This window comes from Podarcis melisellensis (assembly GCF_964234715.1).
Source record: "Podarcis melisellensis genome assembly, chromosome: 13".
In the NCBI taxonomy this organism is placed as follows: Eukaryota; Metazoa; Chordata; class Lepidosauria; order Squamata; family Lacertidae; genus Podarcis; species Podarcis melisellensis.
In genome coordinates this window covers 47,747,437-48,035,794 of record NC_138545.1, presented here as the reverse complement: position 1 = coordinate 48,035,794, position 288,358 = coordinate 47,747,437, and the positions used below count along the sequence as shown (strand labels likewise).

The window sequence follows — 288,358 nt, the reverse complement described above, 5'->3', positions numbered from 1 at the left end:
GGAAACACAGGTTTTAAGATCCTGTGAATCAATATTTTACTAATTGGTAAATTAATTACCATCTCTCATATCCCAAAGAACTTGCATCTGTTGAAATGTTGCTCACGTTTGTTAGCTGTTTAGTCTTACAGGCGCATTCCGGTTCACCAGAACTGTTTTCATTTTATCATTGCAGATGGAGCAGCTCTTAAATGCTTTTGTTTTGTTTTTTAACATTGAGGACTGGGGGCTTTCAAGCAGCTAGAATCAAACTCACCTGAAAAGAAATTGCACCCTTGGGAGGCGCAAGGGAGACAGAGAAGTTTGAGTGGAGAAATTAGAAATGTGCATTGTGAACAATGTAAAGCAAAAGCTTTGTGAGAACAGACGTGTTTCGGGGTTTACCAGTTCTTTCGGTTGCCTCTTTACAAGTGATGACAATGATGTTCGTGCTACAAAAGCAATGACAAAGAGAATCAATTGCCCCAATCCAGAGAGGGAGGAGAGAGAGAGAGAGAGAGAGAGAGAGAGAGAGAGAGAGAGAGAGAGAGAGAGAGAGAGAGAGAAGGCATAAGTACTGTACAGTGGTACCTCTGGTTACATACACTTCAGGTTACATACACTTCAGGTTACAGAATACGCTAACCCAGAAATAGTGCTTCAGGTTGAGAACAGAAATCGGGCTCCAGCGGCACAGCGGCAGCAGGAAGCCCCACTAGCTAAAGTGGTGCTTCAGGTTAAGAACAGTTTCAGGTTAAGAACAGACCTCTGGAACGAATTAAGTACTTAACCCGAGGCACCACTGTAATTTCTGTGTGCACTGGCTGCATTTGGAGTGCACAGGGTGGAATGTGGCGTGTCCATCTACACTGACATAATGATTCCATGATTTATTTATTTTTAACATATACTTTCTTCCTCAGGTGGAACTATGCAATTAAATTATGAAAACAATTCTCATCTCATTCAATCCCTTCCAGCTTATCCCACAGCTGACAAATTTACTGTTCTTTTTCATTGTTGTTAAAGATAATGGAAAATTTCGATTAAGTAATACCACAGCATTCCATTTAGGTTCTCTGGATTACGATAAAGATTGTCACTGGCCTAACATTGAAACCTGACACACACACACACACAAATGAAATAGTACAGTCCAAAAGTGTTTACGCCACCAGAATAAACTGGGGGGTAAACTGGATTTTTGTAGGCTACCCTGAGGGTAAAAAAAGGATGGACGGCCGTGTTTTGCTCCAGTCAGCGGTGGCTTGTGATGATGGCCTTGCGTAACTACAAACCTTTCAATTTTTTCCAATGCGACACCCTTAGGGAATAAGTTATTCGTGATGGTCAAGTGAAAGAAATTCCTCTCCCAAGGTCAAAACTAAATTTGAAAATAATTACACCAGAACCCAAGGGACTGAGAAGGCTTTATGAGTTTTGTGCATTCAAAGTCAGAGGAGGCTGCTTAACAGAAGAGGCTGCGAAGTGAAGAATTCTAGGAGAGCAAACATGAGCTTCCTGTGCAATATATAGATTGGAATGAATACTGCTTAGTTGGGAGACCTGGATACTTATTTCTATATTCCTAGGGTGGGGATCCATTAAAGAGATCTTCTCCCTTATTCAGGGACTGTCCCTTTCAAGATATCAGGCAAAAAGTACCGTCTTTTTCGCTCCATAAGACACACTTTTTCCCTCCTAAAAAGTAAGGTGAAATGTGAGTGTGTCATATGGAGCAAATGCAGGCGGGAGGCTCTACTCAGCGCTCCCTTTAAAGAGCCACGTGGAGCTTTCCCCCTAGGCTTTTCCCCATGAGGGTGCCCTTCTCCCTCCTATGGGAAAATCCTGCACACACGCTCCATGCGGCTCGTGAAATGGAGTGCTGAGCAGAGCCTGGGATGCATACAGGCTCTGCTCAGCGCTCCCGTTAAAGAATTATTATTTTTCTTGCATTCCCCCTCTGAAAACTAGGTGCATCTTATGGTCAGGTGCATCTTATGGAGAGAGAAATATGGTACTTTGCTCCAGAATTTGGTGAGTTTCGTTCAAGTCCTAGGTTTGTCCGTTTGATCTGATGTGTGGAGATCTTTCCTATTCTGATTAATACAGGAAGATTCTAGAAACTACTAGAAGCTTCTCTGTGTGAGAGAGGCAAGCAGAAGCTTCGTGATTGTTTTGGTTATGCCTTCTGGGAAGCTGGTTTGAACTGGTTCTCTTATATCTCTTTTAATTAAGGTAATGCTGACCAGTGGCGTAGCGTGGGTTGTCAGCACCCGGGACAAGGCAAGTAATTTGTGCCCCCTAACCCGTGGATTTGCGCCCCTAACCCTAACCCCCAGATGTTGCACCCGGTGCGGCCGGCCCCCCCTGCACCCCCCACGCTACACCACTGATGCTGACTAGAAAGGAGCCTGGGTTTCACCTTCTCTTTCTATCTCTCTTGCTTCTGGTGTGGTATTCTGTACATAGTATGCTTAGTGCTAAGGTTTAGTCTTATTATGAGTTAAGTTTATTTGTGAGCGCTGCAACTGGACTTCTTATGGACTGTGCAGTGGCGTAGCATGGGGGTGCAGGGGGGCCGGCCGCACCGGGCGCAACATCTGGGGGGCGCGCTCGCACTTGCAGCTCTCTGCCCTACCTGGCTCAGGTAGGGTTAGGGGGCGCATATTACTTGCCTTGCCCCGGGTGCTGACAACCCACGCTACGCCACTGGGACTGTGCCAGTCCTGAATGTATTTGGATTTGTGACCAATACAGTGGTGCCCCGCAAGACGAATGCCTCGCAAAACGAAAAACGCGCAAGACGAAAGGGTTTTTCGGTTTTTGCGTCGCTTCGCTAGACGAATTTCCCTATGGGCTTGCTTCGCAAGACGAAACGTCTTGCGAGTTCTTGCGAGTTTTTTTCCTTTTTCTTAAAGCCGCTAAGCTGTTAATAGCCGCTAAGCCGCTAATAGCCGTGATTCGCAAGACGAAAAAACCGCAAGACGAAGAGACTCACGGAACAGATTAATTTCGTCTTGCGAGGCACCACTGTATGCTCGTTTTTGCCTAAAGCACAAGTAAAGCTCTGCTGAATGAAGTACAATTGCATCTGGTCTATTTCTGGAATCTCTGCAACATGCTTCAAGGTTTTCCTCCAGACGTACGAGAAGGTTCTTGTTCACAAGTTAATTTTGTGCAGGGTTAGAAAGGAGCATTGTGTCACAGACCCATGGAAAATGGTTGCATCTGAGCTCTGACCCCATGGCTTGGGATGGAGAACATCAGGTGTAAGGGCTGAATGTGGCGACTCAGGCCTCTCTATCTCTTGGGATTCATCCCAGGCGAACACCCATCTCCAGCCAAGACGTCTCTCCACAGGCCACCCCCTTATCAGCGACGCTTCACACGCTCCCTGTTTCTACCTGGCTGGAATGCAACCATGAATCATAGAATCATAGAGTTGGAAGAGACCACAAGGGCCATTGAGTCCAACCCCCTGCCAAGCAGGAAACACCATCAGAGCACTCCTGACATATGGTTGTCAAGCCTCTGCTTAAAGACCTCCAAAGAAGGAGACTCCACCACACTCCTTGGCAGCAAATTCCACTGTCGAACAGCTCTTACTGTCAGGAAGTTCTTCCTAATGTTTAGGTGGAATCTTCTTTCTTGTACTGTAGTTTGGATCCATTGCTCCGTGTCCGCTTCTCTGGAGCAGCAGAAAACAACCTTTCTCCCTCCTCTATGTGACATCCTTTTATATATTTGAACATGGCTATCATATCACCCCTTAACCTCCTCTTCTCCAGGCTAAACATGCCCAGCTCCCTTAGCCGTTCCTCATAAGGCATCGTTTCCAGGCCTTTCACCATTTTGGTTGCCCTCCTCTGGACACGAACCAGTTTGTCAGTGTCCTTCTTGAACTGTGGTGCCCAGAACTGGACACAGTACTCCAGGTGAGGTCTAAGCAGAGCAGAATACAGTGGCACTATTACTTCCCTTGATCTAGATGCTATACTCCTATTGATGAAGTCTTTTCATGATTCTTCTTTGCTTTGATGAAGGACAGAGTGGAGTACATGCACTGTCCTGCATCCGACCTCTGACTCCACCTCACTTTAGCCATTTTTCCAGTGTACCTTGACCAGGGCAGTAGCTGCACCAATAGAGCTTTCCATGAGCATATCTGAGAGGTCACGCCAACATATGATTTCACGGTGGTGGCATATCTGCTGTTGCATCATCCTAGTGAGGCTTCTTGAATGGACAGGCAGTGACCCCCCTCCAACCCAGGCAACTCCCTAGTCGAATAATGTCTCATGACAACGTGTTATGGGATTAAAATTAGCCACAACTTTATTAAAGATTCAGATGTAGGGAGACTTTGGCTTAGGCACTGGGCATTTATCCCTCCCAGTCCCCCGCCGGGGATCTGGGGAACATCAGGGTTATCCAAAATGTGTGGGGATTGAGCCTACTCTGGAAAACGTATGTTTAAGCAGAGAGCCTGCCCCCCATTTCGCCGCAACACAGGGGAGACCACTGACAACCTCATGGAGTATGGCCAATGACTCCCCTCAAAACAACCCCTTTAACAGGGAACCTTGGGATCACCACCGCGGGGGGGGGTCACCATTTCACACACACACACACACACATTTAGGGAGGGATAGATTAAAGGCCTGGAACCACCAAAGTTGTGCCGTTTTGCTACTGGAAAGGCAAAACCTGTCAATGCAGTGAAATTCCTTCCCGGTCCTTCAACACCAATCATCAGTGACCGTAGCAGCGCCCACATACCTGTAAAGAAGAGGTTAACCTGCAAAAGGAAGGCATAAACTGAGGGAGGGCAGGGCGGGAGAAGCTCTGGAGCCGACTGAAGACTCCCAGGTAAGTTCCACCCTCTATTGTGTTGTGCAGGGCGGTCCTAACCCTACCTGGTTGACTCCCCTGGCAACACCTCCCCAGCTGGGATTGGTTGACTGTCTGAGGTTAGGTGGAAACCTCCAGGTATCCAGCGGTTGAGAGGGCAAAGCCAGGTTGTATTTTAGGGAGCCATGTAGCGTGCAACCACGCAAAAAACACCCCCCATTTGATGTGTAGAGTGGCCATTGCCATATCCTATAGCTCTTCAGTCTAAGACTGCAACCCTAATGTCATGGTTTCGCTTTGCCATTAATGATTTACATGCATTACAGGATTATTGATTCATGTTTATGTTAATTTTGGAACTGTCTAAGGATATTTGGGATGTAAAAAATTATGTAATTAACTAACAAAATCCACAGGGCTTGCTTTGCATTATTTTTCACAGGGTTCTATTACTATTATTATTCTGCACATACCCTGGAATGCAACTCACAAATATACCGTCATTTTCACTGTTCCTTGTTCTTTCTTTCTTTCCTTCACTCATTCTTCCCAAGCAAAATTGCTTGGCTTAAAATGAGAAGTCTGCCTGGGCAATGTTACCAGCTGGGCCATTCACCGCAAGTATTATTAGATCCTTGGCTTTAAAAGGCTATTGCTTAATGTGGCGAAGTTTCACTTCTCCCTTCTTTTCAGCCCAGCACCTCTGTCTGTATATCAGAAAATAGGAAATTCAAGGGAGATTTCAGTTTTGTGGAAGGAAATTCAAAGTTCCAACTAATGGCTGATCACCATAGCAACAAGAGGAGGAGAGGGAGAGAGAGAGAGACCTTGCTTTCAATCAAGGCTCCTTGAACAATTTGAGGGAAACTTTATCAGCTGAGGCCGGAACGAAAGATCATCAAAACTGCTTATTTTTGGAGGAGTATATGTGGATGTTTTCAAGCAAGTTCTTGCTTCCATTACTAAGTTCAATTCAAACCATGGCAGCTCGTGCGATTAAAATGTTCTGCAGTATTTCCTAATGTGGGGCATAGAAAAACCCTTCCACTTTTGCCAATCTGTCGGTGGTAATCTGTCGGCCGCGCGCCAACTGTGGGCAAGGATGGAGCCAGCAGAGCCTGGGGCCAGCGGCAAAAGAGGCAAGACCATACTGTGGGATGTAAAACTGCAGTCAAGTACAACATTCCTACAGTGGACATGTTAGGGGATGTTTCGTACCACTCAGGAGAAGACTTCCTGTTTCCTCCTGAGCTGGGACAGACTTCCACTACATGTGACACAATGAAGATGTGGTCTGTTGTACTAACATAGAGGAGCACACGGCCTCCATGTTCTGATCAGCGTGTGCTCTCCATTTTGTATGCTGTGTGTTTGGAGAAGTGACTGCTTAGTCGCAGTCATTATTCACTAGTTGAGAGTGGATGTTTCTAACCTTTTTCCTGTTGGAGGAAGCACCACTAGAGCTACTGTGATGGCCTGGGATTCCGATTCAGAGGCTGAACCAGAGGAATCCCAGCCTGCACAGGAGTCCCGGCCTCCAGGGCCGGCTGAACTGGGGCAAGGCCTAGATTCTGAGGAGCCTGCACCTGTGTCAGATCCTCAGGAGCAGGCACCAGGTGAATCCACTCTGGCTCCAGAGGTGGTTGAGGACTCAGTGTCTACAGGTGAGTCTCCCCCTGGGTCCAGTAACCCTTCGGCCTCTCCTGAACTGCAGAGGCTCAGGGCAGAGAGGCGAAGGGAACTGGTTTCTCCCAGGAGGAGTGCTCGCCTTAAGGCCAGGAGAGGCGGGTCTCCTGGGGGCCGGGACCGCCCCTGGCCTTAGAGAAGATAAAGGTCAGTCAGCCCGGTCCCAGGTTGCGGGAGCAACGTCGTTGTGGAGTACCTGCTCTTACCCGGACCTAGACCTGAACTTCCAGTGTTCCTGTTCCTCGCTCGGCTTCCTGCTTCTGACCTTCCAGCGTTCCTGTTCCCCACCCGGCTTTCTGCTTCTGATCTTCGAGTGTTCCTGACCCCGCCCGGCTCCCTGTTTCGGACCTCGCCTCTCATCTTGTGAACTTCTACCAGGCTAGTGCCTCAGGACTGAACTTTGGCTACGGTAACAGTACCTCCCCCCCCCCCCGGGACCAGCACAGCTACTAATTATTCCAACCTCTTCCTCCACTCCCTCATCCCTTCAAAGATGTTCTCATTGCATCGTTTATCATTCAACTTTCCTTCATCCACACCTGCAGATCGTAAGCACCACCTGACTTATCCATCGTTTGCCTCCCATCCATGGCTGCTCATGTGATGGCCTGGGAATCTGATTCAGAGGCTGAACCGGAGGAATCCCAGCCTGCACAGAAGTCCTCGCCTCCAGGGCTGAGCCGGGGCAGGGCCTTGAATCTGAAGGGCCCGCACCTGTGCCGGATCCTCAGGAGCAGACACCAGATGAATCCACTCTGGCTCCGGGGGTGATTGAGGACCCATTGCCTGCAGGTGCTCCTCTCCCAGCCCTGTCAGGGGAAGGTGAGGCTGCCTCTGGGTCCAGTAACCCTCCAGCCTCTCCTGAGCTGCAGAGGCTCAGGGCAGAGAGGCGGAGGGAACTAAGTTCTATCAGGAGGAGTACTAGCCTTAAGGCCAGGAGAAGTGACTCACCTGTGGGCCGGGATCGCCCTAGGCCCCATAGGAGATAAAGGCCAGTCAGCCCAGTCCCAGGTTGCGGGAGCAATGTCGTTGGAAACCTGTTTCTGCCAGGACCCAGTCCTGTTTTTCTGGAGTTCCAGACCACGCTCGGCTTCTTGCTTTGGACCCCGCTTCGCCCTTGGTGGACAGTCTCCAGACCCTCGACCCAGGACTGGGCTCCGACCATGCCTCACGGTAACACACACACACCCGGGACCAGCACAGCTCACCTCCTTCTTCCCATCTTCAGGTTGATCTGCATCTATGCAGCACATTGGGCAAAATATTCCTACATTTCACCAGGTGGTCCTTGTGGTCCAGCTCTACAATTCTATGACTGCAATGTCACCTGAATGTTGTGCATCACAGCTGCATCAGGTAGACTCCTCCTTGGTGTGGGAGAACAAGCAGTTAGAACCCACCTCCCTTGTAGCCCACCACCCAACAGCCAAGGTTCATAAACCCTCCTGAAGTTGTCCAGATCTAACTCACTCTGCACCATTTGAGCACTCCTGGCCCAGCTGTTCCATGGCAAACGGCTGCTATGCACTTCTGCACTCTCTTCTGTCTCATTTATCCTGCCCCCTTCCCCCAGCTCCCCCTGCTGGCCTCCAAAGCAAAGTTAGATTAAAAAGGAGCATACAAACGGGTGCTATTGTGCAGCGGTGGAGCAAGCTGATTGGGTGCCTGGAGCGGCGCACATGCCCTGTGCCCAGGGGTGAGGCTAGCCGGGGCAGGAGACTCTGCGGGGCCTCTGAGGAGCCTACCTGCCACCTCCCACTCAGCTGTGGCAGGTGACAGGAGGACCATTTGGGGCAGCGTGGAGCCTGCGGGCACCCAAGCCACCGGGTCACTCCCAGGAGAGACGCGTGGCTCAGGCACGCTGCAGGTCCCGCGGTGAGGAGGAGGAGTTAGCAAGCAGAAAGGCAAGCAGCTTTGAAGTCAGTGTTCACCTCAACAGCAGAATCACTTTCCTCTTGTTGTTCCCTTTGAGCTCATCCTTCGCAGCCATCTGCAAAAATTCAGGGCCTTTCCATTGTTGGCTCATATGTTCCAACTCTTAGCCCAGTGAAGAAGAAGAAGAAGAAGAAGAAGAAGAAGAAGAAGAAGAAGAAGAAGAAGAAGAAGAAGAAGAGGAGGAGGAGGAGGAGGAGGAGGAGGAGGAGGAGGAGGAGGAGGAGGAGGAGGAGGAGGAGGAGGAGGAGGAGGAGGAGGAGAAGAAGAAGAAGAAGAAGAAGAAGAAGAAGAAGAAGAAGAAGAAGAAGAAGAAGAGGAGGAGGAGGAGGAGGAGGAGGAGGAGGAGGAGGAGGAGGACTTGATATCCCACTTTATCACTACCCTAAGGAGTCTCAAAGCAGCTAACAATCTCCTTTCCTTTCCTCCCCACAACAAACACTCTGTGAGGTGAGTGGGGCTGAGAGACTTCAGAGAAGTGTGACTAGTCCAAGGTCACCCAGCGGCTGCATGTGGGGGAGCGGAGACACGAACCCGGTTCACCAGATTACGAGTCTACCACTCTTAACCACTACACCACACTGGCTGGCTCAGTGAGTGCCGCTCAGCATTTTGTCACCCCCCTCAGTGGTGGCACCCGGGGCAAACTGCACCCACCACACACCCCTTCCTATGCCCCTGCTATTGTGCTTGTACTTCTTCCTCCTGGTTGCAGAGAGAGTACCAAAGTGGAATTTACTTTGAAATAATGTGTTCAGAATATGAGTATAAGCTGCAGGTTTACAAAACATCTGCCAGAATGTTGTTCCAGAGTGAGTGGCACCAGGCGTCTTGGCATTATTAAAAGGCAGTCCTTTTACCCAGAGAAATGTTTGCTGTCGCTGGGTGGGTAAAAATTGCTGTCGCTACGAGCATCTGGAACTTGTTCAATTGAATTTTTATCCCGACTGGGGCTGTTTGCAAGCTGCAGGCTCATCTTTTTATCTATTTCTGATTAAATATTGTCCACATAAATGCCATGCACATTTTTCATATTTAATTGTTATGGCTGAGAAAGTTTAATCTATACAGAAATTCAGCATCATGCCAGCATTGGCCATCAAGGAGAAATCTGAGATGATTGTTGTTCTGCAATTACATAGAATGGAGGAAGTGGTATTCCTGTCTTCTGAGTTGTTTGAAGATGAGGATATTAATAATAATAATAATAATAATAATAATAATAATAATAATATACCGTCCTTCATCTGAAGATCACTTACCTAAACTTACAATAAAAACACAAAGCCTATATCATAACAACAACAAACATCAACAACCCCTCTTCCCACCAACACATTTTAAAAGTTGTACATAGTTAAATCAGCCCAAGGCTTGGCTAGAGAGGGAGGTTTTTGACTGGTGCCTAAATGTATGTAGTCAGTGCCGGATTTACATATAACCTAAACAAGCTATAGCTTGCGCAAAATATGGTCTGAAGCTCAACATCAAGAAAACGAAGATCATGGCCACTGGTCCCATCACCTCCTGGCAAATAGAAGGGGAAGAAATGGAGGTAGTGAGAGATTTTACTTTCTTGGGCTCAATGATCACTGCAGATGGTGACAGCAGCCACGAAATTAAAAGACGCCTGCTTCTTGGGAGAAGGGCAATGACAGGCCTAGACAGCATCTTGAGAAGTAGAGACATCACCTTGCCGACAAAGGTTCGCATAGTTAAAGCTATGGTTTTCCCAGTAGTGATGTATGGAAGTGAGAGCTGGACCATCAAGAAGGCTGATCGCCGAAGAATTGATGCTTTTGAATTATGGTGCTGGAGGAGACTCTTGAGAGTCCCATGGACTGCAAGAAGATCAAACCTCTCCATACTGAAGGAAATCAACCCTGAGTGCTCACTGGAAGGACAGATTGTGAAGCTGAGGCTCCAGTACTTTGGCCACCTCATGAGAAGAGAAGACTCCCTGGAGAAGACCCTGATGTTGGGAAAGATGGAGGGCACAAGGAGAAGGGGGCGACAGAGGATGAGATGGTTGGATAGTGTTTTCGAGGTTACCAGCATGAGTTTGTCCAAACTGCGGGAGGCAGTGGAGGACAGAGGTGCCTGGCGTTCTCTGGTCCATGGGGTCACGAAGAGTCGGACACGACTAAACGACTAAACAACAACAACATAGCTTAGGGCCCCACTCTCTTGGGGGCCCAAAAAAAAATTAAAGGAAAAAAACTGGATGTACATTTCCAAAATATAAGATAAAAAACAAATAAAATAAAACCTACATACAGCAACAGTGTTTTGTGTTGTGTAGGCTCCTGTGATGTAAGTAATGGGCCCTGCCTGCTAGCCTGCTGCGTAAAATATCACTGGTTTGCTCATTTCTACTTCTTAATTGTATTTCAGTTCAACAATTACTTTGATAAAATACGTATTTTGTTGTGTGCAAATGGCTTTAGATACCTATTAGGTCCATAAATGACCATATAGCACATATTCAACACAGAAAACAGTGACAATTTGTTGTTGAAGGAGGACAGCTGGACATATAAAGGGCCCCATTACCTTCAGGAGCTTAGGGCCTCATCAAACCTAAATCCGGCCCTGTATGTAGTGAAGGTGCCAGTCAAGCCTCCCTGGGGAAAGCATTCCACAAGCGGGGGGCCACCGCAGAATAGGCCAGTTCTCATGTTGCCACCCTCCATGCCTTTTGTGGAGGGGGCACATGGAGAAGGGCCTCAGGTAATGATTGCAGAGTGTGGGTTACTTCATCCAGGGAGAGGCAATATCGCAGTCCTGAGCCATTGAAGGCTTTATAGGTCAAAACCAGGACTTTGAATTGGGCCCAGCAGCTGATTAGCAGTCAATGCACTCAGGTCAGGATCAGTGTAATATATTCCGGCCATCTTGCCCCACTGAGTAACCTGGTGGCTGAATTCTGCACTGGCTGAAGCTGTTACGATAATGAAGCAATGCAGCTGCAAAGTCCTAGCTTGAAGTGTAAACATGATGGGAATGTTGGGACTGCTGTGGGAACAGAGGGGCAGTCATTTCACAGTGCGCAGCACCGGAATTACCTCAGATTGTAATATGAGCTGTACAGGAAGTTTTAGTCACAACACTGCTGCAGTATGGAGAGAGCAGTCATGTTTTTTGTAACGCTGCAAAGACAGAAATAAAAGCATGTAAATACGTTTCTGTCTACCTCTTTCCCCTGCCTGGGGGAGGCAGGAAAGAGGGGTGTGTTCTTCTCACGTTTGAGAAGAATCGCCGATCGAGACCTTGCCTGCGTCTGCTGGGGAATGCAGCCAGGGAGGTCAACAGGAAATCAAGCCGGGTGCCTGGACAGCTGCCAGCTTCTCGTGAGAAGGGCTTGAATTTCCAATAGAAGCTTCCGAACGGTCTTCAGACTTGTAGTCTTCCTGGCTGCATCTGTTTAGCTGCTGTTGGAGACCGGGTCCAAGGTCAGTTGGTTCATTGGTTTGATCCGCCGGGGCTCAGCTGACTTTCTCTTATTGAATGGCTCGTGCCGTTGACTTGATATGCAGCCCTGAACAGCTATCATCTCTCTATGTGTGCTTCTCTCTGCAGCCTTTGTTTTCACTGTCTATAAAGGCTGGGAGAATCTCTTGTTGGTATTCTTTTAGATCAGGCATCCCCAAATGTGACCCTCCAGATGTTTTGGAACTACAATTCTGATCATTCCTGACCACCTGTCCTGTTAGCTAGGGATGATGGGAGTTGTAGTCCCAAAACATCTGAAGGGCTGAGTTTGGGGACGCCTGTTTTAGATCCTAGGAGAATCTCCTGTTTGTATTCTAACTTTTAGATCCTAGGAATATGAGTCCCACAAGCATTGTCAAAGCACTACCAGGAATGTTTGGCTCTAAAGCTGAGCTCTTCAGAAATCATTAGTGGCTGATCTTCTCACAGTACAGTGGGTATTAATTAAAGGTTGTTGGTTATTCCAGAGGAAAGGACAATATCTCATCCATCGCAGAACAAGGCACCTTAAACATCCATTCTTCAGGCTTTCCTCTTGAATATTTTTTCACAGTGTGATGGGTTTGTCCAGCCATGAAGGAAAAACAGTGCATGGCTACACGATAATGGTGAAGAACAATAAGTTCTGTCTGTGATTCCCTAATCATTATATGGTATGGCTCCTTTATGTCAAAACCATATCTATACATCTGCCCAGCAGACGCCCTTCTTTTTAAACCATGGAATCTATTTTATGGCGTTTTTCTTTTTAAATGGGTTCTGAAACAGTCACATTAATCCTCAGAAATCTTAAGTCTGACATCCTGTTGCATTTATCAAAACACTGGCAATATTCAGTTGTATCCTTCCTGCACAGCAAGCTTGCCGGAGCCTTCTAAAAAGTTGCTAGGACTTGCATGCTGCTTAGAAAGGAATGCCATTGTCCGCACAACAAATACGAGAGGAAAAATAGAATGCCTTTCCCTTTCATTCACAGAAGAAGAAGAAGAAGAAATACCAAGGAAATAATTGCTTCAATTTTTCTTTTTCAAATATAAAGGCAAAAGCAGCTGAATAAAGAGCTGGACTAAATGCTCTATTCCCGGTAGTGGCCAGATTTTCAAAACATGGAGATCAGGGAACATTTCTGCACCATAAGAGAGACTGATGTGTGTGCTGAAAAATCTGCACTGGGTGTATCAGCTATTCTCTGCCCCACACAGTGAGGAGGTTCCTGAGTAGCAGCATCTCTACATGAACAGTGGTATCATTGTGGTGGTGAGAGCAAGGGTATAGTGAGATGCCTGATGCAGTTCGTGCTAGAAGTAATCCGAACACATGAGTTCTTGAAAGTGCAGAAATATTAACTCAGCTATGCCAGTTACTGTTAAATCTTGGAAGGTAAGGCCCAGTTTGGGGCATGTTTAGAGAGAGAAGCACAAAACATAAAGCAAAGAAAATTGTGGAAATGTAGGCTACAAATCCTTTAAAATGTGCCTTTCCAGTGAGTCCCAAAATGTCCCCTATTAGAAGCATAGAGATAGACCACATGGTTTACTTACAAAACTCTCCAAAGGTCAGATTCATGTGATTTTCCATACAGCAGTCTGAAAAGGTGCTCAGGCAATTAAATTGTTGCTTGGTTACAAAAAGTAAAAGTCTCTACACTACTGGGAAAGAAAGAAAGAAAGAAAGAAAGAAAGAAAGAAAGAAAGAAAGAAAGAAAGAAAGAAAGAAAGAAAGAAAGAAAGAAAGAAAGAAAGAAAGAAAGTTTCAGACTCCATTCTGGTCTGAAACAAAAGAAGCTAGTTCAGGCCCTCCAGATGTTTTGAGACTACAGTTCCTATCATCCCTTACCACTGGTCCTGCTAGCTGGGGATCATGGGAGTTGTAGGCCAAAAACATCTGGAGGACCAAGTTTGAGGAAGCCTCAGCTAGTTAAAGTCATGCACTGGAATGTCCAGCTCAGAGCTCCTCACACACTGAAGTCCACATGGACACTGAGAAATAACAAAGGCTTGGAGACCCACTTCCTCTCAAGATGAGAAGTGATGTCATAAGCTATGCCTGGCAGGGCAGCCTACTCTATGGTTTAACCCCTTCGTGCTCTAATTAGAGTCAAACATGCTAAGGTTTTATGAGGCTGGAACTCTTAAGTTGCAAGGCACAGAGGAGGGAGTTTCAGTTTTTCTCAGCCCCTGCAGAACAATATTTTTTCCCCTCTCAAAATCTTTGTTATGTTTATTTTTTTAAAAAGAAATACACTACCTAAATTGTTTTATTTATTTCTTATTCATTTATGCATTTAAATCCCATCTTTCCTCCAAGGAGAGCAAATGGGTGGGGATGCCTTTTCCCTTTTTTATCTTCCTAAAACACCACTGAGAGACAGTGACTGGCTTGTCACAGAGTGAGTCTCATGGCTGAACTCTCATCTCTCAGGACCTAGTATTTCATTTCCCCCTAGCTCAGTAACCACTGAATAATTCCCACATCGTTTTCAAATGTGTATTAAGGCCGTCTGAAATGTTCCTTACCATGTTTCACAAAATGCCTAAGAATGCCTAAGAACTACACAACATTCCACCAGGCGCTGTGGATAATTGAGAGAAGGAAAAATATTGAATAAAAATAAAAGTAGATTTTTAAAAACATTTGTTCAGCATCCACATGAAGAACCTAATTCTGAAGTGAACAACAAAAGCAGCCACAGTAGCAATGTCAAGTTATTCTTGTACAGTAATACAGTGTTTTAGTAACAACTTCCAAAGGAAGATGACAACATCAGCTACATTTTATAATTGGGAAAATGACAAATTGGAAAAGATGAGAAACCAAAATTGACAGCCTTGCCCATCCCTAAGTGGAACACCACTTGTTGAAAAGATACGCATTTTGTTATGGATGTTTGTATTCAAAATAAATAAATGATAGCGTTAGAAATAATGGATGATTATGGAAGCAATCTCACTAATTCACTCTGCATTTTATGTCAAATTGGGTGAAGCCTGATAAGATTAGTACAAAGATGTAATCTTCACACAAAGAATGAGGACTGAACCACTTTATGGAGAGTGAACTCTGAATGGCATTAGGCATGAGAAAGGCTCGCCAGAAATCTATTTATATGGGAAACGCTTAGAGGTTTTTACACATACGGTACAAAACATGGATGCTTTAGTTGAGATTCCTGCATTGAAAAAAGCAAAGGCACTAGGAAAACAAGGTTGGGCCAGGGAAGGGAAGCAAAAAAAGGAGAGGTGAACCTGGCCAGGAGCTCCTTAGATGGAGAAAGCTTTCACATATCTAATAATAATAATAATTTTTTATTTATACCCCGCCCTTCCCGGTTCAGAAAACCGGGCTCAGGGCAGCTAACAAATTTAAAACACTTAATTGATGCAACAAAAAACAGCATAAAATACAGTATAAAACGTGAATAACAATAAATTCAGTATTCAAAAATCAGTGTAGGGGGGAAATTCATCCAATAAACATTAGATGATCACCAGGGCTAGCTAACTAAATAAGTCCTATTTGGGCCAGCGAGGAGACCAGGGGAGAATTAGCTGTGGAATCCCAGAGCGGGTAATCTTCATAAAAAGGGCAGGGGGAGGGAAGGAAGGGGAATAAAAGATCAGGTTAAGTTCAAGTTGAAAGCCAGGCAGAATAGCTCTGTCTTACAGGCCCTGCAGAAGGAAGTTAAATCCTGCAGGGCCCTGGTCTCATGGGCTGAAGTCACCAGCTAAATATAACAACAACAACAACAACAACAACAACACCTTTATTGTCAATGTACAGCCTGTGTACAATGAAATTAACTGAGCCTCCCTCCCCCCCACACACAAACACTCAATCTCATTGCACTCTGTGTGCTTGTCACACAACACACCAACCCCAAAAGTCAGTTGCACTATATTATTTTCTGTTCAGCAACCTAACAGCCCACAAATAGAAACTGTTTTTAGCCTATTGGTATGACTGATTATACTTCTATATCTCCTACCTGAGAGTAGAAGATTAAAGAGGTGCTGGCCGGGGTGTGAATCATCCCTGAGAATTTTTCTCGCTCTCCTAAGGCAATGATCCCTTGCGATGTCATCTAGTGGGCTCAGGGAACAGCCCATGATATCATGTGTTGTGTTCACCACCCTCTGTAAAGACTTTCTGTCCGTGGCTGTCAAGCCAACGTACCACACTGTGATACAATATGAGCGGACGCTTTCTATTGTGGACTGGTAGAAGGAGGTCATCAATTGTTGTTTAACATTGTTCTTTTGCAAGACCCTGAGGAAATGGAGTCTCTGTTGGGCCTTCCTAACCACCTGAGTTATATTGGTTTTCCAAGTGAGGTCTTCACTAAGGTAAACTCCCAGGAATTTAAAGGAAGAAACTCTCTCCACACAACGCCCCCCCCCCCCGATATACAATGGAGCTAGTTCCCCTCTCTTCCTCTGAAAGTCCAACACCATCTCCTTTCTCTTATTAATATTTAGGTGCAAGTTATTCTCTAAGCACCATGTAGATACTTTTTGAACCTCCCCCCTGTACGCTAATTCATCTCCACCAGTAATTAGACCCAATATGGTAGTATCCTCTGCAAACTTAATAATTACACTGGATGGATCAGATATTTGGCTGCAGGGCTCTAGCACACTATGGATACCCTTAATTCCTTCAGCCAGAGTTTTTTCCTCAACAGTAGATCCTGCTGGTTTTAAGTGACGAAAATCAATACCTATAGACTAGCACATGGTTTTCAACCACAAGCAAGGAGAGGCAAACAGGAAGTTGTTCTATAGTCTCATGGGTATGAACCATCTTATGGATAAATAAAAATGGTTCACACGACCAAGTAACAATCCTAACACTGGCTGTTAAAAAACAAACACATCATAAATGATCCCTCCCAAATTTATCTCTAGTAAGGTTGCTGCTAACTGCTCTGCAGCGCTGTGGCATTTTTGCACAGTTAACAAATGATCCATAAGAATGCAATCTACATCTGGGCTACTACCCAGGAAATGGATCACAGTTAAGGGTTTTTCCCCCAAGCACAAAAATAGAAAACAATACATTTTTCTAAATTCTTCCTGTTGGAATGCTCATTACTTTATGCTCTGTAAAAATTACATCTTCCTCAGTTGCGGGAGATAAAGACAAAAAAAAACACTAAATATTACCAAGTAGCCATGCAAAAAGTAGTTGTCATAGTCTGAAGGCTACACTAGTAAAACATACAAAATGCCATTCTTATTCATTGAGATTAATAAATGATGTGTTTTTAAAGGTCAGGCTTTTGCTGTAATCACTGCTGTGGGGAAGCAAAGTGTGAGGTGAATATAAATAGTCTATGTGCAATAAGGGAAGCCCCTTACACTTATTGGTTGAGCTGCTCTGATGTCACAGAAGAGTGAAGAAGGTAAAAAGATCTCTGGCTGTCATTAATCATATAGGGAGGCAGTATAGACGCGAGTAGCACTGTGGTCTAAACCACTGCGCCAAGGGCTTTCTGATCAGAAGGTCGGCGGTTCGAATCCCCGCGACGGGGTGAGCTCCCGTTGCTCCGTCCCTGCTCCTGCCCACTTAGCAGTTTGAAAGCATGTCAAAGTGTAAGTAGACAAATAGGTTCCACTCCGGTGGGAAGGTAAACAGCGTTTTTGTGCGCTGCTCTGGTTTGCCAGAAGCGGCTTAGTCATGCTGGCCACCTGACCCAGAAGCTGTATGCCGACTTCCTCGGCCAATAAAGTGAGATGAGCGCCACAACCCCAGAGTCGGCCATGACTGGACCTGACAGTCAGGGGTCCCTTTACCTTTACCTATAGACAGATAAGAGGGTGGGAAAGAGGGGAAATGGGAAAATACCTATGTATTAATAAAGGTTTAAAATGGGGAAAAAATGGCTAACAGGCCCTCCAAGTGTCCCTATTTTCCAGGGACTGTTCCAGATTTACTGAAACCGTCCCGGTTTCTGATTTGATCCCAGAATGTCCTGCTTTTCCTTAAGACATCCCTATTTTCATCAGAAAAATGTTGGAGGGTGTGGAGTTTTATGTGCCCCACAAGCCAAGGATATAAGTAACTTTAGAAGACATCTGAAGGAAACGCGGTATAGGGAAGTTTTTTTTTAAATGTCTAATGTTTTATTATGTTTTTATATATGTTGGAAGCAGCCTAGAGTGGCCAGGGCAGCCCAGTCAGATGGGCAGTGTGTAAATATTATTGGGTCTATTACTCACAGTGGGTCTACTCTGAGTAGAACTTAGCTGGACACAACCGGAAATTTCTATTTCAAAGCTAATAGTCAACACAAACCCACATTACACAAGTATGTGTGTGTGTGTCTGTGTGTGTCTCTGTGTGTGTGTTTTCCAAAGCATCCCTGGGAAAACAGTCATTATTTCACTTAACAGTTCCAAATTAGCCCAATAGATCTTTCCACCAACCCAGGAAGTAGGTCGTGATCCCTTGCTGAAACGAAGCAACTGTATAAAAGGACATTTAAATATTACAGAGTAGCAGACCATGAGCAAAATCCAAATTCAAACGAGGAGGTTTGTTTTATGCATAAGGTGTCTCAACTGGGCCAGGTGGCCCCACCCTGACAGATGCTTGAAGTTGTAAGGGCATAAACACAATTCCCTGGCAAATTGCTGCTTTTGCAACCGCAAAATTATTTTCATTCGGCAGACTCTGTAGGCTGCTCTCCACAGCCCGAGATAAAAAGTTTTGCTTTAGAAGCAGGAATGTTTAAAACGACTGATGCCATGGGGAGCGGGTGAAATCAGGGAACTCCACTTCTCCCATAACAGGTTGCAAGGGACTTTCAAAGCTGAGTGGCAGCTCAGTCTAAGAAAATCAAAGCAGACCAAAAGGGAACAGAGGCGTACAAGTCCATGGATATGCTTGATAGTTTCCATGGCTGGAGCATCGCTCTGAGTGACAGATAATTCATCTTTTACCAGCTGCCATTGCCTAGAGACCAGCCTCGCAGTTGTTTTCGGCTAAATGTACATAAACTGAAGCGTTTTCAGGCAGGAAACCAGATTTGACAGGGACAACCCCAGACTGTGACAGGGACACCTGGGTTAATGATGACTGATGCCATAAACGCTTTTCATAAAGTCCACACCGGCCATGCTGGGTATTTTTGCTGTCATTTATGGAGTGTTGCCAAAGACTTCAGCTATAGGGGGCCTTAAGGTCAAGGAGAAAGGAATGGAGGTGTTAAATAGAAAATTAGACTGGGGTGGGAGGGGAGAGACAGAGAGAATATTACTGAAAGTTAGGTTACGTACATAGCACAAGGGACATCCTTTCCATTTGTGGTCTGTTTATGGGCAGTCCTGAAATGTGGGTGCTGTCATCATTGACCGCCATTGGTCCCTAAGCACGCAGTGAGGTGTGTGGTGCAAGGGCAAAGTTTATTCCTGGAGCATATAAGAATAAAAGAAAATTATTATAAATTAGTTTGGAGCTGGTATTTAACACCAGTCAGACTAAATCAAATAAACAAGGAATATTCAGTGTTATGTTGGTGGGGATGCCAGGAAACAGGGAATTGTGTTCACATGTGGTGGTGGGGGTGTAAATATGTACAATTTGTTTTGGCAAAGAAGATAACAGAAATCACTGGGTCACAGCTAACCGAAAGTCCAGAGGCAGCATTATTATCAATTTATGATGCGGTGGAAGGTTCACTCACAAAGTTTATTGACAGCTGCACGAATTATGATAGCTAGGAAGTGGAAGGGGCAAGCAGAATATAAAATGGAAGAATGGTATAAAGAGGTGTGAGGTTTTAATGATAAATTAACATGTGCCATTAAGGTAAGACGGGGAATTTACAAGGAAAAATGATTTTTGAGGAGTAACGGAGGGTGTTTGTAGAATTTGTACTGTTAAAACAGAAAGGGGTCAAACCGTCGCAAGAGGTGTTGAAATTCTGGGAGGTTGGATAGTTACAATGGAATGGTCTCGGTGGTGGCGTGCACATTTTTACAGTCCTACCTCAGGTTACAGACACTTCGGTTTGCGCAATTTCGGCTTGTGCACCGTGCCAAACCTAGAAGTACCGGAACGGGTTAATTCTGGGTTTTGGCGCTTGCACATGCTCAGAAGCACTGAATTGCGACCCGCGCAGGTGCAGACGTGGCGCTGCAGGTTACGGATGCTGCGGGTTGTGAACATGCTTCCCGCACGGATCATGTTCACAACCCGAGCATCCACTGTATTTTATTTATGATTATTACTTTGTCAAAAAAAACCCCAACTTTAGAAATCTGCGTTCTCCAGAGCACTGTGTGAGCTTTGTATTCAAATCAATCCTTGTTGTCCAGCCTTAACGTCACCTTGACTTGTATCCCACCTGAAGCAAGTTCTACCTGGCCTTGTGTACATTTTAAAATCTCTCTCTCTCTCTCTCTCTCTCCCTTGGCTGTGCTTTGCCCTGTCTCGCCGCATGACAGCTGCATGTGCATGTTGTCCTATTATGTTAATGCTGCACATGGAGGGCCTGGGACTGGTTGAAGTACAGTGGTACCTCTGGATACGAACGCTTCTGGTCGTGCACAGGTTACGAGCTGCGCTAACCCAGAAGTAGTTGCTCCCAGATGCGAACTTTGCCCTGGGGATGTGAGCGGAAATCGTGTGCTGGAGGCACACGCACAGCGGGAAGCGCACTTTCGCTAATGGCGCCCCATGTTAAGAACAGTTTCAGGGTAAGAACAGACCTCTAGAACGAATTAAGTTCATAACCAGAGGTACCACTGTAAAAGGATGAGGGAGAAATTTGATTCCGTTTCCATTTAAAGGGGAACTTACACAGTTTGCACCTTTCAAAACAATACGTAAACCAGCCTTCAGAATTTGTCCAATGTTCACGAAATGAATGCCTGCACTAAGGTTTGCATTTGATATGGGGAAATTGCAAAATGTTAGGAGGAATTGCATAGTAGCAGAAATCCACAGGAAAACGCTGGTTAATTTTGATGAGAACGTCACTGATGTGAAAACGAAATGGACTTAAGACTGGGAAATGAAAAACGGAGAGAAACAGAAATTGACATATCTTCGCATCCCTGTTGATGGGGTGTCAGCCCTGACCAGGTAAGTTCCTTTTACAAATTCAGTGTCTCACGGTGTAAATATACCAGGGCCGGAGCCAGGTCCACTCTGCCCCCTTTTTGATGCATTTCACATGTCTTGCCAATCATCAGACAGTGCCCACTGATGATGACAGGCCACGCAATATGTTCCCAGATGCTTTTCCAACCCTGCAGGGATAACCCACTAAAACAATTCCCTTACGTTATTTTAAAGGTTGCGATTGCAGAGGAACATTGGGAAGACATGATCTGAAAGGGGAAAGAAATTAGCAAACAACCTTCAAATTAGCTGCAGAGAAGTGCACAAAATGAATTACCCTCCGTTTGCAGCCCTTCATGAATAATTCAAATCCCCCCATGTCAGTCGATCTAATTAGTAATCATCCAAACTATTCTTAAATTATCTGGTTTTAAGTTACTTGCATAGCAACTATCTTCTGTTCTGATATAATTATTAATCCATTTGCGAGGCAGCACCTTCAATTTGCTCGCTGGAAAAAGCACACCATCCATTTAGATTATGAACGGTCCTTTTAACAAGTGACCTTTCAAGTGCTCAGGGCCACAGTGTATCTCCCAGATGAATAGGTATTCCTTAAGCCCTAGCAGTACATATCGGGCATCCTGCTGGTTTAACTGGCAAGAAATGCAGAAATCCCTACACCAAGAGAAACAAAACCTAATTACACAGGATGTAACAAGTTACAACTGCACACCTTCCAACGTTTCACAGGTGAAACTAGGAACACCAAAATAAAATAAAATAATAGGAATGCAACTGTAACATGCATTTTCTCAAACCAGGATCACTGCCTAAGGCCTTCCCAACACACACACACACACACACACACACACAAACAAACAAACAAACACTCTTACACATTGCAGAAGGATCTGTTCTAAATCCTTTGTGGTGTATTCATTTATTCTCTACTAACCTGCCTGCTGATTTAAAAGCAAAAACACCGTGACCCAGTTTAGACAGAACATGAAACCCTGTTTCCTTGCTATATGAACAAATTGCATGGAGCCTTAGGCTTGCATACTCACTTCCCCCCTCGCCTCCTTTTTCTCAGGTGCAAGGAGATTAGAAGCACCCACTTCCACTTTTAAACAAACCACAGTTTCCTGTTATATCCGAACTTAGTAAATTACAATGAGCTAGGAGCAAAGTGTTGTTTGTTAATGCATCTATATCTGGTCTACTTGCTTTAAGAGATTTCTTATAAAACTATAGCTGCTTGACATTCTGCCCCAGTTCAAAATTTACCTCTGCCTCCACAATGTGTGAAACTTCGGGCTGTGTACACTATGGAGCCTAAGTCTTAAATCTTAGAAGAAATTAAAGATGTTCAAGGGAGAGAAGTCCCTGGATCCACCAGACTGGCACAAAACTCTGGGTTGCTGTTTTCTATATGTGTGTTTCATGCCTGCCCACCCCCCCCCAGCAGCCATATAAAAAACAAAACAAAAACGACCCACCCACGCAAATGCGCTTTAGCAAGTCCACAGCTGGGTAACATGCAACTTTATGAGGGATTTTATTTTTCCATGGATATGGAGACTCCAAATCAAGGGGGGGGGAGTGTGGGCTGCCACTTGGATGAAGACAGTGTTGTGTGGATAATGAGAAAAGCATGCACTCCAGAGATGCATCAAATCCATTTTCAGCTGCCTTAATGTTTCCACAGCTTGTGTAGAAAAATGCTGTTGGGGGTTCCATACATCACTGCTTGGAACCCACAGAAATCTTTAACGAAGGGTGCTGTGGAGCTGAAATCGGAATTGAATGAAATGTTCCATTGTGAGCTATTGTCAGGGACCGTGCTGAGGAGCGCTGCACTGAGGAAGAATGGTGGGAGCTACCCCCTCTCGACGATCGTGATCCTGAATCTTCCCAGGATCAGGAGGACAGCATAGATTTGGAGCAGTGGTTTGCAGAGGGGCACAGTTCAGAAGGCAGAAGCTGGGAAATACTGGATGGGGAACAGCTAGCAGAAGAAACACTAGGAGAGAGTTAACAGATTCACAGTCTCTGGACAGCATTCACCCCCCCCCCATCCCCAAAGTCATGGAGAGCTCAGAGAGTGTTAGAACAGAAAGCACAGAGGGTAGAAGCTCAGATTACAAGATGTAGGAGTTACATAGATTAAAAGGGACAGAGGTGGGGAGTGAGCCTTAATTGGGAGCACCACCATTTCTAGGCAGACGTGTTCTTTGTTCTCTCACTATGATTATTAAAGAATCTAACTGGTAAGACATTCCTTTCATTTAATCTTCTTATTTACTGCCACGGGGGAGGAAGCCGATTCCCCAAAGCCTGACAGATATAAAATGGTTTTTGAAAAAATCATTTTCAACGCATATTTTTATAACTGTGTAGATGCAGCCCAAGTAGTTCAGTAGCTACCCATATCTTAGAATGTGACTCCGATGTCAATGGCCACAAATTAACAACGTGGGAAGCAATTTCAGGCAGAGGATGAAATAAAAGGTGAAGGTAAAGCGCCCCTGTACGGTTAAGTCAAGTCAAAGGTGACTATGGGGTTGCGGCGCTCATCTCACTTTCAGGCTGAGGGAGCCAGTGTTTGTCTGCAAGCAGCTTTCCAGGTCCTGTGGCCAGCAGGACTAAACCGTGATGGAAACCAGAGCACACAGAAACACCATTTACCTTCCCACCCCAGCAGTACCTATTTATCTACTTGCACTGGTATGCTTTTGAACTGCTAGGTTGGCAGGAGCTGGGACAGAGCGACGGGAGCTCATCCCGTCGCACAGATTCGAACTGCTGACCTTCTGTTCGGCAAGCCAAAGAGTCTCAGTGGTTTCAACCACAGTGCCACCCACGTCCAAGAGGATGAAATATGAGGGATGCAAAATGATTTCTAAAAATGTGTAATTCAAATAACTTTAATGTTTCTTTCCTGGACAGGATGGCTAACTTCTCTATCCAGAAGTAAGGGGCCACTGAAGCTTCCGCCTGCTGACATATAGTTCACAAGGGGGGGGGGGACAAGAAACAGGGGGAAATATTAATATTTGAGATGGATGAGTAATTTGATTTTGTTTGCATTTTAATGGGGAACTAACTAATTTGCAGCTCTCAAATGAAAATCCAGACTGAAACACAGCTACCCTTCAAAATTCTCACTTCTCCAAATTTTGTCATGCAGTTTTCTAACCAAACAGTACAGACAAAAATACAAATATTAGGGGAAATGTGTATTAAAACACAGTTATTAGTGAAAATAACATACAGAAATGCATTATATTAGAGTAAATTACTTGCAACAACAACAAAAAACCAGTGTACAAAATCTAGGAGAAATCTGCATTAAAATGCTGGAAAATTTCCATGAGGGTTTTTAAAGCACACACAGAAACTACTGCCGAAATGTGGACTTTAACAGAATTTAAGATTGGAAAATTAATGAGCTAAAAGAACTGAAAGTGACAGAAATTTGTTCATTTCTAATGCCTCCCCTGCCTTCAAATCAAAAGGAGAAGAAGAGGAACAGCAGGCTAGTGTCTCTTTCATCAGAAAGTCTATTAGGAAGGATATGTCAATTTTGGTTCTCTCTGTTTTCCACCTTTAAGTGCTGTAATGGTTCTAGGGGTTGCTCGTGCGTAAGTTGCCGCCACTCCTGGCTAGGTTGCCTGGTTGAACCCTTTCTCTCTGGACAGCCCTTCACTCATGGCTGTCTCAGTCGCTGGCAGAATCTGTCAGTGGGCGTTTCTTGAACTTCTTCCAGCAAAGAAGTTCTTTGACGCCAAGTCTCCTCCTACTCTCCCTGCGCGGAAGTCTTCTGCGCAGGGAGGGGGTGGGCAGCAGAGGACCCGTGCTCTCCCCGCTGGTCTCCGGTGAAGAGTCCTGGAGCCTCTTCTCCGATTCCCCCATCTGCCCCCCTTCTCCACTGGTGTTACACTGATTTCCTTCCCCAGCAGATGGGCTGCCTCTTTCCCTGCTGGGACCCTCTCTGGCATCGCTCTGGAGCCTTCCCTCTGCCTCTGGCTCCGATGGCAGTTCCCTGACAAGTGCATATTGACTCAATTTTTTTTCTTCATTCCTAAGCATTGCCCCTCCCCAAACCAGCAAGCAACTGGGAAAGTGGGGAATGGATTGCACCTAAATCCAGTTCTCTGAATTGGAAGCTATCTCCCTCTTGTCAACTGCAGAGAGGAGCACTCAGATATAGTGCTGCAGACCAATACCCAGTTGCCATCGAGAATGAAGGGTGGGGGAAATGCTATAACCAAGCTGTCCTGGATGCAGTTTTACATGTTTACCAGGATTAGGCCACTGCAAGGCGGTAAGTTAACCAAGTGCATTGTAGAGCAAATGCTGCATTTTAGAGTTAACCATGGCAGGAGAAGGACACAGAACAGTGATTAATTAAAAATGTGTGAGTGTTTCCTCATTAGCTCAATATGTTTTGCCAGAGTTGGCCAGTTGGAAAAGTTCTGCATGATAAACTACCGGATACACAACTCACGCGCAAATAAAATGGATGCAGCCAAACAGAAGCAGCGGCTATTGTAAACAGATTTATGGGGTCTTAGCCAAATGGGTAGCATGGCGCAGCCAAGAATATTAAAGGAAAAATCTGTTGAGCAGACAGCTCACAACCAGCGTTTGCCATAAGGTGGTCGTGTTAATCGATTAATGGGTCAGATTAATCAATACAGATGGCTGGGCTCGATTAAATGGCAGGACCTGATTAATGGAGCGTCGTTCCATGGTCGGTTCCTTCTAGCGGAGTATGGGAGGCATGCCAAAGTTCTTGTGGTGAACAAAGAACACGCCAGACTCTACAGATCTGGAGTTATGCATACAGGCTTCCGGGGTGAAGACCACGACTTCGAGGCAGGCCAGCACCTCAGCTTACAAATTAAGCAGATGAATGAGCAGAAGGCAGCTGGGTTGGAGGGAGGATTCAAAAAGTCGCAGGGGGAGAAGGAGATCCATTTCCTGGCTCAAGCCATCCAACACTCCATGGTTGTGTCAAAGAATTAGACTGCCCCGACATCCCTGAGCAAAAACGTGCCTCATGAGTGATTTCAGAGAAGACACCTTCAGAGAGATTTCTTTTTAGAGCTTCCGTTAATTGCGAATTCCCCCAGGGGCCCTCCCCCGCACCCCCAACTGGATCAATTAAGTGACAACTGCGCTGACGAAATCCCACTCCTCGTTTCTAGTGATTTCTCAACCAGTTTGGGATTTGCCTTACAGTTCTTATGAGCTGGAGATGTTTTAATGAGATTTTTTTCTTCTTCCAGACAATCGTACTCGAAGACGATCTGTTAAACCAGCAGCTTTAATGGCTTTTGGGTTTAGGGGTGAAGGGGGAAGGTGCGGGGTTCAATAGTAGGTTGTAGATTCAATCCTTGGTGTCTCCCCCTCTGATGGGGGGCATGTTGTGCTTCTTCAAGGGTAGTTTGTCTACCTTTGGGCCCCACGCTGCACTCAGCTCTCACCTCTTGAAGCTGTCAGCATGCAACAGTGGCCACACCTTGGGAAATAGCTTTGACTGGCCAGCTAAACCAGGTGAAGGTAGGTCTCAAACCCTCGGTGAGTTAGGGACTTCCCCTGCATGCAAAGACAGCTCCGATGGATTGAGTGGATGAGACCAATAGTGGGTCCAATGATCAAAAGGGCAGATTCTGCACCTGGTGTAAAGAAGAAGAAGAAGAAGAAGAAGAAGAAGAAGAAGAAGAAGAAGAAGAAGAAGAAGAAGAAGAAGAAGAAGAAGAAGAAGAAGAAGAGTTTCGATTTGATATCCCGCTTTATCACTACCCTAAGGAGTCTCAAAGCAGCTAACATTCTCCTTTCCCTTCCTCCCCCACAACAAACACTCTGTGAGGTGAGTGGGGCTGAGAGACTTCAGAGAAGTGTGACTGGCCCAAGATCACCCAGCAGCTGCATGTGGAGGAGCGGAGACGCGAACCCAGTTCCCCAGATTACGAGTCCACCGCTCTTAACCACTACACCACACTGGCTCTGAGGGAAGTGAAGGGCAGATGGGGCTCATCAATGTGGGAAGGGAGTTCATTGAAGAGGAGGAAAACTCTGATCCTAAACCTCTGCTACCTTGAAGGAAGAAAAGGCTAAAGAGTAAACCCTAGGCAAATCTGGAGTGGAGTCCCTAAAACGGATGACAAAGGACAGTTGGACATATAGAGGTCCCCATTGCCTTCAGGAGCCGACAGCCTCATCAAACCTAAATCTGGCCCTGGTTGGATGGCGTCTTGTATGTCTCCTTCTGGCAAGTCCTGTAGCCAAGCTGGTGCCAAACATTTTCCTCTGCTTTCCTTTGGACCACATCAGCGAGGCTGAGAGGGGGGGTCTTGTCATCTGGGCAGCTCAGGACCTCCAGACGCACTGTCCAGGCTTGTTGAACTTAGCTATAGCTTGAAGGATGAATGTACAGTGTTGCACTGCATGCTGGTAAAGCCACTTCCGCCCTTCGAAGGAGGTGGAGTTGCCGGCTTCACGGCCCCACCACACACGCAGCGGCTGGAGCCCAGTCACGTGTGATTGGGGGGATTCCCAGCCGCGTCATCCCCTGGCCAGCCAATCGGCTGGCTCCGGGGGCGTGGCCTGCCCTATTTAAGGCAGGACAGCCGGGGATCTCCCTCTTTCGCACCTGCCAGATGTTCCTGCTTTTCCCGCCCTATAAGGTTTTTGTTCCTTGACCTTGCTATGGACCTTGGTTGAACACCGTTAAGGGGCCTGGTAGAAATTTTTCCACTTGGCAAATTGGCACCAGCCACTTGGTTTTCGCCTACCTCGTAGCAAATCGCCACAACTTTCTTGGTATTGGCGGTTAGGCATTGGTATTCGTATTGTTTTGTAGATGGAAGAGGGGAGGAAGCGCCATCACCTGCCCTGCATATTGAAGGGTAGTCTGATAAAGGATTCTGTGGGGGGTGGCCCTGTCCGAAGCCTGGGGAGGTGAGGGCCTAAGGCACGCCCCCGAGCGGTGACCCCCGGGGGAGTTCCTAGTTGATGTGCATCAGCAGGACTCCCCCAACTGGTGGGTAACCCTTCCTGGACTTCTAGCTGACAGGCTGAAGTCGGATATAGTCGGTTAGGAGCAATGCCTAAGCCAATACCGCTCATCACCTGTGACCAATAAAGTTGTGACCTTATTTAGCTCATTAACCTTAATAATAGTGTCATGTGTCATTATTTCCACGGGGGGGGGACAACTCACCACGCAAAATGGTGAGCAGGAGCGGCCTGCCCCATTTCGTTGCCTGGGGCTACCATGAGCAGCCCTGTACCTGTGCTGCCCCACACTTGCTGTCCCAAACCCAGTTTCAGGTCCCAGTTTCAGGTTCCAGCAAGATATCACAAGAGTCTCGGATGCTGAACCTGAGGGATCCCAGCCTGCACAGGATTCCCCGCCTCCGGAACCAGCTGAGCCAGGGCTGGGGCATGGGCCTGAAGGGTCCTCACCTGTGCTGGATCCTCAGGTGCAGGCACCAGCTGAGTCTGCTCTGGCTCCTGAGGTGATGGAAGACCCATTGCCTGCAGGTGCTCCACTCTCAACCCCGTTAGAGGAAGCTGAAGTTGTCTCTGGGTCCGGTAACCCTCCAGCCTCTCCTGAGCTGCAGAGGCTCAGGGCAGAGAGGCAGAGGGAACTAAGTTCCCACAGGAGGAGTGCTCGCCTCCAGGCCAGAAGAGGCGAGTCACCAGAGAATCGGGGCTGCCCTATGCCTCGGTGCAGATAAAAGCCAGCCAGCCCCAGTCCCAAGTTGCGGGAGCAACATTGTTGGTTGCCAGTTCCTGCCTGAACCCTGCCCTGCTTTCCTGCCTGAGCTCCTGACCCATCCTGGCTCCCTGCTTGCAAACCTGTTCCTGACTTCACCCGACTCCATGCCCTGCACCCAGCTTCATCTACTACGGACTGCCTCCACGTTGCACCTTTGACCACGGACCGGACTTGGCGCTCGCCTCTCCGGTAACCCACGGAACCAGCACACTGTGAGATCGTGCGGGGCTTCCGTGGGATCTTACCAGAACCTGGAAGCCACCACAGCCACTTCTCCTCACTTCTCCAGTGGCTGGTGGGCCACCTGATTCTGCCACCTGAGGTGGCTACCTCAGTGATGGACTGGATCTGGTATTAATTTATTAAGATACCACAAGACTTCTTTTTGTGGTACCTTATTTCTCGTGTTCCTTTTTTTGTGGGGAACTGCAACAGGGGCCCCAACCACCTTGCCCATCTCCTGAACACAACCTGCCACCACCTCATCATCAGTGTCCCTTTCCTGGACTAACAGTGTTTACTATAACGACAGTGGCACAGGAGGTGATCTGGAAATCCTGCAGGGCCTTTTCAACACTGGCTCCCGCCTGGTGGAACGCTCTGTCTCATGAGACCAGGGCCCTGCAGGATCTGATTTCTTTCCGCAGGGTCTGTAAGACAGAGTTGTTCCGCCTGGCCTTTGGCTTGGAGCCAATTTGATTCCTTCCCCCTCTTTCTTTTTTTCTTTTCCTTTCTCCTCCTGCAATGAGGCTACATTTTAATATTTTAATGTTTCAATATTTTAATGTTTTATTTTAATTTTGTTTTTAAGTTGTATTCATTCAACTTGTTTCTATTATTGCTTGTTAGCCGCCCTGAGCCCGGCCTTGGCTGGGGAGGGCGGGGTATAAATTATTATTATTATTATTATTATTATTATTATTATTATTATTATTATTATTATTACGGCTATTTCCCCCTGTGCTTCCTGGTGCTTGGAAAGTGATAGGGGCCATGGGAGATATAGTTGCCCAAGGCACCTGCATATGACACAGGTGCCATAGGAACTTGACAGAAGCTGGCAGTCAACAGCAGAGCCTGCAAAGTGCATTCAATGGCGAGCAAATTAAAAAATAATAATATCATGCTTGGGCCAGTGGCGTAGCATGGGTTGTCAGCACCCGGGGCAAGGCAAGTAATTTGCACCCCCTAACCTGTGGATTTTAGCACTCAAGTCTCTTCCCAGATGTTGCGCCCGGTGCGTCCGGCCCCCCCTGCACCCCCCACGCTACGCCACTGGCTTGGGCTGCCCCTGGTATTTAATATATTTTGACACTGATGCTGATTTCCCACCAGTTTTACTGTTAGTATCATTGCACGAATGGATAATTGGCAATTATATAATCACTTAACGTTATCAATCACACCCGCTGCATCTTTCAGCCAAAAATTCGGTCCCAAAGCAGACTGTGATTAAAAACCAAAACAAGAAAAAAAATCAAAATACAGCACTGCTCCAAGGGAGGCGATTCTCAACTGGAGCCGTAACTGGGCATGTTGTTGACGCTGCCTCTCTGTGTCTGGTGGCTTTATTTCCTGAGCACCTAGCCAGGATTCTAGCCTTACCTGTTTAAACATATGACTGATTGGGGTTTTACTCTCTATAACGAAATGAAAAAGGTATTTAAATATACCTTCCTGAAGAAACCAGAGGCCTTTCTCCTGGGCATAGTTGGCCAATTGGTGCCAAAGAAGGATAGAACTTTCTTTATGTATGCTACAGCAGCAGCAAGAATACTCATCGCAAAGTATTGGAAGACACAAGATCTACCCACCCTGGGAGAATGGCAGATGCAAGTAATGGACTATATGGAAATGGCTGAAATGACTGGCAGAATTCGAAGTCAGGGAGAAGAATCGGTGGAAGAAGATTTAAAATCTATCTACAGAAACATTGTAAAATTTTTGAATGTTGATGACATTGGAATGAAATGAAGGGGTTCTAGTAATAAGCTAAAAGATTACGTAAGAGTGGATTGATATTAGATGAAAGTTCAAAGCTAAATAGGTGATGATAAATAATTAAGGATAGACCAATAGGATGAATTTGCTGAACCAAATTTTTAAGTGGAATACAAAAAAGGGAGGCGTGAGGAAGTCAGGAAAGTAAGTTATTTAAAGAAGAGAGAAAAGAGGGAGTTTTTGTTATTTGTTTTTCTTTTTCTTCTTTTTTCTTTTTTATTATGTTAATTGTTTGTATTTTTGTATTCTCTGTATTTTTGTGTTTTTGTACTTTTGTATTTTTTCTTGTGTTTTTCCTAGTTATTGTCTTATTTTGAAAATTTTAATAAAATATCATTTTAAAAAAATTAAATAAATAAACATACAGTGGTGCCCCGCAAGACGAACGCCTTGCAAGACGGAAAACCCGCTAGACGAAAGGGTTTTCCGTTTTGGAGGCGCTTCGCAAAACGAATTTCCCTATGGGCTTGCTTCGCAAGATGAAAAAATCTTGCGTCCCCCCCGCGGGTTTTTTTCGCTTTTTTCGCCCTTTTCTTAAGCCGCTAAGCCACTTATCAGCTGTTCCGCTGATAAGCCGCTTAACAGCTGATCGCTGGAAGCCGCTTGACAGCTGTAGCGCTAATCCGCTAAGCTGTCAATGGGCTTGCTTCGCAAGACGAAAAAACCGCTAGACGAAGAGAATCGCGGAACGAATTATTTTCGTCTAGCGAGGCACCACTGTATGACTGATTGGGTCCTCCCTTAAAGAGGGCACATATTGCTATGAGACCTGCAAACCGACACCCTGTGTTGTGGGTGGGTACTATTAGTCAGCCACAGCACCCGACTGGTGGGGCCCTCGTAGCAGGGTGCAATCTGGCCAATGGGACGCAGTCCAAATGGTTCGAGGGACCTATATAAACCCATGCACGTGACTCAGATCATCTTCTTTCGGCGCTTGCATTCGGAACACCCGCCCACCTCTCCCTACTTTTAGGGCTTTGCGTTTGACCTTGCTATGCCGCCGTGTGTCGTCTGTCATTGGGACAGGGGCATGGCAGGAGTTTTCCCCACTTGGCTGATTGGCTGTTGCCATTTGGGTTTCGCCTGCCGCGTAGCAATTCATCACAACTTGTAAGGTTGCGGATGGGTTCTGGTTCAGGTTATAGGGATTGGAGAACACTCTCGCCATCCCTATGTGAAGGATATGCCATTAAAGGAATCCAGGGACTCAATGGTTTGGTCAACCCCTGAGAGAGGGTTGTGCCCGTGCCTGAGTCCAGGGGGGACATTTGGGTGGCGGAGATAGCCCATTCCTGGCTTTCCACTTATCCAGGTGTTCACCCCTGGCTCACCTATGCTGGAACCCTGGGTCAGTGCTACCTGCATGGCAGGGAGCTAGTCAAACCAGAGCCTATGCAACCAATCATTTTATGTAATCTATAAAGTTGTGGCCTAAATTCTGCCAGAAACCAAAATTTGAGTCAAGCGTGAATTTATTTAGGGGGGGGGGGGTTTCTGAGTCTGAGCACACAATGTTATCTCGTAAGCATTTCTTTGGTCTCTCTTTTCCATATTATATAATATGACAGTTGGGGTGGCAGGAGGTGCTGAATTGGCCTTGCAGTTCTAAGCAATGGCGTTGGTGGTTAATGATAGACAGAAGCAAATACGCGAAGCGTTGCCCCGATGACCTTGGCTCTGTCGACTTGCATGCAGAATATAGTTGTGAATGGCTAAGGTTTGTTGCGATTGGCTGGGCTTTATCACATAGAGAGGCTGTGGTCAGAAGCTGAGTGAGACTCATAGGAAGAACAGAGAGGACTGTGAGTTTATTCTATTGGCAAATATTTATTTTGGCAAAGCAAATATAATCAGTTGTAGCAGGCTCGGGAAACAAACAAGACTGGCTGCATTTTTGGAGCCGTGTCGTGTCATGAATTCGGAATTCAACCCTCCTCTGCTTTTTAAGAGCAGATGAGAGGATTTGTGGAAATAACTCGGTATATAAAGTATGCAAAAATATAAAGCCCCATTTTTCTCCTGGTGTAATATATGCAATGAAGAATCCCCAGCGTACTCGTATTTAGCCTCAAATAAGCCAAGGTTAATAGCTATAATGGGAAATAATCATCGACAGTGAGGCAGTAATTAGGGACCCTGGAAACAATGTGAGCAAAGGGAATCCCAGCGGGGATGCACAATTTCTTCCTTAAGGAAGAGATGTGCTGTGTTCTTGAGGCTTGAGGGAAGCGATGTTCTTTGCAGGTCCATTTTAGCCCTCTTCAGGCGTTACTCAAGTGAAAGAGACAGGGGTGGTGAAAAGAGCAGTGGGGCCCATGTGTTTAGTGTGGGATGGTCTTCATTGGTACAGTCAAATGCAACATTCCTTATTTCCCTAGAGTGGGCACAGGCAAGGGGACATCCAGTCAGTGTTCCTGTTCCACTGATCTGGAGCTTCCTCCCCCGGCATGTGACCTGGGAGATGGGCATGGCCCTGGCTGACTCCACAAAAGAGCCAAGTCACGCCGCCATTTTCTCAGTCTTGATTTCTTACTGCTCTTGCATGCTGCTCTCCTGCCGCCATTTTGTTCTGTTCATGTAATTTTGCTGTCTGCTGGCCCTCAGCCAGCAGCACATGAGCTCAGCCTCCATATGAGATGAACTCACTGTTTATTGTGTAACTGTTAAGTAAAGCCTGCCTTTCAGGGGTCAAGTCGTGAACTGAAATGTGAGTACAGTGGAACCTCTACTTATGTATGGCTCTACTTACATACGATTCCAGTTACGACCTTCAGTACGTGCTTCGACTTATGAACTTTCCTCTAGATTTGAACAGAAGTCTTGCCGGCAGCCTGGAGTTCGCCTGGCCAGCTGTGGAGCAGCGCTGGCGCCTCCGCCACCAGAGAGAGGGCCCCCACCCCACCCCCGAAGCTGTGGAAGAGGTGCCGCCTGCACAGCAGTGTGCACAGCAGGGCACACTGCAGCCCCAAACCCCACTGAGGAACTAACCTGAGGAAGCCCAGAGAAGAACCGGGCCTGGCAAGAAAAAAAGAGACCCTGGCCAAAGTGAATCAGCTCTTTACTGACCCTTGCCCCACGCCCAGCTTGTAGCCAGGTAAGCCCGTGCACCCTCAGAAAAATAAATAAATGTTAATTTTTTTCATCTACAATAATGTCTTACTTGTTTTATAGTACAGTACATTGATTATTGCCTTCATTTTATGGATCTATGGTCTCGTTAGATGGTAAAATCTGTGTTAAATTGCTGTTTTGGGGCGTGTTTTCATCATCTAGAACAGATCAATTCACTTTTCCATTACTTTCTATGGAAAAGTGTGCCTCTACTTGTGTACGTTTCTAGTTATGACCGGACCTCCGGAAAACAGATTATGGTTGTAAGTAGAGGTTCCACTGTAAGCTTTTTGTTACTTTACTCAGAAAGACTCTCCTGTCTTTATTCTTTTAAGAGGGATCAAAAGGGGACACCAGGAAATAATCTTAACTAAGAGATTCAAACGAATCCTCAAACTAGCTTCCAGCTATATTGAGGGGATTCTGCTCTGCTACATCACTTCACTAGCATGAGTGAAGGAGGGATAATACTTATTCAATATATCCTTTCCTATTATCATTTACACTCCCACATTTAGCTCCACCCCCAAAGTCACTAAGCTCTGCCCGGTTTCTTATACAGTGGTGCCCCGCAAGACGAATGCCTCGCAAGACGGAAAACCCGCTAGACGAAAGGGTTTTCCGTTTTGGAGGTGCTTCACAAAACGAATTTCCTATGGGCTTGCTTCGCAAGACGAAAATGTCTTGCGAGTTCTTGCGGGGGTTTTTCCTTTTTCCTCCCTTTTTCCCAAGCCGCTAAGCCGCTTATCAGCTGATCCGCTAAACCGCTTAACAGCTGATCCGCTAAACCGCTTATCAGCTGATCCGCTAAGCCGCTTAACAGCTGATCTGCTAAGCCGCTTAACAGCTGATCCGCTAAGCCCGCTAAGCCGCTAATAGCGCTAATCCGCTAATGGGCTTGCTTCGCAAGATGAAAAAACTGCAAGACGAAGAGACTCGCGGAATGGATTCTTTTCGTCTTGCGAGGCACCACTGTATTCCCCCACATGTGGATCAGCCCAGGTGATGAATTGGGGGAGGGGTCCTCCATGAGCAGAGCATGCTCCCCAGCTTAGAGGCTACGCCCTAGTGTGGTAAAGGCAGGGATGGGAAGGAACCTTGTGTGTTTGTGGAGGCACTAACTGTGAGCAACTGTCAGCTGTATTATCCCTGTGAGCAATGCCTGAAGGGGGCTTTTGACTTAGCCCTATGGAAGAATTCACTGGGAACATGCGTCTTCTTTGCTGTGACTTATTAGTGGCCACTTTTGCTGATGCTCGTCGTCTATGAGCAGGGAATCTTTCTTGCCTGCAAAAGCAGTCAGTCATGTGAGGCCCCACCTGTAGCTCCCAAAAAGAGTGGTGTCTTATGTGAAAGGAGATTAGATTTAAATGAGCTGAAATGTGTATAATCAAAAAAAAATTCCTTCCAGTAGCACCTTAAAGACCAACTAAGTTAGTTCTTGGTATTATTGGAATAAACGGACATAAATCGGACATCAGGAATCACAAGACAGAGAAACCAGTAGGAGAACACTTCAATCTCCCAGGACATTCTATACAAGATCTCAAAGTAGCTGTTTTACTACAAAGGAATTTCAGAAATAGACTGGAAAGAGAAGCTGCTGAATTGCAACTTATCACCAAACTTAAAACCATGGAGACACCTGGTCTGAACAAAGACCTTGGATTCTTATCTCATTTATACATGACAAAGCCATTTTTCACCTTCTCACCCCTTGCTTTTTCCTGTAAGACCTATTGCAGTCGTTAAGAGTCGTCAACAGGCTCATCACAGCTATCTGCCAATCACCCATTCCCACCACCCTTCTGAGTAATACCCCTCCCCACCTTCTCACTATATAGAAGGATCTGGAAACTTCTGTTTCAGTGTATCTGAAGAAGTGTGCATGCACACGAAAGCTCATACCAAGAACTAACTTAGTTGGTCTTTAAGGTGCTACTGGAAGGAAATTTTTTTTGTTTTGACTAGGGCAGACCAACACGGCTACCTATCTGTAACTGAAATGTGTATAGTTATAGGTAAAGGTAAAGGGACCCCTGACTGCTAGGTCCATTCGTGGCCGACACTATGGTTGTGGCGCTCATCTCGCTTTATTGGCCGAGGGAGCCGGCGTACAGCTTCCGGGTCATGTGGCCAGCATGACTAAGCTGCTTCTGGCGAACCAGATCAGCGCACGGAAGCACCGTTTACCTTCCCACCAGAGGAGTACCTATTTATCTACTAGCACTTTGACGTGCTTTCGAACTGCCAGGTTGGCAGGAGCAACAGGAGCTCACCCCGTCGCAGGAATTCGAACCGCCGACCTTCTGATCAGAAAGCCCAAGAGGCTCCTTGGTTTAGACCACAGTGCCACCCGCGTCCCTGTGTATAGTTATACCTGATGTCTTTCCCCCCAAGAGTTAACAGTACAGTGGTACCTCGGGTTAAGAACATAATTCGTTCTGGAGGTCCATTCTTAACCTGAAACTGTTCTCAACCTGAAGCACCACTTTAGCTAATGGGGCCTCCTGCTGCCACTGCACCGCCGCTGCACGATTTCTGTTCTCATCCTGAAGCAAAGTTCTTAACCCGAGGTACTATTTCTGGGTTAACAGAGTCTGTAACCTGAAGCATATGTAACCTGAAGCGTATGTAACCCGAGGTACCACTGTACATAGATCCATTAAGATATATATAACATAATTTCAAAACCCACCACTTAAAGCAGATTTATTATTCAAATACTTGTGTTCCTCTTCACTCCGTCTTAGGACACTCCCCAGCTCCTTTTTTTATTATTTTTCTCCCCCGCTCAGCAATTTATTGTTTCAGAACTATTACCAATGAGACCTTCCTGAACACACAGGCTGCTGGAGCTTGAAATTACATCTCTTCTAGCACTGAGGTGGAAGTTACAGAAATCTCTACACCAACGTAGCTTGTTGCTCTGGAGTGATAGCTCCCCTGGGGCTCCTTTAAAGGGCCAAGTTTATTTTTCTTTCCTTCTTTGCACCGCGAATCTGCAGACAATCTGTGTCAGAGCCAGCTTGTATATTCTCTGCCTCACACCTTAGCCAAGGAATGTACAATTAGTTCAGCTGCAAAGACTCTTGCATGAAACTGGACGTCTCCAGTCTCAGGCACAGAATCTGCCTTGGTCCCCAGGTGGGTGACTTTCCTCAGAAGAGGAATACAGAGGTGCAATCACACTGATGCTCCTGAATCTGAATCCGGATTGTCACTGGGAACTGGGAACACTGTTTTATGGCAGTTTGTCCTATACAGAGCTGCTTTCAGGTGTCTTCTAAAGGTTGTGTAGTTACTTATCTCCTTGGCTCGGGGGTCACAGCACTCCACACCCTTCAACATTTCTCCAGTGAAAATGTCCTAAGTGGGACATTCTGGGATCAAATCAGAAACCAGGACGGCTTCTGTAAATCTGGAATTGTCTCTGGAAAACAGGGATACCTGCAGGGTCTGCAGGACACAACTTGGTCTCCATTACAACTTAATATCTGTATGAAGCCAATGGAAGTTGCCATTAGTAGCATAGCTGTCAACTTTTCCTGTTTCTTGTGAGGAATCCTATTCGGAATAAGGGAATTTCCCTTTAAAAATTAGTAGTTCTGGGGAAAGTTTGCTTCTCTCCCCCCCCCCATGTTTTACCAGTACAGTGGTACCTCAAGTTACATAAGCTTCAGGTTACATATGCTTCGGGTTACAGACTCCGCTAACCCAGAAATATTACCTCGGGTTAAGAACTTTGCTTCAGGATGAGAACAGAAATTGGGCTCCAGTGGCGCAGCGGCAGCAGGAGGCCCCATTAGCTAAAGTGGTGCTTCAGGTTAAGAACAGTTTCAGGTTAAGAACGGACTTCCGGAACGAATTAAGTACTTAACCAGAGGTACCGCTGTATATAAAAATTGTTATAAGATCTATGCAATTACATAAACATATCCTTTTAAAAATTACAATCACAGAAGTAGGGTTTGGCCGTGTGTGTGTGTGTATGTGTGAAAGGCCAAGATAAAGAGGTGTGTCTGCTTAATGTAACCAAATATATTAAAATAAAAAACCATTATCTTCACTCAGAACATCAATATAGCAATAGTCATATTATCAATATTTGCACCAGCATGGCAAGAGTGTTGGGTGTGTTATCATTGTGTGCATGCATATGGGATGGGGGTGGAGATGCAATGAACTAAAGAAGCAGAAAGTGTCGTCGGGACAAATTTGTGAACAGGACGACGAGACGTTCCAAAAAGACTAGAAGAAATTTATAATTTACCTTGAGAAACACTGTTTACATATAAGAACACTGGCAGGTTTGAGATAAACCTTACAACGTATAATTGATTGAGCATTCTATATGAGATTATAGAAAGAGCTATGTATAGATGGGACGCAGGTGGCGCTGTGGGTAAAACCACAGTGCCTAGGACTTGCCAATCGTATGGTCGGCGGTTCGAATCCCCGCGGCAGGGTGAGCTCCCGTCTTTCGGTCCCAGCTCCTGCCCACCTAGCAGTTCGAAAGCACCCCTGGGTGCAAGTAGATAAATAGGGACCGCTTACCAGCGGGAAGGTAAACGGCGTTCTGTGTGCTGCGTTGGCTCGCCAGATGCAGCTTGTCAAGCTGGCCACGTGACCCAGAAGTGTCTGCGGACAGCGCTGGCTCCCGGCCTATAGAGTGAGATGAGTGCACAACCCTAGAGTCTGGCAAGACTGGCCCGTACGGGCAGGGGTACCTTTACCTTTACCTTTATGTATAGATATGAACAGTATGCTGATAGAAATCAATGTGTAAATATTATAGTGTGGAAACAAGAAAACCAGAAGAAGGGTAGAGTTAAGTGGTAATCCTGAGAGTTTTAGGTTACTAATATTGTAAGAATGTATAAATATATAATATGAAAATCAATAAAAACAATAGCAAAAAAAGAAAGAAACAGAAAGTGAAAGTGAAAACAAGCTGCCCCTGCTCTAATTCCAAAACTAATTTTAGAAATTTTCCTAGTTAAGGTGGAGTTTAGGAGGAATGGAAGACAAGGCGGAGCCAAAATAAAGGAATCAGCAGAAGGCAATCCACTGATCTCCATATAAATATTATAAATGATTTTTTAAAAGCCAACAAATGGCCATAAGGTTCTTTTAGGAACACAAACAAAAAAAATTATGATCATTACTCAGGGCTTCCGTAACTCGTTAGAGCACTGGACAGCTGGCCTAACAGAATCTGAAAATTATGCATTTAGTGCAATCCATCTTTCTCCCATCCATTTTGCAGCCACGATACCAGAAATTTATTGTTGCTTTTGCTTCCTCACGTTTTGTCTAATTAATCTTTATGCATGGCTGACACTTCTGGAGACAGGACATTTGCTGCATAACCCCCCCCCCCACTCTTCTTCATTTTTTAAAGACAGCCGACTTTATAAATAAAATACAGCACAATCTATTAACAGTACTAGCCATAATTCAGGCACAACACATTATCATTTTGAGACTCTTTTTTTTTACTTTCTGTTGGCAGTAAGTCAATAGAATCTGAGTCAAAGCGGCCTTGCTCAACGCTTATTGATCTGTCTGCTTGCTCACTGTTTACAATAAAATGCTCATTGTCAGGACTGGTTCTAATGCTATAATATTATCCTACAAGAAATAGGACATACATGCCAACCAGCCACCAGGACTGCTGATACCAAGAACCTATAAAACATCCATAGGTGATTATAACTTACATTTTGGGTTTACATCATCCTGACACCATGACCTGCTTGAGTGGTTTGCATATGTATCAGGGATAGATTTTTATGGCCTCTTTCAAAATAAATAATGGACATCCCTAGGCCAATGGGTGTTTTAAACGTCATTAGATTCTATTAGGGGTGTGCTTGGTCCCCAAGATTCACCTTGTATCTGTGATGTAGAAAGTCAAGCATAAGAACATGAGAAGAGCCTTTGTTGGATCAAGCCAGCATCCTGTTGCGTGTTTAAACCTCCCTCTTAAATAAATTCAGACAAGAAGGACTCAAATTATGGTTTGGTTTTTGGCAGAATTCAGGCCACAACTTTATTGATTACAGAAAAGTGAGTGGTTGCATAGGCTCTGGTTCAACTAGCTCCCTACACCCTTGCAGGTAGGTCAGCCATGGGTGAACACCTGAGGAGGGTGAAAAGCCTGGGAACAGACTCTGTTCACTCCCCAGATGCTCCCCTGGACTCAGGCACAGGCACAACCCCCTCTTGGGGGTTGACCAAACCAAGTTGAGTCCCTGGATTCCTTTAACGGAATACCCTTCACATAGGGATGGCGAGAGCGTTCTCCCATCCCTATCACCTGAACCAGAGCCTATCCACAACCTTACAAGTTGTGATGATTTGCTACACAGCAGAAGAAACCCAAATGGCACCAGCCAATCAGCCAAGTGGAGAAATTCCTGCTGTGCCGCTGTCCCAATGACAGACAACACATTACGGCATAGCAAGGTCAAGCGCACAGCCCTAAATATAGGGAGATGTGGGCGGGTGTACCAATGCATGCACCAAGAGGGAGCTCTGGGTCACGTGTATAGGTGTATATAGGTCCCTTGATCCATTTAGCCTGCGTCTCATTGGCCTGATTGAACCCTGCATCAAGGGACCTACCTATCAGGTGTTGTGGCTATCCAATCGTACCCACCCACAACCAGTGGCGTAGCGTGGAGGGTGTAGGGGGGCCGGCCGCACCGGGCGCAGCATCTGGGGGGGGGGGCGCGCTCGCACTCGAGTGCTAAAATCCACGGGTTAGGGGGCGCAAATTACTTGCCTTGCCCCGGGTGCTGACAACCCACGCTACACCACTGCCCACAACACAGGGTTAGGTTGCCAGGTCTCACCGCAACACATACCCTCTTTAAGGGAGGACCCAATTTCTCACAGCGGCCAACAAGACGCCAATAGGAAGCCCCAAAATGGAGCTCAGTGCAACAGCATTTTCCCTTTCTGTGGTTTCCAGCTGCTGGTATTCAGAAACGACAAACTCCAACAAAGAGAAAGAGGCAGACGGGCCTCTGTGAGGAGCGGTGAAACTCAACCACAGCGACCAAGAACTGTGGAAGCAACTCTTACTCATTCAACAGCAAATAACTGCATTTGTATTTGGTTCTCCTTGACACATTGCCGTGAACAGACCAGTGGCAGAGCTGCATGCTCTGGCACTGGGAGAAGAGAACAGGTGGGGACGTGACTGGTGCACATCCCAGGGAGCATGGCATGCATCCCGGAGGCGTGGCACGCCATCCTCAGGGGCGTGGGCTGCGTCCTGGGGGCATGGCGCACTGCCTGGGGGGCATGGGGCCCGGAGCAGTTGGGTGCGCGGCGTGCTTCCATGGGGTGGCTGCAATGGTACCCCCCTCCCCAATGGTGCCAGGGCCGGTGGGCTCCCCCTGCCCCGCCCCCCATTCCTCTACCAGTGGACCAGTCTCCAGAGTCATGGCCATTCTGCCCTTCTTTGCCCTGCTTCTAGAAAACAGTTCATTGCAGTAGCAGAAGGCAGTCCTTAAGATAGCAGAATCACGAGCCAGTTACAGCTTTACGTTTCAGTTGCTCTTAGAAATGTATCAGGTGTCCAGGCCATTGCTTTGAGACTGAGGAGGTATGTTCCATTCACCAGGTCCCAGTCAGTCATGAGCTCGCCGCTGTATTTTGAAGCAACTGAGGGTATTGTACACATTAGTGGATTACCATTCAATGGCTTGCCCACACTTCTACTTGCCCCATGCCTAGGAAGCACAGGTCCAAGCAGTTTCCCAATTGTCCCATGCTTTCCAGGGGGTTTGTGTTTGGCCTGCTGTTTTACCTTGGGAAAAAACCTGGAGTGGCATAGCGTGGGTTGCCAGTGACTAGGGCATAGCTGTCAACTTTTCGCTTTTTTAAGGGACATTCCATTATTCCGAATAGGATTCCTCGCAAGAAAAGAGAAAAGTTGACAGCTATGGACTAGGGCAGTGTGGAAAACTGGGGTGGGAGGGAGGAAAACAGATGGCATCAGCGTCGCCCAGGAGATTGCAGTTACAGACACAAGTAAGAAGAGTCATTCCGTTACCACTTCCTGGTTTGCATGGAGAAGCCGTTTTCAATGGAGCCCAGTAACAGCAGGTCACAGCATCTTTCTAATTGCAAAGTCTTTGATCAGATCCTCAAAACTAATCTTACGTTATACATCTGCTTCTATACTTAGTAGAGATAAGGCATCCAGCCTGCCTTGTTGCGTAGTTGTTCAGCTGGGATTTTTAATATACTTCAGCTGAGAAAATGAATGCTCAGTTGAACAATTTGTTATGCTTGGTGCTAAAAATGTGGCAATGGGCAATTTCTGTGGTGCCCCTACTCCCCCCGATGCCCTAAGCCTCTGCATATTTGGCTTAATGCTTACTCCATCCCCGGCACTGAACACTATGGAATATTACCACTTTCTTGAACACATTTGCTTGCAAGTAATTCCTCTTTATTTCCACAAAAACTGTGATTGGTGTGTATTGTGCCCCACTGGAACATAAGGTCTTGTGAATGTAATGCTCCAACAATTTATTCCAAATGTCAAAGGAAATAATTGCCTCTCTGATTCTTAACCCAAAGGTAAAGAAGGCTGATCGCCGAAGAATTGATGCTTTTGAATTATGGTGCTGAGGAGACTCCTGAGAGTCCCATGGACTGCAAGAAGATCAAACCTCTCCATTCAGAAGGAAATCAGCCCTGAGTGCTCACTGGAAGGACAGATCCTGAAGCTGAGGCTCCAATACTTTGGCCACCACATGAGAAGAGAAGACTCCCTGGAAAAGACCCTGATGTTGGGAAAGATGGAGGGCACAAGGAGAAGGGGGTGACAGAGGACGAGATGGTTGGACAGTCTTCTTGAAGCTACCAGCATGAGTTTGATCAAACTGTGGGAGGCAGTGGAAGACAGGAGTGCCTGGCATGCTCTGGTCCATGGGGTCACAAAGAGTCGGACACGACTAAATGAATAAACAACAACAACAAGCTCCCCTCATCTCAAAAATGTTTCCATGCCTTGGGAATATCAAAGAAGAGAGTTCTGGAAATTCCCAAAAATGTTAGCTGGAGTCCCGAGCAACCAAGAATAAGGATTAGTTAACTTGCAAAATCAGCAGAAAACAGGGGTCCCCTCTGTACTGTTTTGACATCTTGCTTTGTTGGCTCAGGCACTAATCACAAATGGCCAATTAAAAGCCAAGCACGCAGATGAAAAAATAACAAGCTCCTTTGCTTCTTAATGATGCTCCCTATCCCGCCATCTTATGCCTGAAAACAGGAGCAAGGTTACTGTTAAGGGTCATTTGGTTCTCTAAATTCTAACTTTCATGGCACAGCGGGAACTGTTTGGAGAAGGAAATCAATTGATAAATTATTAGCTTCTAAATGCTGGAGGAGCAAAAAAGGGGGAGGGAGAGACCAGGCTGAAAGAGCAGTACTGTATTTTTCGTCTCATTTCCTAACCTCATGCCCAAACGGTTCCTTTGGCTAATCGCATGATCGCTCATTTCAATCAGACTCAAGCAAAGATTGACAGGTTGAAGCCCATGAGAATGTTCAACAGAAGATGGGGCGGGGGGCAGGGAGGTGGCGACAAACCCTAAAAACTGAAGATGGAAGTTCGATACATATTTAATCCCTCTCTGGGTGGCCTAATCCTTCACATGATGAGGGAAAGCAGGGACAAGCGCAGTAGCTCCATGCACAACCTTCAGCCAAGCTGGAGCCAAATCAATTGCTCTGATTTTCTTTGGACCACATCAGTGAAGCCGAGAGGAGGAACTTGTCATCTGTTCCACCCAGGACCTCCAGACAAACTACCCAGACTTGCACCCCAGGAAAGTCACTTCAGTGCTGCTAACGCAGAGGTTTGACTTCACCTCCGGAGGTACACTCCATTGTCTCTTGAGGTGGACAGATACCAGCAACAAAGGACCTCAGAAAAAATGGAGGTGGAATCTCCAACCAAAATAGTTTTTTTTAAAAAAAAATGTTCTTACACGGCAATCCATATCCCAACCAGGCAGCAGTAAGGCTTAACAGAGCCTGGAGGCCACCACTGAACGCAGTCCTGCAGCTCACAACAGCCAGGGAAGAAACTGGGTGGGGGGCAGAGAAATCGCTACACTAGCATAGAGATAGTACAGGTGACTCGGAGCAGCCTCTGAGACCATATAACAGCAGTCCTGAAAGACCTACATTGGCTCCCAATACGTTTCTGAGCACAATTCAAAGTGTTGGTGCTGACCTTTAAAGCCCTGAACAGCCTCGATCCAGTATATCTGAAGGAGCGTCTCCACCCCCATTGTTCAGCCCGGACACTGAGGTCCAACTCTGAGGGCCTTCTGGCGCTTCCCTCACTGCGAGAAGTGAGGTTACAGGAAACTAGGCAGAGGGCCTTCTCGGTAGTGGCGCCCACCCTGTGGAACACCCTCCCATCAGATGTCAAGGAAATAAACAACTATCTGACCTTTAGAAGACCTCTGAAGGCATTGGGAAATTTTAAATGTTTGATGTTGGGAGCCGCCCAAAGTGGCTGGGGAAACCCAGCCAGATGGGCGGGATATAAATAATAAATTTATTATTATTATTATTATTATTATTATTATTATTATTATTAGGCCTGGATGAGGATTGATGGCATCAAGTGAAAGCATGGGGCTGGGATTCAGCACATCTCGGGCCAGTTCATCCTCTCCCCTCCCTGCAATAGCACACTTTGGGTCTTCCCATGCAATGCATTTCTGTCTGCAGATTTGTCAGGTGAGACAGGGAGCGCCATGCTGGCGGGTTGATGCTGATGTCCACGATGCAGCCATGGCTTTCAACAGCCAGGTGATCCAAATTGGGACTCTCTTTTTTTATGGTCCTGAGCTCTCGCGGGAGCTATCTGATTCGCGCCAGAGCACTGGGCCAAAAAACGGGGCATTCTGGGATCCAATCAGAAGCCAGGATGTAATTCCAGGATGTCCCGCTTAAATTGGGATGGTTGAGTGGTACTGGTGCAACTGGAGGCTGGTGCTGGCCAGCAGAATTGGGCAAAGAGCTAGCCAACCCTATCCAATACACACCCTGACCTGCAGTCTAATTTATCTCTTATATCAAAGCTCTCTTTAAAAAAATAAAAAATAAAGCAGAATAATGCACATTAACAATTTCACTCCTGCAAGAAGGTTGGGGGGGTGGGGGAACCACACCTAAAAATAGTTGCAATTAAAATTTAAAAGCAACAGTCTGCTGGGTTATTTTAAAATGCACAATGGCACAATCTAAGCCCCCTCCCAAGTCAATTTCTTTTAAACAAAGCAGCAAACTGGGATTTATATTTTTCCCTGCAATATTCCAGATACGGCAAGAATAAAGGGTTCTGACAGGCGGCGTTCCATTGCATAAAGCATATCAGAGAGCACAGAATCTCGGCATGCAGGGTGGAATTTGGTCGAGGCAGATTCCCTAAACATCCCTAATTTGGACTTTTGCGGGTTTCCATTAAATAGCGCTGCCCACTCTAAGCTAATATTAAGGTCCCCGCAGATGGCAAACTTCCCATCTTTACACTTTCAATGATTCTTATCACCGCAAGGCAGGAGAGTTTTGTTAATAACTGTAAATCGTTTTAAGAGCTGCTTGAGAAGAGTTTGTGCTGTGATTGACAAGGTAATAAATGTGTTAATGAAGGAAAAATGGCAAGGCTAGAGAATTTACTCGTAGGAAAAACAATCCCGCTCTCCCATTTTGTAGATTTCTTCCAAAGTGCTTGAGAACATTTTCTCATAGAAAGGACTTCTATCATTTAAGAAATGTTCCTTTTATGATGTTTCCAGATAGGAATTTGGTTATGTATAAATGGAAGGTGATTTGGGTGCACACTCTGAAGTTTGTTTGACAACTAATAGTGTGAGCCAGGAACTGAAAAACTGTGTTGCTGCATCTGGCCCCTGATTCATCCAGCCCAACAGTAGACAGTCAATTGCTACAGGATGCTCACAAACAGGACCTGTTTATTCAGCATTTCTCCTGATTTCCTTGCACAAAGCTTATGCAGAGGTTAGACTACACCCAGTCTTTATTGAGCATTGCTACTGATGGTGACAGCAGTCACGAAATTAAAAGACGCCTGCTTCTTGGGAGAAAAACAATGACAAACCTAGACAGCATCTTAAAAAGCAGAGACATCACCTTGCCAACAAAGGTCTGTATAGTAAAAGCTATGGTTTTCCCAGTAGTGTTGTATGGAAATGAGAACTAGACCATAAAGAAGGCTGATCGCCGAAGAATTGATGCCTTTGAATTATGGTGCTGGAAGAGACTCTTGAGAGTCCCATGGACTGCAAGAAGATCAAACCTCTCCATTCAGAAGGAAATCAGCCCTGAGTGCTCACTGGAAGGACAGATCCTGAAGCTGAGGCTCCAAGACTTTGGCCACCTCATGAGAAGAGAAGACTCCCTGGAAAAGACCCTGATGTTGGGAAAGATTGAGGACACAAGGAGAAGGGGACGACAGAGGACGAAATGGTTGGGCAGTATTCTCGAAGCTACCAGCATGAGTTTGACCAAACTGTGGGAGGCAGTGGAAGACAGGAGTGCCTGGCATGCTCTGGTCCATGGGGTCACAAAGAGTCGGACACAACTAAACGACAACAACTGATTTGTTTCCAGGGAGGTTATACGGCAATGAGCCGTCCATCCAGAATTCATTCTGATTTTCTTCTGCTGTGATTGTACATCTACCCATTAACCATTCGCTCATCCTGAATTTTTCAGTGTCTTTCCCCATCACTTTCTTAACTGCAAAAATTCTTGTTTTTGTTTTTTTAAAGGTGGTTTGTTAACGTAAGCAAGCTGCTATATCTGAGTTCCAATCACACAGCCGTTACTTCCATCGGCAAGGCAAGGGGAAAGAATACTGCGCTGCCTTAATAAGGATTGCTGCCTTAAGGATTGCTAAGATAGCGAGATAATAGCAAGAACAGAATGCTGTGTAAATGCTAAGTATGATTATTCATCATTACTATTTGTGCTGAACTCAGTTTGTGTTTCCAACTCCTGTCCCAAAGGAAGCACATGAATTTACAGCTTTAGTCCTTGAGGGCTTCCCTTCACTCGCCCGTGGCTGGAGTTAACACCACCACCAAAAATTAAAAATTGAAGAGTGCTGTAAATAAGATAATGAGCTATTCTTCCATTTGAAAAGGATATCTAGAGTCCTAGTCATCTCCTGGATGGATGGCCAGCAAAGGAATTGTGCATGGGGACATTGTATCTCACATGAGGATTAGGTCGCTCATATATGTGAAAATTGCATATAGCCTAGGTGCCAAAATCCCAAAGGAGAAGAATAGTCTATTTATGTATGCGACCACAGCTGCACAGATGTTACTGGCCCAGAAGTGGAAGGAAGACAAAGTTTCCACCAGAGAAGAATGGCAGATGAAATCAATGGACTACGCTGAAATGGGAAATCAGGAAGACCAAAATTTTAACAAGGAATGGGGAAAATTTATAACTTAAAGATCATTGTAAACACTTAAAATCGTTAGTAGGATTGGAAAACCACTTGTAGGTTAAGGTTGAATTCTGGACATAATGGAAGAGGTAAAGGTTTAGGATTATCGTAAATGATGTGGGAGGAAAGGATTAATAATAGGACCTACAAAGGGGAAGATGGAATTCCAGGAGATTCCTTGGAATCTTGTTTTTATTATTTATGTGTGATATATTTTTTTGTAAAATTATAATTTGAAAAACCAAATAAATAATTTTTTTAAAAAAAAATTGCATATATACTCAATAACCCTGGGAGGCACTTCGGGGCTAGGCAGCCCACCTTCTGTAAAGTGGCCAGTGAGGCACTGGCAGAGGAAGAGGAGTGTGGGGGAGCACACTGCCCCCGGCAGCACGATCCTGGCAGGGTGCTACTGCAGCGGCCCCCTATCTGCGCTGGGTGCCTTGCCCCACGGGCGCCACACCACGCCCCCCAGGACACACACCACACCCCAGGACACATGCCACACCCCACGCCATGCCACTGCAGTGAGGGGAAAGTCCCACTTGGTGTGCCCCGTGAGTGGGGTATCTTTGGTTCTCGTGAGATCTCACAGGAAATCCCTATGGCTCCCAGAGCCACTACGTTGCTGGCTCTAGGCTTGCCTGGGACCTTTGAGCCTTTCCCTCAGCAACCCACCTTCAGCCGCATGCAGTTGAAATCACGCAAGCCAAATGAGCGTAAGATAAAATCGCAGAATTGTTGGAAGGGACCACGAGGAGCTATTTCGGCCCGATGGCGTGCACCTATCGGACCTTGGTAACGAGCGTTGGCTGAGTGACATCAGGCATGGCCTGATTGACTGGTTGGAGGATGGCAAAGGCACTTTTCAGATGTAGGTAATCTTGGCGTCGAGACCGCAATCTTTGCAGTCTCGGGTGGCGGTATCAGGCCTTGGGTGGAATCCTTTTGTCCATCTTCCTCTTTGCGGCGGCGATACCAGGGTTCCCCGTTAAAGGGGTTTTCTGAAGGGAGGCTTTGACCATACGCCGAAAGGTTGTCATTGCTCTCCCCTGCGGCGGCGGCGGCGGCGTTACAGGGGCGGCTATCTCTGCTTGAACATATGTTCTCCAGAGCCGGCCCATCCCCCCACACACACACTGGATAACCCTGATGCTCCCTAGGTCCCCGGCTGGGGACTGGGGAGGGAGAACGCCCAATGCCTGAGCCAAAGTCTACCCACATTTGAAATTTAATAAAGTTGTGGCCAATTTAATCCCATAGCACGTTGTCTTGAGTCGTTATTCCACATGACGGGGGGACCGCGCGGGATCTGGGGACTCCGCCTGTCCACGCGAAAGAGGAGAGTACTAGAAGGAGCCATGCTTTGATCTAACATCTCAGGCTTTACAGGAAATTTCCATGTTGGCTCACAATAAAACTTTCATTTTCATTACCAAATTCAGCTTTAATTTAGAAGGGGTTCCCTCCTCCTTCAAAATCATGGTTTAAGATTGAAGGATGACATCAAGAGTTTAGAAACTGGATTTCATAGTGGGAGGGATATGGCACTTAAAAATCAAATGTCTTCCACTTTACATAGTGAGGAGATTCAAAACTTCTAAGTCCACATCAAATACTCTCCCTCATCCTTAGCTGGGAAAGAGAGGAGGAGAGAAATCTCCCATCCAGAAGGTAAAGGTAAAGGACCCTTGGACGATTACCGTAAGTCCAGTCAAAGGCGACTGTGGGGTTGCAGTGCTCATCTCGCTTTCAGGCCTTTGTCCTCAGACAGCTTTCTGGGTCATGTGGCCAGACCGCTTCTGGCACAACAGGACACAGTGATGGAAACCAGAGCGCATGAAAATGCCGTTTACCTTCCTGCTGCAGCGGTACCTATTTATCTACTTGCACTGGCGTGCTTTTGAACTGCTAAGTTGGCAGGAGCTGGGAAAGAGCAATGGGAGCTCACTCCATCACTCCACCAACCTTCTGATCGGCAAGCCCAAGAGGCTCAGTGGTTTAGACCACAGACCACCTGCTCCCTGAAGACAAGTCCAGAAGACAAGGTGCAGAAATAGCCAAGGTGAGCAACTTACAAGCCATGCCAGTCTTGGGGCATGGAGGTGGCCCGCTTAGTGAATGTCATGGGTTTTCCAAACTGCAGGAGTTTGTTCTCAAACGTGCCAGTTACAAGAAGTGCAGCAGCAACGTAGCACAAAACAAAGAAGTTTATCTTTCTGGCTTATTTCCTTCTTTCCTCAGCTTCTCTGTTGATGGGATGCAAAACCCCGGCTTTGTGTAACCCCATTATTATCATTATTAATGGAGGCAGGTGGTTTAGAGGTCAGGGCGAGCGGCTTCTCGCCGCCGTGTTTCATTATTTGTAAGCAGTCCTGGCTTGAGAAATAAGGCGAGATAAGGCCCAATTGAATTCCAGCTTATGGCAGGTCTTATCATCCGCTCGGCAACTGGAGCTTCTCTTGTATCAGCTCCTCCCAGCTCACTGCTAAGAAGCAGGGAGGAGGGGAGAGATATTTGCTTTTCATCGGGCTGAAGAGCTTCACTCTGCACCTGTCTCTCACACTGAAGGAAGGCGAGCCCAGGGCCTGACGTTCCCCACTCAAACCTTATCCCACCGTAACTTCCACAAGGCCTCACAGTTCCCGCTAATAACAGCGCAAGTGCTTGGTATCACGTTGACAGGCTGCCTGCTGGAAACTGTGGTCCATCAATGTGACAGCAAGCAGCATTTCAGTGCCTCCAACATGTGCTGAGGTCTAAAAGCAAGCCGTGCATCTGTGCTACATGGCCCTGGGGGTACCTGGGGAAGGAGAAAGCACAGCATGCTCCATGGCAGGGCAGAGAAGGACCCAGGCATCTTCAGGAGGGGCATGCAAGAAGACCCCTGTCTGAAAGTATGGAGAGCTGCTGTTAAACAGTGTAGCCAATACTGAACTAGAGGAACCAATGGTCTAGTTTGTGTTCCTATGAAGTATGCAGAAGAATACTTATTAGGCATTTTGAGTAAGGACAGTGGCGTAGCATGGGTTGTCAGCACCCGGGGCAAGGCAAGTAATTTGTGCCCCCTAACCCATGGATTTGTGCCCCCTAACCCATGGATTTGTGCCCCCTAACCCGTGGATTTGTGCCCCCTAACCCTAACTCCCAGATGTTGCGCCCGGTGCGGCCAGCCCCCCTGCACCCCCCACGCTACGCCACTGAGTAAGGATATCCCCAAGGATCAAACCTATCCATTCTTAAGGAAATCAGCCCTGAGTGCTCACTGGAAGGACAGATCCTGAAGCTGAGGCTCCAATACTTTGGCCACCTCATGAGAAGAGAAGACTCCCTGGGAAAGACCCTGATGTTGGGAAAGATGGAGGGCACAAGGAGAAGGGGAGGGCAGAGGACAAGATGATTGGGCAGTGTTCTCGAAGCTACAAACATGAGTCTGACCAAACTGTGGTAGGCAATGGAAGACAGGAGTGCCTGGTGTGGTCTGGTCCATGGGGTCACGAAGAGTCGGACACGACTAAATGACTAAACAACAACAGCAACATCCCCAAAGATAAAATTAACATATTCCTATATGCAACAACAGCAGCGAGAACGTTGGTGGCCAGTTACTGGAAAGGAAATAACATCCCAACAAAAAGGGAATGGCTAGGTAAACTATGTGAGTATCCGGAGTTAGCAAAATTGACAGATATAATAAGGCATAAATCTAAAACTATGGCACGGAAGCAATGGGACTGCTTAAATGAATATTTACACAAATAGGGATCAAACATGAAAGTTTGGTTGTGCTTTGCTTAGACTAACCTTGTGAAGAATGCAGAGAATACAAAGTTCAGATGGACTATGAAAGAACTTAAGGAAAGGAAATGACTGAAGAACAGATGTAAAGGTGAATTAGATAACCAACAGACGTGTGGTGAATGCGGTGGAAGTCTTTTATAATATTTTAACTAGGATTTAAATATTGAAATGTTTGAAGTATGAATTTGGAATGATTGGTTATGAAAAGCATTTTTTCTCTTCATTCCTTTTCTTGTTTCTTTCTTTTATCTTTTGTCTTTCTTCTTTTCTAGTCTGCATTCTGGAAAATTGTGTAGATAATATGTTTTTATCTATGGTTATGTATTGTTTCAATTTCTTTTTTTCTATTCCTTTTTTTGGTAACATTTAATAAAATAATAAAAAAAGTGATCCTAAAACTGATCACTAAACTGATCCTCAGCTTCCGCTGCCTCGCAGGGTATCTTCAGGAGAAGAAGAGGATAAGGCACAAATCCAGAGTGGAGTCCCTAAGGCAGTTGGGTGGCACCTTGTATATCTTCTTCTGGCAACTCCTGCAGTGAGTAGGTATCCAAACAAACCCCTGTGTTGCAAAAGAAAACGTCGACAATGTTTGGGCAACACGCTGACCATATGCATACGTAATAGACAATCTTTATAGAATTCTTTCAAACAATAACAAGTTCAAAACGAAATCTTAGACTCAAAGTCTCTGAAAGTCTTTAAATGAAGCAAGGTACCAAACTTCGTACGATAAAAGATAAGCGGTGAAACTTTGTGTATTCAGCAAATATAATGTCCAGCACTGAACAGAGATTCCGCATATTGACTGCTGTTTCGTAGATCTTCGTCAGTGTGGTGGGAGAATATAGAATTGTTTCATAAACCCATCTTATTTCGAATGAATATATGTGAATGAAAATGTCAAATGCTGTGGCAGTAGTGTAGCGTGGGGGGTGCAGGGGGGCCGGCCGCACCGGGCGCAACATCTGGGGGTTAGGGTTAGGGGCGCAAATCCACGGGTTAGGGGGTGCAAATTACTTGCCTTGCCCCGGGTGCTGACAACCCACGCTACGCCACTGTGCCGTGGAGCAGTTCTCATGTAATAATGTAGTCAAATATTTTTTGAGAAACATCACTGCTTATCTTTCATCGTACAAAGTTTGGTAAGCCACTTCATTTAAAGACTTTCAGAGACTTTGAGTCTAAGATTTCATTTTGAACTTGTTATTGTTTGAAGGAACTCCTGCAGCCAAGCTGGTGCCAAACCTATTGCTCTGCTTTCCTTTGGACCACACCAGCCAGACTTGCACCCCAGGTGCTGCTCATGGTTTGCCTTCACCCACAAAGGCCCACTCCACTGTCTCTCAAAACAGACGGATGAATGAATGAATGAATCTTTATTTGCATCAGTCTTCGGCCATACCAATAAAACAACAATATCATATACAATGAATAGAAATAAAAAGTCAGTTATATAGAATACATTTTAGGGGTTTGAATCAATAATCAAATCTTATTCTGATTGCCCCAGCTAAGACCCTTGCAACCTTTGCTGTCACCTGCTTATCTTGATCTGCCAAGAGAAAGGACACAGTGGCAGTGGTTGTGTAGCTGTTACCAAAAAGGAGCAATGCAGCAGCGAGCAGCTGGCTGGAAAGCCAAACATGATGTTTGTGACTGTTACCATGGGAACAAGGGGGCAGTCCATTCACTGTACTGAGCACCGGATGTTAGCTCAGTGTGTCTTATGACCTGTACTGGAAGTACATGGGAGGAGTATATTCTCTCTGCTGTTGGAGTGCAGACATGTTCCTCTGTACTGCTGCAAAAGACAGAAATAAAAGCATGTAAATATATTTCTGTCTGTCTCTTTCCCCTCCCTGGGGATAGCGGGGAGGAGGGGGAAAGGAGTGTGTGTTCTTCTCACGTTTGAGAAGGATCGCCGATAAGAGACCTCGCCTGTTTTCCTGCCGGGAGTCGCAGCGGGGAGGTCAACAAGGAAATCAGCCTAGCAAAGTGGCACATTCCTCTGACAAGGCTTGATTCCAACAGTAGCACCCTGCTTGTGGTTAACGCTTAGCTGGAATGAAATATTCAATGCAGCAATAGAGAAATTAAAATAATAATTTATTTGTCAGACAAATAAATGATAGGCACAGTGGTATATGGTTACCAAAGCTCTGCCCCCTCCAGCCCTGATGGCCAGCACTTATATTTCCTCAGCCCAGCCCCCTTGCTCCTCCTTTGGCTGCCTCTGTCCAATCAGCCTGGTTGAAATTCCTATTGACTGTTTGCTAGAACCAATCATAAAAGATACACCCATTTCCTATTACCTTTTATGGGAGACAAAGAGCTATATTTCCTTCTATCCATAAATGGCAGACAAGTAGCCATATATCTTACATTTGCCTCGACAAGGCACCTTAATTACCCTGTTGCCCCTGTTGCCCCTGCATTCCAAAACAAATGGCTAAAACAGATGGCGCGTGGTATTAAGTTCTATCTAAACAGAGATCTTACTATTTACCAACTCTTAATTAGTGTTTTTGCAGCTTGATTGTATTCTGTAATATGTAGGGTCAGTGTAACCTTTGCTCCCAGCCTGTATTTCCCTTTTTACAACTTTGAGAAACATGTCTCCTGCTTCTGCTATAAATCGGGGGGGGGGCTTGTCCAGGAGGATAAACAACTGCCAAAGTACTTATCCAGCTCCTTTTCTGCCTGGCATGAAACATTTGCAAATCTTTAAGCTCATTTTAAAATACAGGCCTTGATCAGATGCCTCAGTTGGGCGACCCAGACTGGACAAAAAAAGAGGGGTGATAATCTCATTCCTCAAGTCTTTATAAAGAGTGCAAGACGGACGCCAATAAATCCACACTTTACCTCCGCATGTTTGTATGCATCACTAGAGAACCGCACTGCAAAATTTGGAGCAGTGCGAATCTCAAAGGACCGCTGTGTTTCAGTTTGCGCACCAATTCAGGAAGGTGATAATTAAGTAGGTTTGCTTTTAAAGGCAAACAAAACTGAATCCCCATCCACAATCCCTGCCTCTAGGCTGGGGGAGGCTGTACTAGAAAGTGGCAGAATAGTTAGCGATGAACTTTGTATGTTTAGCTAAGTGCACCTTATGAATTTATAGAGTGCCAGCAAAGTACTTGGCATGATGAGGCAAGAGAGAGAGATATGCCCCCATCCCTCAAGGAGCTATACTCCACAGCAACCTTCTCCAATTGGGTGTCCTTCAGAGCTTTGGACCACAGCGCCCATCAACCCTAGCCAGTGTCTGGAGCTGATGGGACTTGTGGTCCAAAATATCTGGAAATCACCAGGCTGAATTGAAGTTTGACTGTGAAGAGTCAAGCAGAGGATGCTGAGGGATGAGATAGACAAGCAGTATCAAGGAATCAATTTCAGCACATGCCATAGTGCAGACTTCGCATGTGCAAAAGAGCCAGTCTCTCCAAAGGGTCCTGATGGGGCACGTTTGCAATGTGTTCAATTTCCATGCGCTGCATTCAGAGTAGAGTACAGTGGTACTTTGGGTTACAGACGCTTCAGGTTACAGACACTTCAGGTTACAGACTCTGCTAACCCAGAAATAGTACCTCGGGTTAAGAACTTTGCTTCAGGATGAGAACAGAAATCGTGCTCTGGCGACGCAGCAGCAGCAGGAGGCCCCATTAGCTAAAGTGGTGCTTCAGGTTAAGAACAGTTTCAGGTTAAGAATGGACCTCCAGAACGAATTAAGTACTTAACCCGAGGTACCACTGTACTGCAGGCTTTCGAGTTTCAAACGCCTTGTAACCGTTCCATTTCAAGTAGCAACAAACAACCTCTCCAAAGTGCTCAGATCCTCCTCAACATATATTCTTATTGCTGTGGAGAAACATAACGACAATGGGGCCCTTTGGCTCCGTCGCTTTCTTCTTTTCTTCCTTCCAAGATTACCACAAAGAAAGGAAAGAGCGAGAGAGAGACCGAAGCCCCCAGGCTGTCTTCAGCCCCCTTATTTTTCTTTGTCACATCATTAAAGGTTCAACGAATCTCCAATTAAATCTCCCCGCCTGCTGTCGCCACTTTGATTGATAGGTGTCCTTGAATCAACCTCAGTAGGACATGGGGTTGAAACTAACCCCCCCCCTTTCCACACACACACAAACACTTACGTCTCCCCTTCCTTCAGCAGCCATCAATTATCCGGTGCTTGTCATCATTACCCTCCCATGTCAGTTCATGGACTACAGAAGCTTCCAGTGAACAGGAACAATAGGAAACATTAATTACAAAAGGAGAGGAAATGTTCATAATCCAGGAAGCACAGGATCAAGGGCACAAAGCCTGTTAATAGTGATGGAGTGAACTCCAAAAATTGGGCTCGGATAGACGAAGAAGAGTTTGGATTTGATATCCCGCTTTATCACTACCCGAAGGAGTCTCAATTGGGACGCGGGTGGAGCTGTGGGTTAAACTACAAAGCCTTGGGCTTGCTGATCGGAAGGTCGGCGGTTCGGATCCCTGCGACGGGGTGAGCACTTGTTGCTCGGTCCCAGCTCCTGTCAACCTAGCAGTTCGGAAGCACATCAAAGTGCAAGTAGATAAATAGGTACCGCTCCAGCGGGAAGGTAAACGGCGTTTCCATGTGCTGCTCTGGTTTGCCAGAAGCGGCTTAGTCATGCTGACCACATGACCCGGAAGCTGTACACTGGCTCCCTCGGCCAATAAAGCGAGATGAGCGCCACAACCTTAGAGTTGGCCACGACTGGACCCTAGCAGTCAGGTGTCCCTTTACCTTTACCTATAACTATACACATTTCAGCTCATTTAAATCTAATCTCCAGGACATTGACTCTTATAGAACATTACAGGTTGCTAGATTCCTGATTTCAGGTCTTTCATATAAATGACTTCATGGAATGCTGCATGACTATTAAAAATCCAGTAAACTCTATGCACCATCTTGATCTTCAAGGCCATAACACGGTACATCTAGAGATTTTAAATAATGTGAAGGAGATTATGCGTTGAAATATTTTAGTTGATATTTTAGATTGTAAAATGCTATTTTATCTATTGATTTGTTTTACCTTGTGGGTTTATAGCCGAATAAAGTATTATCTGATATCTGTACGCCGGCTCCCTCGGACAATAAAGCGAGATGAGCGCCGCAACCCCAGAGTAGGCCACGACTGGACCTAATGGTCAGGGATCCCTTTACCTTTACCTTTAAGGAGTTCAAAGCAGCTAACAATCTCCTTTCCCTTCCTCCCCCACAACAAACACTCTGTGAGGTGAGTAAGGCTGAGAGACTTCAGAGAAGGCCACCCAGCAGCTGCATGTGGAGGAGCAGGGAAATCGAACCCGGTTCACCAGATTATGAGTCCACCGCTCTTAACCACTACACCACAATAATAATCTGGAATGGATCAGATTGATAAATGAACTTTGGATATCCCCCAGACATCCGACAACTTAATCCATTCAAAATGGATTAGCGTGCAACACAAGACCTGTGTTTATTTTGCCGTATAGCTAAGCATTCAAGTGGGGGGGGGGAGTATCTTAAACCCTGCTTCTTTATTCATCACCAATAACCAGGGTCAGAGGGCTGACTTTGGGAGCCAGTGTGGTGTAGTGGTTAAGAGCGGTAGACTCGTAATCTGGTGAACCGGGTTCGCTTCCCCACTCCTCCACCTGCAGCTGCTGGGTGACCTTGGGCTCGTCACACTTCTCTGAAGTCTCTCAGCCCCACTCACCTCACAGAGTGTTTGTTGTGGGGGAGGAAGGGAAAGGAGAATGTTAGCCGCTTTGAGACTCCTTCGGGTAGTGATAAAGCGGGATATCAAATCCAAACTCTTCTTTGGATCTCAATAGATTCAGAGACACAGCAGTAGAAAACTGGTCGAGCCCATTATGTTTTGGTTTTGGGATGTGGTTAATTCATCAATAAATACAAAGACTGCACATGACGATACAGACTTTTTCTTCTTCCTTAATAGGGAAAGCACTTCAGCCATTTGCTCCCCGCCTTGGAACTGTGCACATTTTATGCTGCGGCAATTTTGGTCTCGCTTTCCGTCAAACAGCAGTCGTAAATCATTTGGCTGTTTCCACTCCACGCCCCCTTAAGTTATAGCCCTGGACTTTCAAAGGCCACTGCTAAGTAGAAAGAGATAACATTATGATCCCCTTGACAAACTCGCCTATAAATCAGATGCTCAAACAATCCTCTGGCCATTCCCAAGACTTCATTTTGGTGCTACCACACAATAGGCAGGGGGTAGATCTACACACAGTAAAAAAACACTATAAATAAGTCACAAATTAAATCGTTATAGCAACAACAAAAAGCACTATGGAAAATCACATATAATTTTTTTTGCTCTCCAGCGCCATCTAGTGTTGGATGTTTATAACACATTCAAAATGCCGGCTTTTTTTTACTAATGTAGCTGAGTCCAGACAGTTCCAGTGCTCAGGTGTTGCCACATTAAACTATTCAATACTTACAAATGAAGAATGGGTATTAGTATGTGGCACTTGTATTTGGTTAAGCCAAATTGAGACAATGTGGGTTGCTGGGAGCCTCAGTTGGGGTGTCAAAGAGTGGGGCATTTTGTCTTGCAGAACAGGATCAAGACTTTGTGGCAGGAATGACAGGTCACTCTTGCCAGTGGCCTGAATTGATAAATTGCAGAGAGTTTTTCCTCCCTTCTTCCATCACAGGCATGATCCTGGTAACAGCAAAACAAAAGAACAAATCAAGCACCTTGGGACCAACCTATTTCTCCCTCTATTTCTCTATCCAAGTAATTGCTGCCGACTGATCTTTGTTACGGTAGATAAGGATGGAAAGAGGCGCTGCCCTACTTGCATGCTTTAAAACATGGCAAAAATAAAAGTGGGTCCCATGTTGCAGCTGATCTAGTTAAAATGGATTTATCCGTAAGATGTCTGCAGCTTATCCAAAATTAGTTTATAAATCTGATCCATCCAAAATGCATTTGCATCGCTCTTTACTGCATCATCTTTCACAGTGTAAAGATGGGGTCGTAACATCTTACATTTTGCATGTAGCTCTTGCTTCAAATCATGGTTGCGCAACCAATATTCTTGCAGTGCTGGGATTAACCCTTTTTGTGGATTGTTTCTGTTAAATTGTGGGTGAACATATCAGACGACCCAGCGATTCTTCAGACAGCTCTTGTTTATTCACAGGCCAGAACTGAACTGAACTAAAGGGTTCAGCCAGCCTGCTTATATAGAGCTGCACTACAACATAACAGTAACAACTTTCTGTAACTATCCAATCACTGAAGGTCACTTTCAATTCCTTATTTGCATATGTGGACCTGAGTGAAAACTATCTACAGTATCCCCCTGCTGGCCCAGGGTGAGAACTTCAGTACACAACAGTTTTTTAGACTGAACCTGCATGACAGTAACTGTTGACCTTGAAAAGCCATGCTGTGGACTTGTGTTATTTATTTGGGCAAGTTATATGTGGCGTAACTACAATGAAAGTGGTGTGCAAGGAATACAACAGAGCAAAAATAAAAATCGATTAGAAAAACCACAATTTGGTTTAAATGCTGGGGCTAATTTCTGATCTGCCTTCATGTGCCAAAATGCCTTGGGCTGGCCCTGATGACTAGAGATGTAGCAGAACAACTCCAGTTGCCATCAAAGGGTAGCCACCGATTGATAAAAAGTTCCCGATGAAATGCTCCCTTGGGTGCCCACAGGAGAAACTTGCACCTACCAAATACGCCGTCCTGTGCAACTCAGAGATGGGGAATCTGTGTTCCTTCAGGTACCACTGGCCACGATGGTCAGATGCTGGTTTTAACCTTTAAAGCCCTATACGGCCTAGGACCCTCGTACCTACGGAACCGCCTCTCCTGGTATGTCCCACAGAGGAACTTATGGTCTTCAAACAAAAACATCTTGGAGGTCTGGGGCCACAGAGAGGTTAGGCTGGCCTCAACTAGAGCCAGGGCTTTTTCGGCTGCGGCTCCGATCTGGTGGAACGCTCTGTCACAAGAGACTAGGGCCTTGTGGGACTTGACATCTTTCTGCAGGGCCTGCAAGACAGAGCTGTTCCCCCAGGCCTTTGGCCAGGGCACAGCCTGACTCCCTCCTTTGGCAATCTTCACAGAACTCTAGCCCAATGGTTGCCATCAATTTTATTTGAATTAATTTTATAATGAAATGATTTTAGAATGTTGTATTATTTTATTGTTGTTAGCCACCCTGAGCCCAGCTTCGGCTGGGGAGGGCGGGATATAGATAAAATTTATTATTATTATTATTGATGAGAGTTCGAGTCCAACAACATCTGGAGGGCTTTCAGATGCCCCACCCCTGGAGTAACTAATAAGAGCACCTCAGCCTGGCAACTCTAGCCTATATGCATGCATACACAGATCTCTTAGACTGAAAATATTTGAAGTTCCCATTAACCTTAAGGAATCTTCCCTCCCACTGGCCTCAGTGAGAACCCCATGCTGTCTCCTGCCACATGCAGGGACCTCACCCTTCCTTGCTGTGCTAGACAGGCTCCCTTCATTTTTCATGGGGCTCCATACATTTCATCACAGCCACTTACGTGATCATCCCACATCCTTCTCCTTAATTAGAGCGGTTCTGGTCTGCCTTCCCTTCCTGCTGCTTTTGACGAGCTCCTCCTGCAAATTAATCAAGAAGTATCTACAAAGATAGGAAACAATTACAATGCGATTCCTCGCCAGAGTGATTAAATCAACGTTAAATTTGCAATTCCTCGTGCAGTGTGGCTGCTATTAAACCTCAAACTTCACTTTAAATGTGAGGCATGTCGGATAAGCCTCCTTGCATAAATTAAGGCGCGCACGCCGATTTTCAGATAAAAGAAGCGTGACCCAGGAAAGCCGTGGGTGCCCAGGGGGGCATTTAATGGGGAACTTTTCATCGATCAGAGGCTACACCAGATAGGGAGGGACAGATATGCACCGGCATAAAATCCAGGAAGACTTTGGCAAGTAAGCAATTGCTTCTGATAAAAAGGAAGACGCTTTGGGACTCTGATCATCTGAATATCATCAGCATAAAGTCAAACATCAGTCTACACAAGAAAGGAGCCTTGGGGACTGTATTATTTATCTGTTGGAGGGAGGGGTTTGAACAAATGCTCATACTAGCATTACCCGTGATAGCTCAGGTACTGAGAGCATGGTGCTGATAATGTCAAGGTTGCAGGTTTGATCCTCCTGTGAGACAGCTGCATCTTCCTGCATCTTCCTTCCAACTCTTCAGTTCTATAATTCTGTGACTCCTAATGGAGGCCAGTTGGGCATCTGTACCTAGAGCAAGGTCTCTATAGTTAAAGCTATGGTTTTCCCAGTAGTGATGTATGGAAGCGAGAGCTGGACCATAAAGAAGGCTGATTGCTGAAGAACTGATGCTTTTGAAGTGTGGTGCTGGAGGAGACTCTTGAGAGTCCCATGGACTGCAAGAAGATCAAACCTATCTATTCTGAAGGAAATCAGCCCTGAGTGCTCACTGGAAGGACAAATCCTGAAGCTGAGGCTCCAGTACTTTGGCCACCTCATGAGAAGAGAAGACTCCCTGGAAAAGACCCTGATGTTGGGAAAGATGGAGGGCCCAAGGAGAAGGGGACGACAGAGGATGAAATGGTTGGATAGTGTTCTCGAAGCTACAAACATGAGCCTGACCAAACTGCAGGAGGCAGTGGAAGACAGGAGTGCCTGGCGTGCTCTGGTCCATGGGGCCATGAAGAGTCGGACATGACTAAACAACAACAACCTAGAGCAACTGTGCAGAAGGTACAGCCTTTTTCACCCTCACCTGAGGAGCTGTATCTGCAAAAAAACAACAACCCAACCTTTAGTAGGGTCCTCTCCATTCAGGCAAGTGTAGTTTGCTCCCGGAATCACAGTTTGCATGGCAGAAACACAATCTATCAAGAATTAAGTCAACTGCTGGATCTTCTTCAGCTTTCTCTCTTATCCCATACTTCAGGCAAGCTGATTTTTTTTATTTCTGTTTTTGAAAAGCCTGATGCACATTCTCCCAGTTTTATATTCAGGCTTTGCTTAATTTTTTTTTTAAAGTACACATTTTGTAAACAATTTGCAGATGGCACCAAACAGGAGACAGACTTGGAATTCAATACGACCTGAACAGATTGGAGAACTGGGCCCAGAAACGAATTTCAATAGGAACAAATAGAAAGTTCTGCACATAGGCAAGAAGAAACACCTGCACAAATATAAGAGGAGGTTTCTCAGCAGAGGCTGGATTGCCATGTATCATGGATGCTTTAGTTGAGATTCCTTCATTGCAGGGGGTTGCACTAGAAAACCCTTGGGCTCCTTTCCAAATCTAAAATTTCATGTTTCTGTGATTTATACAAAGCGTGTTCTTCTTCATGGAGAGCACAGGTTGCGGTGGGGTTAATAAGACACCTCGCTGTTGCCGGGTGGGTTAGTTTGGATGTCCACCGTTGTGATTGGGCTCCTCTTGTTGTTGGGGAGAGTTTGATGTTGCCAATTATTGATTGACAGCCTTGGGTTATATATTCTCTGCGCGCAGCGTTGAGCTTCCTCTTTTCGCTGCCGCATCGGATCACCCGTCCACCCTCCCTGATTTTAGGGCGTTTGTCGCATTTGACCTTGCTGTGCCTGTCATGGGGTCATCAGTTTTGGGGGCAGGGGCCTGGTAGGAATTTTGTCCATTTGGCTCATTGGCTGGTGCCATTTGGTTTTTGCTTACTGCGCAGCAAATCGTCACAACTTGTAAGGTTACAGTTAGGCATTGGGTTTAGAAAATTGGTTGGTGGAGCGGTATGAATTGGCCTTGCCTGCCCCTCCAATGCTGTTGCTACAAGGGTATTCTTTTAAAGGATTCCAGGGGCTCACCATGCTTTTGTCCGCACCCCTGTAAAAGGGGCTAGGGCCACGCAAGAACCCCTGGGAGCATTTGGGGAGAGGTGAGGGTCTGGCACCCAGCTCCATTTTCTCCGCAAAAATGTTTTCCCTTACTGACTTCGCAGGTTTGTGAATGTCAGTTCTGTCCCTGGGTGGGGACAGATAGTTGCAACCAATGCCTAAGCAACCACTCACATTTTGTATTTTAATTAAGTTGTGGCCAAAATTATGCCAAATTATGGCTTGGGGACCTCGACACGCAAGTTGCAAAACTGTACCAGTGACTGTATGATAGCAGCAGTGGCTGGTGCCCATAAGGACTACAGTGGTACCTCGGGTTACATACGCTTCAGGTTACATGTGCTTCAGGTTACAGACTCCGCTAACCCAGAAATAGTACCTCGGGTTAAGAACTTTGCTTCAGGATGAGAACAGAAATCGCACAGCAGCGGCTCAGCGGCAGTGGGAGGCCCCATTAGCTAAAGTGGTGCTTCAGGTTAAGAACAGTTTCAGATTAAGAACGAACCTCCAGAACGAATTAAGTACTTGACCCAAGGTACCACTGTACTGTTACAGAAGCCAGGCAGACCTGTGACCTTTGACTTCTACTACTGACACTAAGGAGGAAGATGCTGGCAGGAGCCAAAATAGCCAATGGTTGCTCTTCCATACCTAAACAGAAATCCGCCCAGCAAATATGATTGATCAGTATTGGCTCCTGTTGCTTTCTGCCCACAAATGATATGTAATTGATTACATGCATATACATGCCAATCTGCACTGCATTTTCTTTGCATTGAAAGGAATGGGGTAGAATTACATAATCGCAGCACAATTAAGATAATTTATGGGATTAATTACGTAAGTTTAGTTTTTCAAGTGGAAGTGCCATATAAGCAACTAATCCTTATAAGTTCCGATTTGTCTGTTTGATGAACATAGCTCTCTTTCTTCCCAGTATCACCTTTTATTGAGAAACATGAATGGAGGTGCCACTTTTAGTTCCTACAAATGGCTCAGCTTCCTGATCCGCTTGTTAGATCACAGTTTTCACAGTCTGAAAGTTGCCACTGCCTTAATCTCTCCGGCAGAAATGAGTCCTAATTATAGGAAATACAATCTCTCCCTCTGAGAATTCACAAGGAATTCCAAAAGTGGAATCAATACTTCTCTTGCCACAGAACTTCAGAGGCAGCAGGGAGAATTGATATGCAAGTACTTGCTCTTAAAACACTGGGTAAGGTATCCACCAGAACAGATGGCTTTGCATCGGCAATGCTTAATGTGTCACCAGATCCAGTCTCCTGCCTGAATGAGAGGTTTTACCCTTAATATGAATGCCTTTCCCAAAGAGGCACTTTGGAAATCCCGTTTTGCCCTTGAAAGTGCATGCTTTTACATAAAGACGTCTTAGGGAATGATCATTGATACATCCCTCCAAGCAGGTTTTGTCGTATTAATTTACAGCTTGCTCACCAGGATTACAACAGAACCTTTCATACCATGTTCATATGAACCGTAAAGCTCCTTGAAAGCTTATTAGAGGCAAGACCTTAATTGTGGACAATTTAAGGTAAGAGCTGTTTTCCAGTAGAATGGGCCTGCTATTGAACCCAATGGCGTTCTGTGGGTCTAAACCACAGAGCCTAGGGCTTGCCAATCGGAAGGTCAGCGGGGTGAGCTCCCATTGATTGGTCCCAGCTCCTGCCCACCTAGCAGTTTGGAAGCACATCAAAGTGCAAGTAGATAAATAGGTACTGTTCTGGCGGGAAGGTAAATGGCGTTTCCGTGCGCTGCTCTGGTTCGCCAGAAGCGACTTAGTCATGCTGGCCACATGAGCCGGAAGCTGTCTGCGGACAAACACTGGCTCCCTCGGCCTATAGAGTGAGATGAGCGCCACAACTCCAGAGTCGTCCGCGACTGGACCTAATGGACCTTTACCTTTACAATCAACCCTAAGGAAGTTGAAGGCTTCCTGAAATCCATTACTAGACTGGCCCATGCACTTAGCAAGGATTGCTAACAACTCTGTGTTACAAAGATGTCTGCAAATGTGGCATGGAGGCTGGCAGCCATGTGGGAATCCCATGCAGACGACCGCAGTGCCTGGAGTAAGGCAATCAGGTCGTGCATCCATAGCAGTGACCAAAGGAGGAATGATTGCTGGGAGGAGCGCAGAAAGAAGAACCCCAATGGTGAATCCGCAGCAGTGCAACCTTCATCTGCCCCAGCTTCAACAAAACATGTCCCTCCCATATCAGTCTCTACAGCCACAGCAGGCGCTGTAAGTCTGCAGCAGTTTGACTTCACCCCCAAAGGCGTGCTCCTCCATTGTCTCCCAAAACAGATGGATGCCAACAACTGAGGAGTATTAATAATAATAATAAGTTTTTATTTGTATAAATTTTTATTTGTATTTTTGTTTGAGGCCGGGCTCAGAGCAGCTAACATCATAAAAACAACACAATATGCATAAAAACAGACATCAATCAATTAAAATGCATCTTACAATTAATTCAGACAAGTTAAAATCTGGGCAGGTGGCAATTATCAGGTTGGAACTGAGAGTGGTTAATACTTGCCAGGATCAACTGTTTCCACAGATCATACAAGGTCCTGTGAGTGAGTTGGGGGCCTCCTTCGGGCTTGTTTTATACAAAGGAAAGTAAGTCAAACTGCATCCTGCCCAAATGCCTAGTGGAACATCTCTGTTTTGCAGGCCCTGCGGAAGATGTCAAATCCCGCAGGGCCCTGGTCTCTTGTGGGAGAGCGTTTCACCAGGCCGGGGCCACGGCCGAAAAGGCCCTGGCTCTAGTTGAGGCCAGTCTAATTTCCCTGGGCCCTGGTATCTTCAAGGTGTTTTTGTTAGCAGACCGTAAGGTCCTCCGTGGGGCATACCAAAAGAGGTGTCCCGTAGGTACAAGGGTCCTAAGCCGTATAGGGCTTTAAAGGTTAAAACCAGCATCTTTAACCTGATCCTGTACTCCACCGGGAGCCAGTGCAGTTGGTATAGCATTGGGTGAATGTGATCCTGCAGTGGGGACCCTGTAAGGAGTCTCGCCACGGCAATCTCCACCCGCTGGAGTTTCTGGGTCAGTCTCAAGGGCAGCCCCATGTAGAGTGTGTTACAATAATCAAGCCTGGAGGTGACCGTCACATGGATCACAGTGGCGAGGTATTCCAATACACATCAGGCTATTTCCTGACAGTAAGAGGTTTCTTTAGCAGAGTTTGGATAGCCATCTGTCAGGAATTCTTTCCCTTTGATTCCTGCATTGGGGATCCCTTCCAATACACAGCTCTCTGAGTCTAAGTTTACCTGGAAGATATGGGACTGGCAGAAATGACTAGCAGAATCCGAGACCAGGGAAGAGAGACGGCGGAAGAAGATTGGAAGAAATTTAAGGACTATCTTGGGAAATATTGCAAGATTAATGAATGTTAGAATGATGATGGTTTAGAAAATTAAGGGGTTTTTTCAGCTGTAATGATAAAGTAAAAAGAAAAGAAAGGTTGAAAATTAAATGAAAAATTAAGGGAGAGGATTTGCTGAATTAATAATTAGAAATTGGAATACAAAAAGGGGAGGTATGAGGAGGTCGGGGAAGTAAGTTAAAAGAAAATAAGGGAATGAAACTTTACATGTTTTTAAATAGTTTTTAGTTTTGTATTTTGTCTTTTTTATCTTTTGGTGTTTGTGTTTTGTTTTTACTACTGTTTTTGTTGTTGTCTGTTTTGTATAACCTTTGAAATTTCAATAAATATCTCTTAAAAACAAAGTTTACCTGGAAGAAAGCTAATCAGTCTTCACTGACCTATTTCGCAATTTAGAGTATGTTGGGTATGTTCTAAATCACATTCTCACTTCATGTACAGCAGGGATGTCCAACTTCCTGGAGACTGCAATCTACTCACACAATTAAAATCTGGCAGTGATCTACCCCTGGGGGGGTGTTTCAGGTCAATGTTGTTGAGCCTTTTTTTTTAGGGAAGAACCTCCTGTTTTTAGGGAGGAATTGTTCGTGAATTTGGGGGATTGGGTCTGATAAATAAATAAAGCGCTCACAAAGAGATTGCTAATGAGACAGTCAGCCTCGCTGCGATAACTCCAACTTCCACTCTAGCGATCTAGAGGGCGGGGCAAGGGGCGGGGCAGGATGGAGGAGCCAGCGATCTATTGTGATCTACCAAAACCTCCCTGGGATCGGTCAGTCGATCCTGATCGACCTGTTGGACGTCCCTGATGTAGAGCAAAGAGCAATGTAACAGCCCCTCTCATGAACTCAGAGAATGTTCGTAATCTCTGGAATGTCCAGTATACATCCCAGAATCCTCTGAAAGTTGCACAAGCACCAGGCAGACAAATCAGCACTGTCATAATCTCAGGGAAGAATTGTTACGATATTGAAGCAATGCTGCTGCAAAGTCCTAGCTTGAAAAGTAAACATGATGGGAATGTTGGGACTGTCCGTGGGAAACAGAGGGACAGTCAATTCACAGTGCGAAGCACCGGAATTAGCTCAGAGTGTAATATGAGCTGTACAGGAAGTGCAGGAAGTGTTTGTCACAACACTGCTGGAGTTTGGAGAGAGCAGTCATGTTTTTTGTAACGCTGCAAAGACAGAAATAAAGGCATGTAAATACGTTTCTGTCTATCTCTTTCCCCTGCCAGGGGGGGCAGGAAAGAGGGGTGTGTTCTTCTCACGTTTGAGAAGAATCGCCGATCGAGACCTTGCCTGCACTTGCTGGGGAATGCAGCCAGGGAGGTCAACAGGGAATCAAGCCGGGTGCCGGGGATTGTTGCCAGTTTCTGCTGATATGGGCTTGAATTTCCGACAAGAATTTCATATTTTAAAAGTCTGCATTACATCGTGTAAACATTATCTAGTGAATGCATCAGAGTCATGCTCTTGCTTCTTGTATTCACATGCCAATTTTGTGTTCAAGTGCATCTGGCGAGCCAGCACCAGTGCCGCACACGGAAACACCGTTTACCTTCCCGCTATAAAGCGGTACCTATTTATCTACTTGCACTTAGGGGTGCTTTCGAACTGCTAGGTGGGCAGGAGCTGGGACCGAACAGCGGGAGCTCACCCCGTCACGGGGATTCGAACCGCCGACCTTACGATCAGCAAGTCCTAGGCACTGAGGTTTTACCCACAGCGCCACCCGCGTCCCTTCAAGTGCATGAGGCTCCCCACTTAATACAGCAGTTCTGATGGAGTGTGAGAAGAATGGCAGGATGTGGACTCTCTGTTGCCACAAACCCACCAATGTCCTTTCTTTCCCATAAAATCTGTACCCTGCAGCTGCCCCTCCATGGCCCTTTCCACCACCTTCCTCTGTTGTCAACAAAAATCTCTGTTCTTTTCCCCTTATGGGGTACCCAAGAGCCCATATAGAGTCCTTATGTAGGTTCCCTATTGGTAGGAGAAAATAACAGAGGCCAACCAGAGAATATTGAGAAGCAAAGCAGCTAGTAAGCCTGATCTTTATTGATCTGTTGCAACAGGGTCCTCACTCACCACACACACAGGAGGAAGGAGGAACCCAGAACAACGGTGCACAAGGGCTTATATAGACATTTTAAATTCCCTGTCCTGGAGCTCAAGACCACCCCTCCATACATCATACATACATCACAGAAGGGGTGTAACCCAAGACCACCCAGATACATCATACCTACATCACAAAAAGGGCTGTTTACAGCAGAAATCTGAGTGGTTTGTTTACCTCCTGTCTGCCATTAATGGTCACTTGATTGGATTGCCTGGGGAGCCTGGCCAGTCTTTTGTAATGATAAATACTTAGTTCCTGAGCCAAGTCACAGCCTCACACCCTATTCATATATTAAATGTGCCCTTAAGACAGGATTTGTGAAGGAAAAGACAATGGGGAGGCTTTTCCATTTTCCTTTGACCTTGCAGAGAAAACATTTGCTCAGTTTGGGAATCAAAATGGTTCCAGGTCGGTCTTCCTGTGCTGATCTATGTACGTGCTTGGTTGGTACACTTATGAACATTTAGCATATATCTAAGACCTCAAAATTCCTATCACACACCCCAAAGCTGGTTATGAAGCAAGGTTATATCATTTGAGTTTCTGAGTTACAGCAACTCCCTGAAATGAAGAATACGAGGCCTGGGTGGAAGAAACTGTTGCAAATAAGTTCCATTTTCACTAATTTCCTTGACCAGTGGAAAATACAAGAGCTGCTATCAAGAGAATCTTCTTTCCCTCTTCGACAAGTACTTCTATCATTGCAATTAACAGATGGAAATGCTCCGTTTGACCAATGGCTCATTAACAAGCATTAATTTCAGGCAGCTGTTTAGAATGGCGGAAGCTACTACACAGTTAATGGAGAGTCAAATTATTCAGATGCACCAGCACAACAGGGTGGTAACTAAAAATACAATTCCCATTGTTAAAATCACTTATAGCTCAGTCTCTGCTGCATTCAAAGGGATTTACTCCCGGGTGGCGCTGTGGTCTAAACCACTGAGCCTCTTGGACTTGCCAATCAGAAGTTCGGCGGTTCAAATCCCCTTGATGGAGTGAGCTCCCATTGCCAACCTAGCAGTTCGAAAGCACGCCGGTGCAAGTAGATAAATAGGTACCACTGCGGCGGGAAGGTAAACAGCGTTTCCATGCACTCTGGTTTCCGTCAGAGTGTTCCGTTGCGCCAAAAGTGGTCTAGCCATGCTAGCCACATTACCCAGAAAGCTGTCTGTGACAAAGGCCGGCTCCCTTGGCCTGAAAGAAAGATGAGCACCACAACCCCATAGTTGCCTTTGACTGGACTTAATTGTCCAGGGGTCCTTTACCTCCCCCCCCCTTGCATGGGGCTGAGGCTCCTGTGAAGGCAGATTTGGAAGAATGCCTAATGTTAAAACCCAGAATAGACTTGCAATACCAGCTGCTCACCTACTCTTCTGTGTTTGAGTTTCTGTCTCATATAACAACAACAACAACCACAACAACCACAACAACTTTATTATTTATATGCCAGCCACCTGATTGTTTTGCCCCAGCCACTTTGGGCTACTTCCAACAAAATATTAAAACACACACACACACACACACACACACAAATCTTTAGAAACCTCCCTGTACAGGGCTGCCTTCAGATGTCCAAGAAATTTACAAATGCAAAATACAAATTAACATATAACACTTAAGGACACTTAAAACAATCCAAATAAAAAAGGTAAAAGTAAAGGTACCACTGATCATTAGGTCCAGTTGCAGACGACTCTGGGGTTGCGCACTCATCTCGCTCTATAGGCCGAGGGAACCGGTTTCCGTCCGCAAACAGCTTCCGGGTCATGTGGCCAGCATGACTAAGCCGCTTCTGGCGAACCAGAGCAGTGCACGGAAATGCTGTTTATCTTCCCACCGGAGTGGTACCTATTTATCTACTTGCACTTTGACGTGCTTTCGAATTGCTAGGTCGGCAGGAGCAGGGACCAAACAATGAGAGCTCACCCCATCGTGGGGATTTGAACTGCCGACCTTCTGATCGGCAAGCCCTAGGCTCTGTGGTTTAGACCACAGCACCACCTGCATCCCTTTTCATCCAAATAAAACAACACCCATTAAAACCCTATCCCCATCAGAACCATGTATCGCAATGAAGACATCAGACAAAATACTAACTTTGAAACATGAGCATGTATGTGGAAATCTGATAAGACTTTTAAGTACATATCTGAGAGAAAATTGTGTTCTTCAAAATGGATCACATGAGACATAGACTTCCTAGCGTGTTTGGTGGATTTGCACCGTAGCATATGTGTTTCAGTCTGATATTCAAATCACAATAAATAGAATTATTGTTTTTCCCACCAATCTTTCACCAACCAATCTCGACATTCTTATTCAGGCAAGGTTCAGAAAGTTTGTTTGAGTTTTAATTCGTTTTAGCCTACTCTGGTGTGGTTTTAGCTTTCTGTGTGTTTCAAATTATGCTTGTAAAAAAATTGTGATAGTTTTATGGTTTCATCTTTTTCTTTTTCTTTTGCAAACCTCTTTGAGGTTCTCTACAATCAAGCAGTATGCAAAATGTATTAAATAAATAAATGATTAATAGGTAATGTAAAATACTGGAGGGTAGATAACATCCCGAACACAGAATTGGTAGGAAATGCCTGCAGAATTAATTGGTTACATTTGGGATACAGAACAAAAAAAGACAAAATTTACTTTGTTTTCTTTTAAAGAAATTGGCAACCTTTTATTAAGGCTTGCAAAAATAGACATTGCCCTTTTACAAACGATATTGGTATGTTTGATGGATTATAATTATAATTTTATTTTGGTCTCGTTTGCTCTTCCATTTGCATATATATATATATATATATATATATATATATATATATATATATATTGCTCTTCCATTTGCATATATATATATTTGTAAAGAGTGTATAAATGTATCACTATATATTTTATAAAGAGAGAAATAAGAGAGAATGGAAACTCCAGGCAACCTTAAATTATTAGTTATTTTTGAAGTTTCTCCTGCTCCTGAATCTCTGTACAAATAAATTAAAGTTTGCTCTCAAAATAATTATTCTACCGTATTGGCTCGAATATAAGCCACACTGTTAAAATTCAGCCAGGGGCAGAGAGAGAGAGAGAGAATCCACAGGCACTCACACCCGTTCCATTTTACCATATGTTTCAGCAAAGATATTATAAAAGCCCATTTTTGTAAGGTCACTAATTTAAGCCGCACTTTAACTTTTCACGGTCAGAATTTTTTTGGGGGGGGGAGAATGAGGCTTATATTCAGGCCAATAAGGTATTTAAATCGCTTTTATCCTGCTCTTCAGCCAAAAAAAAAAAAGTTTCAAAAAGTGGCTTACAAACATCAGAAATAAGGCACCCCTGCTCCTGGGCTACATCTGGTGGACAGTGAGGTTTAGAAGAGAGGTTCTTTTATTATTTGCTCTCCTATAGCAGAATTAGCACAACGGTGATTACTCCAAGCACATTAAAACTTGGTTAGTTTTTACATCTGCCCTCATCCACCTTGAAGCAAACATTCCCTATGGAAATTCCTAGGCTAGAATAAATCACAGAGAGTAAAATGCTGAGAACTTGTGCCGTGTTGTTTTGCATGCTATGAGAGCAAGTAGCCCTGACCAGTACCCCACTTGCATTGTTGACAGGGATCAAGATGGGGTGTTGTACCATGCGCCCACCTATCTCTCACATACCATAAGTTCGAGAAAGAGTTTCCTACACAAACATATACATCCTCTCTCTCTCTCTCTCTCTCTCTTTCGCTTGCAGCTTCTGTCACAGAGAAGGGCAGGAGCAATCAGCTGATTATTCAGAAAACATTGCTTGTTCTGTTCTGAAGCTGATTCTAATTGGCTCAAGCCAGGACCTGTTGTATAAAACCACAAAACCGTGGACCCAGTAGGAGAGGGGGTGTGGGAGACATGGGGTGCAGGATTCCCAAAGAAGGAAGCTAAAGACATGAGAATGGCCCATTCTATTGCTTTATCGAAGGAAGGTGTAGATTTAAAGCAAAGCAACCCCACAGTTCCCCTTTGCCCACTCACAGCTCCCATGGATCGGACTCCACAGCAAGGAGATGACTTATCTGTACCCAAGCAAAATACAATTTTGAATACTCATTTAAGCATCCTTAAAATATCAATGACTTCCCTTCTTCTTCTTCCATGGTTCATTTTGCATATCATAAATCCCTGCATATTTTACATAAACTAAACCATTCAGTGTTCCATTATTACATCCACCAAAACTTATTTACACTGTTAAATTTATCTTAATGCTGCCAGCGTTTTCAAGTGTACACAATTTCCCCCATATATTCAATAAATGTTTTCCAATCTTCTCTAAAAGTATGTTCTTCTTGTTCTCTTATCCTATGTGTTAAGTCTGCAAGCTGTGCATATTCCGTCAACTTAAGTTGCCAGTCTTCTTTAGCTGGGACCTCACTCATTTTCCATTTTGGGGCTAACAAAACATGGGCCGCAGTAGTGGCATACATAAATAACCCTTTTTGATACCTGGGAATTTCCTTCTGAATTATCCCCAACAAAAAGGACTCTGTTTTTTTGGGAGGGAAGTACTTTTAAACATTTTTTTTTCAATTCATTATGAATTATTTCTCAATACAATTTTACCCTTTTAAGAGATAACGATACTCTCAAAGCTAAGCCAATTAGCGTATATCAAAGCAAGTGGATTATGGACATTGCTCATGGCTACAGCAACTACCAATTACCATATTTTTCGCTCTATAACACGCACCCGACCATAACACGCACATAGTTTTTAGAGGAGGAAAACAAGAAAAAAAATATTCTAAACGAAACAGTGGATGTATGATTTTTGTGGTTCATGCTGTGGCCACAGACATGTGATCTGACGGTGAGTTTGGGGTAGCCCAATGCAAAAATCCTGAGGATCCATGTGGATCCGTGCTTTGTAACCACATTTTTGCACCACTGCGGCCCCAGGCAACAGTGGGTGCGTGATTTTTTTGGTGCAAGCTGTAATCATGGACATGCTATGTGATCTGATGGTGAATTTGGGGTGACCCAGTGCAAAAATCCTGAGGATCCATGTGGATCCGTGCTTTGTAACCACGTTTTAAGTGGGGAGAGAAGGAAAAGCACTCAAGGGACAAGAAGTACGCGTGGGGTGTGTGGAGAAGGATGCTGTTAATAATGCAGAAGAGGGGTATAAGAGGAGAAGGCTCCTCTCCTCTTCTGCTTAGCTCCTTTAAAGCAAGCAGGCTCTGCTTCTCTCCCTCTTCCCCGGCTCGCTGAAAAACTTTGCTGCTATTTAGCAAGCTCAGTGGGGAGGAGAGAGGGACAGAGAGCCTGCTTGCTTTAAGGGAGCCAACTGGACAGGAGCCGCTTACACTCGTGTAAGCAGCTCCTCTCCTCTCCCGCTTTGCTCCTTTAAAGCAAGCAGGCTCTCTGTCCCTCTCTCCTCCCCACTCAGCGGCTCTTCTCCCGCTTTGCTGTTTCAAAGCGAGTCATGGAGGAGGGAAGGAAGGGGAACCATGGATCCTCTGCTCACGACTGCAGCAGATCCCCCCGCCATCCATAGGCATTCGCTCCATAACACGCACAGGCATTTCCCCTTACTTTCTAGGAGGAAAAAAGTGAGTGTTATGGAGAGAAAAATACGGTAGTTGTGAGGTTATCTTGAGTGCCAAGGTGGTGCTAGCAAGCCTTACGGAATGGTTCATCTTTGATTCAACACAGCGGTTCACCTATGAGACAACGTGAGGCAACCACACCAACCACTGGGTAATGTTGATTTGGTTCCCCCCTTGTTCCCAATGTAGATCTTCACTCACCTCTTCTTCCCTGGTGGAGGGGGTCCATTTTGTTGTTCGCCTCAGGCAGGGTTACCAACTTGAAGAAAATACTGGGGAGGCCTAGGTAAGCCCTGCCCAAACATAATCAATCACAAGACACACACCATTAAAATGGCAATGTCCATTAACTTTGAGGGGGTCCTGTCCCCTCAAATATTTTATGGAGGAAGCAAAGGGAACTCAGTTCCTAGGAGTTGGCCTCAGGCTTACGTCTTTAGCATATGCGCCGCTGGGGTGCAAAGATCTGCCCAGCACTCCAAATTAACTTTTATTGAGCTTTTTGGGGAACGGGGAAAGCCAAAAAGTTGTTGACCTTTTTTTAGGGGGGGGGTCACTCACCTGTAACAATGCAACGGGGAAAAACTGCTTTTGTTTCCTGACTCCTCAGGAATATTTGACGCTACGGAGTAACAGAGTGACGGGAGAGAGGACTTTCGCTCCATTGCTTTTCACTGCCGCCAATCGAGGGGGACTGATATACAATAGGTTTACATTTGGTGCCCCCAGAATTTGGTGCCCGGGTATCCCGCACCCCTTGCACCCCCGGGGTAAAGACGGCCCTGACCTCAGGTGCCAAAATGTCATGGGCCAGCCCTGGCTCTGGCAAACTTCAGAAGAGCTGGGCTTCCCACAAATTCGGGGAAATTAAGTCTGCATAAACATCCTTAAGTATGATCTTCTGTTTAGCTTCACTTCCTCCTCTGGGATTATATCCCAGGCTTGGCTCTCTGTACTTCAGGCAGGGCTGAAACTCGGCTTTATTTCATCTGGGTCACAGCCCCAGTTTGGTAAAACAAAAAACAAAACAACCCTTACGCATTTGTGTACACACAGCTTCACTTCAGGCAAAGCCACTTCCGACGTAGAAGGAGGTGGGGTTGCGGGCTTCACCCTCCCACTATGTGCGCGGGAGCTGGCTCTCAACCTTCGCACGATTGAAGGAATCCCGATCGCATCATCCCCTGGCCAGCCAATCGGCTGGCCTGGGGGGTGTGGCCTCCTCCATTTAACGCAGGGGCAGCCTGGGATCTCCCTCTTTGCCGCTTCCAGCTGTTCCCACCCTCCCGCCCTTTAAGGTTTTTCCGTCTTTGACCTTGCTATGGACCTCAGTTGGTCGCTGTTGAGGGGCCTGGTAGGAATTTTTCCACTTGGCAAATTGGCACCAGCCACTTGGTTTTTCGCCTGCCTCGTAGCAAATCGTCACAACTTCCTTGGTATTGGCAGTTAGGCATTGGTAGGGGTATTGTTATGTAGATGTGTTGGGGGAGAGCGCCATCACCTCCCCCAGTTTACTGAAGGGTAGTCCGGTAAAGGATTCTGGGGGGCATGGCCCCGTCCGAAGCCTATGGAGGTGAGGGCCCAAGGCACGCCCCCAAGCGGTGACCCTGGGGGAGTTCCTAGTTGATGGGCATCAGCAGGACCCCCCCCCTTTTTTTTTTACTGGTGGTTAACCCTTTCCAGACTTCAAGCAAACAGGCTGAAGCCGGATAGTCGGTTAGGACCAATGCCTAAGCCAATACCGCTCATCACCTGCAACCAATAAAGTTGTGGCCATATTTAGCCCATTAACCTTAGATATCTGTGTCATGTGTCTTTATTTCCACTGGGGGGAGGCGGGAACTCGCCGTGCAAAAAACCCAACCACTCTCCCCATAGCTATGGCTCTGCTTCAGGGCCTGATCATGTCAATGGGTGTTTCCTTTTTTTACCTATTACCACAGCCCAAGGCATTCATATAGATAGAACCTGCCTGCTTTCCCAAACCTTTAAATTCCTTTTTTGATTGGCATTTGAGCTGCCTCTGGATCTCACTAGCATCTCTCTGCAATTGCATTAGCTCTGTACATTTCCGTCGCTCCAGCCTAATCCATTCCCTTCGTGTTTCCTGACTGTGTGAGGGTCTCAGCAGGAAATGAATTGAAACAGACACTTCCATTCGCATTGTTAAAAACTTTCCCCTCTCAAACCTGCCGCATTTGGAGAAATGGAGACAGCAGCTATAAACGTACTCTGTCGATTATCAATATAGGGTTCTCCATTATGGCTTCTCTTAAGAAGGCAATTCCATGATACATATTTAAGTTGGTTTTCCTCGCTGCCATGGCTGCCATCCTGCATGTCAGAAAGCAAGGAACTATTACTGTGAAATTGCCTTTAGCTCTTCCGCACAGGAGGCAGCAATTGGCTAATAGTTTCTTCAGACAGCTTTGGCAGATGTGCCGGGTTCCTATGCAACTGTGCCCTGTGTGTCAGTGCAATGCCTGAGATATTCCCTTTTATTAATGTCTTGAGCTGTAATTAATCCCCAGCATCATTTGATACTGTCAGCAACACCATATGGGCTAAGCATGGTTTTCAAGGACTAGCTATTGAGCAACAGAAAAATCACAGCTAAATGGCTGAGCGCTCTGCATCAGGGCAAATCAGGCCGCGCAGCGATGGAGCTAGCTTCTTTTTAAGAGAGTGTTGAAGGGAGCTTTGAAGGCCAGAACTGTTTGCTGTCCAAGCCAAAGGGCAAGACAGGAAGCGGAATCTCACTTCAGTCCTGGCTTCAGTGGAACGTGTATCAGGAGCCAGGAGAAAGAGGTGTGTCTTCAGTATACGAGAAAAACCACATGATGACAGTGCCAGATGTGTTAGTTATATGAGTGAGATTCCCTGATCTAGACCTTGGGCAGTTGGAATCAACATGCTCTCCGCCATGGCTGGATTTAGGTTTGATGAGGCCCTAAGCTACTGAACGTAATGGAGCCCTTTATATACAAAGCTGTCCTTTTTCAACAACAAATTGCCACTGTTTTTTATGTTGAATATATGCTATATGGTAATTTATGGACCTAATAGGTATCTAAAGCCATTTGCACATAACAAAACAACCAGTCCATGTAGAATGTAGGCACCTATATATAGAAATGAGCAAACCAGTGATATTTTAGGGAGCAGGCGAGCAGGTGGGGCCCATTACTTACATCATAGCAGCCTACACAACACAAAACACTGTTGCTGTATGTAGGTTTTGTTTTATTTGTTTTTTATTATGGAAATGTACATCCAGGGGTTTTTCCCATTATTTTTTGGGGGGGCAAGAGAGTGGGGCCCTAAGCCAGGCATAGTCAAACTCGGCGCTCCAGCTGTTTTGGGACTATAATTGCCATAATCCCTGACCACTGGTCCTGTTAGCATGGGATGATGGGAGTTGTAGTCCCAAAACATCTGGAGGACCGAGTTTCCCTATGCCTGCCCTAAACTATAGCTTGTTTAGCTTATACATAAATCTGTCACTGCATTTATGTTACAGTGCAAGTCAAACTCAGGACGCAAGAGAGAAACGTGCTAAGAGGAAGGCACGCTTGGCAAACCACCATGATCAACTCCCTCCCGGAAAACAACATCCCCACTGTGGAAGAACGTGTGGATCCAGAATTGGCCTCCACAGTCATTTACGGATTCATTGTTAAAACCGTGTTTATGAAAGACAATCTTACTTCGCTATGAGTGATCACCAAAGAAGAAGAAGAAGAAATCTAAAACCAACATACATGTTACCTGTAGTTTGGTGCTCAGTGACAGAGCACATAATTTTGCCTGCAGAACATCCTAGGTTTAGTCTCTGGTCTCACTATTTCACAGGATTCTCAGGAACTGGGTGAAATCTGCTTCAGTTCTTTGGAGAGTTGCATTTAGCCAAAGCAGACATTCCTGGTTTGATGTTATAGCGCGCTCGCGCGCGCACACACACACACACACGTGATTTGTTCAAAGAGCACTGCTAGCAGTGCCACCACCCATTCAGCACATCCAAGAAATCTCGCTTAATTATTATTTTTTGAAAAAGAATGCTTGTATTAGAGAGAGCGCCTGTTAAAATAAAGGAGCAGTAATCTCTGGCAGTTGCTGCCATTAATATATATCATAAACAGAGCACAAGAGGCAGGTTGGTTGATTTATCATGAATTGCTGTTCTCGTATATCTTCTTTCCTGTATTTTATTTTATTTTTTAATCAGCGAAATCAACCCATTGTGCGCACTGAGCTCAGGACCTCTTCATTTGTACTGCTAAATTCTGCGTCTTGTAAAGATGACAGGTCTGTTATGAAAGATTTGTTCTTCCTTTGTAGAAAAGGAGTCTGTGCTGCAGTTTTCATCAGAACGCTCTGGAACTGCTTAGGTACGTTTAAGTGTCCTTAAAATGTGTGTGTGTGTGCTTAAAGTTATATAGCATCTCAATAGATTTGCTGGCAGAATATCCTAGGTTTCTGGAAGCCTTGCAGTGCTGCAGCTAGCACAGAATGCAGTTGCGTGTTGAGTCCCACAATTGCCACCCCCAAAAAATTCACACTTCACACATCAATTTTTGTTTAGGTTTTTGGCATAATTTTGGCCACAACTTTATTTAAATACAAAAATGTGAGTGGTTGCTTAGGCATTGGTTATGACTATCTGTCCATGCCCTCAGGGACAGAGCTGGCATTCCGGACACCAACGGAAGCCAGGGTGGGAAACAAGTATTGGGTGAGAAAGTGAAGTCGGGCATCAATCTCCCACTACTCACCCTCATGTTCCTGTGGGGCTTGCACGGCCCAAGTTCAACTCCATGAAAAAGGACGAAAGAATGGCAAGCCCCTGGATTCCTTTAACGGAATTCCCATCGCATCATTTGGAGGGGTAGGCACTTACCCCTCCAAGCACCAATTTAACCAATGCCTAACCGCCAACCTTACAAGTTGTGACGATTTGCTACGCAGTAGGCGAAAACCATATGGCACCAGCCAATCAGCCAGATGGCAAAATTCCTACCAGGCCCCCGCACCAAGGCGAGCGACCCCATGACAGGCATAGCAAGGTCAAGCGAACCGTAGAACCACCCCATTAAGGGGAGGGAGGGTGGGTGATCCGATGCAAAACGGCCAAGAGGACGTCTAACGTCTGTCCCCTGTATTTAAAGACTCTGACCCCTCCTCCAATTTGGCAACAGCAAATCTGCCCCAGCAACCCAATCTTAACCCCTTAAGAGGCTTGGGTCTCTCACCAATCTGCCTAGTCATGGCATGGTGGCTTGTTACCCCAACTGCAACACGTGCTCTCTGTTAGGGAGAACACGCTTTACCAGACTCCTTACAGAAATAAACAGCCAGAGGAGATGGTGGTGTTTCAGTGTCTACAACGGCTTCCCTCCCCAACTTGGGCTTGGTTCAAATGCTGGCTGTAACGTAAAAGTAAAGGTAAAGGTACCCCTGACTGTTAGGTCCAGTCATGGACAACTCTGGGGTTGCGCACTCATCTTGCTCTATAGGTCGAGGGAGCCGGCATTTGTCCATAGACAGCTTCCAGGTCATGTGGCCAGCATGACTAAGCCACTTCTGGCGAACCAGAGCAACACACGTAAATATCATTTACCTTCCCGCCAGAGTGGTACCTATTTATCTACTTGCACTTGACATGCTTTTGAACTGCTAGGTTGGCAGGAGCAGGGACTGAACAATGGGAGCTCACCCCATCACGGTTATTTGAACTGTTGACCTTCTGATTTAGAGCACAGCGCCAGCCGCATCCCTTGGCTGTAACATAAGGTAAAGGTAAAGGGACCCCTGACCATTAGGTCCAGTCATGACCGACTCTGGGGTTGCGGCGCTCATCTCGCTTTACTGGCCGAGGGAGCCGGCGTACAGCTTCCGGGTCATGTGGCCAGCATGACTAAGCCACTTCTGGCGAACCAGAGCAGCACACGGAAACGCCGTTTACCTTCCCGCCAGAGCAGTACCTATTTATCTACTTGCACTTTGACGTGCTTTCGTTCTGCTAGGTTGGCAGGAGCAGGGACCGAGCAACGGGAGCTGTAACATACAACCCTCTAAATCAGTGTTTCCCAATTGATGGTCCCAGGGGAGTCCATGGCACCATTCACATAACAAAAATTACCATGGAGATATCAAAAGTAGGGGATCCATGACTTGGCTTTGGGAAAACAGGGAGTCCACAGTACTTAATTTGGAGCCACTGCTTCAAGTGGCTCAACAAAGCACATCTTAGGGCTAAACTAGGCAGGATGCCAATGGGACACATTTTTCAGGGGACTAGCCCCACCTTGGAGGGGATACTGTCTTACACCGAGGTCACATTTGTACTCAGTTTTCTTCCTTGTGCTTCAGCTTGGCTTAAGTAAGGCATAGTACCACCACCGTGCTGGAGGTGAGAATGGCCCGTTCTTTTTCAAGAGTTTGCACTGAAACCTGGAGAAACGGAAGGGGTGTCCGTATCGAGAGACCAGCTGACCTTGATCAAAGGACAGCTTCATTTTACTACCCTATCGTGTGTGCTACACTTCTACCTGATTAGACTCGAAAACCTTTAATCGCTAAATGAATTAATAGACCATCCTTGATTTCAAAGTCATCAGCATTCTCTAATTAATTTTAAGTACTCCACGGGTGGATATTTTTAAATCAGAAAAAAACACACACACACATCCTCCAATACCTAAGGGAACTATGGAACAATATTAGTTAAACCAAATCATGGAATGGGGAGAGAGAATGATGGGAGAGGATATGTAGATGTTTGGAGGTCTGTCCCACACAATGTAAGGACGTGGGTGGTGCTATGGGTTAAACCACAGAGCCTAGAACTTGCTGATCAGAAAGTCAGCAGTTCAAATCCCCGCGACGGGGTGAGCTCCTGTTCCTCGGTCCCTGCTCCTGCCAACCTAGCAGTTCGAAAGCACGTCAAAGTGCAAGTAGATATATAGGTACCGCTGTGGCAGGAAGGTAAATGGCATTTCCGTGTGCTGCTCTGGTTCTCCAGAAGCGGCTTAGTCATGCTGGCTACGTTGGCTCCCTTGGCCAATAAAGCGAGATGAGCGTCGCAAGCCCAGAGTCGGCCACGACTGGACCTAATGGTCAGGGGTCCCTTGACCTTTACCTTATGTTACAGCCAAGGGACGCGGCTGGCGCTGTGGTCTAAATCGGAAGGTCAGCAGTTCAAATACCCATGATGGGGTGAGGTCCCATTGTTCAGTCCCTGCTCCTGCCAACCTAGCAGTTCAAAAGCATGTTTACCTTACTACACGATGTGGGATGGTGTTGTGATGTCTACCCATAGTAAAAGCTATGGTTTTCCCAGTAGTGATGTATGGAAGTGAAAGCTGGACGATAAAGAAAGCTGATCGCCGAAGAATTGATGCTTTTGAATTATGGTGCTAGAGGAGACTCTTGAGAGTCCCATGGGCTTCAAGAAGAAGACTGCTGCATTCTGGATCCTATTGTTCTACGACCAATCAGACTGCTGCATTTTGGATCCTATTCAACTCAGTACATAACAGTTGGCCATTCCAGGCATAAAGGGCAGCAAAGGAGACTGAGCGGGTTTGTTTAAGAGAGCATGAGACCTGAGTGGATTAGGGTGGTGGAGCCGAAATTAAAGACAAAGATCAATAAATGTCGAATCAATAAAAGCAAATGAAATCAATCAAGATCTGGCAGCCTCTTCAAATGTTCATTTGCGAAAATAAGGCCGCTGTATCTGAAGGAATGAACAGCTGCACGCAAGACTAGAATCAGCCTGCTCTCTTAAACATGTATAGTGTATCCTCGCTCGTTTCTGCTAACCTAAAAAAAACAACCCCTGCCTTTAATATGCATAGAATATGCAGACTTATTTGTGGCCCACAATCCATTGCAGCAGGTTGTGAAAATGAGGGAGGACACTTCATTTTACTTCAGCTGATTCTGAATGAGATATATATATATATATATTCATTCTACAAAAACTGAAAAGGGAGAATAGGCAATTTAATTCCACTTCACTGGATTGTGAGCACCACTTCTATGAGAAAGAACTCAGCCCTCCCCATGCTGAGGTGGAAATTGAACACCTGAATTAAAATATGTAGGGGGGAAAGGGAAAAAGGAAAAGGACACTACATTCGGTGAGCGAGTGGGAAACTTATTCTCTGACATTGTACTGACCTCTAGCGGTTGTCTGACGATATGTTTCCAAAAGTTGAATTGCATTTCAAATACAGCAAGGTAAATTCCAGATAATCTTTCCTGAAAGTTAGCTGTGACAGTCTATATTTCAACAAGGCCAAGAGTCTTGTGGCATCTTAAAGACTATTATTTATTAATTCATATACCGTTTAATTGCCAAGGTGGCTTTATAAGCGGTTTACAAGTGTAAAACCAATTACAAAATGTGCATATAATACAACACACACATACACAAAACCAATTTAAGTGGAAATGTTTGCCCTCCAAAACGGGAATCTGCAACAACTGCTGTGTGTGCAACCACAATTTTAACTGTGTTTCGTTTGTGAATGCTGGGTAATAGGAGATTTTACAAAACTTTGGAGGTGAGTTTAAGTCAAAAGTTTAGGTGTGCACACTTTCCAGTTGTTGTTGTTGTTGTTTAGTCGTGTCCGCCTCTTCATGACCCCATGGACCAGAGCACGCCAGGCACTCCTGTCTTCCACTGCCTCCCGCAGTTTGGTCAAACTCATGTTAGTAGCTTCGAGAACACTGCCCAATCATCTTGTCCTCTGTTGTCCCCTTCTCCTTGTGCCCTCCATCTTTCCCAACATTAGGGTCTTTTCCAGGGAGTTTTCTCATCTCATGAGGTGGCCAAAGTATTGGAGCCTCAGCTTCAGGATCTGTCCTTCCAGTGAGCACTCAGGGCTGATAATGCCAAGGTTGCAGGTTTGATCCCCATATGAGACAGCTACATTTTTCTGCATTGCAGGGGGTTAGACTAGATGACCCTGAAGGTCCCTTCCAACGCTTTATAATTCTGTGACTCCTAACGGAGGCCAGTTGGGCATTTGTACCTAGAGCAAGCTCTGTATAGTTAAAGCTATATAGTTAAAGCACTCAGGCCTGATTTCCTTCAGAATGGATAGGTTTGATCTTCTTGCAGTCCATGGGACTCTCAAGAGTCTCTTCCAGGACCATAATTCAAAAGCGTCAATTCTTTGGCGACCAGCTTTCTTTATGGTCCAGCTCTCACTTCCATACATCACTACTGGGGAAACCATAGCTTTAACTATACGGACCTTGCTATCTCTTACTTATCTGCTCTCTTCACTCAAACATGCAAGAGAAATCTCTGTGTCAAGAAACCACTTCTTAAAAATTAGCTCATCCTATGGGGGGGGGGGCGGGAAGGCATCTTGTGACCATTAAGGACTATTAACAAGCAATTTCCCTAGCAAAAGGAATGTCTGAACATGGCTTGGTAATGCATTGCTGCAAATGCTAGCCTTTGTCAGGCAAAATAATGTTAATCGCCAGTTGATGGCATCTTAATTGAGCTAGGGAAGAGAAAATAGTTCAGAATTTCTCCAGAATGTTCTTAATGGGGGAATCTGTCAGAGACCAGAGAAACAGACTCATTCCCTGCCCCCTTTCTAGCTGAGATGGATCCCTGGGGCAGAAGGGGGGGCACTGAGAGGGAGAAGCTGCAGAGAAATTCAGAATGAACAGGGAGGGAAGGGGAGTGGCCAGGGGCGAACGAAGGCATCGTGACACCCAGGGCGGGGTGTTGCTACGTACGATGCATGTGCCATATGTAGCAACACCGCACATGCACTGTACATAGCGGTTTGCCAGTGGCGCGGCTCCAGCGCCATATGGACGGTGCCAGGATCCCAGCCGTGAACGGAGGATAATCTACATGTGGCTGTAGCAGCGACAGAGGTATCCCACCTCCATCCATAGGGTGTCGACGGCAAACCGCTATGTACAGTGCACGTGCAGCGGCGTTACATACAGTGCATGCGTGCGACGCTGCACATGCGCTGTACATAATGGTTTGCCACTGGCGCCGGTATCCTCTGCTCGCAGGGGATTCTCCACATGAGGCTGCACCAGCACAATGGGGGCTCATGCCGCCGCGAACCCCTGCAGTGTGCCTTATTGTCACACACCCCCAACATGACCCCCAGGGCACACCGCCCCACCCCACCCCCCCGTTGCAATGCCACTGGGTGTGGCACAAAGTGAGCTGAGTGCACTCAGGTGTTCTCTGATGTGGGGCAAACTGGCTCCCTGTAGGAACACAAGCATTTCATTTCCACTTATACTCAACTAGTATATTTCTGATTTCCCCCCTTATGATGGCGGCCCATTGCCTGTCCTTCAAATGACTTGGACTCTGAAAGTTGCTGTGGCTTAATGACACGCCTATTGAGTTTGAGTGGCACATACCGTATTGGCCTGAATATAAGCCTCGCTTCGCCCCCCCCCCCAAAAAAATTCTGACCGTGAAAAGTTAAAGTGCGGATTAAATCCCTAATCTTACAAAAATTGGCTTTGACGATATCGCTGCTGAAACAGACATATGGTAAAATGGAACAGGTGTGAGTGCCTAGGGAATTTTAAGGGAGGGGCTAATATTCTCTCCTTCCTGTTAAAACCCATCCAACACAGTGACAAGATCCTGAAAGTTTGGGAAATCCTCCTTAAAATGATCTGCAACATGTTTAGAAGAAGAAGAAGAAGAAGAAGAAGAAGAAGAAGAAGAAGAAGAAGAAGAAGAAGAAGAAGAAGAAGAAGAATTATTATTTATTATTTGTACCCCGCCCATCTGGCTGGGTTTCCCCAGCCACTCTGGGCGGCTTCCAACAAAGATGAAAGATACACTAAAATTTCACATATTAAAAACTTCCCTGAACAGGGCTGCCTTCAGATGTCTTCTGAATGTCAGGTAGATGTTTATCGCTTTGACATCTGATGGGAGGACGTTCCACAGGGCGGGCGCCACTACCGAGAAGGCCCTCTGCCTGGTTCCCTGTAACTTGGCCTCTCGCAGTGAGGGAACTGCCAGAAGGCCCTCGGAGCTGGACCTCAGTGTCCAGGCAGAACGATGGGGGAGGAGACGCTCCTTCAGATATACTGGACCGAGGCCGTTTAGGGCTTTAAAGGTCAGCACCAACACTTTGAATTGTGCTCGGAAACGTACTGGGAATGTTTAGGAATGATGAGTTTGTAGGTTGACATTTAATGGAATTACCCCGTGACTTCAAGGTGTGATGTGTACAGAGCCTTAGAGTTGGGAGAATAGAGGCATGGAAAGGCCATATTGTGTTCCGGTGAGCGTCCGTCAAGGCTGCGAACTGTGGCAGTGCTGTGGCGTCCAGTCCGCTTCCACTGCACCAATCTGCTTCTCCCAGCTACAGCAGAGTATCTTCAGCAGAGGTGTGCCTGTGTGGAAGGAATCTCAGCCATGCAGTGAAACTCTCGTACAACAGCTTTTTCTATTCTACTAAGATTTATTGTACAGCAGCAGAACAACAAGTTAGCCAGGTGAAAGCAAAGGCGTGATGCGTCTCCTGTCGCAGCCAAAACTGAAAGTAAAAGTGTTCAAGTGACAAAGCACAATACCTGTATGCGAACACACACCCCCAGTGACAGGACGTCATTTCCCTTGAGCTGTTAACCCTGTAAGCTCTGGGTATCCTCACATATTTTTCAACCCTGTAACCAACCAGATATTCGCAACAGAAAATATAATCTGGGGACCACAGCTGAGGAACTGCCAAGCTGTCAACATCTGTGGACAAGTTAAGCCAGGGAGCCAAGTCACATGCACCAGTGATGGGTGACAATAATAATAATAATAATAATAATAATAATAATAATAATAATAATTTGACCAAACTGCGGGAGGCAGTGGAAGACAGGAGTGCCTGGTATGCTCCGGTCTGTGGGGTCACGAAGAGTCGGACACGACTAAATGACAAAACAAAAACAACAACATGCCACTCATCTCCTCTGGGCTTCAGAGTTCCTCCTACCTTCAGAGTTGCTTCTGGCATGAGGCCACTGTGGGTCAGGCCAGAGGGTGCAGATGGGGTGTGTGGTTGTGCCTCCTCTGGTTCTGCATCTTGCTCCTCCGCCCCTTCCTTTAACTGCTTGATGGAATCATAGTTTGGTTGAGTTGGGAGGGATGCCAAAGGTCATCTAGTCCAACCCCAGACAATGTCAGGATCCTGCCCACAGCCAGCCCTGGCTGGGCTCCAAACTCTGACCCTCTTCTTACCAGCCAGATGCCCTGACCCCTTGCAATTCTGCCTGGGCTGGAGAAAGGGGACAGAGAAACTTTTTGCTCACTGTCCCTCAGGACATGGATATGAGAGTCACGCCATGCAGCCCTCTCAATATCTCAAAGGCCGTCTCAGCGAGGAGGGAGGAAGCTTGTTTTCTCCTGCTCCAGAGGCCCTCAGGACCTGAAGCCATGGGTTCAAGTTACAAGAAAGGAAATTCCGGTACTTGGAGGTTTTTGAGCAGAGGTTGGAAGGCCATCTGCCATGGATGCTTTAGCCGAGATTCCTGCATTGCGGGGGGTTGGTCTAGATGACCCTTGGGGTCCCTCCTAGCTCTGTGATCCTATCATTCAAAGTGCATCCAAGGAGCATTTAAAGCACATGACGTCCCCCCCAATGATCCTGGTCATTGTAGCTTTCCTCTCACAGAACTACAATTCCCAGAAAACCCGACAAACTACAATTCCCAGAATCATTTGGGGAAAGACACCTGCTTTTTAGAACAGGGAGGAGAACCGGCAGCTCTCTTTCCCCAATTTCCTAGGAAGCAGCAGAGGGAAGATTAAGTGCTTCTAATAGGATGAACTGACAGAGCAGGACGTATAATGAAGGAGTGAGGACCAGGGGTCCACTTGGGTCCACTTTGGAGAGCCAGGCTGGAGCCATTTTATAATCCAAAAACACCATTTTAAAAGGAGCAAGCTAAAAAGGCTAAAAGCTATCTCTCTTCTGTTTGCAAAAGCATTCTTTGTAAATGCAGCAAATGGGGTCAGAGCACTTCACACCTGCTCTAGCCGTTGACCCAATTCCAGTAAACAGACCGAGAAGAGAGCAACAACAGGATGTCTAGCCCACCACAAGGTTCTAAGCCGAGCAACCTGTTAAAACCACAAACACAGGTGGGGGTCAAGGAGCAGTTACTGGAACCAGTAAAGAGATCAGAAAGATTTTAAACTCGCAGCGCCACCTAGTGTATAATGCAACTTGGAACCGAAAGGCCATCATCAATTCTTTAATTGGTTGAGATGGGAATGATTAAGGGGTGGGTCAGGGGGGTTGAACCATTGTTTTGCCTGAGGGGATAAAAACTGTTTGCCCCTGGTGTTCGTGGGCATTCTCTCATTTCGTCCTGAATGCACCCCTTTTTGCTTTTTGTCTGACAAAAACCAAATTGAATAAATCTTTTTCTCAAAGAAATATTGCTGCCTGGATTTTTCCATTCTGGTCTGTATTCTGAAGTCTCTAACAATAAAATATTGCTCCAAATGTCGGGTGTCTCCCCCCTCTCTGCCTAGTGGGCAGTGGGGGCAACAGCCCGAGGGGTTCCAGGCTCTCCCCTTTGGAGAACTGAGACATGGCGGAGACTGTCGTGGCTTTAAGAAAGAGTAGAGTCATTTCCAAAGGGACCTGTGCTTCACAGCCTTCAAAAGTTGGATTCTAGACTCCCCTCCTCCTCCTCCTCCTTCCCTCACCCCTTGCTCACAGCCTCTCTTTTCCTGCCACCTAAGCACCCACTTATTATCCCAGCCCCCTTCCAGATCCCCCATCTCTGTTCACACCACAGAACAAGGGAGAAAGACTTCTCTTGCATTTCCAGTTAGTCCCTCAGGGGCCTTGAATTGTTTCTTAATGGCCCTTGCAACTTGTATTTCTCCCTTCAAAACCCAAATAACCCCAAATCCTACCATCTATCAATTTCCAGGGTTTAGTGGGTATCCCCCCAAAATCTATGTTTAAAAATGTGTAATAGAGGTGCTATTAGAATTCCCAAGGGAGTGTCAAGCAGGGAGGGAGGGGGGAAGAGAGGGAGTGGAATTCTGGGGGAGAGAGAAGATTGGAGGAGGCTTTGAAAGGGAGTTTGAATGTTGGAGGGGAGGCAGTTGAGAGTCGGTTGAGAGCGGAGGGTTCTAGAAGGGGGCAGTTGGTGGGGGACCTGAAGCTGGGCAGGTCAGCTATTCAGTTTAGGATCAACAGTCCAGTCATCCAGGGCATGTGGCCGTTCCCTGACAAGAAAAGAAAAGCTCTGCCAGCTGCCCAGGAACAGAATTTCCCCTGTTTAGGAGGGCCACGGAGCCAGGCTTGGCTTGTATTCCTAATGCCCAGATGCCCCACACCACACCCTCTAATTACCTGGAAAGCAGCTTTACAGACCTGGGCTATACCTGATTATCGTCTTGCCAAGCAACTTAAGAATGTAATGCTGGTGGTCAGTGAAAGAGGTTTAAAGACTCGAGAGAATCTGAAAGAAATGTAGTAGAAACAATTGGGAAAAGCTGGCTTGCGAGCGCTCCAATTGGAGAACAGCCTTTACAGAAGGTGTCATGGACTTTGAAGACACTCAAACTCAGGACGAAAGAGAGAAACGAGCTAAGAGGAAGGCATGTTCGGAAAATCCTCACCATGAATGACTCCCGCCAGGAAACTGTGGAAGGACGTGTGGACCCAGAATTGGCCATCATGGACTCACTGTTAAGATTGTGTTCATGGAGGACAATCTTACTTGGCTACGTGTGATCGCGAAAAAAGAAGTTGATAGAAATTGGGGGCTTTGTCTGCTGGAGATGGAGACCATTCTCTTGAAGCGCGGCCCTGTGGAGGAAGAAAGACTTGGTATCCTCCTGGCAGGCGTGGGGAATGGATGCCCAATGCCCCTGCCCTGACATTGCTCCCCAAGAAAGCTTTGCCCACCAACTTCAAGACAAGAGCATCTCCTTTCTGCTCTCATGCAGGATGGTTCTTCTCCCATTCTCTGTTGACACTGGACTTGGAGGGTGTTCTCCCAGCCCCATGCAAATCTTTCCTACCTCTTTCCTGTTCATTTTATGGGAGGCTTTGGCAGCAGACACAGCGGTGCAGACAGAGGATCCTGGAAGAAAGAAGGTATCTTTGAAGCAGGAGAGAACTCAACGCTATGGGCTGCTTTGAGGGAAGAATCGCTGGACATGTGAATGGGCTGTCACAGGCCATGAGAGGCACCAAAAGAGCATCTCTGGCTGCCTGGCTTTAAAAGAAGATGAGGCGACTGAATGGAGGAGAGGGTGGTCAAAGGCTACCAGTCGTGATGGAAATACTTCAGGATAGCCTTTGGAGGGGCATTTCCTCCTACCTGATCTTATAAGCTCCCCCCACTTGGCCTCCATACGGGTGTCTCCTCCCTCTCAGAAATAACTCAGGAAACTGTTTTAATGGGAGGAAACTTTGGCTGCTGCTTCTGTGCCAAACCGGGCCGGGATGGAGCCATGCTTGTATGGAGGAGGGGCAGTGGGGAAGAGGTGCGAGGGACGTCAACCGGGAGCCGCCGGGATGTTGTCCGGTTCTTCATCCTGGGAGCCGGAGCCGGAGCCTCATCCCTGGAGGCCTAGCCCTGTTTTATTTGTGGGGGACCTTCAGCAGCAGCCACAGCGGTGCACAAGCGAGATCCTGCAAGAAAGAAGGAACCTTTGAGGCAGGGGAGACCTGGATGCCACGCGTTCCTTTGAGGGAAGAAACCCTGAACATGTGAATGGTCTGTCACAGACCAAACGCCAGGGACAGTGCTTCAAAAAGCTGTTGCAGGAAGTCCCAGGTGGGCAGAGGGCTCTTGGGCTCGAATCCTGTATGTGGCCAGTGACATACTGAAGAGGGGCAGGGGGGCAGGCCGCCCAGGATGCCCTCCTGAACAGGGGTAACATTTCGGCACCCCTTCCCCAACCCCCAAACCCACAAATCGCAAGTGGCAAACCATATCTCAGATAAAGCAAGAAAATCATGGTTAGCTAGTGCACCAGTCAGGAGAATCACGCTTAGGCAGGGTTCTGGGGGAAAGACAGTCCTTTAGGTTGCTTGAGGGTGAAGGACATGCCCTTTGCACAGGCTCAGAGGGCCCCTGGTGAGTTTTGGGTTTCCAAGCATAAAGACTCCCCACAAAAAGGTGGAGGAGACCTGAGCGGAGTGTCATGCCCTCTGCACCCCAACAAAAGGCAGCTTGGATGCAGGAAATGTCACATGCCACGCCCCCCTCTCTCCAGGTGCCAATGCCGCTAGCTCCGCCACTGTTTGTGACTTTCCCACTGGGTGGCCCCAGGGAGAAGAGGAGGCTGGACCAGACGGGCCCTTGGCCTGATCCTGCAGGCCCTCCTTGTGTGTGTCCTAGGGCCCCCCTCCTCCCCCCATCCAATTACCTCAGGGGCGAGAGGCCGTCGCCTGGGCTCCAGTCCCTCCCGGAGGAATGCGGCGGTTCCACGGCTGAACTTCTCCCTCGCTGCAAAACAAACAGAGACATCAGAAGGCTCCTGTCTCCCAGCCACACTAGCCCCAGTCTGGGGCAGGAGGGTGGGGGACTTGGGAAGGGGCATTTCCATTTACCTGATCTTAGAAGGGCTCCCCACTTCTCCACCGTACGGGCGTCCGACCGGCCTAGCACAGAAGCAACAGCCAAAGTCTCCTCCCTCACCTGAGAAGCTGTTTTAATGGGAGGAAACTTTGGCTGCTGCTTCTGTGCCAAACCGGGCCGGGATGAAGCCATGCCCATACGGAGGAGGGGCAGTGGGGACGCGCCGCGAGGGACGACAGCCGGGAACTGCCGGGATGTTGTTCGGTTCTTCATTCCGGGAGCCGGCGCTGGAGCCTCATCCCTGGAGGTGTGGCCCTGTGGAGGAAGAGGGACATCACATGAGAATGGAAGCCACAGGTGGGACTCCCAAAAGATGTTTCACAAGGATCCCTTCATTCCCTCTGCCCTCGTACCTGATGTTCGCCACATCTCTCCAGGGATTTGGCCAGAACAAAATACGTGTTGGGGAAAGGCTCCCACACTGCAAAGAAAACAGTGTGAGAGACAGAAAGGAAAATAAAAACAGAGGAAGTAACCAACCAGTAATTCACACCAGAAAATATCATCTGGGGATCACAGCTGAGGACCTGCCAAGCTATCAACATCTGTGGATAAGGCAACCCAGGGAGCCAAACCGGGCCAGTAAGGAGCCATGCCCATACGGAGAAGGGGCAGTGGGGACACGCCGCAAGGGACGACAGCCGGGAACCGCCAGGATGTTGTTCGGTTCTTCATTCTGGGAGCCGGAGCTGGAGCCTTATCCCTGGAGGTGTGGCCCTGTGGAGGAAGAGGGACATCACATGAGAATGAGTTGTGAGGGGCCAAAAACTACTGACAGAACGTCAACTCAGACGCACTTTCACCCACCCCAGCCGTATCTGGCAAATGTGGGGAATGGATTCCCCATGGAATTAACATACCACATCTTCCATGGCCGTCACCCCTTTGTCCATTTGGGCCCTGCGGTACAGTAGCCTCTTAGGACCTGGGAGACAGAAAGGAAAATACAGGTCACCCCTGGCTGCCAATGATCACTGCTCCTGCCTGGGCGCCTGACCCCTGGCTTGGAAGGAGGGGGGCGAGGGGGTGGTGCAAGACCGGCCTGCAACACGACAACCCAGCCCTGGTTCACGCAGGTCGGGGCCACAACCTTCCTGCACATGTGGGGAATGGATTCCGCATGGAATTAACATACCACAATTTCCAATGTTTGGTTCATTCTTTGTGCCACAGCAGCCTCCTTCTTGCCCTGGCCTTTTTCTGGGCTCCAGTCCCTCCCTGGATGCAGCAGCTCCCAGGCTGAACCTTCTCCTCGCTGCAAAACAAACAGAGACATCAGCAGGTGCCTGGCTCCCAGACACGCTAGCCCCAGTCTGCAGCAGGAGAGGGGGGACCTGGAAAGGGGGCATTTCCTCCTACCTGATCTTATTAGCTGCCCCACCCTGAACTCCTCCGTACGGGCGTCTGGGATCCGTCCCGGCCGGCCTGGCACAGAGGCAGCAGCCCAAGTCTCCCCCGGCTCCAGAATAACTCTTGAGGTGTTCTTGATGGGGGGAAACCTTGACTCCTCTTTCTGCGCCAAGTAGGGCCGGGAAGGAGCCATGCCCGCATGGGGAACGGACGGAGGGGGAGTCAGGCGAGGGTCAGGGGCTGGGAACCGCCACGGTGGTCTCTCATTCTTCATCCCGGGAGCAGGCGCTGGAGCCTCATCCCTGGAAGTGTGGCCCTGTGGAGGAAGCAGGACATCATATGAGAATGGGCTGTGATGGGCCAAAAAAATGATGGAAGGACCCCTTTGTTCCCTCTGTCCCAGTACCTGCGGGTTGTCACATCTCTCCAGGGATTTGACCAGAACAAAGTATATGTTGGGGAAAGGCTCCCTCTCTGCAAAGTAAATGGAGACATCTGCAGGCTCCTAGCTCCCAGCCACGCTAGCCCCAGTCTGGGGCAGGAGGGGGGGGACCTGGGAAGGGGGCATTTCCACTTAGCTGATCTTATCAGGGCTCCCCACTTGGCCTCCGTACGGGCGTCCAACGGGCCTAGCACAGAAACAGCAGCCAAAGTCCCCTCCCTCTCATAATAACCCGAGAAGCTGTTTTAATGGGAGGAAACTTTGGCCGCTGCTTCTGCGCCCAACAGGGCCAGGAAGGAGCCATGGCCTTACGGAGAAGGGGCAGTGGGGAAAAGGTGCGAGGGTTGGCAGCCAGGAACCGCTGGAATGTTCTCTCGCCCTTCATCCCGGGAGCTGGAGCTGGAGCCTCAACCCTGGAGCCTGGTCCTGTGGAGGAAGCAGGATACAGTATGTGAGCCAAAGCCCGCTAGAGACCTTTCCCTTGAAACTATAGGCTGTGTACCCACCATACCTTTAGGGCTCATCCCCACTTCCCCTTGGGTCATGTGCCCAGCAATCTCAGGTGTGTTAACAGATTTGCTCTTTTCTAGACCCCCCAGCCTGGTTTGCAAAAGTCAGGCCAGGAATTCCTTGTCTGGCACAGTTGTCCAGCCTGTATTTTCATTGACATCCCAATTTATCAAAATTCTACCTTTTGTGTATTTCTGGGGTTTGGGGGGGGTTGCCTGCACAGTTTTTAATGCCACTATTGATGTGAACCGATGCATGATTATAAAGTAAATAAAGCTTATTTTTAAAGTTCCCATGTTGATGCCTGATTCTTTCTTAAGTGGGGCAAAGGGAGGGAAGGCAGCTAGCTTCATGGCTGGACTTGCTCAAAACAAGGTTTTGCAGCCTGATTCCTATCCTTTTAAGTTTGCTGTCAAGGATGGGATTTTAAAACTCTGTTTTTAAAGAACCTGGTGGAAACACTTCTTCAGGTAGACAAGACCCACACTGTGAATTGTGCTCACAAATATACTGGGAGCCATCGTAGATCCTTTAGGACTGGTGTTCTGTGGTCCTGCCAGCTGCTCCCAGTCCCCAATCTAGCTAGTTCGCTAGTTCCTCTCAAATATGCCTGAGCCAATCTGATCTGAGGGGAATCCCTTCCTGTCCTCCAATATATGGGATAACCCGTTGGGTCTTCTGTTAGAGCTTGAGCAGGACCAAACCCCACCTCCCACGCATCCCCCTTTGAAGGCAAGGCACAGTCCTGGAACACTCAACACCCAACGGTTTTCCATTTCCAAGGCACGGGGTCCCTCCCCAACTCAAGAACCTGGCATCTGAGCTCCTCCTACCTTCCTGGCTCCTCCTCATGACTGAGTTCCTAGGACTCCACGGATCTCTGCTACTGGGAGCTGTTCCCAGAGCCCCTAACAAACTACAGTTCCCAGGATCATTGGGGAGGGAAGACATCTGCTTTTTAGAACAGGCGCTTCAGGTTACAGACTCCGCTAACCCAGAAATAGTACCTCGGGTTAAGAATTTTGCTTCAGGATGAGAACAGAAATTGCGCGGTGGCTGTGCGGCAGTACTGGGAGGCCCCATTAGGGTTAAGAATGGCTTCAGGTGAAGAACGGACCTCCAGAACAAATTAAGTCCTTAACCCAAGGTGCCACTGTACTACTACTACTACTACTACTAATAATAATAATAATAGTTATTTGTACTCCACCCATCTGTCTGTGTTGTTGCCCCAGCCACTCTGAGGTAGATGGACCAATCTAGGGTCTAAATCCCCTTCCTGTGTTTCTATTTGGGAGGGGCTATAGCTCAGTGGCAGGCACCCAGGAAGGGCCTTGATTCAACTCCCTGCTTGGCTTCAGGTGTGGGGATGAGAAGGCCCAGCATGCAGGTTCAATCCCCATCTGGGACAGCTGCATCTTCCTGTAGGGGGTTGGACTAGATGATCCTCAAGGTCCCTTCCAACTCCACAATTCTTTGATTCTAAGGATGCAAGAAGCACTTGCACACTCGCTGTGCTAACCCAAAACAGGCACACAGAGAGTCAGATTGAAGCTCGGCCATGAAGTGTTCAGTCGCCAGAGGTGAATATGCAGGAAAGCGCCTGGCCCTGTGCCTGGCAGAAGACCTCACCCACTGGGCTGCATAGACAGCTGCCTCAGGAGCCAGATCCTGGGTCCCGGGAGCTCCAGACTGCCTTCCTCTCCAACCCTCCACCCATTCAATTCACCCTCTATCAAAAACCTTTTCTTATGAGGCCCAGTGTGAGCGCACCGGCCGTGCCCTCCTCAGACTGCCCCACCCCTGCCACAGAAGGGCACAGCATACCTGTAGATGCTGGTTTGGGACGTGGCACCGCTGGGCTGCTGCTTGGCCGGAGCCCTGACCGGCGCTTCCAAACCACGGCCCTGCAAAGGAAGAAGGACATTGTACTCTCCTGCCATAGGCATCCGCTCTAGGGGACAGGGGTCCCGTGGGCCCTCCCCAAAGATTTTCTTCTGGGGCAGATTGGCCTCCATCTTTTCTCTCGCCCCAGCCACAACAGGGGACGGCCAGCCAGCGGAGGGACATAGGGGGCAGGTGGGAGGGTGAAGGCTGCTCCCTGCAAGGCCCTTTCCACCTGGCCAGGGGGCGAGGACCAGACCCACTGAAGAGGCTCCTCCTGAGGCCAGAGGAACATCACCCAGCTAGTGTTTGGTTGTTTTGTTGTTTTATTATTCTGCAAACCGCTTTGGGATTTTTATTTAAAATATAAAGCGGTATAAAAATTAAAATAAATAAATAAGTGGGAAATGGATTCCCCATGGAATTAACATACCACGATTTCCACTGCTTCCTGGCGCCACAGCCGCTGCATTGGCCTTCCTGCCTGAGACCCTGTGAGACAGAAAGGAAAATAAAAACAGAGGAAGTTACCAACCAGTAATTCACAGCAGAAAATATCATCTGGGGTCCACAGCTGAGGACCTGCCAAGCTATCAACATCTGTGGACAAGGCAAGCCTGGGAGCCAACCCACATACATCAGTAGTGGGTGACGCTAATAATAATAATAATAATAATAATAATAATAATAATAATAATAATAATGCTGCCACTCATCTCCTCTGGGCCATCTACCTTCAGAATTCATTTGATCATCAGAGTGATGATAAACTCTCTCAAGTCTCTCACCGTCATCTGACAGGCATCCCTCTTGCAGGGCAGTATAAGGCTTGCTTGCAAAGCAGCACTTTGTGACATCAACTGGCAAACAGGGGCCAGGTTGTCAGGCAGATGAATTAAGAAAAATAAATTTGGGGGGTCAAAGTGTGCTGGGATGAGGCCACCGTGGGTCAGGCCAGAGGGTGCTGTTGGGGTGTGTGGTTGTGCCTCCCCTGGTTCTGCATCTTGCTCCCCCACCCCTTCCTTTAGCTGCCTGTTGGTAGAGTTGGAAGGGATCCCAAGGATCATCCAGTCCAACCCCGGACAATGCCAGGATCCTGCCCACAGCCAGCCCTGGCTGGGCTCCAAACTCCGACCATCTCCTTCCAGCCAGATGCATTGACCCCTTGCAATTCTGCCTGGGCTGGAGAAAGGGGAGACAGAGATATTTTGCTCTCTGTCCCTCAGGACATGGATATGAGAGCCACACCATGCAACCCTCTAAATATCTCAATGGCCGTCACAGGGAGGGGGGAGGAAGCTTGTTTTCTCCTGCTCCAGACGCCCTCAGGACCTGAAGCCATGGCTTCAAGCTACAAGAAAGGCGATTCTGACTCAAATTCAGGAAAAGCTTTCGACAGCAAGAGCTGCTTGACAGTGGGAAGAAATCCCTCAGTGGGCAGTAGACTCTCCTTCCTTGAAGGTTTTTCAGCAGAGGTGGGATGTCCATCTGCCATGGATGCTTTAGCTGAGATTCCTGCATTGCAGGGGGTTGGCCTAGATGACCCTTGGGGTCCCTCCCAATTCTACAATTCTATAATCCTATGGGGTTCCAGGTTCTCACCTTTGCGAAACTCAGCCATAGTTGTAGAAAGAGTGCAGTACACAGCAGTGGAGCAGATTCAGGCTATTAAAGCGAGTCTGAATGTTGGGGGGGGGCAGTTGAGAGTTGGTTGAGAGTGGCAGGTTCTAGAAGGGGGGGGGAGGGAAGGGACAGCTTCCGATTGGCTGCAGGAGCTTCCTGCACTCAGAAGGAAGCCATGTCAGATGTTGGGCTTCCAAAGAACGTCTGCAAGCCGGACACTCACTTATAATTATTTTATTTATTGAATTTATATTGCACCCTTTCTCCCGAAGGAGGCCAGAATGACACGGGATGTGGGTCTATTCTTGGCAGTTTCCCGTAGATATGACACAGCTGAGGCACAACTGGGAACACCGTGTGAATAAAAACTACTGACTTAAAAGTGCCAAAACTTACCTGCTTCTTTAGATGTGTGTCAGCAATGCAGACCATAGTGGCTAGCTTTCTGATTCTGTTGGATTGCTGCTAGATTCTGGCTTCCTCACATGTAAATATGGCAGACACACTTAAAGAACAAATACTGTTGCTTCCATCATGCCTACTTAGACCCATCAACCCTTACATCCGTGCCCTATTTTGCATGCTTAAATAATTCAATAAATAAACTCAAACAACAACAACTGTGGAGCTGTGAAAAATTAACTCTGTGTGTTTTTCTCCTATATTGTTAGTTATTCCCCTTGCAGAAGAAGAAGAGGGTGGGGCTCTTCGTCTCCCTGCCCATCCCTTTCCCCACAGAAGCAGCCTTCCGCTTTCCTTTCACTTGGCTAAATCAGGCCCCACAGGTTTAATGAGATGTGCATCCAAGGACCAAGTCTGACTATCTGTACTATCTTGCATCCAGTTTACTGTACGGTCCTCTAAGGAGGCCTTTCCCATCCACTGTCCTCTTTTCCAAAGAGTGTTGTTGGTAGCGATGGTATGTTAATTCCATGGGGAATCCATTCCTCACAAGGAGGGATTTGGCTGTGGGGGAGGCAGCAGTGTGAGGATGGGAGGGAGCTGGGAAGGAGAAAATATTGAGGGTGATATGCCCCAGAAGAACTTTATTGGGGATGGACCTGTCCCCTAGAGTGGATTCCTTTGCCGGGAGACTACTATGTCCTTCTTCCTTCGCAGGGCCATGGTTTGGGACAGGTTCCGGCCAACCAGCAGCAGCCCAGCGGTGCCATGGGGAAACCCAGAATTTGTAGACATGCTGCGCTTGGCTGGCCAGGATGGAGCCAACACAGAGATATGTAGGCAAAGTGGGGAGAGCTTTTAAGATCAGGTAAATGGAAATGCCCCTTCCCAGGTCCCCCACCCTCCTGCCCCAGACTGGGGCTAGCGTGGCTGGGAGCCAAGCGCCTGCTGATGTTTCCATTTGTTATGAAGCGAGGGAAATGTTCAGCCGTGGAACTGTCACATTCTGGGTGGGACTGCAGCCCAGACGACGGCCTCTCGCCCTTGTGGTACTGGGACGGGGGAAGGAGGGGGGCTTAAGGAATTTAATTTTATTACTAAATTAACTTGATTTTTTAACTTGATTTTTTTATTAAGCCTCTACGACAGACCATTGATAAGTTACAGCTGTTTCAATGACTCAAAGTGAAAATGACATGGCGGCCAAATTGATGATGTCATATTTCATACACCCACCACTGATATTTACGAAGACTGCCATATTTTGCTTGCACAGTGGTACCTCAGGTTACATACGCTTCACGTTACAGACTCCGCTAACCCAGAAATAGTACCTCGGGTTAAGAACTTTGCTTCAGGATGAGAACAGAAATTGCGCAGCGGCAGCGGGAAGCCCCATTAGCTAAAGTGGTGCTTCAGGTTAAGAACAGTTTCAGGTTAAGAACAGACCTCCAGAACAAATTAAGTACTTAACCCCGGGTACCACTGTATTTCGGTTTTTCATCATGTTCTGTTAAGCACCCTCGTAAAATGTTTTTGAAGAGTAGGATATAAATTTATAAAAGGCAAAATACCTTCCCTACAACAGAGCTTTTCTGGACGGCGTGGGGCTTACTTCGTGCCCAATATTCCTTATTGGTGTGGGAAAGGATGGGCCATGTCGAAATATCACCAACCTGGACATTGAAGGGAGCGCGTCTACAGCAGCAGCTGTGGGAGGACCAGACACAAGGACTTCCCATGATGTTTTTAAAAAATAAACATAACATGTCTAGCATTTAATAAACCATTCCATTGAATCAGGGATGCTCAAAACAAAACAACAACAAAAACACGCATGGAGGCTCCACCCTGAAACAATATTCAGCACCCACATTTGTGCTCTGGGCGTAGGGGAATCACTATCCACACCATATTCTGGAGGGACTAAAAAAACTACTCCTTCAGACTGAAAGCAGTGACATAAGTAGGCTGCATATGCTAAAACAAACATTTTCAAAAATATTAATATAGAATTTGCATGGAAAGACAGGACTTTTGAGGAAAGGGGTGGGACTTCCAGTGAAAAGGGGGCAGGGCACAGGTGGCCCGCCTTTTCTTCTTCTCATCTGCAAGTCAGAAAGAAGTTCACACTGTGAAAAAGAAAGTCTAGGTATGGCCAGTTAATCCATTTCAAAGCTGGAAGCTTTCAATGTGGACTGTGCTAGATATAAGGTGCAGAGAACAGGTTTCTGATGAGCTGGAATAATAACGGAGTCACTTGGCTTTTGGAATTAGGCCAAATGTTAGACTCAACTTTTCAAAATCCTTATTTTCTATCCAGTTTTTTTTTTTTTAAAAAAATGACTTATCCCTACAAGCAAGTTAACAGGAAACTTGGGACAGTAGAATTTAACGTTAGGAAACCTAGACAAAACATTATATAGTTGGTGGAATAGCATAGCCCAAGCCAGATGTGATAGCCAGACGTTTCCGAGCACAATTCAAAGTGTTGGTGCTGACCTTTAAAGCCCTAAACGGCCTCGGTTCTATATACCTGAAGGAGCGTCTCCACCCCCATCGTTCAGCTCGGACACTGAGGTCCAGCGCTGAGGGCCTTCTGGCGATTCCCTCACTGTGAGAAGCCAAGCTACAGGGAACCAGGCAGAGGGCCTTCTTGGTGGTGGCACCCGCTCTATGGAACGCCCTCCCACAGAGAGAACTACCAGACTTTTAGATGACATCTTAAGGCAGCCCTGTTTAGGGAAGCTTTTAATATTTGAGGCATTGCTGTATTTTAATATTGTGTTGGAAGCTGCCCAGAGTGGCTGGGGAAACCCAGCCAGATGGGTGGGGTATTAATAATAAATTATTATTATTATTACAGTGGTAACTCGGGTTACATACACTTCGGGTTACATACGCTTCAGTTACAGACTCCACTAACCCAGAAATAGTGCTTCAGGTTAAGAACTTTGCTTCAGGATGAGAACAGAAATCGTGCTCTGGTGGCGCGGCGGCAGCGGGAGGCCCCATTAGCTAAAGTGGTGCTTCAGGTTAAGAACAGTTTCAGGTTAAGAACGGACCTCCGGAACGAGGTCTGTTAACCCGAGGTACCACTGTATTATTATTATTAGACTTAAATCTGCAAAACCAACAACAGGGAAGGCAAAGGCATTTTATGCTTCTCAAGAACGTTAAGTTTCGAAATATCAAACGACACCTGGGTGATTAGTTTTATTATTGCGCGCGATTTATGTAACAAAGATACAAACTGTACAAAAGAAAAGGAGGCGCATCGATTGGTGCTGAACGAAGCAGGGTAAGGAGAGAACATGGGACCCAACACCTGCATTGCTATACAGACCCATTGCCAGTCCTTCCCACCCCCACTCTGGGCGCAAATGGCCCCTTTTACGGAAGTTTTGCAGTCTTTAGAGTAGTTCTGCCTTCGTGCCTGGTACTGCCCGCAGCATCACACCAGCAAGGCAGCAGCAAAGGCTATTTAGCACACCAAATAACAACATGGCTCTGTGCCACTTGCTCAGTGCAGGATGGCATCTTAAGTTGCAGCAACGTTTAGCCACCGAAGGAGCCTGCCAAGCTATCAGTTCAGTCAAAGAAATGACAAGATCAGAAGGGAACTTGTGCAATATAAATAATTAGAAAAACATACAACTCAAAACTACAAAAATATCTTTAATTTTGTTGTCCTGCAAGCCTGGACGGCTAGGACGGTTCCACCTTCCCCACATGAGACGATCTTTAAGTTGCTCCAAGAAATGTTGATACAAGGGTGGGCTTCATGAATTTTCGGACCTGAAATGAAACAAAATTACAAATCTTTCACAAAGCTTTATTTTCCAACTATGCCACAACCCCCAAAATCACTTGGCTACGAGGCGATTTATAACATTATGTCAAGTTACTAACTAAAAGAACATGTGTAGTCAATATAGCCACACAATGATTACTATTTGGGTGGAAATGTTTTGTTGACATGCTACAGATGGTAAGAAATTCTCTTAAATTTAAACCAGGGGAAGACACACAAACTAGTAATTCACTAATGTTTCACTTTCTTGTATTAAAAAAATGGAGACATTCTCTTTCATTTTCTCAGTGCGTTCACATGTAGTTTATTATTATTAATTATTATTATTTTAATTGCAGTTTATAAGCTGCTTTCCAGTAAGACTATATGGGTCACAAAACATCTGGGGGGGAAAGCTATATAATCAGTTTCGCTGTCCCTTTTCCTCCTCTCTGCTCATTGCTAAAAGAAAATTTAATAGACAGAAGGAATTGTTGTTGTTGTTTTAAAAAAACTCTAAACCCTCTCTTATTTGCCCATGCCGGTTTGCCAACACTCTCTTCCCCACAGTTTTCTTTTTTCTTTTTAAAATAATCTTTATTAATTTAAATTACACACATATACAAAGAATTTACAAAGTATTTACAATCTCATACTACAAAAATAAAATTAAAGAAAAAAAATAAGAAAAAAGAAAAGAAGAAAAAGCAGATTTACATGCATAAAAAAACTTAATCTTCCTAATTAACACTTAAATAAACACTTAAATAAAAAAAGACTTCTGACAAATTTATAATGGTCTTCCCCACTGTTTTCATGCATGTTGTATTTAAATATAACTCTCAGCAAAAAAAAAAAAAAAAGCAGCAAGTGTTTCCCTCTTGCTTTTTAGTTCAGTGAACCTCAGCTATTCCAGTCTGCTTGGTGCCAACTGATGAACAGGATTCAGTGGGGTTGCAACTTTTGCGAGGGCTAAATTCCCAGTAATGGCACATCAAGGGAAAATCATGCAAAGTCAGAACAGCCCCTGGAGCCACCCCCATCTTGAGCTCGCAACCCTCCCAGAGCCCAGTGAGCAAGGCAGAGAGCTTTAAAGCACTTTCTCCAGTGGGAAAACCCTTCACAGAAAGAGCTTTAAAGTCCTCTGCCTTGCTTGGCAAGCTCTGGGACAGTCGCACAAGAGTTTTGGGGGCTTCCCCAAGGGGAGGCAAGGACTTCCTTTATGTCTGTCTGTCTGTCTGTTTGTTTGTTTATTAGGTGACCATCCTCATAATGCTATGACTGAGCAAGTAAAACCTGTGTAAATTGCAATCCTGCTGTATCAGGATTGCTTATCTAGAAGGCTTAGCCACTCTTTGCACCTGTCAAAGCATGGAAAGAGCACAGAAAAATAAAATAAATGAATGGTTTACCACCATCCAGTCATTCCACTCATTAACCCAGCCCCAATTAATATTCATGCAAGCAGGATGAGTCTAAAGGCCCTCCAAGCAGCTTTTGTTAATCTGATCCTGCCACTAAATGGAAGGAGCTTTAAGTTTTTCGGCTTATTGGCTCCACCTGCTGGTGCATCTTTGATGAGTTTCTACCAATACGGATTTATTTCTCAAATTTCCTCCGAGGACCTCAAGGTGACATATGGGTCTGTGACGGAAAGCTCGGGCAGACCTGAGTCTGGTGGTGCAGCGCAGTGGATTTCTGCCAGAGCGGTGTAGCTGGCAGAGTGCTGAGCTGCAACCTCACTAGCTGCGGGGACAGCTAGACAGAAGGGGGTGAAAGACAGCACAAAGTGTGAGAGAAAAGCAGTTAAGAACTAGGCTTCTGGCATTCAGCTGGACAAAAGTTTAGCCCAGGGGAAAGGTCTAAAGCCAGAGAAAGAAAGTGATTAGTGTCTTTTGACATCTTTCCACAGGGCCTACAAGACAGAGCTGTTCCGCCTGGCCTTTGGTCTGGACTCGGTCTGACCCTTATGTTTCCCTCACCTTATGGTCTTGATTTATCAGCTATTTTAAAATGAGGCTGCATTTTAAATTGCATTCTAACCTGTATTTTAAATTGTGTTTTTTTATCACTCTCTTTCCGCCCTATAATGTTTTTATTGTGATTTTATTTTATTGGTGTTAGCCGCCCTGAGCCTGGCTCTGGCCGGGGAGGGTGGAGTATAAATAAAATTATGTATTATTATTATTATTATTATTATTATTATTATTATTATTATTATTATTATTTTGAGAGCATGCAGACAAGTGAGAAATAGGTAGCTGAAGTTGAGACAGGAGAAGTGGAGCTGTGAGGGAAGACTCTACTTGGGTCTCAGTTCGGTAAACAGGGAATAGAACTTCAAATATAAACTTCAGATATAAACCCAAAATAATTTAAGAGGGGTGTGGTGATCCCCTGGTCTCGGCAGTGAGATTTATAGAAGGTTGGGAACTGACAAAAAGAACAGCCTTACCTCAGAACCCAAGTATTAAGACTTAAGTCAGAGCTTTCCAAACTTTTCAAGTTGGTGACAAACTTATTGGACATGCATCATTTCGCGACACGGTAATTCAGTTTTACTAGCAAATTGGAGGTTAAACTAACTCCTCTCCAGCCCCAGGAGCACAGGGAGCGTTCATGTGACACACCTACACACAGTAACGTGTCGCAACAGTTTTGAAAGCTCTGGCTTAAGCTTTAATACTTCAATGTTTACTTTAAAGAACTGAAGGAAATATAAGCTACATGTTTACCCTCTTGTTTAGAAGCCTGCAACATCCACGGAATGCCATATATATGTGTAAGTGTGTTTACTGTTTCTTGAAATAATTCTATCTCCTGACACTTCTTTTGTTTTACCAATTTTGTTCTTAAAATAAAACCTTTAATCTGTTTAACTTTTCATAAGTCTCCCAGTGCCAGAGTTTTCTTTAAAGAAGCAAAATAGTAAGAGAGGGCATGCCTCATTTTATCCTCAGTGGAGACTCAGGGTGGGCGTGAAAAGATTAAAGAACCCAAGGAAACTCTACATTTTTCTTACCTGCTTCCTTTCATTTGAGTGAAGAGGACAACACATTCTTTATTCAAGAGATTACGTAGGTTGTACACGTTTCCTACAATTAAACAGAGTGATTCCATTATAGGACAAGTCTACCATTTTATAAATGCAAAAATGAGATGGTTTTCATTTCACTTATAGTTGGATATCGGTGGGACATGAATTGTAATGGACCTGCTTCCTAAATATCACCACTTTAACAGTGTGCTGTCCAAAGCTTAAAGGACACTGGAGAAGTCTTTGGGTCAAATTAAAAAAGATCTAGTACAAATACAAGGGCTCGTGATCCCTTCCACCTGCGCCCCCATTTTTGCCAAACACTTCCCTGTGCCTTACCAAATTACATTTCATTCTGAATGGCACATTAGGGGCTACAGTGGGAATGGAGTGAGTGGGGAGAGGACCTATTATGTGACTAAAGCTCCACACACAGTTCTTTGGATACAAGTCTTTTTGCTCAATTTATTATTACTATTATTATTTATTAAATCTGTATACTGCCCTTCAGGGATGCGGGTGGCGCTGTGGGTTAAACCACAGAGCCTAGGGCTTGCTGATCAGAAGGTCGGCAGTTCGAATCCCCACGACGGGGTGAGCTCCCATTGCTCGGTCCTGCCTCCTGCCAACCTAGCAGTTCGAAAGCACGTCAGAGTGCAAGTAGATAAATAGGTACTGCTCCGGTGGGAAGGTAAACGGTGTTTCCGTGCACTGCTCTGGTTCGCCAGAAGCGGCTTAGTCATGCTGGCCACATGACCCGGAAGCTGTACTTGGCCAATAAAGCGAGATAAGTGCCGCAATCCCAGAGTCGGCCACGACTGGACCTAATGGTCAGGGTTCCCTTTACCTATACTACCCTTCATCCAAAGATCACAAGGTGGTTCCCAACATAAAAATACAAAACTATGTTTCCTAAGTACCACTTCCTCCATTGTATCCAAGTGCAGAACATTTTATACTGAATTCAAATAATCAATTGCAAAAGTGTCAGCATTAATTGTAAAAATAGCTAACCCCACACCTGCTGCTCTCATAGCCTCCCAAAAGGGCTACAGTTTAAACAACAGCTTGGGATATGAGGGGCAAGGTCTTCTCATCTGGTTAGATGCTTCACAGCTGACTGCCTTACTTCTCCAAAAAGGCAGAGGCAGCGGAATGGGAATGACGCGGAGGCTTCTCAAAAGTAGCAGGAGAGGAGACACAGCTGATTCTTCCTCTGGTTTCCTTCCAGGTGTTGTGCAAAGAGGTAAAGGAAAGGTGCATTCTTCCAGTGCAGGGACACCCAATGTTGCTCTACGCTTTGCAGAAGGCCCAGAAGGAATAGCAGGAAGAAATGCTGAACTACTCTCGATTCCTCTCTTGCTTCTTCAAAGGAGCACGTGAAGTGCCCCTTAGTCATGCAGTCAGACCAGAGGCATACAAAGTGGGGGGAGGGCTGCCCGGGGTGCCACTCTGGGTGTGTGTGTGTGTGAGAGAGAGAGACAAGATGGCCCCTGCCTCCCCCCAGCTATAGAGCGGCCGAGGGCGCACACAGTCAGTATGGGTGCCGCTTGCATGACATCCATATGGGCTGCCACTCACATGGTGACCGTACGGGCTGCTGTACATGCACACTCTGTACGGAATGCTGCACATGCACACTCCATATAGACGTTGCATATGCGCCACCGGGCGGTTCACCCCGCCCCTCGGCGTCCCGTCCCGGGTGCCAGAGAGTCAGACACAACGTAGGCCCCAACATTGCTCAAGAAAACAGGATCATCTCCTTCCATAGACACTTATTCTCCCCCTTCTGCATTCATCTTCACCTTAGCCCTTCCCCCTCTCGAAAACGCTCATCATTTGGCAGATGATCGGTACACTTACCCGGCGGGATAAAAAAATAGTCTCCGGCAGTCAGACGGTAATACTGGTCATACAGCATCAAAAGGAGCTTTCCGCAAGAAATGTGAAAAACCTTCAGAAATGAAAGCCATAAAACGTTATTTCACTTTTCATCTTAAAACTTGTATAAATAAAGTATCATCAGGCTGTTAAAAGCAAGAAGATGCAGCTTTTAAAAGCACAACAGTTTATCCACCCAAACAATGGTTTTGGATACTTTTGGTGCTGTGAATGCCTGGGCTCTCCTGAAGGGGTGAATGGGTGGTTGAAGGGAACCAATATCCTGAGCAATTTCCTACGACAGACCTTTCCACCGCCACTGCTCGGCACAGAATCAATACACTGGGGAGGTAATCCAATCTCTGTACAGCTTTACCTGCTGGCATTGCATTATGAGAGAAAATATGTTTTCTTTTAACAAAAAAGCAAGCTGCCCTTGCTTCAAAGGGGAAATACATAAAGTAATGAATTATTAACTCAGCAGCAGAAGCTTATGGCGATGGGAAAGCGAAGAGTAAATGCACCATGCATTGCAAAGAGTGTGATGGATTCATTAACATGTAGAGTCATTTTTGCCTTGTTAATGAAAGAGGTGAGGGGGCAGAGTTATCTCTGCCACAACCCCATTCGGAGACTGCTCCAATAATTTTCCTTGTTGCATTTTAAAAAAAAGGGGGGTCTACCACAGGAAGCCATCTGATTTAGCAGTGTTCTTATGTACTTCTTAACAGAACATCTTGAACTAGCAATCTTAGAACTAAAATGTATTATTTTTGTGTTTCTTAAGATTGTGATGGTTTTGGCACATATACACTGACAAAGTTCTGTTGGTGTACTCTGAAGTGACTCCGGTTGTTTGCAGTTGGTTTTTTTCCTCTGTAATTGTGTAACTGTTACATGTGATACAACAACAAACTAAAATGCAGAGTTCTAGTTTTCACAAATTAAAAAATATATTTTCCATCTTTTATCATATGTAAGGCATAGTGCAAGATTCAATGTAGCATGAGCAAGAACCCACTCAAAAATGGGACTTCTAATTTTTCTGCTTCCCGCCCCCAGAGCCCTGCACAACCAAATACCTGTTTCAGAGGATTGAGGGATCCTCTGGAGATTTGTGGGGCACATGGGGGCAGGAAGGGCAAAAAAAGAGAAACCAGAAATCCCATTGCACAGGTGGATTTCTGCTGCACAAGCAGTCAGACGTCACTAGATGTCAGCCATAGAATTTTTGCAAATGCATTTCAGATTTCAACTGTAAAACGTTGACTGTGACTAGCCTGTAAATTCCAGTGACAATCTGTTTTCTGTTTAAAAGTGATGGGCACTCGGACTAGATAAAAATTAAAAGAAAAAGATTCCACCGTTCTGCATTCAGCTGAATGGATGGTGGATCAACACAGGAAATCGATACCCTTTGTCAGGGTATCTCAAACTTCTGAGGCACATTATTTCCCAATTTCATTAAAAGGCCAATTCTTTTTTTCCATGAAACTCGCTGTTTAGATCAAACATGCCTCCTGACTGGAAGCCCAAAGCAATGACTCATGCAGAGATGTGGCAAGCAGCCTCCTCCAAGGTATGTAATTCTGTTGTGTTTGCAGTAGGATCAGCCAAAAATATAATGGACAGCCTCCTCAGTAAGCAGGTGTTTGGAGCTTATAGGATTGTTTAATCATTTAAGATTTCATAATACATACAAGTGTCGCAGCACATTCTTTGCCCTGCAGAGCCTTGAGATACTTGACCACAGAAATGCACATGTCATGTAGATCAGTGGTGTCCAAACTTTTTTCCAAAGAGGGCCAGATTTGATAAAGTGAAGGGCCGTGAGGGCCAACTAAAGTTGTTAACCTTTTTTTAGGACTGAAGTTGTTGAGGGTTTTTTTAAAAAAAATTGCTCCAGGAAATAAACTGCCACAGGAGCCAGACTGAACCGACCAGCAGGCCGAATTAGGCTTTGGACATGCCTGATGTAGACTGACAACTGAGAAAAAACAGTTGCTCCATCTCACAAGAGGGAATATTAACAAAATTGGTAAAATACCAATAAGATAGCATATATAGGAAAAATGTGAAAACATAACAATTCCATGATGCAATAACATATACAATTTCTGGTATACTCACCAGTGTATCTGTGTGGGAATACTGAAATCCCTTTTCTTTTAATGGCTTTAGTATCAGTTTGCCGGCAGAAAAGAAAGGGGTATTCAGTTGTTTGTATATGGACACCGTCTCATCATTGATGAAAAGCAAATGTGAATTACTCCTGCTCACACAGTCTGTTACAAAACCAGAAAATAAATACATGACTTAATATTCATAGGATATGACAAGGTCAGATAATGTACCCTGCAATATAACATGTGCTACCTTAGTCGTATGCAAAAACCTGCTTACTTCATCAAAAGGTAATCATGCAGAATTCTGCGGCGCACTGAAAGTTTGCATTGCAGTCAATGGCAAAATCAGAGAGTTGTAATATTTAAGGTAAGTATACTGTATTCAAAAAGTGAAATATGAAAAGCAAAGGAATGATACAAGGGGAGGGAGTATATGCAGGATAGTCATGGTTCTTGAAACGGCCACAGAGCAAGTTGTCAATATACTTGCTATTCATACCTTTAAACCTGTGTCACATTACTCACCTAGAAGAACCTCTTTATTGGTATCTTGATCAAACACAACAGCTGGCTGAGAAAGACTTTTTAAGGAAACAGTTGAGTCGTCGGGTACGTCTGCAAAACAGAAGTACAAACAGAATTGGATCCCAGGTGATATAGTGGTTACCCAAGAGGCAGGGCTGGAAAATTCAGTCAACTTGACTACACTTCTAGATGTGAGCTTTTGGAATAAATAGTCTTCAGGATTAAGTCCACGCAGGTTGTAAGTGTTCTTTGCAAGTCTCATGAAATCCTCCTCTAACTGCAGTTTGTCTAAGTCACTGCTCCTTTTCTGATCAGGAGTTCATACCTGTACTTGTGCAGAGCTTAGAAACTACTCGAAAGCAGTGAGGCTGTTTACCTCTGCCAAAGCCCAGCAAAAAGTTAAGAGATGTGCCCCCACCAACCTCATATTTTGGACTGAGGCAGATCCTATGATTAAGAAATATGCTTGGAACTGGCAAACTTATTTGTGGGTCACTGAAAGCGGATCTTAGACAGTGAAGGGCTGTGAATTTACCGCAGGTTGACGGAAGTAAGTTCATAATACTGTTAAGGCCTTTGCTCTGGTCAGCTCAAGAAAGCTAAGGGCATATATAGAGACTCCTTTGATTAATCTTAACTATTAGCAGAGAAGAGGTTTCATAGCTATCTTTATCTGCCAAAGTAAAAATTACATCCATATTCTAATTAAGCACACCAGTGCAGTATTTAGCCTTTGGAAGTTTTCTTTAGAAAAAGGAAAGACTGTTGCAAGGTCAGGACCAACATCCGTCCATTTGAGCACATAGGATACTATACAATTAGATGTTAATACTAAAAATAGTATTTGAACCTTTGCTATCTAATGAAGGATACTTGGAGATTTTTTTCCAGTGCCCCCCATATACATATATAAGTGATTATCATACCAAACTCCAGAAGAGGTATTGTCCTTTTAGGTTTTCGTTTCCTGGGTTCTCTCTGTTCAGGTGATATTACCCCATCGACTACAAAGCCACCTGAAATAACAATTAATTTTAGGAATCATTTCTCATAACCAGCTTAGGTTATTTTTGGGTGAATCAAGGGATGGTGGAATAACTGGTTAACCTCTAGCAGATTAGTTCTCATCAAGTCCAATGAAGAAAGCGGTTTCCCATTAGGATGTCTTACAAGAAACACAGTTCACTACTAAGTGCCTCTTGCCAGGATTCTATTTCACAATTCCTTGATCTGATACTGGGCCAGAGAAGAAGTTTATGGGGTGGTTTTCTGGATTTAAAATGGCTCCTATCTGTGGCAAATTGAGCCCTGTCTGAGAATTCCACATTTGACACTCCTGTGGTCAGACTCCATTTTACTTTAATGTGTTAGTTTCCCATTCTAGCTCCCTTCTACAAATAAGAATTTTCTTCTTGAAGCAGGAGGCGCACAGATTTTTTAATCATTACCGCCTCTCTTTTATGTTAGCTTTATTAGCTACTGCATTCATTTTTGATTACATTCACAATAATTTTGATTAAAAACACTATCATCAAAGTAAAAATAATATTGACAACTGATAATAGAAATAAGATCAAATATAAACTATTACTCTTTGTAGGAACTACGCAGACATGTTACCAAAACCTAAATTGCTAATTAAGCTGTATACTTTCTGATGTCTTTGGAATAAAATTAGATCTTGAAATTATGCTTGTGGGTTAAAAATATGTTCATAAATTCTGGCTTATCTAAAGAGTGAGAGTTGCATGCCTGCTGTTAACTCTCTCTTTACCAAGCTGAGAAGAAACAGCTTGAGACTTTATTCTTGTGCAGAAATGAAAGCTGTAGCGGCATTTTGTGTATATGCCTGCTCAAGAGATATCTCCCAATATATTAGGAAGGTCAGGGCAATAGAGCAAGTGTAAAAGTGGCCAGAGTTCAACATATTTAAAGAGCACCGGTATACATGTTGAAGAATGCTATAAAGCACTCAAAGTCCCTGTGGTTTTCAAATGCAAGCAACATGAGAGGGACACTCAATAAAGGGGAAATAAAATAAGTGGTGCCCGCCGCCACCTTCCAAATGTTGGAAGGCAAGTGTCTGCAGCGAGGAGCCTGATGTGGTCCTGCAGGCTAAAAGGTAAAGGACCTCTGGGCAGTTAAGTCCAGTCAAATTTGACTATGGGACGCGGCGCTCATCTCGCTTTCAGGCTGAGGGGGTCATGTGGCAAGCATGACTAAACCACTTGTGGTGCAACGGGAAACCACGAGGAGTGCTACAGCACACGGACACAGCATTTACCTTCCCACCACAGCGGTACCTATTTATCTACTCGCACTGGTATGCTTTCAAATTGCTAGGTTGGCAGGAGCTGGAATCCCGTTGCGTGGATTTGAACTGCCGACCTTCTGATCGGCAAGTCCAAAAGGCTCAGTGGTTTAGATCACAGTGCCACCTGCAGGCTAAAAAGCCTCTATCACCAGGGTCCTAAATAACACAGAGAAACTACATGAGCCCTGCAGGCTCCCTGCTGCAGATAAGTCTGCCTTCCAATATGTGCATGGCAACAAGAATGGGCATGGTGAGGTAACAGAGGGGGCAGAGCTAAAACATTCTCCACCGCCCTTCCTGACACAAGGGAAACCACTAATATATAGAGCTATAGAAATGAGATAAAAAGAAATTACAGTGCCATGCATGACAAAATATATGTTTATTTTTTACACTGAGCTGACTTTTACTTTTAAAGCATTCCCCAACAACCACATAGGGCTGCATTGCATTTGCCACAACCAGATAACATATATGAGCTTTGTATAGAACCTCACACCTGAAGGTCTCATCTTGTATTTCACACGTTCTCCTCGCCAGTACTCCAATGGTTTAAGACGCATTCTTTTGGTCCGGCGAATATTGGGCGTGTTGGAAGGCAATACTAACGAACAAGACAGGTAATGAGAAGCAGATTTAGGTTGGGTAAAAACCCAGAAGCGGAACAAGAAGACACATACAAGGATGAAAATAATATTTGGACCTGCCACACACTTTATAATCCTGCAACTTAAAATAATAGATGCAGTTTAATGCAGTGTTAAAAAAATATTATTTATTTTTATTCCTCCCTCCCCCCCCCCACCCATGGAATTTGGATCAGTATATCTGCCTCCAGTCCCACTTTAAACTTTACAATAGGTTAGAGAGGCTGTGAGAGTCAAGGTCAGCTAGCAAACTTTATGAACCAGCAGTTTAAATGATATCTGCACACTCAAAGGTCCAAAACTACAGCCACTACACAATTGTGGGGAGAGTTCCTACCACCCCATACTGTATTAACCAATTTTTACAGAGTTCAATCAGTATTTGCACTGTCCTCTCATGTATTCTTGAAAGACCTACATTGGCTCCCAGTACGTTTCCGAGCACAATTCAAAGTGTTGGTGCTGACCTTTAAAGCCCTAAACGGCCTTGGTCCAGTATATCTGAAGGAGTGTCTCCTCCCCCATCGTTCTGCCCGGACACTGAGGTCCAACTCCGAGGGCCTTCTGGCGGTTCCCTCACTGCGAGAGGCCAAGTTACAGGGAACCAGGCAGAGGGCCTTCTCGGTAGTGGCGCCCGCCCTGTGGAACGCCCTCCCATCAGAAGTCAAAGCAATAAACAACTACCTGACATTCAGAAGACATCTGAAGGCAGCCCTGTTCAGGGGAGTTTTTAATATGTGACATTTTAGTGTATTTTTCATCTTTGTTGGAAGCCGCCGAGAATGGCTGGGGAAACCCAGCCAGATGGGCGGGGTACAAATAATAAATTATTATTATTATTATTATTCCTTAACGGTGATGAAGTGGGCCTAACTTTAAAAGAGCAGAGCCATCTAGAAGTAGGTGGCAGGTGGAAACATCTTCTCTGGCCATTGTCTGCAGAGAACTGACACCTCTCACCATTTCTGTCTCCTGACAACCTTTAGTCAGCATGCAGTGAGCTGCTGGTACTGACGTTGGCCCAACCAAGGAAAGTGAGGCGGCATGAGGCACTGAGGCCAACCTGAAAGCAGTCTAAGGCCCACTGGTGGGTCCCAGCCCTGTGTGAGAAACAGGACACTAGGACAGTGTCCTCATGCTGTTTGACTAAGTGAACTGCCACAGCAGCCATCACTGGCACCAATTCAGAATAAATGCATGCATGCGCGCGCGCTCTCTCTCTCTATATATATATCCCCAGTTCTAAGACTGGCAATATGCCTTCTTAACATGCCATCTTGCAGACAGAGAGATCAAAGTTCATTTGATGCAGTCTTCATTTAAAAGAAAGAAATCTTACTCATTTTGCGCTTCAGTGCATTTAAATAAGTTACACCTTCCTCCTCTTCCAAGTCTTCAGATTCATCTAAATGGTAAAATACAAATGAATTCGTATTTTTAATATCCCACCCCTCCCTCCATTCAGCAGAGGGGTAACACAAATTAACTGAAAGAACCATAGAACAATAAAATCATAATCAAAACCACAACAGAACACAGTAAAATCAGTCAGTTTTACCTCCCAGCTTTGAGCCATCCACTGGAGTAGAATTTCTACCCTTTTATTACTGATGAAAATATTAAAGAGTAGCAGGCTCAGAACAGAGCTCTGTAGGAACCATTGGTGAGCACAGTTTGACTCATTTTCCAACCAACTGTGGATCTACCTGATCTTCTAGTCCATCTTTAACCAGTGTGCCAAACACATGTTGGCAGTTTGCCACCACTGATTTACATATTTTTCTACATGCGGGTAGTCAATGTGGTGCTCTCCATATGTCCTTGAGTTACGGCTCCCATTGGTCCCAGACAGTAATGACAGGAATTTTTGTATAACATTTGAAGAGGACCTGATCAGCCCTACTTGCTCTACGTGATGCTCTGGGTTTCAACGACCGACTCATTCATAGGGGCACCAAAATGATGTGAGTACTTTTCAGTGTGTTATAGCCTTGATATTTGGCACATGTTTAGTCCAAGAGGTCCAGATTATTGGAAAATAGATCGTTTTAAAGAGGGTGTCATGATTAAAAGTTCTTCCACAACCTTCCCAAAAGCTGGGACTTGGCATACATTTAGCCCAAGTCACACTGACTGCAAGAAAACACTGGGAGTTGGAAAACTTTGTACTGAATGCTCAAAGGAGAGGCTAACGTTTACCTCACAATGAAGGCCAGCACAAAGCAAGCGAAGCCAAACATGAGACACAATGTTAGGGCTGTGGTAGTTCAATTGCTTCTTCAGGATTAGGCCTGTGACTGCTTCATCAAGGAACAAGCAGTTATTGCTTGAAGGACGCAAGCGCCATTTACTGGCACAGAATACATACATGTCTGTTTACAATTTCGTACACAGATATACAGCAAAAGGAACTCAAAGAGCATACCAGACCAATCAATAAGCCATACCTGATGTTGAATCCTCCCTGTTAACAGCAGTCTGATGCTTTGAAGAAGTTTTAATTTTAGAAACAGGGCCACTTAAAAGAAAAGAACAATGGTAAAAGCCTTAGAGAGCAAAAAAATCAAAACAATTTATGCATGCAAATTAAAAGTACCATACTAAAAGAAATTGTATGTAGAAAAAAGAAGCGTTTCATAGAAAAAAGGTGACAGGCAACGAGAAATGGTTAACTTATCAAGAGTATTAGAGTGGACTTGTATTTAACTTTCCCCTAGGTTCAATTCTATTGCTTTTCATAACCTTAAACATGGCCTAAGGCATCAAGGATGAACTACAGGACTGAAACTCTGATTTGGATATGGTTATAAAATTCTAGGTTAGGAGCAAAGGAAGAAACACAACCCATGTACTACACGCCATCAACTGCAGCAAGAACATATAGTGGGCTCTATGAGCAAAGGCAAGGGACGCGGGTGGCGCTGTGGGTTAAACCACAGAGCCTAGGACTTGCCGATCAGAAGGTCGGCGGTTCAAATCCCCGTGATGGGGTGAGCTCCCGTTGCTCGGTCCCAGCTCCTGCCAACCTAGCAGTTTGAAAGCACGTCAAAGTACAATTAGATAAATAGGTACCGCTCCGGCGGGAAGGTAAACAGCGTTTCCGTGCGCTGCTCTGGTTCACCAGAAGCGGCTTAGTCATGCTGGCCACATGACCCGGAAGCTGTACGCCGGCTCCCTCCGCCAATAAAGCGAGATGCGCGCCGCAACCCCAGAGTTGGCCACGACTGGACCTAATGGTCACGACTGGACCTTTACCTTAAGTCACAAGGGGCGGAGCCAGAGAGAAGTCAGTTGCATACACACCACACACTTAAAACACACTTCTGCCTCCAAAGGCAAAATTGAATAAAGCCAGGACTGTCCCCCCTCCAAAAAAAACCCCTACGTGACCACCCTCACTTGTCTGAAGCTGGCCTTGCCCTCCACCTTGCTTACCAGATTCACTCCCAGAGCCCTTGCACCACCTTCCCAAAGCCAGGTAAGAAAGGTAACACTTTTTTTCTTGGCCTCTAGGAAGGAGGCATGAAGGCTCTGAAAGCATCCCAGAACCCAGTAAGTGAGGCAAAGGACTTAAAAGCTCTTTCTGTGGCAGGTTCCACCCCCCTCACCCCCCAATTTACTTATTTTATTCATTTTTGGGCCATGCACCTAAGGTCACGATTGATTAGTAAATTACGCCTAAGTGAAGGGCCCATTGTATTGATTTAATATTTATACACCCCCGGAGTCAAGTTAACATGCAACATAAATGGATGAAAGCACTTACTGCAAGGAACGTGTCTTGCTGTTTTTTCGTTCCATAGAAGTATTTAATATTTTTTCTGCCACATACTGTTCAGAACAATCCTCTTGGTAGAAGACAATTCCACTTTCTTGAGCACTTGCTAAGGAAGTCGGTCTTAATTCCCGTGGCAACGTCTTCCTTGGTTCGCTTATTGGTTCACAGGGGCTTCCACCCCCTTCAGAACTCTCGTTTTCTGATATCTGCTCTGAAACCAGCACCCTCTTACTTCCTCCAGTGGCTTCACCCTCTTCACCACACTGTTCTTCTCCTCCATGCTCGCTTTCAGAGCTATCACTCGAAACCACCACCTTATTTTTCCTTCTAGGTCTTTTAACAATACTCATTGGGGTTTCCAAATCTTTTTGAGACAGCGTCCTTTTAGGCTTTCGCCTCTTAGCTGATTTGCTGCGTGACAACCTTTGGGCTGTATGTGTAATGGACTGCTTGCGCTTTGATAATTTCCCCTCCCGAATAGGAGCAGGATCCTCAGCATCTATAGACTTTTGACGCCTCTGTGGGGACACAGCTGCAGGTGTGCATTCTTGCCTAAAATCTTCGTGAATTTCAACCGATGGCTTCCTTTTTGAATGTCTTTGTTTCATAGGTTTTTTACTGCAAGGTAATTGCTCACCTTTACGTATCGCAGACGATGGCGCTTTCAAAACATCGTGGCCTGAAGAATGAATCCGTTCTGAGTGCACCTCTACAGGACTTGCAGAATCCTGGCAGCCTTCATCACGTGATACCACAAAAGGCTTAACTTTTGAGCAGCTCTGCTTCACAGATCGCTTACACTGGGATGACTTCTGGGCTGTACTTACGATGGCCTGTGGCTGCAATGAAAAATTGTGGTCCTGCTCCTGTAAGAAAAGAAGCTCCCCTGCGTGGCTTCCACTTGCAGACACTTGGCAATCCTCATTGCATATACCGACAGATGTCTCACCTTTGGAAAGTGTTTGCTTTCTTACTTGTTGGATGGTATTTACAGTTAGCGGCGAGCGGCCGCCTTCCACAGCGATTCTTTCATTAGTCCTTGAAACATTCTGCATTCCGTTAACAGTTCTTTCAGCAGCGTTAATTAACTTCGGTTTGCTTTGCTTTATTGGTGTAACAAGATTCTCTGATGCCCTTTGATTTTGTCTTCTGACACTCTGCTGCTTAGCTCTTTTTTTCCCTTCAGACGATGCAGGTATTAAGTTGACTTTCTGTTGCTTTTTGTTCCTTGGGGATGTTGAAATCCAGGATGTAGAACTCAATCCAAATGATTCCTCTATCACAAACTCGCACTCGTCTTCTGGCTCTATACTGGCTGTATTTCTGGGAAGGAAAGGTAGGTGCTTGATTGCTTACATATCACCAACAGCAAGAAAGCAAAACAACCCCACATACCCCAAATGTTATTCTCAGAGATGCTTCTGTTTTGAGAATACACCCAGATATTTTCCAAATCAGTAACCATTTCATGTTGTATTATTCTAAGTAAACTTCAAAAGGTTTAGGTCCACAAATCAGGTACCCTGGCTTCTGATCTGCTTCAAGTTTTAAAAAGTTTCTGCATATATAGATATATATATATATATTCCTTCCAATAAGGGAAGGAAAATGCCGGCCACGAGAACTCTTGCGTCGGGATTTCAAAACATTCATTTTTCCCTCTCTCCCACTTCCTCCTTCCTTCCTTCCATCTGCTTTCTGACTGGTTAAGACTTACAGCTTATAGATTTCCCAGAAAGCCCATTTCATGTCTTACTCCTTGGCATAATAATAATAATAAATTTTTACTGTATTTATACCACGCCCTCTCCGGCCAAGACCAGGCTCAGGGTGGCCATATAAATACAGTAAACACATTTAAAAAAACAACAACCAAAAACCGCAAAAAAGCCAGTTGATTAAAATATAAGTTAGAATACAATTTAAAATGCATCTTAAAATGCAGCCTTGCTTTAGTGGTACCCATAGATCAAAGCCATAAGGACAGGAAACGTCAAATATTTACCGGGGCCAACTATCCATGCTGGTCCTACATGGGCCAGCAAAAAGAGCCGAGGGAAAATTTATATACAAAATCCCATATAAGGGATTCCATCAATAAATAAATAAATAAATTAACGAGGCCGGGGGGGGGCAGGTCTTGTTGTTTGGGCAGCATACACAATGTCCAGGCTTGTGCCCCAGGGACATCACTTCACTCCTGTTAACTCAGTGATTTAACTTCACCCCCAGAGGCACACTCCATTGTTTCCCGAGACAGATGGATGCCAACATAATTCGGTGGCTATGTTTCAAATTACAAATGCTCAAACACCTTACACAAAACTAAAATACAGTGATATTAGGCTTCCAGTACAAAACTTATCTCACCGTTCTTTAGAAGATCTTGTCATGGCATCTAATGATGCTACAGACTCTGGTATTTTCTTTTGACAGGAAGAGATAGCAAAACATGCTGAAAGCTCCTTTGTTTCTTTCCTTGCACGACGCTCCTCAGATTCTCTAGCATCTGTGCTGCTCTGTAAATCTTTATCAGGTGCCTCTTCATGCCACCTTGGGCTCCTTTGGGAGGAAAGGTAGGATATAAATCCAATAAATAAAAATAAAGATGTAACCAAATTTGGGGGGGGGGGTGAATTAAGCCACACTGATATTTTGGTTTTCCAGGTTTATCTCAATACTCTGAAACAACCTCTGAAACCCAGTGCACCATTACAGGCAAAACCAAGTCCTTCTTCCAAGCCAGTCCAAACATGTATGCCTTCACTTATACTATAGAAGTTGGCCATTTGTTTACTCGTCGGTGTGATGTAAAGTGGGAACATAAATATTGCTGCACAATATTTCACTTTCATCAGAGCTTACATTTCCGTATGAGATTTCTCTTTGTCCTCATTCAGGAAAGCAGGTATTCCGAACATCACCGGGACATCCTCATCTATGGAATCCACATGCTCACTGCTTGGTGTTTCAGCACCTTTTAACGTTGGCGCATCTGTTTTAACGGTGGAACAAACCAAATAAACAGAATAGTGATAATTGTTACTATTTCCGATCTAAGAACTATTCTCATTCCACACTATTATCAGCCAAACATTGCCTGCCCAGACATTTTTCATTATTGATTTTTAAAGGATGTTCGTTGTGACTACATTTTTTTAAAATTGGATTTGTATTCTCCTGCTCTCCTCCAAGAGAACAGTGTATATTGAAACATTTAAAAGCTAAAGCTGCAATGATGATTAAAATTGTCTCACTTAACCAAAAGTATACCACTGATTATTCCCACCTTCCCACTGCCTTTTGAGGGGGTGTGCTTCAGAAGGACAGAAGGTTCATCTTATTTCAAAACATCACTGAGGCTTCTGCATGCCCTGAAGGGACAAGGTGATGCCGTTGACAGATGAGCTCTGTCATGTTTTGAGTGGTGGGTGGTATAAAGTCTCTGCACTATGAGAAAGAGGATGCCAGAGATGGCGGGAACTTTGAATAGCCAAATAAGCAATGGGGGAGCAACTAGGGAGTTACTGTTTAGATCAAGTGAAGTTACACTGGGGTGAAAGGCGCTGCACCTAGCTGGCCACATCTGAGAACAGGTTACATTTATTTTTCCTTTTCAGGAAAATATGCCTCAAGTAATCAGAAGTAGCTACAGTGGTAGCTTGGTTCTTGAACTTCATCCCTTCCGGGAGTCCATTCAACTCCCAAAACGGTTCCAAAACCAAGGCGCGGCTTCCAATTGGCTGCAGGAGCTTCCTGCACTCAAACAGAAGCTGCGTCGAAAAACGTTCGCAAACCGGAACACTTACTTCCGGGTTTGCGCCGTTCGGGAGCTATTTTGTTTGACGACTAAGCCGTTCGAGAACCGAAGTACGACTGCATTTTGTGTTGTTTTCCAATTAAGTTTTGGAATATTTCAATAAAGATTTTCTATCAACATGGCTTGAGGGCTTGTTATCTTTCATTTTTAAGATAATGCAAAGATGAAATATCAAAACAAATCTCAGACTAGAAACAGATAGGCCAACATCAATAGAAACTGAAAAAGAAGCAGCAGTGAAGACCTGTCTCTTGCAGCGAGCCACCTAACCTCCAAATGTGGCAGGCCCCCCCGATCATCACCTCAGACAGATTCCAGGTTTATACAGGAAAGGTTGGACCTTCTCATATAGATGCTCAGACTTCAGGTGAACAAAGGCTATTTCGTAGTTATGGGGTAACTCAGTTCACACATGGCCCCTATGTAAGCTGTATAATGAACAGCTGAAGGATTTCCAAAATTACACACACATACGGAATAAGGTATTTAGTGTGAACTGGAACTTCAGACCTGAACATTTGTACTCAAGTGGGCTATTCTGTTCAATCTGTCCTCCACCTGCCACCCCATGCCATTTTGAAAAGCAAAATTTCACATGGTTTCTATGTGCTCCATTTCCATTTAGTTCTGTTCTTTAGCTCCCCCCCCCCACCTCCTTGCCCCCAGAAATTTTGGACTGAAATGTGCTACCCCTACATTTTTTTATAATAAAACTCACCTCTCTTCCACTTCCCTCACTTCTTACATGGGGAATGGAAACAAAGCAGAGACCGGAACTGCTACGTTCACTTTTCAAATTATCTGGAAATGATCTATGTTTAATTTCAATTTTTTTGTACTTCAGTACGTTTTGGTAGCATTAATGTACAAAAGACCGATGTTTTAATATCCTCACCCAAATGACTACCAGTTGAAAAATCATGCTGCCCACCTGAAATCCTGTCATTTTCTTCTTCTGGTGGTAAGATGTTGGTATTAAATACATTCTGCACATAGTTAATCTTATTTGGTTCTGGCTCTATCTGTTCTTCCTGACAATCAAAAGGGCAACATAACAGAAAAATACACTGTTAATAAACACAATAAAAACAAGCTTCACAAATAAAATGTTGTTTCTGAGATTTGGGCTGCCTATGCTGGCTATCTTATACAATATCAATCTTAATACAGGAGAAAACACACACAGTGTGAACATCCATGTTGAGGCTACACTGTTGTGAACAGCTCAAGGAGCTCATGGCTCCTGCAGTAGTCATGGAGCTGTCCCAATTTTTCATGAGTCTAACCGACGTGGTAAGTTACGGAGGTAGTAGAGATCACTAGCAAGAGCACCTCCTGAGTTGTGGAACTCCAAAAGAGTCCTCTATTGCCACATTTCTTATCTTTTTTGTGTCAGGCATAGCGAGCACACACACATATCATAAGTCGCAATATATTGCAAGGTCAAAAATTGTGAAATCAATATCATGATACCAACACTTGGCCAACGGTTCACCCACAGTTTTGTCTGAATTCAGCTTCAGTTTATTAGCAACCATTAAAGATGTTACAAATCCAACAGAGCAGAACAGCAGCTAGGATTTTCTTTTCAAGGCAGCCGTGGCTCTGGTCTGCAGATCACTTTTCCCTCAGATTAGCTCATATGGGCTCTTAGATTAGCTTATATGGGCTGAAGGGGGTAATGTTATCAAATAAAAACCACCAATAACACCATGTCCATGTCTGAATAACACGGGTTAACAAAGAAAAAGAAAATTTTAAACCAGCAGCATAACAGAAGTGTCACTTTTTCAATCGAATCAACTTCAGCTGACCAAACGTGACTGGATATGTTAAATGACATAACATACATGGATACATGGACAATCACATAAAAACCATATTAAAAAGAGAAACAGCTTACCTTTCTCCCATGAGATAGAGTTTGACTGAAGTCTGAGCAAGGAGATGAGCAACATGATATGCTTGGGGAGCATACTGTATTTTCCTCTGCACAAGCTAAAGAGATTGGGGGGGGGGGGAATGGTTAAGTAGAAAAATCTAGTAGTACCCGCTCGTTGGTTCTTTTAGCTAGAAAGGGCACAAATATCCTAAGTCAAAATGCCATTTTTGAGGGATTCAAAATTGTGTTTGCCAACCTGCCAGGAGTGGAAAATATAACGAGTAAGATTCCTCATGAGGAATACGACTGTGTGGCATGAAGCTTGTGGGACAATTCTCCACAGAGCTCAGCAAGCCCCCCGATTTAATGGGTTTGGGTACATCTCATTCTCCCCAGGACTGGGCTCTTAGCACAGCAGCAGGGAGCAGCTTTTTACAGACCATGAATTAGTTGATGACATGATAAATCATGGGTAATTAAAAGCAAGAGCTTCCAAATTTATTTTTCTGGCCATGCTGAAAGAGGGAGAAGGAAGCATATGCGTCCAGGAGAACACACTTATTCATGTTTCTCTAAGCCATAGCTTACTGTGACATCTGAACAATAGTAGTAGAATCTTAACAAGTATCAGAGAGAAACTGATCTAGAAAGCTTAGAGACGCTCCCAATTCATATCTTCCTACACCACTACAAGCACATCCTCTTTTGTCTTTGGTTATACAGGCAACAGCCATTTCAGGCACACCCAATTGATGCGTGCATCATGCTGACGCTGGAAGTGGCCAGAAAAGGGATGTAATAGGGGCGTAGTGGGCTTACATGCACGCTGCCGACACATGTGGGGATCAGGAACACAAACCCCACTCAAAACGTTCACTACCTGTATTTAATTTAGCATGTAAGATTTATTGATTTATTTTTTAACGAACAAAGTAAGTTGCCTATGAGATTGCCTACATACTGCAATCTTTAAGGCACCATAAATCTTATTGTTCTTGGAAATGTGGAATTCTTTTTCACTTTTGTGGCACATGGGCAGGAATTTAAACTACTGTAGCCCTTTAAAACAGCCCTTTAAAAACAGCTTTTAAAACACAGCACATTTATACGTTCTGGTACAAACAAGATGTGAAGAATTTGTGGATTTGGCCCGTGGTTCTGAGTACAGAATCTGATAGGTTCAGAAACTGTGGCAAGCTTTATTGTAGTGTGATTGAACTTTATAGCTGACACGAAAATAATGGTTCACTACCAATCCCATCCACAATTTGTGGAATCATGATCAAACTATTTTTTTCAGAACAGTTCACATATTGCATACTGCATTGTAAACGATTCACAAAACAGGTAACTTACATGTAAAGCAGTCTTGTATATATTTCAATACATTTTCTCCTTGCTGTATATCAGGAACTTTATTTGGACTGGCAGGGGGGAGAGACAAATGATATGAGTGACTTCAAAAATTATTCCAACCTGCAAATATTGCCTTTTCAGCATATTGATAATGCTGCATTATACAAAGCAGTCAAACAACAGTGATTTGATTTCATGATGGGATATGCAATGATTGAACTCTATTTGAAAAGTAGTTTACTATTCATTAGGAGTGGGGATATGTTCAAGAAACACAAGCTCAATCATCAAATTTCTTAGGTGTGTGGAATTAGTAGCACAGTTCTTTTGATCCTGGCTGATATGAAATACTGACATATGAGACACACTTAACTATTGAAAGCTATCCACATTTTTGATTGCTTCAGAATAATAGAAGTTTAATAAACAAAAGTTAATTACCCTTGTTTGTTGCAGTATCTTGCTCTGTAGTTATCTTTTAAGTGATTCTGATGACAAAAAAGAAATTATTCTTATGAATATGCTTCTTGAAAATGACAATATTTATTGCAGTAATCATATGTCACGAAGCTATACAAAACATAATCAAGGCAACTCAAGGCTGCACACAAACAGCAGAAGTTTGAATAATCATAGTGAAGGAAGAACCAACTTTAATAGAAGTAAAATTATACATTCAGTAATGAACAGTTTGAAAAAGCTGTCCTGTATTTGAAGAGTGATAGGACCTGACTTGCCGTTAGGCAGAGTAAGGCAGCTAGAGCGTCATGAAAAGGCAGCAAGTTGTTATTTCTTTAATTATTGTTGTATTTTCACTTCACGGGAGAAGGGAGGCACTTGTAGGATGTTCTACGTCAGGTGCCAAAATAACTTGACTAACCTAGGGTACTAAATATATTGACTCAGGGACGAGTTTTTTATTTCCTGCTCTGCCTCCGGCAGAAAGATGTTTTAGCATACATTATACAGTGGTACCTCGGGTTACATACGCTTCAGGTTACATATGCTTCAGGTTACAGACTCCGCTAACCCAGAAATAGTGCTTCAGGTTAAGAACTTTGCTTCAGGATGAGAACAGAAATCGTGCTCCGGCGGTGCGACCGCAGCAGGAGGCCCCATTAGCTAAAGTGGTGCTTCAGGTTAAAAACAGTTTCAGGTTAAGAACGGACCTCCAGAACGAATTAAGTACTTAACCCGAGGTACCACTGTAATCTAACTCAGCTGGTATACTTTCAATTGATGGTAAATCTTCTAAGACATTTAATCTGGCAAGCAGAACCAGGTATGGGTGTCTGCTATCCATTTTATTATATATTATACGACTGGAACTTCAGGATGAGGCAACACACTGTAGTCAAAAGAATACAAACTCTCAGAATTGGGCATCATCATCTATGCGGATGAGGTGGGTTGTTACATCTCCGATGTAAATATTTCAGGAGAAAAATCAGATGAGACAGTAAATGAACACAGAGCTTTTTCCAGATGCACCTTGCTTTTAGTACTAGATCTACTACAAATTTACTAAAGAATGACTTCCTCACACACCACGAAACTGATACTAGAATCATAGAGTTGGAAGAGACCACAAGGGCCATTGAGTCCAACCCCCTGCCAAGCAGGAAACACCATCAGAGCACTCCTGACATATGGTTGTCAAGCCTCTGCTTAAAGACCTCCAAAGAAGGAGACTCCACCACACTCCTTGGCAGCAAATTCCACTGTCGAACGGCTCTTACTGTCAGGAAGTTCTTCCGAATGTTTAGGTGGAATCTTCTTTCTTGTAGTTTGGATCCATTGCTCCGTGTCCGCTTCTCTGGAGCAGCAGAAAACAACCTTTCTCCCTCCTCTATGTGACATCCTTTTATATATTTGAACATGGCTATCATATCACCCCTTAACCTCCTCTTCTCCAGGCTAAACATGCCCAGCTCCCTTAGCCGTTCCTCATAAGGCATCGTTTCCAGGCCTTTGACCATTTTGGTTGCCCTCCTCTGGACACGCTCCAGTTTGTCAGTGTCCTTCTTGAACTGTGGTGCCCAGAACTGGACACAGTACTCCAGGTGAGGTCTGACCAGAGCAGAATACAGTGGCACTATTACTTCCCTTGATCTAGATGCTATACTCCTATTGATGCAGCCCAGAATTGCATTGGCTTTTTTAGCTGCCGCGTCACACTGTTGGCTCATGCCAAGTTTGTGGTCAACCAAGACTCCTAGATCCTAAATGTCTATAACTTTACTACCACTACTAAACCTTCTCGTTATACAATTAGTGACAAAATGTTCATCTCATATATATATATATATATATATATATATATATATATGCAGGTTTTGGTGTCCTCGGGTGTCTTCCCGTGTAAAAGTTGGGGTGTCTAGGCGACGTTTCGACGAGGTCTCACTCGTCATCTTCAGGCTGGTGCTTTCGGCTTCTTGTTACTGGAACAGAGCAGGATCTCAGTGTTTGAGTTCCTATAAATACTGTTGAGGGGGTGTGGTGTATAGCCTCCAATGTTCTGGGCAGAGAGGAAGTTCCCAGGCTAGTGTGCCTTTTCTTCTTTTGTTCCTTAATTACTTGAGGGATATCTTGAGTGATTTCTTGAGTGATTTCTTAAAACTGACACCAGATCCAGAGGCACACAGAACGCCATCACCAATCAACCACACCAGACCCAAACCCAGACCCTCTCCACAGATAAATTACAGACACCATCCAGTAGCCAAACCATGGTGGCACCTCCGGATGCTGCACCCCCCTGCAATCCCTACACAGATCTGGCTGACACAGGCCACAAAACCACAGCTCGCCCCTATACACGAAGCCAAGCCAGAGCACAACTAAGTGCAGTACAGCCATCTTCTCAGAAAAACTCTTCACAAAGTTCAAGAGGTCAAGACACAAAGACTTTAGCAACTAATCCACACCTAATGACCCACCTAAGTGGTACTCAGGATATCACTCAAGAAATCACTCAAGATATCCCTCAAGTAATTAAGGAACAAAAGAAGAAAAGGCACACTAGCCTGGGAACTTCCTCTCTGCCCAGAACATTGGAGGCTATACACCACACCCCCTCAACAGTATTTATAGGAACTCAAACACTGAGATCCTGCTCTGTTCCAGTAACAAGAAGCCGAAAGCACCAGCCTGAAGATGACGAGTGAGACCTCGTCGAAACGTCGCCTAGACACCCCAACTTTTACACGGGAAGACACCCGAGGACACCAAAACCTGCATTCCTGTACCCGTGAAAATCTACGAAAGCAAATATATATATATATATATATATATATATATATGAACATATATATATGATGTTATTCATATATGATGATATGATATATGACATTCATGATATATGTATGTGATATATGACATTCATGATATATGTATGTGATATATGATATTCATGATATATGTATGTGATATGATATTCATGATATATGTATGTGATATATGATATTCATGATATATGTATGTGATATATGATATTCATGATATATGTAGTTATTCATATATGATGATGATATTCATATATATATATATATGAACATATATATATATATGAGAACCGTCTCAGGGACACTTGCTATTTTATGCCACCTGTCCATATTGGTGGCTGTTTTTAAAAAGGTAAACGCGACCAAAATTCATGTTTGTTCCCTTTTGAAAGAGCCCAGCTTCCCTTCCAACTTTACTGCAACTAAATCTGCTCAGGTCGCAGAATGAAAACGTTGGAGCTGGGAACATTCTGCCTAAAATGCGAAGGACCCACAGTTTAATAATAATAATAATAATAATAATAATAATAATAATAATAATAATAATAGTAATAGAAAAAGGGGGGTTGGGGAGACAGATATCCATAGCGAAATTAGGACGCCCTAGTAACCACTTCCAGGCCCCCCAAAAAGAAAGAAACCGCTATAGGTTAGTTAGCTCCATGTTACGTCAAGCGAACTTTTACGGTTCGAATCTAGTCGGGAGAAACGAGGGGCGAAACTGAGGCGAAACTGTCACGAGCGAAATCGCCTCACGAGAGGCGTTGCCAGGATTTATATTGGGGGGAGGGAGGGAGGGTGGCGCGATTGGTCAGTTATTTAAATATTGATTTCTAATTATTTCCTTGATTTTTTGAGGGGGGAGACAGCTGCCCCCCCCCGCCCCCCATTTCCCACCCCTCCCCCTCTCCCTTCCCCCTCACCGCCCCCCCCCACCCGTCTTACCAGGGAGTGCATGGCGGCGACGTTCGGGCAGCCGTGAGGGGAGGGGCCGCCGCCTCCGCCGCGCGGGACTTTTCCTCTCCTTCAACCCCGTTTCAAAAGCTCGCCTCGGGGGGAGGAGGAGGCCGCTCATTGGCCGGGCGGGTTTGTGGCGTCATCGGAGGAGGCGGGGTCAGCGGCGGCGGCGCCAGCGACCAAGGAAGGAAACCGAGAGGCGGAGGCGGTTCCCTCCCCCGCCCCGCCCCGCCAGTCCCGAGAAAAGAGCTACTGCGCGTTTTCTGTGTTCTAGACTCGCGCGCGGAAGGCGATATTGCGGGTGTGCTGCGGCCGCCGTGGGGCAAGGGGGCGAGTGGGAGCGCGGAAAGGACATCCCTAGAGTAATGGGGGGGGGGGAGGTGACCGGCGGGGTTGAATCTTCTTCTTTTTTAATAGGTAACAAATTTTTTAATCTATAACAATTTATTGATTTTTCCAAAAATAACAATAATAAAAAAGGGGGGAATAATTAATAACCAAATTAAAGCATAAATTGAATCTTCAAGGTCTCCAAGCCAAATAAGTAGTACTAAAAATAGAGGTTTCCTAAACTTCCTCCTCCTGAGAAAGGTGAGATTAAAAGATACATAGAAATATATATATATATACACATACATATATATATATAATTTTATAATATACATATATATATATACACACACATATATATATAATAAACACATATATATATACATATATATATTATAAAATTTATATAAAATTTTATAATATATATGTATATTTATATATATGTGTGTGTATATGTGTATGTGTATATATATATATATATATATATGCTTTCGTAGATTTCGTAGATATATATATGAGGGATTCCTTGGAATGCAGATAGAGAGAATTGATAAGAATAATGATCTGTTGTGACCTTGACAGAAGCATACACTAGAATGAGCTTTTCTGAGTTTTGGCTCATCTTCCTTTTTTTTCCCTTTTCCTTTTTTCCTCATCCTTCTTCTTTCTTTCCCATAGTGGCTTATGTTTTATGCCATGTATTTTTTGTAGCTTTTTAGCTTTTTTCATAATTAATATTAAGGATTTTTCTTAATTTTGGTTGTCTACATTGATATGTGTTTGTTTAAAGCAAAACAATAAAATTATATAATAATTTTTAAAAATATATTCTTTTAAAATAAAAAAAAAATGTCTAGTAGCACCTTAGAGACCAACTAAGTTAGTTCTTGGTATGAACTTTCGTGTGCATGTACATGGTGCTACTAGACTATTTTATTTTATTTTTTATATATTTCTACTGCATCAGCCCAACACAGCTACCCACCTGAATTAGATACATAGTGACGTAAAATCCTGCTTCCAGAAGGCAAGTAGGGAGCATATTCACCCAGTTGGAGCATAAAATGTAAAAGGAGCCCTGACAGTTAAGTCCTGTCGTGAATGACTCAGGTTGGGGCGCTCATCTTGCTTTACTGGCCGAGGGAGCCGGCGTACAGCTTCCAGGTCACGACTAAGCCACTTCTGGCAAACCAGAGCAGCGCACGGAAACGCCGTTTACCTTCCTGCTGGAGCGGTACCTATTTATCTACTTGCACTTTTATGTGCTTTCAAACTGCTAGGTTGGCAGGAGCAGGGACCGAGCAACAGGGGCTCACCCCGTCACAGGGATTCGAACCACCAACCTTCTGATCAGCAAGTCCTAGGCTTTGTGGTTTAACCCACAGCGCCACCCGCGTCCCTCTGGATAAACTGTACACGCAAGTAAACAAGAAGAGTGTTGTGTTCCAGGTGCCAATGCATTCTGTCTGGCCCAGAGCTTCCTGTGGAGGTGCATGGCACAGCCAAGGGCATCTTGGCACAGGCAAAATAGCCAACCTGTGTAGAAAAATGTAAGTAACTGTCGAGTGCCCAAGAAAAACAATGCTCTCCCTACATAACCAGGTACAAGTGCACTAAATGTTTCTCTAGACTAGAGGGGCCCATAAATCAAAAGCGTGTATGTATAATTCACCCCTGGCTCACACCCACAAAAAGGGCCCAAATGCAGGTGGAATACAAAGGGCTTAAAGAATTTATTCCTGCCCAGGTATTTTGGGTATAGAATGATCTTATGAATGCTACACACCCGCCCACAACAATGCATTATCTCAGGTTCACACACCTTAAAATGATGTGCCTGGTTTTCTGCATGGACTGCTAGTTATAGAAGCATTTTCAATGATCCACACATTTCATACGGCAACGTATCCTATTAGAAACCATTGACAAAACCATGCACATTTTGATTGTATGTTTTCAAATCATTTAATGTGAAAAAGACAAAAAGCAGTTTTCATAACTGCTTTGGCTGTACATCATATCTTGTGTACACAAACCCCACTCCCACTTCAAAATGTACTGAAATAAATTCATAGATAACACAAACTGCGGAAGTGTAGAGTCCGTGTGTGTGTGTGTACACATCTATCTATATTACTTAAACTGAAATCACTCCGAGATCACTTATGTGAGAAGAATAATCCTCAAGGTAAGACTAAGGGGCCGCGCAACAGGTAGGGAGATCTGTGTATTGTTTTTGCTACCTGTTCTGTAATTTTCTATACTGTAAGGTCTGCAAGGAAGACTTGCTGGAAAAGGTTCTTCGGTTTCAAGCCTACTGATGTATGACATCAAATGCAATTTTGCAAATGCAAAGATAGTCTAGTTCTTACTTCTGAACACTGATTAGTAACCCCACAGACAAATAAATAATAATGATGCTAGGACAAGACATGATCACATCCAGGTTGTGAAAAACACTCATTGCATTCCACTGGAAGTTCATGACAGCCATTCTTTTTTTTAATTATTTCTACCCATCTTCTATAGCTTTCTGAGCTCACGGTAGTTTGCCTTTTCCAAAAGTATTTAAAACAAAAAGATCAAAGCTTTTATTTGAAATATATACCTCTATTGCCACTATGGCAGCATAAACAAAAGCTTCAGTACCCCTCCAAGCCCCACTGTCACAAGGTGTATCTTCCCTCCCCACCTCCCACCGCCTTAAGAAATTTTTGTTGTTAAAATAAATTAATCAGCCAGTTGTCAAATCAAATATTATAAACCATAACAAAATAGAATAAACTATCATCTGTATATTTGGGGGGGACACATTTGTGTAGCATTAATTACATTTTAAGACTATTTTCCAAATATTTATGGAAAAATGTATTTGGTACTTATGTGCCTTTAGAAATACGAAACCAGAGAAATTGTATGTCATAATGTCAGAAAATATTGATGTAACCAAGGATCTCACTTTAGGGACACAGTCTGAAGCCTCTGTAGACACCTGGTGATTTTTTTAAAAGCTCTAACAATGCTGAATGTGGATTTGACTTCTCTAGTAAAGCATGGAGGGGAATAAGGGGAAGATAAGATGATAAGCAATGGGACTACCCTTCAAGTGCTACACAGATGAGGAAGCAAAAAATGGGCCATGGTGTATATGCAGCACACTGCCATTTCATACCGACTGTGGCCGAAGTCGTTTCTCTGCCTCCTAGTATATTTTGTGCAGGACTATTTAAATGTGGCTGTCTAAACTGTTTTGTTAATCACTCATTTCAGGTGAGATGGGATATGTACACTAACATGCTTTACAGAACTGCCACACCAAGTGGCGGCGGAGGGCGGGCAGCTTTTGCGGTTTTAAAGGAAGAGGTCACAACCCAACAAAGAACTGAACACATTTAAGCCTCTGGATTTGGCCTTAAGCATGCCAAGGTCCATGCTAAGTTATGGCCAGCGTTTGTGAAACCTTCAAAAGCTGATGGGGGGTTTAATACGCAACCAAGTAGCGCCAGTGGTCAGGCAATAGCACTGATGGCATAATTCAGTATCCTAGGGATGTAAACAGTGTGTTTAAACCTGGATCGGCCCTATTCCCTAAGAATGCGGCAGGTGCATGGGCTGAATTTTTGAGCAATCAAAGTGATGTGGGCAAAGACTGCTTAAACCCTCTTGCCACTGCAGGCTTACTTTATCAGTCTGTGGCTAGTACTGCAAGTGAGCTTGGCTCAGAGCAAAACACTTGGGAGTGAGGGAGAAAGTAGTGGCCAGAGAGGGATTCCTTCCATCGTATATTCTTTTTGCTGCCAAAATAGGACCCATCCCTTTCTTCCTATGTGATTGAAGCAGATCATGGTGTAAAAATAGGTGGCTCTGTCACCAGGTGTTCACTCTGACCCTAGGGGGCAGTTGAAGGATGTGGCAGTTGACAAGTTTCAGCTAAAAGCCCCACACTTCTATTTTCAATTCAAATCAATGTATTGGACTAAAGTCTTCATACAAAGAATGAATTACCAAGCTTATTAAAGAAAACCAGTACGAAAAAGCAAACTAGCCCTGACAATCGCTGCCTGGAACAGAACTGGTGTCGTTTCTGCTTTACAAGGAAAGACATAATTGTTTGTTTTTTTTAGAAGAACATAAAACCTAACTTTACAAGAGCTGAGCTTCTCCTCACTATGACTCTATTCCAAAGCAACATTTCAAATGTGCTATCAGCATCAGAAGGGGGAAAAGAAAAGCTATGTTATTGAAATGAACGTCAGCAGGATGAACTGTCTTAGGGGCCAAGATGAAACAAAACAAAAGGAAATCAGTTTTAGCATGGTATAAATTGGCAGCTTCTTCAAATCTCAACTGCCACCTCCTTTAATGGTCAGTGTCTGTGATCAGGTTTTATGACTGCAGTTCTGGACTTCCTGCAGTGCTTAATAAGTGTGTTTTCTTCAAAAAGAACCATCATTTCCAGCAAGCTTCCAGTCCTCCTTAGGTATAGATAGCTATGAAAATGCTACATACAAGGAAATTGCAAGTCAGATTTGCTATGGAGCTCCTCAGTACATCTCAGAAATTTCCACTGTTTTGTTTCTGAATTAAGGCTTCACCAAGTATATAGTACCATTTAAAAAATGGTGCCACACTCCTTTCATGTGGTCCTGCTATGCTGTAAACAGTAGGCCTGCATCAGTTATTTTCGTGGGCAAAATAGTATCGAACTGGTGGTCCCGGCAAGTCTTCTTCGCCATCTGTTTCTGGAGCAAATGATACTGTAAGGTCCACATACCTCTTATTCGCTGCTGGTTTCACAAGTTTTTGCATCCTACAAGACAGGGTACAAAAATCAAGTATCAGCAGCAAATCATAAATGAACCAAGCTCTCCTGAAGTGCCACAAACAAATTCAAATTGCAAACCATATGAGAGAACTTGTTAAAGATGCAACAAATATGGATCTGGCAAGTCCTGCATTCCAAGACACCACAGGTCTAGAAGGGAGATGGCTAAAGTTGATTTTATGAACTGTGGGGCTAGGAGGGGGGGGGGGAGAGAATGGGGTTAATTAAGTTTTCATTTCTTGCTTTGTCCTGCTTTTTGTCATGTGTTTGGGCATGTGATGCAACTGGGAAGGGCAAGATGCTGTGATTCAGTATGCATAGAGGAGGAGATATGGCAATGGGATGTGACTAGCAAAATGAGTAGAAGGTGGCTTAAATAATACTGAGCTACCCTCCTCTCTAGCCCTTCTCTCATCTGAGGCACCCATAACTGCCATGCCAGCAATGCTCTCAATCTTAAAATAATACTGTTCAAAATACCAGGGTGGTGAATTAATAATAATTTTTTTATTTATACCCCACCCTCCCCAGCCAAGGCCGGGCTCAGAGCAGCTTACAAGCAATAATAAAAACAAGATGAATGATTACAACTTAAAAACAAAAATAAAATACAACATTAAAATAATGGAACATTAAAATATTAAAAATTGGGAAACCTCTGCCATTCAGAATCTGATCCTCAATGAACAAGCTTGCAGAGTATGCACCAAACAAAATCTGGGAAGAATCATGCTATCTGTGAACTAATATACTGCATACCCCCTTCAGCTTTACTATTTAGTTAATACTTAAAGGTAAAGGGACCCCTGACCATTAGGTCCAGTCGTGGACGACTCTGGGGTTGCGGCGCTCATCTCACTTTACTGGTCGAGGGAGCCGGCGCACAGCTTCCGGGTCACGTGGCCAGCATGACTAAGCCGCTTCTGGCGAACCAGAGCAGCGCACAGAAACGCTGTTTACCTTCCCGCCGGAGCGGTACCTATTTATCTACTTGCACTTTGACGTGCTTTCAAACTGCTAGGTTGGCAGGAGCAGGGACCGAGCAACGGGAGCTCACCCCGTCATGGGGATTCGAACTGCCAAACTTCTGGTCACCAAGTCCTAGGCTCTGTGGTTTAACCCACAGCTCCACCCACGTCCCTAGTTAATACTTACGTCAGCTTTAATCTTTTGACATGTCCAGGCATTACAGGAACATACAGCATTTTAACTCCCTGAACCACCATAGTTGGCTCAATTCCGTATTTCTCCTGTAACACACAAACACCACAATATTTGGAACTATACTGTGCAGAAAGTGAACTGGTTAGAAATTTATGAGATATGACAGTTTATTAAAAAAACCAGACTGCACTTGAGAGAAAAACAAAACCACTCTGTTACCCCAAATAAAATCAGGGGACCAGAAGACCCCCCCAAAAAAAACCCTCAAGGGAGAAAGTGAGAGTAGGAAGGAAGAGAGACTGAAAATGCTCCCAAAACAGTCAAAACTCACCAATACAACAATAAGCAAATACAAACAGAAAGAAGACACACGACAGTAAAAAAGCAAGGCTAAAAATGAGGGAAGAGAAACAGAACCATCTGGACAGGAGGCAGACAGGGGACTGGGAATCTGAATTTTCTGCCTGTGGATGCTAAGTGACAGTTCTTAATGAAGAACCAAAAATTACAGTGAAAAAATGAAGTAGACCTGACATGTGTCCCCACTCCATATGCTACAGAACATGAATCTCCATAGACAGAATGGATTACAACTTTTGTAAAGTAGTAAATTATATGGGCTGTACACCACACTGCACCAGGATGAAAAACAGCAACATCTGTTTCTACTGCTTATTTATCTCAAATAGCTTACTTTGACAGCGTTTATGAAGTCCAAGAGTGTGAAATCATCTTTCCCATAAATAGTCCATCGATCCCAGATTGTAAAAGATATTCCATTTCTGTCAGAGAGCAAGAACGTAAAACACTTTATCCAAGACACTGTGCTGCAGCACATTTTTCAGTCATTTAGTATCAGTAATAACTAAAAAGTTGAACACAAGCTTCCCAACACAAAGCATAGCAAAAGAGGAAACAGGTCACTTTCCTATAAATTTCCACACTCGTGGGTGTCAAATGGACGCTGCCTGTGTAGCCAGGAGGAGTCATTATCCCAGATGCACCACCTGCCAAAATCTGCTACTTGAATACACCCCCTTGCTGAATCCTTCATATGTGCTATTTACCTTATTTCAGTTTTTCTCACTTCAGCTGTTTCTGTGAAGACAATTATTGGAATGGCCAAGTTGAAAAAGCAGTTTTTGTATGCCTGAAAGGGGTAGCCACCCACAATTTTGATCAATTCCAAAGCAACCTAGGGAAGAAATGTAAGAATTGGAAAAACTTTGCAGTAGCTAACAAACACAGAACTAAAGAAGATGTAGCTTTTCTGATCTGTACAATATGCAACATGAACCAAAGTAGTCTGGAATCAGTCTGGAAGATCAGGGAAAAAACCTCTGAATTTAAACCCAACAGTGTGCCCCAGGCTGCTCTTTAATCCATTAACAGTTAGGAAGGAATATGTGATAACCAGGAAAAACTGCAGCAAATGTTTCCATTTCCCCACCCCATAAATTGCTTATATCACCTCTTTCCTACAGCTGACATGCTGACTCCATCAAAGGAAAATTAAGGCCAAGAATTAAAATGAGACTACCTTCTATTCCAATGACAAACTAACATTGCGAACAGGAAGAGAAGAGCCTTCTGCCTTGCTACATTTGGCCAATCCAGCAGAGAAGCTAGCAATCGCAAAAAATGCGCCCTCACTCACCAAGCCAGACACAGCCGCAGTGGAAGTTGCAATGGCAGGGATAATCTTTCCGGCAATCCGTTTTGTTTTGAGTCGATCCGCTGGTTCAATGTTATACATTTTGGCTCGCAGATTTGAAGCTGCTGTTATGAAGTCTATGTGCCCGTTACTGTCATCATCCTTTTCAAAAGCAAGTTCCTTCATTTGTAAATCATCTGTTCGGAAACAAATTAATTCATTTAGGAATCTGTGGTCTTTTAGTTCACAAAATCATAGAACTGGAAGGGGTGCCAAGGGTCATTTAGTCCAACACCCTGCAGTGCAATTTAATGAAATACATTGTTAGTTCAGTTCAATGAAAGCCTTCTCCAACCTGCGAGTAGATTATATTAGCCCATTTTGGTACTGGGTTCAGGGAAGCTCACCTGGCGCCACCATTAGATATGTTTGGCCTAAGTAACAGTTCATTTCATTTTGTGGTCAGGGTTCCTTTTACTTATATTCCTTGGTCTCTTGTATTCCCACCTACCCTGCTTATCTGTTCAGGGTGTTATGAGTTTAATGTGCTCATGTTGATATTCTCTGCCTTGAGTGATTCTATTTAAGCTAATGGTTCTATCTGAGCTAAAAGGATCTGATATAAATATATTGATTGGAAATGTATTGTAACTTTTGACTTATAAAATAAATAAATATCTAATAATTAATACTCACTTTTTGTAGCTTCATTGGCCAATATGGCAGTCTCCAACTGAAGTACAGCATTCCTTTCATCCTCACTGCTTATTGGAATGGGATCTGGTTTCCTCACTGTTTCATCTGTTTGTACAACCTGAGAACATCAAAAGCAAATAGAATAAATGTTAGTGTATGAATCCATTTCTGTACATTATCTTGATTTATTGAAGCAGATTGAGTTATTCATCAATAAATAACGTTTTAGTCAAATAGAGAAAACCTATATTTTTTAGTTGCAATGTTATGTAAAATGATAATCTGAAGAAGTGTGCGTGCACACAAAAGCTCATACCAAGAACAAAGTTAGTTGGTGCTACTGGACATTTATTTATTTTTTAAAATGTAAAATGAGGGAACATTTTGAGCCTGGTGGCCAGGATCCTGGGGTCCCCACTCTGCTAGCCACTTTGACAGGTGGGGCCACTCACCTGTCATCACCATGACACCAGATGACCCATTTTTCCTTTGCAATGTGGCTTGAACTCAAGAGGCACTGCAAAGAAACATCTCCCCAGCCAATTCAAGTGGGGCTTGGCAACATTGCTGATAATTTCAAGCCCTACTTGGACCAGCTACATTCCAGAGTTTCCAGTCAAAAAATCCCAGGTGTAGCTGATCCAAGCAAGCTTTAAGTCACTGCCAATTGGCTGGCTGGCCCCAACTTCAAGCCTAAATTTCATCAGGGATCAGACACACCCCAGAGCTATGCTTTGCAATTTACAAAGCCCCAACTTCAAGCCTTTAAGGCTCATGATTCTTCCTTTGCAGCTACGTCAAAGCCTCCAGTCATATATCTAAGATCATGTGCTGGCATGGGGGAGGGGGAAAAGAGGTGAGCATTGCTTGGAGGAAAATGGCCTCATGGGCCAAACTGGGACCCTTACTGGGCCCAATCAGGTCCACAGACCAGAAGTGGCTCACAACTGTTGTAAAACACTGCATTTTGGAGGGATACTAAAGCAGCTTATTAACTCTGTCTAAAAATCAACAGTACAAACATAGATGGAACCTATGAGCCTACAATTAGAAACTTAAGGCAGAACTGCATGTGCACTAATACTTTCTGTAAATGTGAGGTTTGACACAAACAGTACCTTTCCAGCTCGTATCCAACAATTTTTGGAAACATGCTTCCTAAGACTATGCCACCGAAGGAGGAGCTTTGTGCTAAGAAAACCAGGTCTACACTAAAGAAATATACTTGACTTTTTATTATTAAAGTTAGTTTTACAAATTCTTGCATCATTTAATCATTTAAGTGAAAAGCCGAAAATATTTGCATGCTAAATATTAGTACGGAAACACTTGTAGAAGAGGGACGGGGAGCTTGTGACTATCGAAATGTTGCCAAACTACTACTCCGCTCATCTCTTGACAATTGGGCATGCTGCCTGGGGCTGATGGGAGTTGGAGTCCAACAACATCTAAAGGGCCACAGCTTCCTCCCCCTGCTTTAGAGTATTCCAAGCCCTGGCACAAATTACAGCAGGCATAGGCAACCTCGGCCCTCCAGATGTTTTGGGACTACAACTCCCATGATCCCTAGCTAACAGGACCAGTGGTCAGGGATGATGGGAACTGTAGTCCCAAAACATCTGGAGGGCCGAGGTTGCCTATGCCCGAATTACATGGTCATAATGTTTACAGCCGCCCTATAAAGGTAAGCCAGAAGCCAAGAGAGAGCAGTGAGTTTGTGGCAACTGCTACAATACTGGAGAACTGGGAAGCAGCCAACAGAATATCATGCGTAGGATGAATAATTAACGGATCATCAAGAAAAGGGGAGGAGTGAAGAGGAACACTATTTAAATGAGCTTACTTTGTTAGAAGGCCGAAACTCTTGAATCCTCAGTCCGGAAATGATCTTTAAAATGGTTTCTTCTGACATATCCTGTGTTTTGTTAAAACAGCACCAGTTAGCATGAATGGGTGAAACCACATGTGCTCTACTCTTCAACTTTAAGCCAAAACTAATTAAGAAGAAGAAGAGTTTGGATTTGATATCCCGCCTTTCACTCCCTTTTAAGGAGTCTCAAAGTGGCTAACATTCTCCTTTCCCTTTCTCCCCCACAACAAACACTCTGTGCGGTGAGTGGGGCTGAGAGACTTCAAAGAAGTGTGACTGGCCCAAGGTCACCCAGCAGCTGCATGTGGAGGAGCGGAGACGCGAACCCGGTTCCCCAGATTACGAGACCACCGCTCTTAACCACTACACCACACTGGCTAATTAAGAATCCACTTATTCCAATAAACATCGAAGGAACCTATAACTTATCAAGCGTGTGGCTCATGAACATTTCCTAGCAAACTTTTCTACAAAAGCAGAACCTTGTATACCTTGCACACATACCAAATAAAACTCATATTCTTAAAAAAAAAATGCATGTGAACAAATAAATACTGATGGACTAATGGCTATCGCTTTCACACCAGACACATAAATATCCACAAAGGGAAGTCAATTTTGCATTTATTTTAAGTTAGTTTGCAAGTGCATTATTAAAAGTAGAGATGGGCCAGGACACAAATTTCAATAGTCCAGGCAACAAGATTAGATTTCAATGCATCTGCCAAAATACGTTGCAAGAAAGAATTCTATCAAAGTGAAATATCAGGAAGAATAATTCAAAGAGGAGGGATATAGGTCTCATAACTTATTCAAAGCATCTTTGGACATACTGAAGAGTCCTGAAGGTATTTCAGTCACTGCCAGTAGCAGGAGTAATGCTTTGTCTAAAAGTTGGATTTTGGAGTATATTTTCCCTTTGTAACAAAAATGCTTCACTTATCAAATGATTCTGAAAAATTAACACAGAGAGCCAAACAGTGCAAATTCTACACCCTCCAACTGAAGGCTTACCTTTTCTGTAAAAGGGATACAGTAAATAATTGCAAATAATTTTGCTGTACTCAGTATGAAGCTGTAGTGCCTGGAGGAAAAAGGAGATCGGGGTGGGTTTTTACTCCATTTTCCTGCATTCAGATATACTTCAAACCTAGCTAACAATGGGGGGTGGGAAGGAGAAGAAATTCACTGAGCAGGTGAAGCAGAGGGGCTGAAAGAACAGGTGACAAGGTTGCCTTTGAGAAAATGCTTACCTGCTTAGCGTGTTTGCTTTTAAATGACAAAGATCCAGAATACACCTACTTCAGAGAAATTTCACATAACAAATCCCTTCAGACTACAACCATGAACATACACGTAGGAATTACCTGTAGTTTGTAATGTATAGCACAGTGTTTCCCAACCTTTTTTGGGCAAAGGCACACTTGTTTCATGAAAAAAATCTCGAGGCACACCACCATTAGAAAATGTTTAAAAAATTAACTCTGTGCCTATATTGACTATATATAAAGTAACTCTCTTTAATAGGAATCAAATAAACACAAAGAAAGTATTTTATAATTACTTTATTATGAAATAGTAAGTAAACAGAAATATGAAAAATTATAAAATACTTTATTCAGTGCGCAACCTGGGCCTGTTTGGCTGAACACAAAGCTGATATTCTGGCTGGAATCATAGAAAGACACACACGTAGCTCTTCGTCAACAGCTCTCAGTCTCTCTGTGTATTTAGTTTTTATAGTAATCATGCTTGAAAAGCTCAACTCACAGAGATATGTAGTGGAAAATGGGAGCAATGTCAAAATAGCTTTGTTTGCCAGAAGGGGGAACTCCTTGGCAGTTTCCAACCAAAAACTGTCCAAAGGTAGATCAGCAAATCTTAGCTTGAAACCACGATTTTGTCTCAGTTCAGTTAGTTCCTCCTGCTCCTGTAAAGTCATGTCCTTTCCACCAACTGATGCTGAGCTATAAGGGTCCCTAACCCAGTCAAGGCATTCAGTGGAGACTGAAGAGAAATAAAATGGCAACTTCCCCTCGAGAGTTTTTAAATGTTTACCTATTATCTCACACAGTGCAGCAGTGTGAACACCTTGCCATTGCTTGGTGAGTGTGAACATTTCAAGATTGCCACTTTCCACGTGTTGATGCCAGAGTTGCACCTTTGAACGGAATCCATTTATTTTATCTGTACTTGTAAGCAGGTTTTCATTTTGGCCTTGCATTCATGTGTTCAGTTCATTCAGATGATGAAATATATCTGCCAGATATGCCAGCCTTGCACACCACACATCACTTGCAAGCAGCTTTGCGTAATCTGACCTCTCATTTGTCAGAAACACTTTAAGTTCCTCCTGCAGCTCATACACACGAACCAAGACCTTGCCACGCGACAACCACCGGACCTCCGTATGAAACAGCAAGGTTTTATGCTTCGCTCCCATCTCCTCACACAAAGCTGCAAATATGCGACTTTTCACGGGTCGTGACTTTACAAAGTTTACCATGCGCACAACATCGTCCAACACATGAACTAGGTCTGCTGGTAAAGTCTTGGCTACGAGGGCCTCACGGTGCAAAAAGCAATGCGTAACAATCACATCTGGATTTCTTTCCTTCACTCTGCTTACAGAGCCTTTGGTGTGCCCGACCATGGCTGCAGCTCCATCGGTGCAGACACTTGTGCAGTTTTCCCACTTAAGTCCTCCTTGTTCAAGGTATTCTGATGTGACCCGAAAAATTTCTTCTCCTGTTGCTTTTTCTGGCAATGCCTTGCAGAAAAAGAAGTTTTCTCTAATTGCATCACCATCAACATAACGCACATTGGCCAAGAGTTGAGCATGTCCACTGATATCAGTAGACTCGTCAAGTTGTAATGCAAATTTCTCACTGCTATGGATCTTTTCCAAAACCACACTTTCAATGTCTGCAGACATGTCATTAATACGTCTGGAAATTGTGTTGTTTGAGAGAGGGACTTTGGCTATTTCCTTAGCTGCTTCAGGTCCGAGCATCTCCTCTACAATAGCTTTGCAGGCGGGAAGTATTAATGTCTCTGCCACAGTGTGCGACTTTTTTGACTTGGCTATAAGTTCAGCAACGTGATAGCTAGCTTTAAGACCTCTTTCATTTACCTTTCAGTGGAGGTGGAAGGAACCCCGAGGGTCGCCTCCTCCAACCCCCTGAAGCACCTGGCCGCCAAAAGGCTCCTTCCCGCCGGATCTAGTCCACCGCCCCGTCTCTTTCTGCACCCCCCCATCCTCCATTTATAAAAGCATGAATAAAATAGTTGCCTTTTTAGAAAAAAAAAGAAAAGAAGAAGGTTCAGTGCCTTTTGCTCCTTGCAAATTGGTGTATCTGATGGTGGGGGAGGGTTTTTTTTTAAAATAAAAACAAAAACAAAAAACCCCACTAGAACCCCTTTGTGACACCCACCCTGCTCACTTTCAGACAAACTTGGATGGGGGAAGGCAGCTTTTCTCGCCCAGGTTTTCCTCAAAGGAAAGTTTGCGGGACCACTGAGACAGCCGCCAAAAGCTGCCTGGGTGATGGAAGGAGCCGTCCATTCGGAAGAGCCTGAAAATTATGGCTAATTAATAATACCAGAGGAGCCCCCCCCCCCGCCTCCCTCTTCCCCTCGGGGAAGGGCACCATTCAGTCTCGACTGGGCGGGGGGACCATCTACTTCCCCATCCCCGCCCCCCGGAGCCGCGCCCGGCCGCCCCTTCGCAGGAGCTGAGATCCCAGCGCGGCGCCCGCTGCACCTGCCGGGGGCCAAGGAGGGTCCAGGGCCGGGGGGGGGGAGTTTGCTCTCCGGGAGCCCAAACGCGGCTGCTGTTGCGGCTGCTGCTTGTGGCAGGCTCCACATTGCGAGCGCAAAGCCGGCGAGCCCGTCGTCTCAAGAGCCAGGAAAGAGACGCCGACTCGCCCGCGCCGCTGCTGCTGCCAGACGGTCCGTCCTGCCCGGGCCACCCGCCTCCCGTCGCGGCTGCTTGGGAGGCTGCAGGGCGCTTTTATGAGCCGCAGCCGTCCGACGTTAAATGCACTGCAGAGAGTTCTTAAGGAGCCTGGGATCGATTTTGGTTAATCGCGGCTAACCGCGTCTGGGACCCTGTTTTACAAGCAGCTCGCAGCTCCGCTCGTTTTCTAAGCCACTGCCGCCCGACTCGCCCGCCTCCCGCCCACGGCACACCAGGCAACGTCTTGCGGCACACTAGTGTGCCGCGGAACACTGGTTGGGAAACACTGGTATAGCATACAGAAGTGTGAGGTCTAATTATGATGAATTCTTTTTCAAAAATGAAGAGAAAGAGCTGGGAAAAGATGGGAGGTGCAGAATGATATGACTTAACAGAGGAGAATGCTGTTCAAGCTATAAGGAAGAGTCTGGCAGAAGTCACAAAGCTGGGAGCAAGAGGGAGGAAAAACTAAAGGAAATTGCCTGCTAAATATGCACATAAAAGATAAAAGTGACAAACAGAGGGAGCAGAACTGCATAGTTCAAAATAAGAGTGGCAGAGAACCTTCTTTAGGAACTTGACATTGCCAGGAAGTGCTAATATTCCAGACCCAAAATGTAGACTGCTTGCAAAAGGAGGGATTACGAGCTGTAGGCCCTGGCACTGCTTCTGAAGGACACTACAGTGGTACCTCAGGTTACATACGCTTCAGGTTACATACACTTCAGATTACAGACTCCGTTAACCCAGAAATATTGCTTCAGGTTAAGAACTTTGCTTCAGGATGAGAAGGAGGCCCCATTAGCTAAAGTGGTGCTTCAGGTTAAGAACAGTTTCAGGTTAAGTACGGACCTCCAGAAAGAATTAAGTACTTAACCCGAGGTACCACTGTACAGAGATCCTTCAGAGCTCACTGTGGATCATACAGAGACTGGAAGCACAGTGAAGGTTTGCCAGTTTTCATATGGAGATGTTGGTTTTCGGAAAACAGAGAAGAAAGGGGTAATGTAAGACTTGGAAGTAGAAATGTGCAGTCAATATCTATTTTGCTCAGGAATTGATAATGTTAAATTCGAACTGTTGTTCTTAGTAGATGCTTACAGCAAATCCCCAAAATGCTGCCTAAAGTTGAACTGGAGTTTTGCATGGAAAGTGCCAACAAGAAAATTGGGGGGGGAGGGGCAGCATAAACAAACATGCAAATGAGGCAACTCTCATGAAGATATCCAAAGTTTGATGTATGGCAAATACTCAAAGAAAAAAACTGCTGTCGAAAGGAAACAAGTCACAAAGTTACACATTATTTGATGTGGGTGGGCTTCAGATTAGAGGAGTCAACAGATTATTCTAAAGGCCATATAGGTTTTTAGGACATCTTCTTTGAAGAGATCGTCTAATAACGCACCTTTTATATGAGTACCTATATGCCCACAAACAGATCATGTGAAGTTCTTTGCCCCTTACAGTAACAAAATCTAAAGAGAGAGATTTACTCACAAAGGATCGTTGATATCAAACTGTATCGGGAAAGGTGGCCTCTTTGGTGACTGCCAAAATAAACCTGGTGGTTTGAAAGAAAGCATTTCGAATCGTAAAAGGATTGGTTAAAAATACATCAATCATATCAAAATTAATTTAAACTTTTACTGTACTTACTGCCATCTTTTAATCGTGTGTCTATGGGAAATGAATGAAGTAACTGAAGTGCCTAGATGGGAAGAAATACTCTCAATGAAGTGAGATAACACACATCAGCACAGGGTTTACATTACCGAAACCTTGCAATTCATTCTGCTGCTTTAAAGCCAACCTTGTTTTTAACAGAAAGGTAGAAAGCATTCTCATTAGCTATTAAAATATTCAGTTCGAAAACACTTCCTGGCAAATTCGTCCCTGTGCAAAATTGTTGTGAGTTCCGTATCTAAGAACTGAAGGAATTAAAGTATGTCTACCAAATGTAGCTCTATCAGAATGCCTTACTCGCCATAGAAGGGTAATTAAAGGCACTTCAAAGATAGACTACTTTGGCTTCCATTCTTTTCCTTTATAAATGAAACAGAATATACTTTTATTCCACTCACAACACAATAATCTCTGTGGAGAGGATACTTGAATTGACAATGCATAAATAAACATATTGCTTGTGTACTGTTTACTGCATATGAAACTTAGTAACTGTAGTTATACGTTGTACTTGTATTTACATGAAAATCAGTAAGAATTATTTGGATTTTTAAAGAAAAGTATGTCTACCAATACAACTGACATCATTTCAAGATAAAAGATAATCCAATGCTAGTGAAACTGAGGTCTTTCCCTCATGTTAAAAAGGTTTAGACAACAGCTCTATGAGCATTAGATGCACATTGCAAATTGACAATTTAAAGAAAACATAGCATCAGCCACCAGATCTCAAATGCTCACCTTATGATTAAAATATTTCTCAAATTTTAATCTTGCTAATTCAACACATTGGGGCCAACTTCTTGGCCTTCTACTAAGGCATTTAATAACTTGGAAAGAGCCTTCCAAACTCTCGCCAGACTTTATTCTCTAGGAAAGGGAAAATAAAGGTGAAAATGAGCACACACAAGTCAGCAAACACATTATTATTCATGAAGTATCACCCACGTCACAATTCATTTCCTGCTTCCATTTAGATGGAAACCAGTAAACTGGACCAACCTACTACAGGGACAGCGAACACGGCACCCTCCAGATTTTTTCAGACTACAACTCCCATCATCCCTGATGACTGGCAATTCTCGCTGGGGCTGATGGGAGGTGTAGTCAAAAACACCCAGAAGGGAACATTTTGTCTAGCCTGATCAAGTAATACAATTTGAAATGCATATAATTTTTACTAACTGCTTCTGACAAACAGTGAAACATGCAGAGACTAAAATCAGCAGCTGCAAAATGGAAGTTCCTCAGATTCATCTGCTACTGCTATTTAGAACACCTGCACCAAGCCCTTGAAATTATTCACAATAAGCTTAAAATGCAAATGCCTGGGCACAGGATATCGGTCATGACATTATGTTTGCTGACTGGGAACAGTTATGGACCACTGGTGTTAAGTTCACGGCATGTAATGCCTTAAAAGAAAACATAATGAAAATGATTTACAGGTGGTACATGACCCCAGCCAAGCTTGCAAAAATTTACCATTTGCCCAATAACAAATGCTGGAAATGTAATGAGGCTGAAGGTACCTTTTACCACCTTTGGTGGACCTGCCCAAAGATTAAAGCCTTTTGGGAAATGATCTATAATGAAATTAAGAAAGTCCTTATATGGACTTTTCCTAAGAAACCTGAGGCTTTTCTCCTGGGCATGGTTGGCCAAATGGTGCCAAAAAAGGATAGGACTTTCTTTATATATGCAACTACAGCAGCAAGAATCCTTCTGGCAAAGTATTGGAAGATGCAAGAACTACCTACTCTGGAAGAATGGCAGACAAAGGTGACAGACTTTATGGGATTGGCAGAGATGACCGGCAGAATCCGCGACCAGGGGAAAGAGACGGTGGAAGAGGATTGGAAGAAATTCAAAATATATCTTAAAAATTGTTGTAAAATTGAGGGATGTTAAGATGTCAAGGGGTAAGAAGTAGAGAATTACAGCTGTAACTAACAAATTTAAGGAAATTTAATGAAAAGGAAGTTAATTAGATAAATTGACTAAAGGGTTGCTAAAGAATTTTGGAATAAGGATGCAGCGAAAGGGAGGTATGGGGAAGTCGATATGTTTAATGTTGTGTATGTTTTTGTTTTGTGGTGTGTTTGTTTTTTATTATGTGTTTGAAAAATTAATAAAAATTTTATAAAAAAAATAAAATAAAATGCAAATGCCGCCCCATTCGCTTTCCTTTCTAGGTAGAATTAAGTTGCTACTCCAGTCCAAACCTTTGCATACCCTAAGCCTGGACCAGCATGAAAACATAGGGGTCTTAGTTAGATTTCACCACTGTATTAAAATCAGTCTGTATTACCTGCTACCTGCAAAGCTCAGCACAGCAAAGTTATAACAACATCCAGAGTAGCTTTCCGCACAATATTCAACATAAAGTTAGCTATTACCTGTAACACCTCTTCTGCTGATGGATACGTTTGCCAAAACTTGTTAAACAGGGAAGGCTTGTGTGAAAAAGCGCTTTCAAACTAAAAGAAAAGGAGTTATGAGAAAATAGCATTGGATTTCCTTCCCAACTGTGTTTTTTTTTGGGGGGGGTATGTTGGTGCCCTTACTGAAATGTGTAATTCTCCTTCATTTCAGTGCAAAAGAACCTCCCACTGAATTGTGCCCATAATCACAGAATTGTAGAGTTGGAAAGGACTACGAGGGTCATTTAATCCAACCCCCTGAAATATATCATGCAATAAGAATAACAAACAGACAAACTTGCCTTGTCTCTGGCCCACTGTATTGTGTGCTCAGTGGCAGCTGGGAAAGACTTTAAAGTACAAAATGGTATTTCTTCTTCAGGTGGATCTCGCTACATGCAAAAAAAAAGAAAAGACAAAAGATCAAAATATATCAGATACACATGCAGTTGTTTTACCTCTTGCATTGTTTATTTCTAATATCAGATCAATTTCTTTCTGTACTCCAGGGGTAGGAAACCTATGGTCTTCCAGATGTTGCTGGACTACAACTCCCAACATCCCTGCCTATTGCCACTGCTGGCTGGTGTTGATGGGAGCTGGAGTCTATCAAGATTTGAAGGGCTCTGGTTCCCTACCCCTGCTATACATACTTGCCTGGGAACAAGTCCCAATGAATTCAACTGAACTTCCTTCCAAGCACTCATGTATAGGTTCGTGCTTTTAGTATAGATTACTGACAGGTTACTGTTTTTTTTTCTTTACAAATGAATATTTATTTTGAGATATACATATATCCACACATACAGAATCCAAATTGAATTGTTACAAGGCCAAGAAGGTTTCCAAAAATATTGACCTCACAGACGTAGATTGCCATAAAAGCCCCAGTAAAAAATACCACTCTATACAATTAATTGAGCTCTTAAAAGAACTTTTTACCTCTTGGCATATATACACTTTATTGACTGGCATTCACAAAGCCATGCAGTGCCCCCTCCCCTGCTTTGGCACATAGCAAACCACTTTTGAAACTGAGGGGCCTTTCAAAAGCAGTATGTGGTGCAGGTTTGGGATTTGGAATTCAAAGTTTAAAAAAGTGGGGGGGGGGGAGGAGAGAGAGATGGCCAAGCTCCGGAGTGCACTTAGAGCCAGCTCTGTGATTTGACAATGCATCTACAAGAATGTTCCAAAGGATCACACACTTTATGGAAGAGTAAGAAAGACATATGGATTAATCAAGCTAAGTACCGTAATTTTCCGTCTATAAGACACCACCTTTTGGGGGGGGGTCAATTTTAAGAAAATGGGGAGAATAGACCAGAGTTGTTGAGCTTTTTTTGGGGGGGGGGATGTCCACGGTTGTTGAGCAATTGGGGGGGGGGATGCTGAACTGAATATCACTCACCCAATTTGCAAACGCTAACAATCGCTAGATCCTGCTCGTGGATGCAACTAATTACCCATCCCCCCTTTGCACTACACATGTATAAGACAACACCCCATTTATTCTTTTATTTTGGAGTAAGAAACCCTCATATAATACATTGTTTTTATAGATGGAGCACTTACATGACTGTTGTATGATTCTGTAAGGTGAGGCACAATGACTTCTGTATGCCCTTTGGTCCCCATTGTTCCGGAATCTAAGAGAGGGCGCAAGCTTGCCAGACAGCGACTACATAGAAGAAAATAAGTGAAGAAAATGGACAGATCAGGGTAGATGCCAGAGTGCAGGGGGGAGACAAAAACCATGGTATGGCCTTAGCAACAAAGTTAAAAGAATATGTAAAAAAGGATTGATAATTAGATGAAAATATGAAGTTCAATATGTTAAGATATATAATTAAGATAAAAACAAAGAGGGTAAGGATTTGCTGAATTAACCATGTAAACTGGAATACAAAAAAGGGAGGCGTGATGAGGTCAGGAAAATATGTAAATGAAACTTAAGACATGAAAAGACTGATTTGTTTTTAATTGTGCTTTTTTACTTATCATTTGTTTTTTATGTATTTTGTATCTTTCATTTGTATTTTTGTATTTTTTCTATTTCTTATTTTTTTTATTCTTCATTTTGTAACTTTTGTCTCTTTATAAAATCTTAATAAATATAAAAAAACCATGGTATGACCTCCTAGCTTTGGTTTAAAACAAGGGATTTCAGTCATTGCAGGAATTAACTAGTGGCATATCCCTATAACCAAAAAGAGTATTTTCATTTCTCTACTGGTTTCCCAATTAAACATAATGCTTGGCAGTTTAAAACCATTTATATCATGAATAAATTAAAAATTACTGATAAATCCAACACAGATTTGGTGAATCAGGAAAATATCTTCAATTTGGCAAGTCAAAAAAGGAAGGTTTTCATAAGGCCAAAGAAAGGCAAGAATGTGGTTTGAGGAAGCATATCATTAATGGAATGCATTATCTCCACTTAATAGGCAAATATATTAATACCTAAGGCATGCAATTCCTGCACCTGAGCAAGATTTTGAAACGTATTTCAGACAGTGATCTAAAGCAGTGTTTTTCAACCACTGTTCCGCGGCACACTAGTGTGCCACGAGATGTTGCCTGGTGTGCCATGGGAAAAATTGAAAAATTCGAAAGATTTAAAAATAAAGTATTTTAGAATTTTTCATATTTCTGTTTACATACTATTTCATAATAAAGTAATTATAAAATACTTTCTTTGTGTTTATTTGATTCCTATTCAAGAGAATTACTTTATATATAGTCAATATAGGCACAGAGTTAAATTTTTTAACATTTTCTAATGGTGGTATGCCTCGTGATTTTTTTCATGAAACAAGTGTGCCTTTGCCCAAAAAAGGTTGAAAAACACTGATCTAAAGCACCAAAACTCTAGATGGAGAAACAGCTCTATGGAACCAGGGCATAGCCATATCACACCCAGTGCCTACATTTTAACGCAACTGAGAACAGTAGCTAAGAACTTCAAAATTCCGGAAATGCCCTGTAATCAGGATCTGCTTTGCTTCATTTTTTCTCAATCTTTATGCCTCTGTGGTTTGCAGAAGATGAGCTCTTTTAGGAAGAATTCTACAGCTTAGAAACGGCCACAGGGAAGGCTCTCTATTGCCACACTTCCTCTAACAACATGGAGAAACACCTCTTCAGTAGGTCTTACTGAGCACATACAGTCATGTGGGAGGAAGCAACCCTTTAGGTATCTTGAGCCTAAGCTGCTGAGGCTCAGTACCACTATACAGCAACATTAGAGAAAAGGGGCAAAAGTTTCCCAATGCAAATGTAACGCAGGCAGTGTTTATCTGCCCCTCTGCCCTTTGTTGCTTCTTAGCACCAATGGAAGAGGCAGGGGGCCAATCTGGATCAGAGCACAGGGGAGAGCAAAGAAGTTAAAGGCTTGGGGTCCAATCCAGATTGGGAGCCAGTGGAATTTATTTATTTTATTAAATTTATATACTGCTGTCAGGGAACTGCCTTCAGCTCAGAGGCGAGAGGTGGAAGGGCAGTTGTGTTATAGGGAACCTCCTAAAATCTTGCGAAGCAGTTCCTCCTCCGGCGAGGAGGAAAGCCCCGCCTCTAGTGGAGAGGAGGTGCAGCAACCAGGGGATGCTAGGGAGAGCCTCAACACCGAGCCTGGGCAAACCGGAGAGGAGGGAAGTACCCCTTTGCCAGCACCCATTCTGCGCAGTAGGTTTCAGCACAGGGAGGGGTGGAGAAGGCTGGGGGTCACGCGACTGTTATGCTGGGGGAGGTACAAAGACCGACCACTCCCAGATTCTGCTAGCAATTGAACCAGACATGAACTTAGATGCTCTTCACTGTAAATAGTTTGCACTAAGAATAAAGCCTGGAAAAGACAGGGCGGAGTCTTGCCTGTTTGCTCTTGAGCAACCACACCAGCACCTGACAACTGCCATTTATCCGAGGACCACAGGGCTGTTTACAGTATAGAAGTAGTCCCAAATTGAAAATGGAAACAAGAGGAAATACCGACAATTCAAGAATGGAGAATGAAACTAACGGACTATTCGGAACTTGACAAACTGACCGGGAAAATAAGATATGCTCGAAACCAAAAGTTCATCGAGGATTGGGGAAAATTTGTAGAATATCTGAAAAATATATGTGAGGTGCAAACAACGCTAGTGGGGTTCCAAGAAGCACTGTAAAACTTTAAGAGGTATTGTTTAAAGAAAATAGAAAAAAGAGGGATGGTAAATGGCAATACAATTAAAGAAATGTGTATTGAATGGTAAAAATGGATGATTACCAGAGAAGCTGAAGGAAGACCAAAATTTGAACTTTGTTAAAATTAGGTAAAATTTGGATAAAATTGTATGACTGTATTGAAAACTAATAAAAATTATTTTTAAAAAAAGAAAAAGAAGTAGTCCCAAATTGTGCTGGCTATCTTCTCTAAAAAACAAGCCCCACCTATTCACGCAGCTGCTGTATGAATGGTGTTGCATCAAGTTTGGACCTCAGATTTATAAACTGCTAGACCACACACAGTCTGACCACATAGTGTAGAGTACGAGCAAGCCTTGGGCTTGCTACCAGATGTATACATTTTAATGTGTCACAAATCCAATGCATTCGTAAGCAGGCCCCTCCCATGAGAGTCCATAACACTTTAGATACATTTGCAACTACACATTGTTGGGTCATTAATCAAGTTAACATTCCCAATCAGAAATTCCAGTAAAACTAGTAGAACAATAACCCATCGTAGTAGTAAAAGTTGATTCAAATAGAGCTATTGAGGCAATTTTTCACAAAAAAGATATGCTGTGCTCACCATTTCACAATGGTGCAGATATATATATAAAATTAAATACTAAACTAATTTTAAACAAACCAGGAGATTAACAACATGGCTTGAAGTGGATTTGAGGCAACTGGTTTTGAATTATCCACAGCTGTGCCAAGAAAGCACAGGGAAAACTGGCGTGAAGGGTGGCAAGACAGAAATGCTATGAAGGGTGGGAAAGGGTACAAATTGAACTCTCAGATCGTGCACCTACCTGTCAATGTATCTCCTTGCTTCCACATTGTCTAGCGCAGTAACAACTACATCTTGCGCAGTGTAGAAATCATCACTGTACACGTTCTCAGTAGCTGGGCAAACTTTGTTCAGATATGGGTCTATCTTGATCTGAGGATTGATGTTACGTGTCGCTGTTGCTGCTGTACAACTTTTGGGCTTCTAACCAAATTAAAATATTCATAAACTTTGGTTAATATTCTTGCTGGAAAAAGGCATTTGCGATGCACAACAAAAGCTTCTAAATCACTGATAACATACTCAAAAGAATCATCCCTTTAGTGAAATGAGGTATGAAATAATGAGCTGAATAGACACGTAACGCTGACTCTTGAGCAAAGCAAATGAATAAAGCATTCTGTTTTAGCACGTTGAACTCTTTAATTCTGGAAAGAACAACTGACAGCAAAAATTAATCAAGGCTCTGTATTGAGGCCAATACAAAACATTTCCTAAAATAAAATACAGTAGAACCTTGGAAGCCGAACGCCTGTAAAGTCGAACGTTTCGGCTCCTGAAAGACTGAAAACTGGAAGTGATTTTTCCAGTTTTCGAATGATTTTTGGAAGCATGAAAGTCTGGGGCAGCTTCCAACTGGCTGCAGCCAATCGGAAGCCGCACCTTGGAAGTCGAACAGGATTCCATTTGACTTCCAAGGTACGACTGTATTTTGTAACTGGAAAACTCAGAGACCACTTATAGAGCATGTGTAAGCCAAGCAAGACCACGGTTACATCTAGTCACCGCACCTCCCACAGTTCTGCTCTCCTGCGTTCATCATAGCTCGTGATTATCACCCAACCCAATTAACCCTTCCTTAACCCATGGAAATCTGGATTCTTGTGCATGCTGCTACTAATTTAATACTGCTGTTTCTATTTTGGTGTTCTTTCCCTATTTCTGTCTTTATTGTTATCCCACTGATGTGGTTGTTAGCTACACTGAGAATTCTTTTTAGGAATGGAAAGATGAAACATGCTATTATTTATTAAACAGCAGCAGGATACTGGCAATCTGGACCAGCAACGCCTCTCTATAGTATCTCTATTTCCCAACCATTCTACCCAAAATTCTTTTAACTGGAGTTAGCATGGTTAAACCTAAAACATTATTTTTAATAATAATAGTAATAATAATTTTGAGGCTTATTTATAAAAGAAACTTGAGATGGTCAACAGATTAAATAATTTTATTATATGTTTAAGCTAACTTACTATAAAGAACACATATAACGTTTGTAATTTTTTGGAACAACAAATTCAATGATAATATCCAATCTTAAGCTGCTTTCAACCCACTGCAACAGTATTTCTTTATGTTCTTTATTGGTTTATTTTGTTTATTAATAAAATAATAAATAATAAAATAAAATTATGTCAATAATTATTAACTGTATAATGAATAATATAATCCAAACCAGACCCAATACAATAAAATGCAGCAAACAAATCCAACAATCATTAAAATAAACACAACTTAAGCAAGTAAAAAAGTTAATCAGTCAAACCTCTACATGCAAGGTGTGTGCTCTGCCTTTTGAGCTATATGGCCCTGATGTTAACCACATCTTCACCAACAAAGTCATTTTATTTTGCCCTACAGTAAATATATGAAGATTCACCTCCATAACTTTAAAACAGCTCTTAAAATAGAAAATTGATTCCACAACCACACTCGACTTTTTCAAAAATATGCACAAATTGTTTTTTCTCACCAACAGCTCCAACTTACCTGTATATGGTGTGGACGGAACAGAAATTGCCTATTTAAATTGGATTTTTCTATTAAGTCAGGATCTGTAATTGTAACCTATAGTAGGTTGGACAAATAGGTGGAATTAAAAGTTATGGTTAATATAAATCTTTGATTGTTTCTAGTTTGAATCAGTCCTGAAAGCCCTCAAGTTGGTTACCGCCCCACCAATGATTATTAAGAGAGAATTTCCCCTCTACCCTAAAAAATGCATGTCATCTTATATTGAGTAGTCATTCCTGTCCAGAAACAGATTCAAAATCATAGCTCTTTCCAATTAACAGGACTACAAAATGGCATGAATTCAGGCTTACTTTTACAAATAATAAATTATCACCTAAAAATGCCACATAGCGATTGACCAACTAACCTACAGATGTATCAAAATTGCTGTGGTAGTTCAGCACTACCTAGAATTCTGATAAACACATATTCCTATATATTGTGATTTCTGGAAGTTCAAAAACAGAAACTAAAACATGGAAATGTAAGGTTACGGAACCCAAATGTGTAGTTGCAACAAAGCATCCTCCATTATTACATGGAGAAATTGGCAGGACAGATTCCCCTCCAAGTTCTATCACACCCAAGGCATAATAGATCTGATCTTACGAAGATCATAAAATAATTTTTAAACAACTTGCAAACAGAGTAAAAAGAACTGAAATTAGTATGGAAAACCAAACCTACCATGCCCCTTTCTCGTCCAGTGCCAACACCAAGAAGTGCAAAATTTTTCAACATTTCACAGCCTATCGCACCACAACCAACCTGCAAAGTAATATATGTATAAATTTCCAATCCTTACACAGATTATAAATTTCGATCCTTCAGAGAGCTAAACTTTTAGTTGAACTTCTTGTTTGATAAAACTAGAATACACAAAATTCGGGGGGGGGGGGAATCCCTAAACTGTTACGCCAAGGACATATTGACATGCTATCATACCAATTGGCTGGAAATTTAGATAGGCTTTCAATTGTGAAATGAAAGATTGAAGATGCCATAAAGAGAAGATTATACCTAACTAAAGTATCTGAAGTTAAATACTGGACTGAAACGCATCTAAAGATGTAGAATTCCAGCTCCTACTATAAAAGGAATCACTATGAGCCATCTGGGTATTTTGCATGTTTTAACCCACCACTATATGTTCTAAAGGGATGCAGGTGGCGCTGTGGGTTAAAGCCTCAGCGCCTAGGACTTGCCGATCGAAAGGTCGGCGGTTCGAATCCCTGCGGCGGGGTGCGCTCCCGCTGCTCGGTCCCAGCGCCTGCCAACCTAGCAGTTCGAAAGCACCTCCGGGTGCAAGTAGATAAATAGGGACCGCTTACCAGCGGGAAGGTAAACGGTGTTTCCGTGTGCGGCTCTGGCTCGCCAGATGCAGCTTTGTCACGCTGGCCACGTGACCCGGAAGTGTCTCCGGACAGCGCTGGCCCCTGGCTTCTTAAGTGAGATGGGCGCACAACCCCAGAGTCTGTCAAGACTGGCCCGTACGGGCAGGGGTACCTTTACCTTTTATATGTTCTAAACTTCCAGGAAAAGGTAGTTTCAAAGTTCCAACTAATTCACAGAACAGTAATTTCTAAAATACTTGTCCACTGGGTTTTCTTACTGCAATATAATACAGACTACTATCCAACAAAGGCAATAGGGTCAGTGCTGTTAACCAGGCTGGTGGTTCAAGCCCACCCAGGGACAGCTGAGGACAGGATTCCTGCATTGCACAGAGCTGGACTAGATGACCCTTAGGGTCCCTCTTCCAACTCTACAATTCTGTGACATAATGTCAGACTTATCCTACAAGCCATGCTTACCAAGAAAACATTCAGACGGTGCAGCTTCTGACACAAGGAGTCTCCAATGCAGGCTCTCAAGGCGTCGTACCTGTCCCCTCTGTTGCAGACAGATGTGGGAAAGAAGTGAAGATAACACTGACAGATTCTATCAAACATATTTTGCTGCACTGTGAGAAATATGAGCAAGCCAGGACTGAACTGATATTACCCTTGCTGGTACCTTTCCCGGGAAAATCAGAGGCTTACTATGTCAGGTTCCTATTGGAAGACCGGACAAACCACATTAGCAGTGGTGAAGTTTTTATCGGTGGTTGCAAGAACCAGTGATCCCTATCTTTAAATCTGAACAAAATGCTTGTTCAACCTGGAGGTAGGCTGTCTGAATTGTGCATTGCTTTGTAACGATTTGTTGGGTCTCTGGGCGATAATAAAGATTGTATTGTATTATATATCAAGCTGGCTTTAAATAAAATTTAATTAATTAACATTGATAGAAAGAGACAAAAATGTTTCGGAATTGCTTCACTTGTGTATGGCAGTGCAAGGGAACAAAGATGCTCATATTTCCCTAGCATACTCTCCTCCTTCCAATATCACAAAATAAGCATTTCTAAAAAGCATTAAACAACAACAACAAACAATAATAATAATACAATTTATATACCACTATATACCACCCTTTATCAAAAGATCTCAGGGTAGTGTACAACATTAGAAACACATTACAAAACATCAACGATAAAACATAATAAAACCATACTAAAAAGCATACTGACAGACAGCCTAATAAGAAAAGAATAGGAACAGTCCCTCTCCCTCATACATTAACAGGCTGTAGATTATTTAATAGCCATTAGCTTGGGTAAAGAGGGATGTCTTTGCTAGTGCCTGAAGACATGTAATGATGGTGCCAGGCGAGCCTCTCTGGGGAGAGCATTCCACAATTGGGGAGCCATCACAGAAAAGGGCCGTTCTCTTGTTGCCACCCTCCAAACCTCTCTGGAAGGGGGGAACATGGAGAAGGGCCTCAGATGGCAAGCACAGGGTCTGGGTCAGTTTGCATGGGGAGAGACTGTCCTTAAGTATTGAGGTCCAGAGCTGTATACATACACAGCTGTCAATTGAAGGAAACATTTTAAGCATCTGATGAAGTTGGCTCTAGTCCATGAAAACTTATGCCACAGTAAGTCTTCTCAGTATTTCAGTTGCCATATTCTCATTGTTTTGTGTTTTGCTTTGCTCTAAACCGTAGGTAGGCAAACTAAGGCCCGGGGGCCAGATCCGGCCCAATCACCTTCTAAATCCAGCCCGCAGACAGTCTGGGAATCAGAATGTTTTTATATGAGTAAAATGTGTCCTTTTATTTAAAATGCATCTCTGGGTCATTCGTGGGGCCTGCCTGGTGTTTTTACAGAAGTAGAATGTGCACTTTTAAGCTAAGTGGTTTTAGCAGTAATGTTACAAGGAGTATGTAAAAAAATGGATTGTTAATAGGTGAGAATGCAAAGTTATAATATATTAAGATAAAGGTTTAAGATAAAAACAAAGAGGGAAAGGATTTGCTGAATTAACTAACTGAACTGGAATACAAAAAAGGGAGGTGTGAGGAGGTCAGGGAAACAAGCAAATGAAAGATAAGACATGGAAAAATTGATTTGTTTTTAACTGGTTTTTATTTTTCTGTATTTTGTATCTTTTGTTTATTTTTTCTTTCCTTTTCTTATTTTTGTAATCTTTTTTGAAACTTTAATAAATATCATTAAAAAAAATAGAATGTGCACTTTTATTTAAAATGCATCTCTGGGTTATTCGTGGGGCATAGAAATTCATTCATATATTTTTCTTCAAAATTTAGTCCGGCCGCCCACAAGGGCCTGAGGGACAGTGGACCGGGCCCCTGCTGAAAAAGTTTGCTGACCCCTGCAGTCCAAACAGACAAACATAGCCATGAAGAGCCAAAGCTCAGCTGCACAGCACATGATTTGCATGAATAACGTCCCACATTCGATGCCTAGCATCTCCAGGTAGATCAGGGAAAGACTCCTGCCCAAAACCCTGAAGGGACAGGGCCAGTCAATGCAGAATGTACGGAGCTACATAGATTAATCGTCTGCCTTGATATAAGGCAGCTCCCTAGGCTCCTCTGGAATCGGATAACCTCATCTTCTCGGAGCAGGGATCCTGCTTCAATGGGTTAGGACAGAGATGAGGAACCTTTTCATTCAGAGCATCACATTCCCTCCTGGGTGGGCAGGGCTAGAGGCATAAGCAGGCTGGGCAACAGATGTACTCTTCCCTTGCCATCCCGTAAAGCCAAAGGCATTACCATAATTCAAAGACACATTCCAGCCAGGCAAAAAGCATTCAGAGAGGGCAGGGGAGAGGATCCTTGGGAGATATGACTTGGGGAGAGTATTGAGGGCTGCACAGAGGGCCCTAGCTCTGAGGTTCCCAACCACTGGGTGAAAAAAGTACACACGCGTACATGTTTTATATAAGTTCATTTAAATATGCTTGCCTTCAGACACAACAGCATTCGTGTGGTTACCGTATTTTTCGCCCCATAGGGCGCACCGGCCCATAGGGCGCACCTAGTTTTTTTGGGGGGAAATAAGCCCGAGCTTCCCCCGACCCCAGCCCCCAGAACAGGCTGCTATCCGCAAGCCGTGGGAGAGCTGCGCGAAGCCGGAAGCCTGGGGCATGCTGAGCTCAGCGCGCCCCAAGTTTCTGGGTGCAGGCAAGCTCTCTGCTAGCCGTGGGAGAGCTGCGCGAAGTTGCGCAGCTCTCCCATGGCTTGCGGAAAGCTTACTGAAGCCTGGAGAGCGAGAGGGATCAGTGCACACGACCCCTCTCGCTCTCCAGGCTTCAGCGAAAGCCTGCATTCGCCCCATAGGACGCACACACATTTCCCCTTCATTTTTGGAGGGGGGAAAGTGTGTCCTATAGGGCGAAAAATACGATATCTTGGGATTGGGACCAGGAGGATCCAAATTCGCTGGATGACCTTGAGCAGTCACCATTTCCATCCAACTAAACAGGTTTGTTATGAAGGTAAAAATTTGTGGGAAGGGGAGATAATTTACGCTACTCTGAGCTGCTTGGAAGAGAAGTGGAACATAAATGTTGAAGAAGTAAACAAAGTAATTGATTAAGGAGCAGAGAGCATGAGCAGCTTGACTGTGCCATTTTTTTTACCTTGGAAGGAATTCTTCATGGCTCACTTTTTCTAGAAATGTGACTAATTCAAATGCATCAGTATACAGCTGGAGAAGGAGGGGAAAAAACAAGATTCAGCATGTCTTAAACGTTTAAACTACAGCATACAACTGGGGGGGGGGGATCTGAACAAGATATTAGACTGGTGTGATAGAATTCTAAACTGCACCACTTCAGACTGTTGGTGGTGCATTGCATTAATCACAGCTCCCCCAACATAAGAAGTTCCCTTCATGTGCCACACTAACACAACAGGAAAATGGTTGCTTGATCTTTCTCCACAATGTTTAGTATAAGCAGGGAGTAGTCTGGCTTTTTTAAGAAGGGAAAGCCTACAGAAATGAATGTCATACTTAAAAAGAGTCTGAAATGATATACTGCAATGCTTTCTTACCTCCCTCTACCAACTCTTTTATCTTCCGCACATAAATCGGTTCTTGCTTACTTCAAAACAAAACTGATATGTGTGCAACAAGCAATATATATCTATGGGATGATTTGCCAGCAGACTAGTACTATGTCTCACAATTCACTATTTCTCAGTTTAATATTGTTTTATTAGTAGCCTTTGATACTGTGAATTTAAACATCCAGAAAATACCCTTAATACAGTGGACGGTCAGGTTGCAAATGTGAGGGCTGCACATGTAGTGTTCGCAACCCGCATCTGTGCATGCACAGGTTGCGATTTGGTGCTTCTGCGCATGCGCGATCGCTGAAACCTGGAAGTAACTCGTTCTGGTACCTCCGGGTTTTGGCAGTCCGCAACTCGAAAAAAACGCAACCTGAAGTGGCTGTAACCCGAAGTATGACTGTACTCTCATCTGTAGTAATTCCTTATAGTAATGCATCCTATCTTATAGTGGGAACACTCCAATAAGGCAACACAACAGGAATGATTGGTGAGAAGGGCTGCTGCCGTGAACCGGTTTGGGAGCAGCTCATGGGTCAGTTAAATGACCCACGTTGGCCACTTGTAGTCCTTAGGTTGCTGACCCCTGCTCTAGACCATGGTGGAGTATCATGAATGAACACTGTACTCAGGTGTCAACCCCCCCCCCCACGGGGCTTAATGCATTACTTCCTGGCAAACTATACGGACAATCTTGAAGTCTCACTCAAACCAAAAGGTTGCCAGTTTGGACATAATAGTACACTATGGCTTGCTTAAATCTGAAATACAGAATTAAGACCAGGATGCAAGAAAGGGAGAGTAACGCTCATGTACAAGTGTCATTTGCTATTCTCCACCATCTTTGATGGTTCATCTGAACACAAGCAATATTATGCTCACAGCATGCTCTTGTCCCTAAATTTATGAAACCTAATCCAAAACAAAGAAAACTGACCCATTGTTGCAGGGGAGAAAATTTTCCTGTCACTGCTTTCAAGACTTCTTGACTGGCAACACCACCGAGTGCCGCTGTAAGAGGTGCCAAAGATCCCTGAGCCATCCTTGATAGCCATTTCACCATGTCTTCGTTAACTTGAGGCTACAATTTAAAAACAAGATAAGAACAATGTTTGTATACAAATAGCGTTGAATTCTTTAAAATTAGTAGGTTGCTGACTTGGTAAATTGGTGCACAGTAAACATGGGAAGTAAAGAACATTAGAGATAAGAGCCGTTTCTTAGTTAAAATTCAGTTCTCAGCTTCTGTTCCTTTGATTATGGCAATCACAAACTGGTAACTGAGCTTCTCACTGCATGAGGTAGCCATGGCAGACCTAGAAAACAAAAATTATCCTCCAACATGACCTGTTAGCCTGGAACACATTTTTGCATGAAAAAATGTTAGCTGTTTCTTGCTTTCAATGAGCTCTTGTTCTAATAGGAAAACATCAGTGAAGCTACATTTTTGTTTACATAACCCTCACTGGATTACAATCCTTCTATTCTTTCAAACTGTTGCTCAAAATTTGTCTTGAAAAGCTTGGGCAATTTCAACTCACTACTGATGTAAAAACAGCGCTTACCGAAAAGTAGTATAAAAGCGAAAGGAACCAGGAAAAGCATGTAGGGGAAGTCATATGGTATATGTATACATGCTGTATTTGGTATGAAGTTGTAAATGAGACGGGGGAGGGGAGGGGAGGGGAAGGGGGTTAAATATGCTCTCCGTTCCTCTCTCTGAAAATACAAGTTAAAAAAAGAATTGAGTAAACCTTTATGTAGACTATACATTAAAATCCGAAAATTTAATAGAGTTGTTTCACATCATAGTGTCACATAGTGACGATAACAACACAATCCCAACAATTGTGCCCATTTTTAAATGAGAAGCCACATAACCTCACAGGGCTGTTCTGAGGATAAAATAAAGAGAATAGTTGCTCATTCATTCATAATATATATGTGTGTGTTAGCAGTAAGATGAGTGTGTAAGAGATTAAGAGTTTGAGTCATGCATAAGTTTCATTGGTCAATATTAACCAATATAGTGGGGGGGGGGGGGAATAAAAAAGTAAAAGACAGATTTAGATGGCATGTCCCTCTTTTGAAATACAAATCCTCAACAGAATGCTCACTAAGACAGCTAAGCTGAAGCAACCATGGAAAGCTGTGTAATACTTTTCGGTGAGCTGAGCAATGGTCTTAATTACATTTCTGCACAGTTTCCATGCATGACAGCTTTTGACTGATGCAAAGGAAGGTACAATAATGCATCACAAAGATGCTCAGGTGATAAAGATATAAATGTAAAACATACAAGAAAGCCAGCAGAGACCAACTACAGCAGAAAACTGAAGATGATGAGGGATCTCTCACAAAGCTCAGTTCAACATTTAAATGCACCACGCTATATAATTACATGCATTACTACAGTCACAGGTGAGTATGCTAGATAGCACAAAATTACTCACTTTGCCTTCCAACGTTTTACTTATGGACACTGCCATCTTCAGCATCTCCTGGGCATCCTGAAGGCACCTGCAACCCAAACAAAAAGCATAGCATCTCTGCTCCACGCAGCACCTCTTATATCTGCTACCAGAGCTGGGAGAATGTCCTGGCCTATGTGAGAATGACATTTAGTTGCTTCAACAGCCAGGAGATTCAGCTGCATTTGTTGGAACTTTGGAAAACAAATGAAGGGGGGGACTTGCACACACTTTCCCCTTGCTCCATTGACTGTCTATTTTGTTGTATTTAAAATATATTGCAAGGTGCCTTGAGATCCTCAGTTAGTAAGCGGGGTATAAATTCTCCTAAATAAATACATAAATACATAAAATAGAAGAACTCACAAGGTGGTTTTAGCCAAGCCCCCACTCCGCTTTAATATCTCTTTAATCCCACCCCCAAACACATACCATATTGTGGACAATAGCTCCAATTCATGGCCATGAAGCAGTGGAGACTCTTAAATGTTATATAAATACATCATAGTCTATCCTCAACTAGACAACAGTTGAAGTTTCTTCTACAACCGACATAAAAAATTCTCTGCCCATGACTCTCCCAAGTAGCAGGGATAAGAAAATCATGGTCTCAATTCTGCACACATTTAAGCAGATTAAATCCCACAGAAGCCCAAGTGATTTGTAAACAGCTGAACTGTGCAAGGGATTGCAACTCAATTAAATAACCTGATGAGTTACTGTTTAAGCTGCTATTGATAACAATCTCTCCACCTCTAACTATATTAACAGTGTACCCAACAACCCAGACTTTGTGCAGCTGTGGTTCAGATACGTTACCCAATTGTCGGCATACGAGCAAAACTCTCTTGAAACTGATTCAAGGCAAGCATGGCAATGTGAATTTGCAGAGGGGCCTAAAAGGAGGAAAAAAGTGAATGATCAGTAATATGCAGAGCAATCACATAAGAAGTCTGTATACTCCAAGGCAAAACTTTCCAAACTGGGTCATGACACATTAGTGTGTCGGCTGCAGTGTGTAGGTGTGTTGCGTGAATGCACCCCACACTCCACCCAGGGCTTGAAAGGGGTTAGTTTAACCTCCAGTTTGCTGGTAAAACTCACGAAATGATGCATGTCTAAAAAGCATGTTACCAGCATGAAAAGTTTGGAAAGCTCTGCTCTAAGGACTAGCTACGTTAGCTTGTTACAGCAAGAACAAGAGCCACTAAGGCCTTAAGGGAAAAACAAATGCAGTATACAATATTTAAAAATCAAAGTGTCATATTAAAAACAAAACAAAGCAAAACCAACCTCAGGCTTGCTGAAATCTGCAACAAGGCATGTTGGGTTAATCAACTGCTTCTCCAGCTGTTGCTAAAAGTTAAAAAAAATCAATTTGCACACACTTTAGAACAGAAGAAAGCAAAGTACATGCAAGCATCTTTAAAATTTCCCAAACCTTCCCAGGATTAGCTTGCAAACTTTAGCAGAGTGTAACTGTAGATACAATTCAAAAAATAAACCAGAAATGGGAGTCATCATAGCTCGCTAGGAACACATTAAATGGGAAAGACTGTTGGGGAGAGGAAAACCTATCTCTGCACCACAGATACAAGTCTCACTAGGAGCAAGGAATGGGTTAAGCCTCCATCACAATGAATGCACCCCTTTACTCTCTGCTATGTAAGTGAATAGGTGCCGTGGTACAGGAAAATGTAAAGCACAAAACTTGTAGAAAACATTGCAGTGGGGGGGAAAAGGAGTTTGGAACACATCCTGTTCCAAGTTACAAGGCTTAAATGTGCAACTTAAAAATGTGTGATCTGATGTACAGACCCTTTGCAACGCAAGTGAGAAGACCAGGAACTGTACCTAACCTTGTGTTGTGCCCTACAGATACTCTGAGGCAAAGGCGAAGCAAAATCTGTGTAGGCTACTTCCTTGAATCAAGGGGCTTCAAACACCTCCAAAGCTCAAGACAAAATCAGAATCAAGGGAGAAGAACTGTCCCTGAACTTATACCTCCAATGTACTGCAAACCCCTTTGAAGTACAGCACAACCACCAGAAGAAACGAGAGACGTTCACCATAGCAAGAAGGTGGGGGGGTGGTAGGTGAATTTATGTATCCCTGATTTTATGTTCTGACATTTTAACATAACCTTGCCCTTTTGAGATCAAGTTATACAGGTGCCTCATATGGAGAAGGGCTAAATCATATTTTTATTCAAAAAGTCAGATCTCTGGCCTGAGCACCAAGCTTCAACAATTTCTAGAGGTGAAAATAGATGTGATCACTGCTGACTGTTGTCTTTATGCAGGATACTTACAAAATGGAATGTCTTAGGAGTCTTTATTTGGATAGCTATGCCGCCATGTAAGTAAGGTTCCATATTCACCGTATTCCCAATGCTAAAAGAATAAGGTGATACCACTGTAAGAGAGGAGAAAGTGTAAATCGCTGTTAACAAGGTAGTTAAATGAAGCAGAACTACAGAAAGAGCAGAAAAACACTTTTGATTTTATACAGGATCTGCAAACCTAATTGACTTTCAAAGAGTTAGCACTAAACATGTACAATTCTCTTAGGCGATGGACTCTCCTTCATTGGAAGCTTTTAAGGAGAGGTTGGATAGCCATCTGTCATGGATGCTTTAATTGAGATTTCTGCATTAGAGGGGTTGGACTAGATGACCCTCAGGGTCCCTTCCAAATCTACAATTCTATGATTATGCAAAGCAAGCACATTTCCACAATGTACAGTGGTACCTCGGGTTACATATGCTTCGGGTTACATACGCTTCAGGTTACAGACTCTGCTAACCCAGAAATAGTGCTTCAGGTTAAGAACTTTGCTTCAGGATTAGAACAGAAATCGTGCTCCGGCGGCACGGCGGCAGCAGGAGGCCCCGTTAGCTAAAGTGGTGCTTCAGGTTATTTACAGTTTCAGGTTATGAACGTGCCTCCGGAATGAATTACCGTATTTTTTGCCCTATTGGACGCACCGGCCCATAGGACGCACCTAGTTTTCGGGGGGGGAATCATATTTTTTTCCTTGTCCCCCCCCCCCCGAAAACTAGCCTGTGCGCTACTCCAAGACCTTCTCCCTGCTTTTGCGGGAGGTGGCGGAATTCCCCCACCTCCCACAAAAGCCCACAGGAGCCGTGCGCGACTCCTACGGGCTTTTCGACCAGGAGGGAAAAGGGACTGAAACGGCCAGTCAGTCCCTTCTCCCTCCTCGGGGAAAAGCCCCCAAGAGTGGTGTGCTCTTTAAAGGCTGCGCGGCTCCTATGGGCTTTTCTACGAGGTGGGGGAATTCCCCCACCTCCTAGAAAAGCCAGCAGAAGCCGCGGAGCCGCTTTAAAGAGCGTGCGGCTTTTGCCTGCTTTTGCGGGAGGTGGGGGAATTCCTCCATCTCCCGCAAAAGCCCACAGGAGGGTTGGAGAGTAGCGGGAAGGCGTCACACGCCTTCCCGCTGCCCCCCATCCTCTGGCAATGGAGGAGGCGCTGCTTTTCCCCACCGCCAGCCTCAAAGAGCAGACTCTCCTGGCTTCAGCGGAAGCAACGCAAAGCCTCTGGAGCGCAGGCTTCGGAGGCTTCGCGTTGCTATCGCTGAAGCCAAGGAGCCTGCATTCGCCCCATAAGACGCACACACATTTCCCCTTCATTTTTGGAGGGGGAAAAGTGCGTCTCATAGGGCGAAAAATATGGTAAGTACTTAACCCGAGATTCCACTGTATTTAACTCCTGTTAGTCATGGGGAGAAGCTTAAGCAAGTTGCTGAAGTTCTGCCCTCTATTTAAAAACCCAAGTTCAAGATTTGACGCACAGAGAGTTTCAAGCCACGTCTATGGAACTATGGAGTAATGCTGAACAACAATGTTGTGAACTGGCAGCAACAGAGTTAAGGCAGCGCACACAGCAGAACAACATGAAAGGAAAATGCATTTCTATCAGTTTGGAAAACAGTGGCTTCGCACATGCAGGAAAGCTATACAAAACATGGCTTACCAGTTATTTGATGCGTGGATCCATTTAAACATTGCATTCCATTAACTTCCCGGAAAGTTACAAACTGTCCCGTTTCAAGCTTATGAGGGTTATTATCAAGGCAAGTGACAATACCAGGATTGGACTGAAATTGTAACACACCAAAAATTAGTAGGGGGAAGAACCGATTGCTAGACATTGCCACACAAACATTCACTTGGCTCATACAAATACACAGATTGAAAATCATTGCAACTGCAGCATAGATACTGCCAAAAATTCAGCTGTGTGGCAGAATCTAAACTGGCAATAGCATTGTTTTTCATTTTCAAAAAGTTTCACTCTTTTAAGTTATATATTTAAAAGGACAAATATTCTTCTTTTTTTCTATCCATAAAGATGCAACAACCTCAGACACCCAAACCTGAGACAGTTCTTTATTATACAAAAAACTAAAGGTGGTGAGGACATCTATGACCAGATGCTCACTACCTGTATTCCGAAATAAATGACCAGAAGCCAACGGTGTACTGTTATTTTTCAAATACAATAGACAGTACCTATTTAAATGCCTGTATAGTTTCTGAGCTGAACCCACCCAAAAAGTATATTCTTAGCAGAGTAGATGAAGCCCTGGGTTTGAGTCATAGCATACATAGTTCTGGGGTATCAAGAAAGGGAGTCACAGAACTGGCAGGGCTGGTCACTTCTGGCACCAAGAAAAGGGTATGTGTTTTCTCTGTTGCTAATAGGTAAAGGTAAAGGGACCCCTGACCATTAGGTCCAGTCGTGACCGACTCTGGGGTTGCGGCGCTCATCTCGCTTTATTGGCCAAGGGAGCCGGCGTACAGCTTCTGGGTCATGTGGCCAGCATGACTAAGCCACTTCTGCCAAACCAGAGCAGCACATGGAAATGCTGTTTACCTTCCCGCTGGAGCAGTACCTATTTATCTACTTGCACTTTGACGTGCTTTCGAACTGCTAGGTTGGCAGGAGCAGGGACCGAGCAACGGGAGCTCACCCTGTCGCAGGGATTCGAACCGCCAACCTTCTGATCAGCAAGTCCTAGGCTCTGTGGTTTAATCCACAGTGCCACCTGTGTCCCTTCTGTTGCTGATACAACAAAATAAAATCACAGTAATGATTTGCCTCATATACCCTTTTCGCTTGCCCAATTCATACACTTGGGAAAAGCGGTAATTGTGCCTATGCTGCTAGAGTAGCATGTGCTACAGTTGCAAGTTCTGTAACACATAATTCATAATTCACAATTCATGAATTATTGCAGCTACACTTGGGTAGCTCCTATAGTTATGTTATACGTAAGTTAATGGCACACTGATGGCATACTTTTTTAAGTTTAAAAACTTTGGGGCTAATTAGACCCCACCACGCTAGCTTCCTCAGAATACACTGGACTGATATAGTAAACCTTGCTATCGTCCTCACCTGAGATATGTTCGAAATGAAGATTTCTTTTGGCTCTTCACCTGTGGTGTCCAGGACTTCAAATTCATCACCAAAGTCACAAAACAGACGTGCCCATATCCCATATACATCTGCACTTATAAACTATACAAAAGGCAAATAAGTTAAATAAATTTCACAATCTTGATTCAAAGCAAAGAGATAAAATGTAAGAGGATAGCCACAAATGATTCTTCCTTTCTAAACATTGGTTTGACTGCATTAAGTGTACAGTTTCCTGTAGGGAAAACTCCACCTCATACAGGTACTAAAGTATATATTTGAGGACATACAATCAGGATGTAATTATCTCTTCCCTGCATTTGCATGAGGTTTGAAAATTTTATCTGCTTCCTCTTCCAAGAGTCAAAAAATTACCAACCCTTTCTTTCATTGACTAAAATGCAGTTTTTTACTAATCCTGACTGGATCAGTTTTTGATTACAAGGAGAAAAAATGGACAATTCAAAAGTAAAGGTTGCCTTTGTCTGGAAAACTTCCAGTTGGTGTGAATTTACCATGGTGTATAACTTTCTGCTTCTCCTTGCCTCTTTACCTCAGAATAACAGAGCTCTCTCTGTTTTAACAAAAAGATTATATAAGTTTTGAAGAAGCCTGGTAGCCATTACATCTGCTATATAGAGTCAAATGAAGGATAACATACCTAAACAAGCTTGTCATTTCTAAATTATGTATTTTGCTATTTTATGTTTTCTTTCCTTAATTTTAAATGCCATATAAATCCCAATTTCCTTAAATAAATTTATTTTTAAGTGAATGATGTTCCTTGTGGGTTTATTCTCTACCAGCCCATTATTCTGCTCTGTCCAGCATATTACCTGGTGTGGTCCCCAAAAACCATGGGGTTTCTTTTTGTATAAGGATTTTAATACAGCATTCCAGCTGCTTGATAAAAGGTGGCTAGTTCATGTTGAATGAGATTATCCTTTAGGTACCAACGTCCTCAGCCACTTAAAAAAGGTAAAGGGACCCCTGACCATTAGGTCCAGTCGTGACCGATCTGGGGTTGCGGTGATCATCTCGCTTTATTGGCCGAGGGAGCCGGCGTACAGCTTCCGGGTCATGTGGCCGGCATGACTAAGCCGCTTCTGGTGAACCAGAGCAGAACACGGAAACACCGTTTACCTTCCAGCTGGAGCAGTACCTATTTATCTACTTGCACTTGACGTGCTTTCGAACTGCTAGGTTGGCAGGAGCAGGGACCGAGCAACGGTAGCTCACCCTGTCGCGGGGATTTGAACCACCGACCTTCTGACCAGCAAGTCCTAGGCTCTGTGGTTTAACCCACAGCGCCACCCGCTCCCTCCTCAGCAACTTACGAGCTCTATAAAAGTTAAAACCAGCACTTTGAACTGTGCCCAGAAACTGACTGGGAGTTAGTGTAGTTATTTTAAAACTGATGAGATCTGCTGACTGGGCATGTGAGCATTCTAGCTTATTTATTTTGCACTAACTGTAGCTTCCAACAAAAGCAGCCACACATACAGCAAACTGAAACAATTCAAACAAGATGCTCCCAGAGCACGGATTAACTGTGGACAGAAACACTCTGTCCAGGAGAGGTTGGAGCTGGCAGATTAGGCTTAGGTGTGTCGAAAGGAAGTTTGTGCCACCAAAGCCACTTGGGTCTCCAAAGACAAGCCTGATCTTTCAGAGGGAATGTAACCCTAATCAGAACAGGACCAAATCACATCCCAGGTCAAACAAACCACCCACAAATAACCTCTATTTTGCCTGGAAGCTTTAGCTTATATGAGCTCCCAACCAACTGAGTACCAAACCCAGACAGCAATTCAGCGAGTTGGTCCAGAACAATACCACCCTAACCCAACAATACTGCTGAGGGGACCAAGAAAATAAACAGGGTCACACTGGCTACTTCTATGTCAACACAATGGAACCTGTTTCTTACTGAGCAGCAGACTGAAACTGGATTAAAATAGATTAATGTGAGCAGTATCATCCAGGACCATCTGAAGATGTGACCTCTAAGTGCCTGGCACCTGGATTCCATATACTCAACACACATGCAGCCAGAAACTGCTCAGATACCTTCATTTTGTTCTCACTGGTCAGTTCTACTGTACAGTGGTACTTCGGGTTACATAGGCTTCAGGTTACATAGGCTTCAGGTTACAGACTCTGCTAACCCAGAAATAGGACCTCATGTTAAGAACTTTGCTTCAGGATGAGAACAGAAATAGGGCTCCAGTGGCGCGGCAGCAGCAGGAGGCCCCATTAACTAAAGTGGTATTTCAGGTTAAGAACGGACCTCCGGAACAAATTAAGTACTTAACCTGAGGTACCACTGTACTGTAAAGGGTTTCAACCTCTAGGAGGTTGGGCATTTTGCACAGGCATATCCAGGAACAGAACATGGAACAGCACCAAGTTATAACAATGTCTGCATGGAAATAATTTAGTCTTGTAACAGATATGGGGAAGTTCTCAAAAGTAATGGACATGGCCATTTGGGGTCAATATATTACATTCTCACTGTTTTGCATTACCTTAATAGGTGGGTGTTGCGCACGGCAAAAGTCATTTATCTTCTTCTGTAGTGACAGCTTCATCTCAGTTACTATGACACACTTTTGAAAGAAAAATCCCAGAGATAAATTCTAAGTTATCAAAGGCGATGAACTTACTAGCCAAATATTCAAGTTTCTTCCAATGGTAAGTTATATAGCAGGCTTCCTCAAACTCGGCCCTCCAGATGTTTTGAGACTACAATTCCCATCATCCCTGACCACTGGTCCTGCTAGCTAGGGATCATGGGAGTTGTAGGCCAAAAACATCTGGAGGGCCAAGGTTGAGGAAGCCTGTTATATAGCCACAGCCACAAGGATTTGCACATTTCTGACATTGAAGTATGAGCCATCAGAGCAAGCATTCCAGGTTCTCTTAGCCTTGGTATCTCTCTCCCACCTGCACAGGTGCTTCGCTTATTCTACTCTACCAAGGTGCAGCTACAGGACTTGAGGGAAGGGTTAGTATCTAAGTTTGTGCCCATGCAAAAGCTACAAAAATTCCTCTTGCCTCTAAATGCCTTCAGACTACCCCACAAAGTGAAAGAATTATTCCACTCATCCACCACCATCTGCAAGTCTTCTGTAAGATGGAGATAGGGTAGGTTCTCTTGCTTCTACCTTTAAGTACCTTAAAATCCCTCCCAATAAAGTGAGATAGTGAACCTAAAAGGTAAAGGGACCCCTGACCATTAGGTCCAGTCGTGACCGACTCTGGAGTTGTGGCGCTCATCTCGCTTTATTGGCCGAGGGAGCCGGCGTACAGCTTCCGGGTCATGTGGCCAGCATGACTAAGCTGTTTCTGGCGAACCAGAGCAGTACACGGAAACGCCGTTTACCTTCCCACTGGAGCGGTACCTATTTATCTACTTGCACTTTGATGTGCTTTCGAACTGTTAAGTTGGCAGGAGAAAGTGAACCTACCCCTTTCTCAAGTATTTTGTATTTGCAAAGAGACTCTGGGAAGGGTAAGGATAGTCAGGAATAGTCACAAATAATGATTGGCTACCAAAAACAGCCAAGATTTGCAGACCCCTGAAAAGAGGACAGATGTTTCAAATACATGCCACGTACCTGGTACTGTCTGAGGAAAGAGATGTCTGTAACTTCATTTAAAGGGGCAGTTGATGACATCACCTGGACATATGGGTTCAGCTCTGCAATGTGATGAAGTGATGCCTCACCTCTGAAATACATTTTCCAGTTGCATTATCAATAGGTTATACTTTTAAGTTCAGCCTTTCAAATGTGACACCAAACATTACTAGAGAACCTGCTAACATAAATGTTCAAGTTAGCCATGATTAGTACACCAACTTTCTGGAAGGCTGAAAAGTACCACTCATCCAAATTAGGAAAACATCCCTACCTGGTTGAGTTATTACCTACCAGACAACCAGTTATTTATAAAACTGTGTGAACTCAGTATGTATGTATGTAACTTCGATCACATGATTATTAAAACTCTAATGATTTAGAGTTCAGCATTATCTACTGAAGAAAATATTTCAATGAGAAAATGATTTTACCTAAGGACAACCAAAGTGGGGTGCTCCACAGGTTCTTGTACTATAATTTCCATCATCATTGGCCAAGCTGATCTAACTTAGCCAACATCAGCTGGTTAAGCTAAGGTTTTACTTAAGTAATCTGTGCTTCTGATTCAACTGTTAACTACAAAGGTCAAGTTAACTGTGCAACTGTGATCTGTCACCGACCATCATTTTAATTGCATACCTCACACAGAACTTAGCTTTGTTAAAGTCAAATTTGTCCCTCTGAAAGATATGCCACACTTTAATTTAGGTATAAATGCATTATCTACTGAAGAAAATGTTTCACTGAGGAAATATTGTAGTTATGTGTGCTGTAAAGTTTTCCACTGCTGTATTTTCCCACAGAAAGTTTTTCCCCCACAGAAATGTATTGTTTCATGCAGTGAATCTTAACAGAGGACAATATCCTTGAAGGATGCAACTCTCAATCTATGAAAGCCTGAAATGCCCTGTCACTTTTGTTGTTGTTAACCCAGTATTTGCAACATTGATGCTACTAGAGAAAGACCAAAAGTCTGAAACACATCCAGCAAGTGGAAATATTATTTACCATATACAGTGGTACCTCGGGTTAAGTACTTAATTCGTTCCGGAGGTCCGTTCTTAACCTGAAACTGTTCTTAACCTGAAGCACCACTTTAGCTAATGGGGCCTCCTGCTGCTGCCGGAGCCCGATTTCTGTTCTTATCCTGAAGCAAAGTTCTTAACCTGAGGTACTATTTCTGGGTTAGCAGAGTCTGTAACCGGAAGCATCTGTAACCTGAAGCGTTTGTAACCTGAGGTACCACTGTACTGTATAGGGGTGATCACATTTTTAAGCAAATCATTCTGTCAAACAATGTTTATAATACAAATAATTTTATCATAGTATTGTGGGTTTTTAAAAAGTACTAGATTATATGTAAAAGTAAATTGGTTAAAGCATTTTGTATCATATTGCTTTCCTTTGATATTGCTTTCAACTGAAAAAGGGATCCATGTTAGTTACAAACTACTAATGTAAAATAGTAGAACTAAAAAATAAGCAGCTACTGTATATCCTTGGCTCCCACATATCATCTATTCAGGACAGATAATGGCGTGGGTTCCTTCACGCAAAAGAATACAACAATTCTGCAGGATAATTGTACTTGTTCTTTTAAAAAAATCCATGAAAGATAAATACAATTCCAGCTTCTCTGTTGCAAAAAGCTAACAGGAATCAATCCAATTTTTCTGAAAACACAGACTCTGAAAGTGACTAATAATAATAATAATAATAATAATAATAATAATAATAATAATAATGTACTTACAACTGGTACAAAGTCAGACAAAAACCTTTAAAAGCTCACAGTATTTGTGAAGAATTGTACACACACCTGTTTCTTAAATTTAGAACATCATCTTCACGAACAAAAAAGTTTGTCCCTAAATCCCACGTCTTGCATTCCTTGGTATCATGGATGGTAAGTGCCTTCGGAAAGGATAAGGGATACAAGATTAAAATATATTCAAAGTGGCAATTATATAATGTTTTGTACACTGTGATTACAAGTCATGTGAATTTATCAAGTTTATAGCGTTGGGCCAACCTAGACATTTCATTTGTTTTACAGTGAAGGGACACTGCTATCTAGCAACAAAAATTAATTTGCAAAAGTACGTAGTGAAGCACCATTGGAGGGAGGATTCATTCAGCACCGCAAAGGACACTGAAATGCAGTGACCAAATTTAAAATGCAGAAATCCTAAATGAAGACTTCTGGTGCTGAGGAATATTGAGAAGATATTACTGAATCCCACAGAGGTTTTGGAAGAGCAAACACTTCCCACTGTCCCCAGACAGCATTATTTTCTTCTATTCTGGACAGTCCTTGCTCTTCAACCCTCCGATTGTGTTTTTTTAATCCATGCCAGCACATATAAAGGTAAAGGTAAACGGACCCTGACCATTAGGTCCAGTATGACCGACTCTGGGGTTGCAGCGCTCATCTCTTTACTGGCCGAGGGAGCCGGCGTACAGCTTCCGGGTCATGTGGCCAGCATGACTAAGCCGCTTCTGGCAAACCAGAGCAACGCATGGAAACGCGGTTTACCTTCCCGCAAGAGCGGTACCTATTTATCTACTTGCACTTTGAGGTGCTTTCGAACTGCTAGGTTGGCAGGAGCAGGGACCGAGCAACGGGAGCTCACCCCAACGCTGATCAGAAGCTCGGCAGTTCGAATCCCCGCAACGGGGTGAGCTCCCAGCGCATCCCTCCACAGCACCACCCGCGTCATGGAAAAGTTCTAAATGCTTTAAAAGATCCCATACGCTGCAGGTATTGATTTTTTAAAATAATATTTGAGGTCCTTTACCAGAGTCTTAGTTGCCATCTAATAGAACCAAAATGCCTAAAAATAGTCACTGTATTTCAGTTGTTTTTAAAGCATCAAGATGGAATTCTTGAAGTCAATGGAAAACAAAAACCCATAATGCCTCTTAGAGAGCAGAGAACAGCCCTATCCTCTAGCAGAGTGTTTCCCAACCCTGGGTCTCCAGCTGTTTTCAGACTACAATTCCCATCATCCCTGACCACTGGTCTTGCTAGCTAGGGATGATGGGAGTTGTAGTCCAAAAACAGCTGGAGAACTAAGGTTGGGAAACACTGCTCTAGCATGCCAGTGCTTAGATGGTGGCACATGCACAACTATTCTTCCCACAGAAAACATACAGTATTTCATCTTGGACACTCCAGCACTAGAGTCAAATCTGATGGCATGCCACATTTAGGAAACTTGTGTTAATAACATTTGACTAGGGAAATGGTAATGGACTGAAATCTATGAAAGTACCATCAGTTATTTGAGGAAACATTCTAATTTTAAAACAAAATTTACTTAGAAAAAAATTGTTCTCCTTACCTTTATTCCTGCAAGAACTATGTTCTTAGCTGAAAAAGATGTATATTATAAAGTTTATTTATTAGATAATTTTCATCAAGCCTCTTTGGCAATAATTCAATTTTTTAACTGCTCCATGATCTTCGAAAAACAGTCATTCCTTCTCAATCCCATCCCTATGAATTACACAACTGTTAAAAGAGAAGCTACAGAAATTCTATGCAATTCCACTTTCATTATAATCTGTAACAAAGATATCAGCCATATAAACAAATCCAGAAGTCAAAACAACATTCATTAAAGACTTAAAACTTAGTACAACATAAATTTACCGTATTTTTCACTCTATAACACGCACCTGACCATAACACGCATGTAGTTTTTAGAGGAGGAAAACAAGAAAAAAATATTCTAAACGAAACAGTGGATGTATGATTTTTGTGGTTCATGCTGTGGCCACAGACGTGATATGACGGTGAGTTTGGGGTAGCCCAATGCAAAAATCCTGAGGATCCATGTGGATCCATGCTTTGTAACCACGTTTTTGCGCCATTGCAGCCCCATGAAACAGTGGGTGCGTGTGTGTTTTTTGGTGCAGGCTGTAGCCATGGATATGCTATGTGATCTGATGGTGAACTTGGGGTGACCCAGTGCAAAAATCCTGAGGATCCATGTGGATCCGTGCTTTGTAAGCACGTTTTAAGTGGGGAGGGAAGGAAAAGCATTCAAGGGACAAGGAGCACGCGTGGGGTGTGTGGAGAAGGATGCTGCTAATAATGCAGGAGAGGGGTTTAAGGGGAGAAGGAGCTTGCGTGGGGTGTGTGGAAAAGGAGCTTTTCGGCAAGCTGAGCGGGGAGGGGGGAGGGAAAGAGCACTGTTGCTTTAAAGGAGCCAACCGGACAGCAGCCACTTACAGCAGTGTAAGCATCTCCTTTCCTCTCCCGCTTTGCTCCTTCTCTCCCTCTTGGCTGCTTTACGCAGCTAATGGCGAATCCCCTGCAACCCAAGTCCTGCTCAGCGGATCAGCTGAGACGCTGGGAGAATTTCCCCCTCTCCCTCATCCCATGCCCTCCTGTCCCCAGCAGCATTTTTAAAAACGTTTTTTACTGGTTTTCACTGCGCTCGTGGCTCAGAGCCCTCCTGTGCCCTGCCTTCCATTTGCAGCCTCATTGCTCCGTTTAGAGAGCGCACGGACCTTTGCTAGCTGAGGCTGCAGCAGCTGTTGCTGGCTACGCGGCTTTTTCCGGCTCCCGTCTGTCCCTCCTCCCGTGTAAGCGGCTGCTGCCCGCTTTGCTGCCATGGCTCTCCTTCCCTCCATCCTCCCCGGCTCCTCCCCCTCCTCCTGGCTGTAAAGCAAGCAAAGTGGGACAGAAGCCCTGCAAGCGGCTCCCGCTTTGCTTGACTGACAGCAGCCATGGCTCCGGTCGAGTGCATTCGCTCCGTAACACGCACAGGCATTTTCCCTTACTTTCTAGGAGCAAAAAAGTGCGTGTTTTGGAGCGAAAATTACGGTACGCATTTTAATATGCACATTTTATCCTTATTAAATGTACAACAGGGAGGAAAATGGTGTTTCTTAAATTACCTATCTCCACTCCAAGCCCACCCATTCCACTCAGGAACACGTGAGATTGAGCCATCTTCTGCATTGCTGTGTCTCCAAGAACATACCTCTGCCGACTATGTGCAATTAAGAAAAGAAAAAAGGAGTAAATAGCCATAAAATAACTATTCAGTGGCATGATCCCTTCTACAAATGGGACTACTTAACAAAAAGGATCCAAGTGGACATCAGGAAATCACAATGAAATAGCAAAATTTGGATATTGTCTATTATCTGCAGGGTACAGAGTTTCAACACAAAATACGGTATACAACATATGTATATTGCAGTAACATGATTTTCAGAATATTTGCCTTTCTTTTGTATTCTTACTCATGAGAGTACTAAGCACAAAAGCTGTAATCCTGCATGCAGATGAAATGGGATTCAAGCAGTCTGTGTGGAGGACTACAGCAAAAGTAATCTATGGTGCTGAGCCAAGAATATTGCCATTTTTAATTTCCAAGCTAGGCCATTGTTTCGGCACATGACGATAAAGGCATTCTATCTACAGAAAATGCCACTTAAGTCAAGTACAGAAAATAACTAAGGGCTTTCCTTAAACATAGTTTTAGATGAGATTATGCATTGTTCTTTAAACACAGTGCAAAAGACTTGCCCAAGATTTGACGGTTATCACATAATCAGCACCTATTTCCCAAATGCTATTTGAATTTGCTCTTCAGTCACTGCAACAAAGGCTTTTCAGTCATGCCAATACAGACTATTCAACTGTATGTAATAGCAAGTTGGCAATAGCTAAACCCCATTAAAGATCAAGAATCATGGCAGCTATAGTGTGTTCCATACATCAGGAACCGCTAGTATTTGAACTTTAGCGAAAACAAGCCAAATCCATCATTAGCACTATTATGAATCTACTATGCTTCACTATGTTACTAAATTACTTACCTGTACAAAGCATCATCAATTTCCATAGAATCTGCTGCCATTATGATATATTTGCTTGGACTAGAAGTAAAAAAGATAGGTGTGATCACCAACAAAAAAAGCAACACAGTTCATTCACTTTTGTTTTCTCAACTAAGCTAATACATGAAAAGATATGCACAGAAATAAGTATTTTAATAATACTGGACTACACAACAACAGGGGTGATATGGTTGCTGCCCTGAAAGGATGGAGTATAACCCATACTAGACAAACAAGAGGCCCAAATGTTAGAAATTCAGAAATGGGAATGGAGCACAGTGAGACAATGGCTACCATGCAGTATCTGCCAAACGTAAGGAACTAGCAAGAGCACCCTTTCCTTGTTGATCGTTTCTAGCAAAACAGAAAAAAATCATTAAGTTTTTAGAAACCTTTATTGTAAGGGACTAAAAAAGAAACAGATTTTAAATCATTAAGCACCTGCAAGTCTCCTAGGTTCGCGTCAAAAGATAATCCCTTTAATAAGTACTTATTAGAATCCAATATTGTATGTCTGCTAAAATCAGTGTTTTAAGAAATGTGGATGCATTTCAACCTTGTATATGCTGTTAAAACATACGGGGGGGGGGGGAGAGAACTGAGACTGGCCCAAGTCAGTGTGCATTTCTCTGGAAACACATATTGGGAAAAGTGAAAACATTGCAGGTGTTGCTAGCATATACCGTATTTTTTGCTCTATAAGACTCACTTTTTCCCTCCTAAAAAGTAAGGGGAAATGTGTGTGCGTCTTATGGAGCGAATGCAGGCTGCGCAGCTATCCCAGAAGCCAGAACAGCAAGAGGGATTGCTGCGCAGCGATCCCTCTTGTTGTTCTGGCTTCTGAGATTCAGAATATTTTTTTCTTGTTTTCCTCCTCCAAAAAACTAGGTGCGTCTTATGGTCTGATGCGTCTTATAGAGCGAAAAATACGGTACTTTGAAGGCCTTTAGTGCATATCAACTGCTACTTATGTCCTTTTTCAGGCAGTTTTTGAGTTCTGAGGGGCTGCACAGAAGAAACAGCTCCACTTCCTGTTTCAATCAAAGGTTGGTTTTAAGAAGCACAAGAGTCATTCTTCCTGCCATAAAGCATAGAAGAGAGACATAAGCCTTATATTTTTGGATAATGGAGTCTTCTAGGGGTGGAGCTCTAATAAACACCGAATGGATCTTTAGATGAGATGGACCTCTTCACTCCATTCCAAACGGGAGAGAATTTATCTCTGTGACCCATTCAAGTCTGTGTTGAAACAACACAGTATTTGTTTAACCAAAAATGAAATATTAAGTTGCAAGGATAATGCCATCCAAGAGTTGTTGCATGGCCTGGTCAATACTCTGTACTATGCTTTGAATGAATTGGGGGTGGGGTGAATCTTTTTGAAAGAAGTGAGTACTCTCAGTTCTAAAAATATTTTATTCTTGGACATGTATCCTGGTAAATAATTATGATTATTGTTTTGTTATCATTCTACCTCACGGATTTAGCAGAACTGGGGACAGGTCTCCTACTATTTCCATTTCTTACTGTTTCTTTGTAGGGTATTTGATCATGGCTCAGTCCTGCAGAAATTCAGAGAAACCCTAAGCTATTATTTTCATTTATTTTATTTGAAGTACCACAAGCTAGCATCAGATCTTATTCCTTTGACCCACAGCTGTCTTTGAGGATCTTTTGAATGGTTGGTTCCCTGTTCAAAGTTAAGTGTTACTGATATTTAATATTGATTTATAAATAATTTTGATTTCATTTGACTCGTGGTTATGTTTCAAGTTACTGATGCTGTTGTTGTTACTATTTTTTTTATTCTAGAATATATGCAAATATTCTTAGACACTCCCCATTATATTATTGTAGTTAAACAAGATGAGCCTTGCTAGTTCAAGCCAAAGGTCCATGGAGTCCAGCATTCAATTTTCCACAGTAACAAATCCTACACCTTACACAAGTCAACAAGTGGGGTATGAAGACATTAGCCACCCCCCTACTGCGGGACGCGAGTGGCGCTGTGGGTAAAACCTCAGCGCCTAGGACTTGCCGATCGTCAGGTCGGCAGTTCGAATCCCCGCGGCGGGGTGCGCTCCCGTTGCTCGGTCCCAGCGCCTGCCAACCTAGCAGTTCGAAAGCACCCCCGGGTGCAAGTACATAAATAGGGACCGCTTACTAGCGGGAAGGTAAACGGCGTTTCTGTGTGCTGCGCTGGCTCACCAGAAGCGGCTTAGTCATTCTGGCCACATGACCCGGAAGCTACGCCGGCTCCCTCGGCCAATAAAGCGAGATGAGCGCCGCAACCCCAGAGTTGGCTACAGCTGGACCTAATGGTCAGGGGTCCCTTTACCTTTACCTTACTGCTGCTCCCCAGCAGCTCACATTGTCACTCTTTGATCTTGGAGATTCTGCATAGCCCCTGTTGAGACTTATTGTCCATGAACTTGTCCAGTGCCTGAGAAGCTGCCTAGGCACCTGGCCATCACTATGAAACACATCTGTCAGGGGCTCAGGAGCAGAGGCACAGGAGAGGGAGGAAATGGAGAGCGAGGGGGAGGAATCCGAAGGGAGCGTAAGCGATGACAGTGGTCCGAGGAATTCCCTGAGTCTTTCCAGCGAATCGGAAGATTCACAGAACGGGGCGCCCATGGTCAGAGCAAGGGGGGTGCCTAGGGGGACACCCCAGGAAGAAGGGGCCAGAGGGGACTCAGAGAGCAGCAGTTGGAAATCAGGACCAGCTTCCCCACCAGAGCGCAGTGGGGGGGAGGAGTCCCAGGTATCGGGATCAGGCTGCTCACCACCAGCGGGAGGAGATGAGTCAGGATTGACCACGCCTCCATCAGAGAGCGCGGAAACGGTCGAGAGGAAAGTTGGAGGCTGGGCGCGCGCGCCAAGTTCAAATGTACAGGCGAGCGGCACAGCAGGTAGCCCGGATAGGGAGCCAGGTCCTAAAGCCCGCCGGAAGGAGGGACAAGAGTCAGGGGGGTCAGCGTCAGAAGAGTCCAGAAAGGAGGAGACCCCGGGGGGGGGGGGGCAGAAGGACCCAGAGGAGGAAAGAACAACGGAAGAGGTGGAGTAAGGCTAGAGTCTTAAACTGGTGTACAGGGGGCGGAGACTCAGACGGAGCTTCGCCGGTCTAGGTTCTAAGACGTAGAGCTGCACGCTGCGGCTTGTAAATGGAAACTGAACTTCAATAGACTTTTGTACATTACAACCGGCTAGCGTTGGTCCTCTGTGAGCTGGGACCTGGAGGCAGCTCTGACAACATCCTATTCAGGTTTGGGTCTGGCATGCTAGTGAATTGATAGTCAGATACAGCCCAATAGTCCAGGATGCCATGATGCTGATGTTTCCTGAAATAGTAGCCTGATACTTACTTAGCACAATTGTAAGGAGCCCTAGCACGATTTTTTACCTTGAAAGGGGCAATATAAACACGCTGATTCCCGGACCGTCCACGGGCCAGATTGAGAATGTGATTGGGCTGTATCCGGCCCCTGGGCCTACCGTTGCCTACCCCACAAGGTCCGAGGGACAGTGGACCGGCCCCCTGCTGAAAAAGATTGCTGATCCCTGGCCTAGCCCCTCCGTTTCGGTCACTGTCTTGTACATATGCCCACGGAAATAATAACAGAAAAGCAAACCTGGAGCAACAACTCAGGCACAGATACAGCAGCCTTACCTGCCTCCAAATTTCACAGTTCTGTCGCAAGGTGCACACAGCCTTTGATGCAGAGAGAGAGAGAAAAAGAGAAAGTCTCAACAACAGAGTGGTACACACTCTGCACATTCAGATATTCTTACTTCTTGTCTTCCAGAAAAAATGAAGGGTTTGGCGTGGGGTTTTTTTTTTAGCTCCTTAGGGACAAACACATGTATTAATGGAAGTTGAAACATAGCATGGGCGCAGCCGGGGGGGGCAGGGAAGCAGCTGCCCCCCCATCATGTAAATCAATAAAAATACTTAACTGAGGTTTGGGGGCCCCCCAACATGAAGCCTGCCCCGTGACATAAATCCTGGCTACGCCCATAAAACATGGCACGGAATTATTATTATTATTAGAGAGGGTAATTATGAAAGTTGAATGTGGCATAAAATTTTGAATTCTAGGGGTATTGTAATTATGGAAGCTGATACTTAATTTGGAAGTGGTGGGGTGTAATTCTAGAAGCTGAAACCTGGCATTGAATCTTGTATCTTTTTGGAGGGGACACGTAATTCTAGAAGCTGAAACCTGGCATTGAATCTTGTATCTTTTTGGAGGGGACACATAATTCTAAAAGCTGAAACCTGGCATTGAATTTTGGGTATTTTTTTGGAGAGGGGGCACATAATTCCAGAAGCTGAAACCCGGCATTGAATTTTGGATTGGGGTGGGGTGAAGTTATGGAAGCTGAAACCTGGCATTGAATTTTGCATCTTTTTTGGCGGGGGGGGGGTAATCATTCTAGAAACTGAAACCTGGCCCTGAATTTTGGATTTGAAGAGGGGATGCAACTATAAAAGCTGGATTTTTTTTGGGGGGGGGGAGAGGCTGTAATCACAGAAACTGAAACCTAGCGGTGTATTTTAATTTGGGGAGGGGGTGACTGCCCCTTTCCCCCCACCCGAATTCACGTCGAACCAAAAAATAAAAAATAAAAATTGCCATGTGCCATGTCATGCCACGGCTTCCCTCGTTCCTCCCGTCCCAGGTTTAGGCTGGGGGGCTAAAGCCTGTGAAGACGACCCCCATTTCATCCCCTTGGTCGGTCGGTCGGTCGGACAGGTCCCCTCGCCCCGGCTGCCCCCTCCAGCCCAGCCTCGGCCAAGCGCAGGCCCGGCCGGCCTCCCTCGCCGCAGAGGCCTCGGCGGATTCCTCACCCGACACCCTCCTCCTCCTCGCCGGCGGCGGCTGCCTCTCCGCCCCGTCACGCGGCGCTCCGTCGGCCCCGAACCTCAGGCCCTGAGGGGAAGCGACGGGGAAGGCGGGCAGGGCGGTGAGGGAAAAGGAGGAAGCGGCGTCGGCGGCGTCACCGCAGCTCCGAAGCCGGCGAGGAAAGCAGCGGCCTCGCTCCGCCCCGCGGCGCCCTTCCCGGGTGCGGGGAGGCCGGGTCCGCGGCGCCTCGCAGGCCAATCCGGTTGCCGGCGCCACACTCCGCCTCCTGACAGGACGGAGGCCTCCCTTCTCGCCGCCAACCCCGCCGCGCGCGGTTCTCCTCAGGCAAGGTAGGCCGGCGCTTGGCCAGTCGCTGCGTGTTTTCAAATGCAAAAAAGAAAACAGCAGGAGGAGGAGGAGGAGGCGCGAACGACGCGTGACTGGCGCGAACGTGTGAAAGAAGCAGCGCGCGAAAGGCGGGCGCGCCCTGTGGGATTGGCAACAGCAGCGGCTCTCAACTTTCTCCCGACTTTTTGTTGTGGTTAATTTGTTCCTAGTCCTCATGAGTGCGCATATCACGATGAAATTCTCTGAAGCAGTAGGGCATGGGTAGGCGAACTAAGGCCCGGGGGCCGGATCCGGCCCAATCGCCTTCTAAATCCGGCCCGCGGACGGTCCAAGAAGCAGTATGCAGTGTTTTTACATGAGTAGAATGTGTGCTTTTATTTGAAATGCATCTCTGGGTTGTTTGTGGGACATAGGAAATCTTCCATTTTTTTCTTTTTCAGAATATAGTCCGGCCCCCCACAAGGTCTGAGGACAGTGGACCGGCCCCCTGCTGAAAAAGTTTGCTGATCCCTGCAGTAGGGTCTTAGATCCCCCCCCCTTTCAGAATGAAAATTTTCAATGCCAAATTTTCTTATTGATAAGAAACACATTGGAAGGAAAATAATAACAACAACAACAACAACAACAACAACAATAATAATAATAATAATAATTTATTATTTATACCCTGTCCGTCTGGTTGTGCTTCAACAACAACAACAATAACAACAACAAAATAATAATAATTTATTATTTATACCCTGTCCATCTGGTTGTGCTTCCCCAGCCACTCTGGGCGGCTCCCAATCGAGTGTTAAAAACAATACAGCATTAAATTTTAAAAACTTCCCTAAAAAGGGCTGCCTTCAGATGTCTTTTAGAGATAGGATAGCTACTTATTTCCTTCACATCTGGTGGGAGGGCGTTCCACAGGGCGGGAGCCACTACCAAGAAGCCCCTCTGCCTGGTTCCCTGTAGCTTCACTTCTCACAGTGAGGGAACCACCAGAAGGCCCTCGGCGCTGGACCTCAGCGTCCGGGCAGAACGATGGAGGTGGAGACACTCCTTCAGGTATACTGGACCCAGGCCGTTTAGGGCTTTAAAGGTCAACACCAACACTTTGAATTGTGCTCGGAAACATACTGGGAGCCAATGTAGGTCTTTCAAGACCAGTGTTATATGGTCTCGACGGCCGCTCCCAGTCACCAGTCTAGCTGCCGCATTCTGGATTAGTTGTAGTTTCTGGGTCACCTTCAAAGGTAGCCCCACGTAGAGCGCATTGCAGTAGTCCAAGCGGGAGATAACCAGAGCATGCACCACTCTGGCGAGACAGTCCGCAGGCAGGTAGGGTCTCAGCCTGTATACCAGATGGAGCTGGTAGACAGCTGCCCTGGACACAGAATTGACCTGCGCCTCCATGGACAGCTGTGAGTCCAAATGACTCCCAGGCTGCGCACCTGGTCCTTCAGGGGCACAGTTACCCCATTAAGGACCAGGGAGTCCCCCACACCCACCCGTCCCCTGTCCCCCAAAAGCAGTACTTCTGTCTTGTCAGGATTCAACCTCAAAAAAGAAACAACCAGCAGTGATTGATGTGTAACATAGGGCAAGACTGCTTTGCAATAGTATCATGGTGCATCCAGAAAATATAAAGCAATGCAGCTGCATAAGAACATGAATCACCCCCCCCAAAAAAAAATAATAATAATGATGAAGAGATGAAGAGCCTCTTACATGTGTACCCTATGTATACAAACATGGGGAGGGGTGTGAGTTTGCTTTCGCCAGCTAACTCATTTATATAACGTCTAATTTGAGACAAACTCTCATCTCACCTACACAAGACTTGCTCTTTTCTGATCTTTTGTATTTGTCAGAGTTGAAAATCCCTGTTCTCAACAATACGTTGTGCAGAACTGTGGAAGAATTGTCTATGTGGTCTTGCTCTCGTTTTGAAAAGAGATTTGTTATTATTATTATCTATTAAATTTGTATACCACCCTTCGTATTAATCCACATAACGTATTTTTCGCCCTATAGGACGCACCGTCCCATAAGGCGCACCTAGTTTTTTGGGGGGGAAATAAAGGGGAAAAAATTATTTCCCCCCCCAGGCGCGGGGCTGGGGCGCCCGAGCTTCCCCCGACCCCAGCCCCCAAACAGGCAGCTCTCTGCAAGCCGTGGGAGCCCAGCGCTGGCTCCCGCTGCTTGCGGAAAGGTCTGCGAAGCCTGAACGCGCTGAGCTCAGCGCGCGCGGGCTTCAGCATGCAGGCAACTCTCCGCAAGCAGCGGCAGCGCTCCCGCTGCTTGCGGAGAGGTCCGCAAAGCCTGGAGAGCGAGAGGGGTCGGTGTGCACCGACCCCTCTCGCTCTCCAGGCTTCACCGAAAGCCTGTATTTGCCCCATAGGACGCACACACATTTCCCCTTCATTTTTGGAGGGGAAAAAGTGTGTCCTATAGGGCGAAAAATACGGTATATGGATATATGAAAAATTTTATACTACACTGAAAAGTTTAAATGTTTTCTTTGATCGTCCTTGAATCTTCCTGCCACACTTGCCACCTAAACTTAAAAGTGCTAAAACAGATTGAAACTGCCTCACATTTCTAAGCATCTGGGTAGGCTTGCCTAAACAATAATGTTTTTAGCAGGTGTCAAAAAGAGTACAGTGAAGGTGCCTGCTTTATCTCAATAGGCTGGGAGTTCCAAAGTTTAACGATTGAAGCGGCTGTGGCTGCATGTGCGGTAAGGCGATATCATGGGTAAATCAAGTTATTAAGGTCTTTCTGAACTAATAGAAACACATTGAACTTGGCCCAGTAGCTAATAACAACAGCAACTCAGTTGCCAGGGGCAATGTAGGGCTGTAGCTTTATGGGTTGAGCTTCTAGGTAAGTGTGAGCTCAGCATAGCTGTCAACGTTTCCCTTTTTAAAAGGGAAATAGCCTTATTCCGAATAGGATTCCTCGCGAGAAAAGGGAAAAGTTGACAGCTATGGAGGTCAGGCTGAACGTAAGAACCCATAGATTGACTAGCTTGTAGCAGTATTTGCTACATAAACAATATGAAAACAAACTGTTGCGAACATCAGTGAAAATTATCATTCACACCAAAGGAAACGGGGATGTTTTAAAATACATTTTTAATGACACTTGAAACAGGGTCTAATGTTTACATTGTTTATTCATCAGGTATAGTTTTACTGATGATATTAGCTGTGTATTAACACTGAAACCAAGCAGAGACAAAAGCAGACTGACAAACACATTAGCAATTAATAAAAGAGTCCCCTGGGCTGTCTGACAGCCTATCAGGAAAGAAGATCTTGAAATATAGATTGAAAGCAAAACAAATCAGGTGACATTTATGTACTTTTTATTAGTAAATTTAGAAATACATAATGCAGACTCAGACGTATGTAGTTCAGGTGACTATTATAGCACTTGTCATGTTAACTGAGTGAATCCCAATTTAAGAGATTCAGAATATCAGGAGCAGTGTTGTGGGATTGCACATGTCTTCTCTTCATTGCTCTATCATATACAGTGGTACCTCAGGTTACATACGCTTCAGGTTACACACTCCGCTAACCCAGAAATAGTGCTTCAGGTTAAGAACTTTGCTTCAGGATAAGAACAGAAATCGGGCTCTGGCGGCGCAGCAGCAGCAGGAGACCCCATCAGCTAAAGTGGTGCTTCAGGTTAAGAACAGTTTCAGGTTAGGTACGGACCTCCGGAACGAATTAAGTACATAACCTGAGGTACCACTATATAAATTATCCCATACACACATACTTATACTTGTTTGGTGATATATACAACCTGGATTGAAATGAACCTTTGTAGTTTGCAAAACTCACTTTGATACTCATATTTTTTAAAAAAAATTGGGCAGGAGAGCACATTTTGATCACATGACCCACTACTGCCTCCTGCAACTGCAGTGCGCAATGTTTCAAATCTAAACTTTTTATTTCAAAGAGTGAAGCTACCATGTGAATCCAGAGGTAATATATTTTGTAGATCTTAAAAGGGGGGTGGGAAACATTACAGTGGGACCTCGGGTTATGAACTTAATTTGTTCCAGAGGTCTGTTCTTAACGCGAAACCATTCTTAACCTGAGATGCACTTTCACTAATGGGGCCTCCCGCTGCTGCCGCGTCACCAGCGTGCAATTTCCGTTCTCATCCTGGGGCAAAGCTCTCAACCCGAGGTACTACTTCCGGGTTAGCAGAGTTTGTAACCCGAAGCGTTTGTAACACGAAGCATTTGTAGCCCGAGGTACCACTGTACTCTAATTCAGTAATGGCCAAACTTGACCCTCCAGCTGTTTTGGAACCACAACTCCCATCACCCCTAGCTAACAGGACCAGTGGTCAGGGATGATGGGAATTGTAGTCCCAAAACAGCTGGAGGGCCAAGTTTGGCCATCACTGCTCTGAATCAACTTCACAACAGATATGAAACCAATGAAAAATTGTTAGCACCAAGCGATTGGTTTTCGCCTTCTGTTTCGTTACAGCTACTGAAACATATTTCAGGAACAACATGCTTCCTCTAAGTTTCTTATTATACTCCTTAGCATGTACCAGTGATTCTTCTGGAGACAAGTCAGTTGCTCCCTACTTGTAGTCCTAATCAGAGATGTGGGCTATAAATGTTCTGAAGTTCATCTAGCATACAGTAATTGGATCTAAAACTCATTCAAGGCATTGGGAGGATGTTTTGACCAAACTGCGGGAGGCAGTGGAGGACAGAGGTGCCTGGCGTTCTCTGGTCCATGGGGTCACGAAGAGTCGGACACGACTAAACGACTAAACAACAACAACAACCTATTGATAAGAAGACACAGTGGCGTAGCGTGGGTTATCAGCACCCGGGGCAAGGCAAGTAATTTGCACCCCCTAACCCATGGATTTGCGCCCCCTAACCCGTGGATTTCCCTAACCCCCAGATGTTGCGCCTGGTGCGGCCGGCCCCCCCCCCTGCACCCCCCACGCTACGCCACTGAGAAGACAGCCTTAGAATATTCTATAGCTGAAGAATGTCGGTCTAAGATGGGTAAAGGCAAATATCTTACACAAGTGAAACAATAACCCTTTCTCCAATCTTAAAAGTCTGGTTACATTCTTAATTGGCTAGGATACATGTGTGTGTGTGTGTGTGTACATATGTGTGTGTACACACACACACACACGTATATATAACAAATTGAAAAATCAGAATAGAAATATCAAAGTTTAAAAACTAAAAAAACACTGCATTAGAACATGTAATATTTAGCTGTGCCTATAATCCACAAAGGTCTAATTATTTTTTTGAAAAAGAAAAATAAAACCTCACCACAAACAATATGAAATGTGTCTGAAATTATATTATAATTATGTGGTGAAAGTTTTGGCTTCTGCAACCCATCAAGTGTTACCAGACAAAGTAGAACTGAGTGAAAGGAAGTCGTGGATTTGACAATACAGTAGAGGCCTTCAGGAATTAGTGTTGCAGCTGTAGGGTTTGTTAGAATCTCCATTTAAATCCTCTGTAACCACACCTTTTCCCTGTGACCTTCTCAAGATGCAAGTAGGAATCTGTTCACCTGCAGTAGCATAGGCGGACTTGTGTAAAGATGGACACTATATAACCCTGAACATAATTTTGCCCCCCACCCCCATGTGAACTCAGTGAAAGAGTTCTCTGTGCCATAAAACCACAATCTGAAATGGAAGTCTGTCTTTGTCGTTTTTGTCGTTTCATACTTGATTGGCATCTGCAGACAAGTAAAAAAGCTACTGATATACCGTATTTTTCGTCCTATAGGGCGCACCGGCCCATAGGACGCACCTCGGTTTGGTGGGGGGGAATGAATAAAAAAAATTATTTCCCCCCTCCCCCAGCCGCGGCTGCCGCCCCAAGCCTTGCACACACCTGCGCGAAGCACGGGGCACCCTCCGGAGGGCTCCGCGTGCTTCGGGCTGCAGGCTGCCGCCCCAAGCCTCGCGCACCCGGCAGGACCTCCCGCCAGGCGCGCAAGGCTTGCGGATAGCTTCCCGAAGCCTGGAGAGCGAGAGGGGTCAGTGCGCACCAATGCCTCTCGCTCTCCAGGCTTCAGCGAAAGCCTGCATTCACCCCATAGGACGCACACACATTTCCCCTTCATTTTTGGAGGGGAAAAAGTGCGTCCTATGGGGCGAAAAATACGGTACTTCGATATGTATAAGAAAATGGTTTAATGAGTCATTTAGAGATAGAAATGTAGAAAGACGACCCAGCAAAAGTATGTTGTGATAAGTTTCTTCCATTATTTAATCTTAAAAGGTCAAGAAGATCCTTCTTCAGAGTTCCTTTATTTCTTTTCTCAATGTTCTTATATTGAATCATTAGCACCAACATGCAGTTCTCCTGCTGTTCAAATATAGGACACTGAGCATGGGCATAGCCTGGATTTATTGGGGGGGGGGGGTTAGAACCAAGTTATCTGCAATGCAATTGGTCATTAGTTAAGCATTTTTATTTATTTACCCACCACACTAACGCCCATGACGTTGAGAAAGAAGTTACCCGTGAGCTGCTAAAATGAAATTGAAGGATAAATTAAATTCCAAAAATCATATTGGGACAATACTTTTATTATGCCAACCAAAATGTTACAAAATAGTGTGAAAGGTTAGTTGGAAAACAAGGCAGGTGTGGAGGAGAAAAAAATGGCTAGAAACATAGCCATCGGTGTCTGCATCCGGTAAGTATCAAAAAGCTGATGTGTTGGAGGAGATAGCAGACATACATAATCACTGAATTGGAGAGTTGGAAGGGACCCCAAGGATCATCTAGTCCAACCCCATCCGATGCAAGAATCTCAACTAAAGCACCCTGTCAAGTGGCCATCCATCCTCTGCTTAAATATCTCCAATGATGGGGAATCCACCACCTTCAGAGAGAGTCTGTTCCATGAGACTCTGTTTGGTGTTATGCACATTTCAGGTTACACTAAGGTCTATTGGAAAGGCAGCAGCATACAATGACCAATTCTCCATCTCTGGAAATACTAAAACCAGTTGCCCTTAAATCATTCAGGGGAATAGCGATTTAAGTTTTACTCAAAGTAGACCCACTGAAATTAAAGGACCAGGCTTAGTCATGTTCATTGTTTTCAGGGGGCCTGCTCTGCGTACAACATAGTTACCTAACTACTCTTACATCTTAACTGAAAATGAATTATTTATCCACACCTCAATTTAGGAGAAAGTAACTATCTATAGCTCCAAGCACTGTCCTTTGCATCACTCAAGTAAGTGACTTTTTCTAGTTTTGCATAAACGTTTGATCCTTGGATGTTTTTTGAGTGAAGACAAACGGAAATGTTTTTAGACTAGGAAGGTAGTTTTGTAAGTATGCTCAGCCCAGTCCTGAAAGTTTATAGGCTGGAATCCATGCTGTTGCCAAGAAACTCTCCCCCAGCCCACCCCTTAATATTCCTTGGACAGCTGTTTCACTAATTTTGTTCAAGAAGAACAAATTAGCATACATGCAGCAGTTTGTTTGTTTTTTAAGGTGGACAAATGCCTTAGGTAGCATTTGATTGGCTAGCACGTATAACTTTAATTTCAGCTGTGAAGCCCAAGGAAGCTTGATGATATATTACATCTATCATCACTCTAAGGGTGCTTTCAGACTAGCACTATTTTGGCAAATTCAGGTTATGCAATTAAAAGATTTGTGCAATTTAACAAGCTCTCCGCCCCCATCATCAGATTGTGTGTATGTGATGAAAATAGGCTGACAAAAACAGAGCACGGGTGAAATTTTACAAAGTTCCAAAATGCATGGCACCTACGTACATCACTGTGCTAGAGTGCCACCAAGGCAATACAGTGGTACCTTGATTTAAGAACAGCTTAGTAGTTTATGAACAACTTGGATTAAGAACGCTGCAAACCCGAAAGTAGGTGTTTTGGTTTGTGTACTTTGCCTTGGAAGCAGAACATGTTGAGTGTGTTCCATTTGTAAACTGAGTCCCCCACTGCTATTGGAAAGCACGCCTTGGTTTAAGAATGCTTTGGTTTAAGAACTTTGTACTTCCAGAACAGATTAAGTTCGTAAACCAAGGTACAGTCATACCTTGGGTTACGAACGCTATGGGTTGCACGTTTTCGGGTTGCAGACCACGGCAAACCCGGTAGTACCAGAACAGGTTACTTCTGGGTTTCAGTGCTCACGCATGCGCAAAAACACAAAATGACATCATGCACAGAAGCGCCAAGTCACGTCACGCACATGCGTAGACGCAGCGCTTCAGGCTGTGAACGCTGTAGGTTGCGAACGTGCCTCCTGCACGGATCACGTTCGCAACCCGAGGTATGACTGTACCACTGTATAGGAATAATGAAAAAAATGTGAAGTTTACTTTTGCTGCTGGTTGAAAGTGTCTAGCAGGCCTACCATAATGTTCCTGATACCGTAATGCAGGAGAAGGTACTACTAGCATGTTTCTGGATGCAAGGCAAAGGGGAATATGGCAATGCTTCTACATGATAAAATTCAGGGCAATGGCCTCATCTGAATGCCTTGCAGTGAGACTGCTGCTGCCCATTCTCTGGAACTCGCTATGCTCCACCTCTAGAGAGAATGTCCTATGCAGTTCACTTCAAGCTGTCCACCTTATCTATGACTGCTGTCAGGAACAAAACAACAACAAACCTCTGGTTACGTGAAACATATTCAATAAACACACAAGAAGTATCCGGCTGTACATTTGAATAAATAAAGTATACTTTTCATTGTACTATTCAAGGATTTCCAGAATATTAGCCTTGTTTCACCATCCTGGGCTTCATCAGTAGTACAAACTCTAGATAATGCAGATAAATACAGTATCACAATCCTGATGAAGCCCAGGATGGCGAAACAAGGCTAATATTCTGGAAATCCTTGTCTTAGACTCTATGAAAGGATTCTGTGGTATTGTAACAACCTTTCGTGTATATTGTTGGACTCTATGAACAGACAGGTGGAATAGACACTTAAACATATATGGACCTTATGCATGAACTGATTAGAGAATGAACTGATCCACCGGGTCTTCTACTTTTTTCTGTTGAACTTTATGAGCTACTTCTGTTGAAATCTACAATTCAATACAATGAATAGTATACTTTATTTATTCAAACATATAGCCGGTTACGTCTTGTGTGTTTATTGAATGCTGTTAGGGGTAGCCACCCATGCATAGCTGTCAAGTGTCCCTTATTTGGCAGGACAGTCCCTTAACCCAGCGCCATGTCCCACTGCTGTCCCTTAGTGATGAGGCTTTGCTTGGCTACTGGCTGGGCTTTCTGCCTTTGGCTCAGAGGGGCTCAGAAGTTGAACATACCTGTGCCCGGAAAATCCCTTATTTTGGCTGCTGATCCCTTATTTTCGAGGCTGCTGGTCCCTTATTTTCAAATCTGTAAGTTGACAGCTATGCACCCATGAGGCAAGGTGAGTTAACCTCTGGCGGCAGAATTCACAGGGGGAGCAGATTCAGCCTCTCAAGAAATGCACTGGCAGAGATGGCCACAGCAGCACACTCCTTGGAGGTGAGATCTGCCACCTCCTTGGCAGCTTCCCCCTATGTGGCCATTTGTCAAACAGGAGGTGCTGCTGGTCTCCTCCCACCCCAGCGAGGAAATGGCAGGAGTGACCTCTGGAGTCTCCTGGGCTCTGCACCCGCCTGGCATTATTCAGAGCGGGCACCTTCCCCTCCCTCCCCACCCTGATACGGCCTTGGTTTCTCACTTCAAGCATTGGGTAAACTTGTTTCCGATGCAGATCTTCACTCACCCCTTCTTCCCTAGTGGGGAGCGCCATTTTGTGTTCACCTCTGGCGCCAGCCCTGACTGTTGTAGCTGTTTGGTGGCAGAAGCCAATGGGTAAATCCTTCCATGTTCTGAACTCACAATATTTCCTGCTAACATGCAGCTTCCGTGACAGGGAGAGGGGAATAGAAAACAGAGGAAAGTGGGGGGGGGGAATCATTCAAGCTATGCAAGGGAAGGTTACCCTTATTTTCTGAGGGAAGCCTGTGTGAATACTGTAAATAAATACTGTTTAACCGTCTGCCTCCATTACTTCTTAACATACCAGAGCAACGCCAACAACTTTGGAAAGAAGGCAGACAATCTCACGTAAAGGACTTTTGCACGCGCTACAAACGAGTATGACCTGCATACCGCCTATGATGTGCAAAACGTACAAATTTTGCATCAGAGCCCAGTATATTTGGTAATCCAGTCCCGAAAGTAAGTCACTCGTGTGTAGACTCCAGGCTTATTTGGCTTAGCACACTCGTCTCCCCAGCTCACTATGCCGACAAGATACCACATGTTTCTTGTGTCAGGTGTAACCAGCGGGCCACCAGAGTCGCCCTAGAGGGGGAGGAAAGGGAGTTTTAATAAAATGTTGATTTTCAGTAGAAGCAGAAGATTAAAGGGGCAGCATCAAGCTAAAATATATTCATTTTAGGTTAATGTTAAAAGTACATTCAGGTGTTGTACTTGCTGTTGTCCCTCCCTAGCCATGTTTATGCATTTTGCAAATGTTATTCCCCCTCAAACCAGAGGCAACAGGATAGCTGTTTTTGAATTTTGCAACAGTTTAATCAAAGAGACATGCATTTTAACAAAAGCAAATCTTTGTGTCGGGTGCTAGATGCAGGCCTTTCAGGGTTTTGTGTGTGGATCTCTAGCTCAGAGCCAGTGATCTAGACTGAGTAGTAGTAGGATGTACAGTGGTGCCCCGCAAGACGAACGCCTCGCAAGACGGAAAACCCGCTAGACGAAAGGGTTTTCCGTTTTGGAGGTGCTTCGCAAAGCGAATTTCCTATGGGCTTGCTTCGCAAGACGAAAATGTCTTGCGAGTTCCTGCGGGGTTTTTTTCCTCCCCCCCCCAAGCCGCTTAACAGCTGATCCGCTAAGCCGCTTAACAGCTGATCCGCTAAGCCGCTTAACAGCTGATCCGCTAAGCCGCTTATCAGCTGATCCGCTAAGCCGCTTATCAGCTGATCCGCTAAGCCGCTTAACAGCTGATCCGCTAAGCCGCTTAACAGCTGATCCGCTAAGCCGCTTAACAGCTGATCCGCTAAGCCGCTTATCAGCTGATCCGCTAAGCCGCTTATCAGCTGATCCGCTAAGCCGCTTAACAGCTGATCCGCTAAGCCGCTTAACAGCTGATCCGCTAAGCCGCTTAACAGCTGATCCGCTAAGCCGCTTATCAGCTGATCCGCTAAGCCGCTTAACAGCTGATCCGCTAAGCCGCTTAACAGCTGATCCGCTAAGCCGCTTAACAGCTGATCCGCTAAGCCGCTTAACAGCTGATCCGCTAAGCCGCTTAACAGCTGATCCGCTAAGCCGCTTAACAGCTGAGCCGCTGAGCCGCTTATCAGCTGATCCGCTAAGCCGCTAATACCGCTAAGCCGCTAATGGGCTTGCTTCGCAAGACGAAAAAACCCCAAGATGAAGAGACTCGCGGAACGGATTCTTTTCGTCTTGCGAGGCACCACTGTATTTGTATCTTCTTAGTCGACACATAGTGGTTATTCATTCAAACAGAGGGCCCCTGCTTCATCCCACATGGATGTGTTTGTAAGAACAAGAAAAGAAGTCTTGATTTGAAAGAAAACTGGTATTCCACGAGTTCCAATAGTCAAAACACAAATGGAAAAGGCAGGAAAGAAACAGAGGAGGAGAAAAAAAGACAAAAGGAAGAATGAAGGGAGAGACCAGACTCAGTCCACGGACTTTAGTCTCAGACATGGCTGCTGCTAAGGCAGACAGAAAAGAAATGAGTGGGAAGGTTTGATCTTTGCACCAAAAACAGTCGAGTCTTTAGCTCTAGTTGTGTGCTGTGTGCAGAAAAGGAACCCATATGGGGAACTGCAGAGACCACAAAGAAGAATGCTTAGTTTGAGGGTGTGTACAGGTGGAGCAACTGGAGCCAATGTAGTGCTGCTGTGTTTCACACACATTCTCTCTAGCAAGAGCTTCTCTAGAGAAGCCATCCCAGTACAGATGGCGAATCCAGCCTTCCAGGCTTGAGATGGAAGCACAGACTCAGTTCAGGGCTCACTGTGGCAAGGACTTCTGCCTCTTCTCTGTTCTTTTGTTTTTAGCTGATTTATTTGTTTGATGGTGTGTTTTTACATCTATTGCTGCTTATTTCATTGATTGCTTTTATTTTGTGTTCTGCACCCCGCCCTGGTATCTGTATTAATGAAGGACAGGTTATAAATATATTTTTTAATAAATAAGAGTAAGTATGGGGCATTGAGGAAGGTTTCTAATACAGTCATACCTCAGGTTGCGAACGTGATCCGTGCGGGAGGCGCGTTTGCAACCTGAAGCGTTCGCAACCTGAAGCACTGTGTCTGCACATGCGCGTGACGCGATTCGGCGCTTCTGCGCATGCGCTTGACCTCATTTTGCGCTTCTGCAGATGCACAAGCGCCGAAACCCAGAAGTAACCCGTTCTGGTACTTCCAGATTCAGCGCGGTCCGTAACCCGAAAATGCACAATCCACAGCGTTCGCAACCCAAGGTATGACTGTACTCAAAACCAGGAAGTGATGTCCCTTTAAATATATTCTTCCCACAGGAATGTCACCTTTGTTTACAGGGGATTAATTTTATCAGATGAGAGTGGACATACCTGACAGGAATCTACTCCTCCTTCCAGGTACCCAGCACATATCATCCCAGGTGTTATGGCCCCATTGTACACTTCTTTTCTATTACAAGTGTTGGAGTCTATGAGTTTTACTGTTGCTTCTTGAAGAACATTAGGAGTTTCACCTAAACGGAAAATATTCATCAGTGCATCAAATAATTTTCCTCTAGGTAAGGCAAGGCATAGAATAAACTTTTATGGTGTGTCATATGAGATTAGCCACAGCTGCTTAAACTTGCATGAACGTAAGAGAAGATATTTGTGTCTCTGCAGTTGAGCCTTTCCCTTCTAGGCTCCATGATTTCTCCTTCCACTCAAGCGAAGATTTATTTCATCTTCTCTTCATCTTCCTTTTCTCTCGTTTGACAGCTTGGGGGAGGGGTTTTTGCCCTTCTACAATTATCATTTTCTTCCCTACTCCATTTTCTCATCCCCACAGAAACCAGCAGCCCTCAGCAATCTGCTATCACTCCCCTGCTCCCTGCCTGGCCACTCCCTGTACAAGGTTCAAAAAACTGCATGTACAATTAGATGGAGTAGGGAAGTGTGAACATGCATTTTCAGCATAGCCCAGAGGCCGGTTTAAAGATGGCATTGGTAATTTAACATAATCTCCTGTGCGAAAAAGAATCCATCCCTGTCTTCCTCTCCTTAAATCTTAACACTGACGAAAGATACGTTCCCACCCCTACCCTTAATCTTATCTGTAATGGTTCTAGGGGTTGCTCGTGCGTAAATCGGTGTCACACCTGGCTGGGTCGTCTGAGTGAACCCTTTCTGTCCGGACAGCCACTCACCCGTGGCTGTCTCAATCGATGGCAGAATCTGTCAGTGGGCGTTTCTTGAACTTCTTCCAGCAAAGAAGCTCTTTGACGCCTAGTCTCCGCCTACTCTCCCTACGCAGAAGCCTTCTGCGCAGGGAGGGTGTGGGCAGCGGAGGACCCGTGCTCTCCCCGCTGGTCTCCGGCGAGGAGTCATGGAGCCACCTCGCCGATTCCCCCATCTGCCCCCCTTCTCCACTGGTGCTACGCTGATTTCCTTCCCCAGAAGATGGGCTGCTTCTCTCCCTCCCGGGACGCTCTCCGGAACCCCTCTGGAGCCCTCCCTCTCCCTCTGGCTCCGATGGCAGTTCCCTGACATTATCATATGAAATACTGTCTTCTTCTAAGTAGATGTGCTTACCATCATCACTCATTGCTCCCCATCCTGTAATAACAGCATCTATATTATATGGAATCCTCTCACTTGCATCTGGAAGGCAAACCCGATGAACAGCATTTGTGAATTCCACACGTTTAGCCAGCTGCAGGACAGCGATGTCATATTCGTGGGCTGGATAACGGTACTTTTCATGAACTATAATGGTCTTGACAGGCCGTACAAGTAGTGAAGGTGTCAGATAGGTTCCAAAGCTAACAGTCCATAAGCGTGGGTTACTGGAACTGAAAAGAAGCAAGAGATTAGAGCGAATCCCAACATTGCTGAACTTGTTCATACGCAGATACACAACAGAAAGACTACACTCCAAGAGAAAGCAGAGAAGGGCTACATGTATTCTAGCTCCTGTTGAACTGATTACGATGTTACCAATCGGCATTTTGAGATTCTTTGTTTTCATCTTTCCTAAAGAAAATGCAAAGCAACAAGCTACAATCCTCACAGTCACACAAGGCCTTGGAAGTATGTGAGCGGCGTCTAGAACTTCTCACGGGGTTTCTGCCATGGTAGCATATTCACCCAGTGCTTTTCCAGCTGCACTGGCTCCCTGTGGAGTACAGGGTCAGATTTAAGGTGCTGCTTTTGACCTTTAAAGCCCTTCACGGCCTAGGACCCTTGTACCTACGGGACCGCCTCTCCCGGTATGCCCCCCGGAGAGCCTCAAGGTCCATAATAGCAACACCCTAGTGGTCCCAGGCCCTAAGGAAGTTAGATTAGCTTCAACCAGAGCCAGGGCCTTTTCAACACTGGCTCCGGCCTGGTGGAGCGCTCTGTCTCATGAGACCAGGGCCCTGCGGGATCTGATTTCTTTCCACAGGGCCTGTAAGACAGAGTTGTTCCGCCTGGCCTTTGGCTTGGAGCCCATTTGATTCCCTCCCTCTCCCTCTTTCTTTTTCCGTTCTCCTCCTGTGATGAGGCTGCATTTTAATATTTTGATGTTTCTGTATTTTAATGTTGTATTTTAATCTTGTTTTTGAGTTGTATTCATTCAACTTGTTTTTATTATTGCTTGTTAGCCGCCCTGAGCCCGGCCTTGGCTGGGGAGGGCAGGGTATAAATTATTATTATTATTATTATTATTATTATTATTATTATTATTATGAAGACCCATCTGTGAAAGGATTTGAGAAGGACCTCCACTTTGGTTGGTGGAATGTTATTTCCCTGCACAAGCTGCTATTTCTCCTTCTCCCACTGCTATTCATATCTGACTCCCTGATTCTGAGTACTCTTTGTCAGTAGACATGCCCCCAAATCAATATGTGATGAGCTAATACAAAAACTGGGAGAGGATTTTTAAAAGAACATCAGTGGGCAGGAGGAGAGGTTGCTTAACCCTTCCCATGCCTGCCAGGTTCTTCTTGGCAAATCGGATCTCCCATCTGAGAGCCCAACTAGAGAAGAGCAGTATAAACGTGGCAGAGGGAGGAGATGTTATTTACAGATGATAATTCTCAAGAGGGGAGAAGGTTATGCATTCCTCTCCCACTGATTCTTCCCTTCCAATTCTTACACTCACATTAGCGTTACAAAGAAAACACAATATTGTGAGTCCACTGTTGGATTTCTACATGTATTTCTAGGTAAGGCCATACTCTAGGCTGTCCCCATACAGCTACCACCACTCCAACCCCTTTCCCCACACCCAAAAACTGAAAGCAGATGAAGCTGTACAAAGTAGAAATGTGCATATGTGCTTAATTTATATCCTATATTTAGAATTTGAGTTACCTTGGCATGGAGTAATCCAGACATAGGCAAACTTGGCGCTCCCTATGTTTTGGGACTGTAACTTGCATGATCCCTAGCTAGCAGGACCAGTGGTCAGGGATGATGGGAACTGTAGTCCCAAAACATCTGGAGGGCTGAGTTTGCCTATGCCTGGAGTAATCACTGCTGTGGGTAAGTCATGTTTCTGATATCAGCTGGTCCCCAATTACAGTGGTACCTCGGTTTACGAACAGCCCTTTTTATGAACTATTCGGTATGTGAATTCCGCAAAACCAGAAGTAGTGTTCCAGTTAGTGAACTTTACCTCGGTCTACGAACTGAAGCTGAACGGTGGAAGGGAGGCCTCATTAGGGAAAGCGTGCCTCAGTTTAAGAATGGTTTCGGTTTAAGAACGGACTTCCGGAATGGATTAAGTTCGTAAATTGAATTTTACAATTCGGTTCACTGTACTGAATTTTCCCCAGCAGTGTTTTTAGATCAAAAGCAATTGCAGAGACTGCAGTGTTGAGTGAAAGATCAGTAAGGTGAGGGAAATGGCAGCTCCTACTTCCATTCATTCTTGTTCCTCAGCTATCACAGGTAGGTGTCAGGAACAAGATAGGCTTAGATCAAAATTACAACCCTGCAGCTTCTTTTGGTAAAAAAAAAGTGGGAGCTGGGATTCATGCAAATAAACTTCACCTGTAGGTTGGGCCTATGAGTTCACTGCAATAATACACCCCTTTTGTTCCTTCTGATTTTTATACAAAGTATTGTTCTACTGTTATGCTGTGGATGAGCTATAGCTCATGGGAGGAAACATGCTCAGCAATCAGAAGGTCCCAATTTCAGTGGCTGGCATCTCTAGCTAAAAAGGATCATGTGCTGGAAAAGACCACTGCCTCAGTTTCTGGAGATAAAATGAGTAGCCAAGTGTTGTCTACTGGTTCAAAGTAGACAACTCTGGGCTATTAATTTTATAGAATAAAATAATTTGTATACCACCTTTCATTTCAAGAATGTCAAGGTGGTTCACAAACAAAATGATCAAGTTAACTCAATAAAGTTGGGGGGCGCTAGGGGCGCCTTGGAAGATGGCTGACAATACCATCTATCCAGCTTGTACGAGGTAATTAGAGGCTGATTATGGGGAGTAAAATCAGTCTCCCTCATCTTCCCAGGGAAGGGGAAGATGCTGCCCTCGCCCGCGGTTGCCATAAATCACCCCCGAGTTCGGATGAAGGAGGGGGTGAGAGGCACTGGGTGGAAAGCCCTCGAACAGGCTCGGAGCTCCCTGAAGCTACTTTCAGGAGCGAATCTGGTTGCATTGCTTAAAAAGAAGAAAAAATTGGAGAAAGTAAACGCACATGCTTCAAGAGAGGTCAGGAGTGTTTTTATCTGCTAATAATTTTACCACCGAGATGAAGAACATCAGGACGGAAGGAATAGAGATAACATCAGAGAATCGTAGACATGTTGGTAGGTGGAACAGAACGGAACAGAAAGGGGGGGAAGACTTTTTTAAAAAAAAAATATGTGATTAATTTAACAAACCTCCCCCTTAAAGAACCGTCGGTTTTTATCGGCTAATAATTTATGAAGAAGATTGGGACGGAAGGAACAGAGATAACATCAGAGAATTGCAGACATGTTGGAAGGCGGAATGGTACGGAAAGGGAGGGGAAAGTCTTTTTCATGTGATTAATTTAACAACCCTCCCCCTTAAAGAAGCGTCTCAATGACTAACTTGCAAGAGGGATTAAAAATGAACTGTGTGTGGGGGGGGGAAATAATATGAATTAAAGGTTTTATTCTGTGAAAAATTTGGAAAAGAAAAAAGGCTCTCTCTGTGACGCAGCAAGAAATGTGACTTGATATGGACAAGCAGACCTTTGCTGCAGGATATATGGTCTAGGGAGGAAGAGCCGTGGATCGGTTATCAGTTTGGAATCGTAAATTTGAAAGGCTATTACACTCCTGGAGGACTAATTTACGATGCAGCAGGTCTGGAAAGTTAATGAGCGGACATTTAGACTGTATTTCATTGGAGGCAAGATGGCATGTCTGCTCGAACGAATTCCTGGACTACTGTATTTTTGTGAGAGATCTACGAGAGAGCATTACAAAGCCCACACAGGGATATAAACAAGACTGTTTCTTTCAATCCACTTGTGGAGAGAACTCGGAGGGATTGAAAAGGAAAATGAATAACGACAAAGAGTGAGAAGATGGGACTGAAAACATCATTGTAAACATGAAAAGCAGCAGAAATATTGATGATTGGACTCCTGCTGATCGTGAAGCATGGGTATCCCCCACAAAAATTTATAATTCGGAAAACATTTGGACTTTATGATGTGAATTGATACAATTTGGACTAATTGGTATGATATGTTTCATTTGGTAAATGGAAACTTAATAAAAATTATTTTTTTAAAAAAAAAAGTTAACTCAATAAAGTTACCGTATTTTTCCATCTATAAGACGCCCCCATGTATAAGATGGATATTTTACTATCCATGTATAAGACACCCCCCCCCAAATTTTTGACATTATTTTTTAGGGGGGACCTAGTCTTATACACAGAAAAATACAGTAATTGTTATTTATTAAATTTCTATACCACCCTTCATCTGAGGATCACAATAGGGGACAGATAAGAAAAGTGTGCACAAGTATATGCATTTTCAGCATAGCCCAGAGACTAGCTTAAAGGTGGCAGTTGGTAGTTTAACATAAGGAAAGGTAAAAGGTAAAGGACCCCAGATGGTTAACTCCAATCAAAGGCGACTATGGGGCTGTAGCGCTCATCTTATTTTCAGGCCGAGGGAGCTTGCATTTGTCCACAGACAGCTTTTTGGGTCATGTGGCCAGCATGACTAAACCACTTCTGGCGCAATGGAACACCGTGACGGAAACCAGAGCACACAGAAACATTTTTTAACTTCCCACCACAGCGGTAGCTACTTATCTACTTGCACTGGTGTTCTTTCGAACTGCTAGGTTGGCAGAAGCTGGGACAGCAACAGGAGCTCACCCTGTTGCAGGGATTCGAACCGCCAACCTTCTGATTGGCAAGCCCGAGAGGCTCAGTGGTTTAAACCGCAGCGCCACCTGCTTAATTTAACATAATGTCCTGTGCACTGATGACAGATATGTTCCTCAAGTTAAAATATCAATCACAATAAAACACTAAAATGTCACAGTAATGGGGAACAGCAGTGTCAGGGAACTGCCATCCAAAGAACCGGAGGTGCAAAGGCTCATTGAGGTTGAGAGAGAAGTAGCAGCGGAAGAGGGAACCAGTAGAGGGCGAGCAAGAACTCCAAGGGAAAGTGAGTCGGAGGGATGGCTCAGAGACGCTTCCAGCGAAAACAGTGGGGAGGTCTCAGGACCTCCTATAGGGACACCCACTCCTCGCCGGAAACTGTCACGCCGAGAATCCAGAAGACGTGTTTCCGTTAAAGAGCTTTTATGTTGGAAACGATTCCGAAAGCAACCACTTTCGGATACTACTAGCGATTGACGCAGCCATGCTGGAGGGGCTCCGTCACAGGCAGAGGTTTGAAAACCTGATCAAACTCTGAGGGACTTGCATTTTACGCACAAGCAGCTCATCATCCCATCACAGCAATCCGAAAGTCTCCGAAAGCCAGCTTGTGCAGGGAGAGGCATCATGAGCAACCCAGCCGGAACCGGAGGAGCAGGAGCAGCTGGAGGGGGTCCAAGCCTGGAAGAAAGGTACAGGGCGTTGGAGATCCAGCTGGCGCTGCAAACGGCGAGGCTTGAGGAGAGGAGGGCTCAGGATGCAGAAAAGGGAAAGGAGAAAACCACCCCGCTCGCCAGAAAGGTGCCAGGATTGGTGCAGAAATTCGGGGGGGATCCCAGGAACTATCATGCCTTTAGAACAGAGATGCAATACGCTCTCAACCTGCAGTTTGATGACTTCCCCGACGAGGAATCGCGAGTGGCTTTTGTAATTGGCCATCTCGAATCGGGGGCGAAGGACTGGGTTAGACCCCTGATGGCAGCGAATAATGAGATCCTAAAGGACACGAGGAAGTTTTTTCGTGCCATGGACCTGATGTTTTCCAGCGACATTGAGCAGGGGGTGGTGCGAAGGCAGTTAATGGCTTGCCAGCAGGGAAGCCGATCTGTCCGTGAGTACTGGACTGAGTTTACTATGCTGATTCATAAATTGGGGTGGGACCTATCGGCGGAACCCATCCAGATGCTTTTCGAAGAGGGGCTTTCTTCGGCCGTCAAAGATGAACTGTCCCGGGGGCCCAGGGCGGAGTCTATGGATCAGCTGACCAAATCTGCGCTGTCCATAGGAGCGCGCCAGGAGGCAAGGGCTTTGGAAAAGTGGGAAGGGAAAGGAGACCGTTGGAGGGAGCTCCGCATTCCAGACATTCCAGAGCCACCTTTCCCGCCGGCAGAGCCGATGGAAGTTGGAACAGCGCGGGCGCGCGCAGTTTCAAATCCCAGTGAAGGGCGGAAGAAGGAGGGAAAGAGCGCCAAGAGATGTTATCTCTGCCAACAGCCAGGGCACTTTGCCAGAGTCTGCCCACAAAGAAAGGAATGGCAAGGGATGGCAGGAGCTGTTGGGGAAAAGGAAGAGGAAAGCAAGGAGCAAGTAAAAGCCAACGCCTGGCTGCCACCGTCGGGGCACAGCAGCCAGGCCAAAGAGCAGTGAAAGTGCCCACGCCGGAACCTCCCAGACCTGCTTTAGTGATAGAGGTGTTACTAGAACTGCCAAACGGACACCCACTAAAGATCAAGGCGCTTTTGGATTCAGGCAGCTCCTGTAATTTCATGAGTAAGGAGTTTGCAGCTGAGCACCAGATACAGACCATCCCTTTAAGTAACCCCTTGCAGGTGACTACGATTGACGGCAGAGAGCTGTTGGGGGGAGAAGTTAGCCAACAGACTGTCCCGATGATAATGAGGGTGGCAAGGCACACCGAACGGATAGCGTTTAATGTGGCCACCTTGGGAGGAGCTCCCATCATTTTGGGGATGAGCTGGCTGGCGCTACACGATCCGCTAGTGGGCTGGCATCAGAGGGTGGTCTCCTTTGGGTCAGCGCATTGCCTAGAACACTGCAAGGAGGGGAAGGTTCCGGGAGGAGCCAGAGTCACCCTAGCCGGGATGGAAGTAATGGACAAAGGGAAGGTGCCCCCGCAATACGCAGATCTGAGCAACGTATTCAGCGAAAGGGAAGCAGACAAACTGCCACCGCATAGACCCTTTGACTGTCAAATCAACCTACTCCCTGGGGCCCAACTCCCAGTGGGCAAGCTGTACGCCATGTCAGACAGGGAGATGCAGGAGCTGAGGGAGTTCATTGACAAAAACCTGAAGCGAGGTTTCATCAGAGAGTCCCGAGCGGTGGGGGGCAGCCCAGTGTTTTTTGTGGACAAAAAAAACACAGATAAGCCGAGACTTGTGTGTGACTTTAGGGCCCTGAATGCAGTGTCGGAACCCCTGGCTTTCCCTATGCCCCGAATTGATGACATTTTGACCAGGGTAAGGAAGGGAAAGATTTTTACAAAGCTGGACCTGCGGGGGGCGTACAATCTGATACGCATAAGGAAGGGGGGTGAATGGAAGACCACCATGTTCACCCCTTTGGGAGCCTTTGAATACCTCGTTATGCCCTTCGGTCTACAAGGAGGCTCCGCGTGCTTTCAAGCTTTTATTAACCACGTTCTGGGACCTTTGCTCTACAAGAATTGTGTGGCCTTTTTAGACGACGTGTTGGTGTATTCGGAAGATGAGGAGCAGCATGTGAGGGACGTTCGAGAAGTGTTGGGCAGGCTGCAAGCCAACCAGCTGTGGGTGAAACTGGAGAAGTGCCAGTTTCATACCAAGGAGGTGGAATTCCTGGGGTACCGCTTGTCAGACAAGGGATTGGCCATGGATCCAGGCAAGGTCCAAGCGGTACTGGAATGGAAGACACCGAAGACCAAGAAGGATGTGCAAAGATTCTTGGGGTTTGGGAACTTTTATCGGAAGTTCATCAAGAACTTTGCCCACTTGACGGCGCCCATCACCGACTGCCTCAGCAGCAAGAAGAAATTTGTTTGGACGGCAGAGGCGGAGCGAGCATTTGAAGAACTGAATAGGGCTTTCGCCTCGGAAGAACAACTTCTGCATGTGGATTTACGAAAACCCATGAGAGTGGAAACCGATGCATCTGACCGGGCGGTAGGGGCAGTACTTCTTCAACCGGGGAGGAGTACGTCGGAGTGGAGACCGTGTGCCTTCTTCTCGCGGAAGCTGAATAAATCCGAGAGGAACTACACGGTGTATGACAGGGAACTACTTGCCATTCACGAAGCGTTCCGGAGGTGGAGACATTTATTAATTGGGGCACAACACAAGGTGCAAGTGTGCACCGACCACAAGAATTTAGAGTATTGGAGAACAGCTCGAGTGCTCAACCAACGACAAGTGAGATGGGCACAGGAATTCTTCAAATTCCACTTTGAAATTTGTTATGTGCCAGGCCCAGAAAACGTCAGGGCGGACGCGCTCTCACGCAAACCAGAGTATTGGGAAGGGGAGGGGGCGATCGAAGAGAGACATGTCATCCCTGAGGACCGCTGGGTGTGTGGGGCGGCGCTGGTGGGGCAACGAGAACTGGTAGAGGAAACGGAAAATGATGAATATGCCCAGGATAAGCTCAGAGGTCTCAGGGGGGAGGGCGAGAGCCCCGGAGGTTTTGAGGAAAGAAATGGGGCATTGTATTACAAAGGGGCACTGTATATACCCGAAGGTGAATTGAGGGGGAGAGTACTCAAGCAGTTGCACGATAGCCCCACGGCGGGACATTTTGGGCAACACAAGACCATGTGGTTGGTTACCAGGGAATTTTGGTGGCCCAAGGTGAGGGAAGATGTAAGGGAGTATGTAAGAGGGTGTGACCAATGTCAGCGAGCCAAAGGGGAAAGAAGGGCGCCGGCAGGGTTATTAGAACCATTACCCACACCAGAACGGCCTTGGGAAGCGGTATCAATAGATTTTATGACGGATCTGCCGAAGTCCAAGGGGAAAACAGCCATCATGGTAGTAGTAGACCTGTTAACTAAGATGTGCCACTTTGTAGCATGCTCACATGCAGTCACAGCGGAAGAAACAGCGAAGTTGTTTGTAGAACACATCTTTAGGTTGCACGGGGCTCCCTTGAGGGTGATCTCAGACCGCGGCAAACAATTTACTTCCAGGTTCTGGAGGAAGCTCATGAGCTTGCTGCACGTGGAAGTCAATTTTTCAACTGCCCGGCACCCTGAAACCAACGGGCAGGCGGAAAGAGCAAATGGCATTCTTCAACAATATCTGAGGTGTTATGTCAATGACAGAGAGAACGATTGGGTCGAAAAGTTGGCGCTGGCAGAATTTGCCTACAATAATGCGGAGAATGTGTCCACAGGGATGAGCCCCTTTTTGGCTAATTACGGGTGTCACCCCAGGGCATTTCCAGGGGAAGGAGGGGAGAGATGGAGCGTCCCAGCGGCTGAACATTTTGTAGAAGAGATGGAAGCGATCCATCATCAGCTCCAGCTCAACTTAGAAAGGGCCAAGGCACAATATAAGAAGCAGGCAGACAAGAACAGAAGGGAAGGTGAAACCATAAGGGTGGGGGATCAAGTGTGGCTGTCAACCCAAGGGTTGCCGTTCAAAGGGGGTTGTAAGAAATTGAGGCCCAGAAGATTGGGACCCTTTGAGGTCATTCAGCAGGTCAACCCGGTGGCTTTCAAACTCCGGTTACCCAACCACATGAAATTGCACCCAGTGTTCCACAGGTCGTTACTGTCACCATACAGGGGGGGACGTGAAGGGGAGCACGTCAGGGGACCAGCCTTGGAAGAGAGGGAACGCCGCAACCATGTAGCGGAAATCCTCGATTCCAGGTGGAAGGGAAATCAGGTGGAGTATTTGGTGGCTTGGGAAGGGGAACCGGAGTCAGAAAACACCTGGGTGATTGCAGAGGAAGTCAATGACGAGGTTTTAACAGAAACGTTCCACCAAAGATTCCCGAGGAAACCTCAGCCGGTAGCAAGGTTTAGGAGGGAGTATTTCGGCACCACCGACGAGGAAGAGGAACTGGAAGGGTTCGCGGAGTCGGAGTTGGAAGAGGGAATGGACTCCGATGACGAAGAGTACCGAGAGACCAGGGACAGCAACAAGTGGAGGGAAGTGTTCGAGACTTCGGAAGATGAGGGAGGTTCTTTCAGGGGTTTTACCTCCTCACCGCCCGTAGGGGAGGAGACGGGAGGGGGTGAAGGGGGCCCTGGAGGGGAGGTGGATGTCAGGGAACTGCCATCCAAAGAACCGGAGGTGCAAAGGCTCATTGAGGTTGAGAGAGAAGTAGCAGCGGAAGAGGGAACCAGTAGAGGGCGAGCAAGAACTCCAAGGGAAAGTGAGTCGGAGGGATGGCTCAGAGACGCTTCCAGCGAAAACAGTGGGGAGGTCTCAGGACCTCCTATAGGGACACCCACTCCTCGCCGGAAACTGTCACGCCGAGAGTCCAGAAGACGTGTTTCCGTTAAAGAGCTTTTATGTTGGAAACGATTCCGAAAGCAACCACTTTCGGATACTACTAGCGATTGACGCAGCCATGCTGGAGGGGCTCCGTCACAGGCAGAGGTTTGAAAACCTGATCAAACTCTGAGGGACTTGCATTTTACGCACAAGCAGCTCATCATCCCATCACAAGCAGCAACTGGTAAAGAAGCTGGTAAAGCAACAGCCAGAGCCCACCTGTTCTCTCCCCAGGGACATCCTTCCACTATGTAAGCTAGATGAGCAGCTTCATATGTTCTCAGCAAGTCAGCAAGAGATCTCTCATGTCATCAGAGAGCTTAGCTTTATAATTCAACCAGTACATACATTTCTTATTCCAGTTGAAAACTTACTCTTTGAAGCAATGAGCTGCAGACACAAGCCACGTGTTACTGATCAGCGTTGCACCACAACGATGGATGTTATTCCGCATGAGACTGGCCTGCCATGGCCACTCTCCAGACCCCGAGATTTCAACTCCTCCAGTTACTCTTGGAGAGACTGTTGATCTGTTATATCGAAGCCCACAGACTGTTAATGTCAAGAAAAAGGTAGATGTTGAGGTTTATGAAGTACACCTGCCGATCTGTCTAGGTTTATACTGATCATAAAATCATTGGGAGGGAAAGACATCCATCTTTACTGGGGCCTTCTTTCAAAACCTGGCTCAGTTTTGCCACATGCTCCTAATTCAGACTCTGTATGGCACCGTGAGCCCACAAAATTCTATATACTTCAGTACTCTTTCTTGTTAGGCTCTGCAAATTTACCACAGTCAAAATATGTATTCAGTACCTCATTAAACCAAACACTTAGATCATGGTGCTTATCCCAAGCAAAAATGATATGTGCATATGGCAGGTTGGCTCTCAGGTAGTAATAAAGATAATTTTCTTTAATAGAAATGCATTTCACTTATTTGAAGTGTTTAGATTCCTCCTCTGAGCCACAGTGCTTGGCGTAGCTTGCAACAACTTTAGAAATGGCTGCAAAAATAAGATAAAATCAGCAGCAGACTCCACTTTCTACAGCCCTCCATTTTGAGAACTGTCCATTTGTTACTGCTCCTTGCTTCCTGCTACTTAACCAGTTCCCGATCCACAAGAGAAACTCTGTTATTCCATGGCTGCTAAGCTTACACAGGAATCTTTCGTGTAGTACCTTGCCAGAAGCTTTTTGAAAGTCCAAGCGCACTATTCCACCTGGATCCCTCTTTATGTATGCTTGTTTACACTCTCAAATAACTCTTAATAGTTTTATATTATAGAAGTCATGCAGATTATGCTTCAGCAATGCTTGTTCTTCTATATGCTTACTTTTTTATCTTTAATGGTACTTTCCACCAGTTTCCCCATGCAGACATTAAGCTAACTGGCTTGTAATTTTCAGGATGCCCCCTGTATCCCTTTTAAAAAATTGGTGTTACGTTGGCTACTTTCCAGTTCTCAGGCATGGAGGATCAATTTACGCTTTTTTTTTTTTTGTTAGAAGATCAGCAATTTCACATTTGAGTTCTTTGAACCTGGATGGACATCATCCAGAGCCAGCCATTTGTCCATTTTTATTTAGCCTATTTAGCCTAGAATGTCATCATTGATTAATCAAACCATACAACTTCAGTTTGCTATTATGTAGTAAACAGAGGCCGTTCCTAGACATAAATAGATAAACAAGCCATGTCCGTTAGGGTTTGTTTCTGGTAGGAAAGTGCATCAACCTCAATATTTTGTTCAAACCTCAGTTTGGGACTTTGTAAAATAGCCTGGTTTGGCTCAGATCAACCCAGAGGCTGCTCAACTTGGCTTGGGAGTTTTAGTGCACTTTATTTAACCTCCTCATATTCATTATTGGGGAATCAAAAACTGGTTATAACTTTCCCCCCTTTTGACGTAAGTGTATGAAATTTGCAGGCCCCACCCCACTGTGAATAAAGCATACCAAATTACAGACAAATAGAGCCAGAGGCTTTTGTGCAGCACACTTCTAAAATGGGTTTTCACACACACATAAGAAATTCACAACTTTTTTATTATTTTGGGGCAGAATTGGAAGAAATTTGCAGCCAAGGCTGCCCCTTCCAAAGCCATAAATCCCATCAATTTTCAGAAGGTTAGCTTCAAACTTTTTACTTCAAAAGCCACCATTACAATATGAGATGGATGAAAAAAAAGAATAGTTTAATCTCTTGTTTTGTGGGCAATTGCAGACCTGAGAAAGATGCCTTAATAGCCCTACCAAACTGTAGACAAATAGTTCAGGGGCTTTTGTGCTATGCACCTTTAGCAGGGAATATGAACTAAGGAAAATTCATTTTCCGAGTAAAATCATTTCAATTACAAGCAGAAGAAGAGGACAAAAGAGCGAGCAGAGCCAATCTTTATGATTCTCATTCACCTTTGATGGAGGAGCCAATCAGCAGCCTGGCCCTGCTTCTTACTGTATGAGAAGGCCAATCCTCAAGGGGGACAGAGAATATTTCTCCACCTCTTTCAGAGAATCACCCTTATGAGCTCCTAATACGCCCAATTTATACTTTGCTGGATTGGTCAAAGACCTGGTCCCCATGGGTAGCTTAGAAATGTCTTCAAAAGCATTACTGCATTTTTTTATAACTAATAGGAGGGATTTAAACTTACAGTCACTGAAGAGTTTTTCAGCCATTTCTTTGCTCATATCTGGAAGAAAGACATAATCAGGATTAGATTGAACTGCACTCATCTGACATCTTACTCCAAGTTAGAATTAATTTTGGAAAGAGCTACTTCAAATTAGATTGAATAGATAGAAGATTCATTACAAGAACAGCTGTGCTTTTGTTAAGACACAAAAGGGATTGATGGGTTTATTATCGAAGTGATTTACATATAACAGTCAAAATAATATCCCTGCAAGTCATAAAACAATTAAAACATTAACATAGAAGAACTGTTACTGTGGCCTAAGGCAGTGAATTAATTCAGATTCATTTATTGGTATCCTTTCTAGTCCTCACTTAACCATGAAGTTCACTGGGTGACCTTGGTCTTGTCACTGTCTCTCAGCCTTTACAATCTCCCAGGGCTGTTGTGGGAATAAAATGAGGAGAGGGAGAACCATGTGTGACACTTTGAGCTCTTTGGAAGAAAGTTGGGATATAAACAATAAATTAATCTACCAAAACCTCGAGGGGATTTACCAGTAAATCCCGATCGACCTGTTGGACATCCCTGCTCTAGAGCAACTGGGAACCAAGTCTTTCCTTATACCGTATTTTTCACTCTATAAGACGCACTTTCCCCCTCCTAAAAAGTAAGGGGAAATGTGTGTGCGTCTTATGGAGCAAATGCAGGCGAGAGGCTCTGTGCTCCCTTTAAAGAACCCCGCGGGGGCTTTTCCCCGAGGTGGGAGAAGGGCTGCCCTTCTCCCTCTTTGGGGAAAAGCCCCCAAGAGCCACACACACACTCCGCGCACTCTTTAAAGGAAGCATAGCTCTTGGGGGAGCCTTCCTCCCGCCGCACAGTGATCCCTCGTGCTATCCTGGCTTCTGGCTTAGCCACGGGAAGCCTCTTGAGGGCAGGGGGCGCCTTCATCCCACTGCCCTGAAGAGGCTTCGTGCGGCTATCCCAGAAGCCAGAACAGCAAGAGGCTATCCCAGAAGCCAGATCCCTCTTGCTGTTCTGGCTTCTGGGATTCAGAATATTTTTTTTTCTTGTTTTCCTCCTCCAAAAACTAGGTGCATCTTATGGTCTGGTGCATCTTTATAAAGTAGGCTGGGGACCAGGATGAGATGAGAGGCGTGTGCAGGAGCCAGAAGAGAGAGCCAACACAGGCTTTATTTGTGCAGGAGATATGTAGGTGCTGAAGATCTGTAAGATAGGCAGCGTTGCTGAATGTGTGTGAGGCAGGGAGGGGAGAGAGTGTCTATTAAAGAGGTTGGGACTTCATAAAATTTGACACCAGGAAGATTAGGATGGAGAGAGAGAAATGAGTGATAGGGCACATGATTTGACAGCTTGAATGCATAAGGTCTGCAGTTTAATATGGGGTATATGCAATTAAAAAGATTTCATATACCATATTTTTCAGTGACTCAAGAAAATTCACTATGCACTATCCGTGAATAAGACGACGCCTTATTTTAAACTTCAAAAAATTAGGAAAAAATATAGTCTTTTATACACGGGAAAATATGGTAATCGTGCTGGGAAAGATCCTGTCCAATATCTTGGTGGAGCCACTTCCAAGCACAGTAATTGGTACTGGGGTAGATAAACCAATTCAGCAGAAGGCAGTTGCTTATATGTACTGGCACCAAATATCCACAAGGTGGAGATCTGTATCAAAGAAAATTCTACAGTACTTACGGTAATTTTTATTTATTTCATAGCATTTATTCCCTGCACCCTTCAGTTTGCAATATTCAGAGCAGCTTACTATACAGTAAGGTTTGAAACAGCAAGGCAAGAAAGACATATCCCACAACAGCTTAAGACGGTTGCCATTAGCAGAAAAATCAGCTTGTTATATGGTCAAAGGCCTGAGCAAAACGTTCAGTTTTGACCTGGTGTCAACAAACGGTTCATTGCCAAAGCAGCCTCTCTGCAGACAACATTCCATAATAGGTTGTCACAACCGAACCACATACACCTTCTCTGGATTCCACCCACCTAACCTCCGAAGGCAGGGAGACCCTGAGTAGGCCCTCTGAAGATAATCTTTTTTATATATATAGAATATTTATTAAGGTTTTTAATAATAATACAATAAAGAAAAAAAGAATAAAAAATAGTAACAAAAATGCAGAAGTAAAAATAATTAAAAATAAAAAAATAAAACATGCAGATTTTCCATTTCTCATTTTCCTTTAACATGTTTCCCGGACCTCCTCATACCTCCCTTTTTTGTATTCCAATTCAAATTGTTAGTTCAGCAAATCCTTGCCATTAAGTTTTAACCTGTTTCTAAGCCTATTTCTCATATTCCCTTAAAACATTACAGCTGGAAACCACTTAATTTCTATCCAACATAATTCTAACATTCATTAATTTTGCAGTATTTCTGTAGATAGTCTTTAAATTTCTTCCAATCTTCTTCCGCCTACTCTTCTCCCTGGTCTCGGATTCTGCCAGTCATTTCTGCCAATCCCATATAATCCATCACCTTCATCTGCCATTCTTCCAGAGTGGGTAGATCTTGTGTCTTCCAGTACTTTGCAATAAGTATTCTTGCTGCTGTTGTAGCATACATCCTCTGAAGATAATCTTAGCATTTGAACAGGCTCACATGGGTGTAGTCAGTCCTGAAGAGACTCAGCACACAAAATATATTCTAGGTCTCTTTAAGTCTACTTCCAAAAAACATGACCAATCCATCAATAATATATATTATAGAGCTTCAAAGGATATGGCCATCACTTTAAATTGTGTGCAGAAATGGACCAGAAGATGCTTAAGAAATGGAAAGATCTCTTCCATCCTACTAGTCCCAGCCAGCAATCTGGTACCTGTTTATTTTAACTTACAATTTTTTCTAAGTTTTGAGAAGCCAGCCCCATGTACAACAGATTGCAGTAATCCAGTTTACTAGCGGGTGAAGCACAGTGGCCATGTGCCATGTGGCCATGTACAGTGGCAGCATGTGGGGGTATAGGTGAAGGCAAGAATGATGCAGCAAGTCTTTTTTTAAGCTGTTGTGGGGCATTTGTGAGAAACAGAGTTTGATACTGATATTACCTCAGATCTTTGTGTGATCTTACTCAGCGCCAGCAATTTCATGCAAATGCAATTTTGCATAAATTTCAACATCATTTGCTGTAATAATAAGCTCCCTCAACTACCATTCTAGAATGAGGTAGAAGTGGAACCCATGAAATACGTTGCCCCCAATTTTGATCCCAGACACCTTCACTCAGAGAGGTTACCCCAGCACTGAAAAACACTTAGATGTCCAGGAGAATTAGAAGAGTCACACTCCCTAGTCCCAACACGGGTCATCCATCAGAGAAACCAAGTCTACAGACTTGGTTTCTGTATCCAGGCCAACTCAGAACAGAAACCCAATGGAAATGTAGGCAGATGATCAATCTCCTACGGGAGCAGTTTATTGGCTAGGAGCGGTGAAAGTTGAGCAACAGTTAATAGGCTGCACTACTCCAAACACCTTGTCCACATCCTCACGAATCAACAAATGAAATTAATCCAATAAAACAGGACTAGGTGGTGCTGTGGAACTACAGGAATAGTGCCTCCCAAGTTGTTGCAGATTTAGGTGATTTTTTTATGATTGAACTGATTGCCAGTTTATTCAGGGCAGGCCTCTAAGGATTCCTTTAAAACGTTTTGTTGTTGCAGTTGCGGAAACAAAGGTTCCCATATCAGACATGAATCTCATTTTTAAAGGCACTTAGATCATTCCCAGGAATGGTGGGAGCGATCAAAAGAACCATAACTGATTTAATGAGCCATTCGCAGTTTCACTGTAATCCCCGTGTGTACTTAGACATGCATGGCTTAATCTTTGAGACAAGCATATGCTACTGGCAAGATCAATGAGGTAGCTGCCCTCGACCATTGGGTAACGGGTCGGCGTGGTCAGCATTCCCGTGCCACGCCCCAGGGCTGGCCCCCTCGGCCGGGACCCCTTGGGTGGGCGAGCAAGAGTGCAGAGGCGTCCCCGCTCCCCACACAGGGAGTGGCCAAGGGGGCCCACGACACACTGGATAGACAGGAGACGGAGGCGGTGACCTTCATTCCTGAAAGGATGCGGGTGGCGCTGTGGTCTAAACCACAGAGCCTAAGCCTTGCCGATCAGAAGGTCAGCGGTTCAAATCCCTGCGACAGGGTGAGCTCCCGTTGCTCGGTCCCTGCTCCTGCCAACCTAGTAGTTCAAAAGCACGTCAAAGTGCAAGTAGATAAATAGGTACCGCTCCAGCAGGAAGGTAAACGGCATTTCTGTGCGCTGCTCTGGTTCGCCAGAAGTGGCTTAGTCGTGCTGGCCACATGACCCGGAAGCTGTACGGTGGCTCCCTCGGCCAATAAAGCAAGATGAGCGCCGCAACCCCAGAGTCGTTCGCAACTGGACCTCACGGTCAGAGGTCCCTTTACCTTTACCTTTTTATATCATTCCTATTCAATTTTTCTTAGGTCATAGGGGAAACAGGAAACTATTTCCTGTAATGAATCTTTATGGTTGAGAGTGTAGAATTCAGGGCTTACCCACACTTACCTTTCCCCTGCTCTTTCTAGGCACATTTCTTTATGTTAAAGTTCCATGTCCAAGCACCCAAAGCTTTCCCCACGAAACCCTGCTCTTTAAAGCTAAAGTGCAACAAACAGCAATTCGGGTTTTCCATGGATTGATGTCTGCTCCAGTTAAGCTTCAAGAGTGGGTTTTTGCAGGGAAAGCTTGGGGGTGATAAAATGGGTGCTTGGACACAGACCATACCTGGAAAGAACAGGTAAGTGGATTAGCCCTGAATTTTGGATCACAGCCCAGTTTTACACAGACATTCTGCTGGTCCCTGATAGATAATCTAAGACTATGGTAGTACTTGTTCCGTAGATCAGCAGAGGACCAAAGAGGCTCATGACACAAATTACAAGTAAATTTGCTACTAGGAATACATGCATTCATACATACATAAGCACTTCATTTATGAGTGAGAAGCAATAGCCACTACCTTTCAGTGGCGTAGCGTGGGGGGTGCAGGGGGGCCGGCCGCACCGGGTGCAACATCTAGGGGTTAGGGTTAGGGGGTGCAAATCCACGGGTTAGGGGGTGCAAATCCACGGGTTAGGGGGTGCAAATTACTTGCCTTGCCCCGGGTGCTGACAACCCATGCTACGCCACTGCTACCTTTACTTAGGGAATTGATGCATTGGGTACAAACCTGAACAGAATTATGTTCCTTGCAACGACTTGCAAGGAATTCCCTATTTTCTTTCTTAACAAAATGCTAACTTATCCCGATTAAGCACCTGGTCATGAAGTTCTAACCAGAGTCTCATGCTCATACAGTTTGAGCTAGTAAGTTCAGTCTTTGGAACATACTCACTTTAAAAAACAACAGCAACCACAACAGTGTAGACACACTCTAATTTATGTGTAGAAATTATCACCACCCATTATATGGGTGATGTGTCTGGTTGGGGAATGCTGGAGTCATAACAGACTTTTCACCTACATATTGTGTGGTGATAATTGCGAGCAACAGAAATGCTTAGGAAAAAGAAAGGAAAAACTACACAATCACCCACACGACGACAATTTCCTCAATAGCACATCCTTGGGACACAGATTAGCCCTCACGTGTCCACATCTTTGGCCGGACCAAAACAACTCCTAACAAAACCTATGGTGCTATGAAAACCTGTCATTTACTTGGAATATTAAAACGTTTAATACTTCTGCCAAAGTTAAAAGAATTTTAAATCGCTTAGGACTAGGACTTGCCGATCAGAAGGTCGGTGGTTCGAATCCCTGTGACGGGGTGAGCTCCCATTGCTCGGTCCCTGCTCCTGCCAACCTAGCAGTTCGAAAGCATGTCAAAGTGCAAGTAGATAAATAGGTACCGCTCCGGCGGGAAGGCAAACAGCGTTTCCGTGCGCTGCTCTGGTTCGCCAGAAGCGGCTTAGTCATGCTGGCCACATGACCCGGAAGCTGTACGCCGGCTCCCTTGGCCAATAGAGCGAGATGAGCGCCGCAACCCCAGAGTCAGTCACGACTGGACCTAATGATCAGGGGTCCCTTTACCTTAATACATTCACTAGGACTGACCAAAAACTCACAATAATGTGACCAACATTTGAGTTCTTCAGAACTCTTTACCAGGAAAGATGTTACACAAAGCAGTGGGGTGGTAAGATACTTCCTGGGGGTGGGGGTACCCAGAAAAAAAATAGCCTAGATGTTTGTCAGTTTGTAGACTCAGTTCCAAGACAGAGATTGTGGGCTTGTTTATTCATTCATTTTATTATTTATTTATTGGATTTATATATTGCCCTTCTCCACAAGATCTCAGGGTAATTCACAGAATAAGGGTTGTAGCCAATATTAGTCCTACTCATAGTAGACCAATTTACGAAAGTGGCCCTCATCAACCTGTTGTTTAGTTGTTTAGTCGTGTCTGACTCTTCGTGATCCCCTGGACCAGAGCACGCCAGGTACTCCTGTCTTACAATGCCTCCCCAATTTGGTCAAACCCATGCTGGTAGCTTCGAGAACACTGTCCAACATCTCGTCCTCTGTCGTCTCCTTCTCCTTGCACCCTCCATCTTTCCCAACATCAGAGTCTTTTCCAGGGAGTCTTCTCTTCTCATGAGGTGGCCAAAGTATTGGAGCCTCAGCTTCGGGATCTGTCCTTCCAGGGAGCACTCAGGGCTGATTTCCTTAAGCTCATCAACCTAGGCCCCACTGATTTTGGTGAGTCTACTCTGAGGGGAATTTAGGGCTTACCCACACTGCCTCCTCATTTTTCCAGGGATGGTCGGCACTTTAAAGCTCCGTGTCCAAGCACTCATTTGTGATCCAGAGCTTTCCCTGCGAAAACGCTCCCTTTACCACTGAATTGGGGCAAGCTACCATCAGTGGAAAACCTGAACTGCCGTTAGTTCACGACAGCTTTAAAGAGCAGGTTTTTGTGAGGAGAGCTGCAGGGGAAAAGAAAGAGCGCTCAGACACTGAACTTTAAAGCATCTGTGCCTGGAAAGCGCAGGCCAAAAGCTAAGTGTGGATAAGACCTTGGCTATAACCCTGCACTTTAAAGTGTTATTGATTCCAATAAGAGATAAAGGCATGTGTTTATCTCTGCCTGAGATATTTCAGGCTTAAAAAGAGCTTAACTTTTGGCTGGGCTGAATCCCACCTTATATTGTCACTGCTACAAACAGGCACATTTCTCAGTAACTGGGGATGGGAAAGGCTCCATGCACACTATATCTTTAAAGTTCATTCGAAACACATTCTTCTCGCCACAGAATTCTGAGCACTATATAGTGGTACCTCTGGTTATGAACAGGATCCGTTCCGGAGGCCCAGCCGTTTCCCGGAATTTTCATAACCGGAGGTGCCCTTCTGCACACACACAGAGCACACTTGAGCGCTTCTGCGCATGCAGTGAAATGCAGTATACACTTCAGGGGTTGCCGCATTCACAACCCGAAAGTTATGTTACCCGAAGGTAACGTAACCAAAGGGTTCACTGTAGAATTTTAAGGAAGCTGGGAACTGTAACTCTGGGTTTGCTTTCTTTTGCAAACTGGTAGGATGTACAGAGGTACCTCAGGTTACAGACGCTTCAGGTTACAGAGGCTTTACATTACAGACTCCACTAACCCAGAAATAGTACCTCGGGTTAAGAACTTTGCTTCAGGATGAAAACAGAAATTGTGCGGTGGCGGCACGGCAGTAGCGGGAGACCCCATTAGCTAAAGTGGTACCTCAGGTTAAGAACAGTTTCAGATTAAGAATGGACCTACAGAACGAATTAAGTTCTTAACCCGAGGTACCAGTGTATTTGGGATTTCCCTTCCCAATACTATCCCTTGCTTTTTCCTGTCGGACTAATTGCAGTCAACAGGTTTACCATACCCACTGAGTCAATCATCCATCTCCCACTACCCTTCTGAGAAAAACCCTACCCCATCCTCCCACTATATAATAAGGGTCTGGTGACTTCTGTTTCAGTGTATCTGAAGAAGTGTGCATGCACACAAAAGTTTATGCCCAGAACAAACTTAGTTGGTCTCTAAGGTGCTACTGGATATTTTTGTTATTTTATTTCCACATGTTAAGTATTGTTCTCATTATCCTGGACAGTGAAAGGCGATCTGAAGTTACAATAGTGTTATAAGGTTTGGGAGTGGGGAGAGAATAGGCTGTATGCCGAAACCCTTCTAATTCCTGGATACAGCAAGTATTAAAACCCAAGCAAGGATTCAAGTTCCCCAAATAACCAGGATAGCTTCCTGGTGTGGTAATAGCCCTCTAAATGTGGGCTGTTAAGGTAACAAAGGAAGTGGCTCCATGCAAGATGACACATGGGCAGTGGGCCCTCCCTCCAACTCACTGGTAGATAGTTAGAAAATAGGCCAGAGTTGTGTTGTGTGTGTGTAAGCTAGAAGCTGGAGAAAGAAGTAGACCAGGCTTCCTCAGCCTCGGCCCTCCAGATGTTTTGAGACTGCAATTCCCATCATCCTTGACCACTGGTCCTGCTAGCTAGGGATCATAGGAGTTCTAGGCCAAAAACATCTGGAGGGCTAAGGTTGAGGAAGCCCGAATAGACTGAAGCCTGTGAAGGACAGACATGCCTGATTTCTGCTTGCATACTGGGCGGTGACTATGAGCAAAGCAGGACACTCTTGGTGTGTTAATGCTCTGAACCCCTCCATTGTAGGCTCAGGTTGTATATATGTGCAAATAAACCATATAGTCATAAAGACACCACAGTCTCCAATGTCCCTCATTGCCAAAAGGTAACACAAACCCTGGGTAAGCGTCTGAAACCCCCGGAATCTCACACCACTCAGAGATGGGTTATAAATATTGCTGCATGCCACCCCAGACTTCCAAATGCACATGGCATTGGGGAGAGTGTGAAAGGGGACAAGTTCTATCATTTTGTCACACTAACAAAACTATACCGAATTTCACTTTGAGATATTAGAAGCATGAGAATAGGAGTCCTGCTTTCTATAGGACTGTTGTAGCCACGACCTGAGCTAATGGTCTGATTTCTTCAATCCTGGCTCATTAATGCCAGGATGGATTGGGAACTCGCATCCAAAATCTCACCAAACAGAAGAGAGGACAGGTCTGCGCTACAAACTTAAATTGATTTAACTTTTAGGTATTCGTCTCATAACCCCTGGGAACTGTGCTGCTAGGAAAGGCAGTGGACTTTTGAACAAATCTTAGCACAATTGCAAAGCTACAGTCCCTTGGAAAAATAAACAAAGATGGTGTTTACGCAGATTTCTCTCACACAACATCTTCCAGTCTCTCTTACTGCCTGATGCATCAAAGCAACAGCAGAAGGAAATATAAACCTGGGTGTAAATTTCATCTTTAGAAGAATAGAGATAGCTCGAAAGTTGTTTGGCATATCAATTCTGGGCTTCTTAGCTCAGCATCATCCAGAATCAAGCCCTGAGACACCTCAAGAGAAAACCGCTTTCTGCAAATAGCCAAAAACCCAAATAACCACTTGCTATGATTCAGCTAAAAGGAACACAGGTGGCACTGTGGGTTAAACCACAGAGCCTAGGACTTGCTGATCAGAAGGTTGGCGTTTCGAATCCCCATGACAGGGTGAGCTCCCGTTGCTCGGTCTCAGCTCCTGCCAACCTAGCAGTTCGAAAGCACGTCAAAGTGCAAGTAGATAAATAGGTACCATTCCAGTGGGAAGGTAAATGGCGTTTCCATGCGCTGCTCTGGTTTGTCAGAAGCGGCTTAGTCATGCTGGCCACATGACCCAGAACCTGTACACTGGCTCCCTCGGCCAATAAAGCAAGATGAGCGCTGCAACCCCAGAGTTGTTCGCGACTGGACCTAACGGTCAGGGGTCCCTTTACCCTTTACCTTTATGATTCAGGAAAAAGAGTGGGTTTTCATGGTGAAGGCTCCAGAGCAAAGGAAAGGGCATTCGGACACGCAGCTTTGAAGCATAGACCTCTGCCTGGAAAGAGCAGGTCTAAAGGTAAATGAGGATAAGCCCTAACAGAGGAAGTTGGTATCATTCAGAGCTATGGATTAATATCGCCCAGGCTCCACCTTCACAGTGGTGCCATGTTTGCACAACAGCAATCTCAGGGCCTTGCTAGCCATCCTGTCTCCTGAGTTCCCCAACCTTCATCAGCTGTGGAATGCCATGGGATCGGTGCACACCAGCAATCCCAGATTAACAGCTTCCACCATGCCTGGCAAAGCAGCAGTCATAAGAGCTAGGAGACTGGTTGTCCGCATTCCAATGTGAATTTCACTATCCCCCTCCAGGTTGCTCCCACTTCTGTGCCAGCAGAGATGTGTGAGATAACAAGCACATGCCTTGAGAAAAAAATATGTGATGACACAGTTGGTAGCAATTCAGGTCAGATAGAGATCAGCATGGCACCCAAGGAGGATCTTATAAAGGGGGCGGGGGAGAAAAGAAGCTCTTTCCCTTGTTTGTTATTTAAGAGATTTTGTTTCTTTTCTTCTTTTTAAAAAAGCCAGCAATATTTTGAGTTGTTCAGAAGCTGGCTGGGGTCTTATTTTCTCTTCCTTCATTGTGAGAAGAGAGAGCTCTACAGTACAAGGCACTGAAACTATCACTAAACCCCAAAACCAATTTACAGCTAGTCTACTGGGAAGAAGATAAAGGCATTAGACAAGAGGCAGGATGTTTTGAAACACTGTCAGACAGGAAGGCTACAGCAGCCCAGTCTCATTCTGATTAATTTGGAGTGTATGCCACATTTTTGAACACGTGCATTCGTTCGAAATATTATTCTGTAGCTTTCATCATAGAAGGAACTTATTTCTTGATTTGGTTTTGTTGATTTATGCTTTGCCTGGAAGAGCGTTTTGTTAATGCACTATGTCTCGTCGGCAGTAGCTTCAGGATTTGAGAAGAGGGCTAGCAGGAAGAGTCGATGGATAGACCATAGCTGTCAACCTTCTCTTTTTTTGTGGGAAATTCCCTTATTCCAGCGCCGTTTCCCGCTGCTATCCTGGATTGTTAGATATCCCGTAGACTGTCCCCGGGACAGGTGAGGCTGCTGATCCCTTATTTTCGAGGCGGCTGATCCCTTATTTTCAAATCTGAAAGTTGACAGCTATGGGATAGACAAGCAACATGATTCAGGCCCCACCTTCCCCTTGGTTTTATGTTACGTGAAATTGTGGAGATCTTGGCCGAGAGGATCCTTTACAGATCACCTGGCCTTAGCAAGTACAGTGCTACCTCTGGTTACGTACTTAATTTGTTCTGGAGGTCCGTTCTTAACCTGAAACTGTTCTTAACCTGAAGCACCACTTTAGCTAATGGGGCCTCCTGCTGCTGCCGCCGCCCAATTTCTGTTCTCATCCAGAAGCAAAGTTCTTAACCTGAGGTACTATTTCTGAGTTAGCAGAGTCTGTAACCTGAAGCGTATGTAACCTGAAACGTATGTAACCCGAGGTACCACTGTATCCAGCTTTGGAAAACGCCGGCACTGACCATGCTTAACTTCAGCTTCTTTTACCCATTTAGAAAGTAAACACAAAGACTTAAGACCATCCTTCGTTGCTTGTTTAATAAGCGCTTAGAGCAATTAAGTCCATTATTTAATGCATTTAAGTCAGGGCCGGCCCGAGACATTTTGGCATCGAAGGTGAACCACAAAATGGTGCTTCCCTCCCCGCCAGGGGAGAAGGGGTGAGCGAAGCTCTACAGCAGGAATGGGGGGCGGGGGAGAGAAAAATCAACACGAGGATCTGCTGCCCCTGTGGATATTGCTACCTGAGGCGGTTGCCTCACCTTGTCCCATGGGTGAGCTGGCCCTATTTAATGCGCATGGGGGTTTTGTGCAAATAAATGGCATAAGGTATCCCAGAACAAGAGCAAGAACTGGAATGTGGCAAACAGGAAGGGAGACTTTAAACCAGGGGTTGGCGAGGTTTACCTTGCCTAGGCCGGTTCACTCCAGTGGAGATCCCTCCATGGGCCGGATCCTGCACCCGCGATTTCCGGCGTCTGAGCCGATGCGATTTCCGGCACTGCGAAAGCAAGTCCCCGCACCGTGCTGGTTTAGCGCAGTGTGCAGGGACTCGCCGAGTGAGCAACTCGGTTCGGGGGCGGCTTGGGGGCCGGTTAAATGACCCCCGTGGGCCACTTGTGGCCCATGGGCCTTAGGCTGCCAACCCCTGCTTTAAATCATCCCCTGCTGCTGGAATCCTGACAAAAATCGCCCATCACTGCTATTTACATTGAGAGGAAAACTATTATTAGCACCATTTGCTCCCATTGCAAAAAATACTGGGGGGAGGGTGAGTCTTCCCCTTGCAGCCCACCATGTTTTTTAAATATATATATATATATGTGCAGGAGGGCCTGCAGCAACTATTTATACATTTAATAGTTCCACATTAAATCATATTTTGCATTTATTGTTACGTGAGACCCCAAAGGGCAGCCCCTGCCACTTCCTCCACAGGGATGGGAGGAGACGACCAACACCTCCTATTCGCCAAGAGGCTGCTGTAGAGGCAGCATGGGGGCAGCTGCCAAGGAGGCAGAAGGGTGTGATGCATTCCTTGGAAGCTGGATTTGCTGCTCCTGTGGATCCCAAGGTGCTCCGGATGGGATCAGATACTTCTCTGAATATTGCAGTTCAATTTTCATGCAGAAAAGGTGCACACACGTATATGTGTTTTATATAAAATATGTGTACAAAACATGTATTCCTTCAGATGAACACATGGAAAACACTAAGAAGTCCATATTTTATTTTATTTTATTTTAAATGTGTATTTTATGTAAAAGTGCATACAATTTAACTGTGGCTTTTTCATGCATCCTTTTAAATATATATGCAAAAACATAGGGCAGATCAAACCTATGACTGGGCACCAGTGAGACTGAAGCAGGCTGAAATTAGCTGCTCACTCCATTCCTATAGGGATGGGAACCATATGTACCCTGTCTTGGGTTCCATGATGGAAGAAAAATGTAACAAATATAATTTATTTTTAAAAGTTATGGAGTAATAGCAAGGTTCAGCAGGTGCCCTCGGTGAACTATGCACTAGAACTGTGATGAGTCCCATGGAGGTTTCATGCAGGGGGTGGTTAGATCTGGGGGGAGAGTGGGAGGAGCTCAGAGAGTTAGCCCTGGAAGACCAAGGTGAGGGTCTCAGTGGGTTCCAGAGGGTCTCAGAACCACAAGAGGCATCCGATTCCAGAGAGGGACCCATCAGCTTAAGGGGCGAAGAGCCAGACCCTGGGGAAGGCCTCAGTGCAATATTAGGGGTATGTTCTTAACTATGCAAAATCACTTTCACAAAGGTTGACAAAAAAACCAGAATCTATTAGGTAAAGGTAAAGGGACTCCTGACTGTTAGGTCCAGTCGCAGCTGACTCTGGGGTTGCGGCACTCATCTCGCTTTACTGGGCGAGGGAGCCGGCATACAGCTCATGTGGCCAGCATGACTAAGCCACTTCTGACAAACCAGAGCAGCACACGGAAATGCCGTTTACCTTCCCGCCAGAGTGGTACCTATTTATCTACTTGCACTGGTGTGCTTTCAAATTGCTAGGTTGGCAGGAGCAGGGACTGAACAATGGGAACTCACCCCGTCGCGGGGATTCAAACCACCAACCTTCTGATTGGCAAGCCCTAAGCTCTGTGGTTTAACCCACAGTGCCATACTTGTCCCTCCGGAATCTATTAGGACCAACCAAAATATCGAAAGTGAGTGAGAGAAAACAGGTATTTTAAGTGACAATCTACCATTAGATATATCAGCACTGTAGCATTACTTATTTAAAAATCAATCAGAACTATGATTCACAATATGATATGCCTAAAATAGAAAATATATTGCTCAGTTGAAATTAAGACCTACAGTTCCCAGTACACTTAGCTCACAAAACTTGTTCTAAAAACAAAAACGAAGCTGGCAAGGTTGAGTAGGAATACAACATGATAAATATAACAAGCCCTGGGAGAGAAAGCCCAGTAAAAAAAAACTCAAGGCACTTGCCTGTGAGGGTGGAAGAGGGGAGGTTGATGCGAGCAGACCCAGGATACATCTTCAGCCTCTCCTGCAAAATCTTGTCAACTGCCATCCGTAGTGCCGTGTTATCAGTAGAAGAGAAGAGAAACATCAGTACGACTTGTGCAATCACTCCACCTGTGTCTGGGCTGAAAGAGAACCAAAGTACACACAAAAACTAACTGATTAGTTTATGGGCTGTGTCCACACTACACCTCTAAAGCACATTCAAAGCATTTCTCTCTCTTTCAAAAGAGTCTGGGCACTGTAATTTATCCCTCAGGCCTCACCCACACCTCCATTTGCCCAGCCACTGCCCCCCCCCCGAAAAACCCACTCTTTAGTGCTGAATCGGAACAAACAGCAATCGTGGACTGCTGTTTGTTCTGATTTAGCACTAAAAAGTGGGCTTTTCATGGGAAAATGGCAGGGCAAAGGGAAAACCACTCAGACCAACACATGGACAATCCATAGACATCTCACTGCATCTTGTGGGAGAGAAGACCATAGTTTAACTTCATATACTGTGTGAAGAAGTACAGTGGTGCCCCGCAAGACGAATGCCTCGCAAGACGAAAGGGTTTTCCATTTTGGAGGTGCTTCGCAAAACGAATTTCCTATGGGCTTGCTTCACAAGACGAAAATGTCTTGCGAGTTCCTGCGGGGTTTCCCCCCCCCTTTCCCCCAAGCCGCTAAGCTGCTTATCAGCTGATCCGCTAAGCCGCTTATCAGCTGATCCGCTAAGCCGCTTATCAGCTGATCCGCTAAGCCACTTAACAGCTGATCCGCTAAGCCGTTTAACAGCTGATCCGCTAAGCCGCTTAACAGCTGATCCGCTAAGCCGCTTATCAGCTGATCCGCTAAGCCCACTAAGCCGCTAAATCGCTAAGACGCTAATGGACTTGCTTCGCAAGACGAAAAAACCGTAAGACGAAGAGACTCGCAGAACGGATTCTTTTCGTCTTGCGAGGCACCGCTGTACTTTCTTTTGTCTGTCCTGAGCGTTCAGCATCATTAGGTGGCACCTGGTTCTTTTATTATGTGAGAGACAGAAAAACGTCTCCCTGTCCCCCTTTCCCCTAATGGATGGATATACTTGCTTCTGAATCCAATGCTTATTTCCTCTTAGTTCAATCTAACCCTTTCCTCAAGCTGTTCACCTTTTTGCTACGCACACATACATACCAAGCACCTTGTAAGTTGACCTTAGTACTGTAATCATTTGTTTTTAAATTAAAACATCCCGGTAAGTTCCTTTAAACTGATAACAAACAGCTCAAGGGAGGTGTAAGGTGCCTTCATGACTGTCACACAAACCCATTGCTGTGCACATCTTCACATTTGGCCAAGAGGAATGGGTTTTCCCTGATGAAGAGAAGATTGTATATCTGACTAAAACAGTGTAATTCCACAGCACGCTCACTGCTTAAATTATGTATATCTGGATGGATTCTACAGCATGTAACCATATTTTAGCGAACATACGGATTGCACACAAGGCAATACACCTATTGATGTACGGTAAATTCCTGTCATAAATCATTTGCCTCAAGTCTTGAGACTGCAATGCTTTCTAAGGGGACGGCAACGATTTCTATAAAACAGTGGACAGTTATTTGCTATATTCATTTGACAGATGGAGAGCTAAACCATATGACATTATTTCCTAAAGCAAATGTAAGAGTAAGGACTTATATTCCCCGAGAGATCATCTTACACTTATGCCACCAAGCAATTTCTCCTTCCCATATATAAGCACATTGGGGCAGCATTTATCTATCATCATTAGAGCACTTTCTCAAATATGTTTCAGCAAGTTGCCAGGGGAGGGAGTAGCTATCTCTGCATATCACTATCAGATTTGGTTTAGCAGCCTTTTGAATGACTTCCCACCTTTTATTCCTGTTCATGCCTATCATGGTTAAATGTTATAGAAAAGAATAGCTGGAACCCACTAATTGCTGCTGGACAGTATCAATATACTTGTGAGGACGATGAGTAATCCCCAATGAAATTAATGAAGCTTGCACAGTACTCCGCTTAAAGACTGTCTCCTTGCGTCTCCTCCTCTGTTTTGGCTTATTCACCCCACCCAAAGTGGTTGCAGCATGCAAATTTGTGAAACCACAAACTGTATTTGTGCCAGCGCTGGATGATTCAGGTAGGAGGAGGAGAATAGCATCTGCTTCTGTTTACACACCCTCACCGAGGCAATTTTCAATGAAGCAAAATGGAAAGAAAAAAACACACAGGAAACAACAAGCTTTTATTGGACCAAGGCAACCCTTCCCATCAAGAATACTGATTGAGTATAACCTCAGAACGGGGGTGTTCAGAAACAAATCATTGAGCCATTACGAACTGAGCCCAGCCCACCTTCCAAATTCCAGCTGAGCCTGTCATGGCACAGTATTGGCCTTCTCACGTAATTTTTTCTTCTTCGCCATTCCCACACATCTCCAAAATTATCAAGGGTAAGAAGGCAAACTAGCAGTTGAGAGAGCTTGCAAAAGTTTCAGAGCTCAGAAAGCTGCACACCGCGCCAAACCCGGAAGTACCAGAACGGGTTACTTCTGGGTTTTGGCGCTCACACATGCGCAGAACCACCAAATCGCGCTTTGCGAATGCGCAGACGCGTCAGATCGCAAGCCGTGTGCGCGCAGGCGAACGCTGCGGGTTGCGAATGTGCCTCCCGTACGGATCACGTTCGCAACCCGAGAGTCCACTGTACAGGAAAATGAGGCAGGACATAACCGGTAGACGAGTCCCCAGCTTGAATCTTCTTGAGCTGTGTAGAAGTGGCAGAAAAAGCCTGACCTCTCCCCCCAAAAATGACCAGAAAGCCTCAGAAAGGCCCATTCCATTCTGAATCTGAATGGGCAAGTTTCAATCATCAATAACCATGAACAGGGCTTTCCCCCCTTATAGAATAAATACGTTTCTTATGAGGGCAAAGTTTGTGCTCGGGAATCAGCTTTAGCATCCTTAGAATAAAAAAATGAGCTATCAACATGAGACCTGTTGACAGTTCCCCGCACGTTGGCTGGATACCAAATAATAAATTGCATGTGCGAATTGTTGGCATCTATCTGTCTCAAGTCTGCAATCTATCTGTCTGCTTTTGAATTATGGTGCTGGAGGAGACTCTTGAGAGTCCCATGGACTGCAAGAAGAACAAACCTATCCATTCTTAGGGAAATCAGCCCCGAGTGCTCACGGGAAGGACAGATCCTGAAGCTGAGGCTCCAATACTTTGGCCACCTCATGAGAAGAGAAGACTCCCTGGAAAAGACCCTGATGTTGGAAAAGATTGAGGGCACAAGGAGAAGGGGACGACAGAGGACGAGGTGGTTGGATAGTGTTCTCGAAGCTACAAACATGAGTCTGACCAAACTGCGGGAGGCAGTGGAAGACAGAAGTGCCTGGCGTGCTCTGGTCCATGGGGTCATGAAGAGTCGGACATGACTAAACAACAACAACAATCTGTCTCAAGAGAGAATGGAGTGTGCCTCCAGGGGAGAAGTCAAACCGCTGCATTAGCAGCACCAAAGTGACCTCCCCAGAGCACAGGCGTGGGCAGTGTGTATGAAGGTCCTGGGCTGCCCAGTTGAAATCCTTTCTGGTGTAGTCCAAAGGAAAGCAGAGCAAGACATTTGGCACCAGCTTGGCTGCAGGAGTTGCCTGAAGGAGGCATACAAGGTGCCATCCAACCGTCTTAGAGACTCCACTCCAGATGTGTGTAGGGTTTACTCCTTAGCCTTTTCTTCTCCTGAAGTTTTCCCGCAAGGCAGCGGAGGTTGAGGATCAGTTTTCCTTCTCCTGGATGAGCTGCCTTCCCGGGTTGACAAGCCCCACCTGCCCCTTGTCTGTGTGTGAATAAGCTCTCAAAATCATCTCAGAAAGAACTTCTCTGGCATTTAAGGTTGAGACTCCTTAGGGTAGTGATAAAGCGGGATATCAAATCCAAACTCTTCTTCTATTTAGGGATGCGGGTGGCGCTGTGGGTTAAACCACAGAGCCTAGGGCTTGCCGATCAGAAGGTCGGCAGTTCAAATCCTCACAATGGGGTGAGCTCCCATTGCTTGGTCCCTGCTCCTGCCAACCTAGAAGTTCGAAAGCACAAAGTGCAAGTAGATAAATAGGTACCGCTCCAGCGGGAAGGTAAACGGCATTTCCGTGTGCTCCTCTGGTCTGCCAGAAGCAGCTTAGTCATGCTGGCCACATGACCCAGAAGCTGTACGGCGGCTCCCTTGGCCAATAAAGTGAGATGAGTGCCGCAACCCCAGAGTCGGTCACGAGTGGACCTAATGGTCAGGGGTCCCTTTACCACCTTTTACCAGCAGAATGCATTCCCATGGAGACAGTTCACATGTTCTGCTGGAGGTCATGGGAACCAACTCATAGTAAAGCACAGTTCTGATTTTATGGAGTGTAAAATATGGCTCCAAATATGTACTCCCAAAGGCGGATTTCTGTACCATTGGCCATCATACTATTATATTAAATATTATGACTAAATCTACACACGAGTCATTATCTTATTGGCTGTTTAATGGGTATCATGCTGCACGTTCCCTCTCCTCACCCCAAACCCGCCCTTTCTTCCTGTGCTGCACCAAACACACAAATTAAATTAGTCTGGAGACACACCTCTTCAAACACTGCAATGCGCTGTCTCACCCTTTAATAACTCACTCGAAATAATGTATCGTAAAGATGGATGCCATACCCTTTCTTGGCAATATAATGTTACCAACCGTTTACTCACATGATACAGTTAATCACCGAACTAACATTCCATTTCTGCTCTATATGCCACTGCAGAAAAGCGACTTATATTGGGTAAAAACAATTCAAGAGTGAGGGGGAGAGGAAATATCCGCTGTGCGGAAAGAAGGCTGTATTTTTTCTTCCTGTAATGTTTTGAGGCAAGCTCCTTCTCAGGGATAAGATTCAGCAAATCTGTCATCCACTCAAAGATGTTGGCCGCATTGAACAAGTTAAAAAAGAAATACAGTGGTACCTCAGGTTAAGTACTTAATTCGTTCCGGAGGTCCGTACTTAACCTGAAACTGTTCTTAACCGGAAGCACCACTTTAGCTAATGGGGCCTCCTGCTGCCACGGCACTCCCAGAGCACGATTTCTGTTCTCATCCTGAAGCAAAATTCTTAACTTGAAGCACTATTTCTGGGTTAGCGGAGTCTGTAACCTGAAGCGTATGTAACCTGAAGCGTATGTAACCTGAGGTACCACTGTACTTAAAGAAATGTTGACTGAAAAATGCCTAAACGTATACCAACAGAACAGGCTTAAACTGTTTTAATGGTCATTCCCTGGGAACATTAAGAAACTACCGTATTTTTTTGCTCTATAAGACTCACTTTTTCTCTCCTAAAAAGTAAGGGGAAATGTGTGTGCGTCTTATGGAGCGAATGCAGGCTGCGCAGCTATCACAGAAGCCAGAACAGCAAGAGGGATCGCTGCTTTCACTGCGCAGCAATACCTCTTACTGTTCTGGCTTCTGAGATTCAGAATATTTTTTTTCTTGTTTTCCTCCTCCAATAACTAGGTGCGTCTTGTGGTCTGGTGCGTCTTATAGAGTGAAAAATACGGTAATCCAGTGAGGGGTTAAGAATCTCTAAGAGAACTGTTAGCATTTTCACCAAACTACAGTTCCTAGAATTCTTTGGGAGAAAATGCAATGTTTAAGCTGTTAGAGACACACATGTGCTTGGAATATTATGTCTAGTTCTTATTGCTGCACCTCAAAAAGGATACCGTAGAGCTGAAAAAGGTGCAAGAAAGGGCAGACAAAATTATACAGGGGCTGGAGCAATCCCCTAGGATGAAAGCTTGCAACATTTGAGGCTTTTCAGCTTAGGAAAAGCAGTAAGGTATATAATACAGAGGTATATAAAATTATGCCTTGTATTTGAGGGGGCATGTGTGTTTGTGTGTGTGGTGAGAGGAGTTTTCCTCCCTCTCTCATCATAAGAGCCCCAAGTCATACAATGACGTTGAATGTTGGAAGATTCAGTCAAGAGAAAGTACTTCACGCAGCGCATAAATGATGGCGTTTGCTACAAAGATGTAGTGTTGAACTCAGAAGGGGATTTGACAAATTCATGGAGGCTATCAATGGCTACACACCACATAGTTAAACTATGGAACTTGTTCCCTTGGGAGACAGTGGTGGCTGCCAACTTAAAGGTAAGGGGACCCCTGACCATTAGGTTCAGTCGTGACCGACTCTGGGGTTGCGGCGCTCATCTCGCTTTATTGGCCGAGGGAGCTGGCATACAGCTTCCGGGTCATGTGTCCAGCATGACAAAGCCACTTCTGGCAAACCAGAGCAGCGCACGGAAATGCCGTTTACCTTGCCGCCAGAGCGGTACCTATTTATCTACTTGCACTTTGACGTGCTTTCGAACTGCTAGGTTGGCAGGAGCTGGGACCGAGCAATGGGAGCTCACCCCATCACAGGGATTCGAACCACCGACGTTCCAATCAGCAAGTTCTAGGCTCTGTGGTTTAACCCACAGCGCCACCCGTGTCCCTGGCTGCCAACTTAGATGGCTTTAAAAGAGGATTGGACAAGCTCACGGAGGAGAAGACCATCAATGGCTCTGCTCTGCTTCCACAGCAATGTTCCTGAATACCACTTTCTGGAGACCACAGGAAGGGAGAGTGCTTTTGAGCTCTGGCCCTGCTTTCTGGTGTCTCATAACCAGTGCTTTTTTCTGGGGGGACCCAGGGGGACGTGAACGTAGTCCGTGCGGGAGGCGTGTTCACAACCCACAGAGCTGCATCTGCGCACACGCATGCACAAAGCATGATTTAGCGCTTCTGTGCATGCGCGACCGCCGAAACCTGGAAGTAACCCATTCTGGTACTTCTGAGTTTTGGCGCATCCATAACCTGAAAAAACGCAACCTTATTGTAACCCGAGGTATGACTGTATTTATTTTTCCCTATTTGAATTATAAAATGGTGATCTTCTTGAGTCAAAATTAAAGTACCCCTAAACATTTTTTTGGGGGGGGGGAAGCACTGGCCATAACCATCTGGCTGGTCACTGTGAGACTTGATGAACCACTCAGTGTGATGACACCAGGACACAAGGTGTGTTGTGCTAAATGTTACAAACTAAAGACTCTGTATGCAGGTGTGGAGTGTTGTTTATAAATTCTAGTTCTGTCCCAATCCAACCATTATTGAGTTGAGTCACCATACAATGATCTACCTAGACAAATGTTGTAAAATGATCTTGTGAAAGTTCCTCCGAGAAGATAACACTGCGAGTTTCTGCATCCTGAAGAACTCGTTTTTTAGTATGATTTCAGGATGCAGTGCTTGGGTATTTTGTCCCGGGGAAACTCTTTCATATGGCAGCGATCCTGAGGGTAAAATTAACTGCAGTTCTTTCACCTTAATAATAGCTATATGAAATGATGCGAAGAAACCACTCACACACCATCAGAAATCTGCACCAATGATACATTTGATGCGCTCAAGCCACAAGAGGGTATCCTTTACATCTCAGAGGGAAGAGCAGCTGGATTTTAGGCAAACAACTGGGAAGAACAGGGTCAACAACCTCTTGAAGATACCTTCTAAATTGCATTCAATTTCTTACAAATTCAAAAGGCAGCAAGGTTTAGAGTAAAGCTGCTCCTTTTCCTTTCCTTCCTGATCTTTCAAACAGACAGAACCAGTGTGCACAAGCAAAAGTTGTAACATTTTGCTTCCCAAAGTGTGTGTTTTAGGCTGCAAATGTAGGGACACTAGGAGTGATCAGCGAGCAGGCAAGCAAAACCTAAAAGTTCTCTTTCTCGTTCTCTTTCTCTCCACCCCTCCTTTCCTTCACCTGAACTTTGCAAGCATTGTTGTTGTTTAGTCGTTTAGTCGTGTCCGCCTCTTCGTGATCCCATGGACCAGAGCATGCCAGGCACTCCTGTCTTTCACTGCCTCCCACAGTTTGGTCAGACTCATGTTTGTAGCTTCGAGAACACTGTCCAATGCCCCTTCCGATCTCAGGAGGAAGGGGGGTTGCGGGATCACGACCCCGCCCACACTCTTGCGAGGCTGGCGCCAGCCTCGCGAGAGGGATTCCCCTAATTAGCATCCCCTGTAGCGCCGGCCAATCGGCCGGCGGCAGGGGCGTGGCCGTAGAGGCCACTTAAGGTCGGGGCAGCCCTGGGCTCGCCCCTTTCTTCCCTCGGGACGACGCGGTTTGGTTCGCTCACGGTCGTCTTCGCCACCCCGCTAGCAGCCGCCACGCCAGCAGCCGACGCTCCTCGAGCCAACAGCCGGCAGCTACTCACGCCGCAACAGTCGGCAGCTACTCAGGAGCCGCTCATCAGCTGAACCTGCGCTCCACCGCCCTCGGAGCTGAGCCGCGGCTGCGATCTCGGCTGCTCCTCGCCGTTCCCGCAATCAACAACTTTACCTTCAGGTTTCTTTTCAAAGGGACCACCGAGCGCTGCTTGTCAGCGCGGCGGGTGCCGCGGCGGGGTCGGGGGGAAGCCGGGAGGGCTTTTGTTCAGAGTGCGGTCTGGTTCTGGGATTAATTAAATCCCGGTTTTGGTGCAGGGTTTAATCGGGAGTCTGCATTTTTCAAACAATTTATCGGTGTATTTTTAGGTTTCGGTGAGGGGCTTGTTCTCCATAGCGCTGAATTTCGGGTTTGTTTCCGCTTGTTCTGGAACGTGAGGCGACTCAGTTACTAGGCAACGGGTCGCCCCCGACCGCCATTTGTTTCTGCCCACGTGGTCGGTAAGCGGCCGCCATCTTGCCATAGGCAGGCAGGCCTGGGAAGCTGCTCTACACTAGCTGCCTCCATCCGGTTCATTTTGCGCTAGCGGCAGCCTAGGCACGCAAGAAGGTTTTGGCTTCGAACCCACAATTTATTCCTCAATTTATTCCTCTAAATTACATTGGTTTATTACCCTGGTCAGGGGAGGCATTTGGGGCGCGTTTGGCGGAGTTATCCCTTTTACTTTGGAAAAAATTGGCATCGCCGGTTCCTACGTTGCTTTCTCTGCATTTCCCTGCTTTTAATAACTAGTTGGCGGTTGGCTTCGAAATCGTCCTACAAGCGGTTGGGTGTTTTGTGACTGATACGGTTCACCCTGCATAGGGATTGTAAGGGAGATTCTGGATTTATAGTGCGGTTCCTTAATTGGTTGCGTATACTGTGAATCAAAGCATTTTACTTGATTTATTAGGGCAAACTAGTCCAAAGCCTGCTTCACCTTGAGTTTAATTTAGTGCTAACATAGGGGCAGCAGTTCTGGAACATTAAGGCTACCACCGTTGCCAAATTACAGCAGATAAGGGCAACTGTGCCTCTGTGGACACATTTATTGTTCTCTTGCCAGCCTAATTCTTCTGGTGCTTGTTGCTGCCGTATTTCCCGGTTCTCTGGCCAACCATCAGTTCTAATTAACGCTAACGTTGGGAGATAAGGGCTTCTGTTCCCCCTGTGGGCGCATTCATTGTGTTCTTGCCAGTTTAATCCTACTGGCCCTTGATCCTGGTCTCCAGCCAGTGTAGGGGTATTCTAAATTCATAGAAGCAAGCTATTGTGTATATATATATATATATATATATATATATATATATATATATATATATGCAAGTAAAGTATACAGATAGTAGGTTCAACAAAAATAAATCATATATAGTTATAGGTTTAAAAATCAATAAAATAATAATAGTAATAGAAATAAAAAATAGTTATAATAAATAATAAATAAATAAATAAATAAATAAATAATAATAATAATACAAAATAATTAAATAACCACAATATTACAATAAAACCTTAATTCTAGGAAGGTCGATTGGCCCAAAACTTGACCCAGTGCCGTGCTCTCAGCTTAGTCATGGAGAGGAGTAACAATCCCCAGCAAACGCAGCACGGGAGCGCCCTGATACAAGCGGGCCCTTGTAACCCTCAGGCCCTGGCTCAGCTCTTTTCCGCACTGCAATCATTCTACGCGCAGTGCAGGACACCTATCACTCCCTCTCCAAACATTGTCGAGGTGTCACAAGATTGTATACCAGACACCCCCAGCAGTCAGCAAGGCCAGGACGGTCCCTCCACTAGTGCAGCTAACGTGGTTGAGCAGGCCCCCACCAGGCCGCGGACGCGCTCGCAAGCTGCCCGAACTCATAAATTTAAGTCAGCCACGCAAAAAGGCAAGGCACCTGCTAAAAAACCCAGAGCGAGCGCTCAAAAGTCCAGGCCGGCGGTGGCATCTGTGTCAGCCCCCCGCGAAGAGGTGATTGACGTTCCTAGTGTATTCCAGGACAACCACAGGCAACCAAGCACTTCGGAGGAGTCATCTTCTGAGGAGGAACTGCCACCTCAGCAGGCGGCCTTGGCCGCCGACCCGGCCCCCAGTGACGACACTTCACGGGGAGGAAAGCGGAAGGCTAAGAAGAAGCACCGTTCCAAGAAAAGCAAGAAGAGGGACACTTCGGACACTGATGATGAGACAGGTACATCTTCAGATGGGGATAGTGACGCTCCAATGGAGACATATTGGGGTGAAGGGGAGGACACAGGGGTTCCCCAGTGGGTGCACGAACGTAGGGCCAACTCGCACAGGAAGACATTTAATGGCACACTTGATTGGAAGGATGGGGCCCTGGTTCCAGACGTTAAAGTCTCAACCAACGCGGCTACTGACTTTTTCCTGGGTAACCACCTCTCCAAGAGGAAAAGGAACAAGATATTGAATGGTAATTACGTAGATATGTTTTCCTTGCTGCCCCCTGCGCAGGTCAGAGGAAAAGGGGAAAAAATTAAGTACTATGGCAAAAGGAGGTACAGGGCACCTCGGGTAGAGCGAACGTTTGAAAACTGGCTTAATGGCTATCAGGTCTTTACGGCAGTAGTGTCCAGTTGCTATCCCAAGAGGGGCATGCACCTCGTGTCTTACCTGGCACACGTCAGGAGGGCACGCGAGCAGGCAGGAGATGAAGCCGCTTTGGCGTATGATGAGGACTTTCGGAGGAACGCCTCGCAGCTGTCTTCAACGCGCTGGGACCAGAAGGACAACAATTGCTGGTTTGATCAGGTGGGGCCAAATATCGAAAAAAAGACCGCTCAACAGCCAAAATCTGGTAAGGTGGAGGCCCAGCGCCGTAGGCAGTGCTGGGACTTCAACAAGGGTACCTGTCAGCGTGTAGCCTGTAAGTACTTGCATGAATGCGATAGGTGCTTAGGCAGCCACCCGGCAATTAACTGCTTTAGGGGGAGGCAGCAGCCCTTTCGGGCTGGCCGGGGTCACCTCGCCCGGGGAAACGGGTGCCCCCTCCGGAGCCGCAGCCCCTGCTCAGGGAACAGTTGGGGCTCGCTACTAACACCTCCCTAAACCTAGCGCGCTCCCCGATAAAACTGGAACCCTTGAGAGCACTGTTAAAGTCGTATCCGAATAGACATGCAGCCCACCTTTTGGATGAAGGGTTCTCTGTAGGTTTCAGAATTCCGGTAGCCTTCTCACCCAATTCCAGTTGCCCCCCAAACCAGAAATCAGTCCTGGAAAGGCCCGATATTGCGTTAAAGAAGATACAGAAGGAGATCACAGCCGGGAGGGTGGCCGGTCCATTCGTAACTCCGCCTGTCAAAGGGCTGCATATCTCCCCGCTCGGTATCGTCCCAAAGAAGGCCCCCGGGGAATTTAGAATGATACACAACCTGTCCTACCCCAAAGGAACCTCAGTTAATGACGCCATCCCTCAAGAGATGTGCACGGGGAAATATTCGTCTTTCGATCAAGCCGTGCGGTTGGTCCGGAGTTTTGGCAAGGGCGCCTTCATGGCAAAATGCGACATTGAATCGGCATTTCGTCTACTACCAGTTCACCCGGAAGACTTCCGCTGGTTGGGTTTCAAATTCCAGGGAGCTTACTTCATTGATAAAGCAATGCCCATGGGTTGTTCTATTGCTTGTGCGGCGTTCGAGACCTTCAGCACATTCCTGGAATGGGCCCTAAAGTTTAGAACTGGCTCACTAGGGGTGGGTCATTACCTCGATGATTTTATTTTAGTGGCAAGTGCTGCTGTAGAGTGCAGGTCCCTCCTCCTGGCTTTTGAGTCGCTAGCTGGGGAGCTGGGGGTCCCCCTGGCAAACGAGAAGACCGAGGGTCCGGTCACGACTATGACCTATTTGGGCATTGAACTCGACACCTTAGCCCAGACCTCACGCTTACCAGCTGAAAAATTGGCGGCCCTTAGAGAGCTAATCGGCCAAATGCTGCCCTTAAAGAAGGTCACCTTGAGGCAAATCCAGTCCCTCCTGGGGCACCTCAACTTCGCCTGCCGTGTGGTTTCTCCGGGCCGTCCCTTCTGCGGCCGCCTAGCAAAACTGACCACGGGCTTAAGATCACCCCATCATAGGGTACGCCTTTCAAAGGCAGTTAAGGCGGATCTTCTTGTTTGGTTACAATTCCTGGATGGCTACAATGGCATATCGCTCTGGCAGGATAGTCTTGCTCTGCAGGCAGATTTCCAAGTACATTCGGATGCAGCGGGGTCCCTGGGTTTTGGGGTGTACTTCAGGGGCCAGTGGTGTGCTCAGCACTGGCCTCCCTCCTGGCAAGGTAAACCGATTCTTCGGGATTTGACATTCTTGGAATTCTTTCCCATCGTAGTTGCAATCCACTTATGGGAAGACCAGTTTAGAAACCATAAGGTCTGTTTCTGGACGGACAATCTAGCGGTTGTGTCTGTCTTGAATAAACAATCATCACGTTCACCTAGGGTAGCGTCCCTTTTGCGGTACTTCATCCTTTCCTGCTTGCGGTTGAACCTTCACGCTTCAGCCAAGTTTGTCCCTGGTATGGATAATAACATCGCGGATGCTCTATCTCGTTTCCAGATGGAACGCTTTCGCTTATTGGCGCCGGATGCGCAGCAGCAGCCGCTACCGTTCCCGGAGCATCTCTGGAATATTGGCAGCGAGAAGCAATAAAGGGAGTATTGTCGGCCCTAGCGCCTTCTACCCTGAGATCATATAATAAGGCGTGGCTAGACTTCACTTCCTTCCGCATCAAAAAGGAACGGTTCAAGCCAGGCAGGCCGCCGTCGAAGTCTGAAGTCATAGAGTATTTGGTTCACCTTAGGGATCTGGGCCGGGCCCCCAAAACACTTAATATTCATACCGCAGCTATATCCTTCTTTTCTAAAACGTTGTTTTCCGTAGATCCCTGTTCGCATTTCGTTGTGCGGAAAATGCTCGAGGGCTGGCGCAGGTCCAGGCCCCACGGCCAGGACGGGAGGAGGCCCATAACGCTTGATATACTTACCCAAATCCGTAGGAAGCTTAGGGCTTTGTGTTGGTCAAGATACGAAGCCAGATTGTTTTCAGCAGCATTTTCCTTCGCATTTTTCGGGGCCCTACGCATAGGCGAAGTGGTCTGTGAGGACCGCACAGCCACCAAGGGGCTATTGTTGGAGGATGTAACGGTGGACAGCGCACACGTAATGTTAAAAATCCGTAGCTCGAAGACTGATCAACTAGGCAAGGGAGCCTTGGTTCGCCTTCAGGCGACTCAAAGGGCGGGCCCTTGCCCTGTAAAGGACGCACGGAAATACCTGTGCGTTAGACCGGGGTCCAGTGGCCCCTTCTTTGTGCATTCCAACGGTTCTGCCCTCTCTAAGCAGCAGTTCACGAGGGTCATGCGCAAGGCTATCGCAGCCATTGGGTTACCACAGGAATTGTATGCCGCGCACTCCTTTCGCATTGGGGCGGCGACCACCGCCGCCCATATGGGTTTACCGGCAGAAAGAATTATGGACATGGGGCGCTGGAAATCCAACGCATATCAAGGTTACATTCGGAAACCCTTCTAAATTCCCGCGGCTTTCTCCCCGACACACCTCCTGATCTGGTCTTCCTGTTCTCTCCTATTTTCTCATTTTAGGTGCTGGCGTGGTTCGACTGTGGATCCTGGGCCACAGCATCGTTTATTGGGCAAGGCGGCGCGCCGAACAAAGGGGCTGGGATAATGAGCTACGGCTACCCAGCAGGGTCAAATTGTCATGGATCGCTAGGAGGGGTATGCGTTGGGAAGAATTTTTCCCAGCAGTATCCAATAGAATCGCTGCCGAGGGCCCACCCAATGCCTTGGTCATCCAGCTAGGCGAGAACGACCTGCCTTCTAGGAAAGGGGTGAACTTGATGTGGAACATTATCAATGACGTTGCTGGCGCGAAGCGGTGAAACCCGCGGCAGTGGATAAAGCTAGGAGAATTGTGGAGCGCACGGTGGCACGCAGGGTGGCCGCATTGGGCGGTCGGGTCATTCAGCACCCATGCATACGGTTTGACAAGGAAGTGCTTTATCGCTGGGATGGCGTGCATCTATCTGATGCTGGCAATGACATTTGGTTGGCAGACATTTTTCAAGGCGTCAGGGATTGGTTGCAGGTCTGAGGGTATTGGCGGCGAGCCGGCTTGCGGCTCGGTGGCGGTAGGCATTGGCCGGGGTATTGTCATGCAGATGAGGTTGGGGGGGAGGAACGCCATCACCTCCCCCATTGCTTGAAGGGTAGTTCGTTAAAGGACTCCGAGGGGCGACGCCTCGTCCGAAACCTACGGAGGCTAGGGCCTAAAGCGCGCCCCCGAGCGGTAACCCCTCGGGGAGCGCCTAGGGATACGCATCTCGGGTGGCTCCCCCTGTTGGTGTTTAACCCTTCCCGGTTAGACCGGATAGTCGGTTAGGGGCCAATGCCTAAAAGCCAATACCCTTCTTTCCTGTAATCAATAAAGTTGTGGCCATTTTCGCCCATTAACCTAAACTCTGTGTCGGATGTCTTCATTTATTCCACCTGGGGGGGAGGGAATAGCCACGCAATGCCCCTTCCGATCTCAGGAGGAAGGGGGGTTGTGGGATCACGACCCCGCCCACACTCTCGCGAGGCTGGCGCCAGCCTCGCGAAAGGGATTCCCCTAATTAGCATCCCCTGTAGCGCCGGCCAATCGGCCGGCGGCAGGGGCGTGGCCGTAGAGGCCACTTAAGGTCGGGGCAGCCCTGGGCTCGCCCCTTTCTTCCCTCGGGACGACGCGGTTTCCCACCCACCCGCCCTCTAGGTTGCCACTGACCTTGCTATGGGCTTCGGCTGGTCGCCGTAAGGGGCCTGGTAGGAGTTTTTCCATTTGGCGAATTGGCTGGTTTTGTGAGCCACTTGGTTTTTTCGCCTACCTCGTAGCAATCGTCACAACTTATTTGGTTTTGGCGGTAGGCATTGGCCGGGGTATTGTCATGCAGATGAGGTTGGGGGGGAGGAACGCCATCACCTCCCCCATTGCTTGAAGGGTAGTTCGTTAAAGGACTCCGAGGGGGCGACGCCTCGTCCGAAACCTACGGAGGCTAGGGCCTAAAGCGCGCCCTCGAGCGGTAACCCCTCGGGGAGCGCCTAGGGATACGCATCTCGGGTGGCTCCCCCTGTTGGTGTTTAACCCTTCCCGGTTAGACCGGATAGTCGGTTAGGGGCCAATGCCTAAAAGCCAATACCCTTCTTTCCTGTAATCAATAAAGTTGTGGCCATTTGCGCCCATTATCCTAAACTCTGTGTCGGATGTCTTCATTTATTCCACCTGGGGGGGGAGGGAATAGCCACGCAACCATCTCGTCCTCTGTCATCCCCTTCTCCTTGTGCCCTCCATCTTTCCCATCATCAGGGTCTTTTCCAGGGAGTCAAGTCTTCTCATGAGGTGGCCAAAGTATTGGAGCTTCAGCTTCAGGATCTGTCCTTCCAGTGAGCACTCAGGGCTGATTTCCTTCAGAATGGCTAGGTTTGATCTTCTTGCAGTCAATGGCGCTCTCAAGAGTCTCCTCCAGCACCATAATTCAAAAGCATCAATTCTTCGGTGATCAGCCTTCTTTATGGTCCAGCTCTCACTTCCATACATCACTACTGGGAAAACCATAGCTTGAACTATACAGACCTTTGTCGGCAAGGTGATGTCTCTGCTTTTTAAGATGCTGTCTAGGTTTGTCACTGCTTTTCTCCCAAGAAGCAGGCGTCTTTTAATTTCGTGACTGCTGTCACCATCTGCAGTGATCATGGAGCCCAAGAAAGTAAAATCTCTCACTGCCTCCATTTCTTCCCCTTCCATTTGCCAGGAGGTGATGGGACCAGTGGCCAAGATCTTCATTTTTTTGATGTTGAGCTTCAGACCATATAGAAATATTGAAATATTGCAAGTATTAGCCGATGGAAAGTGCTTCGTCATTCCTTCCTTTTCTTCAGATCAGGGGCGAGGAAACTTTTATGGCTGGCGGACCAGATCCTTATCTCCCCACCCCAGGTGGAGGGCCAAACTTGACAGGTGGGTGGGCGGGCCCACCCACCTGTCAAATCCCTTGATGTCCTGGTGGCATCAAGTGATGCTGCACTTTGACACTCCAGCAGTTGGGACTTCAAAGTGTAGTGCATGGCTGTTTGAATGCCTTTTTCCAAACAGACCTGTGCTGTTCTTTAAGCCTCCAGCTGGTGAGCAAAGAGTGCAATTCTGCTGACCAGTTTGCACAGGTGAAGGAAGATTCCACCAGGTTTGAACCTCTCCCTCCCGCGCATCAGCTGATGTCTCCCTGATGGACAGGTGGGCATGGCTTGAGAAAAATGGAATCATGGATCAGTTCGGACCCCCTGGCAGGCAAAGATTGGGTGGAAACCGGAAACTGCCCATCCCTGCTTTAGGTGAATGGCCAGTGCTGCTAGAACGGTACTGTCACCAAGTGAAAGAGAAAGCTAAAATAATCCCCACTATTCATTTGTCAGTCTACAGATGACCTTACATAGCTGCACGCTGCAGACTCGAGCAACAGCTGGTAAATCTAGGCTTGTACAATTAAAGTGGATTAAAGTGCTCTGTCGCCCTAAGGTGTTGCAACAACACCTTTTAAAAACATCCTTTAAAAAAAGACTTTGGGCTGTTATGGAAGTAGCAGGGAAATTCACCCGAGAGTGCTGAATCATTAGCAGGGAATTTATAAACACCCCACAAGCAAATCAACAGGGTGAACGTTCATTGTTGCAGAGTCACAGAAGGTGAAATTGATTTTGAAGGCAAGCCCTATTTCCCAAAAATACTAATTGAGGAACAGTGCCATAAACTCACAGACAAATAAATGGGGGGGGGGGAGGCACAGCCTGCTGAAGAAGTACAGCCGGACACCCTCCCCTTCTCAAAGCTGGCAACCATAGTTAAGTTGATCCTGTGTAGTCCATGGGGAGGGAGCGTTCAGCCATTGCTTTCTTCACCTGCCACAGTCAAAGCCCTTAATGTCCACGGCTGACTGTGTTAATGCAAATGAAATCTACGCATTTCAATCCAGGACTGTGTCACCCGCAGGTGACGCAGAAATGACCTGTCAAATATAGCTATTAAGGGCTTATGGAGAGCACTCTGCCAATGCCCGCTAGGCTGCTGCTTTGAAAAGACGGAACGAGGAAAGCTACACAGCCGTGCCTTCCTGGTATACGTTCAGTGGGTTGGAGGTGCCGGGAGGGTCACGGGGAATTATGCCGCCAGTGTAAGGAACTCGGGAGTTTATAAACATCTGAGAATAACACTGATTTTAATCAAAGAGCTGCCAATTAAAATGCAGTGCCCAGATTCATGATCTGGAATGCAATGCACATTTAACTACACCCTCTGTTCCTTAAGAATATGCCAGCAAAAAATAAGGGCTGCTTTGCATATTACACAGAGGAAAAGCTGTGTTGCCACAGAAAGCCTGTCTTAGAAGCTTGGGCTAGTCTTAGTCTCCTGGCCACCAAGTCTATATAGCACATATTTGCTACCTTCAGATAAGGTAAAGGTAAAGGGACCCCTGACCATTAGGTCCAGTCGGGACCGACTCTGGGGTTGCGGCGCTCATCTCGCTTTACTGGCCGAGGGAGCCGGCATACAGCTTCCGGGTCATGTGGCCAGCATGACTAAGCCACTTCTGGCGAACCAGAGCAGCGCACGGAAATGCCATTTACCTTCCCGCCCCCTATTTATCTACTTGCACTTTCATGTGCTTTTGAACTGCTAGGTTGGCAGGAGCAGGGACCGAGCAACAGGAGCTCACCCCGTCGCGGGGATTCGAACCGCCGACCTTCTGATCAGCAAGTCCTAGGCTCTGTGGTTTAACCCACAGCGCCACCCGCGTCCTCACCTTCAGATAGGACAATACAATACAATACAATACTGTCATACCTCAGGTTACAGATGCTTCTGGTTGCGCGATTTTGGGTTGCGCACTGCGCTGAACCCGGAAGTACTGGAACAGGTTACTTCCAGGTTTCAGCACTCGCGCATGCGCAGAAGTGCTAGATCACGACCCGCGCGCATGTGCAGAAATGCCGAATTGTGACCCGTGTGTGCGCAGATGCGGGTGGGGCTGCGGGTTGTGGACGTGCCTCCTGCATGGATCACGTTCGCAACCCGAGCGCCCACTGTACAAATACCATTAATGGCATTACAAGTTCAAATCCCTGGGATAAATTTAAAAGGGACAGGAGTGGGGCTGTCGAGGGTCGCAAGGACATGTTTGCACCGAACAAATATCTAAAAGGTTTTGAACACATTTCAAACTACTGTCCAAAGGAACTGCCCAGCTTTGGGAAAATGTAGAAATACTCCGGTCTTGGAAATTAAATAAGTTCATCTGTGTTACAGCACAAACTGGAAAAACTAGGTACCTCTCAGGAATAATATGTCAAGAGGAGAGGTTGCAATAATTAGGTTCATATGGGTTGAACAGGGAGGAGACATAGGGTAAATTCCCCACATGAAATATCACCTATGTTATCAACCTGCTAGGTGGCTTCAGTGTCAAACAAGGTGTGACTGTGAAGCTCTGTGTTATTGCAGTCGCCGGCATTACATGTGGTTTGTGGATTTAGCTGTTCTGCCTTGTTTTACTGATGACCCCCAAAGACTTGTGAAGCGATCTTTTACAAATTATTGCAGCTTTCCAGTCTGGTACACTAACGCAAGTTAAGTCATTTCATTTCCAAGGCAAATTATTTCCAAAGGTACCTAAAGCTGACAGTTGTTACAGTGCAGAGACATCTAAGGCTTTGCCAGTGTGGGATCCTGCAGAAAGATGCCATTCAAAGTGGATCCAGGCCAGTTTCTAACCTTTCTACCACGCATCTGTACTAATACAAGTGGCAAGATGATTCAGAGAGCCAATACAGATGAAAAGGACACTGGGATGAGCTACCTTGGCCCGACATACTGTGGTCACCTCTACCATTCTGCTAAGTGGTGTAGATTACTGTATCAGGAGCAGCTTGGTGGAATCCAGGCAACCATCATAGAAGAAGAAGAGGAAGAGTTTGGATTTGATATCCCGCTTTATCACTACCCAAAGGAGTCTCAAAGCGGCTAACATTCTCCTTTCCCTTCCTCCCCCACAACAAACACTCTGTGAGGTGAGTGGGGCTGAGAGACTTCAAAGAAGTGTGACTAGCCCAAGGTCACCCAGCAGCTGCATGTGGAGGAGAGGGGAATTGAACCCGGTTCACCAGATTACGAGTCCACCACTCTTAACCACTACATCACACTGGCTCTTAATGTTTATTTAGTTACACACACACACACACACACACACACACAATGGCAAATCCACCTGCTGGCTGAGTCACAGGAGAATCACAGAATTGTAGAGTTGGAAGCAACCCTGAGGATCGATCACTCCATTCCCCTGCAATGCAGAGGAGGGAAGATTTTTGCCATGTCTTTGGGCCGTGGTTTTACATACCTCACTTTGACAAGCCGTGAGCCTCTATATTTAGGCCTTAAAATGGAATTGTGAAATGTCTCGTACATCTGTTGGGAGAAAGCAAAAGTGTTCTTTTAGCAAAGAGAACTTAGGGTCGTCCGAGGAACACCTGCTCATACTAGATCTGCAGAGCCACATTGCAGAGATATCCTCCGCATAGCTGTCAACTTACAGATTTGAAAATAAGGGACCAGCAGCCTCGAAAATAAGGGATCAGCAGCCAAAATAAGGAATTTTCCAAGCACAGATATGTTCAACTTCTGAGCCCCTCCGAGCCAAAGGCAGAAAGCCCAGCCAGCAGCCAAACGAAGCCTCAAGTGGTGGTTCCCACAGCGCAGCAACCCGGCAAAGGGGATGCAGCAAGGAAAACCACCGTCACCTCTCCGCTGGGAAGCGCTGAGCAAAGGCGAGTCCCCAGGCAACGCCGATGATTTGATCGGCACAAGGCATGCAAGCTCCACCCCCAGTCGTTCTTAGACTCCTTATTGGGTGAGAGCAACTCAGCCAAGCAACACAGTTGGAGCCTCCCTCCTCCCTGGCCGGCAGGGAGGGAGGGAGAGGAGCTGCTTCCTTTGAAACCTGGGAAATTTAAAGGACATCATCAATAAGGGACAGCAGCGGGACACAGCGCTGGGATAAGGGACTTTCCCGCCAAATAAGGGACGGTTGACAGTTATGGTCCTCCCTAATGCAGAAAGAGCCATTTTCGCTCAGCTGAATTATACCTGCCCCTGGCTCCAGTTCAGCTGCAGTAGCACAAGGCAAGAGCTTGCGTCACGAACAGCTGCCTAATTCGTCTTCATTTTGCCTAATTTGCCTTTGTTCTGCCTAATTCGTCTTCAGAACCCCAAGCACTATTAAGAAGTCATTTTAGGAAGGCTACATTTCTCACGTGATTTCAGTATTTAAACTGCGCAACCCTACGCATGCCTACCCAGAAGTCGTGAATTGGACGGAGCTTTCTCCCATTGTGAGTGTGTAGGCGTGCAATTGGGCTGAGCGTTCCTGAATTGGATGGGTTGAAAAGGAGTGAAAAAATGGATTGTCCACTGCTTCCAGAGTGGTGCTGTTGGACCTGTTCCATATCTGCTATTGGGTCCCCGGAGCACAGACTCACACAAAGCGGCAAAACGTCCTTGCAGGTTATTAACAGGGTTTTATTTGAAATGCATATATCCAGAACAAAGGTACAGAGCGATAAGCTCGCAACCTGCATATCCCAGTAAGGGTGCGCCCACTTTTTATACCACTTAGAATGCATGGACACGTGTTTACATGTAAAACATGTGATTTACACTAATAGCAATAAGATGGGGCTTTGTTTCTTGTGTTACCTTCCTCCTTTTCAGTTTGCCACCTCCCTTTCAGCCTCCCCCTGTCTGGGTTACAATAACACCCATCCAACTTTGCTCTTATCTTCTACCCGCCAAAGCCAGACATTCCAGAGAGAGAGGCCCATTTTTACTGTAACATCTGAGAGAGGAGTGCCATCTCACAGTGGCCCAGCTGGGAGGTAGGGGAGTAAAACTGATTTCTCTCCCCACCCCACCCCCAAGCCGATTTCCATTTTGTAAAATCAATTTTGGTGGGGTATAGTTGAGGCTTTTGAATTATGGTGCTGGAGGAGACTCTTGAGAGTCCCATGGACTGCAAGAAGAACAAACCGATCCATTCTGAAGGAAATCAGCCCTGAGTGCTCACTGGAAGGACAGATCGTGAAGCTGAGGCTCCAAGACTTTGGCCACCTCATGAGAAGAGAAGACTCCCTGGAAAAGACCCTATGTTGGGAAAGATGGAGGGCACAAGGAGAAGGGGACGACAGAGGACGAGATGGTTGGACAGTGTCTTCGAAGCTACAAACATGAGTCTGACCAAACTGCGGGAGGCAGTGGAAGACAGAAGTGCCTGGCGTGCTCTGGTCCAGGGGGTCACGAAGAGTCGGACACGACTAAACGACTAAACAACAACAACATAGTTGAGGCGAGTATAGCTGATGAGCCTGATCCTGGAGATTTACAGAAAAATGAAGGTGTTTAGGTTGCCTCTGCTCCATCCCCAGAACGCCCCATTTCAGGGCTGACTGGTTGCTGTTGACAAAAATACTATTAATGCTAAATTGGTGCCCATAGAACTTTTCACAGGTATAGCAAGGGCCTCTCTGGCAAATGCACCCCATGCTGATGAAGATCTTCTCTACCTACAGAAAGGCTTCTCCACCCCATCCTAGCCCTTTCCAGCCAGCAAATGTGAGGGTTAAGACTGCTCTGTAAATCACCCACTAGCCTCAAAGCCATGGGTAGGCAAACTAAGGCCCGGGGGCCGGATCTGGCCCAATCACCTTCTAAATCTGGCCCACGGACGGTCCGGGAATCAGCATGTTTTTACATGAGTAGAATGTGTGCTTTTATTTAAAATGCATCTCTGGATTATTTATGGGGCATAGGAATTCATTCTTTTCTTTCTTCTTCAAAATATAGTCTGCCCCCCCACAAGGTCTGAGGGACAATGGACTGGCCCCCTGCTGACTAAGTTTGCTGACCCCTGCACAAAGCTATCCATCTCAGACAGCGTTTGAGCCCAGTTCTCCAGAACTGAAATTCGCTTTGCTGGACTGGAATGTCTTCTTGCGTAATCTGTGTCCAAAAAGTCTTTTGCAAATGTTCTACCCCTTCCTAAGAATGCATTTTCATTCGTAGCATCTTGCCATTTGTTTTCTAAACACAAACAATAAATAAGAAGCCTGCCCGTATTTTAGACATGTCCAGTTTTATTTGTCTTTTATCCAGTTAACTTGCTTTGCAACTTCTGTATAAAGTGATTTAACAAATGCAAATAACAACAACCAATTCATATGATCTATAAATTTAGTAGACTTGAATTACAAAACTCTCCAAACACTTTATAACTGAAATGTAGCCTTATGTCCCATATGAAAATGAAAATATTTCCTGTGCAGTTTTATTACTTTTCAATGACTTTCTATACTTATCCTGCTTTATAGGAGTTCAAGGTGGTGTGCATGTAGGCTTACTCCCTTTTGTTGTACAAAGTTTGTGTTTCTGGTATTAATTATCATGAGATGGTTGAAGAAAAATTTAATATCAAGGGAAGACTTAAGAGCACAATCCTACACGTGTTTACTTGGAAGCAAGTTCTACCATAAGTTCAGTGGAACTTATGTTCTAGAGAGAATACAACCTTAATGTTGAATCTGTTTTTTTTTTTTTAATGACTGCCAAGTCTTTTGACCACGGGCGTAGCCAGGATTTATTTTGAGGATGGTGGTGCAGAACCTCAGTTAGTTAATTATCTTTATTGATTTACTTGATGGGGGGCAGCTGCAGCCCTGCTTTTGACAAAGATTCAGTTTCCTCTTCCCACTGCAAATTCCCAGGATGTCCTGGTCTGCAGAAAGGAGATAATAGCGCTTCCCTACTTAACAGTCTGCTGCAAGACTCCTAACAGTGAGGCAATGCAGTTTCTGGTACAGAAATGTTATTGCTGTTACTATGGTTTAATGGCCACCTGAGCAGCGGCTCAAGGCTTTGGAATGTTAGATGGAGACACGACTTGCTTGATAGCTGAGATGCTGAGATAAATTGCTGGTGAGTAATCCCAGGTGTCTTCTCAATGTATTCTTATCACATACCACAGCAGTTCATCATCTCGGTTTCATCTCAAATTGCGCAGCATCCCTATCAACGTAGGGATCATCCACACTCATTTTCCTCCGGACTTTCTAGGCACAGCTTTGCACTTTTCCAGCCTTTACCCGAGTACTATTTTATTTTATTTGCCCCTCCACTTTCCCTGTGAAAACCCCACTAGCATAGCTAGGGGGCAGGGCGGCTGACCACACCGGGCGACACTTTTTTTGGAGGGCGGAACCACACAGCTCTACCCCTGGGTCAAGCCTGGCCTGGAGAGGAGAGTCAATTCTCTGCCCCTCTCCTCGGCCGGGCGACACCACACAAGGATGCTGTTGAGGTAGCTTTCTCACGCTCCATTCTTTAACGCTTTCTGCAATCAGCAGAAAACCCAAATTGCTGTTTGTTCTGATTCAGCACCAAAGAGTGGATTTTCCTGGGGAAAGTGAAGGAAGTGGGGAAAGTGCTCAGACTTTTCTAGACTTGGGCCTAGAAAGCACTGTGTGTGGATGAGCCCATAGATGAACCAGGATGCCACCTATATATATGTCCTGTCACATAATCGCATGCAAAGGCGATTTTTTCCCTTACTGAGCCACTTCGCTGCTTTCCAGACAGGGCTGCATTCCCCCCTCTCTTTTTTATATTTCCCTAATAATTGTGACATTTGTTTTTCTTTAGGGCTCAGCACCATTCTACCCTGACACAATTGCAGGACCATCTCTCTAGAAGTCAATAGGGAGAATATTGGAAACTTATTATTATTATTATTATTATTATTATTATTATTATTATTATTTATACCCCACCCATCTGGCTGGGTTTCCCCAGCCAGTCTTTGCAAGAGGTGAGGAAAACTACTCAGGTAGCCTCTTCAGAAATGACCGATGGCATCAAAAGCTTCCAAGAAGTTGAAAAATAATAAATAAGGGTTCACCCGTTCTGTCTTCCTATCGACAGATCCAATGTCACAGAGTGATCAAGGCAATGGCAGGCCCAAAATTGATCTTGAAATCATACTGAAATGGATCCTAGACCTGGCCAGACATCACCTCTTCATTAGAGTAACAAGCCACAGTGGACAAGGACGTTCAAGCATATTGATGGTCGGCTGGATGTAACCAAAGATCTTGTCCCCACCCTCAGAATACCTTTAAAATATCCACATCCACTGATTAAACTGCAGAGAGTCCAGATCATGGCAATTGGGAGCAGATTTACCAAACATTCCACAGCATCTCTCCCCAGGCCAAATGGACTGTTGTCAGAACAGCTGACAATGAGAAGACGCAATGGTGAAAATAAATCCTTCTTTGATACCAGCATTTCCATTGAGTAGGCTCCATAATGAGCTCACCTCTTAACGCACTTAATTGAACTCGTCACCAGTCTTCATCTGCTTTCTAACCATTGCACTGCAGCATATCCATCACTTGGGTCATCTTCATATCCACAGAGCAATCCAACACTTGGGTCATCTCCACATCCACAGAGCAACTAGGGATTTGACAGGAGCACCACAGCAGGAAGTTCACCAGAGGACTCATTACACTCCAAGGGCGGACCATTTTAATAGTTCCCCTACCCGTGCAGGGGAGTAGAGCTGTGGAAAGTCTAAACAGGAAGTTTTCTGGCCATGGCAAGAGAAATCCAGATCAAGAGTCTGTCCTGCATGCCCTGGGTTAATGACATGTTGGGTCAGTCCCATGGAAGCCATTAAATCCTAAGCCTCGGGATTTATGTCCAGAGTCCCACAGGACAATCATTCTGGGAGTTTTCAGCACCAAATCCACGACCACCTCTGACAGTTCAAGCAGGAAGACAGATGAGCAGGAGAGGGGGCAGAATACCAAAACAAAAAAAATTCCTTCCAGTAGCACCTTAAAGACCAACTAAGTTAGTTCTTGGTATGAGCTTTCGTGTGCATGCACACTTCTTCAGATGCATGCACACGAAAGCTCATACCAAGAACTAACTTAGTTGGTCTTTAAGGTGCTACTGGAAGGAATTTTTTTTGTTTTGACTATGGCAGACCAACACGGTTACCTATCTGTAACCAGAATACCAAAGTTATCCATGCCTTTTCCTCCTTGCACATACCCCGGGTGAATGAAGAAAGAAACCATTATTGCAGTATTGGTATAAAAAGGTAAAGGGTAAAGGGACCCCTGACCATTAGGTCCAATTGTGGCCCACTCTGGGATTGCGGCGCTCATCTCACTTTATTGGCCGAGGGAGCCAGCATACAGCTTCCAGATCATGTGGCCAGCATGACTAAGCCACTTCTGGCGAACCAGAGCAGTGCACGGAAATGCCTTTTACCTTCCCGCCGGAGTGGTACCTATTTATCTACTTGCACTTTGACGTGCTTTCGAACTGCTAGGTTGGCAGGAGTAGGGACCAAGCAACGGGAGCTCACTCCGTCACAGGGATTCGAACCGCTGACCTTCTGATCAGCAAGTCCTAGGCTCTGTGGTTTAACCCAAAGCGCCACCCATATTGGTATATTCCCCCACAATCCCCTATTTCCATCATCACCTACCTCTGTTTTCAAATGCACACACTGTGGGGCAATGCACAATCAGTCTTCAATGAGCTTCTATTTTCAGAATGAAAACAGTGTCTCAAGAAGCACTTTGGGGGACAAAAATTATTTTTGGTTTCTGTCAGTCCCCGTTGATTCTAAAATAAACTATCATGCACATGCAGCCTTTCTCTGTTTTTGTTCTCTGCCTTTAGAATTCAAGCTCACCAGATCAAAACCTCAGGCTATCATTTACCTGGCATCCTGAGCACACCCAACCAAGGAGGACAAACAATCAGGAGTTCAATTCTTTATTGACAAAAGCTGGCACTTGCAGCAGCTCCTGAGGTGCACTGAATAAAAACACACACGCTTCTAGACACTACTTAGTTGGCATTCACTTTCCCAGGCTTGTGCCCCGGCTGAACCGCTGAAGCAGCAGGGGGACCACACATTTGTTGCTGTTGTTTAGTCATTTAGTCATGACCCCATGGACCAGAGCACACAGGGCACTCCTGTCTTCCACTGCCTCCCTCAGTTTGGTCAAACCCATGTTGGTAGCTTTGAGAACACTGTCCAATCATCTTGTCCTCTGCCCTCCCCTTCTCCTTCTGCCCTCAATATTTCCCAACATTAGGGTCTTTTCCAGGGAGTCTTCTCTTCTCATGAGGTGGCCAAAGTATTGGAGCCTCAGCTTCAGCATCTGTCCTTCCAGTGAGCACTCAGGGCTGATTTCCTTCAGAATGGATAGGTTGGATCTTCTTGCAGTCCATGGGACTCTCAAGAGTCTCCTCCAGCACCATAATTCAAAAGCATCAATTCTTCGGCGATCAGCCTTCTTGATGGTCCAGCTCTCACTTCCACATCACATCACAACTGGGAAAACCATAGCTTGAACTATACGGACCTTTGTTGGCAAGGTGATGTCTCTGCTTTTTAAGATGCTGTCTAGGTTTGTCATCGCTTTTCTCCCAAGAAGCAGGCGTCTTTTAATTTCATGAATGCTGTCACCATCTGCAGTGATCATGGAGCCCAGGAAAGTAAAATCTCTCACTGCCTCCATTTCTTCCCCTTCTATTTGCCAGGAGGTGATGGGACCAGTGGTCATGATCTTCGTTTTTTTGATGCTGAGCTTCAGACCATATTTTGCACTCTCCTCTTTCACCCTCATTAAGAGGTTCTTTAATTCCCCCCCCCCAAAAAAAACCAACAACAGGGACCACACATACTCCAGACTTAATCTGATGGAGTTTTTGCGCAAGTGATTTCTCCTAAACCGAAGTTGCCACTGTGCTTGCCTCTTCGAGCCTCTCCTAATTCTATGAGACAGTGTGGCAGGGGGTGGCAGGAATTCAACCAGCTCATCCTCCGCCTGAAGAACCTCTTCCACCGCTTCTGTTATGTCCACCATCTCTGACTGCTGAGACTCTCCCCTTCCTCCAGCCCTAGCTCCTGCCTCGCTGGTGGCACTAAACCCCATAATCACAGACCCACCTTCAGCTTCAAAGACCTCTGTTGATATGCAACATCTCATAGCTTCCAAATTCCACTTTAACTTTTGCAATATCTCAGATGAATTATTATTCACCTTTGCCCACCTTTTCTTACACAACATGTAGGGTTCTGAACTAAGTCAGCCTTGTCAACAACAGGACCTTGGGTCAGATTTTTCAGCAAGTCTTTCTAAAGAACATAACAACTTCCATACGTGACCACTGACATGATATTTGTTTGTTCATTTCATTTTTACCCTGCCCTTTCTCTGAGCAGCTCAAGGTGGGGTTCTCCTCATTCAGTCTTCACCACAAACCTGTGTGAGGTACGTCAGAACAGGAGAGAGTGACTGTCAGGGACTGGGCAGAGGAGGAATGGTGGAGACCGCCTCCCTATCCTGACCCCTCCAGGGAGGAGGAAGAGGAAGCCAGGATAGATTTACAATAGTGGTTTGAGGGAGGTCACAACTCAGAGGCGGATGATGGGAATTTATTGACCCCTGAGCTAAACACACAGAAGTCAGGAATGGAGCAAACTGGGGTGGTGTATGCAGGGAGGGGGGGCGGTAAAGCAGCATACACAAACACAAGCCCTGCACACTTTTTGCTCTCACATGTTCAGGGAGAGCAAGAGAGCAACAGCATCACAGTCCCCTGATCAGTTATTGTGGGCGTTTGAGGAAATTCAGAATGGCACATGATACAAAAAGAGAACCTTATCCCCTGTCATTCCTGGGGTTCCAAGTAGTTAACAATTTAGTGACCATTCATTCATTTCATTTTATTTCAAAAAAATTATAAAACACTTGATTGTAAAAATAAATAAATCAAAGTGGTTTACAAAATGTAAAACAGTAAAATCAAGAAGAATTTACAACCCTGCTTCAAAAGACACAAAAGTTAAAATATAGAAACAGATTAAAATAACCTCCTTTGCACATTAAAAGACCAACCAAGAGGCTCTTTTAAGAATTTGTGTAAAAAGTAAAGGGACCCCTGACCATTAGGTCCAGTCGTGACCGACTCTGGGGTTGCGGTGCTCATCTCGCTTTATTGGCCAAGGGAGCCGGCGTACAGCTTCCGGGTCATGTGGCCAGCATGACTAAGCCGCTTCTGGTGAACCAGAGCAGCGCACGGAAACGCCATTTACCTTCCCGCCGGAGCGGTACCTATTTATCTACTTGCACTTTGGCGTCCTTTCAAACTGCTAGGTTGGCAGGAGCAGGGACCGAGCAACGGGAACTCACCCCGTCATGGGGATTCGAACCGCCGACCTTCTGATTGGCAAGCCCTAGGCTCTGTGTTGTGTTAAAAAAATCATCAGTCATGTTGCCCATCACACCTCTGTTTGCCCAAGACTTCCCCGAGTCTGCAGAGTGCATTCTTTTGACCATTTTAGGAAAGTATTTATCAGTTGTTTTACACTTTGTGCTCCAAAACTAGTTTCCTGTTCACATTCTCAGACACACGCAATTACTTTATCAGTCTCTTTCGTGTCTTTCTTCTTTCTATCCAAGATGAAGAAGACTTTTCATGCCCTCGTAATTTTAATTGCCATTGTTTGTTCTTCTTCTAATCTTAACATATCCTTTTCAAAGCAGCGCAACAAGAACTGCAGCTTTATTCGAGGTGTGGCAAATACAATTAACTTACACAGATTTTTGTGCCAGTACTGTCACTCTTGTATAAGCCAATTAAATTTGCTACACGGCAATGCAAGTATTTTGGTTCTATTAAAAGTATTTCCTAGTCAAATAAAAGTCCCAAGGTGGTGCTTTGCTTTTCAGTAGGTGATTAGTGTTTTCTCAGGGGAACCATCTACTGCAACTCAATTATTTTTTTTCTGTGTGGCAACAGTAAACGCAAAATACAACCCTATTTAGGTATGTGTGGAAAACCCTCTCCCCCACCAGCCATGATGCTTCAGGTCTGCTACTGACTTCCTATATAGCCATGGTGGTGGTTTAAAGTGCAATAGGGGTAAGAATAGGGAGTTGAATCACACTCCCACCAACCTGTAACTTCCCAACAACCTTTTTTTTTAGTTCATTCATTAATTCTCTCTCTCTCTCTCTCTCTCTCTCTCTCTCTCTCTCTCTCTCTCTCTCCCCACACACACACCCGCTCCTGATGGGACTCAAGGACCTGCAATAATTCTTGCCGAGAGAACAACCAAGTTTTGAAACAGTGCATTTGGGGCAGAAAACCAGAGATGGAGGTGAGTTTTCCTTCTCAGCTGTGCAAACTAGCTTTGAAGCTCCTCCACCCTCAACTTTATAGGGAATTGACAGCAGCCCCATATCCGGAGCTATGCGGAAAGGGCCATTGTAAGTCAATAAGGAACTACAAAAACCTAGTGTAATGCAACAAGTGTCTGATATCATGAGTACAATTGGTGCTGTTCATTTATTAATTTAAATTTAATTGGATTTTAAGTGCTGGTTACCCAAGTGCTCATCTAGGTCACAGACTTAATTGGCTTCTGATGGGTCCCATTCCAAATAGGTAGGTTGTATCTGTACAGTGTGGCATTATCTGACTGAACGAAGTCTAACTTCACAAACACAACACCACAACCTCATTAGTGGTAGTAATAATGTTTCTTCTAAATAACTGGGGAATGTTAATAACCTAGACGGGGAAATGAGTCATTCTGAATTCCTTCTCAAAAGTAGCATCTGAGAAGACTACTGTAATGGGATGGTAGAGATAATATCACCCAGTTGTTCCTTATTCATTAAAATGCAGTTCTGTTCTCCTTGGGAACTGGATCACAGAGTTTCCTAGTGATTTTTTTAAATTTTTAATTAAAAAAGTTAATAGATGTACTGTGCTCTTTTGAAGTGACAACTCAAAGAGTTTAAACATAAAGCAGTTTAAATATGAAAGCTTGCTTTTGAGGTTTGTGAAGCTAAGAGATATATAAATCTGTCTTGGCATAGTATCAGCAAACCAGGGAGAAAATATTTTCTTATAACCTTACGATGAGCTCTCTGTTGCTTTAATGGTTACATCTATCTTTTGATATCATAAGGTGGTGCATAGGTTAGGATTCAAAACAGTGTTGGGAAAACTGGAGGAGAGGGAAGAGATAGCCTTTAATATTAACCTATGATTGAATTACTAAAATGAGGTTTGTCAGAGCTCCACCTGTTTGTAAGTTCAGGGTCAGAGCAGGGAGGTGTCTCCCCAAGCTGGATGAATGAGCAGTAAAGTACTTTGAGGGTTCCCACACACACAGACACACACACAATCAGGAGGCATATAAATTTGATGAAATAACTAAACAATAAAAAACCGGCAAATGCAATTCAATGTAAGCAAGTGCAAAACATTCTAATTTCACATATCTTCTCATGGGGTCTGAACAGGGGCTGGCTGACCAGGAAGAAGACCTTGGGATCAGAGGGATAGCTTGATAACTTGATAGCCACCCAAAACTGTCAGATGGGCAGGGTACAAATAATAACTGATGGTGAAGATGTTGACCCAATGTGCTTTAGCTGTGAAATATGTGAATGCTGTGCCTAGGGATCATGAGGGGAAATAAAACTGCCAATATAATAAAGCTGTTATATATCTGTGGTGCAGCTCATAGGACTTTGGGAAACTGATTCTTCGGTGGAAGGCGAAAATGTTTAAAGTGGCTCATGGAGCTGAAGAAAGGGAATGACACCCACTCCCTGCTAATGTCAAAGATTTGGGACCACCCCCAAAAAACATTGAATAAGCAAACAGTCATGGTGGAGATGCTGGCTCCAAGTTAGACCCAAATTGGGCCTCTGAAGGGTTGTCTGAATTGGCCCGTAATGACTACAAGCTACAACTGCTCAAATTTTCTCTTGTATACAACTATTAAAAGTGCGGGTGTCCTGTCCTCTTTGTCACCTGGTCACCCTTCAAATCCTGCTAACGTCCAACAAGAAGAAGCACCCTTCTTTAACATTTGCATTTTATTTATATTATCTACTCTGCTCTATATTATTCCACTAGGGACATGGGTGGTGCTGTGGGTTAAACCACAGAGCCTAGGACTTGCCGATCAGAAGGTTGGTGGTTCAAATCCCCGCGACGGGGTGAGCTCCCGTTGCTCGGTCCCTGCTCCTGCCAACCTAGCAGTTCGAAAGCACGTCAAAGTGCAAGTAGATAAATAGGTACCACTCCGGCAGGAAGGTAAACGGCGTTTCCATGCACTGCTCTGCTTCGCCAGAAGTGGCTTAGTCATGCTGGCCACATGACCCGGAAGCTGTATGCCGGCTCCCTTGGTCAGTAAAGCAAGATGAGTGCCACAACTCCAGAGTCAGCCACAACTGGACCTAATGGTCAGGGGTCCCTTTACCTTTACCTATATTATTCCACTAACTCAATTCTGTACACAGGGCACGAATGACATTGGTCGACAAAAGAGATCGACATACGTGCACACAACTGGCCAGCTCCTTCTTGCAGGACATTACCAGGATTTTATCGGGGAAATCAACCATGTGAGTTGTACCTGTGCATGAAAGACTGTATGCATGTAGGCACCATGCAGTCGGCTATCTTGTGGGAGTGGCGAATCATGGCCAGAACACCAACACACAGGGAGACTGCTGGCTCAAGTCTCTATAAAGTATTGACCAAACTTGTCTAAGACTACTGAAAACAAGTGATGAGCTGCCATACTAGGGTGTGCAACTTAAATTTTGGGGTGAGTTTAAGGGCTGAAACTTAAATTTTGCTAATTTCTTCTGTGACAGGCCTTAAAAATATGTTTTTGCGAGTGCTGAATTCAAAACTTTCATGACTGGGCAAGTTTAGTTTTATGATGAAGAAGCCCACTAACTGCTTTCGGAAAACCAAAGGATTTTGATTTTACCTTCTGAAAATGTCAGGTAATGCTTAATAATAATAAGGTACAACTGCATTTGTAATTTTTTTCTGTGCAATTTTACACACATTTTACTAAACAAGCAAAACTAAGTTATATTAATATAACCAAAATCTCTTTTGAATTCCTAAGTCGTTCCAACTTTTTAGCCCCCCCCCCTCATATTTTGGGAAGTTGAAAATTGAAAAATCCAGCACGCCCTACTGCCGTTTGCAAACCAGCCCTTAGAGAAACAGGACTTGGGAGTTTCATCTAATGCAAGATCTGAGAGAGATGAAGGCTATATGCATGCTTAAATGGGAGTGAGCCCAACTGGAGACAGGGACAATAATAATTCTCAGTACACATGCACAGGACTGAGCTTATGAGGTCTAGTTTCACAACATTCTCTCTACTCCTTGAGAGAAGGATCTCAGGTGATAAGGAAATAATTATCCAGGTCAAGAAGATTTATAGCAAGAGTTTATAAACATATTTGTGCTGCCTTTAAAAATGCAAATAAAATCAGCGTCGGGAGGAGGAATATAATTATTGAAGCACCGAAGGCACGGTGGTGGTGATTTAAACCTTTCATCCCCCTGCTGCAGCCCTGAGGGATATATCTGTTCTGTGGAGCTGGTATTTTCTTTTTGGGAAATCCACTGGATTTCTCCAGAAGAAAGTGCCACTTTCAGAGAAGGTTTTTTTCCTCCCTCAGGACTGCAGCAGTGAAAGAAATGCTTTTTATGTTCCAATAAGTATCAGCTTCCTGTACGCAACAACAGCAGCAAGAATATTCATCGCAAAGTACTGGAAGACACAAGATTTGCCCACTCTGGGAGAATGGCAGATGCAAGTGATAGACTACATGGAATTGGTAGAAATGACTGGCAGAATTTGAGACCTCGGAGAAGAGCAAATGGAAGAGGATTGGAAGAAATTTAAAGATTACCTGCAAAAATATTGCAAAATGTTTGAATGTTAAAACGATGCAGGATATAAAGACAATACGGCATTAGTGGCATAGCTGAAAGAAATATGTAAAAATGTTTTATGAGAAATAAGGGTGAAAGACTTGGAATAACATTATGTCAAACTTAAATAATGTTATAAGGGGAAAAATTGGAGACATAATAGTTGAAAGGTATAATACAGAATAAGATTTGAAAAAGGGTAAGGCACTGCTGAATATGATTGTGTAAAAAGGGAACACAGAAAAGGGAGATGTGAGGATGTCAGTAAGGAAGGATATGAAAATAATAAGTAAGAAACTGGATTTATATGTCTTTTTTTGGCTTTTTTTTCTTCTACTTTTTATGTTTTGTATGGTATTTTTCTGTTTTTATTTGATTGTGATAATGCTTTTTCTTTTTTCTTTTTTTTCTTTTCTTGTGGTTTGATTGTGAAGTTCGTTCTATTGTTTAAAATTCTAATAAAAATCTTTTTTTTTTAAAAAAAAGTATCAGCTTCCAACCTCCCAGCTATGTTTCCGTTTCTTAAAAGCAACAACCCTGTCCATCAAGGGCAGAGACACATTTGATAGCATGTCTCGTTTGGTCGTCACATATGCAACATGCGCCACTTGAGTAGGAATTAGAGGAGACGGCCATTGTTAACCTCGGAGAATTTGAATGATTAGGAAATGAGAAAGTTTTTTGTTTGTCACTGACTCCTTCCCTTGACTCAGCTCCACCTAAGGAGCACGTTTTCCAGATTTTCCAGATGTTACCGGCAGCTGATTGGTACACATCGCTAATCATCCTTCCGGCAGGAATCCTGACATTCCTGCACCTTTGTCATCGTAGGGAAAGCATCATCAACTCTCTATGTTTAGGTGCTCAGTGGAAAGTCTGGCACTTAGATATATGGCCTGCCGCTCCCACAGAAGGCATTCAAATTTAGGTGGGTCGCATTTAGGTCATATGTCATTATTGCCCACAGTGCCGGATTTACGTATAAGCTAAACAAGCTATAGCTTAGGGCCCCACTCTCTTGGGGGCCCCCAAAAAAATTAAAGGAAAAAAAAACTGGATGTACATTTCCAAAATATAAGATTAAAAAACCCAAATAAAATAAAACCTACATACAGCAACAGTATTTTGTGCTGCGTAGGCTCCTATAATGTAAGCAATGGGCCCCGCCTGCTAGCCTGCTCCCTAAAATATCACTGGTTTGCTCATTTCTATATACAGTAATACCTCGGGTTGAAGTAGCTTCGGGATAAGTAATTTCGGGTTGCGCGCTGTGGCGACCCAGAAGTAACGGAGTGTGTTACCTCCGGGTTTTGCAGCTCGCGCATGCGCAGTGTGAAAATGATGTCACGCGCATGCACAGAACTGGCGAATCATGACCCGCAGATGCACGGATGCAGGTCGTGTAATGGATCCCGTTCGCATCCAGAGGTACCACTGTATAGGGTGCCTACATTCTGCATGTGCAGATGGCTTTAGATACCTATTAGGTCCAGAAATAGCCACATAGCATATATTCAACACAAAAAGCAGCGGCAATTTGTTGTTGACAAAGGACAGCTGGACATATAAAGGGCCCCATTGCCTCCAGTAGCTCAGGGCCTCATCAAACCTAAATCCGGCCCTGATTGCTCAGGATCACTTATCACCCCAAACTATTCACTGTCACAGATTATTGCTATATAACGGTGCCATGAACCTATGTTATGCACACCAAATGCACAAATCAATTTTTATTTTTTTTTAAGTTTGGGGGTGTTTACTTAGTCATAGAATTGTAGAGTTGGAAGAACTACAAGGGTCATCGAGTCCGCCCCCCCTGCAAAATGTGGATAATGTTGATACATACACCGATATAACCACAACGCATGTCCTTAAAATACATTGCCTTGTTACAATCTTGAATATATCCAATAGCAGGTTTTTTCCATCTTGGTTTCCCGTATGCCACCAGAAGCCTACCCAAATTGTGCTTCCAGTCCTATTGTTTTCACCTCAGCCACTGACTCACTAAGCAGCCTGAGGAGTCAAGCTTCTCTTCTCTCACTCTCAATCTTTCCCCACAATTTGCACTATGGAATTAATAATCCTGGCCTACCTTATGGGCTGTTGTAGTAGGGGTAGAAAAAACGTTTGAATGCTTCCACCAAGTGTGGGTTTGTGAAGGAATCCCTGCATATACAAAACTAGTCTCTGAGGAAAAGGCTAGGGCAGAACTCCTGTGTTGCATTTGTTTGGTCTGTACAACAAGCAAATACTCAGTTTCCTGTCCTTCTTTTAACATCACTTGTTCAATATATTTAGGTTCTCAGTAAGTGAACACGTGATTGTTTAAAGAAGAACAGGAAACTGAATATTTGCTTGTTGTACTAACCAAACAAGTATATAGGCGTCTAAACAAAGACATCTGCACTCTCAAAGCCAGAGTCATAAATCCGTAACCAATTAAACATTATCGCCATCATCATCTTCAGTAAGGCAGCAAATGAATACATCACGGAAGGATTCACACGGATTAAAAACCAATTTCCAGAGGATAATCCAATTGCAACAGAACTGCCAGCAGCTCTTTAACGTTCAAAATACACACTCACTTTTGAGTACAATAAACGAGAATTCACTTATGGGATATCCAAATGCCTTTCTACTCTTTCCTTTAGACTGTTTTGGATACATTACTTTCCCCCAGTACTAGAACACTAATCAATTGCACAGGGAAAAAGCTACACTGTTCTCACATAGTAAATTTACTGATGCCTGCTTGGAGTGTATGAAACACAGGGCTGAGCCAAAAGCTACACATATCTTTCACGAACAACTTCAGCAGTTTAAAAATGTTAGCCTACACTTGTTAGTTGAAATCAGCTGTTACCTGCCAATGCCCACAGAGTAAGCTGTCCAGGCATGCTTAGCCTACTCATTACCCCTCACTTCAGGAGGAAACAAGCCTATTGTTCTCCCCTCAATCTACCTGCGAATTTAGTGATGTGAAGACTTCCAACCACATCTGGAGACCCCCAGGTTCCCCATGCCTTCCACAAATAGTCCAAATGCATCAGTAATCCCTTCCGTCATATGAATGTCACAGACCAAGGACAGAGATACAAGTCTAGCTTTGACCCCTGTTCAGATAGCGACTTGAACACATTCAGCAGACCTTATCTGTGAGATGGGCCGTCTTTGCTGGGATTTGACACGATGTGAGAAGCAGGTGTTGGGGAAAACAACCACCCATTCTTCTTATTTCCTATAATAAGTACTGCTGAGCAACGAGGACAGGAGGAAAAATAGGACAGGGCAGTGGTTTTCAACCAGTGTGCCATGGCACCCCGGGGGCCTCGAATGCTGGCCAGGGGTGCCGTGGGAAACACTGGCCTGTGTCCCACTTTCATTTCCTTCCTCTGATGCCTTTTTGTGTGAAATATACTCGGAGTCGAGAGTGGATTTCATGCTCTTTATTCAGCTCATAGTGGTGAGCAGTGGCGTAGCGTGGGTTGTCAGCACCCGGGGCAAGGTAAGTAATTTGCGCCCCCTAACCCGTGGATTTGCGCCCCCTAACCCTAACCCCCAGATGTTGCGCCTGGTGCGGCCGGCCCCCCCTGCACCCCCCACACTACGCCACTGGTGGTGAGGAGGAATGGAAGTTCCCCTAGAAAGTCTGCTTTATATACATTATTTACACAATGGGCCCCACATGATTGGCTAATTCCAGGATTCTCCTGTAGGCTAATCAGGCTGCGGATTCACTTCCACCTGGAGCTGGATTGGGTGGCTCCTGTGGACCAATCAGACTGCTGCATTCTGAATCCTATTCAACTCAGTACATAACATTGTGTCTCTACCTCCCAAAGGCTTGCACAGCTGTTTGTTGCAGCAGCCCTGGCTACAAGCTCTACAGGTGAATGGGGCCTTGGGCTGGTCAGGGGGCACTGGTTGCCAGGAGTTGAGGCAGCCTCAGAGTAAGCAGGCAAGTGGGCGAGGAAGCCCAGCCAGCCAGTCCGCCAGTCCTTGCTGTTGGGAATGGACAGACAAGTGGGAGGCCAGCAGGCGCGGTGCTGGTCTTTCTTGTGCTTGCTGTGTGCAAGGCCTGCCTGGGCGCTGAGTGCCCAGTGCTGAAGGAGAGTCTTTCTGCCATACAGGCCTGGCAGCGCCCACTGCTGCCTCCCAAGGTAAGGTGCTGGCCTCATGTTCACCTTTGGCCAGTCTCTGTTGCGCCACTAAGGCTGGGGGCATCCTCTTCCCAGGCCCCTGGTGGGCAGTGTCAGGAGGCACCTCTCTTGGGGGCTGGAGGGGGCAGTTCAGAGATCAGGGGCAGCAGTAGCTGCCCAGAGGACTCCCAAGGAGAAAAGGCTGAGGGAACACTCCACAAGGGAGGGTGTTCAAAAAAGGGTGAGGCTGCCAGCTCTGCAGGCAAGGGGCAACATAACTGGGCTCTTGAGCCCCACAGGGGTGCCGCAGAAAGAATGTAGCTGGCCAAGGGAGCCGTGGACTCAGAAAGGTTGGAAACCTCTGGAATAGGGAGATCATATACCACCAACTGCCCTGTGACAAGGATCCAGGAGACCAAGGTGGCAAGCAGGAAGGAGAAATGCCCTCAGAGCCTGTTCCCACCCTCCACAGGAACATCTCCCAGCAACTGCCCAGTGGGAAGGATCCCAAAGGCTTCCCAATTTCTTGATATTGCTTATTGCGTATTCTTTTAGATGTTGTTTCCTGTTACTCGTAAGCCACCTTGGAAAGATTTGCATCTCCAACAGTGAAAATAAACAACTGCGATGTACAAATAAATTGCACATACCAGTTTCTCAATCCAATTTCCTGCCTCTCTAAATCGATCCGAGGACTGTCGAGACAACGCAGGATTGTACTGGACGCCCATAATTTTGAAGTTGCTGCTGAAGTAGGTTAATCTCTGATCTGTAAAAGAAAAGGCGGGGGAATGATAAGGCCTCTGTTGTGTTAGAAAGTCCGCATCTCCCCAGAATCACCAATAAATACATACAGTGGTGCCCCGCAAGACGAACGCCTCGCAAGACGGAAAACCCGCTAGACGAAAGGGTTTTCTGTTTTGGAGGCGCTTTGCAAAACGAATTTCCCTATGGGCTTGCTTCGCAAGACGAAAATGTCTTGCGAGTTCCTGCGGGGTTTTTTTCCCTTTTACCCCCCTTTTCCTAAGCTGCTAAGCCGCTTATCAGCTGATCCGCTGATAAGCCGCTTAACAGCTGATTGCTGAAAGCCGCTAAACTGCTAATAGCGCTAATCCACTAAGCTGTCAATGGGCTTGCTTCGCAAGACAAAAAAACCGCTATACGAATGGTTTTAATTTTGTCTTGCGAGGCACCACTGTACCACTAAATATCTCAGAATGAGCATGCGGGGAAGAGGAGAACAATTCTCTCTCCCTCTTGCCACACTTGGCTACCTTAAGCCACTTTCTCCCCCTGCTCAGGCTCACCAGACTTCTGGAATTGGGTCTGGGAAGGTGTAAGTAACCTCAGCTGTTTGGAAACGGCTTAGAACTTTGAAGGAAGGGCCATAGCTCATGGCAGAAGATGAAATTTGCATGGGAAAGATTGCAGATCTGATTCCCAGCATTTCCAGGTCAGGCCAGGAGATAATCCTGAAACCCCAGACAGCTACTGCTGCTGAGCTGGACTTGGTGTAAGGCCATTTCCTATGCCCCTATAAAGCAGTGGTTCCCAATTAGCTAATTACTGAGGACCCCCCTATTTTTCAAAAGCCAAGCCACGGACCCCTTACTTTTGATAACTCTGTTGTAGTTACCTCTGCAAAGCACTCTTTGGAAGAAAATGTTGGGTATCCCCTAATAAGCAAAGGATTGTAGGTATACTAAACAAGAGAGTAGGGCTGAGTGATATTTGGTTTGCAACATCATGATATGTCAGCAGCTAAACAGCGCAAGATTCCAATATATCACAATGTCTGAAACAGGAGATCAGGCGTGGAGATGAGGGGAGGAGCGGCTGTGGAGATTGAATGGGTGGGGGGAGGAGAGGAAGCAGAGTCACCCCCACCTCATGGTTTGAGTGTGAGGGGATGGGGATGGGGGATGCATCAAGTCTTCATCAGTGGGGCAGCCAGTAAAGATGCAGCGCCAGTGTGGTGTAGTGGTTAAGAGCGGTAGACTCGTAATCTGGTGAACCGGGTTCACTTCCCCGCTCCTCTACATGCAGCTGCTGGGTGACCTTGGGCCAGTCACACTTCTCTGAAGTCTCTCAGCCCCACTCACCTCACAGAGTGTTTGTTCCAGGGGAGGAAGGGAAAGGAGATTGTTAGCCGCTTTGAGACTCCTTCGGGTAGTGATAAAGCGGGATATCAAATCCAAACTCTTCTATCCACTGTGGCTGCTGCTGCTTTCCTGCTGACTGAGAAAAGCTGCTCTGCCTCAGTGCCAGGGGAAGGTAGTGCCACTGTGACTTGTGAGGGCAATCGGCTGCTCTGTTCTCCATCAGCGTGAGGGAAGGCAGCCCAGATCAGCAGCGCTATCGGCTGAGATCAGTGCCAGATTTATGTATAACAAGCTATAGCTTAGGCCCCCGCTCTCTTGGCCCCCCCCCAAAAAAAAATTAAAGGGAAAAATAAACTGGATGTACATTTCCAGAGGGGTGCAGGTGGCGCTGTGGTTAAACCACAGAGCCTAGGTTCGAATCCCCACAATGGGGTGAGCTCCCATTGCTCTACTCCTGCCAACCTAGCAGTTCGAAAGCACGTCACAGTGCAAGTAGATAAATAGGTCCCGCTCCAGCAGGAAGGTAAACAGTGTTTCCGTGTGCTGCTCTGGTTCACCAGAAGCGGCTTAATCATGCTGGCCACATGACCGCTGTCTGCGGACAAACACCAGCTCCCTCGGCCAATAAAGCGAGATGAGCGCTGCAACCCCAGAGTCGGCCATGACTGGACCTAATGGAAAGTGGTCCCTTTTACTCTTCTGGGAAGAAGAAGGAGGAAGAAAGACTGGGGTCCATCTTGGGCTAGTTGGCTGAAGGCTGGTTGGGAGAGATGTCTTCATCTCGATGGCTGCACTGCTGTAAGATCTGTAGCCCCCTCCACACAGACTGAAGGTGCAAATTGGTGAATAAACTGTATTTCTTAAAGCTACAACAGTCTCCGCTATGTGTCTCAATTCTCCAAAGGAGCACAGACCCTGTGTGAGTGCCTGGAATCCCCTTTACATTTCCAGAATATAAGATAAAAAAAAACAAATAAAATAAAGCCTACATACAGCAACAGTGTTTTTTGTTGTGTAGGCTCCTATTTGTTATGAGCAAATGGCTTTAGATACCTATTAGGTCCATAAATCACCACATAGCATATATTCAACACAAAAACCAGTGACAATTTGTTGTTCACAAAGGACAGCTGGACATATAAAGGGCCCCATTGCCTTCAGGAGCTGAGGGCCTCATCAAACCTAAATCAGGCCCTGGCTGAGATCATTGTACGATATCGGTGGTGCCTTGAAATTGGCTGCCCTGCTCTCCCTTGAGTGAGGAGAGGTATATTGCTGTGTATTGCAAGGTCAAAATTGTTAAAACGGTGTGATTTCAAAACCAATTTTGGCCAATATTGTGAAAAGCCACAAAGCGCTAAAACAGACCACAAAATTTGTGGTATTACCATGCAAAAATGGCAAAAAAGAGTATTTTTTGCTCTATAAGACTCACTTTTTCCCTCCTAAAAAGTAAGGGGAAATGTGTGTGCGTCTTATGGAGCAAATGTAGGCTGCGCAGCTATCCCAGAAGCCAGAACAGCAAGAGGGATTGCTGCTTCCACTGCGCAGCGATCCCTCTTGCTGTTCTGGCTTCTGAGATTCAGAATATTTTTTTTTCTTGTTTTCCTCCTGCAAAAACTCGGTGCATCTTGTGGTCTGGTGCGTCTTATAGAGCGAAAAATACGGTAGTTGGCAAGGGATGGGGCAATGGTGAAACCACTAATCGGGAACCAATACTATAAGCATGGTTTTCTACATCTCCTGTTGGTTCAGGAAAGCAGTCTTTCCTTGGTGAAGAGGATTCTGAGTGGCTGCTGAATTACTTGAACCCCTCAGTGACTCATAAATTGGCGCTTTTTGCACTGGTGGCAAGAAAGATTAGGAAGAAGGAACTGGGCAAAATTGCAGTAAATTGTAAGGCAGATTCGGAGGTATAATTTGAAACACACTGCGTATAGTAGTGGTGGCTCCCCATTTATAGTCTCGCTTGCCTTGCTTGGTTTTGTTGGTTTATGCAGAGTACAGTGGTACCTCGCAAGACGAAATTAATTCGTTCTGCGAGTTTTTTCGTCTTGCGAATTTTTTGTCTTGCGAAGCACGGATTCCCATAGGAATGCATTGAAAAAGAAAAAGGAAACAAGCTTGCAAGACGTTTTCGTCTTGCGAAGCAAGCCCATAGGGAAATTCGTCTTGCGAAGCAACTCAAAAAATGAAAAACTCTTTCGTCTTGCAAGTTTTTCGTCTTACGAGGCATTCGTCTTGTGAGGTACCACTGTATTCGCTCTATATGTAATTTCATTGATTGCACATGTATGGTTTTGTCATGGCCTTCGGCTGGCACAATAACCTTATTGAACTTAAATACGGTGAAATATGGCATGGATGGGTCAAGTTCCACCTGCATGTTCATCTTGCTATAAAAATTACACAGACACAAAGGCCTGTATGTCCTCCTTCTGAAAACTTAATGCTCCTTTGTCATGGAAGTTCATGGACCTGAAGGAGGAAGCTTGAAGAGTGATGCTCTTTCCGAGTTCCTCATATAACCCTCTGTGAATTTTTAAGGTTCAGACCAGCCCTTGAGCAGCTGAACAGAAAGTGGAGCAACTGAGAGAAAAGAAGGGAAAGGGGACTGATGTGGGAGACCAGTAGAGGGGGCAGGCAGAGTGACTAGGGGTGGAGTCAAGAGAAAGAAAAAAAGGCATCTATGTGTGCTCAGACACACTGAATGCAGTAAAAGAGATCCTAGTGGAATTGAATGATTTTTTTTATGGTTCCCTCCCCATAAAGGTAAAGGGACCCCTGACCATTAGGTCCAGTTGTGACCGACTCTGGGGTTGTGACACTCATCTCGCTTTATTGCCCGAGGGAGCCGGTGTACAGCTTCCGGGTCATGTGGCCAGCATGACTAAGCCGCTTCTGGCGAAACCAGAGCAGCACACAGAAATGTCGTTTAACTTCCCACTGGAGCGGTACCTATTTATCTACTTGCCCTTTGATGTGCTTTCGAACTGCAAGGTTGGCAGGAGCAGGGACTGAGCAACAGGAGCTCACCCCGTCGTGGGGATTCGAACTGCCAACCTTCTGATTGTTGTGGGTTTAACCCACAACGCCACCCACGTTGTGCCACCTGCATCCCTTTCCCTCCCCATAACCACTGTCAAGTTTGCCTCCATTCTCTGAATCATAAAAATCATGGATCTGATGCCTTCTTGCACTGCAAAGGTGCAAAAACATGAATCCAGGGCACAGATAGTTATGGATCCTCGTCGTTTTTACAAGCGATACTCACAAGAGCGCAGTCAAGACCACATGGATCACAACTGTGTTCTATTATTTGTTACTGGTATCTCCATACAAAAATCATGATGAGACCCATTAGGATCTGGGCCTTGGAGCAATGTTTTTGTGGGGTTGGCGAATACTAGACCTGTAGTATAATATTTACTTTGATCGCAGGAAACCATTTTGATTCTACTGGATCTGGTTTTTACCCAGACCCCATGGAAAAGTGACAGGTCCAATACTTTCATTCAGAAAGCAGCTCTACAAACACGATATTTACCATATTTTCTGTCTTGCGGAAAGTGTATGAAGTATACGAAGAGACCGATGGCGATAGCTGCTGCAATCGAAGCTCCCAGAATGATGAGAAGGATCTTCCATGGTTCAAAGTCTCTGTGTCTTCTGGCCGACTGCTGTGCTCTGAAAAAGTCAGCAAAATCATTCTATTTAATAAACAGAACCATTGTCCCAATCTTTTCTTTCTTCTTCGGTAGGCATCCGGAATTAAATTAAGCCTGTCTCATTTAAAGCACATGGCACACAGACGCACACTGCAAAGAATCCTGGGGACTAAAGTTTATTAAGAGTGCTGGCAACTGTAGCTGTGTGAGGAGTAAACTACAGCCCTCTGAAGCTTTTCGGAAAAGTCGCATGCTTTAAATGGGCACTGGCTGCTTTAGATGCATGGTGTGAATGTGACTTGAAAGTCCCATGGGCTGCAAGAAGATCCAACCTATCCATTCTGAAGGAAATCAGCCCTGAGTGCTCACTAGAAGGACAGATCCTGAAGCCGAGGCTCCAATACTTTGGCCACCTCATGAGAAGAGAAGACTCCCTGGAAAAGACCCTGATGTTGGGAAAGATGGAGGGCACAAGGAGAAGGGGACGACAGAGGACGAGATGGTTGGACAGTGTTCCCGAAGCTACCAACATGAGTTTGACCAAACTGCAGGAGGCAGTAGAAGACAGGCGTGCCTGGCGTGCTCTGGTCCATGGGGTCACGAAGAGTCGGACACGACTAAACAACAACAACATATGGGCTTTGTTTGCACATAATGCTACAGCTAAACCATGCAGTGGGGGAGGAAAGGGGGTGTGGTGGGTGTGGTCCGCCCCAGGTGTCCCCACTGAGGGGGGTGACAAAAATACGAGTTTAAAAAAAAATTGGGTTCATGAACTTTTTAGTTCAGTCAAGAAACGTAAAGAAATGCGGCTGGCACTGGGCACCACACCGCGGAGGCTGGCACTTACCGCGGGGCCTGCAGTGCGCACGAGCCAAGTGTCTCTCCTGGGAGTGACATGGTGGCTTGGGCACCTGCAGGTTCTGCGCTGCCTGAAACGGCAGTGTGGGACTTGCGTCTGCCCACCACCTCTCCCTCAGCTGCTCTATAGCCGAGGAGAGCTGAGGCTCCAATACTTTGGCCACCTCATGAGAAGAGAAGACTCCCTGGAAAAGACCCTGATGTTGGGAAAGATGGAGGGCACAAGGAGAAGGGGACGACAGAGGACCAGATGGCTGGACAGTGTTGTAGAAGCGACCAACATGAGTTTGACAAAACTGCGGGAGGCAGTGGAAGACAGGAGTGCCTGGCATGCTCTGGTCCATGGGGTCACGAAGAGTCAGACACGACTAAATGACTAAACAACAACAACAACAATGTGAATGTGACCAAGTCTCGAGTGTTGGAGGATAAATTACTTCCTTTAACCATGAAACTGACCTCAATAAGACTTCAAACTGTTACCTGTGTCATGTAGGGATTTAAACCGTGGATGTCGAGTGGAGAAAACCTAACAAGCACTCTGGGAAGGAGGGATACAACTAAAGACCCCTGCTTACAAAGGATCAGTCTTACAATAACCACAAATACAATATAATCGATTTACTTAATTAAAACATGCAACATCCGGTCCAAATAAAGCTCATCAGATTTGTGAATAAAAAACTTTTGGTACGTTAGCCATCTTCCAAGCAATGAACGCACGCTTGGAATCTCAAATTGAACTTTTAAGATATCAGCACAATTGTTGTGAATTGTATTTTCTGCCCCAGACTTTTCCCAAGGAGGTCAGGGATGTGTCCACAGTTCTTCTCTTTGAATCCTCGTTTATACACACAACCCTGCAATGTAGGTTGGGTTGCAAGAAGTCACCAGCTGATCCAAAGTCTCCAGTGAACTAATCTTTCCAGTTCTAGTTCAACTATACAGTGGTACCTCGGGTTACATACACTTCAGGTTACATACGCTTCAGGTTACAGACTCCGCTAACCCAGAAATATTACCTCGGGTTAAGAACTTTGCTTCAGGATGAGAACAGAAATCGTGCTCCGGCAGCGCGGCAGCAGCAGGAGGCCCCATTAGCTAAAGTGGTGCTTCAGGTTAAGAACAGTTTCAGATTAAGAACAGACCTCCGGAATGAATTAAGTTCTTAACCCGAGGTACTACTGTACAGTATACTACTCCAATAAACTCTACGTGGGGCTACCTTTAAAGGTGACCTGGAAACTGCAACTAATCCAGAATGCAGCAGCTGGACTGGTGACTGGGAGCGGCCGCCAGGACCATATAATTCCAGTCCTGAAAGATCTACACTGGCTCCCAGTACGTTTCTGAGCACAATTCAAAGTGTTGGTGCTGACCTTTACAGCCCTAAACGGCCTCAGTCCAGTATACCTGAAGGAGCGTCTCCACTCCCATCGTTCTGCCCGGACACTGAGGTCCAGCGCTGAGGGCCTTCTGGCAGTTCCCTCCTTGCGAGAAGTGGAGTTACAAGGAACCAGACAGAGGGCCTTCTCAGTAGTGGCACCCATTCTGTGGAACACCCTCCTGTCAGATGTCAAGGAAATAAACAACTATCTGACTTTAAGAAGACATCTGAAGGCAGCCCTGTTTAGGGAAGTTTTATCATGTTTTTAATATTCTGTTGGGAGTGTGGCTGGGGAGGCCCAGACACATGGACGGGGTATAAGTAATAAGTAATAAATTATTATTATTATTATTATTATTATTATTATTATTATTATTATTATATTGCACTGTCTCTTGGTCCGATGAAAAACTGCCACTACGGCGATAAAACACATGGCAAGCAGTCCTAGGTTTGATTGCAAAATAATAACTAGGTGACCTTGGGCAGCTACTGTCTCTCAACCTAACCTACCTCAAAGAATCATTACAAGGACAGAAGGGGAGAAAGAGAAATTGGAGAGGCATCCTGAGCTCCTTGAAGGTAAGAGCAGGATAAACACACAGAGAATCGGATTTGTTAACAGCGAACTCAATCTCCGAGTGTGGATCCTCATGTGGCCAAAACAGCACCATCCAGACACAAGACAGAGGTATCTGTAGGCTTCAGAAGACCCTGAGGTTTGCAGAAGTCCAAAATAAAAATAAAAAATAAAACCACATTTTCTAAGGGAGGGAGACACCCAAGAGGTGTGTGCCAATATCAGCCCTATGAGGACTGAGCATGCTCAGTGGTCACGGAATGCTGACTGATAGTAAGGGGAGGGGCACTGGCCCTACCATTAGGCAGGTGGAGGTAGCCAAAATAGTGAAACTATAGTGGAATATAGCATAAACAAACAAACAAACAATCTTTATTACAGTCCAGAGACCAATAAAACATTACAAATCAATACAGATATATAGCAGATATATATCTACAGATATATAGCATAAGTTTAGCACTCATTATGATATTATTTGCAAATGGGGTTGTTTTTACGGAAACCGAAAACATGGAAATGAGCGCCAAACGGGTGGCTATATTCCACTATCGTTCCAGAAGTGGCTCTTAAGTAGTGCGGAAGCTGAAATACCGTATTTTTCGCTCTATAAGACGTACCAGACCACAAGACGCACCTAGTTTTTGGAGGAGGAAAACAAGAAAAAAAATATTCTGAATCTCAGAAGCCAGAACAGCAAGAGGGATTGCTGTGCAGCGAAAGCAGCGATCCCTCTTCCTGTTCTGGCTTCTGGGATAGCTGCGCAGCCTGCATTCGCTCCATAAGACTCACACACATTTCCCCTTACTTTTTAGGAGGGAAAAAGTGAGTCTTATAGAGCAAAAAAATACGGTATAATGCAGAACCTAACAGGGAAGTGTCATGAAAACTGAATAAACTGCCGCGTGAATTCAGCCTGAATGCCAGTATAAGAAGCTGGGTGGTTATAGAATCATAGAATCATAGAGCTGGAAGGAGACCACAAGGGCCAATGAGGTCAACCCCCTGCCAAGCAGGAAACACCATCAGAGCACTCCTCACATATGGTTGTCAAGCCTCTGCTTAAAGACCTCCAAAGGAGGAGACTCCACCACACTCCTTGGCAGCAAATTCCACTGTCAAACAGCTCTTACTGTCAGGAAGTTCTTCCTAATGTTTAGGTGGAATCTTCTTTCTTGTAGTTTGGATCCATTGCTCCGTGTCCGCTTCTCTGGAGCAGCAGAAAACAACCTTTCTCCCTCCTCTATGTGACATCCTTTTGTATATTTGAACATGGCTATCATATCACCCCTTAACCTCCTCTTCTCCAGGCTAAACATGCCCAGCTCCCTTAGCCGTTCCTCATATGGCATTGTTTCCAGGCCTTTGACCATTTTGGTTGCCCTCCTCTGGACACATTCCAGTTTGTAGCTCTGAGTTATCTTTTTGCTGCATCAAACAAAATAAATTTTCTTAATCCTATGGCAGACATTGTTTACCTGCACCAAAAGTTCCTACTTAATTGTGACACCTTCAGTTTCCCCAAGCGGGAATGAGTTGGCATCCGGAAATAAATAAAGCCCTTTATTTCCAAACTAACTGCAAATGAGATTTTTAATTATTTTTAAACAATTGCCAATGCTACCTTTTATGGGGGGCTGTTTTGAATTCCATAATTTACCTATGCATTGTGTGAAGGAATTCTTTGTTTTGTCTGTCCAGAATCTTTCAGCATGCATCTTTGCTGGATGCCACTGAGTTCTAGTACTGAGAGAGGGAGAAAAACGTCTTCCAAGTCACTTTCTCCACAATATGCGTGGGACATTCAGGGATCATATCAGAAACTGGAATGGCTTCTGTAATTCCGGGACTCTCCCTGGGAAATTGGGACACTTGGAGGGGATGCAGTTCTTTGCAGCAGCTTGTATGGCGACTCCCCACTTCCAAAAATCCGAGGAGAGCTTCTCTGTGCAAAGTCGGAATCAGGGCCGGATTTAGGTTTGATCAGGCCCTCAGCTCCTGAAGGCAATGGGGCCCTTTATATGTCCAGCTGTCCTTTGTCAACAACAAATTGAAGCCATTTGCACATAACAAAATATGTATTTTATCAAGGTAATTTTTGAACTGACATATAGTTAAGAAGAAGTATTAAGGAAACTGCTTTTGCCATCTGCAGCGATCATGGAACCCAAGAAAGGACTCTGAAATCTGTTTTTTTTTTAGTTTTTTAAATAATATTTATTAAAGTTTTTAAAGTTAATACAATAAAAGAAAATCAAAAAGAAAAAATAACAAAAAATACAAAAATACAAAGTAGCTAAAAACACATAAAGTTCACAATACTTATTTTTCATTAACATATTTCCCTGACCTCCTCATACCTCCCTTTTTTGTATTCCAGTTCAAATTGTTCAAATTGTTAGCAAATCCTTATCGATAGGTTTTAACCTATTTCTATACCTTTTTCCCCCCCTATCACTTAAAACATTACAGCTGGAAACCACTTAATTTCTATCCGACATCATTCTAACATTCATTAATTTTACAATATTTCTGTAAATAGTCCTTGAATTTCTTCCAATCTTCTTCCGCCGACTCTTCTCCCTGGTCATGGATTCTGCCAGTCATTTCTGCCAATCCCATGTAGTCGATCATCTTCATCTGCCATTCTTCCAGAGTGGGTAAATCCTCTGTCTTCCAGTACTTTGCGATAAGTATTCTTGCTGCTGTTGTAGCATACATAAAAAAAGTTCTGTCCTTCTTTAACACCAATTGGCCGACCATGCCCAGGAGAAAGGCCTCTGGTTTCTTCAGGAAGGTATATTTAAATACCTTTTTCATTTCATTATAAATCATTTCCCAGAAAGCCTTAATCCTTGGGCACGTCCACCAAAGGTGAAAGAATGTACCTTCAAGGACTCTGAAATCTGAGGGAGGGAAGCTTAGAGAAGCTAAGGAACTGTTGTCATCTGCTGCTTTTATTGACTGATGGAGAGACACTGGGAAATGCAGCTCGCTGCTCAAACCTTTCCACTACCCCTGATGTTATTTGGTCGTGGGAATGTTGTATTGTGTTAAGCTGACTGTTCTGAACACCCCTAGGGTCAAATTTGGATCCTGGGTCAGGGGAAATTGCTCCGCTTTGACTTTTGGGTGGTGGAGGAGGGAAATACCTTTAAATGTTACAGTCGCTTTGCATACCAGAGACTAATTATTAGCCTGCTGAAATAAAAGATAAAACTCATGTTCGTTTTTGGCCCAGCCAATACCATCCAGCATAGATTTAATATACTGTTATGAGTTCTTGGGTGCTCAGTTTCTCAGGATGTTAGAATTTAATTAAGGCCTGGGATGTCAAAAGCTAATTAAGATAGGCTAGTTGACCCATGTCTGTATTTCAGCTGTGTACTAGATGCTCCTAATCCTCTGGAACCAACAAGTGTCAAAAGCTAATTAAGCCAGGACTAAGCCAGTGCGGAGATAGACTGGAGATAAGAAGCGATTAGGACAAGTAAGGATCAAGGACAAATCTCATTTGCAAATGAGTGGCCCTCCCTCCCTCTCTCAACTGAGAGTTAGTTTTAAAAAGTGAGGCTGGTGTTTTAGATGAGAGTTTATGATTGCAGTTGGGAGTTATGCAATGGAGATAGCAAAGAGCAATGTTTGTGAGCATTGGCTGAGTTCCCCAAGGCTGCCGTAGCACTGGGTGAAGCAAGGGTATTTTGGAGTGTGGTGCTGGGAAGTCCTCCATCATAGGCTCAGGTTGGATATATGGTAAAGGTAAAGGACCCCTGGATGATTAAGTCCAGTCAAAGGCGACTATAGGGTTGCGGTGCTCATCTCGCTTTCAGGCCGAGGGAGCCGGCGTTTGTTTGTCCACAGACAGCTTTCCGGGTCATGTGGCCAGCAGGACTAAACCATTTCTGGCGCAACGGAACACCGTGACGGAAACTAGAGTGTATGGAAATGCTGTTTACCTTCCCGCTTCAGTGCTACCTATTTATCTACTTGCACTGGTGTGCTTTCAAACTGCTTGGTTAGCAGGGGCTGGGGCAGAGCAACGGAAGCTCATCCCGTCGCAGGGATTCAAACCACCGACCTTCTGATTGGTAAACCTAAGAGGCTCAGTGGTTTAGACTACAATGCCACCCGCATCCCTTTATGTGTAAATAGGCCATATATCATAAAGACTACATAGTCTCCGCTGTACCTCATTTTCCAAAAGGAAGCATGGACCTAGGGGAATGCCTAGAATCCCAGAAATCTTGCACCGCTCAGAGACTGGGGTGGCATGTAAGAGTACCTTCTATTTGCTTCCCAGTTCTCTCCCAGTTCTTAGAGAAATGGAGGCCCACAGACAAGAGGCTGAATTACTGGATATGATTCTGCACTCTAGTGCCAAGTGCTGTCATTTGGACATGCCAGAATATTTCAATTATCCTCTGGGCCTTGCACAGTACTCTCTCTGTCTCCGCCTGTGTTATGTACTGAAGTTCTCACCCTGGGCCAGCAGGGGGATACTGTACATAGTTATGCAAATGAAGGATCGAAAAGTGACGTTCAATGATTGGATAGTTTTGTATGCAAATGAAGGATCGAAAAGTGACGTTCGGTGATTGGATAGTTTTAGAAAATGGCAACAGTTACAATTGTTCTGGAGCTCTATATAAGCAGGCTGACTCGAGCCCCTCAGCTTAGTTCTGTTCTGACATCTGAATAAAGAAGAGCTGTTTGAAGAATCACTGTGTCGTCTGCTATGTTCGCCCACAACTTAACACTGGCGACGAGGATGGGATTGATGGACACCAGAGCACAGCCAGATGCAGCCACCCTCTGAGCTGAATCACTGAGCTGAATCACTGCATCCGCCATGCCCTAACAGCACCCTTTCATCCATCCAGCAAGGGGCAAGCGGAGAGAATGGTGCACTCAGCAAAAGAGACACTGGCGCACCTGGACCGGGGAGACTGGCATGAGAGGGTCGCTGAATACTTGTTCGTGCAACACATCACCCCTCATGCGGCCACAGGGCGGAGTCCTGCTGAACTGCTTATGGGCCGCCACCTCCGGTAACTGCTCGACCGGCTGCACCCGGACTTTGCCGTGGCCGAACCCTCAGGCTGTGCCAACATGCCACGGTCATTTGTTCCAGGAAACCAGGTCTTTGCCCGGAACTATGTGGAGGACATTACTTGGGTGCCAGCCACAGTAGTGGGAGTCACTGGACCTCACTCGTACCAGGTGGCACTCGAAGACGGACGCTTGTGGCGCCGGCACATAAACCAGCTTAGGTGCAGGGTTGGGGACTTGGACACTACTGTGGTGCCCCCAACTGCGCTTGTGGCTCCGGAAGAGACACTTACAGATGGCGAGGCTTCACCTACACCTCCCTCGCAAACTGCCAGCGTGGAGCCGAACCAAGCCACTTCAGAGGGTTTGCCAGACTTACCACAGGCTCAGACCACTGCACTTCTGGAGGCTCCACCCACAGCAGCGGATCCAGGGGATTTGGTTTCAATGCCACCTAGGGTCACACCACAGCCTCAGCAAGAATTGTGTGGTCCCCCGGACTTGGCTACCAGTCCCCAGCAGTCTGGCAGAGTTTCAAAGCGCCCAATTTATTTAAAGGACTAATGTAACCGATATGCTTTTGTGCCTAATTGAACCATTACGTGTAGTGCTGTATATAAGGAAACCATTACGATTGTAACTAACGCCTTAGCTCGGTGGGGAGGGGTGTTATGTAGTGAAGTTCTCACCCTGGGCCAGCGGGGGATACTGTAGATAGTTATGCAAATGAAGGATCGAAAAGTGACGTTCAATGATTGGATAGTTTTGTATGCAAATGAAGGATCGAAAAGTGTCGTTCAGTGATTGGATAGTTTTAGAAAATGGCAACAGTTACAATTGTTCTGGAGCTCTATATAAGCAGGCTGACTGAGCCCCTCAGCTTAGTTCTGTTCTGACATCTGAATAAAGAAGAGCTGTTTGAAGAATCGCTGGGTCGTCTGCTATGTTCGCCCACAACTTAACAGCCTGACAGTGCAAAAGCAAAAAAAAAAGGAAGCACTTGGGGGCGGGGAGCAATATCTATAGTAATAAGACTTCTGTAGCCCAAGGGAGCAACATAACCCTGTTGCTACATGTAAGCAGTACATGTCTGCAGTTTTGCTTACAGGAATTAACAAGTAAGAAGCAATAGCAGGAGAGCGCTAGCTGTAGTTTAGCTGGTGAGTAAATCCAACCAAAAAGACATCTGATAGGTTGATGACTGTGTTGGTGTATGAAATAACAGAAAACAGAAAACATATTCTCTTGTGCAGTATGTCACCTCGAGCCGACCTGCAGCTCTGCGTTACCTTCTCTGCCAATGCTGCCTTCCACATTCTGTCATTCCAACCAGTGCCGGATTTATGTACAGAGGTACCTCGGGTTACATATGCTTCAGGTTACAGGCGCTTCAGGTTACAGACTCCGCTAACCCAGAAATAGTACCTTGGGTTAAGAACTTTGCTTCAGGATGAGAACAGAAATCGTGCTCCGGCGGCGCGGCAACAGCAGAAGGCCCCATTAGCTAAAGTGGTGCTTCAGGTTAAGAACAGTTTCAGGTTAAGAACAGACCTCCGGAACGAATTAAGTACGTAACCAGAGGTACCACTGTATAAGCTAAACAAGCTATAGCTTAGGGCCCCACTCTCTTGGGGGCCCCAAAAAAAATTAAAGGGAAAAAAACCCAGATGTACATTTCCAAAATATAAGATAAAAAACAAATAAAATAAAACCTACATACAGCATCAGTGTTTTGTGTTGTGTAGGCTCCTATGATATGTAAGTGATGGGCCCCGCCTGCTAGCCTGCTCCCTAAAATATCACTGGTTTGCTCATCTCTATATATAGGGTGCCTACATTCTGCATGGACTGGTTATTTTGTTATGTGCAAATAGCTTTAGATGTTAGGATTTTTATCTATCCGAGCTGCTCCAGCGAGTGGTACTGATTGTATACATCATATGAGTGTCTGAGAGAGCGTGAGAAAGGAAGTCTGTACAGTCATACCTTGGGATAAATACGCTTCAGGTTGAGCACTTTCGGGTAGCACTCCACGGCGACCCGGAAGTAACAGAGTGCGTTACTTCCGGGTTTCGCTGCTCGCGCATGCGCAGACGCTCAAAATGACGTTACGCGCATGCGCAGAAGCGGCAAAACGCGACCCGCCCACGCGCAGACTTTCTGTCGTGTCTTACGTTCTGTTCGGGATGCAAACGGGGCTCTGGAAAGGATCCTGTTCGCATCCCGAGGCACCACTGTATTATCTCTTCCTTCCTGAGTACTATTGGAAGTTAGTTTCACTTCTGTGTGTGTCACAGTTTTGTACTGGTGTTCAGAGAGCACAGACGTACTGGTGGAGTCTCTGTATATAAGACTGTAAATAAAGTAGTTTAGAACTACAATTGAGTCTTTCTTCTGCTATGATATGCCAGAGAACTGGTGTGCTCTTTTCAGGAGAGAAGGGTCGCTTATTACCGGTCTCTCTAGACCGAAGAAGATATACAGCCAGAGAGGGCCACCAGAGAGATGCTCCGAAGACTTGAGAAGTTGGCAGCCTTCCCAGGTGTTTTTCCAGCATACCTATTAGGTCCATAAATTGCCACATAGCATATATTCAACACAAAAAACAGTGACAATTTGTTGTTGACAAAGGACAGCTGGACATATAAAGGGCCCCATTGCCTTCAGGAGCTGAGGGCCTCATCAAACCTAAATCTGGCCCTGAAGCCATGACTGTTTAAAGTGGCATGGTACTGCTTTAAATGCACAGTGCGGATGGATAAAGAGGATTTGGCACATGACGGCACAATGCTCCTCTTGTGCTGGACTCTGCTTCGCCACCCTCCCAGAAGACCTGAAAATGCCTGGTAATTCTAGACATCAAAAAAACCCCAAACTCCTGAGATTCACCAGAGCTGCTCCCCCCACCCCACCCCGAATGACACATTTTGTGTGCAAAGCCCACCCAGGAACCAGAATGTTTGGTTTCAGGACTTGGCAACTCCCGTTTGCTTACATACTTGGAGGCAACGAAAAGTGTGCCACAATCCTACGATGTCTTGCTCAAGAGCAATCTCTGCAACTTGCACCACCTGCCAGCCTTCTGCTTGAAATCATTTCCAGTGCCTTTAACAGCTTCAGGACAGGAGGACAGACAGCCGATTAAAGTCTTTCCTTATCACTGCATGCTCAGGCTGGAGAGAGAGCCTTCGCCTGCTGAACTCCTGTCACTTCCCCCTTAAAAGCACCGATCCCCAGATGAGGTTAAAAGTCGACCACCTCGCAGGAAGGAGCATTAAACGACAGGAATGGCCTGGAGGATTTGTTTTCTGGGAACAGAAGCTGAACTTACTGGGGGGGAAAGAAGAGGGTTTTAATTTGGAAGAGAGCATTTGTGTGGGCAAACATCCAAAGGGCACCATTGCAGCCTGGCAATGAAAACGGTGGCATTCACCTAGTGTATGGGTGTAACTGGTAAAGCAGCACAACTTGTGCCAATTTTCCATTTAGTGGGTGGGTGAAAAAATATATGACTGTAAATTGCAGCAGCAGCTCAAGGTTGTACAGCAGGAAAAGTAGCAAGCCGGAGGATGAGACAGAGAGCTGGGCCCCCAACCTGTCCTTTGGCTTGCTTGATGCAGTTCCAGGATGCTTGCTTAAAGTTGAAAGAGTTGGGAAGAAATGTTAAGCATGTGTATCTACGTGCTTGAACTTTACAAAAAGAAGATTCCAGTTTCAGAGGAGAAGTGAGGCTATAGTGTCCATTATTATTATTTTTTGTTGTTGTTTAGTCGTTTAGTCGTGTCCGACTCTTCATGACCCCATGGACCAGAGCACACCAGGCACTCCTGTCTTCCACTGCCCCCCACAGTTTGGTCAAACCCATGCTGGTAGCTTCGAGAACACTGTCCAACCATCTCGTCCTCTGTTGTCCCCTTCTGCTTGTGCCCTCCATCTTTCCCAACATCAGGGTCTTTTCCAGGGAGTCTTCTCTTCTCATGAGGTGGCCAAAGTATTGGAGTCTCAGCTTCACAATCTGTCCTTCCAGTGAGCACTCAGGGCTGATTTCCTTCAGAATGGAGAGGTCTGATCTTCTTGGAGTCCATGGGACTCTCCAGAGTCTCCTCCAGCACCATAATTCAAAAGCATCAATTCTTTGGTGATCAGCCTTCTTTATGGTCCAGCTCTCACTTCCATACATCACTACTGGGAAAACCATAGCTTGAACTATATGGACCTTTGTTGGCAAAGTGATGTCTCTGCTTTTTAAGATGCTGTCTAGGTTTGTCATTACTTTCCTCCCAAGAAGCAGGCGTCTTTTAATTTTGTGAAGAAGAAGTATATTAATGGTGAAATACAATTAAGAAGAAGTATATTTTGGGGGGGGGGGGAGGCCCAAGAGAATGGGGCCCTAAGCTATAGCTTGTTTAGCTTATACGTAAATCCAGCACTGCATGGCTTTCCCTCAAAGAATCCCAAGAGCTGTCGTTTCTTAGCAGTGCTGAGGCTTGTTAGAAGACCTCCATTCGCCCTGAGAGAGCTACAGTTCCCAGAGTCCCCTAGGAAGGAGGATTGAGCCACGACTAACTGAGCCACTCTGGGTTGCTCCCTTCTCTTTCCCCACCCTGACCCAGACTCGGTGCCTTTAAAAGTTGGAAACCATCTGGACTTAGTGGAGGAACGGGAAATCCACACAGGATTATTATACTTGTTACCGGCTTAAGGAGATTAACAGAAGAGATCGTAAAGGAAAAAGAGAAATTATATGAATAAGATATGATGTGGAAACACCAAGATAAGACTGGATAGAATTATGAACTTTATTTGGACTGATTGGGACTGATTTGGACATTAACGCAGTAAGAAGAAGATGATCTGAATCCCCCTTTGGATCTTGAAGTATGGGTTCCCCCAACAAAATTTAAAAATTTGGCTTAGTAATTTGGAATTTATGCGATGTGATTTAATTTGATGTGATTGGCCAGTTAATAAATTTTTTAAATAAAAATAAAAATAAACGTTTGTATGTGTTTGTGTGTGCACACACACCAAACCACATTAGGTAAGTTTTAATTCTCTAATCCAGAGACTTCCTAAGTCAGAGGGCATACAGCAGAGTTTAAAATTTCCATACAACCAGTGGATAAATAAATGGGGATTCAGCATGAACTCAGAGTCACCCTGAAAACTGAGCTCTCTGTCACTTTTTTCCAATTAAAAGTACTCACAGTGCATCTAAAACAATGTCAAGTTACCACCTTTGCTCCGTGGGGATTGATCTTTAAAGTACTGACTCTGAAACAGACCTGATGAAATCAGACCTTGCTATTCCCCTCTCTTTCACCTGATGAGAGCTGTTCTCCTACTCCAATAAGTCTTACCTCCGACTTCTTACTCTGATGAAGATACATCTATTCTTTCTTATCTCCGCTCTTGCAAACAATGTCTTCTGTTAAATTTGCATTACCAAAGAATAGCTCAAATAAGGTCTTATCCACTCTTACCTTTCACCCCACGCTTTCCAGGCACGGGTAAGCGCTTTAAAGCTCCGTGTCCAAATGACATTCTTTTTTTGCCCCGGAGGCTTCCGTATGAAAACCTGCTCTTTAAAGTTGAAGCACTACAAACAGCAATTTGAGTTTTCTGTGGATCGCCATTTGCTCCAATTCAGCTGTAAAGAGTGAGTTTTTGCGAGGAAAGCTCCAGGGCAAGAAGCAGAAGAAAGCCCTAAGAGATGTTTGGATTATAATGAGAGAATATGGGTACAGAGTATTCTACTTCTAAAATTCTAACCCTGTCCTGTTTAGAAAATAAGCAGAAATCTGGCGTGTAGTTGCAGATTCTTCCATCACACTGGGGCAATTATTTGGTTAAAAAACAACAACCCCTGCTCAACTGTATCTTGGTGGAGGTACAGACACCCTTTTTTTATGCCAGAACTTTATAAACTGGGACTAGAGGAAAGCAGATGATCAGGAGCCCCTCTCCCCATGGGATCCACTCTGAATTTGCAAGCCCAAAGTTCATGTAAACAGCATTCTTCAAAGCAATTAACAAATCAGACAGAGCTCAGGTTACTTACCCCTGCAGGCCCCAGAGATTGTAGTCCTCATAGCCAAGGTGGGTTCCAGACCCAGTTTGGAATAAACCATCCACGCTCCGAGAACGTTTCTGAAATATGGAGCTCTTGCACCGACTGGTGTGACAGGCAGGGTAGATTGTGAATGGAAGGTCCTTCATGGGGATGTCTGTGGTGCAACACCCAGCCGTGTGTGGAAATGCAAGCTGTGGGTGAGCCAAAGAGTAAAACAAAACTCCAGGGAGATGTCAGCATGAAGGATTAGACTCTGTCCTTCGGAGAAGCACCATGGAAAATCAGGAGATCAGTCAAGGCAGCCACACCAGCCACAGCTTCCAGATTTCCCAAGGTAGAAACGTGCCACCAGCTCTGTGTTTTATAAGCTATCGCTCTCTGAGGAGATTTTCCGTCACCATTGCTCCTTCCTTTTCCTTCTTCCGGGGATGCCGGATAAAATAAGCAAGCAATGTGAATACAGTCCAGTTGTCTCCAGTTGCTCACTCCTCCACAGATAGTCTTATGTCGTTCCTATTGCAGCTCTATGTATCTGATCTCCTAATTATGTGTTAGGCTCTCCAGACTGGGAGCCTCCTATGGGAGGTGCTTCCTATTCCACAGGGCCACCTTCCCATTCATTTTAGCCCCTTTTAGGAGGGAGGTGCTGAAATCCAGAACTTTGAACCACGTGGCCTCCCCTCTAAGATAGCTTCTGCCCTCAGGTGCGGCAGAAGCTACTGCCCCATTTTCAGCGTTGGAAATGAGATTCACCTGCAGATCCAATCATCTTCTATTCATTGAATGAGGGCGCCATCTTGCCCTCCATTTCAGGCAGCAAAGGTTACTGAGCCAACCCTGGGAGTTCTTTTTTGAAGCTATCTGGATGTGTGTATTTGCCTACATAAAGAGCCCGGAGCAAATGGGAGAGTCCAGAAAGAGGAATATGAGGAGAGAAGTGCGGTATTTAATCAGCTACAATATGCTTAACTGGACGTTGAAGAGATTTAGCAGGAAAAGTGTCTTTATCAGCTTTATTCCATTTGCTTTTTTATTTTTTTATTTAAATGACTTTAATATAAAGATAAGTCATCTGAGCAAGAAAAGGGATAGATTAGTAACTATCTAATGTGACACATGAGAACAAATTCTAGGCGTGGGCATCTAGACGTTGCCCCTGCCTCTCCTTCAAGGAACTCTCTCAGCCGTGTGGGAGAGGTGCTGTTACCCCATTTTATTTTCATAACAACCAGGTGAACTTCATGGTAGCGTGGTGATTCGAACCCAGGATTTCCTGGTTCACACCCAGCCCATAACATCACATTGACATAGAGAGATATTTTTATGTTCACCCCTCTTCTCTGAGCTGCGAGAAGTTCCAGAGCTACACAGCTTACCCAAGTTTAGTTTCCCTTGGGAGGAGGTCACTGGAGGTGTGTACTGTTTTGTAATATTTGAGTTGTTTACAGGTTGAGCATAGATACAGTCTGAGCACAGAGGAGGATGCAACCCTCCAAGAGACTGCTTAACCCTCACGTCAGATCTAGAGGGAGACAGAAAGTCCCCATTGATAGCTTAGGGACTATCCCACAAACCCCTAATTTTCTCCTCTATCTTGACATTGAAGCTTGTTTGGTTTCACAATTCTGCCTTCACAACAACATGGACACGTTCCATCCATTAAGCGGTTTCTGCTTAGTATGGAAAGATTTCCCAAAATATGAATTATCCAGAAGCTAGCAATCTGCAGGAAGAAAACTTTTGTTAGCAACCCTCAGCAGGAAGTAAGCATCTCTGTCTCCAGTTTTGTAACCCCTGCTGCTTAGGGAATATGCACTTCATTCTAGGACTGTAGTAGAAAAGGGAGGGTGTGTTGCGTGTCGAGGTCCCCAAGTCCACCCCAATAACTCACACATCACACAGAATTTTTTGTTTAAGATTTTTGGCATAATTTTGGCCACAACTTTATTAAAATACAAATTTGTGAGTGGTTGCTTAGGCATTGGTTGTGACTATCTGCCCCCACCATGGGGGACAGACTGACATTCCGCACGATGCGAAAGTCAGAATGGGGGAATACACTTGGGGGTTACGCGGAGCAGGGAACCTGCCCTCACCCCAAATCCAACCAGGAGCTCATTGCTATGGCCCGAGCCCCCTTGACACAGTGGACAAGCAATAGTTAGCCCCCAATTCCTTTAACGGAATCCCTTGCAACAGCAGCATTAGAGGGGCAGGCACAGCCAATCCATGCCCCTCAACCAACCAAACCATAAACCAATGCCTAACCGTGAACCTTACAAGTTGTGACGATTTGCTATGCAGTAGGCAAAAACCAAATGGCCCCAGCCAATCAGCCAGATGGACAAAATTCCTACCAGGCCCTTGCTCCAAAGCAGACAACCCCATGACAGGCATAGCAAGGTCAAAGCGAACAACCCTATTCTATGGAGGGAGGGACAGGCAATCCGATGCACGGGCGAAAAGAGGAAGCCCTAGCCTCGTGCAAGGAGTTTTAGTATTTCTGGCTGTCAATCAACAAATGGCAACATTAACTTCTTCCCAACAACAAGGGAAGCCCCATTCGCATCAGTGGCCAACGATCAGTTAGCCTGCCCCCAACTTTGGAGTGTCCTGGCGGCCCCTACCACAACACGTGCTCTCCATGAAGGAGAACAAGCTTTGCAGCATTCACAAGACTGAACGCCATACCAAAACAACATCAACTCCTGCTGACTTTGGAATGTAACCAAAACATCAGAAATGCCTGTCTTAATGTCAGTTAACAATTAACAGCCCATTCATTCTTTGAAATTTGTATACGGAGGAAATGCATGATGTTCCCTTATTTTTATCTATAACCTATCCCCGCCAACCCCCAACCCTCCCCCGACTCTACCAATCCTGATTACCAGGGGACAAAAGGAGATGAATATACATGAGAAAGGGAACAATTCTTCTTCCAAACCATTGTTGACTCTCAGCCAATTATTTTTACACAAATATTGGTGGGAAAGTTCCCTGAGAGAAATCCCCACCACTCATCTTTTTTTGCAGACTAGTGAACATTGTACTATTTCTCCTTTTAATTATATTGTTATTCAGTTATGCTGCAGTCCTGAGGAGAACACGCTTTGCCAGGATGTCTCTGGAGGTGCACAATGCAGCAGCCTACTAAAGACAAACAGTCTAGGTAGTTCCTTGATGGAAGATAGCCTAGGAACACTATGCTCAATCCCTGTCACTTGTTAAACGAAAATTCCCCAGCTCACTTGCATTGTTAAACGAAGACGCCTAGCCAAGTGTATAGGAGCGAAACAGCAGCCAGTAGGCCTGATATTTATTTTGCAACAAGACTTCAAACTACCACATGGAAGAAGCAGAAAGAAGCCCCAAACAAAGGATGGCTCTTCTTTTTATAACACCCTTAGTAAAACATCATATATTGGTCATAACTATGTCATAAACTGGGAGGGGTCTTCTGACAGATACCTGAGCACCAGGTTTGCCTTTTCCCTCACGTGGCCTCCACGTCTCACCCCTCAGGTGAAACAAAGTTAAGTATTTACATTTTCCTGTTTTTAGGTGTCAGGATGCCAGCAGTGATGACCCAGGTAGTGGGGCTGCTGAGTACGTGGTCTCATGCTTCAGGGATTATTGCTGCCCCTAGACATATACCAAGATGCGGGTGGCGCTGTGGGTTAAACCACAGAACCTAGGACTTGCTGATCAGAAGGTCGGTGGTTCGAATCCCTGCGATGGGGTGAGCTCCCTTTGCTCGGTCCCTGCTCCTGCCAACCTAGCAGTTCAAAAGCACATCAAAGTGCAAGTAGATAATATCCGCCCTCCCTTCCCCACAGGTGGGCAGGGTTTGCGGCACCAGTGGGGCTCACCTGGGCGGGCGCCACCCACCTGCTTGAGCTGGCCTTTGACCCGCCCTTGGCCAGGGAGGGCAATGGACGGCCTAAGGCCAAAAGAAAAGAGGCTGACTCCTTGGCTCAAGCCTCTTTTGTAGATAAATAGGTACCGGCAGGAAGGTAAACAGCATTTCCGTGCACTGCTCTGGTTCACCAGAAGCGGCTTAGTGGTGCCGGCCACATGACCCAGAAGCTGTACGCCGGCTCCCTAGGCCAATAAAGTGAGATGAGCGCCGCAACCCCAGAGTCGGCCACGACTGGACCTAATGGTTACCTTTACCTAGCCATATCCGAAGCTTCTCCTCTGGTAGCCATTTCCCTTCTGAATAGAACAACATTGGAATGGTATAAATCCATCACTGGAGTGATGTTATATGAATTTCTAAAGTTTTCCCATTGAGCCAGTACATTTATCAGTGAATTGCTCATTTGGTAATGTGCAGCAGAAGCTCTTTGGTGAAGACAAAGAGTGGAGAGGCAAGGCTTGGGGTGGGGAGAGGTCTCTCTCTCACACACACCCTCCAATTTACATGCTCCCCAGAGGAAAGGGGTTGATAATTAATGATTCCACAGAGATAAAGTGGCATGCATGTGGGAAATGTTAGCCATTTTCTTTCTGCCTTTCCAGAACAGCAGGAAGGCATTTAGCATAGGAAGAAACAAAACAAGAATAAAACAAGACAACCTTTAAAAACAATCCCCAAATCTGCATTGGCACAGTGTACATATTGACTTTGAAGTGTGCTCTGAAGTTGACTAGAAGCCAATGGAGTTCCTTTAATTCCCACAAGAACTGTTGTGCTTCATGTGTCAGGGCCTGGGCAGAGGAGGAATGGTGGAGACCGCCTCCCTATCCTGACCCTTTCAGGGAGAAGGAGGAGGAAGACAGTACAGTGGTACCTCAGGTTACAGACGCTTCAGGTTATGTCATGTACTGAGTTGAATAGGATCCAAACTGCAGCAGTCTGATTGGTCCTAGAACAGTAGGATCCAAAAGGCAGCAGTCTGATTGGTCCTAGAACAATAGGATTCAGAATGCAGCAGTCTGATTGGTCTTAGAACAATGCAGCAGTATGATTGGTTGGCAGGAACCACCCAATCATGCTCCAGATAGAAGTGAATTCACAACCTGATTGGCTTACAGTAGAATTCCAGAATTAGCCAATCATGTGCAGCCCATTGTGTAAATAATGTATACAAAGCAGATACTTTGAGGGGACTTTCATTCATTCCTCCTCACCACTATGAGCTGAATAAAGAGCATGAAATCACTTTGCGACTCTGAGTATATTTCAGGTTACAAACTCCGCTAACCCAGAAATAGTACCTCGGGTTAAGAACTTTTCTTCAGGATGAGAACAGAAATCATGTGGTGGCGGCGTGGCAGCAGCGGGAGGCCCCATTAGCTAAACTCCGGTCTTGAAAGACCTACACTGGCTCCCAGTACGTTTCCGAGCACATTTCAAAGTGTTGCTGTTGACCTTTAAAGCCCTAAACGGCCTCAGTCCCGTTTACCTGAAGGAGTGTCTCCACCTCCTTTGTTCTGCCCAGACGCTGAGGTCCAGCGCCGAGGACCTTCTGGCGGTTCCCTCGCTGCGAGAAGCCAAGTTACATGGAACCAGGCAGAGGGCCTTCTCGGTAGTGGCGCCCGCCCTGTGGAACGCCCTCCCACCAGATGCCAAAGAGAAAAATAACTACCAAACTTTTAGAAGACATCTGAAGGCATCCCTGTTTAGGGAAGCTTTGAATGTTTAATAGGTTGTTGTATTTTAGTGTTTTGGGAAAACCCAGCCAGATGGGCAGGGTATAAATAAATTATTATTATTATTATTATTATTATTATTATTATTATTATTATTATTATTTGGTATTTCAGGTTAAGAACAGTTTCAGGTTAAGAACAGACCTCCAGAATGAATTAAGTTCTTAACCCGAGGTACCACTGTATAGATTTACAACAGGGGTTTGAGGGAGGTAGCAGCTCAGAGGCAGATGAGGGGCAAAGTTGGGAAAACATGGGAGAGGGCGAGGCAGGACTGGAACAGCAGTCGGCTGACATGGTGTCTTTCGAAAGCATTCCAGACCCCTCATCTCCCAGAACCTGGCAATCCTTAAAAGTAGGAGAGCAAAGAGCTCAAAGACAGTGGGCATATAGCAGCACCCGTAGAAGTGATGAATGAGGAATGTGGGAGAGGCGGTGTGTGTGTGTGGAGATTCACTCAGGACAGCGCCATTATCCAAGAGGCTGGGTTCTATAGCCTCTCTCTGTGAAGACTGAAATAAAAAAGGACGGTAAGATACTTTCCCTTGTCTTTATTACTTTCCTGGGCAACCAGCTAGGAGCTGCTGAGAGCAGCCTGACATCATGAGATGTGGACAAGATCTAGCAAGATTTCACCAGAATTTGGTACCAATGCTGGTGGCAGGATGGGTGAGGCACCCCTGGAGGCACTCTCCTGGGGGCTTCTTCAGCCTCAGGCGGCTGCTTCACCCCACCTCCTGGTTGGACCAGGCCTGGCTACATGTGTGTATGAGAGGAGTTTGGTGGAGAAAAGCTGGCCACTGTGTTGAGCCCTGGAAATAGACGAGTGAGCTGAATGGTTTCTTTTTTAAGACTCCAGAAAGCCCTCCTGTCCAAACCAGAGCATCCGAATAAGGATGTGATTGCATCCTACTTGACATTTCTTGGGCATAATTGGTCCACCTCAGGAGGCAGTCAATGGGAGGAAGCGTGCAAAGAAGGGTTTCGTTTATCTTCCCTTCCATCACAGGTGTCTCTAGGGATTTGATACAGAATTTGAGGGTGGGATCTATAGCCTCTCTCTGTAAATACTGAAATAAAAAAGGGTGATAAGAAACTTTTCCTTGTCTTTATACGTTCCTGGGAGCCAGTGTGGTGTAGTGGTTAAGAGCGGTAGTCTCGTAATCTGGGGAACCGGGTTCGCGTCTCCGCTCCTCCACATGCAGCTGCTGGGTGACCTTGGGCTAGTCACACTTCTCTGAAGTCTCTCAGCCCCACTCACCTCACAGAGTGTTTGTTGTGGGGGAGGAAGGGAAAGGAGAATGTTAGCCGCTTTGAGACTCCTTAAAGGGAGTGAAAGGCGGGATATCAAATCCAAACTCTTCTTCTTCTTCTTCTTCTTCTGGGAAACCAGCCAGGAGCCACTGATAGCATCCTGACAGTGACTGTCCCAAAACCACTAGAGTGGGGATTTGTCGAAGGTGTATCAACTCCTAGTTTGACACCTTACCTATTACAACAGACTTTCCCAACCTGGTGTCCTCTAGGAAGCAGTCAATGGGAGGAAGGGTGCAAAGAAGGGTTTCGTTTATCTTCCTCTTCCATCACATGTGCCTCTAGGGCTGCTTACAGAATTTTCACACCTCCTGACCTAGTGCATGGATTGGAATGTAGTTATCTCTGTGTCTTTTAATACATCATGGTGCCATGTATTTTCCCACCAGTCACAATGATGGAGAGAAAGGGTGGGGAAGCATACAGCCGAATGACGTTAGGGACCATTGCAGGGTACCTATTACCTTTTCACTATTTTGGGTGGCGCTCCCATGTTCCTTTTGCTGTTTAATGATGCCTGAGGTATGCATGTCAGCACAAATCCCCTTGCTTTTCAAGAAAGGGTGGTTGGTGTGTGTTGATAATCTTCCTATAATTACGGTATTATGGCATTTTTTAAAAAACAACAACAACATACTAACAAACCAGATGTCCACAAACTGCATAGCTTTTATGGAATTTAACCTGGAACATATCCAACAACAACAACAACAATCTTTATTACAGTCCAGAGACCCAACGAATCGTTACAAAGCAATACACAATTCAGACAGCCTACCTCCAGGTTAAACAAGCATTTTGTTCAGAATATAGGGATCATTGGTTCTTGCAACCATCGATAAAAACTTTGCCACTGCTAATGTTCTAGCATTTGTCTGGTCTTCCAATAGGAACCTGACATAGTGAGCCTCTGATGTTCCCAGGAAAGGTACCAGCAAGGGTAGTATCAGTTCAGCCCTGGCCTGCTCATATTTTGCACAGTGCAACAAAATATGTTTTATGGAATCGATGTCTTGAGCACACGAGCAAAGTCTGTCCTAGTAGGGAACTCCTCTCAACCTGCCATCCGACACTGCAGAAGGAAAGACGTTTAGTCTGGCTTTGGTGAAAAGCCTTCGATAGTTTGGTACTGTCAGGTTTTTAATGTAAGATGTTAACTTAAAGACATGCCCATATTGTATTCGTACTGCCAGCGGACTACAGACTGTGTGTGATCGAGATCGCAAGTCACTGTGTGCATTATCCCATAATCTTTGCTTTAACATCTTTTGGGTGCCTTTAAGAACAGATTTGGTTTAAGAACGGACCTCCGGAATGGATTAAGTTCATAAACCAAGGTACCACTGTAGAGGTGAAGGAATATGCTGCTTTGCATCTTAGTTGCTGTTCCAGAGACACACACATTGCAGATAACACTGGCAAAAAAAAATTAAAGCCACAATACTGAATCTTTCAGGTTCAATGCTGAAAGACACATTGTGTATCTAGGCAAAAATACTTGTTTATATCACAGACGTTTCATCTCTAGTAAAGAATGTTGTGGATCTCATTGTGAAATCTGTGTCTAGTCCCTCCATGCCACTACCCTATCACGTCAAGAAGGGATAGGTGACGTGTTTTTGAATGGGCTGCTACCACTTGATGGCAGTAAAGTTCTATAGCAGCCTTATTAAGTCCCAAGCCAGAATTTATAGTCGGAAGCGACTCCAGAGATCACCATTTGATCCAACTGCGGAATCCAGGGTCTGCAATATTCTTGGCAGATGGCCAGTCATTCTCAGATCCTTTTTCTGTTGTCAGTGTATTAAACAATGAATTAAACAATTCCTAGCCATTCTGATGCCTTCTTTATGCCAATAAGATGATCTCCCAATCAAATGTAATGGATTAGGAGCAGTGCTGGATTTACGTATAAGCTAAACAAGCTATAGTTTAGGGCCCCACTCTCTTGGCGGCCCCCCAAAAAATTATGAGTCTTTGTAAATTGTGTTTCTAAAGGAACTTTTGTTATTGCCAAATGCCAATGTGTTTGCATTATTAAGTTTGTTATGAATAAAAAAAATCATTTTAAGTTACAGCTTAATAATTATTTCACTATTAATATATTTCTTCTTAATTGTATTTCAGTTCAACAGTTACTTTGATAAAATACATATTTTGTTATGTGCAAATGGCTTTAGGTCCTTAAATTAGCCCCATAAATGACCATATAGCATACAGTGGTGCCCCGCAAGATGAATGCCTCGCAAGACGAAAAACTCGCTAGACGAAAGAGTTTTCCGTTTTTGAGGTGCTTCGAAAGACGAATTTCCCTATGGGCTTGCTTCCCCCCCTTTTTCTAAGCCGCTAAGCCGCTAATAGCTGCTAAGCCGCTAATGGCCGTGCTTCACAAGACGATAAAACCGCTAAACGAAGAGACTCGAGGAACGAATTATTTTCGTCTTGCGAGGCACCACTGTATGTTCAACACAAAAAACAGTGGCAATTTGTTGTTGACGAAGGACAGCTGGACATATAAAGGGCCCCATTACCTTCAGTAGCTGAGGGCCTCATCAAACCTAAATCTGGCCCTGATTAGGAGGGATAGACATCTTAACTCGGGCACCCCCAACCTTTGGCCCTCCAGATGTTTTGGCCTACAACTCCCATAATCCCTAGCTAACAGGACCAGTGGTCAGGCATGATGGGAATTGTAGTCCAAAACATCTGGAGGGCCGAAGATTGGTGATGCCTGTCTTAACTGTTGCAGAGTATAAATGCCGAAGCTCTCTGGCAAGTTGCTGTTGCTAATGTTTATGAAATTTGTATATAACCAAAAGTTCGTCTTGACGTTTATAAAAGTTCTTTTAAAAATGTGATGGCCTGGGAATCCGATTCAGAGGCTGAACCGGAGGAATCCCAGCCTGCACAGGAGTCCCTGCCTCCAGGACTGGCTGAACTGGGGCAGGGCCTTGATTCTGAAGCGCCTACACCTGTGCCGGATCCTCAGGAGCAGGCACCAGGTGAATCCACTCTGGCTCCGGAGGTGGTTGAGGACTCAGTGCCTACAGGTGAGTCTCCCCCTGGGTCCAGTAACCCTTCAGCCTCTCCTGAGCTGCAGAGGCTCAGGGCAGAGAGGCGAAGGGAACTGGTTTCTCCCAGGAGGAGTGCTCGCCTTAAGGCCAGGAGAGGCGGGTCTCCTGGGGGAAGATAAAGGCCAGTCAGCCCGGTCCCAGGTTGCAGGAGCAACGTCGTCAAAGAGCTGTTTCGGCCAGCATCCAGTCCTGTTTCCCCCAGAGTTCCTGTCCTTGCCCGGCTTCCTGCTGTGGACCCCGCTTCGCCCAAGGAGGACTGTCTGCCGACCCTCAACTCAGGTCCTGGACCTTGCCCCACGGTAACCTCCCCCCTGGACCAGCACAAAAAAGGTTCCTGCTCCTGAAAAACAGCCTGGATTGTGTTTCTATTTCCATAATTAGCACTGGTGGCAAAGAAAGTGCATCTGCCTTTGTGTTAAAGATAAGTAAACCTCCCACTAAAATACAGGATGCCAGAACCCGGATTTCTGCAAGACCTAATCTTGCACCACAATGCTAGGAAATTCCTACCCAATCCTGCATTATAGGCAACCACAGCCAAGGCAGTATTTGATTAGGCTGATAGGAAGTGACAAAGGCGTAGATAACAAAGTCAGAGATAATTGTGGGAAATGCAACCTCATTTAACAACATGAGTAAAACTAAAGGTGAAGGTACCCCTGTTAGGTCCAGTTGTGAACGACTCTGGGGTTGCGTCGCTCATCTCTCTTTATTGGCCGAGGGAGCCGGCGTACAGCTTCCGGGTCATGTGGCCAGCATGACTAAGCCGCTTCTGGTGAACCAGAGCAGCGCACGGAAATGCCGTTTACCTTCCCGCTATTTATCTACTTGCACTTTGACGTGCTTTTGAACTGCTAGGTTGGCAGGAGCAGGGACCGAGCAATGGGAACTCACCCCGTCGTGGGGATTCGAACTGCCCACCTTCTGATCGGCAAGCCCTGGGCTCTGTGGTTTAGACCACAGCGCCACCCACGTCCCCAACATGCAACCAGAAACTGTGCCTGCATGCAGTCAACCTCTCCTCCACTTTTTTCATGCCTTTTCAGATTCTGGGGGACGGGGGGGGGGGGGAGCTTGTCGCAGCAAGAGAGGGAGACACCTATTACTTTTCAGCGGCCTGCCTTATCTCTGCCTCTTGGCCTCCCTCCTCTCCTGCTTCAGCTCCTGCCTCTGATTCTGAACTGCTCTCTGCCACAGATTCTCCCAGCACACTAAACCCTGTTACCTTTTCAGGCGCCAGCATCTCCTCCTCCCAGTCTTCACCCATTTCTCCCAGGTAGATAATGTGCCCCCCTTTTATTAC

At 45.2% G+C, this 288,358-nt stretch overlaps 4 protein-coding genes across 5 annotated transcripts; all 4 read right to left on the bottom strand.

The window, feature by feature from the left end:
- Positions 1-88,933: 88,933 nt before the first annotated feature.
- LOC309356154 (uncharacterized protein) lies at positions 88,934-91,852 on the bottom strand (the record flags this gene model as incomplete). Its single annotated transcript, XM_081887332.1, has 6 exons — positions 91,693-91,852; positions 91,296-91,602; positions 90,797-91,191; positions 89,909-90,191; positions 89,725-89,804; positions 88,934-88,984 (listed from the first exon to the last, which is right to left on the bottom strand). Exons 3-6 carry the CDS (start codon positions 90,827-90,829, stop codon positions 88,934-88,936), a joined length of 447 nt encoding a protein of 148 aa, XP_081743458.1. The 5' UTR covers positions 90,830-91,191; positions 91,296-91,602; positions 91,693-91,852.
- A 7,496-nt stretch (positions 91,853-99,348) lies between these two features.
- On the bottom strand, positions 99,349-125,689 carry CENPC (centromere protein C; the record flags this gene model as incomplete). Of its 2 annotated transcripts, XM_081883925.1 has the most annotated exons (17): positions 125,539-125,689; positions 121,751-121,797; positions 121,310-121,377; positions 119,975-120,069; positions 119,003-119,102; positions 117,117-117,246; positions 116,622-116,813; positions 114,240-115,574; positions 112,921-112,991; positions 111,813-111,878; positions 110,326-110,430; positions 108,439-108,528; positions 107,513-107,602; positions 106,992-107,146; positions 104,844-104,934; positions 102,963-103,035; positions 99,349-99,945 (listed from the first exon to the last, which is right to left on the bottom strand). In XM_081883925.1, exons 1-17 carry the CDS (start codon positions 125,548-125,550, stop codon positions 99,930-99,932), a joined length of 2,736 nt encoding a protein of 911 aa, XP_081740051.1. In that variant the 5' UTR covers positions 125,551-125,689. The 2 variants fall into 2 exon arrangements, with proteins under 2 accessions (XP_081740051.1, XP_081740052.1); XM_081883926.1 differs by lacking the exon at positions 99,349-99,945 and having other exon boundaries at positions 102,959-103,035.
- Positions 125,690-127,820: 2,131 nt separating this feature from the next.
- On the bottom strand, positions 127,821-178,766 carry UBA6 (ubiquitin like modifier activating enzyme 6). Its single transcript, XM_081883877.1, has 34 exons — positions 178,641-178,766; positions 177,459-177,500; positions 173,768-173,827; positions 172,838-172,932; positions 171,274-171,302; positions 169,749-169,843; positions 167,906-168,017; positions 166,814-166,894; positions 164,265-164,387; positions 162,837-162,960; positions 161,156-161,259; positions 160,138-160,200; positions 159,664-159,740; positions 158,827-158,893; positions 157,311-157,454; positions 155,941-156,008; positions 152,764-152,842; positions 151,637-151,717; positions 150,926-151,003; positions 149,175-149,356; positions 145,726-145,831; positions 144,456-144,545; positions 144,130-144,210; positions 142,472-142,600; positions 141,704-141,755; positions 141,545-141,608; positions 137,104-137,173; positions 136,063-136,134; positions 134,220-134,337; positions 133,527-133,720; positions 132,937-133,064; positions 132,564-132,651; positions 131,861-131,955; positions 127,821-130,690 (listed from the first exon to the last, which is right to left on the bottom strand). The coding sequence occupies exons 3-34, from the start codon at positions 173,806-173,808 to the stop codon at positions 130,555-130,557; spliced, it is 3,066 nt and encodes a 1,021-aa protein (XP_081740003.1). The 5' UTR covers positions 173,809-173,827; positions 177,459-177,500; positions 178,641-178,766; the 3' UTR covers positions 127,821-130,554.
- Positions 178,767-188,375: 9,609 nt separating this feature from the next.
- LOC309354189 (transmembrane protease serine 11B-like protein) lies at positions 188,376-277,510 on the bottom strand. The gene is made up of 10 exons (XM_081884213.1): positions 276,998-277,510; positions 262,939-263,078; positions 257,940-258,058; positions 239,637-239,704; positions 219,850-220,010; positions 205,789-205,827; positions 203,506-203,683; positions 192,839-193,098; positions 191,639-191,781; positions 188,376-189,360 (listed from the first exon to the last, which is right to left on the bottom strand). The coding sequence occupies exons 1-10, from the start codon at positions 277,153-277,155 to the stop codon at positions 189,199-189,201; spliced, it is 1,428 nt and encodes a 475-aa protein (XP_081740339.1). The 5' UTR covers positions 277,156-277,510; the 3' UTR covers positions 188,376-189,198.
- Positions 277,511-288,358: the final 10,848 nt, after the last annotated feature.

What these genes read in the sequence shown, in the direction of transcription:
- UBA6 (XM_081883877.1), bottom strand. Translation starts at nt 173,808, where the DNA reads ATGGCAGCAGATTCTATGGAAATTGATGATGCTTTGTACAG. An exon ending in GTATCCCTTTTACAGAAAAG is followed by an intron (nt 136,135 to 137,103) that starts GTAAGCCTTCAG and finishes AACAAAACACAG; the next exon opens with GATATGTCAGAAGAAACCAT. An exon ending in ACTTCATAAACGCTGTCAAA is followed by an intron (nt 131,956 to 132,563) that starts GTAAGCTATTTG and finishes TGTGTGTTACAG; the next exon opens with GAGAAATACGGAATTGAGCC.
- LOC309354189 (XM_081884213.1), bottom strand. Translation starts at nt 277,155, where the DNA reads ATGAAGGACCTTCCATTCACAATCTACCCTGCCTGTCACACCAGTCGG. An exon ending in AATCTCTGGGGCCTGCAGGG is followed by an intron (nt 263,079 to 276,997) that starts GTAAGTAACCTG and finishes TGACTTTTTCAG; the next exon opens with AGCACAGCAGTCGGCCAGAA. An exon ending in TCCGCAAGACAGAAAATATG is followed by an intron (nt 258,059 to 262,938) that starts GTAAATATCGTG and finishes TTTCTTTTACAG; the next exon opens with ATCAGAGATTAACCTACTTC.